The sequence below is a fragment of the Mugil cephalus genome, chromosome 19 (genome assembly GCF_022458985.1).
Source record: "Mugil cephalus isolate CIBA_MC_2020 chromosome 19, CIBA_Mcephalus_1.1, whole genome shotgun sequence".
Classification (NCBI taxonomy): domain Eukaryota; kingdom Metazoa; phylum Chordata; class Actinopteri; order Mugiliformes; family Mugilidae; genus Mugil; species Mugil cephalus.
The window spans coordinates 6,748,714-6,973,291 of record NC_061788.1 but is presented as its reverse complement, the minus strand read 5'-3'; the positions used below and the strand labels follow the sequence as shown (position 1 = coordinate 6,973,291).

The 224,578-nt window shown below is 44.2% G+C and overlaps 9 protein-coding genes across 24 annotated transcripts; 5 read left to right on the top strand and 4 right to left on the bottom strand.

The window, feature by feature from the left end:
• The first annotated feature begins 10,994 nt into the window (after positions 1–10,994).
• Positions 10,995–71,371, top strand: col27a1a (collagen, type XXVII, alpha 1a). The gene is made up of 61 exons (XM_047570237.1): positions 10,995–11,385; positions 15,231–15,301; positions 20,020–21,725; positions 24,849–24,902; positions 30,244–30,297; positions 32,096–32,149; positions 32,293–32,346; positions 38,621–38,665; positions 40,084–40,137; positions 40,464–40,508; positions 41,617–41,670; positions 42,392–42,436; positions 45,240–45,293; positions 47,012–47,056; positions 48,693–48,746; positions 48,987–49,031; positions 50,317–50,370; positions 50,745–50,798; positions 51,570–51,623; positions 51,730–51,783; positions 52,466–52,519; positions 52,657–52,701; positions 54,229–54,282; positions 54,375–54,419; positions 54,525–54,578; positions 54,673–54,726; positions 56,065–56,118; positions 56,779–56,832; positions 59,782–59,835; positions 60,077–60,121; positions 60,786–60,830; positions 60,952–61,005; positions 62,424–62,477; positions 62,636–62,689; positions 62,786–62,839; positions 62,932–62,985; positions 63,087–63,194; positions 63,285–63,338; positions 63,450–63,557; positions 63,657–63,710; positions 63,808–63,861; positions 64,011–64,067; positions 64,177–64,230; positions 64,318–64,371; positions 64,472–64,525; positions 64,830–64,883; positions 65,154–65,261; positions 65,408–65,515; positions 65,610–65,717; positions 65,812–65,865; positions 66,730–66,792; positions 66,873–66,926; positions 67,015–67,050; positions 67,188–67,205; positions 67,306–67,341; positions 67,440–67,466; positions 67,566–67,616; positions 67,719–67,887; positions 68,253–68,362; positions 68,499–68,717; positions 68,799–71,371. Exons 1-61 carry the CDS (start codon positions 11,333–11,335, stop codon positions 68,943–68,945), a joined length of 5,490 nt encoding a protein of 1,829 aa, XP_047426193.1. The 5' UTR covers positions 10,995–11,332; the 3' UTR covers positions 68,946–71,371.
• Positions 71,372–73,070: 1,699 nt separating this feature from the next.
• cdk5rap2 (CDK5 regulatory subunit associated protein 2) lies at positions 73,071–103,781 on the top strand. 8 transcript variants are annotated; one of them, XM_047569160.1, is made up of 51 exons: positions 73,071–73,246; positions 76,229–76,284; positions 78,269–78,327; positions 79,026–79,136; positions 79,571–79,647; positions 79,748–79,871; positions 79,997–80,175; positions 80,278–80,419; positions 80,589–80,642; positions 83,417–83,533; positions 83,612–83,731; positions 83,879–83,971; positions 84,080–84,298; positions 84,428–84,598; positions 84,679–84,789; positions 84,869–85,006; positions 85,112–85,291; positions 85,387–85,581; positions 85,818–86,009; positions 86,184–86,313; positions 86,408–86,547; positions 86,657–86,773; positions 86,887–87,030; positions 87,141–87,253; positions 87,364–87,503; positions 88,933–89,070; positions 89,173–89,282; positions 89,449–89,583; positions 90,089–90,190; positions 90,291–90,478; positions 90,979–91,321; positions 91,433–92,963; positions 93,114–93,215; positions 93,652–93,800; positions 94,014–94,402; positions 94,502–94,734; positions 94,995–95,046; positions 96,320–96,492; positions 97,129–97,464; positions 97,693–97,818; positions 98,564–98,680; positions 98,766–98,955; positions 100,300–100,421; positions 100,824–101,039; positions 101,128–101,211; positions 101,306–101,568; positions 101,650–101,799; positions 101,892–102,030; positions 102,215–102,261; positions 102,375–102,429; positions 103,310–103,781. In XM_047569160.1, the coding sequence occupies exons 1-51, from the start codon at positions 73,194–73,196 to the stop codon at positions 103,405–103,407; spliced, it is 8,763 nt and encodes a 2,920-aa protein (XP_047425116.1). In that variant the 5' UTR covers positions 73,071–73,193; the 3' UTR covers positions 103,408–103,781. The 8 variants fall into 8 exon arrangements, with proteins under 8 accessions (XP_047425116.1, XP_047425117.1, XP_047425118.1 ...); XM_047569161.1 differs by lacking the exon at positions 73,071–73,246 and adding an exon at positions 73,969–74,078; XM_047569162.1 differs by lacking the exon at positions 73,071–73,246 and adding an exon at positions 75,736–75,991.
• Positions 103,782–103,828: 47 nt separating this feature from the next.
• Positions 103,829–119,011, bottom strand: nup188 (nucleoporin 188). Of its 2 annotated transcripts, XM_047569164.1 has the most exons (44): positions 118,899–119,011; positions 117,893–117,947; positions 117,654–117,727; positions 117,482–117,566; positions 117,282–117,362; positions 117,146–117,190; positions 116,957–117,049; positions 116,735–116,854; positions 116,436–116,647; positions 116,008–116,122; positions 115,704–115,904; positions 115,137–115,217; positions 114,950–115,042; positions 114,734–114,853; positions 114,529–114,655; positions 114,264–114,422; positions 113,760–113,886; positions 113,584–113,671; positions 112,974–113,050; positions 112,769–112,883; positions 112,567–112,687; positions 112,413–112,479; positions 112,195–112,320; positions 111,307–111,547; positions 111,018–111,224; positions 110,773–110,942; positions 110,607–110,676; positions 110,448–110,515; positions 110,173–110,368; positions 109,601–109,678; positions 109,423–109,508; positions 109,194–109,339; positions 108,929–109,107; positions 108,617–108,817; positions 108,445–108,537; positions 108,179–108,331; positions 107,384–107,521; positions 106,744–106,818; positions 106,442–106,657; positions 106,192–106,323; positions 106,031–106,104; positions 105,723–105,852; positions 104,351–104,567; positions 103,829–104,173 (listed from the first exon to the last, which is right to left on the bottom strand). In XM_047569164.1, exons 1-43 carry the CDS (start codon positions 118,937–118,939, stop codon positions 104,388–104,390), a joined length of 5,256 nt encoding a protein of 1,751 aa, XP_047425120.1. In that variant the 5' UTR covers positions 118,940–119,011; the 3' UTR covers positions 103,829–104,173; positions 104,351–104,387. The 2 variants fall into 2 exon arrangements, with proteins under 2 accessions (XP_047425120.1, XP_047425119.1); XM_047569163.1 differs by having other exon boundaries at positions 103,829–104,567.
• A 382-nt stretch (positions 119,012–119,393) lies between these two features.
• dolk (dolichol kinase) lies at positions 119,394–122,982 on the top strand. Its single transcript, XM_047569303.1, has 2 exons — positions 119,394–119,535; positions 120,100–122,982. Exon 2 carries the CDS (start codon positions 120,240–120,242, stop codon positions 121,809–121,811), a length of 1,572 nt encoding a protein of 523 aa, XP_047425259.1. The 5' UTR covers positions 119,394–119,535; positions 120,100–120,239; the 3' UTR covers positions 121,812–122,982.
• Positions 122,983–123,299: 317 nt separating this feature from the next.
• On the bottom strand, positions 123,300–128,202 carry phyhd1 (phytanoyl-CoA dioxygenase domain containing 1). 2 transcript variants are annotated; one of them, XM_047569304.1, is made up of 12 exons: positions 127,989–128,202; positions 126,984–127,142; positions 126,865–126,870; positions 126,618–126,693; positions 126,480–126,527; positions 126,351–126,406; positions 126,199–126,261; positions 126,088–126,109; positions 125,147–125,275; positions 124,945–125,061; positions 124,629–124,755; positions 123,300–123,573 (listed from the first exon to the last, which is right to left on the bottom strand). In XM_047569304.1, exons 1-12 carry the CDS (start codon positions 128,019–128,021, stop codon positions 123,525–123,527), a joined length of 885 nt encoding a protein of 294 aa, XP_047425260.1. In that variant the 5' UTR covers positions 128,022–128,202; the 3' UTR covers positions 123,300–123,524. The 2 variants fall into 2 exon arrangements, with proteins under 2 accessions (XP_047425260.1, XP_047425261.1); XM_047569305.1 differs by lacking the exon at positions 126,865–126,870 and having other exon boundaries at positions 127,989–128,194.
• Positions 128,203–128,973: 771 nt separating this feature from the next.
• lrrc8aa (leucine rich repeat containing 8 VRAC subunit Aa) lies at positions 128,974–143,891 on the bottom strand. The gene is made up of 3 exons (XM_047569302.1): positions 143,740–143,891; positions 136,797–138,921; positions 128,974–134,339 (listed from the first exon to the last, which is right to left on the bottom strand). The coding sequence occupies exons 2-3, from the start codon at positions 138,909–138,911 to the stop codon at positions 134,064–134,066; spliced, it is 2,391 nt and encodes a 796-aa protein (XP_047425258.1). The 5' UTR covers positions 138,912–138,921; positions 143,740–143,891; the 3' UTR covers positions 128,974–134,063.
• A 2,598-nt stretch (positions 143,892–146,489) lies between these two features.
• Positions 146,490–147,833, top strand: dnlz (DNL-type zinc finger). 2 transcript variants are annotated; one of them, XM_047570106.1, is made up of 3 exons: positions 146,490–146,709; positions 147,062–147,201; positions 147,604–147,833. In XM_047570106.1, the coding sequence occupies exons 1-3, from the start codon at positions 146,659–146,661 to the stop codon at positions 147,749–147,751; spliced, it is 339 nt and encodes a 112-aa protein (XP_047426062.1). In that variant the 5' UTR covers positions 146,490–146,658; the 3' UTR covers positions 147,752–147,833. The 2 variants fall into 2 exon arrangements, with proteins under 2 accessions (XP_047426062.1, XP_047426061.1); XM_047570105.1 differs by having other exon boundaries at positions 146,502–146,958.
• Positions 147,834–148,795: 962 nt separating this feature from the next.
• Positions 148,796–151,683, top strand: uck1 (uridine-cytidine kinase 1). The gene is made up of 7 exons (XM_047569379.1): positions 148,796–149,094; positions 149,493–149,652; positions 150,130–150,226; positions 150,331–150,473; positions 150,559–150,653; positions 150,731–150,779; positions 150,871–151,683. The coding sequence occupies exons 1-7, from the start codon at positions 148,996–148,998 to the stop codon at positions 151,056–151,058; spliced, it is 831 nt and encodes a 276-aa protein (XP_047425335.1). The 5' UTR covers positions 148,796–148,995; the 3' UTR covers positions 151,059–151,683.
• Positions 151,684–151,724: 41 nt separating this feature from the next.
• On the bottom strand, positions 151,725–191,448 carry rapgef1b (Rap guanine nucleotide exchange factor (GEF) 1b). Of its 6 annotated transcripts, XM_047569373.1 has the most exons (27): positions 191,089–191,448; positions 170,955–171,100; positions 170,292–170,470; positions 168,722–168,878; positions 168,542–168,630; positions 168,302–168,460; positions 167,787–167,834; positions 167,097–167,211; positions 166,817–166,997; positions 166,166–166,687; positions 165,169–165,371; positions 163,050–163,211; positions 161,335–161,481; positions 160,710–160,802; positions 159,647–159,732; positions 158,571–158,676; positions 157,754–157,829; positions 157,326–157,410; positions 156,005–156,097; positions 155,605–155,790; positions 154,882–154,966; positions 154,700–154,794; positions 154,523–154,601; positions 154,340–154,441; positions 154,153–154,250; positions 153,263–153,391; positions 151,725–153,031 (listed from the first exon to the last, which is right to left on the bottom strand). In XM_047569373.1, the coding sequence occupies exons 1-27, from the start codon at positions 191,114–191,116 to the stop codon at positions 152,881–152,883; spliced, it is 3,600 nt and encodes a 1,199-aa protein (XP_047425329.1). In that variant the 5' UTR covers positions 191,117–191,448; the 3' UTR covers positions 151,725–152,880. The 6 variants fall into 6 exon arrangements, with proteins under 6 accessions (XP_047425329.1, XP_047425330.1, XP_047425331.1 ...); XM_047569374.1 differs by lacking the exon at positions 167,787–167,834 and having other exon boundaries at positions 191,089–191,447; XM_047569375.1 differs by lacking the exons at positions 160,710–160,802; positions 161,335–161,481 and having other exon boundaries at positions 191,089–191,446.
• Between the last annotated feature and the right edge of the window lie 33,130 nt (positions 191,449–224,578).

Sequence of the window (224,578 nt, the reverse complement as noted above, 5' to 3'; positions counted from 1 at the left end):
GTGAGAACTTTAACTTTGCAGACTTGCTAGGAAAATAGCTGAAGGATTACCAGACACGGTAGGAGTCATCATCTTTATACCTCAAGTTTAATTGCAATCCTCTTGGTGGTTCTCCTGACCTTTTTTTTTCTGGAAGCCAAAGCTGTCCACAAAACAGGAGTTTTTTAGTTTTTTTTTTTTTTTTTTCCAGAGAGGAGGATGACTATCGACCGTGCTCTTATTTGTCCAGCTAAATGTTAAAGTGTTCCATCATTTTCTCATCCAAACATGTGACATATCTGTCGGACGTGTCTGGCTAGCTACTGCCGCTACTACGGCCAGAGGGCTTGAAGTACTTCTCAAAATAAAACAGAAAAGTGTGTCATACTCAACTCTCAGGAATTATTGGGTTTACGAGATTTCTGGGATCTTAAAAAGAGGCCACATCCCAGAAAAAAAAAAAGGTTGCGAGACCCCGCGTTTAAAAGACCAACAGTAAGACAATAAAATAAAAAATAAAAAAGCCAATAAATAAATAGGGAGATCAGAGTACATGCAGTACATGCCAATGCCCGCGCTTAAAGGCATATCATCACCATACATTAACATGAACCATTATGACGGCCAACATTAATCGTCTCGTGTGGATGAGAGAGTGGAAACTAGTCACAATAAAGACAAAGTTAGGTAAGATGGCGGCAATAAAGGCACTTACAGTTATAGTGATGCTATGGAACAAGTTTTTGTGTCCAATGAAGGCGGTTATTCATACTGTGCTGTAATTATTTCCTAAATCATTTCATGATGTACTACTCGCCTCCGAGCTCGCATCTGTTCTAATGCGACATTTTCAAAAAAAATTATCATCTCCAGATCCTAACACTTACTGAGTCGTTAAACCATTTAACAAACTTTTACAAGACGAAAATGCGTTTAATTTCATGACTGCAATCATTTACAAACGGCCTTTGTGTGTTTTCAGCTTTACTGTTTTCAGCTGGAGCAGAACTGAAATATCTGGAATAGGTGTAACTGGAAAGGCAAAGACGAGGTTCCAAAAACAGGCAAATTAACGCAAATTGCGGGCGCGCTTTGCTTTTCGCTTGCTTCAAATTGTGTCGTTCGCCAGCTCAAAAACTCCTTTTTCATGGATGTCTTTGTGGGCACACCATGCAGGCTGCCGCTCCACACCCAGCAATTCTCCGTCCGCTTCTCACAGAGTCTGTACATCTTAAGGGTCGGATTCTTCTGTATCATTATCATTTATATGCTCACGCTGCAACAGGCCTCCGTGCATTCCTTCTGGCGACATACTACATGTGTAGAAGAGAACGGAATAATGACGGTTCTCTGTCTGCTGGTCTATAAGTAGCGCAGCAGCCACTTCACTCTCGTTAAAACTCACTTATGCAAATATTATCTTCCTGGTGGCGCGGGAGGAAAGGTTTGCACGATCAGGGGGGAAACGTCATCTTCAAAACACGAAAGTTTGCGTGGAAACTGTGCAGCACAAACGTGGGAGAAGACAGGCCTTTCATATTTGCAGTTTTCACAGGAATCCCCACCTAGCTGCAGAAGAAGTCATCGCCGGAGTCGGCGTGATTCACGTTCGCGTGTTTGTGCGTAAAGTTTGTCGCGACCCGTCCAACAGCTGTTCAGTATCAGCCTGGGCCAAAGTGGCGCACCAACTGACCAGCCCGGCACTGCTGACATCACCGCCGCCTGCGTGGCTGAAAAGATGATGCAAACCAGGGACTGCATATTCCAAAACGCAGGGACACGGAGACAACATGATTCCACAATCGGACCAGAGAGCGGCTGAGGGCACGGTCCCGCTCTCAGATTAGAAACCATACAAATCAAGGGGTGGGAGAAGCAGAAATGGTGTTTATTTATCCAGAAGACCATAAGCATACAGTCTGATGGAGACGTTTTATTCTCTAATCCTGGAAGATGTCTGCTCTTCATACCTAAATACACCGCAGGTACACACAGGAAACCTAAGTATTATCATTACTTGTATTTATTTTGGCTGGGGAGGAAACTGTAACGTGTGCTGGGAATAACAATCTGTTATAATAATAGGCAGTCTGGCACCGTGAGGACGGGGAGAAGGGTCCTGGCGCGGGTCTGGTCAAGGAGGAGCGTTCTCGGACGACCTGCTTCAAACGTCACGGAGGCATCGACTCACAGCGGGCCGCAACACATTTATTTGGAACCACTTCAGAATGCAAATACAGACAAGTAATTAGCCTTTTCTCTCATTTGACCAAATCTCTGCTATTCAGATTGTGATGGGTACTTTTTTTTTTTTTTCTTCTAAAGCACATGTTGCACACTTACAATTTAGGATCATTAAGTCTAACTACGCCTTTATGGGACTGGGTGGCATCCTTCATTACTGTGCATAGAAGAAAAGATGATAGAAAACCAACTCAGGGGAAAAAGAAAAACGGCGAAGGGAAGGGTTCCTCTCACCAGGATGCCCCTTTCTGAAAGCACAGATTCAAACATCGGTGTGGTCTTTATCCCCACCATTATGGGATGTGTGGCTTGGCCGCGCTCCGTGCAGAGGTCTGTCTTCAAAAACTTACAGTGTCCAAAGAAATCCCATCCATCAATCAAGCTCTGTAATAATATTTAATAGTAGTTTTGGGATCTTTAAAGGGTCTTTTGAAGGCGTTTTTTTTTTTTTAAGAAAATAGTGTAGAAATAATGTTTGAAACGTCTCAATTAACGACCAGGGAAACATTTTCTGACAGTCATCGTTTGTGTCATTTTGTGTCTATTTGAATAAAACAGACCTTTTTTTTTAGTTTCTCTTCCTCAAATAAAAAAAAACAACCGAACATCAGGCTTTAGCGCTCGACTGCAGGATTGAACGCAGCCCAAGAAACGGAGAATGACAAGCATTTTTCAGCCGCTATTTCTGCTCTTTTACATCATATAAGCCTTCCTATTGCTCGCCAGAGGAAATGAAATGTTTATTGTATAGCCCTGAGGGCCTGCGCGGAGAGAGTTTTTGGTGGACTTAAAGAAAGGATAAGCTTTTTCCTCTCTCCCCTCCAAACTTGGCTTCCTCCTGTGGCACATGAGAGGCAGGAGGTGGAGGTAGGGTCACAGAAACTGTAAAGGAGAATTCGCGGAGAGGAAAGAGGGGGCAGGAGTGGTTACGAAGCACAATCAGGGCTCCTCCAAATCTCCTGTTTGGACCGTCGGCCTACGTGCTAACATGAGTCCATCCGCCCCTGTAAGACCTTTCACACGTGGCACACAGGACGACTGCAAATTGAAGGTTGTCATTTGTTCAGTCTCTCTGATAGTGAGGTCCAACTGAGAGATCCAGAAAGAAATACATTTAAAAGTAAAGATAGAAGATAGAAGGATTACTTAAGGGCCTGTTTGCTTTTCCCGATAGAAGATTCATTCGTAAATCTTGAAATATGCTCAAAATACCATTAACGGAAAGCCCCGGTGCTTGGGGCTACGAGCGGTACAATAAGCCACATTTTGCTGCGTAAGGACACCGGGCTCCAAGTTAATAAGAAGGAGCATTCAGTTTGGCCGCGCTAATGGCGATGGCTCGTGTCAAGGTCCGGAAGAGGAAGTCATCTCGCTGGTGCGGACAGGACACAATGTCATATGGCCCCATTGCTAGTGTCTATAGGAAAATATTCCAATTTCCTGCAGTCACTGCAGCCACACTGAGTCGGATAATATCCCACTATCAGAACCATCTGAGGGCGATTCTCAGGCACAGCCGCCGGCCTGGAACAGTTTTGCTTTACAGGACAGTTAACAGTCGACATTCACATACACACACACAAAGTGGTAGTTGTAGTCGTAAAACGATCTATAGTGTGCACACGAGCGCCATTAACCGAGGCTACCGGCCGTGCGCCAAAAGCAGAGGGACGTCCTGTGTCGTCGCTGCGCTGGTCAGTGGCATTTTAAATGAACGGTTGGGTACAAATAAAGGCAGATTATGATTTTTAAAAAAAATGTGATTATAATTCATCTGGATGATGCTGTTTGAAGAAAAAACATCCTTCGTTTGGATTAAAGAAAACTGAGTTACCAGCTCCCACTTTCTGTCTATGCTGTCAGGCATCAGCCAGAACATTATGACCACTTTCCTAAAATTGTGTAGATCGCCCTTGTGACTCCAAAACAGTTGTGACTCATCAGGGAATGGACATGGGTCCTCTGAGGGTGTCCTGTGGTGTCATTAGTGGGGGGTTGTTGGATGCTATGGGTTGAGGGGAGGGGCCTCTGTGGATCATCCCACAGATACTTGATCGTTTGGGATCTAGTGAATTTGGAGGCCAGGTCAACACCTTGTGCTGTTTTTCATGTTTTGTTTTTTAGTTGTTCCTAAACCATTTTTTGTGTGTTGCATCCTGCTGCTGCCATCAAGGAGCGTCATTGCTATGGGGTGGGGGCACCTGGTCTGGTCTAGGTGGGTGGTACATGTCTAAGGTGAACGCAAGATCCAAAAGTTTCCTGGCAGAACATCGTGTTGTCACAAGGTGTTATTTACTTCTCCTGTCAGTGGTTTTAATGTAATGGGTGACTGTGTATATTAAACAATTGTTCTGTTTATTTGTGTGTATACACACAAAAACAACATAGAATATTGTTTGAGACAGATACAGACCAGATGATGTGTGAAGTGGGAGTGAGTGCCATTACTGGAAAGGATGGAGGGAGGTGGGTTTCAGACATTGTTTGACCTCTCCGTACGCACTTCCTCCGCATTCGTCTGGACTCCACTGGCACTTTAAGGCTAAAGAAAGCATCTAATTGGCTTATAAAGACTGGGAACAGCTAGTCAAAATGGACTTATATGCATGGCAAGCACCTCTAAACTTCACTAATTTACACTCACATCTTGCCTGGTTAATCCCAGCGAAAACCAAAATGACATGTGGTGCTTTAACAGGGCTGCTTACCGTAACGGTAACTTAACTGACTTTGCAATTGTTCGGCTTTTCGTCTTTTTAAACTGTGTAACGTGCACATTTAGTGCACCGACACGGGAGTGATTTCAATCCTCCAGGGGGAAAGAAAAAAAAAGAAAGAAAAGAAAATATGTTCCAAAAAATGTTGACCTTTACAAACTAAAGCAGCACCTAAAGAAGCTACGTCGTTGATATACAAAGCCTCTCCTTTGTGTGCGTGGGCCGCTCATGTTTTGGTGACATAAATCTGTCCACACGTTACGAGGACTGCACTTTCATTTGGGAATAAAAGTCCCGATAAATCGTTACATTTCAGGGTGAAGGTTTGGTTTTAGGGTTGTCCGTGTGAAGAGAATATATGTCCTCTTCAGTGATGAAATGTGACTGTGCGACTGTGTGTGTGTGTGTTAGTGGAGCAGTAGCTAGAAAAACCCGAGTGAAAGACCATCTGTTCGGAGGGAACTTGGGGGCTGAGGGAGTGACACTTCCTGGCCACTTCTGAATTATGTCAGAGGAGCTGCAGGTTTATATATATTTGTATTATATGATTTGCATTATTCTTTTCTTTTTTCTTATTTAACATCCATTGCATTTCGTGCAGAATTTAGTTTTCCTCTCTTCCCACTACCGTGTCAGTATGAAGACAGTGGCAGGCCAGCGGGGGGACTGGGGTGAGCCATTTCTGGGATGCAGAAACACTGCGCCTGGTGTAGGACCTGGATCCATGGGGGGAGTGGATACAGCATCATAATGACCAAGCCAAATATTTGTCTAGTCCATATTCTGAGAGCATAATGAAGTCCTTTTACAGAAGGCATCACTGGAATCTGGACACTGATTTTATGCCAGAGGGAGCAGGTTTCACTCTGCCCTGCTGTTTCTACTTAGGCTCCCCTGGTCTCTGGTGGCCCAATCCAAGCTCAATACAGAGCCTTGTGTCCAGAATAAGAATGAATTATGGCTCTGTTAGGCAGATGATAAGCGAAGAATCGGAAATTGAAAGTAGATCTGATCAGGAGATGAATCGCGATACTTAGGTGGGATTTCATTATGCTCAATGGGAATGTGCCTGGAATTAAAAATGAGGGCTTCTCCTACTGTACATGCCGTCAGGGTCGCTCTGTTTACGGCGGGAGGGGCTTGAGAGGTGGAATTTCACAGCGATCACCGCGGCCAGGTTCGCTCACATGCGTATCCAAGCGCCCGCGTACCTGTGCACACACTTACAGTATGTACAGTACACCTTCTGTGCTTACACTCACACAGGTGCCGACTAACATCTTGGTGTGTTGCACCTTTTTGATAGTGTCACGTTGGTTCTATGTCAACAGTGGGTGTGCCTGGAATAAAATAATAAAAAAAAATAGTAATGTGACAGATATGAAGAGACTACGATGCCAAGAACTCTGCTCCACTTATTGTAAGATATTTCAAAAAACCTTTTTCTAACCTTCGATATTCCTAAAAGTCTTTTCTAGAAGGTTAACGGGACTCAGATTTATCCTTCGTGCGACACTCAGACATCAAGGTGCTTAAATTACTTCTTTATGACAATATAATGTTAAACAATGACAGCGAAAAGAATGTGAAAGGATTCACTTCTAGCTCTGAACCGTCCCCTTTGGCTTCGCCTCATTGTTTACCTGTCTGGCCCACAACTTTACAGTTTTGCACGACTCTCAGAAGCCCTAAAAGCAAACTACCTACTCTGCACAAAACCGCAGACAGACAATGAGGCATGCTGCCGCACATAGCGGAACATGTAGCGGGCTGAAGAGCCAGGGATTTTTCTCAGGAACTCGCAGTCAAAGCCAGGGATTTGTCAGGTGGTCACCAACACGCCCAGGTAGGTACGACTTAGGTGAGCGTGAACAGGCGTAAAATCAAACTATAACGTGACTGCACAGTGGTTTTATTTTTTTGGAAAATTTTACACAATCTCAAATATTATTATGAAATATTTGGGCGAAAGTCTTTTTTGCGTTTCAAAAGGTGTGGCTGCATTGGTCAGACACACAAAAAAAATACAGTTTCTGCCATTAGCATGCAGAGCTCTAATCCTGGCTGGCATTTCACAGTGTTGACAAGTAATCTTGTCCCATTCCTCTTGAATTACTACTTTTAATTCTTCTAAATTCTTTGGTTTGCGCTTTGAAACAGGCCTTTTGATAATCCACCACAGATTTTTGAGCTGGCCACTCCAAGACCTGGATTCTGTGCTCCTGCAGCAGATGTGCTGCAAGGGGCATTAACTTGTTGACACATCCAGTTTGGACCTGGTGCACGTGCAGAAAGGATCATGTGGTTTTGGAGAATGGCACAATATTTTCAATTCAATGTTCCATCGCATGCAGTGAGATGACCAACTCCAGCAGCACTCACTCATCCACAAACCATGATGCTGCCTCCACCGTTTTTGACAGTAGGTACTGTACACGCTGGAGATAATGCTTCGTCTGGCCTTCTGCCGACCCTCACATTAGCAGGAGGAAGAAAAAGCTGGAAACTGGGCTCATCTGACCACAGAATCTTCTTCTGGTGAGCTCGGGCCCAAAGGCGCCAGGCTAACCTCTGTCTCTCATTGATCCGGGGCTTCTTGACAGCCTTGTAGAACCATTTTTGTCAATAAAGAACTTTCAAATGTACTGGCTTTCTATAGACACGAAGCACGGCATTCATTAGTGGCTCACTGGAACCAAAATAACCCCAAATTTGTTATGTATTTTAATGGAACCAATCAATTGTAGGTTTTTAATGGCTTTTTTAGGATTTGTCTGTGACTATACGAAAAGAAACTGCAGTTAAAGACCTAAGAGTGATTCTTAATGCAATATTTCACAAATGCACGGGGTCCGAAAACTTTTTTTCCACCACTGTATAGAAATATTGTGCTCCTGACTTGTCTGCAAGAAAGGAACAAGAAAGGAAAACAGCCAAAATTGAGTCAATAAAAAGATTCATCCTGTTTACCATAATTTCCACTCATTCTTTTAAATAAGAGGGTTCTGTTTTCTGTTAAAATGCATATGGAGGCCTCTATGTGGTGATAAACTTCTCTAGAGAGATAAAGTTCACTCCCAAACGAATTTAGACTACCCAGCTTAGAGCTAAAAGAAACGTTATGTAACCCTCCCCTCCACCCAGACAATGAGGAAAGTGCACGTTACGTTAAATGTGCATCAGTTCCTGTCTTACAACAATACCTTCGGCCCGAACGCGCGTTACGGTGCAGGAGCTGCAATCGCTGCAGAAACCGAACTATAAACAGTCCACAGTGAGGAAACTCAGCTCCGTATTTCACACTTCAACAAGTGCAGATCTGTGCAGTGTTGACAGTCCAGGTTCTGAGAGACAGCCCCCAAAAGAGCCTGCCTCCCCCAGCAGGTTATTCTGGTGTTATTATGAGAACTCAACATGCTCATTATGGTTGTGGCACTGTTTTCAGGGTGGCTGTCTACTCTCGTGTGCCAGCACTGGAAATGCTTGTGGTGAGGGGGGGAAAAGAGAGAGACGGAGGAGAGCGAAGCAGACGAGGGAAGAGGTGGAGAAGATTTACCGGACAAAAGCGGAGAAGATAGATGAGTTAGTGTGAGCAGATGGCGTCGGATTAGAGAGGAAAGACAAAGCTAAATAGAGATGCACTAAAATGGGACTGACGGTGACAGACCGTGGCGGGAGGGAACTCGCTTGACCACTTTCCGCCTCCCATTCTGCGTCGCCCAGCCATCGCCGCGCAGGAAGGAGCCAGGAGCCAGGAGCGCAAACAAGTGGAGAGAACCACCTGTAAAAGGAAAAACACAAACCACACGGACACCTCACATTCGCACACGGGGCATTCGCGCCCTCTCACGCACGCACACGCCCTCTTCGCATGAACAGTCTTCTTGTGCGCGGCGGAGTTTGGGAGAAACAGCACTGTCTCATTCAACGCCGCCACCGCCTCCGTAACCTCTGCCGCTGCCGGCCAAGAAAATACACCTACACTGAGGTGGCTGTCTCCGCGACCTGTTTACTCGTTGGGCGACACGATGCTACTTTATGTCTGAAAAAGGCCTCTGTTAAAGTCATTTAGTCAGTGTTAAGATGAAAAAATGACACAGGTTTAATAAAAAACCCTTTTCATCGTTCTGAAGAGTTTTGTCGCCTGGGAGCAATTTTCATGTAAAAGCAACACTTACGTTCGGATAAAAATAAACCATGAGAAACATGCGAACACCCCACCAAGCGCATCGCCCAATTTTCTTCGGTCTTACTCTGCAAAAACACTGTATCGGGCTGTTTATGCGTATGTACAGTACATAGCTCACTGTAAACACTGACATCCAAACAGGCTGCGTCGCTGTTACTCTTACCGTGCATCAAAGAACAGTCTTGTGTCCTCACTAGGCCCAGGCTGCAATTTGGGCTCAAGGCGTGGCCCGGCACCCTTTGGGCTGTGTCCGCCCTGCGTACCAGTAATGACCCCTTCCCTATGGGGAGCGTTTGATCTGGGCTGCCTGTGTGCTTCGGCAGGACCTATTTCTGGAGCGTGGGGGGGGATAAAGGGAGCTTTCAGACTTGGTGCCAATGACCATAATTAAGCAGCTTTAAGGGGTGGCAGCGAGCGCGCTAGCAAGCACGGAGTTTGTAATTTGGAAGAAGGGGGCAGAGACGCTGCGGCTCATTGGAAGCGCATGGGAGGGTTCGGGTGGCACCCGGCGCTGAAACACAAGGCCCGGAGTGTGTGAAGGGGACTGTAAAGAGGATGTTAATGACTTGCGTCCATTAGCGCCCACCCCTCGGGCCGGCCGGCCAACGGCTCGAGGCCTGAAATCAGGGGAGATCACCGAAGCTGACACACGCACTCGGCTCCGCCCGGTAACAGGCCGTCATTCAACGTGACCTTTTCAGCGCGAACGGCCTCTGGCCGGTCGGCTCAAAGACTGACAACTAATGGGCCCAAGTCCCCACCGTCCTGACTCTGCAGCCTCCCCCTCAGCTAGCTGTTTATCTACCGATGTGGCCGTGTGTTGTTGCTGGCTGTAATATATGCATACACATGCATTCATTCATTTAAATTTATGTTTGTGTTGCTGTGATAAGATCCCATTAGTTCAGCGATTACCCAAATACTCCACTCAATTTGATTTAAGTACAATCAAAACAAACTGATTAAACCTTATTTGGAAGATTATCTAAGATGACTGCATGCTGTGTGTGTGTTTTTTTAAATGCGCAAAATTACGCATAACAGCAACACAAATAGCTAATTTATTTATTTGTTTCTGCGTTTGTCCTGATTTGGAGTTCCACCCTTTCCAAAGAAATTAAACTTCTGATAACTGCTTTCTCACCGTTTTGGTGTTTCGGGGAAATTATATTTCCATGAAACATGTCCAGCAGATGTGGTAATTACCGGCCCTGGTGACTGTGCAGGGGTCGGCCTCACCCTGCATCAGGCCGCGACCCCTATTAAGGTAATGGGAGCTGATCCAGGTGCATCTCCTTCTGCCTGTCTCCATTAACACTCCTCTCGCCTCACACTTGGCCCGAAGCAAAGCAGTATGTGTAAACTGTTTAATTCACATCACATGTGGCTTAATCATTTTTCCAGAGAGTCACTATAAGCTTACTCTTAAAAATTACATTATGCCTGTTTTGGTAAGACTCCCTCTCCTGCTCCCTTTCCCAAAACTGAGCACGTTTCGTTCCTGGGGGAGATGAGATTACAGGGAACTCAACAAAGCTGACATTTGCTGGTAAATTCTCACACAAGTCTAAAACAAGTGATATGTGCAGCAAACGATTCCGCGTGTTAATCATCTTACATAAAGGAGAACCTCCGGAGTAGCTGTTCCTTTTTGCCACTCTCTGCCTGTGGAGCGCTGCCCATCGTGTCACCGTGGTTCATTCATATGGTTAACCGGTTCATGGCGCATGGATTAAGATTCATGTGGCCACCCCCCGGAGAAGGCGTGTAGTTCCTCGACTCAACCGCTGGGCTGTAACTTGACACCTGGCCGTGCGGCGCGTTTGCCATCGCTTTACCCACAGAAAGCCTATTTAAAAAGGAAAGGGATGAGTCCAGCGCTCCTGACTCCGTAACCCCTTTCAAACGAACCCAGCTTTCTCTCTCCGGCTGCGCGTCCCTCAATCTGGATCGGCATAAATGAATGAAACACAAGGGAATATCGACAGGCAATCGCACAGGAAAACTCTCTGTCAAACCAGCCTGCCAGAAGGAATTTATGTCGGGCTTGACAGGCAATTCAACATGAGTTTTTTCCTCTGGAACTTCATCTCAAGATTGTCAAATGCGTAAAACGGCGACCGGTGTCTTCTGCCCCCCTTGCAAAGGAGTCACGCTGTGATTAACGGATCAGGTTTTTGACTGCCAGGACAAATGAATACAAATGAATTTAGGCACCCGAAGGAGAGATTGCAGAACCTCTCATCTAGACACAAAGTAAGTAACTTTTATTTTGGAGTTCTGTGTGTGCTCTGATTAGGGACTGTTGGTAAGAGATCCCTGACTGTGAGTGAGTTACAATTAAAAGGACCCGAGTGCCTCCATGTGCGTACCTGAGATGTGCCGGCTGGCTGCGGTCCAGCTCACAGTGCATGAATGATGTTCACATGGGGACTGCTGAGGCTCTGGATGGGGCTCTGTTTGGACCATGCGCGTCATTTCTCATTTAGCCCGGCATTCACAGTTTTCTTTCCAAACACCGGTTTTCTTTCCAGGCTCTCTCCAAACTCCCCCCACCCTCCTGTTTTTCTGTCTTTATTTTCAACTGCACCGCACATTTATTATTCCCACGAATCTGTGCGCTTTTGTGCAAGGCACTTCATCCTGCTCATGTAGGCATCCCCCTGAAAGGTTCCGCCTGCTGAAACCTTTTCATGTAGTGTTTACCAAACTGACTCATCTGACACAGCAAGCGAATCAGGCGATCGTTTAGACCTATAAAGTTTCATGAGGGGGGTTCATCATCATCCACTGGGCCATTTGTTAGGTGTTGTTAGGATGCTTTACATGTTTTTCCGTTTACGCAGCCACGTTTACACAGAGCAGTTAAAACGAGCGTCTCTTTAAGGCAGGTAAGGGCTTTAATGAAAAGATGATTCAAACCAACATAAGGGGTTACTTAGGTTTAAAGTCATCTTTATATATATGTATATAAATATATATATTAAAAAACGCGTCATTTTACTACTCTGTGCTATAACACACCATGTGAAAACACATGACACCTTGTAATATATAGATCTAAATGTTGTTGCATTTTTTTTTGTAGGGAAAATCCACTCAAGTCATTCATTCATTCCTTCATTCATTATTGCATCCGTTGTTTCATTAAAATAAGTTATCTTAACATTTGTCTTCAGTGCGCAACATCTTATTTAGTTAACTGATGAATGGGGAGACAACGATCGTAAAGTCATCTGGGGAGTTGGAAAGTCCAGGGAACTGACCCACCGCCCCCCTCATTTTTCATGAATGCATGAATTGGCCAAATGGTGTCAGATCATCGGGCCTGCTTGGAGCTTGTTACTTCACTTGTTAGTAAACACCCACAATTTTATCCACGGCTCAGTGTTACTACAACTAGATAATTCACTTGGGATATGCACTGGTATAAACGTAGTCTGCTAACTGAGGCGTCGGTTGCAGGTGCGTCATTTGGCCACACGGGGTCACCCTCCTAAGTCTCGCTCTTCATTTTTCTAGGGTGTATGGGTGTATTTGGGCATTTACTCTAGGCAACAGCTAGTTGTTAAGTGTAATAAACGGCCAAAATGACTGAGTTACTAATCTCAACTATATCTCAATTGACTGCATTTACCTCCGTAGCCCGTAAATACGTGCCATTTCCATGCAGTTTCATGTGCTCATTGCAATAATAGTGTTTGGAACAAGACTGATGCGGATCATAAAGTAAACAAGCGGGAGACTGACCTCAGAAAAAAAAGAAAACCGGCTCAGTGTTCCACTGGTCTTACACTCTCCCCCTCTTCATCCATAGGAATTTTCCAACCTATGTGTGCGCTCGGGGCAGGATCACCTTTAGGAAATCCTTTCAGGGAATCGTCGAGCAGTCCACATTCATGAATAGGGACGGAAACTACACTGGCCTTTCTGTGTTCCTTTTCTCTCTCTGTGTTCTCAACCTTTGACTGGTTGCCGGCCTGCAGACAAGTTGCTGTTTGAGTGTGTGTGTGCGCAGGCACGCGCGGGGAGGGGTTGGTTTTCTCGGGGTCGAGAGGTTAGAATCAGAGTCACTGACATGGATGATGTGGTCAAAGACAGTTATCTCTGAGGAAATGGTGTTGTTGCTTGGTGACACATGCTAAACACAGTTCAGAGGAACTTATAAAGTATCAGCAGTACAGAGCAGCGTTGTTCCCCCTTTCTGTCTTTGAGACGTGAATTAATTGGCTCACAGCACAACCTCGACATTAAGCTATGTCTGGCGTAACGGATGACCTGAGGGGATGGATTGTTCACCCGTTCTGTATTTTGTCCACTCAGCTAAGTCGAGAATTCCCTCAGCGAGTCATGTCATAGCTCAGGGCTGCAGTATGAAAACCACAGCAGACAGTGTCAGCGCACAGATGTCAGCCTTCCTGATTTAAATGTGCACCGTGCACAAATCCCCCCCCCCCCCACGTCAGTCTGACCACCTTCAACCGCTCCGCAGGAGAAAAAAAAATCCCAACCTGTCACGTACACTTCAAAAGCGCCCTAATGAATCTCTAAACAAGCTACTGAGAACTTTTAGGGTGAAAAGCCAAGGAAAACCATGCGGTTTCCCAGGAAACGTGGTCCAGTTTCCATCGACGAAAACAGCGAGGGGAGCAGAACTGAGGGCCCTGTTCGCTGCAGTAAATATCTCAGAATTCGTGACTCATTTTTTCGGAAAGCGGATCTCTTCTCCCCAGCTGATAAGACACTGAATCAGAGTCTGGGCGATACACGCTCTCGACACACAAACACACACATCCTGAGTAACCACAGCCAGCTGTGTGTGGGGATGACTGCGATGAAGCTTTATTAGCAACTAGGAGCTGGAAGAGCAGGAGACATAGACACCGTAAACACACGTGTGAGTGCACCGTCGCACACATTTAGATATCCGCACACACACCTTGATTATAATCATTCTTGCCAGTCTGGGAAGCAGCCCTGTGTGATTTCGAGGCTCTTTGTGGAGTTATTTTTTGTCTGCTGTGGTGCAGGTAAATGTGTTTATGCAACAGTTTCTGTCTTTCCCACATTTACGTATTTTGAGCCCTGTTTGCCTGCCTCTCTGTAGCCCTCCAGCCACAGCTGTTTTACACATTTCCTCCTCCTCAAATGTGTGTGTGTGTGTGTGACCATGTGTGTGTCTGGATGACCTCCAGCGGTAAACAGTGGCTCCCCCTTCCCTGTCACCAGATCTCGAACCCCCGCTGAGCTCTCAATCCACTTGCCGGTCAGTCTGTGTTTAAACCGCTTCGCCGCACACCTGGATGCGGCGAGGGCGTCGAGAGAGAGAAAGAAAGAGGAAGAGAGATCGGTTTTGTTTTTGTTTTGTGTGTTACGTGTGTGTGTGTGGGTGCATGTTGGTTTTGGGAGGAGAGTTAATGGAGTCTGCGATAGTATTTCTGTCCCACCAACCACAAACCCGGAGCGTTGTGTTTGTGTTTCAGATAAAGAGTTTTGTAAGTGCTTTTGCAGAATCCAGCTCCCATTTGTTATTCAGCTGGTAGCTCAATTACAAGGCGAGGAATTTAATTTCAGCCCGCGCGTGTTTTCGTGTGATGTTAAGGTCGTTGGCTAATCTCAGACACTTTTATGGCTTTGCGGTCTATCAGCGACATGCCGCAGATTTCCTACCGACAACTGTTTTGCCATTTTTAAAGTAAATTTTAAAACATTCCTCTTAGGGTCATATAATTCTAATTATTGGTATCATTTTACCTGGAGTTTTTTACTAAGATGTTAAAGCGCATTAGACATGGGAGGACTTACATTGACCTTTGTTTAGCTGTTTGACATGACATGATGATTAAAACTTTTAATTAATTACTAGATTTATACACAGAGAACAATGGGTGTCCACAGAAAACTCATTAAAGTTTATGAATGGATTCAAATAGAAAAGATGAAAAGCCTCCAGTTAGATCTTTAAGAACCTGGCAACCAGCGTCTGATATTATATTATTAGAAATGATTATAAATGATCCATAAAAACAGGTAATGGTTTGAGTTATTGTTTTAATGATTTATTAATAAACATCTAACGTCCTTCTCTTCTCTTCCCCCAGGAGAGCCCTATTGCTCTGTACAGTTCTATATTGTACTTGTTACCTGGGACTTACACAAGTGCACCCTGAAGGTAAGGCACCGCTTCCTCATCTCCACACTTTTTTTTTCTTTTTTTCTTTGGAACATTTACAAGCAGAGGGGAAAAAGAAAAGTATTAAAAAAAAAAAAAAAAAAACTGTAAAACTTATTGGTGCACTGGGAAGATATTGGATTTATCCATCGCCTGTTTTGGTCGCAGCCCAAGCACATAAATGCATTTGCTGTGAGAGTTGGGTCCAGCCGTTGCCATGACGACGGGTGTTGAGCGCGTTCAGTGAGTAAAGGGAGTGATCAGATCATACAAAACACTCTCTGTGTCACACCTCAGTGATTTACAACATCCAGGTGACGGGATGTAAAAGTCACTGATGAAATATGAGTTAACGTTTCTAACTTCTGCAGAGGCTGATTATTAGCAGACTGGGTCAATTCTTAAGACAACATTTCAAAACAGGTCTTCAACAAGGGGTCTACTGCAGGGGGGGTCACCACATCTTTGGTTGATTATACATTTTTCTCTCTATATCTCTATATATATATATATATATTTGTTTTTTGTAATTTTGACCCACAATTTTCAAGATTTCTTTAAATACGCATTAACATGAATCCAGCATATTTTAATAACGGGATAAATCGGGGCAGAAGACGTTATCTTTCAGTCAGCGCCACACTAGCCAAGACCTGGTCAATCTAAGCCTCCCGTGCACCGTAGGCCCCGCCCCTATCACTGCTGAGCCAGTCATGAGGCTGCATAATACACGCTGAGTCTATCAGGTTCCCCGCAATTGGCCAAGACCCTATTCAGTCCCCAGGAAGGCCCGGGTGCATGCTGCAATATTAGTAGAAGATAAGCTAACAGTGCATTGTTTATATGTGTGTTTGTGTTTAGTTGCACAGCCACCCTACTGTTACACATGTTTGAACTAGCCGAGTTAAATATAGAACACATATAGCTGGTAGAGGGTCCCGACTTAACGTTTCCATCAGTTTGGGGGTCCTAAGCCTAAAAAACTGTTGAAGACCCCTGCCTTGTAGTAATGAACCTCTTGTCCAGAGAATTGTAACACACACACACACACACACAAAAAACTTTTTACTTGGCACCAAACAGCAAGAAGACACAGTTAATAACTAGCTGGTGAATATGGTCAAGGTACTTCCCTCAAGTCCTGCGTAGCCCAAAACATCACAAATGGCGCCCAAGTGGCCAAACCAGTCAGCTATTGTAGGTTTAATTGAGGATGTGCAGTGCAGGTTAAGCAAACAGTTCGGTTATTCTGGTACAACAATAAGAGCGTTCCAACGACCAAAGAAATCTGGAGCTCTTTCCACCCCATTGGGCTACTCCTCATTTGGTGTGGTTGCAATAAATGCTTTAGGACAGCTTTTGATCATTTGCGCTACTTTCTGTACTATTTGGCGGTTTCCCCTAATGAAAAGTTATAGATACAGTCCAGTGCATCGGCCCCCTCGCTTCTCCAGTCATCATGATTGAGACTGACAGAGCAGGGAGTTCAATCGGCCCGGGCGAAGCAGTGACCGAAAACTGATCGCAGACAAAACCAAATATAATTTCGGTTCATTACGTTATGGTATAAAACTTTTGTTTATATTTCTAATTCAAATGATTTTTTGGTTACAACGTCAAAGCTCCATCTTAAGCTTCACATGTGTTCTTTTTAGTGCTGACTTGCATTAAATACTTGGTCAACTCTAACAGGGTGAGCAATAAGGGGGAAATAAAGAAGGGCATTGTCTCTTTCTTTGTTTGTATTAAAGAGCGCTGGTCTTCACACATGAAGTGGACATTTTTAGCCAAAGACAGAAGCACTCTTGGAAGCGCATTGCTCAAAGTGATGCTGTCAAAGTCCCTCTCTGTCTAGAATATGGAGTGAGATTCCTCTGATCCCTCAACCATGGTTTCTCCCCTTGAGAGCCGAGGCTGTTGACTACTACTACAAAAACCGAAACCTTGGTCAAGTTCTAAATGAGTAGTTCTGGGCAAGGCCGGTGCAAAGCAGTGGTCACACACACATTAGAAGTAGCAAAGGCCATGGAGTACACTTGGCAGACGAGCAGCTCAATGGTTAAGTGGTTGCCCAAGATTCATTTTTGAAACATGAACCCATTTAGTACATTGCAAACTGTATTATGACATAATTTTAGTTGAACAAGTTTTGCGTTTGGGTCGCAGTGTTTTAGAAATACGCCACATAATCACGCCTCTCTTTCACCTTGTTTCCTCCTTTGAAGCCTGGAGAACACGACACGACACAACGCGTGGACCGCTCTAAACTTCAGCTATGTTTTTGTCCCTTATCTACACCATGATCGCGTGACCGAGCCCCGGGTCGCCTGTTTTGTCCATTTGCAAGCGTGTAATTCATTTTCACGAGCGTCGACTCCAAATGCGATGCTGTGGGAAATACGCGCGACGTATTGCCGTGCACATGATTAGGAAATTTTTATAAATGGCTCACTGTAGACTAGCACAGGCCGGCCAAAGAGAGATCATCTGAGTGTGAATCGGTGACTTCATCCTCTACCAGGGATACGATTACAGACTGAAGAGCCTTGGACTTTCTCTCTGTCCTACTTGAGTGACTTGGCACAGAGTGTAGCTATGAACTGCAGCCATCTGTTAGACACAAGTCTGTGGAAACATACAGTGTGCTGTATATCTAAAACTGCATGGTTGGTATATCCTCCAGTAATAGTAATTTTTTTTTTTTTTTTAGATAAAGAGATTAGAGACAGGCCTCGTGAACAGAATGAACTAATGTAGTCTCTGCCGCACAGCCAAGTCCTGTTGTCCTTTACTGCAGTAGAGACCACACAGAAAGGAGAATTCACTGTATGGACGGGTATACATTATACCCCATGTAGGCCTTGGTTCTGTTTTTATTAAGCCCTAATGTTTTGAAGCTAGAGGAAGTCTAATAGCTTCATACAGAGCAAGGATAGACCATTAAAAACGTTCTGTGTAGACTAGAGTAGCCTACATTTGGATCACTTTTCACTGTTCTATATGGTACAGTACAGGGTTGTATTTTAAAAGTATGTTTTGCATTAGTAACACTCATTATTTCTACAACAGCAGCTGTCCTTTTCTGTGAGAACTTCTTCTGAAAAGTCTAATTCCTCAATAACTAACAGCAGTGCTGTGGATCGTACTCCCTTTCTAAATTTTTTTTTTTAACTTTCCGTGCAATTATATGTTTCCAAAGTCTGAGCGCCGGCGGTTTAATGAAGCGAGCCTTTTATTGTACATAGACAAGCATTTCATTGAGGTCCTTGCTCTCCCATGTCAGCAACTTTTGGAGCATCTCATCTGTCTTTCCCCTCGTCTTCCCCACTTTCTGTCATCTCATCAACAGTGCTTCCCTATTTTTCTGTCTTTACACAAGCAGGGCTTCTATACACACGTCCCCATTAGACAAGGACCAGTGACCGCAGGTCAGAGTGAGCCCAGAAACAATGAAGATGGTGAGGGGCCTTTCGTCTGAGATCACAGGTCACAGAGGGAGAACGAGAGCTGGCGACCACTGTGACTGAAACGTTGAATAGCGAGTCAAAGCTGGCCGAGAGGCTGGGAAGAGTATTCTGCCTCCAGAGAGGGAGATGTTGTACTCACTTATGGCTACTGTGGCCATGTTTTGATTGTTTGAACTGACTCTATTGATGAGAAGGACATAGGAGAGAAAGGAAAGCTGTTGTCTGATGATGCCGATGTTGTTCGGTTCATTAAATCCCTATAGCCTTAAAAACAACCACCAAACAATCGTTTACAGCACGTATACTTAAGCATTCATAACAGTAAGCACTCAAATATGCTTGCTGATGTGGAAGTTACGTAATTTCACCACAAAATACACATTTAGAACCTCAACTAGGTTGTTGATATTAAACAATATCTCTGATCCACTGTGTTTACCAGGTTGCGACTAAGACAGGATTAGGCCCTTTATCCTGATTGTCTATTCCTGGCACTGGCTGCCTTTACTCTCCACACAATGATGTAACATTGAGCGTTAAATTATGAGCAGAGATTAAGGATGTGGAATCTGAGCGGTTTCCTTTTGCATTTGCGGCACTTGGTTTGAACATTCTCAGAGTTTAATGTATCACAAAATTGGAGAGTGATTCTGAAAACCGCAGACACTGTAAACAGAAGCTGCAATAGCAATCTCTGTGCGGCGTCTACCCACGCAAGCAGCAGGAAACAACTAAACAATTGCACTCCATGCTCTCCCCGTAATCATACTAATTTCAGTGCTGGACATAGAGTTGTTTTGGATTAATGTGGCACTATACAGCCAACAGAAGTAATTTTGTGACCTCAAATCCCAATGAGTTTATGGTTGTTTGTATTTCTTTTTCATTTTTTCCCTCATCTTTTCATCTTGTATTGTTCCTTTCCACATGAGGGCGATGAGTGTCATGTTGAGCAAACGAACAGTGCAGCTCCTTGATTTTGCATTCATATCCTGTTTAGATATGGATGTTTTTGCTGTAGCTTCCCTTTAACATTCTTTTCCCCTGGAGTTTATGTGATGTCTTGTTCTTGATCTCTGTTTTTTAGCACACACAGACTGCGTAATGGTTTAGACGCAATGTTAATGATAATCAGAAAAACAGATGATATCAGAAGTCTTTACAGCAGTGCTTAGCAGGTAGTAATGGGTATGGCCTTCATAAACAAGCCTGTCATTGTTTGTATATCTAACCGCTGTCCCTTCTTTCCAGATGTGGACATCCTCCAGAAGTTGGGGCTTAAGGGAGAGAAGCCATCACGCTCGGTGCCAGCAGGGGTCATTCCATTCAGATCGGGGATCATCCTCAACCAGCGGGCGCACATTGAGGCTCCACTGCGCTCACTTCTTCCAGCGGCCATCTGGCCCCACCTGGCACTGGTCCTGAGTGTACGCTCACACCGTGTCAACAGTGCTTTCCTCTTCACCCTGCTCTCAGGCCGAAAGAAGCTCCTTCTTGGTCTGCAGCTTGTACCGGGAAGTCTGGTCCTACACACGGGGCCAAACACCTCTGTGGCGCTTCCCTATGAGCCCCATGATGGTCAGTGGCACCAGCTGGCGTTGGGAATTAATGGACAGAGAGTGACTCTATATGCCTCCTGCGGAGAGCAGAGTGTTCATGCAGACTTTGGGTGGGACAGTGAGGAGGGACTGGCTCCAGAGCTCCATGGCTCCTTCCTGCTGGGGCGCACAAGCCAGCAGCAAGCTTCAGCACACTTTGAAGGAGCCATTTGCCAGTTTGACCTGGTCCCTTCTGCACAGGCAGCTCACAACTACTGCAGGTACATTAAGAAACAGTGCAGGGAAGCTGACACATATAGGCCTAACCTTCCTCCTCTACTGCCTATCCTACCACGAGAAACAAACATCACAGCTACTGCTGCTACGCCTAAACGCGGTGGCCCGGAAACCGCCAGAAAGTCCACAGGATTCAGCCTTGCCAAGAGTGTTGCTGCTGCTGCCTCGGCTGTCAGATATGTAGCCCCCACCCAAACACTAAAGCCAAACCATGTAACCATTCATACACCCCTCCTGGGTACTGTGATGCCAGTTACAGCTCAGCTTGGTTTGGCTTCCCCACCTTCCGAGACCAGGACTGAAACTGTCACAGCACCACTCAGGATAGCAGCAACCCCAACGAAACCACCAACTCCAAGACCCTCTACTTCCAAAACCTCTAATCAGAAACCCTCCAAACCTACTTCTTCCAAACCTACTCCTTCCAAACCTATTCCCTCCAAACCTACTTCCTCCAAACCTACTTCCTTAAAACCTAGTCCTTCCAAAGCTACTCCCTCCAAACCTACACACTCCAAACCTACTCCCTCCAAACCTAAACCCTCCAAACCTATTCCCTCCAAATCTACTCCTTCCAAACCTACTCCCTCCAACAAACCCACTCCCCCCAAGCCCACTGCTCAAAACAAACCAAAAAAGACAATCGCAAGAACAGACAACAAGAAGAAACCTACTATTCCAGCCACTACCAGCACCAAACCCTCCAAGACAAAGCCTGATTCTGCCTTCAGTGCAATCCCAAAGAAACCACCACCCACCGCGGCCAAGAAAACAACTCCCAAGCCTAAAGTTACACCTTCCAAAGCCACTCCGTTCAAACCCAAGTCGAATTCTGTCAAAGTAGTCCCTTCTAAACCAACAACGTCCAAAGTTAGCCCCTCGAAATCGACTACTTCCAAATTTACAGCTGCTAAAACCCCCAAGCCAGTCTCCAAGCAGATCACCAAGCCAACAAAACCAGCCAAAACCACCAAGGCCCCTGTCACACCACGACCTACCAAGCCTTCATACAACCCGGTGACACCACCTGCCACTGATGGCTTCCAGAGCTGGGACGTGCCACCTACGCAGTTCTCCCTGCTGGCTGGACCTGTAGGACAGAAAGGAGAACCTGGCCTGCAGGTGAGAAACTCTGTTCAGTCTAAGTTTCTGGAAATCAAGATGAACAGCACACTACGAGGCTACTGTATGTCTTGTCCATTAGTGCTAGCAGTCGTGGGTGTTGAGTTTACATTAGTGAAGTGGTAAAAGTGACTAAGACTCGTCCCAGTCTGTGCTGGTCTTTGTCACCACTGACAGACTAGGTTGGATTCAAGTGCTCTGGGACTAGAAATAAGACACTAGAGAGAAATTTAGGTTAAAATGGCACCATCTCCTTTCCCACACAAGTTAGAAGTCCCTTCTTTCTTCCTTCCTCTGTGCACAGAACCCTCCAGGCTGGGTGTGACGTGTCAGGTCTGACGCCTTGTCGTCTCTGCACCAGATTCCTCCGTCAGAAAGAGGTCATATGGCGCCCTTTCAAAGCAAGGTCAAGGGTCAGAGCAGTCAGTAAACATTCGGCTACCCAAAGCCGGCGCAAAGGCTAGGTTTTTAGTATCACTAGAAGCAAGGAACACGCAGGCAGCCATGTCCACTCTCTCGGATTTTCTTTCAGCATTCAGTTCACACCCATCATGCATCCCAGTTCCATGATGACTGAATGGGCCAAGACATTTTGGTGGCTCTTTGGGTGTGTTTGTACTTCTACCTGCGACTGAATCATCTTAGTGTTAAGTGTGATCATGCTTATTCATTGTAGTTGTCTGTAATTTGCTGCTGCAGACTTCAGAGTACATTTTGTCTAGGATTGGCTTATTCACCTCTGTATACATGTCCACACCAGATCTTACCATAATTACAGTGAACCAGATTACTGCCATTTAGAAGGCGTTACCTGTAATCTTGAAATAAAGTCTGGTAATCTACCATAGCAAGAACATTGTAGAAGGACCATTAAGGGATGTTAGAAGGTAATTTACCTAAAAACTGCCTATCAAATTTACATGTGCCGATATATTTGGCACATCACCAGTCAAAAGAGTTGTGCTTTAAATATAAATCGGTGCCTAAACCCCCAAAACATTCAAAACTAAAACACTTCAGAACAAAAAAAGAAAAGTAAAAACTTGTGGTGGAGTTGTGGGCCAGAGATGTACTAAATCTTTCTATCTATACTGGGTTTTATTGTAAATGTGCATAAAAATGTGTGTGTTTTGTCATGGCCCCAACTTAAATCGACTTGACGTTAGGCTGGATTGATTATTTTTTCGTAGAAGTGCATGCTTGTATGTCTAATTTCTGGGGAGCATCCCAGATGAAGTCAGTCATGCTTCTTTTTCAACGTAGCTTAGATTTTATAAACACAAGTCCCGTGTGTATTGTCCGTCTCTCTCACTTTTTTCCCACAGCTCAAGTCAAAAGCCAGACTCAGAGCTTCAATAACTCAACATTAGCTTTGTCATTCATCACCTTTGCTTAACCATTTGGAATATTCAACTTAAACACAGTAGTAGAATGATTTGGACTTGTTTCCATCAGGCAGAAACTGGACTCTGCCAGGAGAAACATCCAGTCTAGTCAAAGATAAAACATTGTTCCTCTTCTCAAGCACCTTTGGCCTCCTCACTGCAGCTTTTAAAAATTATCTCCTTTGAGATTTGAGATCCGTTCCATTGCATACCTGAAAATGATTCAGATGCTCATTGATTCTGCTGAATTTCAAATTTTAATCTGATCATTTATTGAAGTGAATCAGTACTGGCCCTGGTAATTATTTAAGCCTTAACTGAAGATCTCAAAATTGCAAACACATTTAGCTCTCTGCGTTCATTTAATTTGTACCTTCAAGTTACCTCTACTTGGATGCGAAGAACATCTAAGAACCTTTAAGAGTTTCAACTCATGGTATCAGCCTCCTGGAGATCGCCAGTAGTTTCGAAAACATTTCAGAGAAAGCCAAACAAGTTGCTTTGAAACAGATGCTTTCACACAGTATAACTTCATGCACAACAATACATTAGTCTGATTTCCTCTTATGCACAGCCAGCAAGTCTAAACAACATAACTGAAAGCAGCTTTTACCCTGATGCTGCTTTAGAGATGTAGTGATTTGGAAAAGTCTTAACTTTATGCCACTTATACAGTATCTACCTGGCTTGAGCGGCAATCTAAACTAATACTCTTAAAAAAAAAAAAAAGATTTGTTAAAGATTAGCAGGTGCAAATAGGAAAAGACAGCAGGAGCAAACAAACAAACAAGTGTAAGGAAGGAGGGTGGAAGCAGGGGTGTCAAGACGGACAGGAGTGTGTGTTGATGTTGACAGGTCTTCAGGCCACCACAGAGCACACCACCTGCGACAGTAGGGGTGGTCTCAACCATGGAGGTCACCCCTGAAGACGTGGGGGGGGGGCAGTTATAATCGCCGCAGTGCTATAAACCAGATCGCGGACAGCCGTGCTGTGCACGAAGACAGAGCTTATGATCGAATTTTATGTTTGGGAGATGGTGGCTGTAGTTTTGAGGTTGTCTCTTAAAGTTCATAGCCTTGTGAAAACCAATACTGCAGAAACGGTCCAAGTCTTACACATCAGTAACTGAACTTTATGGTAGATTCTGCTGCTGTTTTACTGCCCTCTCATATCAGCGCTATCCTGGGCATCTAATTTAACGTGGCAGTAAAGATAATGTGATGCATTTAACATAAATAAAACATTATTTAAAATGTCACATAAATGCTTTAACACCGGTTTACATCCAAACCCAAAACCCCAAAACAGTTGGTCCTGTTATTTAAAATAGCCACAAGTGCTCTGTTTATCCTTACTTCACCTTTTCCTCTTTTTTGATTAAAAGAAAACGAGCCCGATAAAGACACACAGGGGCATTGAGTGGCGCAGGAAATGACCTGTTATTTCTAGAGTTTCTCCGGGTTTCCTGCCGCTCAGGCTTGGGACGTCTTGACGGATAAGGCTGAACTCTCATCACCTTGAGATGGAATTGCTTCAGAAGGAAAAGGTGTAACATTTTACCCTGCAGAGACAGTGCAGCCTGTGTGACGTGGGACCGGCTCGCTGTGGAAATACGCGAAGAGTCTTAATAATGACCTGACGGTTTGACGGGACGTGATAGAGGACGATTGCTTAGGTTGCATAAGATCATTTGTGTGTCTGTATATCAGCAACACTGACTGAGTAATCTCTTTCCAGGGACTCCCAGGACCTCCAGGGAAGCCAGGCCTGCCAGGCAAGAGGGGTCCTCGGGTAAGTCACGTACGAAACTTCTACCAGCCGCATCGAACACACCTCCATTTATAGCCCTTAAGAACCTCTCTGTGTGGTGTTTGACCCCAAGATTTTTTTTAAAGGAACGTGTCAATAAGCACATCTTTATTTAGATTAGATGGTGTGTTTGTGCTTGTTTGTGTTTTCGCTGGCATATGTCATTGATTGAAAGTCCAAACAGTCATAATAACCTCCTCGGCAGAGAAGTGACTCAGAAAAAAACAGACAACAACAGACACGACTGCCTGGAAGGCAAAACGCCTGGTCTGTTTTCTGCAGTTACAATAATAACTTGCCAAGCCAGGCTCCCACATCACTTTAAATCCCTCCCATCGACCAGCTGACACACACACAAACTCTCTCATATACTCACACACAAAGTTTTCCTATGCAGGCGGATTGACCATATTCAGCACGGGGCTGCGAGTGCTGACCTCCCACCCCTAAGCATAAACAGGAAAGCTCCTATAAAGACGGCCTTTCAAAAGGCTGCCTGTGCCACAGGATGCCTAATAAAAGCACTGTAAACAGACAGAGAACACATGGCTCCACTGGACTTTCTTCTCTTGGCTGAGCTGTTGCAGCAGGCTGCACCAACACTTCATAGGAATCCCATTCTGCACTAATGAAAGGCCCCTCTTTCCAAGGCAGTTAAACAGATATGCTCTCATTCAAGGGTATTCTTTCAGGGACCTCCTCTCAGTCTCAGTTTCTCTCAGTCCCTAATTTATGGATTCAGACTGACACATGTTTCGGCAATAGCCAGTGCATGGTCAGTGTAAACGGGCTACCGCTTAGGCCCAAACTAAAACAATGATATATATATTTTGGATGGACTGTGGAGTGAATTTGGTGCTGTTAGCCAACCTGTCATAGCTCTGATCCAGTGCAAACATTAAGTTTAATATATTGAATTGTCTCACAAAACGCTGGCTTGGAACAGGTCAAATTGCAAAATGAATTAAATTATTTGTTGCGCGCTGTCGTAGTCAAAGATAGCAAACATGACATGCAACAAATCAACGCTAGCACCTTGACATGAGAGTTTGCAGGATCAAAGCTAAACTGCGTATAAGTCACAACTGACAGAATAACTAGCGCTGCTCTGGATGCAGCCAGAAGGAAGCCTTTCGCTACTTTTGTAAAATGCTCATTACAAGACTTACATTGCAAAGAAGACAGATTGATTTAAACTCATCAAAAACAAGTGATTACTACTACTACTCCCCAAACACCACAGGAGGTCTTTGTGCGGCTAAAGCGATTTAAGCCCATCAGCACTTCCCATCCCATCCAGCTTTGGCTGGAGTCCGCACCGGTTTGGACGTTTCAGCTCTTACTCGTCCTCGGCGATACATCACTCATCAGCACTACGCGTCGACCGATCGCGTCATGCTGATTTACATCCGGCTCAGACATGGCCTTTGTCAGCTGCTCCAAACCAGCTGTTGAACTGCCTGCGGCATTGTCGGTGGAAGTGGTCGGTTTGCGGAGCGCAAACAATGAAAACAAGTCTTTTCAATGAAGGAGCGCTCGTGAAGGCCTTTGGTTTTTTGATGCCGCTTTAACAGAGGTCACGTGCAAACACGCCGCCACCGTCTGAGTCTGACCCCCACAGCCATTTCATTTAACGCGTGCGCCGCTGCACATCCGCGCTCGCACGGTGTGTGTGTGTACACACACACGACGGCACTTATTCCACACCGTGGAGCGCAGACATATGTGGCTGTGTTTACGACCTGCCTATATAAAGAGTGAGACAGATTACCAAGCTTTCCTGTAAACAACGGCATTCATCAAGTTTAAATGCAGCTGCCAGTTGTGTGTGCAAACACGGATATGCCTATACACGCTTCCGCACAAACACAAACACGCAGCTCCGAGCTTCAGCGAAGTCTTTGGTCTAGGCCAGATTAGAGAGTGGTTTCAATTTGGTTCATCACTGAGAATAATTGACTCCAAATATGAATTTATGCTGCAGGCTGCTTGTGTTGATTAAGAAGTCACAGGTGGTGATTTAATCAGAAGTGACTTCCTCTTTCTAAAAAAAAAAAGAGTTTTTACTCAAAGTGTTTTCCTGGAGAAAGAGCCAGTCGCAGCAGGTTCCCTTTTTTTTTTTTTTTTTTTTTTTTTTTGGCTTGACCTTCCGTAGCATTGGATTACTGGAAGTCTGTATGATGACACACAGAGCACCATTGAGGCACCAAGAAGCACCACCCATGAACCTTGACCCCTGATCCCACACATGTGAGTGCGAGATGCCGTCTCCATGGAAACGGTACAGACTTTTTTCGCTGAGTGTCTGTGAATAGTCGGACTCAGGATTTTGGAGTTGACGGTGGTGGTAGGAGGAGGGTGCGAGAGAGGAAACGCGGATGCATCGTGAGTGCGCATATCCCTCCATCCGAGGACCCGAATGCGCGCATTCGTTTCGGAGCCTGCCGGGTCAAAAGGGTCTTTGTTTGAGTGAAAAGAATCTCTGTCACCCGTCTTTCCTCGTGCTTCACTTCCAAACCTCTCCTCCTCTGTCACGATACAGATTTCTCCCACTTTTGTCCACCTGTACAGGAATTCAGGTCCTGAAGGGCACCTGGAAAACTATGAATTTAATGTGTGTTTGGCTGTTTCAGTTGCAACAGGTGACAGATCCACTTTTTAAGGGTCTTTATAATCCCTAGAGAAAGACGTGTGTATGAGTCTGGTGCAGTATTTTTTTAATAAGCCCCAAAAACTATAAAAATCACAGACTGTGCTCTCATTTTTATTTTATTTTATTTAATTTTTGCATTCCCCTTTGGGCAATTTAATACACTTTTTAGGACCAGACTTTAAATGTTTTGGCTTAATATTAGCTGCAGATTTCCACCCTAATTTTCAAACTTGTCATTGCCATTACGAGCTATTACTGTTATTGTTGTGAATGGCTAAATAACACTTTGGATTACTTACTATTTCCTTTTTTCGTGCACTCTGGACTCATGCGTGATGTATTTAGCTCTCAGACGTTGACTATTGAATCGCTTCATTCTCCCAGTGTTATTACGAAGCTTTACTGTAATTCATGTGGCTGAAAATTCCACTCCTTTTTTTTTATGATAATTTTTTATTTGGCAATGGCAAGACACGCACTTGTGACAAAATGTATTTTCCCTGTTTCCTTCGAGGCAGAGCGGGATCTTTAATTATGAAGACGTCCAGCAGTTTCACATGCTCTCTTAATCTAACGCCATCAGACGCAGCCCCATCGGGTCTCATTTGGCACCGCATCACACAGACTCTCTTTTATCTTTAATACAGCGGCTACATATACGTTTAAAGTGTCTTTTACAAGCTGGTGTTTAAAGTCAGAGCATGTTTACAGCTTGGCCCATTAAAATGGCCTTGTTGTCTAAAATATTCTGTGTGGGAATGTAACATTTGGAGTGATGTAATGCGTCCAGATTTGAGATCCACCATCGCATCACATATATATATCTTGGCTTTAACGTGAGCATATGGTGGAAATTTAGCAGATCCAAGCGTAGGTATTTATATACCACACCGCAGCTAACATGTAACCATAACAGGAAACATCAGAAGCTATGATCTGTTTGGATTTTCTACTAGTTTGTCTCAACTAAAAATTCGGTACGAAGTGCACAGCAGCGTTATTACCACAGGACCCACAGCAACGCCCTACATCGCTCTTCAGAGGTTGGTGTTTTTTTTATTTTATTTTATTTATTTTTTTGATAGCCCTCCACTTCGCCACACCCTGGTCTTCTCTAATTAGACACCTGTTACGAGACGGAGGGGCACGACACGGAGGCAGGAGCGCGGGCGTCGGTGCCAGCCCGTGCCTGCCAGTGCGCTGCCCGGGCTGCGGTGTAAACCGCAGGGTTAATTTCGAAGCATGCAATTCAAACATGTCTCGTTTGTTTTAAGTTTATTCGGGGCACGGCGGCGTCCCCTCAACGTCGTCGCGACGGCTCTCGAGGAACGCCAGCTGCGCGCAAAACCGAAAATGAAAGGGGGGAAGAGTGCGGGAGATCTTTAAAAAAGTTGAGAATCCTCGGAATGAATGTGTTTCCTGAACATGTCAGAGCTGCGTCTTCCATTAGTCAGCGTGCGGAAGTGAGTGTTCTGTGACTCAACCAAGAGATAACAGCACCTCAAACACACGCTTAGTAATGTTCTATTCATTCATGAGAGGTTCAGTGAAGTGAATCAGACGTGACTTCCATCAAAGTGGGGATTTATGGCGTCTTGTCTGCATCCAACCTCTGTGTCTGTTTTTGAACTTTAGTTGAATGGGTTTTTTTTTCTGTCAAGCCTTGTAACCCCACCCACACTCTGTGGGTCCTTTCTCTCTCTCTGTGGGATAATACAGAGCTGTCTGTCTGGATGTCAGTAGATGCTGAGCTTTGATGCTGCAGACCAGATTGCTTACCATAATGGCTTCCTGATTTGTTTTGACTCACCTCAATGAAACTCGGTGACCCGACTCTTAAAGCAGCAGCAGTTTTTTTTCCCCTCCACCCTCTCTTCTGACTCGCTCAACCCCTTGACCCAGGACAGGGGTAGGTTAGGGGCCCAAGGGTGCCACATCGCGTGGAGGCCAGGGGCGACGGGGAGAAAGCACTCGGGGGGAGCAGAAGAAGAAGAAGAAGAGGAGGCAGGCAGTCAGACAGACGAACGGCAGAGACCTAGCAGCTCCCCAGGCTTCTGTCTGTAGGCTGTTGCTCAAACCGAAGAAAAATTGATGCATTCGCTCTCTGGCTTCCAAATTTGCTCTGCTGAACTGTCCCGTGGGGGCTTCTGGAGAGATTGAGGTGGTTCACGTTACCAATATTCTGCCACTGTAGATATTTCCTCAGCAACTGCCAATGCGAACAGAAACGCACACCAGCGCAGGAATTCAAAAGTGTTGTGATATGGGATGATCTGCATTGCTCGTTAAGATGCCTATGCAAGTGATTGTTTGTGTGTGTTTTGTGCACAGGATGCGGGAGTAGTTGAGTGTGAGGCAACAGGGTGGAGGGGGTGGGCAGGGAAACCACATCCATATGGTGAAGCAACTCCTCCTGAGAGCCCCATTTTCCATAAGCACTACCCCCAACACCAACCCCAAATACCTCACCCCCGACTCACACACACATATAGGAAAATAGGTTAAAATAGCATGAAGGCTGAGGTTCTCCAGACAGCCCCCCCTCCTGCCCCCACCCCCTCAATTCTCTGGTCTCATTCACAGTAGCAAAGCCACAGCTCTATCACAATACGGAGATTGATATCTCCGCCACCTTCTGATTATGTTTCCCTCTCTCTGGCTTCTCCGCAGGGCGCCCCTGGTCCCCATGGAAACCCTGGCCCACCTGGTCCACCCGGACTCAAGGTACACACACTCTCGGCCTAACTCGTGATCACAAGGGAGCCTTTCTTTTTCTGCCAAGAGCCCAGCAGCCATGTTGATTTTTCCACATGAAACGCTTACACGACTACGTACCTGCCCCTGTTTATGATCTCCTCTTGCCTCTGGTGCGAATGACTCCTCAGAGGACGCGTTGCATTTTCAGTTTTTCTTTATCAGCTGGAATCCATAAAGAGAAACAAGGGGTAATGGAGTTTTATGGCTCGGGAATCGGGGCTGTCTAAGTTCACGGTGGGACCGTCATACCTACAGCTTGAGACAAACACCGGTGGTGCTTAACACTGAGAAGTTGATGCGTTCATCCAAGGCAGTGTTTTATTTATATTTTAATTAAAATTCAGATTCTTTGCATAGACAAAACATCCTCTTGTATTCATGTGCTCGCACTTCCACTGCAACTCAAGTGGAGAGAAACGCTACCTTGCCACCAGGAAGGTTGAAGTGATTTATCAGAGCTCCAGGGAAAGACATTACAAGTCAGAAAGTGAGACCTCAGCAAATAAATCTGTCCAATTCTTTCGCTGAACAGGAGGTGACCCTTCCCAAGACAAATTCCCCGCGTCCCCCTCGTGTGATTCCCTGGCCTGAGCTATGCCTTCGCAAACACCCTTGACCCCCGACGCTGTGTGCTCAGAGGACAAAGCGAGGAGCAGTAGCTGTATTTAAAGTGCATTATAAAAATGCCTTGCTCAAATGATGACAGTGGCCGCGCCGTCCACCCCCCATTAGCACAGCCGCGACCCCGTCCGTCTCCGCTCCAACCTCCTTCCCATCCTTCCGTCTGCCACGTACCTGGGAAACGCGCTTGTTCACTTCACCGTTTGGAGTTAAACGACACGACAGTAAATACTCACCACCGCCAGCAGCCGGTTAGCTTAGCTTAGCATAAACAATGGGTATCGGATGGACTTTGTCGGCCTTGACAGCACCGGTTGACAATAGATCAGCTCTCCCTTTCGCTTGGATTTAAGCTGTGTGCTGGCTCTAGGATCATATTTACCATGCAGGCATGAGAATGGTGTTCTCAGATTTTTATTGTCACCAATAATTGTCTGAATGGACTATTCCATTTTTTTTTTAAATAAATGACAAGACAATATCACACCAGTAGAGGTCATCTGTGGCCCCTTCTCATACCATTTAGACAACAAACTATATTTAAGTGAAGGTTGGTGACACGCTCAACTGTTAAAGGAATACTCCTGCTACAAGCACCTCTAATTCTTATTAGTTAAAATGTTAATGTGCACAAACACCAAGGAACAGAAACAACCATTAAGGATTTGAAATCCTGCCTCAGTGAATGAGCACTTTATTAGAGGGACTGGTTCAGAGCAGGCCTCTTCTACCTGGCAAGCGCGTTGAAAGGAAGATTATGAAGTGTTTGATGTTTCGGGGAGCGCGGCACACATCTTTCCCCCTTTCATCGTTAATAAATGAAACAAAGTTGTAAACGGCAGAAGTCCCGAGGGGGAAAGAGAGGCAGTCAGCGTGCGGCGTAATTTCCGATCGCTTGCTTTGATGTGCCCCAGCCCCATTATTGTTACCTGCTGACAATGAAGCTCGCAGTGTGTGACTGAAGGGGCTCTGTTTAGAAAAAAAACTTTGTCACATCAACTTTCTGTCATTTATACAGAAAAACATTTTCCAAATTAAAACCCAGGTAGTTAGCCAAACGTTGTGGATTAAACTCATTACATAATTTTGGATATTTTCACACATACAATGTTGTCTTTTGTGTTTTTTTTCTTTTTTCTCTCAGGGGAGAAAAGGAGACCCTGGCATCTCACCTGGGCCGGCACCTAAAGGAGAGAAGGTATTATATCCCTCCTCTATTTACACGCTGCATTAGCTTGCAACGACATCCTGTTTGGCGAGCCCCTCGCACGTTTACGAGTGCCGTTTGTGCAAACATCATTCTTCTGTGGCGGCTTTTTTGATTCATTCTTTGTTATCCAGGGAGACCCGGGGATTATCGGCCCGGTGGGACTGACGGGCCAAGCAGGTCGAAAGGTAAGACACAGCTTTGCTTAAGTCCTTTCATCGAGTTACGGGCGCTGATCTTGAAAAGGCCCCGTCGGTGTTACTGCATCTGCAAATTTTGAATAGCTTCCTTCTTGAAAAGTCGGCGGCTACGCATGAGTCACTGTCACCACTTCATAACCCTGGTGTGTTCTTGTATCTTTGGAGAGATCGCTCCTCGTCTGCTCCGTCCTAATTCTCTCCATCCCTCTCTCCTTTTGTGCTGCGCTTGCCGTTTCTTCCACATGTTCCCTGGATCCTGCACAGAGAGAGGGACTTAGAGTTGGCAGGAAGGATGTCATGAGAGATGAAGGGAGGGGGTGGGGGTGTGTGGGGAGGGGGGGTTGTACACGGCGACTGTGCACTCGAGCGCTGAAACACAGAATTACCAGTGTTTTAGATGTAGCTTAAGTCACAAATTGAGTGATTCATGGGCGCGAGGGAGAGAAATGTGGAACGGAGCGTGTGAGGACGGGAGCGTAGCAAGCACAGGCCGAGCATAAATCCAAGGGAAAGTCTGAATTGTGTGTGGCTGTATGAATGCATTCCTGTGTGTGTCAGTAAACATAAAACAGACGCACAAATATAGCTGGGATTCCCGACAAATCACCGAAATACTACATGCTCCCGCTGCAATTAACCATGTGTGCTTTCTAGCAGAGAACTGTAAGTAATGGGTAAATGGTTCTAATAGTTTAATACTCAGAGATTCATGAATGGATAAAATAGCTGAAAGTTACTGGTAAATGGTTTTAAGTGTTTACAAAAAGGCCTCTGCCAGCTTCTGGTAGGAAGAAAAATGCAAGCGACCAAACCAAACTACAGTAAGCGTTCGATCAGTTTTATAGAAACAAAAGTCATTTACATAGCAGATGATGCGTTTTGTTTTTTTTTCTCTATACGTGTTTGCTTGCCAGGTCTGCCCCACAATAATCACTCCCACCTTTTCCCAAACAAACAGTCGTAAACACACGTCTGGCGAAGAAGAAAAGATCCTATTAAGGTGGTTCAATCGCATCACGCGTGGAATGCAGTCGAACGCCGCACGCGTTTCGGGCGAAACGGAGGAAGTAGCCGAGTAATTGAATATAGCAGGTAGACTGTATACATTTCAGCAGAGGTGCATGTATTTGCTTTGGTCCCAGAGCTCTGCAGCAGCTACCTCAAGCTCAACATATGGCTTTTGTTAGGAGTCTGCTTTTCTGCGTGTGTGTGTGTGTGTGTCTCTCTCTCTCTTTCACACACGCTCAGTCGGAGTGGAAAAAAGCGTAAAGCTGGTGGAAAACATTTCAAACTAGATGGCAGTGATTTAAAGGCCCATCAGAAGGCTAGCCCGGTGAGCCAAGCAGGTAACAGCTGATTGGCTTCAGATTGGGCAAAATCGTTTATCACCTTGAAGGGAACGAATCATCTTCCCGCTGTTACCTGCCTACGCCGAGGTGAGTGGCAGAGGTTCGTTTAAATCGTCTTAATGGCGCCCAAAGGCCCATCATAACCCGCCCCCCCTCCCTACTTATCAAAATGACATCATTTTCTAGGGGAGCGGTTGCCGTAGCAACTTCATCAACACACACACAGACTTGACATCATCAGAGCAGGCCGCAGGTATTGGTCACTGAACCACAGACATGTTGACTGTAAAGGAAACTTGTTAAATTAACCGCAGAGAGTCAGCTTCCTTTCCGTACACAAACACGAAGACGCTCATTAGCCTCCTTTTTCACCGCTCAGAGTCAAACAGCGACTTGCTGTTGTTGTACGCTACTCAATTACACGCTTGATGTTAATAAATCGCCGTGCTGCATTGCATTGCAGCGCTGCGACAGATGTGTGAGTCACTGGCTGAAATATACTGTAGTAGCGCTGCCGGCGTCAAGCAGGCTTTGTTCTCAGGTGGAAAGTCCCTGGCGTGTCGAGGCCCGATGCTCCACTGAGACACCGAGTGAGGCCTGCTGCAGAGTCGATGCCATTTTGAACTCTACTAGCCCACCCTGAAACACCCATGTGCTGTTTCTTCCTCCTCATCCTCCTCTAGCTGCTAAATTTTCTGTGTCTCATTTGCTTGGATTTCAGTGGTTTAGGAAAACGGGACAACACCAGCTTTTCCTCTGTTTTCCTAAATATTTTTCCCCTCTACCTTCTCTGTTTCTCTCTCACTCTCTCACACACACACACACACCGAAATTCACCGACAAATATACAGACCTTAAATCAACCTTAGCTTGACGCTTCGACCGGGAATTCTGGAATTTGACTGCCGGTTTCCCGTGGAAAACTTTAATGGGGAAAGCAGTGGCGCTTCAAAAGTGCGATAGCAGAGTGCGATTTTACACCGTCAGACAAGCCAAGCATGTTCCACTCTGTACAACATTTGTTCTACCAAACAGACTGTGAATGGCTTTTCAGTATGGCAGCCAGGGTCAAGGAGAGGGGACACGTGGAGAGCCAAACCTCAGCTACAAGGCCGCATTACAAGCCACACGTCTCACCTTACTGCCTCCATCCTAAGGCTAGCTGGTCTGCGTCTTCTCACTTTCAGTCCCTCTTTTTCTGCACCGGTCTTTTTCCTTGTGAAAGCCAAGACACGCTGCCTAGTAGCACCGTGGCTTCTGTTTACAGGGTTTTAAATACACATTGCTGCAGTCAGATGGGCAGATCTGGATGCAGTTTGCATCTAATTCGATTATATTTGTGCTTGGGTGGATGTTTTCTGCACATTTTTATAATCAAATGAATAGTTTGGGGATGTTGTTTTCTTGCCAAAAGCCAGATGAATGGATCAACTTCAGTGTTCAGTTTTTTTTTTATTGTTATTTTCTAGTGTTTTCAGACTGTGTCTCTCGGATCACACTTAGGATGCAGTTGGCATATCTTAGCATGAAGAAGTCAGTGCCTAGCTAGCTGTTGTTTACAAAAACAAGTCTTTGGTTGATTGGACAAATTGCCCTATAAATTTGAATTTCTTTAAATACACATTAACATCAAATTAACATGTTGTAGTAAAGAGACAAGTGGACTCAGAAGACGTTAAATTTCAGTCTGCACATCACCTCCTTTGCCTGAAAAACGCTGAAGACCCCCGTTTTAGAAGTTAGAAGCTGAGAAAAGACAAACATCTTTCTTTCATTTAATGCCAGCCTATGCTAAGCTAATCACCTCCTGTCTAAAGACTCATTTCTCGGATTGGTAGTCTATTGAGTTATCTGGTAATAAATCAAAAGAACTTTATTTTTCCTTTCCACACCTGTCAAATTATTCACTTAAAACATCTCAGTGCTTTATTTTCTTCTGCCACAAAGTGTAGCTTTGGGTTTTGAGGTGACTCTTTGTAGTAGCATGATAGATTTGCACGTATCATTATAGATTCAAACAGCTCATAAGAAACAGCTATAGCATAGTAGGATTTTTCATTCTGCTTCTTGGAGCCTAACAGGTGCAGGTGCTGTGGATATCGCCACCACTGAGCTGAAGTAATGAATGTATAAAGCTGGACATCGTGCAGAAAAGTTGTGTCATTAGGTCAGACATGTCCACAGTTTTAAAGACTTCAAGTCTTTATTGAGTCAATATGGAGTTAGTTAGAAAGTCAATTTGAAGCTAGACAACTGGAAACCAATCCATAAACACTCACCCAGACTCGGTGGTTTGTGGGGAAACGACTGTCTTGAGACACATTACGTTGGGTCTTTGTTTATAAGAAGTCTATGGTACATGTGTTTTTCACATATGCCGTGTGCCACATATGTGAGGGTTTCAGGGTAGCACAATGGTGAGGTACTTTGGCACAGATAAGTTTCCACGCGGCGCACTGAGCATGCAACAAAAACAGGTGTGTGCGTAAAGGTGTTATAAATCAATCCTCGGACTGGAGATTCCAAATGCAGCACAAACCGTACTTTGGCACCAACCATATCCCTTCTACTTTGTACTCATACAAAGTAGAAGGATATACTGTAATTTCCCCGCAAAGGGTAGACAGGGCGTTTAATCATACTGGTTTTCTGCATTTACAAAGAACAATTTATCGCATGACATTAATCTGTCTGAAGCTCCGTTCCAAACCAAACTTTCTCCATTTAGCTCCTGCTCACTGTTCAAACTAACAAATCCACACACTGATCATCATAATTATGCGAGAATTCAAATCAACCATCATTTTCTTAGCTTGTTTCAAAAGTGGTGCAACAAATCATCGCTTCGTCTTCCATCGCTTAATAGTGATTCTGCATGCGAGCAAACCTGCTCCTGAATCTGCGGTTCAGATGGGGGGATGAGTTGAGGAACCTTTTTTTTTTTTTTTTCCACTGGGTAGATTTCAACCAAATTGTCCACTTAGGTTCACACAGTTGTTTGTTTCGTCTGTCCCGGCCAGACATCTGTGTGGAGGGTTTACGTTCTGCCGTACATGCAACATATGCACGGAGCCAGGCGATTACTCTGAGCAATCATCTGGCTCCTTGTTATTCCGGGGGAGCTATAGGTGGAGAGATGAAAGCACAGATTAATGAGGTGAGTGGAAGATTACTGCAACCGAGGCGCTGTCCAGTGGAGGCAGACCCTGGAAGACGCAATTTTTCGTCTTTAAAAGACACGAGGGCTGTACTTACTTGAACACCCACAAAGTTAAGTGTGCGCAGAGTAGCTGGTAAGAGGGATGACATGTCACAATGTGTCTTTTATTCGGCCTCTGCCGAAAATGCGCTTAGCTTTTCCCTCGGGGGGCTCTCCTCGGCTTAGTGAGGGGGGGGGCGTGGTTCTTATATAGGGTGCTACCGGGGAGCTGGTTGTAAATGAGAAGCATTCTGGTGGGTTTTATCAGATTGGACGCACATGTTCGTTAAACAAGTGGCATTGTAAACACAGGCAGGCCCCTGGGAATGGCTGCTCTCATTAGCGAGTTTGTAATGAGTGAGATAAGGATCTGAGATGGTCTAGCTGAGGTTCAGGGGCTACAGCTAATACCTAGGACCCACTGAGTGTGTGTGTGTGTGTGTGTGTGTGTGTGTGTGTGTGTGGCTAAAGGACCTCACAGCACAGCTTGGGAACATAAGCCACTACACATGTTTGTACTATAAGTAAGCCATGTAATAAGAAGGAGCGTAACGAGGTGTATGTATCACTGTGTGTGTGTGTGCACACGTGAACATATATCTGCATGCCTGAGGAAGCCTTTAAGTCACTACTCCTTCTAAAGACATGTTTATGGTCAAGGGTTAGGGTTAGGCGCACGGAAAACTTAAATCTTACATCAGTCCAGTGGTTGAAGTCCGTATGAACACCTTCAGATTCAGACACACTTAAATGACCATCAAATAATTTCATTCACATCAATTTGTTGTGCAAAAGGAATCGTAGAATGTTTAAGGATCGGGTCTGTGATTCTTCATCGCACGGAAAAAAAAAAAAAGGTGTATTGTTGACACAGTTGCTGGAGCTGTTAAAGTGCAGAAGGTGGTTTTTAAATGCTGAGGATGGAAGTTTAAAGTCCCGGCATGAAGCCGTTGGCCGGCGAGAGTGTTCGTGTAACAGAATGGGAGTATGGGATGCTGCGTCCTCTTCTCCTCGCTGCGCTCAGATGACAGAGGTAAAGGATGGTTTACGGGAACTCTGGGAGCCCTGGCTTGATCCTCTGGAGCTGTGGCTTAGGAAAACGGGACAACAGGAGCCTTTCCTTTTATTTTGAATGTCTGTTTTTTTTCCCCCCCTGTTTCTTCTCATTTTTCTCTTGTTCTCTCGCTCAATCAAACCGTCACCTGAGATGGCATGTTTTTCCACCTTTCATTTCGCCTTTTCTCCACTCTTTGCTGGGGGTTGGCGTTGCTAGAGTCAGCAAAAAAATTGGAGAAAGGCTCTGTGTCAGACTGACTTTTTAGTGTTGTGGTGTCTGCCCTCCCTGCCTGCAGTGGGAGGGACTCGGTGCTGCAGTGCTATCTGACTCAAACAGGAAGGCATTTATATCCTCAACATGCCATGATCCTGGCACAGCTTCTCCAGCTCCATAGCTCTGTGAACTCTGCCAGTGGAAACTCTGATCCCCTGTCAGAGGGGGCAGATTGATTCCTTGCAAATGGCACAGAATTTGTCTGTTGGTGCTGTTAGCGTTAATGTTCACGTTGGAATTTGCACAAAACTCCACTTGTCTTTCCCACACACCGAGTGTTTGTTAGGCTTTTCCTCAACTCCCTCAGACTCACTTAGCTCTCCTTCATCTTTCACTTCCCTGTCGTCATTTTTACGCTCATTTGCCTCATTGTTGTCTCTGCAGGGACAGAAAGGTTACCCTGGCCCACCTGGACTCCCCGGAGAGCCCGTAAGTATCCTTTTCCACTTCACAGATATTCTGTAAACTGTCTCCTCTCGTGTTTATCCTATTCTTCATATTCCATTAACGTCACACTTACAATAAGTGCACATTTCTACATCAGTCAAGTTGTGCCAAGACGCGGCGGTGTTCTCATTTTTAACGCCGTCTTTAACTTTAATTGAAACATCCGCGCGATCCGCTCTTTGTTTATTGCTTTTAGATGCTTCTCTCTAACTGATGCACATCCCTCCACCTGTGCCAGTTATTTAAAAGCTCAGTTCTCGTACTCTCCCAGGTCGTTAAACCTCTCCGTCTGTCCTGTATGTGCGCTCGCACCAAGCATGCCTGCGGGGCAGCCAGATTAGATTAGCCTGTTATGAAGCCCTGGTGAGGACAGACATCTGGCCAAAGCGCTGCGCTGCAGCGATGCTCTCCAGGATATCAGAAAGTGATGCCAAAGACAGAGAAAACAGAGAGAAGAGAACCGGATCAGGCCAACTAGGTCAACAGTGATCAGTCTCTTTTGCAGCATTTTCTTAAGCAAGACTATTATTTCTGTTTCATTTTCTCCATCCGCCTATCCGCCCGTCCTTCTTCAAACTGAGGAAAACTTGTTCAATGGAGTCTTTTATTTGGTGCTAAGTGGGAGGAGCTGTTTAGGTCGGACTATTTTAAGCGTGGAGCGTCCGGCCTTGTGTCCAGGGCTATTTTCAGTCAGGCTTGGCCATACTACTGTTTGTATTGAGGAAAGACCTTCGTCATGACCAGGAGAGTGGAACATTCCCGCTCACCGTCACACGGCTTCTAGTGAATCCTCATCTTCAGGCTGACGTCATCGCGAGCCAAAGGAGTTCCCGTACCACTCATCACGGAGGACAAGCCGTCTTTCTCAACCACTGTTATGTCCTCTCACCCTGTCCTCCTTTAAACGCCCCCCTCTTTCCCACAGAGCTTCTACTGATGATGATGATCACAGCTCTGGCCGTACGTCACCATAGCAATAGTGACTGAGTAATAAGCACAACTGTTTGGCCTCGTGGACCCCATTGGAAGCAGAGGGCAGCTGGTGCGCTTAAAGTGTGGATGGATCTTTGTTACTGTGATACACCAGCGTTCAGCGTTAAATCTCCAAACACCGCTTTCGCCAAATTCTTGTCTTGGTTCTTAACTAGCAACACTATATTTATCCAAGAGATGGAATGGCAAGCGGCCTCGTGGCTGCGCGTCTAAAAAAGAAGTTTTACGTAAATGCTCAAGCTCCCGGACACAACCTGCTTCTGTGTACAGTCTGCTCCGCCTGCCCCCTCCATTCACTACTGCCCAGAACAAACTGCCTGTGTGTTTGTGCTACTGTAATTTTGATCACCCAACCCCACTTCTTCTCCTCCCCCCCCCCCCCGGCTCTCTTTCTTTCTTCCCTGCAGGGAGAGCAGGGTCCGATCGGAAGCCCAGGTGCCAAAGGTTATCCTGGCAGGCAGGTGCAGTAAATCCTCTGCTGTGACTGGTACAGTTGTAGTCAGGGCCGTAGTAAAGGGCAGAAGGCCAAGTAGAATCAGGTTATGTTGAACTGATGAATCATTGGGTGTTGGATACTAAACTGAGGAGTTGTTTTATGAAAAAAGTGTTACTGTTCCTGTTCATGTGCACATCCCCTCTATGGTGCTATATATATAGTGCTTTAAAAAGTGATTTGAAATACATTATATTATACTGGAAGTTGTAGACTTTGTCCCGACATGGGTAAATGAATACTCTGGTTAACTTGTTGAGCTAATTAAATAAGGTTCCTCTATTTGATTTTCAGGGTTTACCAGGGCCAATAGGACCACCGGGGCCCAAAGGTGTCCGGGTAAGCAACCTCACCTTCATCCCTTCAAACGTTGCCGCTTAAGTTTGATTGTTGCTCTCCAAAAGCCACCGGTGCTGCGTCGGTGACCGCTCAGTGACACGAACGCTGCAAACCTCCCTCAGAAGCCCGTTTAATTAAGCCTCAAATATTCAACGTGTTGTGCTGCAAACCCTGTGTCGCATGAGAGCATGCATGTGCACGCCGAGGCCACGACATCCGAATGCATGCGCGCGTGAGAGCATGCGTGCACTCAGGTGCGCCGGCGTCCGACCGCTGCACACACGAACACATTCATGCCCGCCCGAGCAGCGTGTGTGCCGCTATTAACGACGTGCTAAACTTAGGAGCCTTTACTTGCAAGGTAAACATTATGTAACTGTATACAGACCTTCGCTGAAAGGCTGGCTGTTGATAAGCCCCCGCATACAAACACACACCCTTAAGATACACAATCAGAGACGCACACACACACACACACAGGCTCATGGACACAATCCGATTTTTATGTTGCGTTCCAATAAAGGTTCTTTATCAGCTCCCCTTGGCTGCTCCGGAGCCTCCCCCTGCCCCCACTGGCTGGAATTTCCTGTTTAAGCTCCGTATGAGGCCCTGCTGTCTTAAGGAGACATTCTAGTCCCCTCTCTCGCTCTCACTGAGCCACCTTTCTATACGTCCTGCCCTCTCTTTTGCAGCGTATTCCACATTGTGTATACATAAACCTGCTCAACTCACGCTCCCCGCTAACTCATCGTCTCCTCCTCTGGTGTTCAACTGTGGTGTTTGTGCTTGTTTTCCTCCTCTGTGTGTGTCTCCACTGTACTGACAGCCCACTGTGATGTCCTGGCTATCTTCAGAGATCCCTGGCGTGAGGGTATGTGCCCTTGGACTACATCGTGGAAGCCAGCACCATGCAGTCCATGGGCATATACACTTGCCTCATGGCTTGGTTCTTCGTGGAAGCCCATCCTATCCACCGTCGGCCCCCTGTCACTCAGAACCTAGAGCCAGTTGGGAGTTGCCGTTCTTCCCGCTGCTTTCGCTGCATCCAAGCACTCACGTCCGTGTCCCTCCTCTCTCCTCCTCTCTCCTCTCCTCTCCTCTCCTGCAGGGTTTCATTGGAATCCCGGGGCTTTTTGGCCTGCCCGGGCCTGATGGCGAAAGAGTGAGTTACATTTTCACTTGCACACCCCCCCCCCTCTCAAACACAGTCACAAAAAAAACGCGACGTGAACGGAGCGCAAATCGCCCCGCGAGGATGTCAACAGTGGCGCTCCCCGGCATTTCATTCAGCTGTCTTGTTGTTGTTAGGATTTCAGAAACAGTCCCCAGCTGTCTGGTGATGCTGCCGTGTGGGAGCGTTGATGACTCACACAATAAAAGCCCCCTCTTTGAGCCTTTGAACCGCCTGAACTCATCAATGCCTCCTCCTTCCGTACACCTTCTGAAAAGCGGAGCGATTAGCCTACGTGCTCCAGGTGGTTACGTCAGTGTAGTCAGGATCCCTTTACACCTCAGCCGCACTTACAAGTGACAGTGTCCGGCTTTTTTCCCAGAAGAAATGTGCGCTAGCTCAACATATGTACGTACAGTATGGAGGCCTAAATCCTCCCGTAACAGGCTTGAGAAATGTTCGCTTGGACGATGGCAGCTGCTCCCCACATCTGCTGAGGCAGGAGATGAGAGAGGCTTATTTAAATTGAAAACTGTGTGTTTTGGACTTGACACGGTTATGCCCGAGAGTGTTATGTTTTGGTTACGCTATGGTGTTTTACGTAAAGGCTGACCTTCTCTCTCTTTTTTTTTCTGTGTTTTTCTGTCTTCCTTTACCCCTTCTGCTCTGTGTGCTATTCCACCTCTGCTCTCTCTCATTTGAAAATTTGCAGGGCATTCCCGGCGAACCAGGGAAGAGGGGCAAGATGGGTAGGCCGGTAAAGTTTTGTCTCAACATACTTTACAGATAATCTTTCCAAAGTGTGATTTTAACCTTGACTGTATAGATTGCCAAAGCTGCATGCCGACCAGAGAGCTCATTTTATCCCCGTTATTTATTTTTCTTTTCGTTTTGTTGAGGTTTTACAGTTATTTCCTTTATTTGGGTCATGTTTAGACCTCCTGCTGCAGAGACTGCAACACTTGCACATGTGAACATTTATAAGGGCCGCATTTACGTCACAGTTTCAGACAGCTCAGTGTTTCCATTGCCGCTGGAAGGGTTAACTGCAGACTCGAGTGCAGCGGAGTCCCACTAGCCTCATGTCGGGGTCTTGGATGCAACAAGAAAAAGGCTTTTGTTGGAGTAAAGGGCTTTTCGGTCCCCCCCAGCATGGATCCAAGCCATTTGGAGGAAGCCGCTGATTCTGCTGTGTGTGTCAGATAGTGTTCAAAGTCAGCCCTGACGGAGTGTTATAGACAGAGAGTGCAACCCTTAAACAGGCGGCTGAGATCATTCTGCAGCTGTTGCTTATTGGCTTTTGAGTAAATAAGGCATTTATAGGCCAAAAAATGTCCGCACACACGCAAGCGGGCCGCTGTCCTCTTAGCGCGAGGGCTTTTTTAGAAGTGCGCTTGTGAGCAGTCAAACGCGCTGGAAGCAGCTCCGGGTGCAAATTTGTGAAGGTTTGTTAGCGTTAGGTTTTTGTGCGGCGTGCGTATTTTTTTTCGCTCTGAAACAGGGCCGCACGACAAGACTCACGAGCCGCTCTCCGAAACACCTCGGCCGTTTTTTTTTTTTTTGGCACGGCTCGTGAGAGTATCCAAGGTGCAGTGGAGCGGGATAAGCAACTGGAGACGTGAGTGGAAAACATGCATATATCACCACCTCTCCGAAAAATGGAAAGCTATAGGAAACTTAGCAAGATAATCCCGGAGAGATTATGCTTGTGCTCCCTGATGGAGCAGAAAAAAAGCAGCAGAGCCTAAGCCAGACATTTTAATGAGCGTAGCATGGAGCTTGAACTCTGTCGAGGAAGCGCGCGCAGAGTCGCGCGGCCTGCGATCTATACCTGAGACTAGAATAGATATAACATAAAACCAAAAAGTTTCCAAAGCCTAATGCCAATAGCTCTCCATTTGGGCTGTATCTGTTTGTCTCTATCACACTCATCAGCTGCAGTTTTTTTTGTTTTTTCACCTCGTATCTGCCAGCGAGTGCTCCTGCCATTTGATCCGGGGGCTGTCTGACATCATGTAAAAGCAGAGATACACTAAAATCGCATGTGACTCCCCTCAAAGGCTTTTTAAGTACTTGGCAAAGGGAGCGTTTCCCACATTCGTCCTTAGTTTGTGCCGCAGCGGTGACAGCTGTGTGATTCATCTTTTGGGTCGCTGTCATGCTTCGTGGATTTCGGCTGCACTCGTGCCGCACTCTATAATTTAGCACCATAATGCAGGTTCATTCATAACACTGACCCCACTCTAGCTTGCTTTTTTTTTCTTTTTTTTTCCGTGGGAGGTCCTGAAACTGCTCTACAAACCTCAAAAAGACAAAATGGGCTTTATTCTTGGACTGAAAAAGAAAAAAATGAGAAAAAAAAATGTCTGAGGCTAATTTTCAAACAAACAAAGATCTGTCTTGAGTCAGCAGATTGTATTTCAAAATAAATATACATGCTGTATATCGGAGTCATCTCTGCTCTTACAGAAATAACTGACATTTTCTGAAGGTAGCAGTAATCAGCGTTTTGAAACAATGCGCTGAGGCCAGGGCTGCAGAACCTATCCATTATGAGTGCGTCAGAACGGTCTCGGTTTCTCAAGTGCGTTGGCTCTTGTGCGGTTTCTTCTCTTTTTCTGCACCGCCAACTGTTAGTAGCGTAGCTCAGATTAGCTTCCAATTTACTCCTAAACGGACAGAGTAATTGCTTGGCTCGTGGTCTCCCTCCTTCCTTGCCTTTACAAAGTGCACTCAGTCAAAGTAGCTGTACACACCCTACAGCTGATGGATTTAATGCCTCTAATGGAGCCATTATGTTCTTACTGTGCACATATTTCAAATGACTTTATGTTTAACGCTATATTTGACCCTGGGAAATGATTATAATTGACGCACTATTGCAGCAGTAGCGCTCTCGTGCAGTCAGCCGTTAAGTCGGCGGTGTTTGTGAACATGTTCTCTGTAAATACGACTCCACGGTTGACGATATAATGATTTACTCTTCTACATTATGCACTGGTGGCACTGAGTGTCTGTAAACACGTCTGCGCCATCAATATAATTACTGGGACGTTTTAACTTAAATGCTATACATTAAAGAGACGGTAACCAAAAACATTTTTATTGGCTGCATGATTTCGAAATAGCTTTAGGCCGTCTCTCAGCTTATTGTTTTGCTTTTCTCTTATCGTTCTCCCCCCCCATTGCTTAGTCTTAGGCTGCAGTGAGCAGGCCGCATGCTGCTTAATCAGCACCGAGTGACAGACGGCCGTCGTTAGCGAATACCTGGAGACCATTTCGGAAGCATTCAGCAGCTAAAAACACAGATGCCTCGTTCATAACTTGCTCCGTTAAATGCTGGATGTGTTAATAAGCGAGCGTTGGCTAAAAATTCCAGCGTTTGCCTTTACGACTGTCTGCTGCCACCGAGAGGCCCCCCAAAAAAACAAAAAAAACAAAAAAAATCTGTTGTCCCAGATTTAATGAAGCAACAGGATGCTTACATTTATTGGACAGGACTCTTAAATTTAATAGGTGTGCAGAGCCAAACATAAAAGCTTGTCTCTCTCTGTTCTCAGGGGTTTCCAGGGGACTTCGGGGAGAGAGGGCCACCGGGAGCAGATGGAGAGCCCGTATGTCAAACACTCACCATGCGCAACACCTGACTTCATAACCAATCCACATGAAACTGAAAGCGGTGGTTTCCCCCCTCACGCACAGACTTCACACACTCCCCCCGGGGTTTTCTGCTGTGACATTTTGGCTAGCGCCGGTGGTTAAATCATGTGGAGGTCCGGCAGTTTTGTCTCTGTTTTTCTGTTTTGTTTGAAGTTGCCTTTCGACCGGCTTTACTACTGTATTTAATTTCATCCCATGCCTTCCTCTGCTGCAGTTAATTTTACTTGGCACTCACTCTTCCCCCGAAACCTGCAGCATTACAGTAAGAGAGAAACCAGTGGCAAATGCAACCTTTTCCATTCCATTCAGAAAAAAAAGAAAGACCACCAACACTCTCATGAAGTATTAATAGGAGGTGATATCCAAGAATAACGAATGACGTAACGGGGTTTAATTGTTCCAGGCTCAGAAACGATGGGTCAGCAAACTCCGCGCGGCAGGTTTCGGTCCATATGGAAGACATCACTTAATCTGATTTGAGCTTTCTCGCCGTTTTATTGGTTTATGGTGTCGTTCTTACGAATGTAGCACTTCATCAGTCAGAGTGGAAACCGCTAAAATAAAAACATAAACACATCCGCGAGCTGCTCTTAAACACACTCTGAAATACATAATAAACATAAAGCGCGTTCATGCATTAAAGAAACACTTCACTCACACGTCCTGAAAGTGAACCACTGAGAAATTCCTTCTTAATCCTGTTGCTTTTTTTTTTTTTTTTTTTCCCTGAGAGTAAGGCTCATCTTGAGTGTAGATGATGCACTGGACTCATGATGCTCGTTTATAGTTGGAATGGCCTCTACAATAAGCTGATGGAACACAATGCAATGTGTTTTGCATGTTCTCGTTTTTCTGTTTCTGCGTGTAAAAAGAAAAGAAAAGTTACTCGTGCAAAACAAAGTGGCACAAAGGGGAAAGTTCCCTGAGAGTGAGAATGGTATTTTTGCATTTAATTGATAGTCGGACCAGGAAGAGACAGGAAACATGGAAGAGAGCGGAGGAATGCAGTGCAGCAGAGGCCTCCCGGAAGTCGAACTGGAAACGGCTGACCTCTCGGCCATCAAGTTGGCTCGAGTTGGGTGTGCACCGATCTGCCACAACATTAAAACCGCTGACAGGAGCGGCCTGACGCCTAACACCACATAAAGTATAGTTAAGGGTTGATGTGAAACCTCAGAGTGACTGTGTCGGATGGAACCTTTCCTTAAATTCATAGAACAATATGTGATGAGGCAGCAGGAAACATTAAAGGCCACTGGGGTAGATTAGAGTGAACCCGCTCATCCGCTAAATGTTGAGAAATTTCGCTGGATTCAAATCTAAACCTCAACCTGCTGGTGGCGCTGAAGAACAAATCGGGAGATTCCCGTTATTGGGACGCATCCTCCGGGGTCCGCGAGTGTCTGCACAAAACCTCTGTCTGTCTCTCACTGTCTTGAGAGATGGTGTGAGAGGGAACGCGCATATTTGAAAAAGCCACATTGGGACGACGCGCTCTTCCCCGTCCCCCTCCACCTTCACCTCAGGCACATGCACACAGCTCCCTCTCATAAGCCGCGATGAACACTGAGCCACTCTTTTTGAGCATGTTTGTTTTAAAAAAAAAAAAAAAAAGCCAATAACCCACAAAACCTGCTCCCTTCATCTCACTTGCTCCCTCTTTCCCCTCCAGGGTAACCTAGGAGCCCCCGGTCCAAACGGAGTTCTTGGACTTATTGTGAGTAGCAGTTTGTGCGTTTCTGTGTCTGGTCTGCTTTGCCGTATTTACTCTAAATGTCTTCTTTTCCCCAGACGCTTGCTCCGTAAGTACATAGCTGTAGGAGACTGTGTTTAAGTGAAACCGAATATGTCTGCTTAATTGAATAAACACCCTCAATTAGCTCCCATCATCATTTACACTGCCAGTCACTTCGGTGGGAACCTAACCACATTTTTTTTTTTTTTTTTGTCGTTGTGAACAAATTCAAAACAAACAAAGCGGCTGGTTTTTCAACTCGAGGACAGAGGACGATGTTATTTTTAAAAAATAACATTTTCTCACCTGACGTACAGTACATGAGCCTTATCCACAGGCTGATCGATCTTTAACACTGCATCTTGCCCTCTCCTAAATTTCCCGTCCTATTAAGTATTTCGGGGTCAGGATCTGCCCCCCTGCCTCCGCCCACCCATCACCTTGTCCTCCATGCCTGCCCAGCCCGACAGCCACATAATTGTGCCTGATTATAATGTCTCCTTTGGTTTCTCTTGTCGTGTCCCGTCTTCGCCCGTCGCTGCCGCTCCTCCTGGTCTATTCTAGGCCTCCGCCGGCGGCGGCGGGCCTGTAATTGGAGGATTCTGTGATTACAGCTCTGCTCTCAGCTCCGTGTCTTCTGCATCCATCCGACCCAGCTCAGCGTACAGGGCGCTGCGCTGCACTTTAAAATATATAAATATACAAATCCCTGTTCTCCGGGGACTGCAGCAGGCCCTCAGCTTTGAGAGAAGTGTCTAGACTCACTTACTAATGCACCAATCGGAAGATAGAAGGGCACCGCTGTTATATTTAACTGTCTTTATTTTAAATATCAGTGTAAAGTATCTTTCATGTGCCGTCTTCTTCTCATCCTCCTTTGACATGATGGAGAGAGGAGGGGAGGTAGTTGCACTGGCCAGCATGCGAACCTTGCTGCCCCCTCTGGCAGGCACAGCTAATAAATAAATAAATAAATAAATAAAACAAATCCAGAAACCTGAATTCAATTAAAACCACTATACTCTCTAGTATATTGCGTTTCTTTGTGCATTTCGGGCAGAGCAGCTGCTGTTGAAAGGAACACTTAAGTGTGATCGGGTCATTTAGAGTTCTGCCCGCCTCATAGGCGCTGCAGTGGGATACTGTATGACTTCACTCATCAGGCATTAGGTTGCGAGGAAGGCGAAACTTTCTACGTTCGGAGCCGCCGATGCCGAACTCGCAGCGAGTGACATTTTTGCGGCGTGCGCTTAATGACATCCTCCGTCGCACGGCCCCTGTTCGGCAGATAGATATTCGCTGAGCCAAAGCCTCTCTTTGATTCAGGCTTTGGCTTCTGACTGCAATATCTGCTCTCACCCCCACCCCCCTGAAATATATTATCGCCCATTGTTTTGCGTTGTTTGTGATAACCACATGAATAATCTGGAAGCTACACAATGAATTCATTCATGCGTTTAATGAAAGCGAGATGCTGCACTAATTGTATGTGCGTTCCTCTGATAACATTTCAAGAGCCTGAGCCGCATGTGTTCATCCGTGCTTCATATGTGTGTGTGTGTGCGTGTGTGTGATTGTTGAACGTGAATCTGGTTTATCTTGTCTCTTCTGGCATCAGGGTGATATGGGGCCAGTGGGAGAGATGGGCCTTCCAGGACCTAATGGACTGAAGGTAATCTGACACACACACACACACATGGAAATGGTTGACTTCACTGTCTTACACTGTCTTGTTTAGACTGCCTTGTAATTATTTTATGTGAGATATAAATCTAGCGCGTGGAAAATATGCTTGTTTGGACAGGTTGCAGTTGTTAATAGTGTTTATGGCGTGTGTTGCCATGAGGGTACATTTTAAAGTCGAGCCATCTGACTTGTGTGTGTCGCTGCTTTTTTTTTTTTTTTTTTCCAGGGGGTGCCCGGCAATCCAGGAGAACCAGGACTGAAAGGTGATAAGGTGATCTGAATATTCCTGTTATTGGCCTGTGTTTGAGCAGCATGTGTTGGATATGTGCTTCTTTGCGTCTTCTTTGTAGACACCTCTGTCAAACCTTTAGACATAGAGCATGCGTTCATTAGGCCCCACCTTCAACTTTCTTTACAAACGTCATTGGTTTCAACCACTATTTGTCCTATGTCATTTTGAAACCAACTGCAAGAACCTACATATACCTTTTTATTTTTAGGTAGTCGGTTGGCTCTTAGATAATAAAGATAGAAGAACTATTAGACACCTTTATAAAGATTGTTTTCAAAGTGCAACTGCCTACAACACAGTTACTTTTTTGCATACACCAATCTGCCATAACATTAAAACCAGTGACAGGAGAATTGCGTAACATTGACCGTCTCTGTTGGGAAAGTTCTGGACTTGACATCCATTCATGTGAATGATACTTAGACACCTCACTTAGCACCCCCACCTCATAGCAATGACACCCCTTGATGGCAGCAGCCATACCCATGCAGGATGCAGCCTGACACAGACACACAAACACACAAAAAAAAACAACAAAAAAACATGAAGAACAGCACAGGGTGTTGACCTGACCTCAAAAATTCACTAGATCCCAAACTGATCAGGTGGGACGATCCACTGAGGCCCTTACCCTCAACCCACAGGAGCCAAAAGCCCCCACTAACAATATCCTGGTGTCAGACACCGCAGGACACCCTCAGAAGGCCCATGTCTATTCTCTGATGAGTCACAACTGTTTTGGTTCCCCCCTGTAGATCTGTTCAATTTAAAAAACAACACTGGCTTTTGGAGAAGCTTTACCAGCAGAAGCTGATCTTTTAAGACCGGCAGTAAAGTCTGGGGATTAGTCTGTTTTTTGGTAGAGTTGACTGTCATTTCTCCAGATAAAACCAGGATAACGTAATTTGATTTGCCTGACTTTAGTTGCTTGAGATAGTCACCCATGCCACGGATGACATAATAAATAGTCTGTAATTTGTTTAATAGCGGCAAAGTCTGTAAAACATGTGGGGTAACTGAACGGAGCAGTTGCTATCCATGACTTTCATAAGGCGGGATGACACCACATTAAGAACTTGGCTGATGCTGTGAATTACATTCACTGTGTGCGAATGTTGTACAGACTGCTAATTGCTACTGTCTGTTTGCGAGAGCTGAATGCGATTGACAAAATAGAACATTGCAGTGCCCCCTAATGTTCTGTTTTTCTCTCTTTCGTTGTCGTCCACCTTTCCCTGCGTGTGTCTCCTCGACCCTCCGTCAGGGTGAAATTGGAGTACCTGGAGAGCAAGGGGAGATCGGGTTCAAAGGAGACAAGGTAGCTCACCTCTGCAACACATCTGTGTTCTCATGCACATTCCCCTCAACCTCATCATCCCCTGCCCCGAAAGCTTCCTCCGATGCGCGCAGGCCCCCGAGTTACACAACCTTTGCTGGAGAACTGCGTCTTTGCAAAATGACTTAGCCAGATGTTTGCTATCCACCTCATGGAAATTCTCATGTTAACCAAGCACATTTGTCTTCGTGTGTAAGCAAAATCAAACCTATCATGGAACGTACCGGCCCCAGGAGAGGGCAGAATGCTGAGACGAGTCTTCCATGTCTAATGTCTGATTTGCTAGAAAAGAAATCAACAATCTGCTTTTTGCTTCTGAATCCTGCCTGACTGTCTGTCTCCGTGTGTTTTCTTAGGGCATCCAGGGGGCTCCAGGGTTACCAGGTATCCGTGGGAAACCAGGACCACCGGTTAGTTGTGGTTTGGATTTATTTACCAGGAATACTTTAAAATGCTTGAAATGTGGATATTTGTATCCAAAAAAATAAAAGGAGTACCTTAATATTTTAGGAATATTTCTGTGTATAATTGCTACTTCAAATTAGCTTAGCGTGATAACTGGCAGGGGTGGGTGGGCTAGTGTGGCTGTGTCCAAAGGTAACAAAATGTTCCTACCTGCACGCTATATGAGGCTTTTTACTATTTTCATCTCAAAAGTAAGAGTTTTTTACACATGGAGGTTTTGTGCAGGACTATTTCTTGGCCAGATCCAGTAATTTCCTAAAGTTTTGTCAACACTTTGCCACTCAACCATCAGAGTCCAGGAAGTCACTGCTCCCAGCCAAGAAATTGTCTAACCAGAACTTAAATGCACCAGAGCCAGAATTTTTAAATGTATTTGTATATTGTCCTGAATCTCAGAATAGTTATATTTCTTAGTAAAGTGAATATATCTGTTTCATTATTAGTATTTTACACGTCAGTTCTTGAACCTAATAAACACATGCAATAGAATGTGCTAATTACTCCAGAAGTGGATTTTGTTGCCTCTGGACAGACCTTAGCGTTGCATTGTTTGTACTAATCTAACCAGCTTCTGGCTGCAGCCTTACTCTGTATTTACACAGTTATGTAAGAAGCACAGGCCTCTCCTATAATTCTCTCAAAGAAAGTGAAGCACACTTCATAAAGCATCCATCTATTTCACATTACTCATGTTTTCCTTGTCTTTTTTTTTACAGGGAAACCCAGGAGACAGAGGACCTGATGGTACCCCCGGACCGCCAGGCCCTGAGGTTTGTATTTGCACCTTCTCAACTGGCTTAGTCTATATTGCACAGACAACATTATTTTGTTTAATTTAACTCTTTATTGAACCCATTTTTTAATGATTTGTGACAGGGGTTTCCTGGTGACATGGGACCACCAGGAGAGAATGGCCTTGAAGGACCAAAGGTGAGTAAAACAAGCATCTATGCCATATAGGTCTACAACAGGGTGTCCACAACCCCTAGGGGTCCGTGGAGGTACTGCATGGGGGAAGCAAAATATTTGGTTGATTAGACATTTTTATGTATTTTTTAATTTCCCCCCACTAATCTCAGTTTCTACACATTAACGTGAACAACATATTTTAGTAAAGGGATAAGCGATAGCTTAATATTCAATGCAAAATGACAGTGATAATGTATATTTATAAATAGCACTAGGCCGAGTTTAATATAGAACACATATAGTAGATAGGGGGTCCCTGCTTAATCTCTTCATCAGTTTGGAGTACTTGATGTGAAAAACAGTGAAGACTCCTGATCTATAGTAAAGCTAGCAGAAGCACCAGAGTGTTTTGAGCCACATGCAGATGTCTGCACGTTAATGGGCTCTTATCTTAGTTAGGATTTTAAAACAGATAAATGAAGCCGCTTAAAGTATTTAATGACAAACGAAAGATTTGGAGCAGATTTAGCAAAATCATTAGGATTCATCCTCTGGAGATGATGAAACTCTTTCCTAAACTTTTCATAGCAGTTCATCCAATCTGACCTGCACACCTATAGTACGTGACTTTCCCTACAACAACTGCGACAAAAAGAAACTAAAGTGTTGATACACCTTAATCTATCACCTTTTTCCCATCCAGGGAAAACTGGGGACCAGAGGTTTACCAGGGCCGAGAGGGGTGCCTGGCTTAGAGGTAAGACCATCACACGCTGCCCACATTTGAAAGACCCCAACAGACCAGGAAGGCATTAAAAGTTTTACGGCTTTTCCTTGGGACACTTTCTGTCTCCAAGCGTAAATCACGCTAAGGTCAATATCGTTTGTTTCCAGGGGGACGAGGGCCCGATTGGACCGCCAGGCCCAACAGGACTCGAGGTGAGTTGCTAGATAAACACCTGAAGTTGCTTGGCCAGCGGGCTTGTAGAGCGAGAACACAGCAGGAACCACTGCCGCAGCAAGTTTAGGGTCTTCTTAACTTACGCTCTTTCACCGGTAGAGCCATGGATATGTAAAAACAACATGCTCTACATGTGAGTTTGGTCGTAGAGGAAGTGTTTGGACTGTGCCGTGTTGTTTCAGTGCTTAGTTTTAATCGTGCATCCCTGAAATTTATTCTACCACAGTGAGAGTACATTTGAAACGTAACTGGGGTGATTGAGTGCCTCGTCATGTTTTGATTCTTGGTTTGCATCAGAGAGAATTTATGGTTAAGTATACTCGGTGTTTTGTGGAGATTCTTGCAGCTTGTCCCTGGATGATTAGTTTATCCACTCACGAAAAAGGAACTGCGTGCAGTCCCCAGTCTCGGCCACCAGGGGGTGATAACTGCCATCACCATGTTTATAGGTGGCAAGATTTATAGCTGCCATAAACTGCTGGATGATGGTAATGGCCTGCTGCATGTAGAGTAGAAATAGAAGATTTGTTGACTTTATATCTCAAAATACTGAATGAATAATGTAAAATGGACCATTTTAAGTCTAAATGTGCCTTCCAGGTTTCTCATGTGACTAGAAAACAAATCTTTCTCCCAGATTCAGGATTTATTTTATACTTCCTTCCTCTCTTTTCTTTCCTTCCTAAGTTCCTCCTCACTGGTCCACCTCCCGCCCGCTTGCCCGTCTTGTTCTCTGACCCCCTCTTTATCCTCTATTCAAGGGGAAGTGGTGAATGACTCCTTCGGGAGCTGTGAGTGATCTCTGGCCAGGTGCCACGAGTCCTCCTCCTACTCCTCCACCTCGTGCACTACCCGTGTTTTAGCTCAGCTTCTGTGAGCCGAGGGACAGCCCCTCTTTTCTTTTCTTGTCGCCCTCATCATGCATTTCTTCTTCTTCTTTCTTTTTTTTTTCTAATGTGGTCTGATATAAATCTAAATCAGGTGATAAGAAGCCGCAAAATTCCTGAAAGCTCCTATTAATTCTCATTTTACTACAAGAATCTGGTTTTACTTTGTGTAATTAAAATAAAGTGTCAGCTTGCACTGTCTTGCGAGAGTTTCCAGGATCTGGAGGGGGAGACTTTGGAATTGTTGAGTCACTCGTGCTTTAGGAGTTTGGCTTAAACGTTTCTGACCTGGAGGTATCGCTAAAAAAAAAAAAGCACTTACGCCCCCCCACAAACTCCCCTCTTAACCCCGGGAATTACTGTCTGTGTCAGAGGAACATTACAGTCCTTGAACGCTTTCGCAGCCTGCCAGAATGTACCGTCAGCATTACCTGTACGGGCCACGGCTCCTGTCTGCAGCATGTGCAGTCGGCTGCAGAGACGACTTCCCAATCTACTCAGAGAAAAGCAGATTTATATTCACTAAGAACTCGTGTTTGATCTTAACGATGCATTTAGTGGCAAGCGAATGTCTGTTTTTCCCCATTCATCATTTTATGCTGCGTATTTATTTTTCAGGGTAGAATGGGCAGAAAAGGATTTCCCGGGAAGGTTGGGCCAGAGGGAGTTAAGGTAAATTAAAAGACACTTGTTTTTTTGTTTTTTTTCTCGTTCGCCAAAACAACTTTAAAAAACGATATTCTCATATGTGTTTGTCTCCGCAGGGAGAGTCCGGAATCACAGGGAAAGTCGGACTCATGGGAGAAAGAGTAAGAAACACCGTCTTTGCCGCTTTATGGGTTGCATAATAGCACTTTTTCCACAATCCATTTCTATCCATTCCATCCATCCAACACTGAGTGTCTGTGTTTCAGGGATTGGTGGGTTTCATCGGACCTGTGGGAGAGGCAGGGCTGGCAGGAGAGAAGGTAAAAAAAAAAGCACTGTGTTCCATTTGTACATTTATTTTAGACGTCCTGCTAAGGTGAGTATGACGACTGAGTGACTTGCTTTTTTCTTTAGGGGGATCGAGGGGAGATGGGCCTCCCAGGACCGCCTGGAGAAAAGGGATCAACGGTGAGATGTGATGAGGAAGACGATTTCCGTTTGATAGAGATCGGCGTTTCAAAAATATTAAAAACAAAAAAACTAGTTGGGGAGATGTTAGTTTGCCTTTAAGGAAATCCTAGAAATGGTCATCTTAAACTAAACCGTGTCTTTTATTCCCATGGGAATATGGTGATGAGTGGGGTTAGGTCAATACCGCAGTAATAAGCTGAAGGAAAACGAAGGCACATCATCCAGTGGGCGACTTAGGAGCAGTGGTTTGGCGCTCGGCGGGATGCACTTTAGCGTAATAAATATTGGTTTAAACAAAGGAGGAATAATACCAGTGGATCCCATTTAAGATTTAATTGCTGATTTTTTGATTATTTTTAACGGTCACAGGAAGTTCTGACTTCTCCTTAACACCAACTGGGATTTGGTCGATTCAATAAAGAAGGGAAAAGAGCATATTCCCTTTCCAGACATCCTTCCCGGGTTTGCCTTTAGTCTGAGTGATCCCCGAGCAGAACAAGTAGCTTCTTTGTAAAGTATTTTTATCTTAAACAGACTGTCTAATGTATGTGACTGGCCTGAGTGGATGAGAATTTAGTCATCATCCTCACTCAAACAGAGAGGTTTCCTGCTGGAAAACTGACAGCCAGTTGGATTTCTCTGAGGACTTCACCACACACACACACACACACACACACACACACACACACACACACACACACACACACACACACACACTTATAAGGAAGTGCACGGGTTGGCCTGCTCCCCTCTGCTGCAAAACAGAAACAGACCCTCTGGAAAAGTCTGCATCACACAAAGTGAAGGGGAGCTGACCAGCTGACACCGATAGCTGTTAACAGACGGCTCATACTGTCGGCATTTATGTTTTATTCCAGTGGACGCGTGAGATCAGAGCTGCTTACTGTGCTAGAAGTTCTCGTATTGGAGTGGGTTTTATTGCACTCAGCTGTTCTGAGTAGCCTACCCGAAATAGCCCCCCTCCCATTACATAGTTATGCTTTTACAAATGGTCCGGCCAAAAGAAAAAAAAAAATGGGGGGAAAAAACGGAAAGCAGCCAAAGGTAGTATGTTTTCTTATATAAAGTCGTCTCCTCAGGCTGTTCTTATTCTATTCGCCCTTTGTTTCTTATTGTTTCATTAAATGTGGTTTCTAGTGCACGGGAGCAAAAGAAAAACCGCATATGTCCTCACATCTTCACTCCAGTACAAAGCATCACCACTGTGTGTGGTGAATCAACACAATGCTAATCCTTAGCTTTGTTAGGGTTAATCATTTGTGCAGCCTTTTTATTTTTGTAATCTGTGTTTGTTCGCCTGTGTGCATACGATAGGGTCACCCGGGGACGCCAGGTGAGACTGGACCTACAGGACCACCAGGAAGAACAGTAAGTCACCTCATTAAGTGCACATTTTGCACATTGCACCTTTCTTTTTACACGCATGTGACGCTCAATTGTTCTAAATGAGCGTGTGAGGTAAAATAGTGAGTACGTATAAAAAAACTCCATCCAACAATAACATCTAACGGGCTCGCAGACAAAGACTTCTTTGAGTCACTGTCTCTCGTCATGAAAGGCACCTTGTTAGGAGTCGTAGATGATAGCATGTAGTGTTAATAACCCAGTGTGTGCACTAGAGCTTTCTCTGAGCATTATGAGACCTGGCAACCTCCCGCTGAACCTGCATTACCCTCCCGTCAGTCAAAAGCCTAACACCTATAACCAATTAGAAGCTGCCCCTCTCTGTCAAACGGAGAGCGGGCCGAGGCCGAGCGCCGGTTGAATGTGGGGGCCACTGAGCCACCAAAACAAATATAAATATGGAGCTTTCGGGTGCAACAGGACAGGATTCCTGAGCAGACCCTTTAATTGGTGTGAGTGACAGATCCGACAACAAACCCTATAGTGTGTTCCCGAGGTCAGGCTGCCCCCCCCGGGGGTCAGCAGCCAGGGGGCTCTGCGCTCTGTCAGTGTAAACCTTTGTTTAATCTCTCTTTTCCTGTCTCTTTTTCTCATTCATCCGCCTTTTTCCCCTTTGTTCATCAGGGCCCTCCTGGAGCGTCTGGGCCAACCGGTACCAGAGGAGCCAAAGGCCTGCGGGTAAGTTTTTTTTTTTTTTTGCAGCGTAGGTGTTGACTGGTGTTCTGCAGTCCCTGGGTCATCGTTCCCAGACTTAAGAACAGATAATAAACTTGGCAGAAAAAAAAGAAGGTGCATGCACATTGCTTTCTGTTTCGTGTATACCCTGCTGTGTGTTTATTGGAGCTCTGTGCTGCTGCTGCTGCTGCTGTTGTTGAGCTTAGACTCGGAAAATCTAAGTGGGTAAACACAATGAAGTGGTATGAAGCTGCCTCCGGACTTATGTCATGCGTGTATAATGGCCACGGGTGCTTGCATAGCACATACAGACAGTCGAGGAACGAGTCCGTTTCGTTGCTTTCAGAAGTCAGCGCTCATTAAATTTCTGGAAGAGCTTCAGTGACTTAAAGCTGCTTCTATCCCGCAGAAATAGAACAATGATTTCTGGTTATTGGAAGGAGCTGTCGTCCGTCCTGCTGCATGAAATGCGATGTGGTTTGGGAAAATGTGACCTGGCTTTTCTGGAAGCAGATGAAACGGGGAACGGGATTTATGCGCGGATTAACGGAGGCTTTTTGATTCTACTCGAGCACTCGAACACGTCGTTCGCAACACCTCGAATGCAGCTTTGGCATCATTAATCGCGTTTAGCTGCTTTTTATTTTCCCCAAAACGTGTTAAACTCTTGAAAAGGGTCAAACTTTTATGACCAACTTTAACCATATTTATGTTTTCAATTAAACCTCCAGTTAATTAAAGAGAGTACTGCACACATTAAAGTCAATATATCACCATGTCATGAGCTAACTAGCTATGATGGTGCAGATAAAATCAATGTTATTGCTGGTCAGAAATGGTCAGTCAGTGCATTTTATCGTGGCTGCATTAGTTATCCCACCGATGTTTGTACAGTGTCAGGAGCAATCAGTGTTAGTAGTTACACATGTGCTTTTAAAACTTGTGTTTTCCCGGCACAGGCACAGACTGTGCCCATAACGAGGCGAATTTGTCGAATTCTTAATAGCGCCAGGATATGCCTGAAAAACAAGGAACAACAGCTCAAATGGTGCCTGGGTATATGAATACCATTAATGAATAATTCTGACATTAAATGTTGCCCATAAAGCACCGAGCTGCGTTCACGTGAAGAGGGAGTAAATCTGAACAAAATGACGACAGCGGCCCTAAATAACGTTTGCGGTCAGCTTTGAACGCACCTCCGCTCCTTCTCTTACGCTCTTCGCGGTGCGCAGATGCCGTTGTCGGTCATTTCCAAGAGTTTTTAACGGCTCGCTTTTTTACTGCTGTGGCCGCCCGAGCCAGCTGGAAAGTGGGATGAAATAGCGCAGAGCGTCTCTATCTGAAGCGTCCATGGGAGGCCTGGGCGCGCTCTCTAATGTCTCAAGCTGCGTTTTCAAGTAATACTAATGTCAGCGGCTTCCACTGCCAGTAAATCTGCCTCATGACTTACGCTGGGTAGGCCAAGATAAAAAACCAAAGAGTGCGGCGAGCCAGGAGACGTAGAGGTTGTTCTCTTACGGACTCTGTAAGCAGCTGCTATGCAACACGTGTGCAACCACACACGCGCTAAAATCCTTCTTTTTTTTGCCTCAGTGTAGTAAATAAACACATTCATTTGGGAGCTTATTATTTGTCTTTAGTGTAAGATGAGACTCTATAACTCCTTATGTCTTTTAGATGTTAGCTACTTGGCTCGAAACGCACATCCTTTGTCAGAAATGCAACATCTGGTTTCACTCAGATATGACATAGAACTGCTTTAACATGGAAATGTTGTGGAAACTACAGATAAAGCTGCATGAAGCTGGAAGCTGGCATCAGACCGCTGTGCCTCCGCTGTCTCTGAGTCTGCGTTTTATTCGCATATGAGAAAAACATTCAAAACGTGTGGATGTCAGCCAGGAGGGATCACCAGTCTTGACGTCTAAACAACAAATCCTCCTTTAATGTTTTCCACATTGAGGCGCACATTCGTCCCCTCATCCCTCCCTCTGCTTTAAATTGACGCTGATAATGTTTTGAATTTATGCTCCTGGTGGGTCAGATATTTGTGTTACGGGCTAGCTTCACTTGACATTCATTTCAATTCAGTTCACTTTAATACTTGGCTGTTTTTCCACGGGCTCGAAATGGATAAAATATGTTCCTTACAGATCGGCTAATCAGGCTATGTAAACTCAACCAGTGGGGTAGCAGGTACCCCAGACAGGAATGTTAATGAGCGGTGCTCATCCAGCTCTACGTATAATAGGCTTATTGCACTTCAGCTAACGTTGTTCTCCGTCGGCCAAGCTCCCACCGTGCCCAGTCATCAATCACTTGCACAACAAGGGCCCCCTTTGTCGTGGTTTGATTTCGAGTAATCCCGAGAAAAGTACAGTTAACCGCTTGTTATTTATAGCCACCGTTGGCTGATCTATACAGCATCTTCTCAGGGACGGGCCAGCATCCTCCGGAGCGGCGGATGAGGAACTGGCCAGGGTGCAGGTGCAGAGCAGATGGAACATATTGGGCCTGCGCCTGGCTCCCATTTATTATCACTGCTCACTGGACTAGTGGGCCCTTAAGCACTCTGGATTGATTTTGTTTGACAGTTGCTCCCATGTAATCTAAACAGTCAACCTGCTCTGACAGTGTGTGTGTGTTTAAGAGTGAACTGTACGCATATGTGTGCCCTGCCTCAGTGCCCCGAATGAAGAACTGAAATAATGCAAGATGAAGATCGTGCCATGTGTGACACACATTGAGAGGTTTTCACACCGGTGCACTGAGCTTTGCTTTCCTATTTAACTCTATAATAGTTTGTATCCGACACACACACGTCTCCTACGAGTTGTTGGCACCGATGGGGTCAATCCATCCTGAGATGTTTGTTTACACCGTGTTGTAGCTGTCTGGCAGTGTTGCAGTGACCTCTGTTGGTGAAGTGACAGCCGTCTTGTGTTTCAGGGAGCGAGAGGGCCCGACGGTCCAACGGGAGACTTGGGGTTAGAGGGCAAGAAGGTAAGGATGCTGGCATTCAATAAATGGAATCGTGCATGCATGCAAGAGTTAATAGCAAACCGTATTTAATTCACAAATGTGATAAATCTTAAGTGGGGAAAATGAACCCTTTGCAAAAAAAAAAAAAAAAAAAAAAAACGCAAACTGCACATCCTTTGTATCCACTGAGGAGTTGGGAAATTTACAATAACAGCAACGTATCTGGACTCTGGCTATTGCTCATCCTTCCTTCTCTCTGCAGGGTCCTGATGGTCCTCCAGGAAAAATCGGTTTCCCCGGACCACAGGTAAAGCTCTGGGGTGCCTCTCGGCTTCCCAGCTCCTTCCTCTCGTATATTTTTTGGTGCTTATGTTCCTCTGGAGGGGTTTGATTTAGAGGATAGATGTGATACCAGCAGCGGTGGAGGCCCGCAGTCAGAAACAACACGTTAAACTGCAGGAGAGAACTGTCGTTTCTTTTTGGGATTTGTTTTTTTTTTTTAACAAACTCGTGTCCCAGATGCACATGACAGTGTTAAATGATTTTGCACAGCTCATCGGGATGGTTTGAGTGTCGCTATTTTGCTCTGATGCCGTTTTATGGGGAGGCTTGTAAACCCAACATAATGGGAGTTATTGTATTACCTTCAGGGCAAACGCAGAGAGATGAAAAAGCAGAAAGGCATAAAATGACGTAAAAGGAAAGAAAAAGACACACAAAAGTAAAAGTCATTGCAATTAATCTTCTAAATGTCCCTTCTTTGCTGGTTTTTGTCTTTAAATGCAGAGCATGTGTGAAACATGAATCAAAAGCCCTTGTAAATCACCCCCCTTTGTCTTAATATGCTTTATTTTCTCAGTCAAGCAAATGAATGAACGTTTATGAACTCTTATTTTTACGAACCTCACACGGAGATTTTGACTTCATAAACTTGTCTCACACCTTCTTTCTTTTTTCTGTGTCCGTCTCAGGGAAAGATTGGCGAGACGGGGGAAACTGGGCCTAAAGGTTTTCCTGTGAGTTCATTATTATCCACACTGTGGATTAGCTTTGGTTGCTTATGGTGAAATCTACTACTACATGACTTTGTGTGAATGTAAGATTGTATTCTGAGCCCGGTGACCTTTTCGTCTCCAGGGTATCCAAGGGCCTTCGGGACCGCCGGGGGACAAGGGAATAGCAGGCGAGCCGGTATGGACTTCCTGCCTTCTGTTCACGCTTTGTTATTTTTCTCCTCATCTCCTCCCGCGTCCAGATATATTCCGTATACACCGTCTCCTTTTACAGTATCCTCACTCCATCACATCAAACTTTTCCTTTCCCCTTTTCGGAAAGTTTTATTGAAATTCGTTGTGACACCAAACAGCAGCTCTCTGCCCAGCCCTGTCATCTCCAACGTGCATCAGCCAGAAGCTTGTTTATGAGACATATTTTAGCATTTATTAAAAATACACTCGCCTGTATTAAATGTTTCCTCCGGGGCGGCCAGGAGATTGTCTCATCGCTCACACATCTGCCCGGTAGTGGCAGGAAAACGAACTGCAAGCGTGCTAGGAGACCGATTTTTAATGCTGCTTTTATAGAAGTGCAAAACTGCTGAATTTGCATGGGAATTGATGTCTTAATGGAGGCAGTGTTTACTGTGGGAGATCTGCTGTTCTTCTTGTGGTTTCTTTTACGAGCAGCGAGAGAACTAGATGCAAAATAGCAGAATAGGAAATGGGGCAGATAGCATGTGTGCCGGATTTAGCTCAGCAGTATTAGATACAGGCCCCCGGTCCCTCTTTGTTTTCACTGATATGAAGGAATCAGAGAGTTTCCTGTTTTCTGTTACATAAAACTTGGATATCTTACTCATCCATGAATTCAGTTACTTTATGGATCATTTACAGTTGCACTGTGGAAATCATGTATAAAATATGTGTTTTATTTATACAAAGTTTAGGTGCAATTAAGCAAGTAATTTAATTATGAGGCAAATGCTATATTTGACCATCCTTCCCATTTTCCATACACTGATCTGCCACAACATTAAAACCACTGACAGGAGAAGTATATTACGTTCACCATCTTGTGACAATACAATGTTCTGCGGGGAAACCTTTCGACCTGGCATTCATGTGGATGTTACTTAGACATGTACCACCCACCTGGACCAGACCAGGTCCCCACTACCTCATAGCAATGACACTCCAGCAGGATGCAGCCTGACATGGAGATACACACAAAAACGGTTTAGGAACAACACGAAGAAACATGAAGAACAGCACAAGGTCTTAACCTAGCCTTCAAATTCACTAGATCGCAAACTGATACAATATCGGTGGGATGATCCACAAAGGCCCCTCCACTCAATTCATAGGAACCAAAGACCCCCACTAACAACACGACAGGACACCCTCAGAAGGCCCAGGTCCATTCTCTGATGAGTCACAACTGTTTTGGAGGCACAAGGGAGACCTGCACAATATTAGGGAGGTGGTCATAGCAGAACTTTCAGTCTCCATCCACATCATCCAGAGATTCCCTTCTCTCTTTTTTTTGCTCATATTCAACTAGAAAGGATTTTGTTGGTTTGTTTTTAGTCTGATAAGTGTTGATTTCTCTAGGGATTACCTGGGCCACCTGGGACGTTGGGACTGTTGGGAGAAATTGGTCACCAGGTGAGAGACTTTGCAAACACACTCTCCAACACGCGTAAGCAGATTTTCCACATGCATAAGGAAAATCTGATCTCACTGGACCAACAATCAGTTCTTTGATTTTAGTATTGTTGTTAAGAGACATTCACCATCTTACTCATCTTCTGTACATTTTTAAGGGTCCTCCAGGTAAAGTGGGTGAACCAGGCCTACCAGGAGAGCCAGGGGAGAAGGTGAGGCAATAATATTGCTGCAGAGTTACCTGGATATAAGTTTTTACGTTATCAGGGCATCAGGTTAAAGTTTAATATGTCTCATTTGTGCGTCAGGGAGCCATTGGACCTGCCGGGAACATCGGAGAGCAAGGACTAATAGGACAGCGGGTATGTTTACAAAAATTTTGCATTTTCTTAGCATGTGGAACTGTTGTTCACTTCATGGGCTTATGTATGTATTCATGTGTCTCTGCATGCAGGGAGAGCCAGGCCTCGAGGGAGAAGCTGGTCCAGCTGGTCCCGATGGCACCAAGGTGAAATGATTATCTAAAATGACGTTGATATGTTGCCAACAACACGAGAACACAGATATAGTCCAAGTATGTAATATTAACTAGTTGTGATTCATCCTCAGGGTGAAAAAGGCGACATGGGTCAGGAGGGCGACACAGGCGAAAAAGGTGAAATTGGACTAAAGGGAAAAGAGGGACCACCTGGAAATCCTGGACTCACTGGCGTCAGAGTAAGTCACCTCTCTCTTTCTTTTCACATTCATTCACACGCATTTTTGGAAACTGTCTCTTTACTAAACGCTCTATTTCTATCACTGAAGGGCCCAGAAGGGAAGCCTGGCAAAATTGGGGAAAGAGGCAAACTGGGACCAAAGGTATGTTATCAATAACCAATTTCATCCTAAAATAGCTGACAACATTCACACAAAATCAGATGGAAATACTGCGGTCAGCTGTTCAGTAACCTAATTTTCCCGTGTGTTTAGGGTGCCAAGGGTCAAATGGGTCACCTTGGGGAGACTGGGTCAGTGGGGAAGACTGGAGCGCCGGGTTTTGTGGGGCAAAAGGGCTCCAGAGGAACCATTGGACATGTGGTAAAGTGGAACAGTGTTGATAAAAAAGTTTAAAATAACCACGAGTTTTACTTGATAATAAATTTAATTGATAATTGACACAGCATTTACTGTCTTTAGGGAGCTCCTGGGAGAAGGGGTCAGCAGGGGGAACTTGGTCCAGCGGGTTATGAGGTAAGTCTGTGTCTGGGGGTCACTGGGAATTAATCATTAAACATTATGGTTGTTGTTGGTGTAGTAATTTTACATAACGTGATTTGTGTCTTCGCAGGGTCATCAAGGGCCACAAGGCCCAATGGGGTCTTCAGGACCTAAAGGTGAAAAGGTACACCTCGTAACATGGATCTTTTATTCTTCCCCTGCATGTTGAGTTATATCCCAGAACCAGAGGAGATTTCCAAAGCTCAGGAGCTCAAATAATCAGGAATGTGCATGAATCATCTAAGTTTTAACTGTTTTGATTTGTGTCTGCAGGGCGAGCAGGGGGATGATGGGAAGGTGGAAGGTCCTCCTGGTCCTCCAGGTGACATAGTAAGTCACGCCTGACTTACTGTTCCTTCTCCTTTTACCGATTGTCTCCTGTAAAGTTGCAGAAATCGGATCATTTGCAGTGTGCTCATATATTTCTTGTCCTGACCAGGGACCTCCAGGTGACAGAGGAGAGAGGGGCGAATCAGGAGACCCGGGCTACAAAGTAAGTACCAGTGCTCCAGGTGATTTTTTATATAAAAAAAAATGTTTGTCTGGGTGCTCGCGTTAATCTTCTGTTGTTGTATTTAAGGGTCAAATTGGTGTGGATGGAGAACGAGGTAGACCTGGAGCCCCCGGACAACCCGTGAGTGTTAAAATGTGTTACACAGTTCTGTCATTACGTCTACAAATAAAACACGCAGGTTGTCTTTATGTGTTTTCATTCATGTAACTGTCTGTTTTAGGGACATCCTGGACCTCGAGGGCAGCAAGGACCCAAAGGGGCCAAAGGAGATCAAGTAAGCATGTGTATCTTTTTATTTATATTTTAATTGCAGTAATTACTAGTATGTATGTTATAATTGATGCAGCCCCACTCCTCATGTCTTTTACACAGGCTTGAGAATAGCTAAGTGAGCAATTAACTTTGGTAAAAGAGTTTTAATGGACTGATTTAACAGACTTCCATCAGTTACCATAGATTTGCAAAAACATCAGCAGTTCTCGTTTGACTATTAATTGCTATTGCACACGATAAGAAATTTAGTGAACAATAGAAATCAACAATCTTGCCCATTTTAAACTATTTTTCTCTTTCTTAAGGGTCAGAAAGGCAAAAAGGGCCAGTCGGGACAAAAAGGAACCAGAGGAACAGAGGCAAGTAATTGATTTTCCATATATCCACAGCTGCTTCAGTGAGTTTCGGTCTTTCATTACCAAAGGCAGATGTTTTGCAAAATCTCAGCCTTCAAAATTGCGCCTTTTTGACAAATCATCTTGGAAATGAAGCATAAACAAATCTTAGATGGATTGATCTAGAAAACAGGCGAGAACTGATTGTGTTCTCAAGTGAAAATAGACTCAAAGAATTCATTGGCGGAAAAGCCAGTAACATATGCTGAGTCTAGATATCTCTATTCTCCTCAGGGTGGGGTTGGTCCCCTTGGTCCCAGAGGTGTGGTGGGCCGAGAAGGACTGGAGGGTACGCCCGGGGTTGATGGAGTCCCAGGAAAAGATGGCAGTAAAGGCATGCCGGTGAGACATTCTTATTTATTATATGCAAAGGAGAGTTTATTAAGCTGCAGCCACTCCCTAGGGGTTGAATTATTCATAATACCACACAATTTAAAAGTGTAAGATGGAATCTTCCTCTTCCTCCTCTTACTTAAATGTCTTTCTAGGGAGAACATGGCGATGATGGGGAGGCTGGTCTTACAGGTAAACCTGGGTCACGTGGTAAAACTGGCGTTCCAGGACTCCCAGGAGATCAGGGGGGCATTGGACCAAAGGTAGGGTGGAAAAGAAACGTCTGTGTATCTTGGTGTGACAGTAGCAATGTTGATCCCACTCACATTTGATTGATTGATTGACTCATCAATCCAGGGTGAGCGGGGTCTTCGTGGCCAGAGCGGGCCCCCAGGAAAAAGAGGCTTCAAAGGTGGAATGGGACTACCAGGGCTACAGGGAGACCAAGGACCGAAAGGACAACCTGTACGTATCTGCAGCACATGCATATTTAAATAATAAAATGTGGAGATGGCTTATTTTATTTTATTTTTTTATTCTTGTCTCCGTTCTTTTGCAGGGTGACACAGGGGAGCAAGGTTTTCCAGGAATTCTTGGTGTTTTTGGACCAAGGGTACGGACATCACTGCACGGATACACACGGAGAGGCAGCTGCACACATAGCTACAGATATAGGCAAATATATGAAATAAAACTGGAATAAGACAATGTTTCGGTTCTGAATGTTTTTTAGTGATTTAACCAGGAAGGTGATTTTCTCCGATTAGATCTCGTTGTTGTTCAGGTCTAGTCTGGTCATTGTAACACCTGGCCCTGACCACTCCGTGCTTGTCTCTTTTGACAGTAATTACATGTTGTCTTGCACAAGTATGTCTGTTTTATTATGACATAACTACACGTCACATTTTACACACACACACACACATCAAAGAAACTAACATTAGCGGATGCATGGCTTTTCAGAAGGGGAGCTTTGCCAGTTGCTTTTACAGGACAGCTTTAGCACATTGTCCCTAAGCCTTCCTCAATTACAGGCTGTTCCCTCTCCCATCACAAGATCCCATTTCTAAACAACACTTTGAAGGATGCCAGCAAAGTCTCTCTTCTCTTCCCGCTCATAATTTGTTCCTTAAAATCACCGCTGGAACTGTCGGTAAACACTTAAGTTTTAAGCGTTTTAGAATATTAAATATTAACAGTCTGTTGATCCTTCTTGAATGTGAAGAAAAAAAATCCTTTGTGCACAAAAAAACAAAACTCTTCATCTCTGGGTTGTGTGGACATGAAGATCTATTGCATTTTACCCAAAGCCAAAATGTGCGAGCACAGCTGGAAACATTGTCCTCGATGTGGAAACACTGAGTAGATGTCAGATGTTCTACGTTGAGGCACAGTTACAGATGAAGACGTTTTTACAAAACTGACAGCTAGTTGGACAGGTGCATGAAGATGCTTGATGACTTGGTTTATTTTTCAGGGTCCTCCAGGAGACTTTGGGCCCAAGGGCATACGGGGACCGAAGGGGCCACCGGGTGCAATGGTAAGAAGACTCAGATGATCTAGATTAGGCTGATGAAACGCTCTGGACCACCTATTTCATTCCCTGTTTCTCTTCATCAGGGCAGAGGAGGAGTCATCGGGCCTGAAGGAATTATTGGTCCCAGTGGAAGTGCAGTATGTATAACACTTGAGAGGAGCTGTATCTAATATTTGTCTGTGCTCTTATTCTTCTGCATATTAACTGTTTACGTTTCCTTAACAGGGTCCTCGAGGGGAGAAGGGCAATCGTGGAGAGACTGTAAGTCCTCTTGACCTCCTACCATGTTTATACTTCCCTTTTTTTTTGCGTTTTATCTGCTGCGCGTCAAGCAGAATTTATAATAATAATAATAATAATATCCATGCTGAAAATATGTCTTTTCTCTCTCTGAACAGGGATTTCAAGGTCCAAGGGTATGTTTGCATAGTTTTTTCTGTTGATACAAGTGCCTCGGAGTTTACTGTTTGAGAGCCTAGAAGTTCATACTGCATGTATGTTTTTCTTCTTTATTAGGGATCTCCTGGACCTCGTGGACCCCCTGGACGTCCAGTAAGTTTTCCATCTTCTTAAATTTGATCAAATGTTCCCGTTCATGAAAGTTCACGTCTAAACAACTGCTATTATTTCTTTATTTTTATTTTTTTTAGGGTCCACCGAGCATCCCTCCATTATTTGTAAGACTTATATTTTGCTATTTTATTCAAAATACACTGTAACACAATATCCAGAAAGAAACAATGGGCTGATTGAATAAGTCATTGTTTCTGCTACAGAAAGAAGAAGGTCTCTTGTATTTGGATTCACCCACATCACTCAGGACTGAGGTTGGTGGATTGTGAGGTTAAAAGTTCAATAGAATAATCCTTTAGTGTGTTCAAACTGGAGACACTTGTGTGTTTTTTTTTTTTTTTTGTTCTGTCCGCCAGAATAAACCAGTGATGGACCTGCCTATGCTGGACCAGGGCGCAGAGATCTTTAAGACCCTCCACTACCTCAGTAACCTGATCCAGAGCCTGAAGAACCCACTGGGCACTCGGGACAACCCTGCCCGCATCTGCAGGGACCTGCGCAGCTGTGAACAGAAGTTAAATGATGGTGAGGAACGTTGTGCTAGGGGGTCTGTGACGCCTAGGGGGTCTGTGGAGGTACTGTCAATCTAAGCATCTGTACACAGTAGGCCCTGCCCCTATCGCTGCTGAGCCAATCATAAGGCCACATATTATGCGCTGACTCTGTCAATTTACCTGCAATTGGCTGAGAACCTATTCAGTCCCTAAGTGAAATACAGAAGCATGCTGCAATATTAGCAGAAGAGAAGCGTTACGGTTAAGGTTAGTGTTAGGGTTAGCACTAGTTTAATATAAAATAAGAACATTGAAGACCCCTGTGCTAGATGCAAAGAGGGTGAGCAGTAATATGTTTGGATAGACGATTGATCCCAAATCTGTTTGCACTTTCAGGCACTTACTGGATTGATCCCAACTTGGGTTGCTCATCAGATACAATAGAAGTCACCTGCAACTTTACCGGAGGTGGACAGACTTGCCTGAAACCAATAACAGCATCCAAGGTACTTAAGACATAACAACAGCACAAACGACATCTGTAACCTCTACGTGGTTATAAATTGTGGACAACAGTACATTTTACACGGTTGAGCACAAAGCAGACTTTTTCTCCTTCTCATTTTTGACATGTTTGAGCAGCCAACAATCAGTGTCGGCCGCGTCCAAATGAACTTCCTGCACCTGCTGAGCTCAGAGGCCGTGCAGCACGTCATCATCCACTGCCTGAATGTCTCGGTTTGGAGGACAGCTGAGGATCAGCCGGTTGCTCAGGGGTCTGTGAGATTCAAGGCCTGGACCGGGGAGGTGTTTGAGGTGGGAGGAGAGCTCGAGCCAGAAGTCTTGGAGGATTCCTGCTGGGTAAGAAAAGGACCTTAAATATGTGAACTTCAGGCATTCATAACAAAAAAATTATATAATATTCATGTTTTCCACTTTTAGATAAAAGATGGGCGCTGGCACCAGACCCACTTTGTGTTCCACTCTTTGGACCCCACCTTGCTCCCTGTGGTTGACATCTACAGCCTCCCAAAAACTAGTCCTGGCTCGCATTACCACCTAGAAGTAGGTCCTGTGTGCTTCCTGTGAGGGCTGCAGTGTAAGTCCTCTGAGCATGGAGGGGATGGACAACCAACCCCTGCTAGACACATCCATGCCGGCGTGGAGATCGGAGCCTCCTCCTCCAAATCATGGCCAAACACTGTCCAAGCAAGAAACAAAAAAAAAAAAGAAAAAAGGCCCCAAACAGATCATGCTTCGTACCGCCAAACTCCCGTTGGACTGCAGACACAGAGGGAGGAAGCACGGGGGGGAGGCGCTGTGGGGACAACGAAGAGCCGAGGAGGAGCAGGGGAGTTCTTGCACTAATGGCTTCTCAGTATGGCAAAGGCTTCTTCAAGCTCACCAAGAAGGATCTCCACATGTATGCCTGCATGGAGGGGAAATTAAAAAAAAAAAAGGCTCTCTGCCAACTAATCTCTCCAGAACATTGCTAAGTGAAGGGAGAACAAGGCCAAGTTAATCAGTGGACGTTGCAGTAACTTATTTTGTATACAGTCTGTATACTGTGTGTACTTTTTTTTTTTTTTTTTGTTTTGTTTTGGAAATACCAGGAATTAAATTCTGTCAGAGAAGAGGAATTAACGTAAATGGGATCACTTAAATGTACATAGATAAATATATATGCTTATTATTAACTTTTATACATGTATATCTTATGTAAAGAAATAATCTTTAAGTGCAATAGAAAAACGAGAAGATAATTTGATATTTTTAAAAGAAAACTTATACGGAAGGATTTTTCAGGGGTGCCATTTTTATTTACCTTTGGTCCTCATCTCACAAATCTTGCATAGGTGAATTCATCCAGAGGAAGATTCGTTTGCTTAAATTGAGCAGAAAAACTATTTAAACTTGCGCCCCAAGTGGGAGACTTTCGGTTTCCTCCCCGACGTTGGGGGGGAGACCGGGGGCAACCAGTCAGCTCTCAATAAGTTCCATCTGAAGCCACAAACGGTCGCACGAAAACCAGCCCACGTGGAGAAAGTCAGCGTATTAATTACATTACTGAACCGGATGCCACTGATTATTTAGGGGAGAATTAGATGAAGATTAAGGGTCAGATTGAGGAAGACTATGGAGCTCTAGTTTTCAGTAGTGTTTTACTAAATCCTCTGTAACTGTGGAGTGTGAAAATTAGTTCTTTGTTTCCTTACTTATTAAAAAATAAATAAATAAATAAATAGAAGATAGGTGTTGTTGTTTAACCAGTGCCACATGGGATTGGGAATCTCTCTCACAGTAAACAGGCTGCAGGCAAAGGTAAAAGAGAACTGAGCCACAAGGGAGAAAAGAGTTTGGGTACAGAAATCCAAATAAAACCTACAGCTTTTGTCCCATCCTCCCTCGAATGCACGGTGCTAAGAAATTTATCGAAGGTGCTAACCATAGTGCTGTTATTACACCACTTTGCTTAAATATTCAGATTTTTTTTTCTTTTTCTTTTTTTTTTTATAGTGCATGCTTGCTTGGAAAAAAGCCCACAATAAACACATTGCCATAGCTTCATAATGCACTATAACGGTAATATCACATCCACATAGTTCCCTACAAGTAAAATAAAAATATTGTTTTGCTCAGTGCTGCAATCTATTGCAAATGAAATAAATTAAAATATATTAGAAACCATTAAACCTACAAACTGATTTATGCTATTCTGTCCAGTATAAATCACGGAGTTGAATCCTTTTTTTTCTTTTTTTTTTAAGAATAAAATTTTCTTTTTATTCTGTACAAAGTCTCCCCCTCCCAACAGCTGTATGTAATATTTCTTAGAAAACAGACAACTAGTGGAGGTAGTTTTAATTAAATAAAACATTTCTTTGTTGTAGCTGAACACAAGTGTGTATAATTGTGTAAACCTTGCTGTATACAGTGGATCCCCTCTTGCTAATTTAATGTTATTTAATGTTGTTACCGTGGTTGCCAACTGAGCAAATTTCTGTTGGTTGAAGCAATACTACTCTTTCTGACAATTTATATATCAGTTGTCCCAACTGGTCTTGGAGTTTATAGATTTTTCTTTCTTTTTTTAATGTGTAAATTTGGGGCTCCAGAGAACAAATTTATTGCAATGTTAATTCTTTTATTTTTTTAATTTTTGTTATGTTGTTTTTTTTTTCCTCTATGATAACCAACCATGTACTGTACCACGACTGTGCTATACTATAACTTGTGTTTTAAAGAATTATGCAAATATGTGAACTTCTTTCTTTTTTTGTAAATCTGTTCCAAGACATTAAAACAAGCTAAGAATACCTCACAGTTTTACACAGGGCTTGGAGCAAAGATTTTATATTGCTTTTTATAATTACAACCTGTTTGGAAAATATCAGCCAAATACAGCAAGTCGTCATTTTTCGGTGCAAGACCATTTCTTGTGCCTTCATCCTTAATCTGTCTACTCTTTTAGTCATTGTTCGGTGTCCATTTGTTCAATAAATACTTTTAATTTGTGTGCGGATTTTTACTTTTTACCCCTTAAATACACACAAACCACAAAATATGCAGCATATGTACAATAATTGGTTAAAAACAGATTAAGAAAAACACTTTTAGCATTGGTTTGTCTGATAGTGATGAAAAGGCTCAACTAATAGTTAGATAGTGAAACTCTGCGTGTATGGTTTCATATGGTTACCAGATGTCAGTAATGATTGGTTGCACAACACTGCTATAATTAAACAGACACATAGTGTTCACATTGCTGTACAACTTCAAACAGGTGTATTATTTTCCACAAGGTGACACGAGGCTATAAACACCATCACCAGCTGACGTACGGCATTCAGACTGGAGCGTAGTTTTCCGAGATCTCGCCCTTCAAAAGCAATGGATGAGTTGGGATTTAGTTCATGATTGGCAAATCTGTGGCCAAATTAAACTGTTAGCAGACCCTGGAGCAAAAATAAATCTCTGTGGGAGCCCCTGTTTACCCCCGAACTGCTACCAAATGCACCGTGTTATCTCCAAATTGCCATATAGACCCAATGGTCCTATGCTGGAATACTTAAAAGACACAGTGACATAACATAATAATGCGGGGACCTGCTTTAGTTGAATTTGTTCTACATTTGTGCATATACTCTAACAAGGATCCAACACCAAACTGAGGTTTGTGGGGCCTTGAATTTAGGGGAGTATCACAGATTATAAAGAATAAGAGTGTGGTGGATGTTTCGTGGAGAATCATCATGGTGTGCCTTCTTAGGAAACTAGTATATATAGAGAGAAAACAAATATTATGTTGTGTAAAAATACCTGGTAATAACTGTTCCTCTACCCAGGATGAAATGAAGATTTACACCACATGGTGTCACTGTTGTCCTTATCTGGAGTATTTCATGTCAGCTGTTTACACTAAGGAAGTTATATATGCTTCAAGACCTTTCATGAACTCGGCTAAATGGATGATAAAACGCCCAGACTGTCATTAAGGCAGTCTATCTTCACAAAATGTTATAATTAGTGCATCCCGGTCGTGCAACACACCCGTTTGTCTACTCACCACACACATGCAAATTAAATTACAAATTAGATAGTTATTCTTGACATCTGGATGACCATGTATGTGAAAGACACATTTACACATGCCATCTATTACAGATGCAGTCCATTATAATATAAGTAAAGGAAAAGTCCAAATGCCAAATTGTTTACTCCAATATCAAGAGAATATTAATTCAAATAATATATTAACATTTCGATTTATTTATTTCATTTTATTTTTATTTTTGTTGTGGTTAGAAACATGCTGACACAAACAGCAACATAACTCGGGACAGGGTGTCAGGTGAAAATCTTCAAACTGACAGCGTACGTATTTTTGAGACATTACGAACCTCCCCAAAGTGTTTGCTTTGGCCAATCACTTTGTCGCAGTCGCCACCCATCTTCATGCTGCCTTTCTTGATACTCGGAAATTCTCCATTTTGAACTCATAAACACTAATCACACGTCTGAACATTATATAGAACAAATCAAAAGACGTACCTTAAAGTTATCACGGTATATAGCCCACGTTTTCTAATTTTTAATTTTAAGTTTATCTTTTAAAAGCATCCACACCTAGGTGTATTTCGGGATTCAGAAATATTCACTACGGCCCCTAAATGCAGCACCAGTTTCCAACGTGCACAATGGTGACGTTTACCATATCATGATGGCGGTAGCCTGGACTATTTTGAATTCCGTCCCGCTTTTCGAAGTTTACACAACGTCTGGTCGGTGAAATGTAACATTATTCTGGCGAGAACACAAAATAATAGAGTCGACATTATGGATTCCGTCGTGGGGGACGACCTGACGCTCCCCGTTGACATCAACGGAAGGTAAAACTGTCAACGATATAGCTAGCGAGCTAAGGCTAGCTAGTATCAGCAGTGCTGTGTGTTTAGCTAACGTACTAATCCGAAAGTAGCATTTCATACAGTTACCGCAGCATGGGCCCTGACTGGAACAGATGCACTCGAGTTATCTTAAATTAGATATGTAACTGAACTAAGCTACTTTAGGCCCACAGATAAAAAAAAAATCTAATGTAGCATCTTTTATAGCTTTTAGCTCTTATAAGAAATCATTCTTTGTTTTTATGGTTGTTATAAGATGGGGTCATCTGATATTTTGAAGTTCATATATAAATGTAAAAGTATACTAGCATGTTGCCATGTATTTTAGCAATATGGGGTTTCAATAATAGTTTGAATTACTAGGACTAGTGCCGAATGTGTGAGTGGCAAAAGAAACTGTAGCCCTGTAAAACATATTTGGTGAATGATGTTATTTCAAACGCTCGATGTTTTTTTTTTTTTTTGTTTTTTCCTTAATGGCATGTAACCTCAAAAAATGTATACCTAAGCATAACATAGTCTCGTAGCTGACCCAGAAAAATTAAAATACTAACGAAAATATGACTCATTCTTCCCCGATGAACGAAAAGTGCAGTGTATGTAAACACTGGTGCGGATCGGTTGCCTTTTATTGACTCCCTGTAGCTGCTACAGTTATAAATCATACCCAGCTCATTGGATGTTGCCGTGATATTACCGCGATTGGTTGGTCGGTTTGTTGACTGTCATTCAGAGGGCGAAAGAAAGCGGAAATTATGTGAGGCGGTGTGTTCAGACAGGACGTCTCCCTGCACTCTTTGAACAAAATGTGGAGGTAATGTGTTATATTTCTTATTTATTTTAATTTTGTTTTTATCACGTGTGCTCACCCTGCCATGACAGAAGAGTGTGATTGTGGTAGGTGAACCGTGTATTATTCTAGCCTTGCTTCACAGTGCTGCTGCTGGATAGTGTTTGCTGAATAGTGCTGAATATAGCTAGATTTTCTTCTTCTCCACCCAAAAGCTCATTGTAGCACCTCTGCGTTCAAGTTTGTAGTGTTGACCCCGCTTGGTGTCCTTTTAAATGACCTAGCCCAGCTGTGTTCAGTGGAAAAGCGGTCATCCAGGTGGTAAGCGTGCCTCAGTAATCCAAGATGTTAGCTGATATGTATGGTTTGAATTACTTGTTCGGTAATTCTGAAACCCGATTCACTTCATTCTTCACAAGTTATGACTTGCGTACTGTTCGTCGCTTCAGCTGATAGTGTTGTTTTTTTGTGTAAATGTCTTTCACGATATTGTGAGTTTGCTGCCTTCATTTTTGTCTGTTGCAGCTGAACAAAGTGAGAAAAAGAGGAAGTGAATGTTTACAGGCTCTTACATTGTTTCCACTGGGTGTTGGAGAGGTTACTACGACTGCAGCACAGATGAAACTGTCGAAAAGACGCACACACGCGAACCAGTTGTAATGACTTTCGTTCTTTATGAGAGGATTTCAGTTCAAATAGTTTCCGTTGAAATAATTTCACATGTTTACATTCTCCGCTTTTAATCTTATCACGGCTCTTGCTGTAGAGTGCTTCCTCTCCATTAACACAGGAAGAGGTTGCTTGGCATGTGAAACCTCAGTGATGCAATTATTGTAAACATTCAGCATTTTGGGGGGTTCCTGCAGCATGTATGTGTCTGTGTGTGGATTTTTACAAGGCATCAGCAAGTAATGTTGAACCGCTTTGAAAGTACCAGGGTGATCAGGGCCAAAAACCGAAATTACATCCCCCTTGACTTATTGTTGTAATGTTCGGGCTGAGTATTTTCAGTCAGCATCTTCTAATTTTTATTGTAATGTGCTGTATGTGTTGGACTGCTTCATGTTGGTATGTTTTGTAGCTGTGGTTGAGGGTCAATGCAAAATAAATATGTTGAAGAGCAATGTCTTGATGTCTGCAGTCTGACACCGACTATAGTGTATTTCTTTTATCAATTAATGATACTCATGAACCTCAGAGTCACAGAAAGACTGGAAGTAAACAAAGTGAAACAAATATAATGTAATTTGTCATCAGTATCAGTTTATCGTTTTATGGTATGCTAAGTTCTATATTGAAAAAAAGAACATGAAACTTGTTCATATTTCATAAAGGAACTGTTGGTCTTTGCTGAAGAATATAGCAGAGAAGCAGAGCTGTGTTTTGAATGACCGGGAGGAAGTTATTCAATGCTGAACTTATTATTTTTAGATGCAAAGGTCAGGGTCGTGAAACATGAGCTTGTTTTTATTTGTGCAAGTTATTTCCCTCTCAGATTTGTCAGTAGAAGAGATGCTTTAACAAACAGCATTACTACTGTACAGTGTATGTGTATGTGGTAGTTATCGGTATACCATCTTATGCTGTGGCAATTAATCCCCGCTCCCCTAAATGCCGTCGCGATCCAGATGTGTGCTGCTGATGTTTGGTGCATTGTGCTGTGTCTGTGAGTGACGCCGTCGCCCCATCAGAGCCACACACAGTACTCCACTTGTCTCCCAATGAAAGCCTTCTCCATCCACTAGTTTCACTGTTTGTCTATCCTCCTGTCTGCCTGAACATGAGAGCTAGGCTGCCACTGGCACATGGTCACACACATGCACACACACACATACATGCATAGAAAGGAAGCTCCGCCAGAGTGGATGTAAATGAAGCAGAGAGTCATTCTTAAGCTATTTATGGAGTGTCCTAAGGGCTCAGTGGAACTGGCCAGCGTGAGTAATACTTGAACGCCTTGCATTTGTGTTTTTCAATGTTATATAATATTCAGTTTATATAGGCACCGTGATCTGGGATAGAGAGCAGAGTTTGATTGGGTTCTTACGATTTATTTATTTGAATATTTGAATATTTTTGTTGGATGTAGTAATTTATATTCAAATGCAAATTCAGATATATTCACATATTGATAGCGACAAGACTGCGTCACTAACAAACCATTCTGTCTCCAGCTGCAGACTGCCAGACTCCATAGATGCTGGAGAATATTCCACAGACAGCATGACAGGTAGAGTAAGAATTTCCTTTGTTCTACCCGTCTTCTTTTTCCTGCTCAGGTGTGTCTCCCTCGTGTATTAATTAATGCCGCTGCTGAATCGTTGCTGTGACCTCCTACGGTTTTGTCTCCAGAGCTGTGAGCTGTGACTAGTTGGATGATTATAATAAGCTTATCCCATTTCTAATTGATTGTCATGCTCTTGTTGTGTGCCAACAATATACACAAGGCTATACTAACACATGTGACCCAGTAAACAACTTGTTCACAAATATAGGAAAGCATCTGTGGCATTTTGTCCAGTCAGATGTGTGGATGGCAGCTAGTAATGTTTGTAATGCTTTGAGCATTTCTGGGCAAATTCCATGTTTTACTGTTTTTCTATAAATTAAATACAACTAGACATGAGTATGAACCATTTTTTCAAACGTTAATGCAGTAATTTTTGCATTTGCAAAACTTGGACGACACAGTCAGGTGCGACCCCTTTGCCAGGTGTCATAGCTTTCACATCGTTTTTGTAGCTTCCTGAGAGGCTTTCTGTTCATTATTTATGAATTTAATAGCAACACTTCTTGCACTTTCATTTCCAAAAGCTGTTTGGATCATCATCCCCTTTTAGAAGGCAGCCTCTTTTCAACATCATTTTCTCAAATGACTGCATTTGCATCCACGGTTTGCTGATATTAAGTGAAATCCTTCCTGTGTGATGTTTGCTGACTCACTGGTACTGTCCAAAAGAATAATATTTCCACCCCCTAGCCGTCCTTTTCATCAAGTGCATGGCAAGTCTGTATCATATTTCAGATGTTGCATTTTGTGATGAGGTTGCAGGTAAAGATTCCTTCTGAATACTCTTCCCTGTTTCAGTTAAGTCTTCCTGCAGATATTTTGCAGTCTTATAGCTGGTTTGTTATTCTCTTATGCCCAGAAGATGTGCACTTGCTCGTCCAGATCTTGTTTTGACTGTCACGACTCCCCATTTCTTAATGACATTTCAGACACTTCAGTGCTAATTGCATGCTGGAAGCACTTTGATATCTTTTTATGTCCTTCCTCTGCTGTATAGGCGTTAATTTGCAACGTTTTCAGATTTCCGCTCTGTGATTTAGAGGAGTTAATGTTGGTTGAGTGTTTGAGTCAGAGAACCGAACTCTGTTTTCCTAATGATGATACTTGCAAGTCCCATTAAGTTAAACTTGAATGAATGAATGGAAGTTCTGGGTATTTTACAAGAAGAAGGATGCACAGACATATGCACAATCCACAGTTAAAGCTCATTTTAAAGTGTGACGCTGCAGGGGTTTTAATAATTTCTGTTCATTTTAAAAAAAAACATAATTTATAGTTTGGTTACTACATTTTACATTATTATTGCAATATAACATTATTTAACAGATAATTTTGCAAACAACAAAAAAGTCTAATTCTTAAAGTAGCCATATAGTGACAGCAGAATCAAGAAAATGAGACCCAAGCAGAAACAGTCATACACATTATTTTATTGTAGAAATTAGAACAAAATTTAAGGTTTTGTTTCCACCTAATGCTTCAGGCATTGTGAATAAAAAGGGAATTATAGCAGTAATGACTTGAGGCTGATGAATACCATCTGTAGAGCTCTAGATCCGAGCTTGCATTGAAAACATCACCCAACACCGAAGCCAACAGGAATAGAAGTAACATCTCCCAAATTTATAATTGTACAAGTGATACTATAGGAGTGACTGAGTCAAGCAGCAGCGAGCTATGAATCAGGAGTTAGTGTTGTGAAATGTCTTGTTGACTAGTGTTACATGATCGGCCATGGGCTGCCTTCAGCTGGTCTAAACAGGGCAACTCTCCAGAAGCTGTTTCACCTCTGATTGCCTTTGCAGCAAAAAAAAAAAAACATGATTCATTTCTCTTTATCTCCATAAAACCAACAGAGGGGGGATGACATATTCCTGTAGATACCATACTCAAATTACTAAAATATACTTTTGTTTTGTTACAGCTCCATCGTTCCCTGAGATGTCCCCTATTAAAGCTCTCACCATGAAGGACTATGAAAATGTGAGTGATGTGGTCATACACTGAAATGTGTCTGTATGGGTTTGGTGGTCAACTTTACGCCGCCACAACAAATTTGGTTATTAACCCGATCCTCACTCTGACGAAAAAACCAAGCCACCCTGACCATTTATGGAGATTTTGTTATGAAGTGTGTGTGTGTGTGTGTGTAGGAGGACTGAGGTGGGCCGAGGTCTATATTTCAGCATTTGAATGGAATGCATGCTTAGTTTTGGGCTCGCGCTGCCTGGCTGTCTGCATGATTAGAGGTTTATAGAGGGGTCCAGACTTCTACCTCCTCCCTTTGACAGTCTACCCAACCCCCATGACCAGATGTATGCTGTTCCAAGCCTGGAGCACAATGATGCACAGTCTACTTCACACACCCAGCACGCACAAGCACAAGCACTCAAACACACACACACACACACACAAGCACGAGCGGCTTTCTTCATTTCTAAAAATAACCATACACATGGCCCCTTTCTCACATGTAAACATGCCATCCCGCTTTTTTCCGCTGATAAAGTGTGTGACTTCTGTTCTTTGACCCCAAGTATTTGTCCTAATCCTTTTTATTATCATTTGGAATTTGAAAAAGAAATACACAGAGGGCCAGACACACTGAAATATCTGAATGCGTGATTCTTAATCATAAGCTTTAGCACATATTGAAATGTTTCTGTTACATTCGTCCCCAGCAAATCACAGCTCTGAAGAAAGAGAACTTCAACTTGAAGCTGCGGATTTACTTCATGGAGGAGCGCATGCAGCAGAAATGCGACGACTCCACCGAGGACATTTTTAAAACGGTGTTGTATTCTGTTTACTTGTTAAAATGTGCATTATGCTCATTATGTCTCATATTTCTGTGACCTCCTGTTTGCCAGATTTTGTGTGACTCAGTGTTTTCCACTGGTACTAAATGAGATCACATCTTGGGCAACAGCTGGATTTTATTCTGCCAAAATCCTGCATTTATGATCTCACAACAGCAAAAATGCCTTTTCATTGTTGCTGCTTTTTTGAGTGCACATTGGAATCTTCTGGTCTGTGATGATGATATTAAGACCACTAGTGTCTCTTGTGTTCTGATTGAGAAGTGAGGTGTCACAGTAATAGATTCAGTCTTCTTTTTTTAATTGGTCACCAATCTGATAACTCCTTCTTAGAATATGTAGTATATTTTGTACTTTTTTGTGACGCACCAGGTCTTTAATTAATGCTCAAATGTTTTATCTTATAGAACATTGAGCTGAAGGTGGAGTTGGAGTCTATGAAGAGAGATCTGGCAGAGAAACAGGAACTACTCGTGTCTGCGTCGTATGTATTGTTCTCTGGTTCACGGTCATTAAGGTTACATATTTAAACTCATTTTAATAGTTCAGACACCAACCTAATCTTTTCTGGGAATATTTTTCAGCAAAGCGTTGGAGAGCCTGGCTGGTCGAGAATCAGGAGAACCCCGACGGGTGAGAGAGCAGGCTCAGAGGGAGATGGACGCACTCAGAGATGCATTTAATAAGAGGATAGCCGACTTGGAGCAGGTGAGTCAAACATTATTTCACCCTACTGAACACATAAGCGTTTGTATGATAACATTACTTAACCACTGGTTTTATTAAAGTGCATTAAAGTAGGTGTTTTATTTGCTATTTTTTCCTCATGTCAGTGTCTGCGAACGGCGGAGGAAGAAGTTGAGAAGATGGCAGGCATCGCAGAACAGGAGAAGCTTAAGAATATAAACATGGAGAAACAGATTCAAGCCCTGGACACAGCAAGCACCTTCCACCCTGTTTCCGTCCCGAGTCCCGTCCAAGACCTGCAGCTGGCCCTGCAGGAGAAAGACAAGTATGGACGAGGGAGATAAACTCTGACACATTCATATTTTTCCTCTGTGAAAAGACATTTTATAATAATAAAGATGTACTACTTTTTTTTTATCCACATCAGTATCATTGAGCAGCTCAAGATCACTGTACAGAACCAGGAAGCTGTAATTCAGCAGAGGAGAGGCCAACAGGCAGATGTACCATCAGCCGACCGTGTTAAACAACTATCTGATCTCATCGCCAAGAAAGATCAAGAACTTGAGGTGTGAATTAAAAATTAAATTATTAACACATGGAATAGTTGCTTGTGTCTGTGTTGTGCACATATCGTCACTTTATGTCCAGCCTTTAAATAATGATACTTTTCAGCATTTCTTTCAGTATGAAAGTACATGTGAGTGACCTCTGTCTGTCTGTCTGTCTGTCTCCCAGGCACTGAAGGACGAGCTACACAGAGGGAAGGACAAAACACAGCCGGACCTTCAGGTTGGTGTATATTTCTTCTGATGTAACACTGAATAACTACTGCAGGAGGCTTTTTATATCATGCATTCTTTCCACTACTCCTTTGTAGTAAGAGATTTGCCTTGCACCAGGGGTTTATTCATTGGCACTTAATTAGTTATAACAGTGCATTCACGTGTTGGATCCTTCAAACTCAGACTACACATGCACACAGGCAGTAGTTTCTGCTGTGCCACACAACGCGGTTTCTTCTTACACAGGATTGTCTATGCTGTGCTGATGGCCCTTAGGAAATGTTCTCTAGTAAGTTTTGTGACTTTTTTTTATCTGGATGTGTCCTAGTACAGTTTTATTTCTATTCATGTTGAAAGTAGTGTTCTCTTGCTTTGTGGTGGTAATGCTGGGGCTTCAGTCTGTTTCACTGTTGTTTATTTTACTTACATCATCATTGCTATTTGAGGATGGCCATTTAAGCTTGGTCAGATGTCTGAAAACTGCTCAGATGAAGTAACCAGTAGAAATTCACTGTATCAACCAACTGCTTGGACATTCGATTTATATTTGTCGTAAAAAATCTCTAAGTTTTCTATAATCAAAGGTTAAAAGTTAATAGATTGTTTTAAGCCTGGCTTAAGTATATGATGCATATCGTTAAATATGTAACTTGAATGATGATTTGTGAATATTAGTTAAAATATAATGTACTTTTATTTTGTCACATAAGAAAAAATAGAAATTGCAACTGTGTAGAGAAAATCCAGTTCAGTTTGCAAGTAACCCTCATGCACTACTGTTAGAAGTATGTTGATGTTCAGATTAGAAAGCCGTTAGTTGGGCCATGTCCACGGTTCCTCGTCAAGTCCTGACGTCTGGACTCAGATCACGGTGTTAAGACAGGATTACCTTGCTGTCTGGAGACAGTTCCTGTAAAGGTTATTTATGGCCTTCCCTTCTTTATTAAAAGAAACATTTTTATAATTTATTAGTGTTTATCCCATCCACTTTTGCAAGAGGGAAAGAGGGTTTTGAAAAAATGGTGAAAATGTGCCTGCCAGGATTACTTTAGTTAATGACGGAGCATCAAGTGGCTTCTCCAAGACACAAGTGTAATGGAATACAGGCCAAGAGTTACTGTAAAACACCTCCTGTCATCACAAAGTAGATTTTTAGATGTATTTCCCAGCGGGATGGAGTCTATTGGAGCTATGGGTTGCTGCCATTACTGCCAGTCCCCCGAAGAGACACCTGCATGGGGCCAGTCTTGTGCCGGATTCCTTTTTCGGGGCATTTTGGAGGAGGTTTTTGAGAGATGTTAGGGTCATGGCAATAACACAGATCACTTCAGCAGTCCTAGAGGATTTGATTTGATTGAATCTGTGGGGGAGAGTGGAATGGAGGCAGGAGCGGGGATTATTAAGGCTTAGGGCTTATAGTGCTTTGCACTCAGTCATTCTCTTCTGTGCTTTGCATGCTGGTGCACTGAGAGAAAATGATAGATGGCTGTTCTGTGGCTGGCAAACTGATGGCCGTTGGGTCATTCTGGAGAGTCGCTACGTCATTGAGACATTTTTTGGACTTAATTTAAGTGGTTGAGCGTGGACCTCAGGAGCCATGAGGGATCTGTGTCGTATATGTGGTGTTCGTCTGGTGGGAAGCCAGTGTCGCTGGATCTTCAGCTCATCAGGAAAGAGGAAACTTCAAGTCATCCTCTCACACGTGCTTGGCTGGGATGTGACTCGTGATGGTCGTGGAGAGTTCCTCTGCGGGAAATGTGTGTTCCAGTTAGAGAAGGTGGTGCAATGTGATGTTAACATCAGCCAGCTGCAGGACGAGCACAGCACTCAGATCCAGAAGCTGCAGGCGGAAAAAGAACACCTGATTCAGTGTATCGTGCACATCTACAACAAAAACAATCCTGGTAGCAGTGACAAGGAGAACGCCAGCTCTAAGGCTCTACACAAGTCCTCTGGGGGAGGCAGTCCCGAAGATGAGGCCGTGTGTCAACTCTCCAATGAGAGGCTGCATTTCAAGGAAAGTGGAAGCAGTCGAGTGGGGAATCGTATGAGAAGGTGTGTTAGTCTGGATGTAATTGTCAGTAAAGGACCAATCCCTGGGCGCTCAAGCCTTCGCAGCAGCCGACAAGGCTCAGGAGCAGGGTTGGATAACTTGGTGAAGAGTTTTGGGCTCCGAGGCACACGCCAACATTCGCAGAGTACGTACCTTGACCTGGTCCAGCATAAGGGCACACTGCCTAAATCTGGATTCAAAGATCGCTCCACATCTCTACAGTCCCTGAATCGGGACTTCTACGCGGACACCCCTCCAGACCCTACACCCAAACGAAAACTGAGGGAGCCCACTGTGTTTGTTGCAAGATATGGCGCTAATGAAGACCCAGGAGGAAAGGCTCAGGCCAGAGCACTGCTCCACAGCTCTCCCAGTCAGCCTTCCATAATCTCTGATCTGATCCAGCTCCTGCGCTGCATTTCCAGGCAGCAAGTGTCTGCCCCTGCAGGGAGTCGCATCCCTGTCCTGAAGAGGTTAAATGTTGGGTCTCTCATCCAAGCGAAGCGCAGACTTAGAGAAGCAGAATGGAAGTCTCTGCATGACCTTACAGAGGAATTTGAGGATGAATACACCCCTGTTAGAGTGAAGGTAGTCCTTTTTAGTAATCCCTGCTCTCTAAACAGGGGTAGCTCTGGTAATGAGCTTTGACAGACAGCAGCTTTATATCTAAACATGTTTGCTAGCATTGATTCATTTTCCATTTGTGTTGTTTTTGTCTTCTCTTGAAGAGTGACATCAATCAATTGGAGTCCGTCAATAAACGTCTGACTGAGGAGCTCCACCAGGCTAAAAGTACCTATGAGAATCTGACAAAAACATTGGAGGATTCCCAGAACCAGAACAAGGTATTTGGTTTATGATGCATTTTCAAATCAGACTGATATGTCACTTTCTCTGACATCCCATCAAATTTATATAAACAGATCCTACTGGGGAAGCTGGAGGAGAAGGAGAACGAACTCAATTCTGAGAAGAAAAATTCTTTGAAGCGAGATAAAACAATCCAGGGGCTCACTCAGGTCCTCAAAGAAAAGGAAAAAGAGGTACGGATAATACCTTAATACCTTAATTATCAACAGACTTTATTTATTAAGGGAATCACAGCCATGGATGAGATTACACAGTTACTGTTCTGGGTTATGCAAACCTCTAACACCAATCTGTCCGTCTTTATTTGTTGCTTTGTACAGACTGCAGAGCTGTGTCATGAGATCGAGGACAGGGATGACGCTTTGACCAAGGCTAGAGAGGCTGCACATAAAGCCCAGCTGCAGAAATACCAGGTATGTCACTGTACAATTTATTAAGAACCAGACTTAGTCACCCATGTACTACATCTGTTCTCCCTACGCTCCATTTGCGCAAACAGTTCTCGCTTATATCTCCAACAGGGAGTAGAGGAGCACCAGAACTTATTAATGGGAAAGCAAACAGAGTTGGCCCAACTCCAGGGAGAACACCATGCCAAGGTGCTTGAAGCCCAAAAACTACAGCGTGCACTAGACAGAAAGGAGCAGGAGCTGGGTGACTTGCAGCAGGCAAAAGACCAACTTGAAGTGGAGCTAGAGGACCTCCAACAACAAAAGAAGAATGGAGATAAAGCCCTAAATGTAAGAATGTTACATTTCCTGTTAAGCTGTTTTGTTGTCTCCAGGACTAAATATCCTCCATATTTTCTGTTATCTGGCTCTGTACAAATATCAGCTTTTGTGTGATAGTACTATTATTTCCCCCTCCAGGATCTAAAAAATCAGCTCAAAAAGCTGAGTGATGAAACAGGGGAGAGGGAGGGTGCTCTGAAACAGGAGTACCAGGAGCTGCTGGACCAAACTAAAAGAAAACTGCAGACCAGCGAGGCCACAATCCAGCGGCTAACATGTACCCTGGCTGATAAAGAGCAGCAGCTTCAGGTGACGGATGAGCACTGATAGATGTGTTCGTATATGTGTGTTGGTACTTGGTTTTAATATTGATTCGCTCTGTTCATCAGGAGTACATAAACATGGTCAGAGACTTTGAGCGAAGCAAAAGTCCAGGAAGTAACGATGGCGTGCTTTCCAAACTGCGGCAAAGGCTGAAGGAAAAAGAGAAGGCTCTGGAGGTGCGTATTCATTCTGCATATTCATTCTCACCATGGTGACTAATTGGATTGTGACATCCGTGTGTTTGCTTTCACACAGCAAGCGCTGGATGACAAATTTTCTGCCATTGAGGAGAAAGACAATGAGATTCACCAACTGCAGCTGTTGCTCAGGGAAAAGGAGCGTGACCTAGACAGACTCAATAACCTGCTCTCTCATAACGAGGAAACCATCAATGTAAGTGACGGAAGATGTTTGATGGGTAAAATAGTTGAAACTTAGGTTCATGTGTGTGTGGACCTTTATTTTAAAGGGATCTTCTTCCCATTTTTCTCCCTCCAGAGTTTTGACAGTCTGATCAAGGAGAAGGATGTCGAGCTTCAGCATCTTGCAAACACTCTGAAGAACCTACAGAGAGCCAAGCAAGATGTAGAAGATAATCTAAACAGATCTCTGAGGGACAAGGACTCCATCATTAGCCATCTGCAACTCTCCCTGGAGGGCAAGACAAAGGATTTGGAGGTTGGTCGACTTCGCACAAGCTCTGCTCTGTTTTTTCAGCATTCTGATCCAGGACGTTGACTGAAGATTTAAAATGTTCTAACTTTTGCTTGCAGGAAATGGCTGACTCAATGCTGAACCAGACACAGAGTCAGGCTCGCGACCTGGCTGAGCAAATGGGCCAGAGGTTGAAGGTTACAGAAGCCATGCTGGCCGAGGCTGTGAAGGCCAGGGAACAACTAGTTGCCGACAACCAGAGTGCTGTGGAAGGGCTGTTGGCAACAATTACAAGCAAGGATCAACTTCTCAAGGTCCTCGTTTAATCATGGAAACATTTTCTCAAGCGATTTCACTGATAACTTTTATTTGTAGCCACAAACAGCAACATAGTTTTGCAATGAAAACCATATAGCCGTAACAATAAAGTCATATTCAAATACGGTAATGAATTCAGTACAGTATAAACATATGAGTAAAATGTTTATTTATACAAAATGAGGGCAGAGCTCACTAACTCATAACTTTGATCCGCTGCGTCGTCTCCCAGGAGTCTGCTGAGCACTACAACCGCATGCTGTCGCAGCGCGCTCAAGAGATTCAGGAACTGAGGAAGCAGCTGTCTGACAGGCAGCAGCAGCTTGCCACCGCTGAAAAGCAGAGCTCCACAACAACCCAAGAGGGTTATTTAGAAACGGCAGAACTCAGAGCCCTGCTCGCCGAAAAAGACGCCCTCATCAATGTAAGATCCTCTGGGATACAACACAGGCATTCAGCTGTAATATGTGCTCGTCTTGGAAGACTAATAAGAAAGGAATATAAAAACTCCCAAAGAGAATAACATGCTTTTTCCCCTAATAACTTGAGGATATATTTCAAAAGTGCAAGTGTGCTGACTTGTTACTTTGACTTGCAGAAGCTTCTGCAGCGTGGTCAGGAGAGAGATCAGTTTCTGTTGGAGATCAGACAAAAGGCAGAGCCAGACCAAGTGTTGGAGCTCAGACAAACTATCCAGATAATGCAGGAGAAATTGGATGAGAGGGAAGGTGAGGCTTTTGGAACTTTAAATCCTCAGACTGGATATTTAAAGCTACAGTGCATGCCGGCCTTACATTCAAATCTGCTTCGTTTCCTCTAAAGCTGAGCTGTCCAGAAGGAACAGTGACGACAATCAGGAGAACAACCCGCTCTCCAAGAAGACAGTGGTCATCCTGAAAAAGGAGTTAGCTCAGAAAACAGAAGCACTAAACAAAGCACTGAAGAGGGAAAATGAACTGAAGGTCAGTGAGGAAGAAGCATTTCATAAAGTCATAATCAGATCCTGAAACTGATATTCATTGTTCTAATCCTCTGCACTATTTTCTTTTTTTTTTTTTTTTTAATTTCCAGATTTCATTGGCTGACCTCCAGTCATTGCTGTCCGAGCTGGAGGGCCGCAATGAAGGTCAGGCTGCTAATATCGACTCCCTTACTTCTACTCTGAAGACCAAGGAGGAGATTATCAATGTAAGAGTCACATTCATGTCGCATGTAGTAGCTTTTCTTGGGAACACATTTGAACGTAATGGGCTCTTCTTCAGAAGTCTTAATTATCTTGTTTTGTTCGTGACATGGATCAGGTTCTCCACCTGCGCCTTGGTCAAAGAGGTGACAGTCGTGCTGATCATACCCAGGATCATGCCATCGCCTCTGGCATGGAGAGGTCACTGCCTGTGCTTCCTCAGAGGGAGAGGACCATGATAGGTGGAGACAGCCAGCAAGAAGTAAAGTTTTACCTACTTTTTTAAAAAAAATTAATGACATATCAAAAAAAAAAAAACACCACACTATTTTCAGTGATCTACGTTTAACACAGTTTCTGTTCTGCTATCAGACTTTACCCAACCTTATAGCCTTGCAACAGGAGCATGACTCTCTGCATAAAGCCCTACGAGCTGAGCAACAGCTCTACTCCAGCCTGGTCAGGACTGTGAAGGAGCAAGACAGGTAAGGACGTGCAACAAACAGTTGTTACGGATAATTTAAAGACGCATATGTTGGATTCACGTTGTGCAAATTAACCTTAACTCTGTGGACGTGCATGTTTTGATTCTCAGCGCCCAGCGTCTCCACGCTCTGCAGCTGGAGCTGGCAGCAGTGCAGCTTCTCAGGCAGCAGCTAGAAGACGGCATCAAGACTAATGAGGAGCTCAGGGATGACTTGGAGAGAGAGTTGCACAAAGCAAAACTCAGAGAAGGTGCAGTGCAATCACACTGAGTTATAAGATGATGGTGACTGAATCGAGGAAAACTTAACAAAAGAGAAGTTAAATAAAAGGCTTTCAGACCTTAGGAACGATAACTGGATGTATACTCGATAGTTTCCAGGGAACACTCACACAAACACTCACACTGTCTTCTTTGTCGTGTGTGTGTACCTGAAACAGTACCTCTTGCTGACAAGCTCACGTCCCCTCTTTGTCTTTTCATTTTGCATGAACACCTGGTCCCTTCACTTTTCATCCATGTGCACAGTCTGTCCTCTGCTCTTTACATCATCACCTCCTCATCTGCATGTCTTTGTCTATGTCAGAGTTGCTCCTCACTTCACTGTCAGTAAATGTAATGATTCCACACTTGTCTTTCCTTCATTAAAAATAAATAAAGTCTTCTTTCTGTTTCTCACTTTTAACCACCCTTTTTTGCTTTGCTTGTCCCTATAAAACATCTTTTTTTTTCTTTTTTTTTTGCTGTATCATCTTTTAACAACCCCCTTGTTACTAATCCAACTCATCCAACCATCTGTCACATGAATTACATTAGATGCATTAATATGTCGTTATGTAACAGCACGAATAAAGGCATTGAAGGTTTTCCTATACTAATTTCTGGTGGGATTATATAATGATGCGAAGAGTGACCCATTAAAGTCTTCTGAAATAGATCCTAATCCAAAAAGCTCAGGTTTGTTGTCTTAAGACACCAGTTGATGTAATTTAGCACCGTCAGTCATTCAGATGTGGTGTGACATCAATGCACAGCCTTGAGAGAGATTAAAAGTGTCACTATGCGCTGAGGTAGTCGTCTAAGCCAAATAACTTGAGCGTCTGACCATGTGCACGCATGAGCGCGCCTGTCTAGCGCATGCTCGGCCCACGTTCGTTCCTGTCTGCAGAGTGGCAGGTGTATAAATAGGTCAGCTGTAAGTAATGGGGCCGTGACTCGTGTCCTCACCCACTGTAAGATGCAGGGGGATAATTAGCACTGATTATACAACCAAAGCATGAAATGTAATCACTTTAGCATCATTGTTTAGATAACGTGTGCACGTGCTCTATGCTGTTGGTCATAATATTCCTTTTTTTGTGTCTGTAGATTCCTTGCTTCTCTTATAACTTAGTCAATACTTATCTGAATCTCTATAAGTCTGTGGTAAAGGACTAAACTATTGTTCATTTAGTTTACTTTCATTATTTATGCATGTATGGAAAGATTAGATTTTTTTAAAAATTAAAATTAGGTTTAAGTTCTTCACTATATCAATGGTCAGACATAATATTTTACACTGATACATTATCAAAAATTACGACAATATCATCGTTGTGGGGTCGTTAATTAAACTTAATGATCCAACATGCAGATTGCTGTAAAATGTGACGGTAAAACACCTTCTGTATGTCTGTTCAGGTATGGACCTCATTGATCCCAAAGAACTGGAGAGCATGAGGCATCAGCTTGAAGATGCCCATCGCTGGAATACATCTCTGCAGGCTCGCTTAGGAGCAATCCAGAACCGTGGAGGAGGGGTCGGTGGAGCCAACGACGGTAAGACCAGAAAAACATACACCTGATAAAAAATATTCTCCTCCATCTGCAAACACTTTTGAGAGTTTTGCTTCATGTGACTCTTGGTGTTTTATTTATTAGGCGACACTTTGAGTTTCATTGGAGACCAGACTTCCTACCTGAGCATCTGTGTGGGAGAGGGCCACGATGACAGCTTGTCTGAACTCTCAGCTCAGGAGCTCAGACAGAAGGTGAATAACTGTGCAAACTTGTGTCTCTATTGGGAGGAATCATTGTTTCTCTTTGTCTTATTGTTCTACTTTGTCATCTAGAAACTACTTCTTGAGACGTGTTCCCAAAATAGATAAACCAATTATGATGCAAATGGATAAAAAGTTACTCCGTCTGTGTACACAGGTGCTGGAGCTGCAAGACTGTGTTGGCAGACTGCAGACTTTAAATAACGAACTGCAGAACCGACTGTCACTTATGGAGACGTCGGAGCATGATACAGACAAGGAGGAGAAAGCCGGCAGTAACCCGTGGAAACAGGTTAGAGGTCATGAAGGACAGCTGTAATGAACAATGTTATGTTAAAGCCTTTTTTGTTGGTATTTAGTAGTAATATTTTTTCTACAGTATGTCTACATTTAGAAAATACTTAATGAATCATAGCCCATTGTCTAACATCCACCTTTATTAGCTCCTTTCTAACCTTTGAACCTACATCTTAACCTCTGCTCTGTCTAGCCTGTTAATAATATCTCTGTGTTATTACATGTCTTATTTTCTCTAACAAGTGTGTTTCTGGTCTGTAGTAGAAACTACCCTCTTCCTCTATCCTTCAACTTTCCTAATCAGTCCCTGTTTTTTTTGTTTTTGTTTTTTTTTTTTATCTCTGTGTCCCATGAAATGGTCTCTCTCTTCGCCATGCCACATTAGACACATCATACCATTTTGCTGTTGCTGTGCAGTGCTTTATGGATTCTGTTCCCTCTTTAAGTTTTCTTTTACCGAGCCATGTGTGTCATACTCGCCTCCCATTCCATTACTCTAGCAGCTTGAGAAGACACAGGATATGCAGTCGCTGGCTCATAGCAATAAGACACATCTCCCTGGTCAAGACAAAGGGAGCCAAACAAACATCACAGCAGGACAGGTATGAAATATGTGATCATTTACAGCCTTGTTTAAAGACATTATACAGATACTGTGGTTTATATCGAGCAACTTTTTGAATTTTCTAACTACTCTTTTAGATTGCATCTGGAAATCTGTTGGATGATGCGACTGTGCACAGTGGCCTTGACCAGAGTAGAGAGCATGCTCAGTCTGGTAACAACATCTCGGACACTGGAGAGCAGGATTCAGTGCAGAAGAACAGAGATGTAATGGCACTTAAAACCCTGTTGTCTGATTGTGGATCCACTTCAGTATTGCACCTCAGGTGGGTCCTTTCTTTAGCACTATTTAGAGTAGAGATTGACCGATACGGATTTATTTATTTATTTATTTTTAACATCAGCCTTAGCCGGTGGCAGATATGTGCTGCCTATTTTTCTGTGCCAATATTTGGAGCTGATACTTCTTTTTCTTCCTCCATTTACATGATAACAAACATTACAACATTAAACATTTATTGAAACATTTGCACTCTTTGTACGCTCTTATGCATACAAAATAAACAGGTAAAAAGAGGTAGAGCACAACTGTTTTACAGCTACCAGCTGCACGCACTCTGCTAGTGGGTGGATAGGCAACGTATGGGCTGCACAGGTCCCCTGGATGCGTCTGTCTTTATTTTGCCGGGAAGATGCCAATACGCAGCCTGATGTTGGTCGACCAATATATCGGTCAATCTCTTCTTTAGAGCACACTCTTTATTTTCACTTTTACATAACAGTCAGCTGCCTAAACGGTAAACTAATGAAAGATTCCTTCTTACAGAGAGGAACTGCTCAGACTTAGATCAGAAAATGCAGCACTTCGGGGTCTCCTGAAGGAACAAAAGTCCACTGAGTGTAAAGAGAAAGAGAGTGCAGACGCCTCAGGGAACAGCAGTGAAGGACAGTCTGAACTGAGAAGGAGTGTGGAAACACTTCACGCTGATGCAAACAGTGACTCCAAGGTCCTCAAACTGTCAAAAGAACGGCGAAAGAGGCAGTCAGATGAGGAGTTTGATTGGGAGACTCTTGGTACCACTGTCAGCATTGCAGATGAGATGGAGAATCCAGTAACTAAATCCCAGTCACACAGCAAGAGTCCAAAGCAGCATATCACAAGACAAAGGGTGAGTTTTGCACTGCAACAGAAAAATAAAAAAAAGCATGCCATATTTCTTTCTGAATGAAGTGTGATGGTCAGTGTTTTTAACATCTGTTGATCTTTGTTTCAAACCTAGGCTGGTGTCAAATCTCGCCTCCCCGTGCCAGTGAAGCTGAGATTGGAGTCCATCAGCAGTATACAGTCTGCGAGCTCTGACCAGCTGAACACCGATGAACTTCAACATCTTAATCTGGATGTTGTCTATGGGTGTGACCAGCCGTTGGCAGCAGACTCCGACTCTCACGTGTCACACCAGCATGTCATTTCCCCATCCTCCACCCTCAGACATGCTCATCGCAGCTGCAGTCCTGGAGGGTCTGACATGGGCTCGGGAGACAGAACATCACTGGATCACACCCAGGCCGACTCCGCCCTTTTCAATCAGCTGGAGCTTCTCCACCAGGAGTGCCAAGAGAAGGAGGCTCTGATCAACAAGCTGAGTGAGAAGCTTGCTGACTGGGAAGAGCTCCATGCTCAGATTCAAGAAAAGGACAGGCTTAATCACCAGTACATAGAGGCCTTACAAGCTGCAGAATCCACCATCGCTTACTTGACTGCCTGCAGTCTCGACAGTCAGGGTGGATTTGGACACACAGGTTCTGGTTTTCCAGACTCGGATGTTTCCCTCAACAGTAGATGCATGGAACTACAGAAAGCCCTACAGGAGAAGGAGGAGTTCAACAACCATCTGGTTGAGCTATTGAACATGGCAGAAAAAGCCATAATCTCCTCTGACAGCCAAGATAAAAATCCAGAAATCAGCGATCTTTGTTCAAAGATAGAGGATGCTTTACAGAAGGTAAAGGCATCTAGAAGCATAGAGAGCCCTGGAGAAGAATTTGGAGGTACTGAGGGCTCTCTGCAGGAGCTGCAGCGTCATGCTGACTCTTTACAGGAGGCACTTTGGGAACAGAACAGGCTAAACGCAGAGTTGCAGGAAAAACTGAGGGCTGCAGAAGTTGCCTCTCAACATAGTAACCGCAGCGACGCCTCGTCAGCGCAGGGGGAAACATCAGCAGAGTCACTTAAAACCGAACCTCACGGCACAAAAGGTTCTGATAATAATCATCTAAATCAAGAGGTGATTAAAGTTTTGATGAACTGTTTTAGTGCAGCGGAGTCTGCCATTGCCTCTTTAGCAGGTCACTGCACAAATAGTGGTTCATCAACTTCTGGTAGATCATCACAGATCAGCCCAGAACTGCAGAATAATTTAGACAAACTTCAGGCAGCTCTGCAAGAGAGGGAACAACTGGGAGAACATGCCCAGCCAGTTACCCAGTCCAGCAGCAATCAGTCCTCTGCTACAGCTGGAACAAAGGGACAAGATCTCCACCAGCATCTGTGTTTCCTCTACAAGGTCTTTTGTGATTACTCTCAGAGGATATCTGAACTCCAGGCTTCCTCGCAAGCAGAGAGGGGCCACAGAGGGGAGAGCAAGACCCCAAAGACAGTACAAGATGATAAAAGATTACCCCCAAGTGTGCAGGCAGAACTGGAGAGTCTCCACAAGGCACTGAGGGAGAAGAAGAAAGCCTGTAAAAACCTGGAGGAGAAACTAGCTACTGCTCTGTCCAGTACATCCTCTCCTGAAACTTCACGGAAAGGTAACAGACATTTATAAATGCTTCATTTGTTGTGTTCAAGCGGTTACACTGCATAAGAATGCCCTCCTCATGAACACAACATAGAAGAAACAAAACAAGCTTCACTACATGATGTCTTGCTAACCTAACATATATTGCTCCCAATGCCAGCTCCTGAGCAGGATGACAAAGGCGTACAGGTGGATTTGCAGGACCTGGGTTACGAAACCAGTGGCAAGAGTGAGAACGATAGGGAAGAGAGCAGTAGCACAGGTAGACAGCCTTTAGGCAGACCCTGCATGTCTGTCTGCTCAGTGGACACTAATAACAAGTGTGGACAGATTCTCTCACTGTATGTCTGCATGAGGAGTGGATAAACTGTACCGCACTGTCTCTGACACGGAGATGTGTTTGCAGTTTGGGTCTCATAACCACACGGTCTCTTTTCTGGTTTTAACCTGGGATTCTTTCTGCACTGTTCCCAAATTTGAATGGACTGTCAATACTTGTCATTGACGAATTCTTGCATGATTCCAATCTAAAGTTTGGGAAGGTCTTTCGAGCACTCATTAACCTTTCACTTTTCACTCGACTACTTGTATCCCACTTGGTTTACTTCCTCAGACGGCACTATCCCTTTTTAGTTACTTTCACAACATGTTTAGATTCCTTCTCTAGTTTAATGTTTCTGTGTCCCTTGTGTTGTCAGATCTAGAGGTGGGTGTGAACCCTAGTCGCAGTGCGTCCAGCCTGCCCTCCCTGTTGAAACATGAACAAGCCGCCTTCTCCTCTACTGAAAACTTGGACTCAACCTCCAGTACCCCGTACCCTAGTTCCCCAGCTCTCAGCTCAGCCAAGGTATTCATCTTATCCCCCCAAGAAAGTCCAAGACACTCACAAATTCATTCACTTTTCAAAAATCACGCACCTCTTTTCCTTAGATTTATCTTTGGTTAATTTAAGATGCATTCGTGCCTTTTGACAATGGATCACAGCATCGTAGTTTAAGCAGCAGCAGTTTAACTTATTAAGTCTGTGCGAAAGATTTAACCATCTTCTTTTTATTTTTAGGTCAGTCTCAAAGGTTTGCAGGTCTATGATGAGTACGGTGTTTCTGAAGACCCTCTTCAGCTTCAGGCCCAAGTCAGAGAGCTCAAGGTCCAACTGGAAAACCAAACCAAACTCATCCTCCAAATGCAAAGTCTTCTGCGTAGGAACTCCCTCTCCAGTGACCTAGTTACCAACGCATCTGACCCGGGCACCAACCCAGGCGCCCACAAAGATGACCGTAGCCAAGATCGTATCTACAGAAGTGGGCAGCTAAGGGAGAAAAAAGAGTCGGAGAACCCGTCAGCGAAGGATAAAACCAGCCTTCTCAATATAGAACTGGAAAGGGAGAGGACTGCGAGCAGAAATGAACAACTGCAGCCGAACCGCAGTCGCTCCACATCACCTGCCAGGTCAGAAATCTTCTACCTTTTCAGCCGCTGAAAGCTGGACTGGTCATTTTTAAAATCAAATCTCGACTGAAGCTGTCAACGTTTTCGTCTTCCTCGCAGACTTGACTCCCTGGTGCAGTCGCAGGCCAGGGAGCTGTCACAACTGAGGCAGCAGATCAAGGAAAGCCGCAGGCTGGGAGCCCTGCACCGCCGGCAGCTGGAGGAGCTGAACGAGGCCTTTAAAGAGCTGCTGCAGGCCAGCGAAGTGGACCACTACATGGGGGAGGTGGTCAAAGAGCAGCTAGACAAGAGCTTGAGCATCGTGGAGCGGCTGGAGGGACGGCTGGACAAAGGTAGCTTTTCATTTGTTGCCCTGCACAGTTAAATGAGCTAATTCACAAAACCCTTCAAAAGTGAACATAAAGCACAATATCAGTATTTTTAATATCATTCTTGATGCCAGTAGTTAATGAAATTAAAGGTAATAAAGCTTTTCTAGTTGTGCAGAAATGACTTGATGCTCTAGCGAAGAGAGATGAACACAAACGTGCAGTCGGTCGTAACTGATTTGTACGGACAGGTCCATGACAGCTTCTTCTCCTCTGTCTTGCAGGAGATTCTCATCTGAATAATGAGGACATGGCAGCTCTGGAATTGTCTCGCAGGTATGTCCAGTACTGTCCAGTGCTGTCCAACAATTCTGGAGGACTTCAGGTCATGATACCACTATCTTTGCATTAAATGCAAGTCATGGAGCCAGTAGAGCAGTTGCCTCTGTCTAGGGAGCACAGAATAAATTACCATCTTTCCCAAAATGTTGATTTATTCTTTAATGACATAAGACAATGTCTTTTGTAAATCTCCTCTTGCTGGTTTCAGTCTTTAATAGTTAATATAAACACACTGTTTCTTTATCAGTCAATAAAGCAGATTTTGTTTCTCAGTATTGAATGGGACACTTTTAACTAGATTTATTTTTCCAAGCGATTCTTCTTTTTTTAGGTCACATCCGCTCTGTCTGAGAGTCGGGGTCATTAGCGGAGCTTTTTTGATGTTTGTCACATGGCCCCCTTTTTAAACCCCCCTCCCACTCAGCCACTTGCCTCATGACCCCGGGCTGTGTGCGTGAATTGTTGGTTTTGAATAGCGTCCTGCTGTTGACCTAATTTTGTCTCTGTCAACCAAAACATTAAGGTCACTAACCAGGTCAGTGGCATCTCGCGGAAATTAGAGGGGAGCACAAAACATGCTGATGCACTTTGCCTGAAACACCACGATACACTTTTTACATTTTTATTTCTCGGGATTAGCAGGAGAGAGCGTCCCAAGAGCAGCTTTCTCTTTAATTGCAGCAGATTAATTAAAAGAATTTACTTTATTACCACATGTGAATAGCACAAATACTTGATTAGATCAGGAATTTGAGTTGCCCGTGGTGGCATCATTTTAATCCATTACTACCGATCTGGGCAGTGTTGGGGAGCGTCAGCAGGCGTCCCAGTCACTTTCCTTCTACGAGGAGAGCGTGAGAGATCCTCCTGACAGCCTGTGTAGAATCCAGCAGGAGATAGATTCTCTGCGTGTGGAGCTAGAGGGCGAGAGAGAGCTGCTGCAGCGGCACGTCAGCCTCCTCGTCCAGCAAAACCTCACGCTGGCTCAATACACCAGGGAGCAGCTGGACCAGTGAGTGGGTTTAATCCACATACACAGCGTGACGTTTGCCGTGAACTCCTCCCTTCAAGTTTTCCAGCTGTGTGTCTCTGCTGAAACTTCTCTTTCAGTTGGCTTCTAAAGTGCTCATTTATCTGCTCTTTTTTTGTTTTTGGAGTGCTGTTCCTTTTTGCTCAAACATCCATCGAGAAGATGTGATGAGTAGTCGCTCTTGAACACTGAGCCGTCACAGCTGGTTTTAACATGATCCGCTCCGCTCCCTCCCAGGTTGGCCAAAGAGCTGCAAGAGAAGAACCGGCTCATCCAGAGCCTGCAGAGCCAGATCAGAGGCCAGAGTCCCGGCAGCCACCACAGCTCCCACTCGGACCTGTACCCCTCAGACAGGACCTCTACCTCCTGTCACAGCAGCCCGACCTCACAAGGTGGCAGCCGAGGACACGGTGAGCGTTTCCAGCTCTTAAACCTAGTGTTGACAATGGAATTTATTTGTGAATGGGTGTGAAAGCCAAGTCCAATTATAGTCTAAAGTATCCATGACGATGGGGGCGTGTGCACTACGCTAGGCTTAACTCAATTTGCTTTATTAAAAATGCATATTTTCTCCACTTCTTGCACAGTGGATGTCTTTGAGATTACTCGAGTCCTTGTTCGTGGGCACAGCCAATCTAGTCACGGCCTGTAATAGCACTTATTTTCCACTCAGATCCATTGTGTTGCAGTGAAGCATCCTGCAGAACAAAGCGTGCGGTCCAAGGATAGAGCCAGTGTCCCGTTTCAATCCTCCGCCACTTAAAGTTGCATTATTCAGTGGCATGTATCCGGTTCGATCTTCAAATTGTGTTCCCTTGGGGGAAAGAGGCAATGGTGGATATGGATATGTGAGAGGAGGTCCTGCAGGGACCGTGTTTAGGTTGCTCTACTGTTAGTTGTGTTAGTGTGGAGGCCATTAAATTCTATTTTACCAATTACCAACTATAGAAAGAGGAGCGTGACCTAGTATTAATGTCAGGATTTAATAAGTGATGGGAAAAGGACATAACTTCATAAAGTGATGAGGAATGTCTCCACATGTTTAGGCCAGCATCCCCTCACTGATTGGTCAGGTGGAGCCGCCCCTCCCGTAGGAGGAGCCCAGAAGGAAGGTGTGCCCGGTCCCAGCAGACTACAGGGCCTCCAGAGGGAGAACGGGCGACTGCAGGAGCAGCTGAAGAGCAGCGAGGAACTCAACGCCACCCTGCGCAGCGAACTGGACCTGCATCGCTCCATTATGGCCCAGACCAGCTCCCACCCCCAGGAACAGGAGCGAGGACACGACCAGGAGGGTTCAGGGCCTCAGAGAGAGGCACAGAAACGAGACGGAGACGTCGGCTCACAAAAGGCTGCAAGCGAACAGCCGCACGTGATGAATTCAGGTAAATATGAGGGGTTGGTTTAGACTTTTCATAGCAAGTATACTATATACTTGCACTATACACAAAGGTAGTGTAGTAAAAATATTTTCAGAATTACATTTATTTTGCTTTTGGTATTGGACGACATTGAAAGGGGCACCAGTATTGACCAGTATTACAAAACGTTTTTTTACAAAATTGCAAGAATTTCTCCATTTCTGGTAACATCTGTGTGTTTGTGTGTGATAGATCTGCTGGCAGAACACCTGCAGGAGATCAGAGCCTTACGACAGCGTCTGGAGGAAAGTATTCGCACCAACGACCACCTCAGACAACAGCTGGAGAGAAGACTGGCGGAGGTGGAGAAGGATCCAGGTACACATCGAAAAAGTGATTGTATCACAAATACAGTGGTGTGAAAAAGTGTTTGTCACACCTTAATGTTTAAATGTTAACATAGATAACACAAGTAAACACAATATGCAGTTTTTAAATGAAAGTTTTTATTAGAGATTGACCAATACAGATTTTTTGGGAGCTGATACTGAGCCGATATTTGGAGCTGATACTGCTTTTTCTCCCTCCATTTTCATGATAAAAATTTCACAGTGATAACAAGTCTTGATTTATCCAAAAACATAAACATACTCAGATAATATTTAAAGCTTTAATGTAAACAGTTAAAAACAGGAAGACCACAAGTATTTTTCAGCTTCCTGCTGCGTGCGCTCTGTGCTCAGAGTGGGCAATGTATGGGCTGCACGTCCACAGTGTCTCCAGCAGCACAGCGCAGCCTGTGGATAAGTGTCTGTGAATCTTGTCGGGGAAAAAAAAAAAACTGATACACAAGGCATATGTATTGACCAACTCAGCCTTATATTGGCCAATGCTGATACCAGTAAAAAATGCAAATATCGATCTGATATATTGGTTGGCCGATATGGAAAATTGATTTCCCCCTAAACTTAATAACTGGTTGGGCCACTATTAGCAGCAACAACTTGCAATGAGTCTTTTGCTGCGCTGTGGAACATTTAAGTGCGACAAACATGCAAAAAAAAAAAAGAAAAAGAAATCAAGCACCTTTATTTGTTGATTGATGTGTTAATTTGAATTTCAGCAGCGACCAATATCTTCATCCACGGCAACGAGGAGCAGACTCAGCTGGCTAACGAGGTGCGATTCCTCTGGGGACAAAACCAGGTCCTGAAGGAACAACTCAACGTGGGATCTAGAGGTAAAACCCCACCTGATTTAAGAAACCTAAACACACCTTTACAGTTTAATAAGTGAACTCACAAATGTGCTGTTTTTTTCTACAGACAAGCAGAAGGAGAACGAAAAGCTCCGGGAGACTCTGGCCAGGCGGACGGCCAAACTGGAGCAGAGCAGGAAGGAGTGTGAAGCTCTGAGGCAGGAAAACCGACGGCTGCAGGAGAGACTGGAGCACAGCATCCAGGAAAACTCGCAGCTCCTGGATTCGCTGCAGTACAGCCGAGAGGAGCTCGGCAGGTACAAACACACACACACACACACACACACACATATCATCGTATCATTACCGCTGTCCTTCATGCAACCTGAAACCACACGCCCTCCCAATTACCATCCTAAAGAGTCATGACTATTACCATTATTCCATACTATTAGTGGAGCTGTGAAACTTGAGAGTGTATCATTTGAAGGTCCGTTAACACACACATGTCCGTGATGACGGTATGTGACCTCGTGGCCCCGGGTCCCGCTGACACAAGGCTGAAACTCTAAACCACGAGTCTCGTTTACAGACCGCATCTCCTCTCCCTTTCGCTCACTCGTCACACCTGAGCGTCGTATACCGGTTCATTCATAGAATACCGGTATATATCTTCTAACTATATATATCTTTTAACACACCGCCATACCGGTGTATTTGATTATACAGCATTAGGAACGTTGCATCGTGCAACGCTGTTTCAGGCTTTTCATTTATGGTGCGTCACTGTGAGGCACGGTGAAGGTAAAGTAGTCCAGAAAAAAAAAAAAAGGAGTTGTATCTGTTGTTTCGGTTTAGAAAAATCCATCGTCAACCAAACAACCATTTTATGCAAGTGTTGTCGTGCTACAGTTGCATGTTGCTCTACTTTTTATGCAGGGTTCTCAAGTTGTGAGACACACACATTTCAGTAACTTCACACCGCACCACAGTTCTCACTCTGAGAAGTGATAAAACCCACCGCACATTAGTAACATGAACTGTACACAAAAGAGATTAGTAATATATGAATGGAAGTGGTGATGGCAGCCCTGCTTCTTGAATCAACGACCTACCAGCCAATCAGAAAATAGCATTTGTAGTTGCCAGGTGAAATGGCAGCAGAGTAATGACACCTTCTGCAAATGTGTGCGACCGCGTCAATATGTGCTAAATGGTGCACACGCAAAGAAGAGCTTTGTTTATTTATTTTTTTGTCCTGAATGCAATAAATAAAACAATGATAAATTATCTTTAACCACATTTCACCTTCATCCTGCTCAAAAAATGATTTACGCAGTAAAAGTTTTGTATTTTGACTGTAATTGTCCTCACTTCATTTGAATCACGTGTGACTCTTTGTAAACAGAATCATTTTCTGGGGCCATGCAAACATGTTTTACTACTAATGTGAAATTATCCTACGATATTCACTCATCATGACAATAAAATAGTTAAGTTAGTTAATTTCAGGTCTTTAGGAGACGCAATTCTTCAGGTTAAAGCAATTAATTATTAGAAACAAGTTGCTGATTTTCCCAAAAAAAAAAAAAAATCACTGTTTACACTTTTATTTACACTTCAATACACTTAAGTATTTCTCCTCTTTATTTCTTTCCCAGGCTTCAGTCTGAGGTGAAGCTCCAGAGGCAGCATCTGTCCGACTCCCAGCACCTCCTCCAGTCGCTGCGGGTGGAGCTGCAGGTTTATGAAAAGATGAAGACAGACTCCAACAAACAAAATGGTACGGCACCTTTTTTAGTTTAAGAAGTCTTCTCAGATGTTTATGTTGCAGTTACGATTCTTGCAACAAAATTTTTATTTTTACTTTGTCTGTTTGATTTTCTGGATCAGGTCTCATTGAAGGTGAACAAACCAACACTTATTGTTCTGTCTCTAGAAAGTGGAAACACTAAACACCATCTTCTGAATGATACTAGATTTTATTTTGTGTGTGTCCAAGATACACTGATCAGGCGTAACAATATGACCACTGACAGGAGAAATAAATAACAACACAATGTTTAAATTCACTAGATCACAAACTGATCAAGTACCTGTGGGATGAACTGCAACAAACCTGTTTGCAGAAATGCATGTCTGCTATTTTTTCATTCATTCAAATACCTGCTCCTGCGTTCTGCAGAATCTAGTGGGACGACCCAGGAGCCCGTCCCCGCCTCCTCGTCCTCCGGCTCCGTGGACCTGGGGGAGCTGCTGTCAGAGATCAGACACCTGAGGCTGCAGCTGGAGAGGAGCATCCAGACCAACACGGCTCTGAGGCAGCGGCTGGAGGAGCAGCTGCTCAGAGGCCCCAACCGCTCCGAAACCATCAACATCAACTACCTGCTGTCGTCTCCAGGTAAACACGAGGCACCGCGCCGTGACCTGACACACACACGGGGAGACACACGGAGGACTCATGTCTGCTTTTTATATGTTTGTTCCAGATGAAGGCGGCAGGTCTCCGGGTCGTGAAGGCTGTGACACTCTCCGTCAGTCTTTCCAGACTGAGCACACCAGTGTCCTCCATGGTAAAAACGAACCCTCACGAAGCCTGTGCACTTTAAAAAAAAAAAAAAAAAAAACTCTGAGAGCATCTTAAAACACCAGCTTCAATGCTTTCAGAAACGAGGCGTCGTGCTCAGTCGGAGGTGGACGGCGGCTCCGTCAGCAGCAGCTCTGGGGACAGCGTCTCTGGCGCCCCCTCTCGGCTGGTGCCGGGACACCGGATGTGGGCCAATCGCAACGGGCGCCACATTTTAGGTTTGATCGAGGACTACAGCGCCCTCCGCAAGCAGATCTCAGAGGGCCGCAAGCTCTCCCTCAACATGGACACGCAACTGCAGGACTGTCTGCACACACTCAAACAGCAGGGCGTCGACAACAAGGTACCGACACGTGCATTTGACACATGAATTATAAACTAAACCAGCAATCAGAGTTAATCTCACTGAGCTACGTCTTTGTAGGTTATGGAACAGCAGCATCTGAAGAGTCTGTCCAGCAGCATTAACACCATGCAGCAAGTCTTGGAGGAGGCTGGTCGGCTCCTCAAGCTGGTGTGGAGAGTCTCTTTGCCAGATGGTAACACAGCAGGGGACAGCGCCGCCAACCAGCAGGTAACGCACAAACACACAAGAAGAATCACTATATTTAACGTATCTAATTAAAGATCCAGGAACCGAATCCCTTTTGTTATCCTCCAAATCAGGATGAGCTGCTGAAGAATGAGATCGCCAGACTGAAGAGCAGGCTGTCGCAGCAGGAGAGGATGCTGAGCGGAGCCGTGAAACGTCTGCGCAGCACCAACCAGCTCAAAGAGGGGATGGAGAGAGTCATCATCGACCAGCGTAGGAGCTGCTTCTTTTACTTTTATTCTGTTTTAATCATTAACGTATGTGAGAGATCACGTGAGGCTTCTCAAATGTGAAGAGCTTCTGTGCGTTTCTCAGTTTATTTTATAGACTCAGTAAAAACCATAAGTAATAACTGATGTATTAACTGATGTAAATGTATCGTCGTTCTCCCGTGTAGTGTCTCTGACCCATGGAGTCCTGAAAAAAGCCCGGGGGAATTTAGAGGTGAGTCGACACAAACGCCCACTTTAATTAGATGTCGTATTGTCCACGGTGGTAAATCGTCCTTCAGTGAATCACTCTTCTTCTCCTTCTCCTCCTCTGTTAAATAACGGTAGACAAATTACTGTAGCCTCTTTGGCCTGAAAGGCCTGTCTGGAGGACCAGATGAAGGTCAGTGTGGCTGAGCTGCACGCGCTCAGAGTGATGCATGATTTTTGACCTGGTTCCATCTCTTGCATGAAGCTGAAACCTTGAACATTGATGTGTCATGAGATGTGATGGTTTTCTTGAGTTCCCTCAGCAAAATGCAACAGTCATGTTATCGATCCTGTATAGTGTGAACGTAGGATACTTAGGTACAAACATCGAGAGCTTTTTTTTCTGACTGACTCTTGTGTAGCTTAAACATTTAACATCAGCTCAATACACCTTTTTTAATCATGAAGAACTGTTGCTTGCATGGCTGACGTTTCCTATTGTTTACACTTCTGTTCTTAAGTGGCGGCTGCATTCATGTGTTGAAACCAGTCACGGTGCACAGATGTCACTAAAGGCCGGGAAAGTACCCGGGGAAAAAAAAAATGTAGCTCCAAGAACTGAGACAAAGTCTCTGCATTCATAAATGATGATGCATGAAGATCCTTTCATAGACACCTTTAAAGGAACAGTTTGACATTTTGGGAAAATATGCTTATTGATTATCTTGCTGAGGTTTGTTGTCAGTGTTTGTTAAATATAAATCTGGCACATGTCACCTTATCATGTTTAAACTACAAAAACTTGTTCTTAATGAAACTGAAAAAGTTAATGGGAGGTGGATTTGTTTTTGTTCTCTTTTGTTTGAATGTCTTTGATATCCGACTCCTCTCAGCAAGATGCTTAATAAGTATATTGCTCAGGATGTTTGATGCATGCATCTGGAGGCAAACTCATAAAAGCTTTAGTATTAAAATAAATAAATATCATTATTGGTGGCAGCTGGTTTTACGCCTGAGACCAAACACAATAAAGTGACTCTGCAGCTTGTTGAAACGTGTCTTTTGTCTTTCAGGAGGTCCCGGTAAATGGTCCGTAGAGGACACAGCAGCCAGACACTCGGACTCCTCAGACGATCGGAACAGCGACGGCTTCTTGCACTGCAGCTACTGAAGCTGCAACTTCCTAATTTTTATCGGCTGCCTTTCTATTCTGCTGTTGAACTGTCACCTTATCCCACTTTTTTTTTTTAAGAAAAAAAAAACAATTAATTGCACATGCCCTGCCTTTAATTAGATGTATTTTAGGTACTGAAGTTGTAAAAGTATTTTTTTTCTTTTAAGAGAATGCCTTTTAAATGTAAATAGTAAGCCCTGTGATTTAAATATTTCCCTTTTATATTTTACATTTAAAAACAGGAAATTGTATTTTATTACGAACTCAATGTTTTTACCTGTCAGTTAAAATGTATTCGCTGGTTTAAGGATCTACAGCATGTCCAAGGAATTATGTTAAAATGAAGTAAAGAAAAAGGTTAAATGATGAAATGAGTCTGCAGCGTTTTTTTTTCTCAAAAAAGAAACTAACTAGAAAGTGTGGTACAAAAGTCCCTTTATTGACATATACATTTTTTTTTTCTTCTGAAGTACAAATCTTGGCTGCCACTTCAAAACGTGTACACGGAAAAGCACAAATAAGAAAATAGCAAAGTTCAAGATTTTTATTTTAGAAAACAGCTTTACTCTTCTACTACACGCAGACATTGTACATAAAAAGGCTTAAGAGAAGTTGCACTTGAAACATGTCAGGTTGTTGTTGTCAAAGTGACCTATAAAACTAGGTCTGTGAAAGGTGGAGCACAGTCACCGCGTCATGTGACTGATGTTTAGTAGCACCGAGGTCTCTACAGGCTCTGGTCAGTGGGCGGCTTCTCATTGACCTTTTAAACAGAACTTTTTGGTTATTAAATGATATATTATTATAGTAAACACTCATTCTAGGTCACATTTGTTCAGCTTGACCCTTTGATAACCTTTTAGTTACTTATTCAAAAACGTTGGCTTTGGAGAACAGTATTTGTTTTGTTTTTTTTTGGGGGAGGAGAAAAGAAAACTACCCATGTCTGAAATGTGTCCTGTGCTGTGGATCCACATCTATCTCTGCACGAGTCTCACGAAGGCCTGAACGAGCTGGATGAACGGCTCCTGGCCCTCGTGGCTGGCCTTGGAGCCCGGGGTGGGGGGCTTGGACTGAGTGGAGGGGAGGATGCCGCTGGCCGGGGACGACGGGGAACCTCTCCTGAAATGACGGGACAGACTGGAGAGGAGCGTGCTCTGGAGAGAGGAGGAGAAAAAAAAGATTTTAATTACATAATCATGGCTTAAAGTGTCTAGGAAATAATAGTAAAAAAAATTTAAAAATCAAAATTTAAAAAAAGAAAACTTGAGAATAACAGTTTCCCTCTACAAATTAACACTAGCCAATCAGAAGTAGGGCGAGGGCTTAGATCCAGCTGCAGGTGATGCTGCATTCAAGACAACTTGGGAAAAAAAAATTAGCTCTAAGTTGTCAAATTCTAAAATTACTGCTTCCAAAATAATAAAAAAAAGATGCTGCACATGTTTTAATGTTCAGCAAAAGGTGACAATATACCAAACTTATTCTTTCTCCTCTGAGTTAACCTGTAACGTGAACACTGATATCAGAAGTCTGACATTTCCGAGATGGAATATAGAATTTCCAAGTTTTTGTGAAGGCATCATCCAAGTAGTTTTTTCATCAAAGTCACTGTTATCAGAAAGTTGGAGAGTAAATTTATGACGCAAAGAGAATATGTCCTAACTACAAATAAAAGACTTACAATAGTAAAAATAATAATATTAAATGTTAGGAGTTTAGAGTTATAATATCATCTACAGTTGTTTTTGTATAAATTGAAACTGAATTAAATGGTTAAATTGTGGTTAAAATAATTCCACAAATTTAACCATTTAACCAATTAGCTTAATTATAAAAACATTTCATACACAACATTGCAAAAAATATTGATATTTTTTCCTTATGAAAGCACCTGTAAAAACCCATAATTCACTAGACCTTCAAGCATTCATTTTCTATCTGTCTGTAGATTACAGATCCAAGGCTGCTTTAAAATTTTGGCTTAATTTAAAATGCTTTTGTATTCTCTAAAACATGATGAGCCCAGAGAATAGACGGCGTTTCATTAGTTAATGGAAAAAGGGTCAAAGTCTTAGAGCCGGTAACTGGAGACACAGCTCAGTCCAAATAAACCAGTCACCGTGTTTATTTAAATGACTGAACACATCGACCACCGTTTTTTTCACATTCATCCACTAACTAGTTCTTTAAAGTTATGAGGATCACATCATTGTAGGCTTCGGTCTTTTGCCGACAGTAAAAGTCGTTCATTACGATGAGAAATGATCCTTTCAAACCAAAATAAATAAAAAAGAGCCGTGGCGCCTCACCAGCTCGGAGCTGAGCTCTTGTTTGAGCCTCTGCTTGTCTCGAGGGAGGATGGAGGGATCTTTGAGACACCGGACGGCCTGAGAGATCAGCACGTAGAAACAGTTCTCCATGGTGAACATCAGCAACGACCTGAAAGAAAACACAAAACAAGTTCACAATGTTCTTAGCAAAACCAAAAAATATGAACTAAAATGAAAAGTTTGGTTATTTTTGGTAAACTGACCCACACTTTTATTGATGAACTAAATAATATTTAACGTCACAGTCTGATAAAGATAATAGAGAAACAGAAATAAGAGTTACTCACTTCAAAGCTTGGATTTCCTCTGATGAAGCCAGTGAAACGATGCTAAGAGACGCCGGCTCCTTCTTCTTCTCCATCTACAAGCCAAAAAAAACAAAAACAAAAACGATCAGGAATCTAATAAACGCTGAGTGCACCTGAAGCTACTCTGTTACTGGTCGTACCTCGCTCAACATGCTCAGGGCCACGTTGATGGTGGCCAGCAGCGTCCCGAAGGAGGGAGCCACGTCGGGGTCGAACGCTGGAGTAGTGAAGCTGAGCACGAACAGGGTCCTGTACTCGGCCAAGTCCATGCACTGACGCACAGGGAGACACACAAGCAGCATTTCATTCCTGTTCCTGTATTTGTAGTTTCACGTGATAAAAAAAAAAAAGAATTCTTAGATTTATTTTGGAGTCTCTGAGCAGTCTGACCTGGTCCAGGAGAATCTGGCAGCAGTCTGGAGTGAAGTGCTGCAGAGTCGCCAGCGTTTTGCTGAGGATCTTCAGGAGGCTGCACTGCACGGCCAGCAGCGCCTTCTGCTCCGCCTCCTCTCGTTCACCTCCACCTGCTGCTGGTTTGTTGAGGGCCTGAGGGGCCCGCTGGGTCCTGGGGAGAGGACCGGGGGGCAACGTCTCACCGTTTTTAGCCTGGGAGGATTCAAAGAGAAACTGCATCATTAAAAAAAAAAAAAAAGAAAAAAGGTGAGAGTAGAGAGAAAATGCTGGTTTCTGACCTGGAGGTAGTGATGGAGCATCTTCTTGCTGTGGAGCAGGTAGGTGCAGGTCTGGCAGAGATAACACAGGTTTACCTGCAGAGAGGAGACAAAGAAACAATAATGATGAACTGGATAATGAAAAACAACTGGTGTCGATTGATACAGAAATATCGATACTTACGATACCAGATCTTTATGCTCTAAAATCAATTCTTAAATCAAAATATCGATACTTCAATGATTTGAAGTAATGTATGAACACAATTAAGTTTTCATTTTATAGTAGTTCTTAACAATTAACTAATAATTTATTTTAATTATCTTATTATTTTACTTTACTATTTTTTTTTGGAAACAGCATTTTCACAAATTTTGTATAATTGTGTCTCTGTTTGGTTTTTCTGTTTTTGTATCAGCTCAGCTACATAGTAAATGAGGCCACTACCTCAATATACTTCAGAGTTTAAAATAAATAAATAACTTCTTGTATTCTTTATGAAGCTATGATTGGTTTACCAGACACATTAGAGAGTATTTACACAAAGTATCGGATTGGTATCACCGATACCAGCCTGAATTCTACCCAGTATCAGACTGTAAAGTAAATCCGTGGTATCGATCATCGCTGTGTTTTCTTTAGTGTTCTTTCTGGACTTGCCTGAACATCTCGGAGCAGTTTGGGGAGGTGGAACTGCCACTCCTTACAGAAGCTCGAGAGCTGCAGCAGGAAACCAACCGTGTGATCGGCCTCGTCCAAACAGGACAGACTCTGGACCGTCCGCACGGCGTTCAGACACTGAGCAGGACAGAGAGGGAAGAGGGGGAATAAAACTAAAGATGTCACCTGGACAAGAATCTTAGAAAAGCAGAGGTAGCTACAAAAAGGGATGGGTATCGTTAAAGTTTTATCCGATAGTGGTGCCAAACTGGTACTTTTGAAACAGTGTCGTGATTAAAAACATACATAATAACGATGCCTTTTAATTTATAAGGTATTTTGTGATGTGCAAGTTGAACAGAATATTTATTTAAATAATAAAAATACAACTAAGTCCACCAAGTACAATATAAAATAATCAATAATAATCAATCATTTTTTAATCAAGTTTCAGGCGTTAGACAGGTTGTTGAGTTTGCATTTTCTGAGGTGAAGCACAGTCAAAATTTTGACAGTTTGGTGCATTTTGAAGGTTCACTTTAAATTTTGCAGGTGCATGCATCGAATGCAAAAACTGCCGTGATATCACATGTAGCATCGGCACAACAATAGAGCTAAGGAGGTGCCAAGTACAAATTCAGTGGCACCAAAATGAAGCACCCAAATCTGCACTGCTTTTCGGGTTAGGGTTAATATCGTACCCATCCCTAGTGACAGAAAGTGATGATGAAAACAATCTTATCAGACTTTTCTTCCAGTTTTAGCATCACCTTTAGGTCACTGCAGTCATCATACCTGTAAAATGCGTTCTTGATGCACTCCCACAAAGTCCAGGGCTTCGTTGACGAAGTTGTAGCGTAAAGTCTTGAGCAGACTCTCCATTAAAGACATACAGAGGCGGTAAACCCCCGGCCAGCAGGCGGAGTCCTGGGACTTACGGGCGAAACTCTGCTCGGGGACACGGACAAACTCTGTTACTATGTGGTAATAAAGCTCCACCAGTGACACTAATAATGCTGCTACATGCAAAAAAGAAAAATGTGAAAATAAATTTCTTTTACCTGTGACGTCCCGTTTGAAGACACCTCATACACACTCAGCAGAGGCAGGCAGATAGTTTGGATGACTCCGGCTCCAGCAACAGCTGCTGCCCCCTGGAGGAAAGAATGAAGAAATACTTAATATTTGACAGCTTGCATTCAGGTAAAATAAGAGCAGCGTGTCCGTGTTTACCTGAGGAGTTCGGGCCAGAGTGAGCAGCAGGTGAAGAGCAGCCTCGGTGAAGTAGAGGTTGTGTTTGGAGCGCAGGCTGAGCTCCACAGCGCTGAGCACCGAGGGCAGGACGGGGACCTTCCTCATCACAGACACCCAGTGCTCGCCGTCCTCATCAGTGCGACACAGCTCCTTCGCCAAGTGGAGCGCCAGCACACACACCTGATGATAATAAATAAATAATAAAGTTTAATATGCGCTTTCACACATTTCTCAACGCTAATATCAAAACGTCATCACGTTGTCGCATTTAAGTGAAAATAAAACACTCACCCCGTCTCTCTGGTCCTTCTGCGGCCCACGAGGAGAGTCCGTCTCCATGCTGTCCTCGTCCTCCACCACGTCCCCCATCTGGCTCATGTGACGAGTGCTGTCAATCAGCGCTAGAGCCTCGTCCTTCACCGTCTCACACACGGACATCAGCAGCTGGGGCAGCTGGGAAATGTCCCCACCTGAAATAATAATAATAATAAAAAAAATTAACTACTTGATTCAAACATGTGTCCTACATTTTTTATAAGACACACAAGCTTCTTACCGTTGAGTCCCTGAATCTGCAGCACAGAAATGAGAGCGGAGAAGACTTTGGCTTTGGTCCTCTCCATCATCTGCTGGTCGGCCTGCAGGACGCTCTCCAGGATCAGGGACAGCGGGGACAGGATGTCTGGAGCGGCTGCTACCACACTGGAGACAGACAAGCAAACAAAAGGTTTATTTATATGTCAAGAGTCCCTCAGTGGTTTTGCTTCTGTGAAAAGAGGGCACACCTCCTCCACTGTTTGAGCAGGATGAGCAGCAGAGTGGCCATCATGGATCCAAGACGGAGACAAGGCACAGACGAGGGCGTGGTCAGCTGAAAGAGACAGGAGTAGTTAAAAGGTTAAAAAAAAAAAAAAAAAGAGCAATGGATGGAGGAGAAAGGACCACTTATTTTATATCACTTACAGCAGCTTTGGTCCCATCCAGGACGTCCATGAACAGCTTCAGCTTGGTCGCGTCCTCCGTTAGCTGCATGACGTCAGACTGAAAACATAAAACAGGCGTCACTGACTCACATTCCTCTGTGATTCTGAGATTTAACAAGAAAACATTATGGATAATACCACATCTCAGAAAGGCCCACGGCCAAAAGCTTGTAAGTGTAGCTTAGCATGAAGATAAACAGCCTGGTGTTGGCTAAAATCTGTCGACCAGCACATTTAAATTTCAATAAATAACACACATTCCTATATTTATCTTAGGCCAAAAGGCCATTCCAACTAATTATAAAAACATAACTCTTTACAATTAACTTTAGTTTTAATTAGAGAACTTTAGAGGCTGATGGATTTTCTTATTTTTGCATCAAACCAGGCCCTTATGCTAAGCTAACCTGCTGCTCACTGAGTATTAACTATCCAGATACAAAAGTGTAAATTATCCAACTGTCCATAAAAAAAGGCAGTAAAAGCAAATGCTTAAACTTTTCTTTTACGACTGGCTGACATCAACAAAACCAATAGTTTATCTCGACGTACATGAGTTGTGGAAAGAATTAGCAGCATCCGCCAAGCAGAGATCAACATCTGGGTCTCTGGGAAGTAACAGATGCCTTCCTCCTCCATCTCCGTCACGTGACAGACCAGAGACTTGACGTACTGGGACCAGTACTCGTAGCGCCGGGCGTTGGAGAACTTCTGAAGCCCGTCTTTCAAAGACTTCTCCAAGGAGCCACTGCAACATGCAGGTGAGATTTAAGTATTAAATTTATGTGAATACGAGGAAAACTCTTATCACGGCACAGGAAAATTACCTGACAACGTAGTAGATCTCAAGGCCAATGATTTTCATGACAAAAGCGCAGGTCTCCAGAACGCAAGGCTGAGGACAAATAAAGGGTTTATCTGTTAAAACATCCCCTGACATCAAGTTACTCATGTAATCAGTGGAGGTAAAACACAAAGTAAAATACCTCCGTGGTGTCTGACGGTGGGGTGAGGGTTCCAAACAGAGGCGTCGTCAAATTCTCCCAAAATCTGTCTCTGTGTAAAAAAATGGAAATTGAGAATAATCATCAGGCGCCATTTTTATTTTATTTTTTAATAAACATCCATTCTTGTCTGAGAGTGTGTGCTTACTTTGTGCGCAGGACGGAGATGGCACTGTCCCTGCGATCCTGCCACAGAGCGAGGAGGAAAGCCAGGGCGGCTCTGTGGAGCAGAGGGGGACACCAGTACTTCCCCTGCTGTTTGGAGTCAATCAGGTCCAACACCACATGAAGGCAGCTCCACTCACCGAGCAGAAACTCCTGAAAGGTAAAAAACAACAACAAAAGTAAGTAACAGAAGTAAAAGCAAATTCACTTCTTATAATTCACACACACCTTTGATCCCTCGTTTCCATCTTTCACTTCCAGGTTGAGGAAGAGCTCAATGAGACCAGGCTGGGTTTCCACGGCGACGGTGAGGAACTCAAGGATCATGACCTTGATCCTCATGTCTTCAGTCTTGCTCTGCAGCCGGGTGAGGAACGCATCCCGGATGGCGGCTGCATCGCTGCCGAGGCAGGCGTAGACGGACATAGGAGCCACCTGGAGGCGACGACATTCTTTTAGAGCTGCGCCGAATAACCACTGAGCTTAAATATTAAAAACTGCAGGTGAACAGCCTCACCGTGGCGAGCCTTTTAAGAAGCTGGATCGCGAGCCGGGGCAGCGCTGGATCGTGTTTGTGGTAAATGTATTTGGCCAGGACGACTATGAGGTTGTTGCCATGGCCGCCGTGCTGCGTCAGCGCCTGCTCCAGAGGGGACACGGAGTCGGAGGGCGGCTTGAGACGGATGACGTTGTTCGTGACGGAGAAGGCCAGTTTGACCGTCTGGATCAGGATCTGACCAGGACCCTCTGAGCCACAGCTGGACAGAATGAGAAAGGAAACACAATAAAACCAATAACCAATGAGTTTATACAAAAAGATGGAACCTTTAGAGCAGGGCTATTCAACTACAAATTTAGTTGAGCCAGATTTTAAAACTGAGAAAAACTGCACCTTTCAGCAGTCAATAATGACAATTTTCAAAGAAGTATAATTACATAACTAGTGCTATTTATTCATCACTATCTTTCTTCACTACTCATGCATTAAAACCAAAAGTGCACATTTATGATAATAAAATAGTTTCATTTTTAATAAAATAAACATATCTGATATATCTTTGATAGAAACATCAAAAACATCACCATGTTGGGTTGTGCTTTACTCCGCCCACACCTGGATGCTCCAAATATGGGCATGAGGGTCATGTAGGGGCGGAGCTAAAGCAGTCTGGACATTGAAACCTGCCCACCCAACTCACCGCTCCGCTACAGTGTTAGCTCAGGCTACAGAGCTTGGCTAATCGCGTGTGCTAGCAGTTGGCTAACAGGGTGCAGATGGTTTTCATCTTCAATTTAACAAAGACATACTTCTTGAGATTATAAAACGGTTTGTGTCAGTAGTTTAATGAATAGACCAGCTTTAGAGCCATCTATGAGGGAGGAAAAAAAGCATCAGACTGTTCACCTGCTGGGCTGCGCTGCCAGGACTACATCTATGGTGTCCACTCCGACTCCCATGATATTGACGACTGCCTGTCCAGCTTCTGTGTTTGCCAGGCTGTAGATACACAGAGACTGGAGGGTGGGGGTGCTGCATCAAGGCGGAAAGACAGAAATAAACAAAAAGAGGTTACAACCAATCGGCCACACATTTAGGACACTTGTAACCTGACTTATCCTTACCTGCCCTGGTCCTCTCCCTCTGGGCTCAGGTTGAGGATGGCATGGATCAGCTCCAAAATAAGACAACCTACCGCAACGTAGAGAAATCAAGTTTTAGTCAGATTTAATAGTTTTCCACTTCAAAAGGGGAAAGAATGAATGATAGTGCTCTCACCGATCCTCTCTCTGACTCCATAGGTGTTGTATCGCCACTTATGATACGTGGGCAGCATCTCCTTCAACACCAGCAGCACACAGGGGATCAGACCTTTGTTCTGAGTGCTGCCAAGCTGACCCTGAAATGATCATAAATACATTTATATCAACACATTATAGCAGCAGGAGATTTATTTTTTTTCCTTAAAGTCTGCAGTTACCTTGACTAAGGTTGTAATGAGACGAAGGAAGGCGATGGTCACAGCATACTCCCCTCTGGGCTGCTCAATCTGCACCAGGAGGTTCCCATAGTTTCCTGCCTTCATCCCCTCAGCACTAGAGAAAATACATGGTTTTGTTGGGTGTGTTTCTATTTATTAAATAAGATTCTAAAAAAGAAAATATTAAAGTTTTTTTTTTATTTACCTAACACACTGAGACATGCTGGTCAAAGGGTTGGATGCAAAGGGGAGGAAACCAGTGTGGTGAAGACTGGACCACACCTGGAAGGTAATACACAAATAAATAAAGAATGATTCAAGACATAAATCTTTAATATCAGGTTTTCTGCACGTCTGAACAAGTGAAATTTAAGACTTTTTAAGACCATTATGGGTTAAATTTAAGACCTACAAGAAAATCAAGTTGTTTCTATTCGAATGTTTGATTCAGGGTCTCATCAAACATGAGGACGTTTGACATCACAACTCTTTTATTAAACTCTGAACCCTGTTATGTTTGCAGTTCCACTTCCAGGTCTTATTTGCAGTTTTATTTCTGGATACTGCTGATAGTTAGATTTCATATAGAACTACACAGAACTAACTGTAAACACCACCAACACAAACAAAATGCAAATGAAGCGGTAAATGGGCGTAAGGATTTAAGACTTGACTAAATGTAATTTAGGACCTAAAATGCAAAATCTGCTCATATTTAAGACTTTTTAAGGCCTTGAATTAGGATTATCAAACTTAAGACTTTTTAAGACTCCACCCTGAATATTACTTAACGCTTACACTGGAAGCACACTCACCTTCCCTGGCATCCTTGCGGCCAATACAGAGAGGCAATTCACACAGGAAGCGATCACATCCACTGGAGGATTAATGACTGACGTTAACCTGAAGAGAAAAATCCATTCTTCAGTTCAAATCAGGAACTGTCCAAAGGAATATCAGTTTGCCGAGTGTCTCCAAAAAGCCAGCTCACCTCTGTAGCAACATGTAGATGCGTGAAGTGAGAGGCAACAGACAATCAGACACGGTCCAGTCTGTGCTTATGATCTTATGGACCAGATCCAGGATGGGTTTGACGCGGGCACAGTGAGCTATAACGTCTACAGAAAGAAAAGGCACATGAACGGAGACAGATTATTAATTCTGAGAAGATCAGTGATAAGAATTAATACTTGATGGTCTCTCTGGCTGTTGGATGAACACAGGACTGGACGTTAAGATGTTAGAACGTTGGGTGAATGAACTCAGTTATTTTTACCGTGAGAATTAAAGAATAAGGGATAAACACTTAAAAGCACACTAAATCCACGACTGGAAGTAATCCCCCATCAAATACACGGTTTTCGAGTAATGTTACTAAAAGCTCTAGGATAAATTTTAAGCCCCGACTGCGAGGACGATTGCTGATTTCTGTCTTTTCAGAGGAAAACGCAAAACTAGAAAACCGTTTGAGGGAAGATACAAGTGTCTCTTGTACCTGCAGTTGAAACGACGTGGAGCAGCATCTCCACCTCACAGGTGAAGAGAGTCCAGGAGCTGTAGGAGTAGTCCCAGCGCACCACGTAGCCCTGCTCACCTCCGATCATCACCTGACCCAGAACGCCCTGTGGCATCCACAGGTTAGTCTGCCCTGTGCCTAATGATAAAAGACAAAATAGTTAGGATGCACGTACACTGTAAATAAAGCATTTCTGCAGCTTTGGTTGTATTTTAGCTCTGATCAGAACTTAAACATCTCTAACCGAGAGGGTAGAGCAGTTTTGGGGTTTGTCTCCTCCACAGCGTCTCGTCGTCCCTGGAGACGATGTCGTTGGGCTTCTGTTTGTAAACTTGTGTGTAAAATGACATCTTATCCAAGAAGTTGTACACCTGCCACACAGAAATATATCATTAAACCCTTTGCATAAGGATGAGTCAGGTGTGTGTATAGATCTGTGTGAAATGAACCTTTTTAACCGTCGACTTGTTTGACAGCAGAGCAGTCAGAAGCTGTAATAAAGGTCCAATCTTATGAGGGAACATCCCGACTGCACTGTCCAGGATCATCCCCAGCCCCATGTTTGGTTTCTGGATTTTTAAACATAACAAACAAGAAATTATGTAAACACTTATTATAAATTTCTAACTGTAACAAAACCTTCCTATCTGCCTTTTTTTTCTCACCATCTCCCAGAAGACTTCAGCCAGATTGGGAGCAGAGAGGACCTCACAGGCAGCGTCAACCAGGTGGGAGCACTGCGTCGCCACACCATCACTCTGTGACACACATCAGAAGAAGGAGGCAGGTAAGCAACATAGGTTACACATAGAAATGTAAAGATAGAGATATGTGAAAATCAAGGTGCGGTACCTGTAGGCTTTCTTCTTCAAAAGAGGTGATCACAAATGAGAGGAGGCCGTATATACACATTTTTGCCGTGCTTGCTGTACACTGTAGAGAAAGAGAGTTTAAAATTAATTCAATATAACAACAGATATCTTTATGTAATAAAACATAAACAAACATCTTATTTTATTTGCTGAATGTGATGTAACCCAGATTCTGACCATTAAACTAGCGCGGTGCGATACATTTCTCCGGCAGAAGGTTTTCATTTTAACCATCTCATTAGAGGCTGATTTAGAAAGTGATAACATTTAAAGACCTGGCAGGAAAAAGTCAGAAGCACAGTTTTACAGCCTCCACTGCTCTGTGGCCTTTGATTACAGGCAGGGTTATGACTTGCGAAAATGGCATGTTTCTTCCTTAAGCTGCTGTTTAGACGCAGCAGCAGGATATAATTTAAGGAGGGAGGGTTGAACCTAAACAGAAACGATTTTAATAGCTGCAGCAGGACCGTATATGTCTGATTTTTTTTTGGGTGCATTTACTTTCTTCATTTCAACCCAACCCACATGTGAATCTATGATGTCTTACATTGTTCCCTGAAACTCCAAGGCCTTTAAGCATCGTTGAAAGGTACTTGAACACCCCCAGCTGCAGGGCGGTGTTGCCTATCCTTCTGATCACAGGGCTGGACTCGTCTGGCCTCAGCGTGTGTCTCAGCAGGACCCAGGCCAGCAGCACCGGTCCGTGATGAGGGATGTCGCCAAAGGTTAGCAGCAGCTGATCCATCTCCTGGAAGAGACGGCGAAAATGACATTTAAAATGACAGCTCCATTGATTTAATTCAAACTGGTGTCTAGATTACGTGCATGGAAATTAATAGTGCAAGCCAAACCTTAATGACACCAGGAGCACCAGAGAACTGGTGCTGTTCTGTAGAGTCCTCCAGAGCACATTTGTGCAGAAAGTCTATGTCCATTCCTTCAACCAGGATAAGAGAACTCAAGTATCTGAGGAAAGAGAAACATAGGATGAAATATTAAGCAATGTTTGCCAATTGGGTTTCAACGATTGGGGATCTACTGCCAACAAGAAGTGCATAACAGAAAAGTCAAACATATGTTAGAGATATTTAGACAAAAAAAGGTTTTAAATTCCTTATGCATTTATGTTAAATAAGAACAAACAAATATTCTTTATGGTTGCATGAATAAATCCTTGATGGCTCAGTGGACACACACCATCTATTTTCCTTGATGCTACACAGAGGCAGGAGTTTCATTAGAATTCATTTGAAGCAAAAAGTCTCTATGGTGCACTTACCCGATCCGGTCGACCAGCGCGTCCATGCTCTTGTCCACTAGGTGTCTGTTAGTCTGCCTCAAACCAAAGCCTTCTTCTTTGAACATTTTGGTGAAGCTCAGTAGGTCGGACGGACTCATCTCAAAGTAGGCATAATACAAAAAGATGATCTCCAGCAGCAGAGACTGTTCTCTCAGACACTGCAGGAACCACCGTGACACCTGCCTCTCCGTCTGGGGAAAAAAACATTACACACTATTACTATGCATCCTACAATGAGCAAATTTCAGCAGCAGCTATGATCAAACTTGTGTTTTCACCATGAGGTTTCCATGAGTTTCCCATGTTGGTGCCTCTGCTTTGAAGAGATTCTCAAACTGTGACTGGTACTTGCTCACCAGGTCCTTCTCCAGCTTATTGACACAGTTACTGTACTCAGCCTAGAATAAAATACACACAATCAGGGTTACAATACGTTACACAAGCAACAACAACTATTTTTGTTCTTTAATTATCTGACGTAAAATGCAGGTGTTTCTCACCCTGTAGGGATGCCGCTCATCCTGAAAGTATGTCAGCAGGAGTAGGACACATCTGAGCAGACACATGCGCTCCTCATAGTAATAGTCGGCGATCTGTGAAAACAAATAAATGGGCAGTCACGCTTACTGGATTAAACACATGAGTGTAACAGTCATGCTGAATCTATTATAGGAAAGTAGCTGGTTGACCTTCAGCAGTAGTGCCTGGCTTTGCCGCTCATCTTTGAGAACAACCTGTAAGGAAAACAGCGTTATTATCGAACGGCTTCATATTTCCAACAAATCTTTCACAAAATAGTGAAATTAATTAACTGCATTATCTGACCTTTAATGAGTCACGGGTTCCTCTGTAGTCCTCCTGTAGATAACACTGTAAAAGCTGCACACTTTGCTGCTCATCAAGATTCTGTAACAGTGATAAAACATTTAATCACTATCAAATCACCATGAAATATTTCACCAAATAAAGACTGAATTCTACATTAAAAAAAAAACAAAACAAACAATGCAAAACAATTCTCTTACCAACAGTTTACTGATCCTCAGACCAAAATCCTTCAATGGCTGTGCGACATCTTTGTTCTCCTTCACTTTCGCAGCAGAGGATGAGCTAAAACCAAGGATGCTTACAATTACCCCTTTGGTTATGAATAGCAGTATATTAAATGAGACAAAAAATCACTACTTAGAACTATACCTGGGTGGCTTGTAGTAAGTGAGTCCTTGATGCAACCTGTCCCAGTGTCTGTCCAGCTCTGCCTCTATCTGAGCCTGTGGCATCAAAGATTAACACCAAAGAAAATCATTTTCTCTGCTACTGAGATTGCAATTGAGAATTATTAAAAAATAACAGACTATGTGGTTTTAGGTTGTGGTGCAACAGTCCTGCACACAGGGTAGATACAGTACATGACAACAAGAGTTAAGAAGACATACCGGCTCCCTCAGCGCAGATCTGCCCAGTAGTATGGTCCATAGTTCTCGAGAGCTCCTAGAAACATTTAGTATAGTTGTATACAAGCTGTGTATATGTACAGTACCCAAACAAATACACAAGAATACCGTATGAAAGCACAATTTGTTCTAGTAAGCAAATTAGGCCGTGTGATCGGACACACTCAACCACAAGAAAGCAAGTAGTTTCTCATCTGAAAAATAACAATAACATGTGCCAATGTTGTGAAGTAAATTTACATATATCATGACAATTTCTCACTTACATGCAGCAGCAAGATGCTTCAACTTAAAAGCTTATAGAATAAATTAGATGTATAGAAACAAATAAATGTGTTGAAGGCCTTACAAGGACTCAATGTGTTTAATGCGTTGCTATATAAGATAATAATATTTTATGTTTGTATTTTAACCGCCCTCCTTTAATATTATTCCTCCACTTATTTTGCCTAACAATGATTAGTTAATATTAGTGGCATACTACCAGGCTTAATGTTGAGTAATTGTTATTTTCTATTCAAAGTTGAATAAATATATTCAAATCTCTTAAACTTATTCACTTCTTTATTGTTCCATTTCCTAACAGCAACGTTAGCTTCTCCGTTAACCTGCTAATCACCAGTGATTAGCATTAACGGTCACTGGTGCTAACTGAGAAAAATTTCATTTCGTTATAAACGATGAGTTTATACTACAATTATCAGAGTTACCAGAGAGAAAAGATTTCCCAGCGGTGTCATGCTGTTGTTGACATGCGGCTGACACACCGCGCTACTGGAACTCCATTCAAATGTTTAGCTGTTAGCACTCGCTAAGCTACGTTAGCGTGGAGCAGGCAGTTCAAAAGACACGCTGTAAAAGACACGCGTGGCTATTTGTCTGACTAAAGAAACAGTCGTGCTGTGTGAAAATAATTCCTCGCAGCCAAACACTTTAAAAAGTGTTTTAACAAGGTAGACTTTAGATAAAGTTTGCTGTATGTGCCTACCTGACGCTCATCTCCGATTCCGCCATCTTCGCTCCTGCCATGTGATTGGCTGTTGGGCTGCCTCGTCATTGCAGACGTAGGCATTCTCTTCTTCGTTGCCGGAGCAGTGTTCGTTTTGATTCTTCTTCGTGAGAAATCTGGCATCCTGCATTTTACTTTACTGGCATCTTCCGGAGTGAAATGGAAATAACGACATCAAGTCAGATCGTTTCTTAAATTATTCGTTAGCAAAACGTTAATTTACGTTAAAAACGTTATTTTTTTCCCCCATATGTACATATAATTCAATATTTTTTGTGTGTATTGTAATACGTGAGATTAACCTTTTATAAACAGACACAACTGTGATTATATCATAAATAATACAAGTGCAATTTTAGCTAAATTAAAAATATGTCACATTTAAAGTATACACAACCCATAACAACAACTCGGAAGTTTTATTAAATATAAAAAAAAAAAAAATAAGCGAAAATTACACCTTTAAGATATATGTACCACGTGACCCGGCTGTCAAACATGGCCCCCTCCTACTGGGTGTGAGAGGAGCGACAGCTGACAAAGAAAAGCAATCTTTCCTAATAGGACTGCAGCGATTAACAGGACGTCCTCGTCCAGATAGCACTGCACTTATGTGGTACGTACGCTTGTCTTTGTTAGCCCGTATTGTCCCTTCATACCGCCAGCTGTTTGTGCTCTGTGGCGTCATGCTACCTCCGTGGAGTCAGCTGTATTTTTTGCTGTTAGCTTGATGCTGTCCGAGGTTGCAGCATCCTTGGCTCACAGAGACGCGTACCTCCCTTTTACTCAGCGCTATCCGTCCGCACTGGACTTTACTGGCATGGATGTCAGAAAGGATAGGAGATATTTTTTTTCTTTTCGCGTTATGTTATACGTCCTTATGTGTTAACAGCCTCCACATGTTAGCCCAGGCCATTTGATAAGCATTGCAACCCCCACAGGAACAAAAGGTTACAGCCGATGTGGAGAGGTTAGCTTGCGTTTCAAACATGTGCTGTGCGAATTTCACACTGACTGGGTGAATGTTCATTGTGGCCATAGTTCAGAAGAGGAAGCAGATAAAGCATGGCCAAGGTTCAGAGTCAGAGCAAGCTGAAGTGATTCATAGACCTTAAATGCATGTCTGGTGTTATTCTATTTCCTCTTAAATGGTAACTTTTCTTTTTTTTTTTTACCCTAGACATTCATAGCAAGTGACAAGTACCTGCTAAATGATGATGTGTGCCAGAGGGAGGAACTGACGGGAGAAGACCTTCACCGTTGCAGACCATCTGTTCAGATCTTCCGTCCTCCTTCCCTGTGAGCCCGCAGCCCGCAGCCATGCAGATCAACCCAGCGCTCGTGGAGTCCACTGTAGTTTTGGCGGTGGTGCTGTGCGTCCACATGGCGGTCTGGAACCAGCACTCCTGGTGCAGCATAGCCCTCTTCATTCAGGCCTTCTACGTACAGCACAAATGGGACCGTCTGCTCAGGTCGGGGGGCGCCGTTTTCCAGTTTCGTCCTGCGGCGAACAGCGGCATCGTCCCTGCCTCCATGGTGATGCCTTTACTGGGCCTGGCGCTGAGAGAAAGGTGCTCCGCCTCGGGGAATGTCTACTTTGAGCGCTTCTCTATGGTGGTCACCATCACTGGCATGATGCTAGCTCTGTTTCTGTCCCTGATTGCACTTGGCGTCACAAGGCCGGTGCCCACCAACACTTGTGTGATTGCAGGAATGGCCGGCAGCGCGATTCTCTACACGACCAAGCAGACGCTGACGGTGTCCGAGGTCATTGAGGTCTTGGAGGTGCTCTTGATCTTCGTCTACCTTTGTCTGATTGTGCTTTACTTGCTGCCGCGCTGCTTCACGCCGGGAGAAGCGCTTCTCATCGTCGGCGGAATCAGTTTCATTGTGAACCAGCTCATCAAGCGCTCCCTGAACCTGGCGGAGGTCAAAGGTGAACCCGTGAACTATTTCCTGCCGGTCGTAGTGGTCGGCTCGCTGCTGCTGGGCGTTTTCTTCGCCCTGCTCTTCTGCTTCATGGAGTCCGAGACTTGGGTGTCGTCACTCTTCTTTCACATGATGTCAGCCGTTCTGGGTCTGGGGATCCTGATGCCGTGGCTCTCCCTGTTCATCGGTCGGCATCCCATCATGTGGCTGTTGGACTTCGTCACGTTAAATGACAGGCGGCTCGGCCTGCTCGGGTACTGGGTGTTTCTGGCCGTCGTGGCCACTTGCGTTGTGTTGCATCAGAACTATCAACGCCAGTCGGGCTCCAAGAAGCACCAGGCCTCGACCGTCGTCAGGAAATATTTCCATCTGATTGTAGTGGCCACGTACGTGCCCGGGCTGATGTACGACAGGCAGCTGCTCCACGTGGCGTCTGTGGGTTGCTTGGCGGTTTTCTTGTTCCTGGAGTACGTGCGCTACTTCAGGATCCGGCCTTTTGGTCAGCTGCTCAGGCAGTTGCTCACCTTGTTCCTGGACGAGCGAGACTCTGGACCTCTCATCCTCACCCATGTTTACCTGCTGCTGGGAATGTCCCTGCCCATTTGGCTGTTTCCTGGACCCTGCGCCCCTAAGGGGATACTCCCCGGGGCGGGTGGCCTGGTGCCCTACGCAGGGGTGCTCGCTGTGGGAGTTGGAGACACTGTGGCGTCCGTGTTTGGCAGCACCATGGGCGAGATACGCTGGCCTGGCACTAAGAAAACCATGGAGGGGACCGCGACATCAGTTTTTGCCCAGATCATCGCCGTGGCCATTTTCCTCATATTTGACGGGAGCATCAATCTGAACTCCACCTACTCGTGGATTGTTGGCTCCATTACCCTGGTGGCCATGCTGGAAGCGTACACCTCACAAATAGACAACCTCCTGCTCCCGCTTTACCTCTTCATCCTGCTGTTGCTTTGAATGGACAGATGGCACAAACAGTTCTCAGCCCCTTCTGGAGAAAATGTCAACAAAAAAAAAACAAATAAATAAATGTAGGAATCGATGGAGTTCATCAAAAATAGGAGCCATGTTCACTAGCACAAAAAGAGAGTAGTTAAACACAGACAGTAATTATATCAAACCAATGTAAGGCTTAAAATAAATATTTATTGTACTACTTGGCAGCGGACCGTATGTCGTTTTAGTATCAGCTGCTGTAAAGTTGTAAAATTCCTCAGAAATGTGAGTTGCTAAATATTCTTCGAGCTCGGTGACGGCGGCGGCGTTTGCTTTCCGTCCTGTCCCTGAAGTTCCCCGGCCGCCGACACCGACGGCTCCTAAATTATGCAACGGAAGATTGGGTTTAGCAAAGCGGAATAATGTGTACGTGTAGAGCAATCTCAATCGTCAAAGAGGATTTTCTTGGAAACAGATATATGCCTTTGTATTGCCTTTGAAGAACATTATTTAAAGTTACCAGTATGTCTCTTTCCTAATCAACCTTTCTCGCTCTTATTTCTTCCCTGGTTGCAATACGAAGGACCTACTGCTGAAAGAATTTGCCTTAAGGAGTATATTTTCTATCACACATGACCTACTGTTGTAGAGGCCGTAGATGAAAGCATGGCAGCCCCTGTCGACTCTTCTTTATAAGGGCTGATTGATTTGTACTTCAACATGGCAGAAACTCACTATGCTCCTGCATGACACTAATGTGAAATCCAGTACTGTAACACGTATGCAGGTACTATAGGGTATATTTTTGTTGGATAAATCTACATTGCTCAGTGTTTCTGTGGTTTGACGGGGACCCTCTTAAAGGTTAACTCAACATGTACATTTCCTTGTGATACTGAGCCTTCAAACCGTACATATTTTTTGGACACTGTAGATATGCTTGGGGCACTATATGAACAAAGACCCTTTTCTTTTTCTTGGCAACTTTTATCAGTGACCTCGAATCCTGACATCTTGTTTAATGTGCTTTGTGTGTTCTCATCATTCTCAGTTTATAACCCAAATCGTGTTTTCCTCACAAATCTATTTATTTATGTTCATCTTGGTGATTTTAATTCATGTTGTGATGACCATTCATTAGCATGACCCTGCTAGTATCTCGTTTTTGTCATCATCCTTACATTTGGGAAAAGAAAAAAAAAAAAGTATTACTGCATGTTGAGTTCTTTGGACGAGAGAGATAAAACTGATCTGCGTCTCATTCGTTCATTTGTTTACTACTGATTTGAGGATCGAAAACTGCTTTCTCTCATTTGATTTCAAAATGAACTGTGGTTTATAATGATTTTCCTTTGTCTTAAAATGAACATACTAGAAAACAGAAATGCTTGCCGTTGTCTCAGCCAACAGGATGATATGATATTTATTATTTGGACACAAATTTAAAACAAGAATAAAGATGGTTGGTGACAGTGTTGGGCGGGAGGGAGACGGCAATGCTGAATAAAACTTGTTTAAAAATGTTTATTCAAATTAATTTTTCTCTCAAAAATACACTGGTGTTAAAAAAAACACTGGTGATATTTTTTGTGTGTCTGGATACTAGTCTACATGTTGGTCACAGCTTCTTTTAAAGAAATTTCAGCACATTTTCAAGGGATAAAATTGTTCATACATGTTGGTCCTTCACTGGGAAACAAACTATTGTCCAGCAACAAATGTCACTGACATCCTTCATTTAGTGTAGAGAGATGGGAAAGGGAGCTCTTCAGTGGGCTGCAACCTTTAAAAAGGCAAAGACATGGAAAAATGACAGATTAAAACATAACTTTTGAAATAAGTGTCACTGCTACAACAAAAATGCTAACCTGATAAATAATAAAACAAACTGTCAAAGGCTGCACCTACATTTACTTACATATCATCAGTTCACGGTAGCTTTAGCCAAACATTAGCTAATGGAGGCTAATTGTAATATTGACTGACATTACTCACCGAAAGTACTGTTAGCTAACATTAGCTCAACGTTCAGACATGCATTGCTTTGCTGAATCAATTATTTAGTGACAACTTCAGCACAGACCAGTATAAATAGATGTAATTTGATTTTTAATTACATGACAGTAGCTTGCTAAAGCTACATTACCAATGAAAGCTAACATACATGCAGTTTTACAGACACTTAACTAAAAGGTGTATTTACAGGTAGTTACATATCTACTGAACTATCACCAAGATTATTTAAACTTAAATCATTGTAAAGCAACTTTTAGAAAATAAAACTAAAATTAATTAAAATTACTACCACAAGTAGAGCAGAAGTAGCATTACTTCACAGTCTAAAGTTTTCTAAATATTAGCTAACCATTATAATATACTGGCCAAAACTTTTAATCTGTAGAAACTAGATTATTTAATTTATGTTCCACCTTCACAATATATTATGCTGCCTTCATGGTAGTGTCTGTGCCTCTGTAGACATTATGTGTCTTTCTCATTTTTCTATTTAGTACCATCTTGAAAAATATCTCAATTTCTAAAATAAATCTCCAGAAGAGAGGATGCTTGTCAGAGAACTGAGAAAAAAGAAGCGCATTTCATGAACACAGTAACACAAGCATTTTAACATGCAGATAATTACTGGGGACACTTAAATGGAAGAGAGACAGTTTAGCTGCAGTAATCCCTGTGCTTTTTGCAGTGAAAGAAGCCTATTCGGGAGCATTGTCTGAACACAGTGGCAAATTACTGAGCTACCATCTGCCAGAAACGAATAATTAAGAAAGAACAGAAATAGAAGGCACGCCACAGAGCCATCCATCTCTGATAATCTCTCACCAGTTGTCAGGGCTCCAGCGAGCGTCCTGGGCCTCCATGATGTGGAAGGTGTAGACGTGACGAGAGTCGTCTGAAGTGTTCTCAGCACTTCGATGCACCACCTCCCCGTGGATCAGGACGACACCGCCTGAACACGGAGGGACGCGTGAAAGGTTGACAATGTGGAAGAACCAGAAAGAACCTGTCCTGTTCTTGTGACCATCAATTTAAACGTTTTAGAGGAATAACTACCTCACATTCCAGAAATTTTTGAAAATATTTAGGGAAAATCCCTTGATTGCTTTCTGACGGATTAAACTGGACAGATATGAATTACCCTTTTTAACTGGCACGGGGACAAACTTCTCGTCGTCGTACTCCTGCTCTCTGCCGGTGAAATTTGTCAGGGGGAAGGTTCCCTTTGGGGTGCGCACCATACGTCGAGAAATTCCACCTTAGAAAAAATGTTGTACATAAATAAGAGATCTGACAAATCAAATGATATAAGGATGGAGCTATTAAATAAATTTGGTGCTTACTATTTTGTGATCCAGGGATGAACCAGAGGCAGCCATTATTAACAGTAGCATCCTCCAGGGCAATCCACAGACCCATAACTCTGCCCAGGGGCTCCGTGTAGAGAAACGTGGCGTCTTGGTGAGGTGTCACTAAGAAAAAATATATATATATAATAACATGCTTTTTACAAATACTTACTTCGAACAAATAGTTTTATAATTACTTGTATCGGAGAAGAAGAAAAACGTCCTCTACCGACTTAGCCTCACTCACCCCTATTGTCTCCCACAAGCACCAAATCATCATCACAGTCATGTTAATTATTATAATTAATTAATAATTAAAGAATACTTAAATTACACTTCCATATCCTAAATTAGAAGTGCAACTCAAAAAAATGTTTTTATACATATTTTGAAATTAATTCGAATACAAATACTTTTTTCCCCTCAACAAATATGAATAGAAATACTGGATGCTTTGCACACTTATATTGCATTTACATCCATAATTATTATAATAACTACTTAACAAATACTTATTTCTACACTTACATATCCTAAATTAGGAACGTACCTAAAAAATAAATGTACTTTTACACCTATTTTGAATTTTATTCGAATACAAATATAAATACTTTTTTCCCCTCAAAAAATGTTTTCTTAGACTTTGATATTAATGATCCACATGTACATAAAATAAAAAACACTCTTGAAAATCACTAGTAAAAAAAAAAAAAAAAAAAAAACAAGTGTTAAAATGTTAAAAAATGTTATTAATGTATTTAAATGAACTTAGAAAAATAAAATAGCATAATAAAAGTGGACAAGATTTCCATGTACAAATCTACAAGAAATATAAATAGAGTAAATTTACACCATATACATAAGAAGTATAAATGATAAAATAATGTAAAAATATGTGTGGAGGAGCATTAACATGAATAAGATGGAGTACTTACCTTCTCCACCGATTCCCGGTTGCTGTAAAAGATTAAGAACGCCTTTATTTTGATGTATATTAATTCAGCATCATATCTTTCTGTAAGACATTTTACATATAGATATTTTACCTTAAATATGTACATGCTTTGCAGGATCACAGGACTTACAAGACCCAGCTTCTTAGCGATCCCCTAGACCAAAAAATAAAATAAAATAAACATTTAAGTGTCTTAGGCTATTCTGTAACTCATTCTCTGACGTTACCCAACAGCCGCCTCACCTGAACTTTGGGTGAATGTGTAACCTTTTTGTACAATGGCTCATGGGCATGTAGCGCTAAAAGAAGAAGAGCGGCGTGTCAGTTGTGGACTCCTGGACGAGTTGTGTTTGGAAATTCAAGAACTCCTACCATGTCCAACTTTATTGAGTGAGCGCTGCTTCGGTACGGTGAATTCCCCTGAGGGTCGACACATGGTTTATATTAGTCGAAATTACCAACGAGGATCTATTCACGAGGCTAAAATGAATTGAATCTTCTGCAGCTCACCTTTATCGTCAAAGACTCCCTTCTCAAAGAAGAAGCGGACCTTGTCTCCACTTGTGATGAAATAGTCAGCGTTTCCCTGCAGAGGTCGGAAAGGTTAACATCAGTCAGATGATCAGTGACAGTAACTACATTGTTGACATAAGGGTTTGCTATTGACAGCAGAGGCACTTGGGGTCGAAGTAAACACTGTGATTCAGGAAAGAGGTAATGAATCTACAGACGACACACTGAGCCTCCACAGTCTTACCTGCATCTTTAAGTGGGTGGAAAGCATGCGAAAGAAATATTTGTGGAATGAACTGTTGACACTGTTAAAGATTGATGTGCTTTTTTTTTTTTTTTTTTTTTTTTTTAAATTTAAGCCACCTGTGTTTTCAGCTGCTCGTCGTGGTAGGTGGAGAAGGTGGTGCGGCAGTGCTCCGGGACGTCCATCCGGTCCACGATCTCTGCCATCCTCTGCTTCAGCTCATCGCACTCCTGGGAGGTCAGCAGCCCGTCCAGAACCACGTACCCGTCCTCCCTGTACTGGAGAGGAGCAGCGGGGAGTCAGTCAGTCTCAAGAAAGCACTTGCTGAGGCATCAAGACACGTTATCAGTCCATCTATTTTAAAATTTCCACACAAGCTTGAGTCAAATATAGGGTCAAATACAGTCTAATTTAAAAATGGAATTGAAGTAAAACAGAATATATATATATATATAGTTGTAGGTTTCATAAATGTCTTATAATTCTGACTGACTGTGTGAATTACTGTACAGTTAAAACCAGCTTATTAATAAAAGATTTAATTCCTATAGAACATTTATCTGCGTTTTCTCCAATTTAATTCTAATTCTTTGGTTCTCTTTTTTACTCCTTTTCTGTGTTTCATACTCATTGAACTTTGGGGAATTGTTCCAAACATATTTGTGCTGAATAAAAAAAAAATGTAAATAACCAGAAATGCAGCATAAAACACTGAATGAATTCCAGGTTTAATGGCACAGTCAGCTATAGCGAACCGTTAATTCTCGTACTTTGTGACAATAAACTTAAATACTGAATCATCAGCATTTATGTCACAGTTGTGTCGAAAACTATGTGATTCGTGTGCAGCAGAAAAAGGGGACGTTTGCTCTCGTCAACTGGCAACTTGTGACTGCAGTTATGCTGCGGTTATGTAATGAGGCGGAAATGCTTCTACATGCAACATATGGAAAACAATGTAAGCGCGATATGTGGTAATGAATGTCGGTCTACAATTATTAAGATTATCACGCAAAACTATCACCTCTGTGCAAGAATACACGGGATGCATTTAAGTTGTGCAAACGAAAGCTTCGCAACTGCAGCCAAGTGCAGCTTCGTTGTCATTTTAAAGTGATTCTTACCTTCTGCACATCCCGATCTGTCATAAAATCCATGTTGTTCTGCAGAGACAAGTTCACCTCACGGGACAGACGCGATTTGTCTCTTTCGGGTAACCTGCAGCCTGCCGATTTCCCACCATGTGACTTGTCTAAATCAATTTATGTGTAACCATTGAGAGGCCGTAATAGGATTTGGACGTTTAACTCTTTCCTCACAACACGAACGAGCCTGTGAATATGCTCGTGGTGGTGCTGCAGTTGCGCAGAATGGCCTCTAGGCGTCGCTGATGTGTCAAGGAAATAAATAAAAGCAGAGCCGTATATTAGAGAGAGTCCGGCAAACTAAGGAATGAGCTATCCTGCTATCACTCTCTAATATCTCTGAATAAAAGGGATCTGCAGCACCACCTTGTGGCCTCTTGAGATAGGTCAGAGCGCATGCGCGGAACGCAAGAGCAAGTTTTCCTTTTAAATTGGTTGTTTAAATGTTTAGGATGTAAAATCATAAATTGCAATGTTAAACTAGCAACTGATGCTTTCTGATGAAGAGGAATAGAGTAAAATGTGTAACATTTCCCTTTACAATGTAGCTGAAAATACATATCACACTTCTACTTTGTTGCTTGCAGAACCAAGAGTCAGCGTGACCTCTATTATGTTTCACACCTAGTTGCTAGGGCCAGGAACTTATTTTGCACGCTAACAGCAACATGTCAATCAGTGAGTTGTTTCATCCGCAATGAATATCCGGACTGATCCTGAGGAGCAGGAACCAACACTGGAGTTAATAATAACAGGATTCAGTGTGGATGAGCCAGCTGCAGGGTTGGGGTGGCGTGAATCGTCTTCGGTTAATGCTTGTACTTACGCCTCCGCTAGGATGAGTCATACATCAGACTCTTTCTCTTAGAAGTTCAAATCCCGTTTCAAATCCAAGCGCACAGGTCGTCCCCCTGAAAGAAGAACCATTCACAGCACGTGGACCATTAACAGACTCCTCCCGCAGCAGGATTTAATGTTAATTTTATTATCACGTGTCGTAATGGTACAAAAGTAGCGTCTGAACTGTTAAGAAATCAAAGTTCACTTGTCCATTGTTACAGACGCCCCGCTTAAAAAGCCAGTGCTCAGTCCACCTGGCGACGAGTTAATTAATAAAAGGCCTTGTTGTCACGTGAGATGCAGACGGCGCTGATTAGAAACGAGTCTCTCCGTCCAGCTTAACAGTTTATGCTCGACATGATTGTTGCTAGGGGTTACACAGGTGGCTGTCAGTATGGCTATAATAACGCACATAGCTTCGACAAACTCATGCTTCAAAACCAGAATGGATATGACACCCAGAAAGTTTTTTTGTTTTTTTCCCCCCATATATCCCTGATCTACAGGCTTCGGAATACAGAGAGGAGTTCATTGTACATAGTAAATACAATCATGTATTTAAACAAAACAAACAGAAGAAAACTTTTATACATCAGTATGGAGAATAAATGTCAATGAAATCATGGCAGTTTAAGAATAATTCAATTTTGGAGGGTTTGAAATAAAAAAAAAATGTTGAAAAATGTACACTCTACACAAACATTACAGGTATTAACAGGCTGTTGAACACAATGCCCACCTCCGTTTACAGATTGTCAAGTTGTTTCTGTTGAGTTGTGAAATTCAGTTCTGTTTCATAATCAGCAGCTGTAAAATCCTCCAAATAAAACCACTGCTAAATTAAAAAAATAAAAAAATAAAATAAAATCATGCTTCTGATAAACAACACTACTTAAGGCGTACACGAATGTACAAACAAGAAAAAGCTTTTCAGGTGAACGAAAAGAAAGGCAAAAAGACTTCTGAAATTTGCCGACTCACTGGGATGTTTTTATGACGCGACGCTAAGTGAATAAAACAGTTCATCTAATCAGGGAGCGCGTGTTAGTCACTAAAACTTCCTCTATTTGGTTTTTCCCCCCCGAACGTCCGACTGACCTCATCCCAGACCTTCGACCGATTCGCTAACGCTGACACGCAGGAAAAGGGAGGGAAGTGACACTGGAAGACTGCTGGGAAGCTGCTGAGTCACGGCTTCTGGCCACAACATTCGTGCACGTCCTCCTACAGCTAGCCCCAATCATCAGATGTGCACATATTTATAAATCCATATATATATATATATATATATATATATATTAATTTTGGCAAATTCCATCTACTCTAATAAGGTGGCATCTAATTCTCAGTGACACCCTGAGAAAGATCTCTATGGCACGTTCTCTCTTCAAGGGTTAGACATTGGCCAGAGCTCCTCTTTATGAGATAAGAACAAAGTATAATACGCGACAGTCCAACCTCTAGTGACATGACCAGCATGTTAAGGCCAAAACATTACACGATAAACTGGCGTGAGCATCCTGATTTGACACGCTGCTTTGCACTGCGAGACTTGGGAGCAGCACTGGCAACAACTGCACTGCACCACTAAATAAAAAAAAAAAAAAAAAAAAAAGCGCCGTGTCACGCTATCAGATTTACTCTGGAGTGAAAGTTGCCCCACAGTTCCTGCCTGTTATCTGTCTTCGGCTGCAGCACAACAGCATCTACGTATCTGGGCGGTTTAAAGGTGGAGCGAGCCATCCGACCAAACGAGCGAACTTTGGTTTTTCAGCGTCAGTGCTCTTGTTTCTTCTCATGACGGCGACTTTATGAGCACGTGTCGTATTGGTGCGATGCCCCTCCCCCCCTGAGAATTAGCTCCTGTAACTCCGCCCCTTTAGCAGCGTTGCCTCGGATACTATTGGTAGAGCACGGCAACGTGCAGCTTTCAAAAAACGAAATGCCTCTTTGCTACCTGTGTACAAGGGAAGGAGGGGGGCGGTCTGAAGCCGTGTACAGACAGGTGACACGGGCGGGGCTTATTTTCATAACAAATGATCTATGTCACAAATTTGACAAATTTGATATGGCTCGTTGAATGGCAAATTTTAACTCTCAGGCCACTCATAACAAACTGACTGGATAGATTTTTAGACCTGGCAGAAAGAGTAAATGCAGAAGAAGAATAGGGTCTGTCAATAACCAGATAAGAGCTTGTTTTTTTTGTTTTTTTTGGATATACCATGACCTGGATGCCTGAGAAGGGAGATAGATGCACCACTGTGTTGTTTTTTCGACTATAAATACTTTAAAGTCTGGTTCTTTCCATTATTTATCACTATGTGCTGCTCCTCCTCAAGCAGACCCGGCCCCCATGAATCCCTAACCCTTGATCACGGGTCCTCGACAGGGGGTCTGCGACCCCTAGGGGTCCATGGAGGTACTGCAGGGGAGGTCGCAAAATCTTTGGTTGATTAGACATTTTTTAGATATATATTTTTTGTTTTTTTTTTAATTTCCCCCCAAGAATTTACATTTCTTTAAATAAACATCAACATGGATCCAACACAGTTTAGTTATATTATGATAATAATAATGTATAAACACATATAGTAGGTAGAGGGGTCCCTACTTACTCTCTCCATTAGTTTTGGGACCTCTGCCCTTAGGGTATGAAGGAAGTTTTTCCTTGATACCTGATATCTTAGTGTCGCCTGAGTACTTCCTATGGCTGTTTGGAGCGAGTGTGTTCCTTGCAACTTGAGTGAATCTTTCCCTTTTTCACACACCAGATCATTTTATTTGTTTTTTCTACAGCTAACAGACTATGAGGAGTTAAATCTGACATCAAGTGTATCGATTAGAATGGCTTACTCCACCTTTTATGTGCCACTACCTAAATTATTTGCTATCCAACTGGACAACTATGACCCCAAAGCAAAACTTATGTTCACTTATGTTACTTGGCACCATTTAAAATTGGACTAACAACAAACTATCATGTTTACACATTTTATACATGCTGGAATTAGTGCCTTCCCCCTCCTTTCTATCAACTCGACGCTCGTCAACACATTCAAGACTGAGGCTTCCTTTTCCTTTGCTCTTTAAAACTGCGGGAACACTTTACTAGTGACCCCTAGAAGGGCTTTTGGATTTATCCAAGGCCTCAGTGAAACAAAAATTCACCATCGACAAAAGGTGCAACTGTATCGTTGCACTGAAACTTCCTTTAAATCTCTTAAAAAGCTAGAATAAAAAAGAAACACATGTTGCGCGGCCGGTACGCGCAAAACAACATCTCAGCTATACATTTTACAGCACGAGAAAAAAAAAAAAGAAAAAGAAAAAAGAAAAAAATAAACACACAAGCCATGTCTATGATGTTTGTGATCGTTAACAAGGTATACGGCTTGTAAAAGCTAAGGCCATATTAGCAACAAGAGATCCCTTTCTGGAGTAAACATAGCAGATTTACTCCAAATGATGCTATTAAATCCAAGGTCTTAACAAGAAAAGTGTTTCAAGCAGACAAAGCACGTTGCTCCAATCTGAACCCTGGACGGTGGAAACCACATATTCTCTCTTGAGAAATAAATGTTTTTCTTTTGTGCAAGTAGTTTGAAACCAGTTTCCTTCACTCTGTAACTTCCTGTTTGTCCTAATCAGCCTCTTGAAAAGATGTGCACGCAGCTGACAAATGTCCACTTCCTCCTGGAGTAAACCGAGCATGATAAATAAATATACTGTGAGGGCTAGTGTACAAACAGCTGGGCACTTGGATCAATACTTTTTCTTTTTTTTTTTCTTTCAGGACCAAGAGTACCGGTTTCATGTCTGCATTTCATCCACTTGAGTGGTAACAACCACCTAAGTTCTCACAATATAATTTAAAATCAGATTTAGTATTAACTGTACCTTGATTGTGGTAGTGTTTATCTTCTAACCGTTCTTTCTTTAGCACTGTGCAAGCTTGCTTATATTTAAATTCTAAGACCCAGAAATGTGACCGTGAGTTTAGATTTAACGCAGCTACGTGGGACACGCAAGCGTGAATACAATCTAGTGAGCGAAAAGCAAAATATGTTAGCACTGAATTCAACAAAGGTCACTTAAGATATCTCACGACAGGTATACGTCGCCAGACAATAATAATAATTAAACAAAACAATCTCGCTGAACCGCGATCACGTGAACGCTGAAAATCACAATTCAGCCAAAGTCCAGGACATGATTTCAGTGTGTGATCGCACTGTAAAATTTGACCCTTCAAAGCCACACAGCTCAATGAGAACCGTCCGTAATGCGTGAGATGATATTGAAATAAAGCCCGTGTGACACGCCTAAATAACGACGGTGAAGGAGAACGGAGAGTCTGAAAAAGAAAAGCTCCCCCACGCAGTTAACAAACAGCCTGCCGCACAGGCTGCCGGTGTTACAAATTAACAACTGCAGGGTGTTGAGTACAATGTACTGTCGAGTTTGTTCCCATCTAATATTTGACAGCCTTCTTTTTCCTTGAAGTCGTTCCCCTCAGTCTGCTGGGTTAAGGCCTAAGCTGTGAGATCTGTTCGACGGTTCGTTCGTCTCCATCATCCTTTAGTTTTAAAAACGTGCCTCCCAGCAGGTAAAGTGAAAACAAAACAAAAAAACAAAACGTTCATGCCTCAACAAACTGGCGATCGGTTGTACTATAATTGACTTAATAGCATCTGCCTGTGTTGTGAGCCACGCCGCGATAAATGGAACTGTAAAAATTTCAAAGGTAGAAGTGGAAAAGGCCAGAAGAAGGTCAGGCAAACGCTGCTCTGAGCGACTTGTGCAAGTATCCTGTGGTCAGCAAAGTAGTGCTCACTGGCAAGGCTGAATCGTGCAAAGTTATTTCATATGTTCGTTTGTTTTTTTGTTTCGGCTCTCTAATAAACATGTTGGAAATATCCTATTGTGGCATGCATATTCACCTGCCTGCAAACTAACGCCTCCCGAGGATGAAACTCAAGAAAAGCCACATTAGTGAAGTCTCATCGTCGAGCTCGATTATGAGACTAATTTTTTTCTTCTTTTTAAAAAAAAAAAAAAAAAAAAAGCAATCCTTGGAGGTCTTGGAATTTGACAACCCTGTCTCGGAAGCCCTGCTCACTGTACAAACAACTAAATGTTCTGTGCCCGCGTCGCGAAAGCGCTGCTGCACCTCAGTCGAAGTTCGCCGCCCGCCCGTTGAAATTCCTTCCCTCAAGCTTGTTCCTTGTCGGCCCTCCAGAGCTGCTCCTTGACTTCCGACGGCAGCGTGTTGAACAGGTCCTCCTCCACCACCACGCCGCTCCTCTTCAGCAGCCGGCACTCGCCCAGCTCCACCGGGAGACACTCCAGGCGGTTCCCTCTCAGCTCCAGCTGGGTCAGGCCGGTGAGCTCCCCGAAGCGCGACGGCAGCGTCTGCAGGCAGTTGTTCCCCAGGTTCAGGGTGCGCAGCTTCCTGCACTGGAACAGCTCCGGAGGCAAAGTTTCAATCTGAAGCACAGAAGAGAAGAAGCAGAATAATGCACGGGTTTAAGTTACAAGTATCCACGAGTTGGAGGGAAAACGAGCAGAGGTGAGTGGACGATGCCTCCGATGTGGATCACGTTCATTTGAGATTCTATCCAATTAAAATTAAAAAAAAGAACTTAACGAGACCCGTAGAGACGGAACGCATCAATAATTTAAAGACTAAAATTAAGAGAAAAAGCTTCACTCGTTGCATTAATTTGTCTGAAAACTATATTTCAGACCAACCTACTATATTTCTGCATTAGGGCTGAGTGATATAAATACATATATATCGATACGCTCACTTGCCACTTTATTAGGTACACCTGTTCAGTTGCTAGTTAACATGAATAGCTAATCAGCCAATCACATGGCTGCAATTCAGTGTCTTTAGGCATGTAGAGGTGACCAAGACAACCTGCTGAAGTTCACACCGAGCATCAGAATGGAGAATAAAGGGGATTTAAGTGACTTTGAACGTGGGATGGTTGTTGGTTCCAGACGGGCTGGTCTTCTGACGGCTACTTCCAGCAGGATAATGCACCATGTCACAAAGCTCATATCATCTCAAACTGGTTCCTCAATGAGTTCACTGTACTTCAGTGGCCTCCACAGTCACCAGATCTCAATCCACTAGAGGAACCTTTTGGATGTGGTGAAAACGGGAGATTCTCATCATAGATGTTCAGCCGACAAATCTGCAGCAACTGTGTGATGCTGTCATGTCAATATGGACCTAAATCACTGAGGAATGTTTCCAACACATTGTTGAAAGTGTGCCATGAATAATTAAGGCAGTTCTGAATACAAAAGGAGGTCCAACCTTTTACTAGCAAGGTGTACCTAATAAAGTGGCCGGTGAGTGTAATTTTAAATGCGATACAGATGAGACCATATCATTAACCCTTTAAAACCGAACAGATTGCCGAACTGCAACAGTCCCGACTACACAACTACACTTCCTTTCATTTTCCCACTGCTTTATGACAAGAAAAGTGACAAGTTGTGATGTTTTTATTTGCATAGCTGAGGATTTGTTAGAAAAAGATCGGCCTATTTTATTTTATGGGCTATTTTTACTTTTATGCTTTTATGTGACTGTGAATCTTACATGGAGCTTTAGAAGTTCAAAAAAGCTGCTCCTGTCATAGAGTATTTTGATATTTCTGGTATTTGAACCACAAAACATTATTCTTTAAGTTTTTTATTAAAATATCATGATATATATATCGATATTAAACCTAAATAAATTCGGAAATGAGTTTTGGTCCATATCGCCAAGCTCTAACTTGCGTCCATGGAAACTGTACCCTTTTAAAAATTCTTACACAATGTTTGGGAACATTGTGTAAGAGTTGTTACAACTCGTCTGAACTGATAACGTGTCGACGGTGTTAAAAGCGAGAGAGGCCTTAAAAACTTAAGAGACCCCAGAAGGGTCCCATTTAATGGAGCTATTTGTGTCTGCACACAGACCTGCTGGAAGCTATTTTCAGCGTGAAACCGCACAAGCAAACACAGTAAACATCAGTAATAGTAGCCTTTACTGAAAACACATGAGGTTGTAAGCGTGCCTTTGTGCGTTTTGTTTTGGAAGAAAACTCCAAATGTTTTCCTCAACAAACTATTTGTCCCTGAATAAATAATAAATGAGTTCCCTCATCAAAAGAAACCTGCACTAATCCAGCTACGGCTGTAACGGCATCATTTAAAACCTTCTTTTAAGTTTACGATCTTTGCAAATAAATGATCTAAAACTACTCTAAAAATGTATGATTTAATTCTGAGGAAATCTATAGAAGCTAAGACAATTTTTTAGCTTTCAAATGCATACTCTACTAATCCGCCACAACATTAAAACCACTGACAGGAGACGTAAATAACATTAACCAAGGTGTTGACCTGGCCTCCAAATTCCCTAGATCCCAAACTGATTAAATATTTGTGGCATGATGCATAGGACCCAAAGCCCCCCATGTCCATTCTCTGAGTCACAACAGTTTTGGTTTCATAAGGGAGATCTACACAATGCTAGGAAGTTGGTCATAATTTTTTGGCTGGTCGGTGTATAACACCATTTAATAATATCCTCTTTTATTTCACCCAGTGGAATTTTCCCACCCTGCCTCTCTGACAAAGACAGCTGGGACAGGCTCCAGCCCCCCATGACACCCTAGAGGACAAGCAGTCGTAGAAGATGAGGATGAGGAATTTTCCCAGAGTAACAGCCCATAATATTATCAGTATTGTTGACTGTTCTGTAGCAGTGATGCAGTTATCTTCAAAGTCAGAGTATTATAATGTAATCACATTCTGGGGCCTTGGATAATATCTTATTCACATGCGATTGAAAGATAAAAGGGTGGAGACAGGAACACGGCAGTGTTTACTTAAACGAAAGCATGCACTTGAGGATTTATGGCAACGCTCGTTTCTCACCCTGTTTGCTGTCACGGCAAAGTACTGCAGGTTCTGGAGGAAGCCCACGTCGGGGTGGATGCTGGTCAGGTTGTTGTGGCTCAGGTCTAAGAAGCGCAGCTTGCGGCAGAAGAAGAGCTGGCTGGGGATTTTCTCGATCTTGTTCCTGTTCAGGTACAGCCTCTCCAGGTTGGTGAGCGTTCCGATCTGAATGGGGATGTAGGCGATCTGGTTGTACCACAGCTTCAGGCACACGAGGCGGTGCAGGTGCTGGAAGCTGATGATCTCCTCGATCGTCTTCAGATTGTTGTCCTTCAGGTCGATCTCCTGCAGGTTGTGCAAGCTGAAGATGGAGTGCGGAATCCGTTCGAGGTCGCAGCGGACGAGCTCGAGCTCCGTCAGGTTGACCATTTTCTTCAGGCTGTTGAGGACCATCAGCTTGGTGCCCTCGTTGTTGATGGAGAGCTTCTGGAGGTGGACCCCCACGTCCGTCACCACCTGCGGGAGCTTGGTCAGGTTGCTCTTCAGACGCAGCACTTTGAGGCTCTTGAGCTCTCTCAGCCCGTCGATGACGATGTAGCGATTGTTCTCGGCGCTCAAATTCCCAGTCAGGTGCAGCTCGCTGAGGTTCTTCAGGCTGTAGATCCACAGCGGGATCTCCTTGATGTCGGTGAACTTGATGTGGAGAGACTTGAGGTTCTCCCTGAGGAAAGCCAGAGCCGGAGCCTCGATTTTAGCGGGCGTGTGATAGAGCCACATCTCCCTCAGGGTGGACAGCTGGGCGATGATTGGGGGGATGGTCACATCTGGGATGAGCTCCAGCTTGAGCACCTCCAGCTCCACCAGATCAAACACCGTGTCTGGGATGCCACTGAGCATGAAGAGGTGCAGCTCCAGCTTCTCCTGGGAGTTCTTGGTGATGCGCTGCCTCAGCTTCTCCAACGTCCACTCGTTGTTCAGGTTCAGCTGCCTCAGCTTGTTCTCGCTCACCTCCGACAGGAATACGGCGAAGCGCTTGGAGTAGAGGGGGTCATACTGATCTATCATGTGTAGCATGAAGGCAAAGTCGTTCTTCACGTCGGGGATGTCACTATAGCTGCTTTCTTCGCGTATGGATTCGAACGAGTATCGCTTGAGGGATCGGCTGAGCATCCAACAAAGCGTGTACATGCAGATTAGACCGTAAACTATCACTAAGCTAATGTAGAAACAGGCCAAAATCTTAAAAAGTGTTGCCAAAGGGTGGGCACAGTAGAACATGCTGTAGCCCGTTAGTTTCTGAATGTTCACTGTGCACACTACACTGAACCTGATGTACCTTACATAGTAGGCCGTGTAGCTAATAATTAGTATAAACTTGATCACCTTGATGATAGTCTGACGTATATAAAGCCGGTACACTATGTCGCCCTCCTCTACGTGGATCCTGAACTTCTTCACCTTCTCAAAAAGGGCCTTAGCCTGCTCTCCCTCCTTTTTATCTAAAACCCCGGTTTCGGAGCGGTCCACAATCCCTTGTTCGATCCTGGACTTTGTCCGCTGGAGCATGGGCACGCTAGCCTCGACGTCCTCGCTAACGCTGGACGCCTTCTTGTCCATCGAACCGTTCATTTTCCCCAGAGGCTTGGGGTCGCTCTCCTCCACCACCGTCTCAGACAAAGCCCTTGTTGTCCACGGGGAGTCAAAGCACTTGAGGAGGATGGAGACAAAGTGTTCCAGTTTCGAGCTCGTGCGGGGGAACTTGAACCAGAAGTTGCTGCATGCTAAGAAGATGAGGGTGTGGAGTAGCACCAGATAGGGGAAATATTTAGCAAACCAGTGGAGTTTGTTCTCGTAGCAGACGGCATCTACGTAATTATACTGATGCCGGTCGAGGTCATACTGAATGCCTTTGGGTTCCGGCGCGTATGGGATGGTCAGGTTCGGGACGGGCATGTTCTCGCATGACTTGTTGACGACCCACTTGCAAGGCAGGCAGATCATCTTGTCCTGTGTGACCTGCAGCGTCCCACCGAACACCGCGATCATCAGCATGATGATCGAGATGTAGTCGGTGAAAACGTCCCACCATGGCTTTAGGATGCGGTACGCTGGCTGGGTGTCAGCGAAGTACCGGAGCTCTGTGATGGGAATCATGATGGTTTATCTAAAGAGACGAGAGAAAACAGGGGATTAGCCAGTGATATGTCAGGTTTAAACATAATGTGGTGTATTCTGGAAAACTTATTTTATTAGGGTAAAACTTTGCATATTAAAATATTGTTCAAAACAGAGAGAAACTACCATATGTTGGAAACTAAACTAAACAATTAATCGTTTAACTAATTAATTAATCAAACCTATTTTGATAACGGAGCCACACAACTTGGGATACAGCTCATGATTATTTGCATAATCAATTAATCTGCTTATTATTTTCTTTATTCGTTGTTTTGGGTCTAAAAATAGAGGAAAAACCGCCATCACAGCTTCCACCAGAGACATCTTTAGGTGGCTGCATTGCACTTGACAGGTTGGAACCAGCAAATGTTTGGATTTTTTTTCGTTTAGGCCAACAGAGCCTAAACGCCGCAAGTTGCACAGCAGAGCTCAAAGGTTTATTGTGTGCAGTCAACTCGGAAATTATGATTCCACACATACCATAAAACTGAGTTTCTTAAATCGTCAGAGCAGATTTTCTGTGTTGCCAATTCACTGCAATTTGCATAACATCCGGATACTACAGACTTCTTTCTAAGTTTGGGTTCACGCCAGCCCCTATGCTTATACAAGTAGGTAGGCATTGAACTCCTAACCCAGTTTGATCATCAGGAATGAAGCCCAACAAGCACATACATGCCAAGTGTGAAGGCTATTAGATTACGGAGAAGCATGGTGTTATGTTTGCTCTAAAGACTGCTGTGCACTACAGATATCCTTGAAATCCTGCAGGTGCCACCAGCACATTGAACCTCAGAGATTGCAGAGCAAGGCAGAAGCAAAAACAGGGCCACAGACCTTGACACAGCATGTATGTTTCTCCACCTGTTCTGATAAATAGGGACATTTCATTTCTCAGAGGGTACGAGAATGTTTTAACAGCGTCTTTTCTCGGATAATGTTTACATATTTTATTCCCAGGGGCTAAACACCACACGACAAGACAAGACATAACCTGAAAGTTTGTGATAAGCTTTTTGATCGAAGTGGACTGTTTCCATGGAAAACTAAAGATTACAAGAAGAGTGAAATTAAACCAAGTAAAACAACTTTGATTTCAACTCCTTAAGAAAAATGGGAAATGAGACCATAATGTAGGATAAGGCTGCTGACCCATTCGAAAAGCAAACCCAAAACCCGAGGAGTTCTGTGGTATCGTCGCAGAGTTCACATGTGAGTAGTGCAAGAAATACAGCCGTCTAAGCAGTTTATTTCATGCAAGTAGTTTCAAAGGTTATTTTCAACCCGAAACTAAGATGCTACACGCAATCGTAACTTTATCTTTATCTTATCATTTCCGTTTTTTTCTGTTTTAACACAGCCATGTCATGCCTTGTTAGGCCAGTCTATCTCACACCTAGAGGAAAGGGATTTAAGAGGATAGCTTTGTCGAGTATGTCACAAAAAAAGCATTGTTTTATCCAGTTCAAACCAGAACGCCAGTGCAGTCGCCGTGGGCCTCCTCAGTAAAGGCCTCCGCTTCACTTAAACTCAGAAACCACTGCACACACAGGCTCCCAACAGCTGCCAAAACACCCTTAATTGTGATAATTCACATGGTATTCGGCAACAACCAGACAATCCCTGACACAATTTTCATTCCACGGCTCCCTCCACGGGCAAACAGATTAATTACACATCCAAAACCCGCAAAACCACACAGTGCATTAAATATGTTTGGGCCAAAAAGCTTAAGATGTTTAACGACAATAAAATATCTGCTCATGGTTCCCTGCTGCCCCGACGGAGACTGAAAGCAACAGGGGTGTTCCTCGGCTCAGATAATGGCCTGTCTCCTGACTGCACTGAGATCAAATGAGCCCCGACCATTAAGATCCAAGTAGCACAAAATAATGGTGGGGAGCGTCACATCCAGCGGGGCATCCAGAATAATAAACGACATCTTGAGATCAGAAGAACATCTGAGATTTGTTTCACATTATCCTGGCATGGGAAAACAAAACCCCAGACTGGAGGAAGATTATCTCGTCTGAGAAGTCCACTCCCTATCTAACCTAACCTCCCCTCCACCATTTCCACCAAAGTCGATCATCTGATGAACCGAAGCACACGGTGTCCAAATCCTGTCATCAGGACTGGATTTAAAAACGAAAAGGTCACGACTGACTGTATGGCGGCTCTGCCTTTGGCTTCCTGTTTGCAGTCGCACTCTGGCACATTTCTCCTGGGCTCGTTTTCGCAAACAGAGCTTCCTTTGTGCAGGCAGCCTTTGTCGACGAGACTACCGACACATGGGCTGACATAGCGCAGGTGAACCCGGCGGCTTCACGAGCCAGCGTATTTGCGAGCCAACTGTAGTTTATCCTCAAGGACACTGGTGTTTCTCAGAACAGAAAAACAGACCGATATGCATCTTTGCAGTGTCTTTGTCTGACTTTTCTCTGTCTGAATCACTGAAATTTACATTATGCAGAGCCCCGAGCATGATAAGTGCTTTATAATATAGACGGTACGTATAGATGGAAACATGGATGAAAGCCAGCCTTGCCAGACTCAAGCCTTTATTACATCCCATTAGATTGATACTTACTCCTTTGTGTTTTGTATCTCTGTCAATATTCTCCCTGCAACAACTTCACGAATTTCCATCTAACAGCTAGAAAACACCCAAAGGACCTTTGATGTCCTGGCAGCACGAAACCTCGCAGATTTAATGACTTCTTCTGAATCCCGACCATGATGGAGCGAAGCATGGCTCGTCTGAGGATGCTTTCACAAGTTCTCGGCTATTGGAACCATTACATACAAGTACACAACGGTGGTTTTACAGACTTAGAGGTAAGACTGGATTTGATGAGTGTTTATTCAAGATTAATCAGGAACGACTCATTGCTAAAGTAATTCTCCAATGTGAAATTTGAATATCTTTTGGTTCTGGACTATTCGGATGGACAACATGAAAAATGTGAAGAGTTTTAGGAATAGGCTATCAGGATTCAGAATGAGATCGAGCAGTTAACCTCCTTTTAATTTGTCCAAGGTATTTGGGATTAGTAGGACCTAAGACATAAAAACTAAGCATCATCTTTGAACAGGAAGAAGTAGTTTTTGAAAAAAACATTGTCCTCATATGTGGACACTGGGATTATTTCATTATTTATATTATAATAAAGTCACAAAATATAAAACTGTTAATTTTAATACCTGAACATGGGTGTGCAATGACATATTTGCAAACAAGAAGTCCCAACATTCTCAAACAAGTACTTCCTACGAAGCAAACACTGCTAATTTGTTAAACTTGCAGGTTATATTAGTCAAATTAGTAACATTAATAAGCATAAATAAATAAGTTTTAATCTTTGCTACCACTAGATGGGAGACTAAAGCGTCCACTAATGAGGACAACAGGTTTAAATGAAGCAGAATAAGCTGCAATAAAACCAAACGTCCCCATAGACACAGGGTCTCAAGACGTTAATTAAAATTTAAATGGACCTAACTTCTTGAACAAGATACAATGAATTTCTGTGGTGCTAAAAAACACATTTTCAGTACGTACCAGCAGTGCAAGAGAACACCCGAACTGTCCTGCACTAAATCTTAGCTTCCTGACGGTTTGATATTCTTCAGTCATGAAAGGGGATTGGATTTAGAATGTATTTTTTATTTTTATTTTTTCACCGGTGTACCTAATGTTTTGGCAAGCTGAAACTTGCTCATCAAGAGCTTGACAATGATTGGCGCCCAATCATCCTTATAAGAACCACATATGCAAACATGTCATAATATTATCTTCAAAAGGTAAAAAGAGAAACTATCCAAAAAACAAGATGTTTTGATATATCGAAAAAAAAAAAAGTGTGGCTATTTATAGTTTAGTTTAATTAAAGATTGAAGCATCTTGATTTGGGAAACTGATGAGGAGGGGAGTCACAAGGTCAGATCCGCTGAGAACATGAGGTCCTTCCTGTCCTGTGGCCACTAGACTAATCAGTTTCCGATCTCATACCATTTCCTCAGTCCAAGAAAAAAAAAAACATTACAAAAAACAAAAAACATGGAGGAGGCCAGTCTGCCCTTTAACCAGGTCTAGCTGGTTCTGAGTCACTAAGTAAAATTCCCTTTTCATTGAAGCAATAGTAATGTTTTAGTCATACATAGCTGAGACAAAGGCTTTTAAAAACTACTGTATTACTGGACATGCTGCTATTACAATTTGATCACAGTGTTAAGTGACATATTAAACAAGCTGCGGCACCTACATTGTTGTGCCAGTGTAATTGTATGCAACCCAAGAGAAATATTCATTCACATTAAACACACTGCCATAACAACTAAAGATAGAGTCGTGTTGTTTTCCCAGTACCTACATCAATGGATTGAGATCATATTTCAAAATTAAAATAATAATAATTTTAAAAAAATGTGTGTGTTGTTTACAGTCTGTGTGACATCAGGTATTTCGGTCCTGCCCAAATACCAGAGCACCTTGCTGGCCTTCCAGTGTGGCTAAAACGCTGTTGATCGGATCGGAAGAATATCATTAGCTAGAATTAATCCAGGATTAACAGCTTGACTGTAATGCAGTCAGATAAAATTACACGTAATCCAACCCCAGGGAGCGACCTTTCCATGAGGTGGTCAGCGCCGCCACAAACAGGACGCCGAGGGGAAACGATGTCTCACAGCCGCCGGCCAGTTAGCTCTCTGCGGCAGGGACACACACACACTCTCCGATAGCTGGTCCCCCCCACCAGCCTCCGACACACACACACGCTGAAAAACTGTGAAAAAGACCCACCTGTTTTGTTGAAGCTGGTGTCTCTCGCCTCCTCCGCACACGGGTGACACATTTCTCAAACGGGTTTCAGCAGCTGAGGATGGGTAGACGCCAGGCCGGAGCCTCGTACGACGACCGGGGAGGAGAAACCCTGAAGAAGACTCAGGCTGGAGCTCTGAGAGTCACCGCGAGACACACGGAAGTACCCAGTACATCCGCTGTCAAAATAAAAGCACAGCGGTATTGTAATATAAAGTGTGGCCTACTATTATTATTATTATTTGTAGTAGTATTATGTTATTAATGTTGTTGCCGTTTATATTATATTATATTATATTATATTATATTATATTATATTATATTATATTATATTATATTATATTATATTATATTATATTATAATTTACCTCTGGATAAATAAAGTATCTTCTTCTTCTTATTATTATTATTATTATTATCTCATCTCATCTCCTCATCTCCTCATATCTCATCTCCTCTCATCTCATCTCATCTCATCTCATCTCATCTCCTCATCTCTCTCATACAGAGACAAACAACTCACACTCACACGTCACTTATGGTCAATTTAGAAACACCAATTCACCAAAAATTAGCCTAATGAGCATTACTATTGTTGTTGTTGTTGTTTATTATATTATAGTCTATGTAATGAAGCTACAGGACACTGAATTCCCCTTAGAATAAATAAAGTACGTATGTACGTATGTATCTAATATAATATAATCTCTTATTATCACTATTAGAATTTTATTATTAAGGTTTTGTTTTCTAATGGGTATTATGTTTGACACACAGTCAATGACCATCATATACTACAATAAGAAGAATTTGTATGCTAAATTATGCATTTGTAAAATGGACTGTGCAAATATTAAATAATTATAATAATAATAATAACAAGAAGCTTACAATTAACGTAAAACTTTTTTATTAACTGACTAACTTCAAAACAAAACTGATTAACTCAATTTTCATGTGACTTTGCTTTTAACCTTTTTAGGTTTTGGATTGGGTTGAAAAAATAATCCTATTCATCAGTGGCAGCTTCTTCCTAAGCTTCATCAAAGCTTTACCCTGAAAGAAACTCAACAAGGTTTGGAATCACTGCATAAATTGGACAAATTCTTCACTAAGGTAGCATGTAAGTTGTTGCCAGTATCATGGAAGACGTTTTCACACCCCTTATGCAGATATGCACCGCTGTATTAATCCTAATTCAAATCAATAATGTTGGAATCAGGGCTCATCACGAGCAAGTATTCGGGCAAATATCCCCAGCTAAACTTCAATCTGATTTGCTGTAAGAAGCTCACAATTTAACTTTTAGACAGAGCTGTTACTCGTGAATAATACATGTTGGCCTAAAGTGAAGTCTTATGAATAAAGAATGAATGCTTCCTATAAAAATTAATTGGGCAGAATGTACTATGATAGACATGGCATAATGTACCGACTACATTCAGAAACCCACCTTTTATAAGCTCTTATTCTGTTTGTGTGTACCCATCCATACAGTAAAAACACAACAGATTACATCAAACATTGTATATGGGCCCCTCACAGTGCGTCAGAGCTACCTGCAGCAGTTTCTGACTGACAGCACCATGGCTAAAACAAACTTTCACACAGGATTACGCAACACATACTTCAGTCACCACCAGCTTTGTCATTCATGCTGATTGTCATTCGTTTTAACCCCACAGGCCTAAAGCAGCGTGGTCCTCAGCTAGCTGGGGAATGTGACCTTTGTCATACATACATAATCTGTTTGTCTTCTCATATTCTGTCTGAAATATGAATTTTTCATTCCCTCATTGCAAAACAATGAGGAGACGAAGACTGTGTGTACACTGCTCAGTACAGTTGACCCAGAGGTATTTTGAGACTGGATTGTGATCATGAAAACTTCATGCCTTTCATTTACAAAACCGAACATTAAATTTGACTTTAATTTAAATTTGTCATGCATTGACATTAATAGAAATAATTTAAGTTGGCAGTATTATTAAACCAAATCGTTTACTATTATTATTTCACTTATCTGTTTAGAAAGACAGTACTTCTATGTTCTGGCACAGACTATTTACATCCGTGGTTTAAAAAACAACTGTGATTTTTATTTTGTCGTGAGAACAACTTCTTTCTTATTATTTATTTATCAAGGAAACATCGTTCATTACAAAATAAATTTGATCACAAACTGGAACAAGGCATCATATCAAAATTTCAAACAGAAAATACATGAAATCAAATTAGAAAAAAACTAATTAAATTAAAAACAATACATTGTGGTAACTATGATATAAACATATTCCAATTCAACTTAGGTATTTACAATTTATGGATGTGAAACTTCAAAATGATTAGGTTAACAATAAATTGAATATCAGACGATTTAACCTCATAGTAAAATAGAATGTCCTTGGCTCACAAATGTAGCACAAGACTGTTTTTTAAAGTAAAATGATTTTCTATCTTTTCCAGAATCTTCAGTATTATAAAATTCGCATTTTTTTGTCAACGTCTACAGATCTTGACAAGTAAACATTTGTTATAATGCGGTATTTTGTAATGCATTTCTGTTACTTTGTTAGAGATGGCATATCTACAAGTAAGGAGGGAAGCATTTTTTCAGTTAATGTTGGACAACAGAGTTGAACCATACGAACTTCCCTCTTAGTTTGTGAAAACAGTTCCTAATTTGTTTGTTGTGGCATAGACGACTTATAATATCTATGCCATCTATAACGGAAGGTTTCAGCATCCTGTCATGAGAACAACTTCTATTTTGAAAGCGAAAACGCGTGTGACGTCATCAAAGCGCGACAATATCCTCGTTGATGAAATCGCATGTAACTTCGGTGTTTTAGGATTTCTTCTTCTTCAGCCCACGCTTTAACAATTAAAACGTCAACAGTCATGTTGTTTTTACAGAAGTGTTTTGCTCATCCTTCGAGGACGATGAACACGGTCAGTCGGTTTCTTCGGTTTTATCACAGTCGCGGAACTGTGTCCAGACACTTTGCTGTCTTTCAGTTCCCGACCAACACAACCACGACAGGGCTACTGTCCTCACAGGACCGGTTAAGTTTATTACCTGCTGGCAGGTATCAAACCTGTGTTAGTGGTTACCGAGGTTTCCGGACTTCACCAAGTACCAGAAGTGAGGCTATTGGGCAGATCCAGTCAACACATTATAATCTAGTTTACACATGCAAGGTAGCAGCACTAGCATTGATTCATGTTTTGTTTTTGTTTTTTCTCCAACCTTAAGTACCTCTGGTGTCTTATTTCTAATAATACATTTGAATCGTGTTGTCAGGTTTGCTCCACCAGGTCCATGAAGAAGATTTCCAAGCTGGCTTACCATAAAGGTGTAGTAATAGTGACATGTCCAGGATGTAAGAATCACCACATCATTGCCGATAATCTCAGCTGGTTCTCGGACCTGGAAGGGAAGAGGTGGGTGCTGATGTGGACTGTGAATGTAAATCACACGATTAATTCATAACAAAATCTAGGGTTAAATGCAACATCCCTTGCAGATGAATAAAGGCTGTCTAAGTCTAACTATATGCTTGTCTCTTTCTTTCCATTTTTATAAACTTGTCAGTACAGGTACTGTTTTCCTACTGTTAACCTTAAAATAATCAATTATTACTACCATCATCAGGTAGTAATAATGATTATTTCATATCAATAATGATCATCTTAAGCAATTTATTAGCATAGTGCTGCACGTTTTGCCAATAAGTTTTGAGTAATGACATTAATAAGTGTAACGCACTGAGGGTAATCACAAATTTTCAGTTTGGACAAACACGGCATCAAATAAATAACATGTCGTTCTGCTTTTTGTTTCAGAAACATTGAGGAAATCCTCGCTGCCAAAGGAGAAACCGTGAAGAGAGTTGAAGGAGACGCTGCTTTGGAGATTGTGTTGGATGAATCCAGCAAAGACATATCACTATGTGAAGACACAAAGAAGTCAGAGAATGACCCAGAAAAATAATAATGCTGTGTTTATACTCAATATGTACATTGTAAGATACCTATATTTAATATAATAATAAATAGAAATATTTGTCAGTGTATTGGTCTTTGTCATTGTGAGCATAAAGTAATAGCAGAAGCAAAACCACTGATTGCAAACTTTTCTTTCACCATTACTGACATGTAATATATTTAGAAATATTAAAAACATAATGTAACTTACTGACATTATATAATAAGTCATTGAGCTTTTATAACATAGTTTTAAAGGTTGTAATATGTTTTCGCTCCAAAACTGTCCTGTGTGAGTCCGGGAAAAACACTTCGGGTTTAGTGATGGGAATTTCATCTCTTTTCGGAGAGTCGACTCTTTTGCCAAAGCTCCCAAAGAAGAGCCGACTCTTTCGGCTCCCGAACACCTTTTCATTTGGTATCATTTATAGCCTAATATTTTAGCCCAACAGAGCAAATACAGATAAGATAATGTTTTGATAAGCCTCTTTGCATTCAATGTTTTTAAGAGAAGCCTAATAATTGTCTCATTTTGTGCCGTTATTCTCCTATAAAAGCATTCTTTCTTTTGTTTAATATTTCAATGAACCTTCAATCGTGCAAACAACAATGAACGAAACACTGCAATCACGTCCACACTAGCAAAAACAGAACCAAAGTCCTAAGTATTTTCTGGCATTGAGAAAATCAGATGCTTCAGTTTTGAGGGCTGATCTTCTCTCTGTGAGTATCTGTCCTGTTCACCACTGTCTAGGCACACAACCGTTCAGCATGTTATGCTGTCTAGTCCTGCAGTACTATAAATGCCAAACCACCTTTTTGGTTTGCAATGACCAAGTCCAATCATATTAGTTGTTGGTATAGCGTTAAAAGCTCCATCCATGAAGATGAACACCTTTAGAAAAGTAGCACTGGCCCTTTAAGAAAGACGATATTCTTGAGTTGGTTTTGAAGTTGTGATTGGTTGCAACAGGTAAAATATTAGACTAAAATCTAAAGCCTTTTTAACCCAATGGTACGCAGTCTACCCGCACTGGGTGTCATGAGGTAAACAATTAACAGCGGGGAACCAGCTCTCACTCAATGGGAATCGGCTCTTCAGATTTACTACCATCGGCTCTGTTGCGCATGACACATGACCGCGTTTCAGATCTCGTGAGAACCGCTCCGTGTTACGTTACTACCGATAGCACATTAGCATCGGTAAAACGCAGTTAGCCTGTCTGGATTTCTGCAGTCTTTCCTCTCCGAATGACTGCGATGGACGGCGTGGGAGACATGGACGAGGCGGAGAGGCCACGACACAACCCTTTCCTGATTGGAGTGAGCGGAGGAACGGCCAGCGGCAAGGTTAGTCCGCTTTCAGCTACTGAAATTAGCACCCCGACTAGCTTAGCATATGGAGCTAAATTGTCAACATTCTCATGCGTCTAGCTGTCAAAACAGCCGCGGACACGCCCCCTTTGATAAGACAATGTTGTTATCAAGCCGCCAATACATCTTTTATTATATATCCACCGTGTTAATGACACAGACTGCCTGACTATTTAGCACCACAGGGCTACGTAGAGCTAACTAAACTAGCCGCTGTTATTGACGTGCCGGTTCTCTCCTGATGCCACTCGGCTGATAAACACCAAGAAAGTCAACTTCACTTCTGTTTCCATCTGTTACTACACACCATACCAGTGTCGTAGAGTTTAGACTCGAGTAATAACGCGACACCTGTTGTTTTTTTTCTGCCACAGTCAACAGTTTGCGCCAAGATCATGGAGCTCCTGGGACAGAACAAGGTGGACCACCGCCAGAGGAAGGTGGCCATCATCAGCCAGGACAGCTTCTACAGGGTCCTGACCCCAGATCAGAAGGCCAAGGCACTTAAAGGCCAGTACAACTTCGATCACCCGGGTAAGAGCATGCATGCATGCATACAGTGAATGTTTATTGTGACTTCACACACCTCCCCGTATCCCTTCAAAGGTCAGCCTAATGGGGCTGCACGCGGTTTGAAAGTGTACCAACAGTTTCCCACTTGTCTATTAGTCCAACGCGCTCACTACGCAGAATAAAACACTGCTGGTGATGATTTACATTTCATTCGATTGGTCTGAGATCTGTTGTACAGTGTTGGGTGTAATGCAAAGTTTTGGATGGCCATATGTCTGTGAAAATTCATCCAGATCTTGATGTGTTAAACTTAGAACTAAAGAAGTCACCTGGATGAGTGGTGAAATGTCTCGGCTGCGATTTAAACTTTCAAACTGCAAACTATACGTTGATAAAGATTAATATTTACCTGTTCTTGTTTTGGACCTGTAGGATGTAATCTGGCCATATGATTCGTGCGCTATATCACTTCTTACAATCTCCTCCTTAATCTTGCAGAGGCATTCGACAACGACTTAATGTACCAAACCCTGAAGGACATCGTAGAGGGGAGGGTGGTTGAAGTTCCAACGTACGACTTTGTCACCCATTCAAGGTATGAAGGACATTTTACGCTGATTAAACCCTGAAGAAAAATCCTTTTTCCAGGCTCTTAGAGTGACACCTTTGTGCACCTTTTCTTTTTTTTTTTCCCTAAAGGTTGGAGGAGCGGATCACGGTGTACCCAGCAGACGTGGTCCTCTTTGAGGGGATCCTCGTGTTCTACCCTCAGTTAGTGCGGGACATGTTTCACATGAAGCTCTTTGTGGACACGGATTCGGACGTCCGGCTGTCTCGCAGAGGTACGGGCGTCGGTCTCCCTCTTTTACGTCGTTCCAGATGTTGCCGCAGTCGGCGTGTTAATGGACTGACCTTAATTTTGTGCAGTTCTGCGAGACATGACCAGAGGGAGGGACCTGGAGCAGATTCTCAGTCAGTATACGACGTTTGTGAAGCCGGCTTTTGAGGAGTTTTGCTTGCCTGTAAGTAAGAAGGTGTGTTATTCTGTCAACAAAACTCTTTAGATGAGACATAATCAAAGACTTTTTGTTCTTTTTAGACTAAAAAGTATGCAGATGTCATTATTCCAAGAGGAGTTGACAATATGGGTGAGTACTTTTTATCAAAAACGAGCTTCTTTTCCGATATCTCCAGCGTCTCCAGGAATGCTTGAAAATGTCCTTCTTTGCCTCTCGCCAGTGGCCATCAACCTCATCGTTCAGCACATCCAAGATATCCTGAACGGCGACATATGCAAGTGGCAGCGCGGCTCCATGAACGGCCGGGGCTTGAAACGGGCCATCGCCGAGCAGTGCGACATGCAGAGCGGAGCCGCGAACCCCCTGGGAAAGAGGGTCCTGATGGAGCCCAGCAGTCGGCCCCACTGAGCCCGGCTGCGCGCGCACGTGTCCAGAATGTGATTTGGAAATCGCTGCTACTGATTGGCGCGGAGTGGTTCAGCAACTGTGTGGCCAGTCTCACCCTCTAAAAGCTTTTTATATTATAATCTAAAAACCGTGTTGCAAGCACTGTGCTGCGACCCCTTTTTAATTTCACTGTAAATATCGGTGCATTACTAATGTGCTGATCTCACCAGGAAGGTCTTCCAGGATACTCACTAAACTAGACATTTTGTCAACCGTGATCTTGTGAACTGTTACTGAAATGGAAGCTCTGATAGGTCGTTGTAGGAAGTATGATTTAAATGTTTAAATTCATTCATGCTTTTGCACTTTGAAGATATGGTTAAAACCGACTCATGCTTCTTTTGTTGCTTTAAGAATAATATATTTAAATTATATTAATACAAACCCTCTGGTACTTGTTGTTCTCCCTGTTCCTGTTTTTAATAAGTAAAAAAAAAACAACTAAATAATCTAACTAGGACCCGATGTGTTTCAGTGGTATTACACCTAGTTGGATATTCAGCTCTTCCATCATTATTTAACGCTGTATGCCTTAAAATTTTTTGTGTTTTGTACTTCTGTACAACAATAAATGGGAAAACCTTTACAGACGAAGCCTCGTTTGAATGCTGATAAAGAAAATGAGTATAGAAACAGAGCTGTTGGTTTTATTGGAGCTTGAGAGCACAGTGTGATGTGTTGGTTTGTGTTGACCATTATCCCAAAACAAAAACAAAACAAAAAAAAAAAAAGGAATTGAAATGATTTAACTACAGCACATTCTGGAAAGACAAACACGCAAGTCACAGAAGACTCCAGTCGCAACGCAGACACTCGCTCACGCACCGACGTGACGGGGACATGATTGTGATCAACCTGACGGTTCTCTACACTCGATGAACACGGCACTCGATGAATCCGTATGACGTACATAGATCACAGCATCTTTAGTAAGTTTATCTTTTGTGTTTTTGCTTTGCTTTTTTTTCTTTTTTTAGTGCACATACGTATGGCACTCGGGAGAAGCTAAGCTCTTCTCATAATAAGCATAAACATCCTTTTTAAGAACAAAAGGAGCACTGTATATAATACATTTCATAACCATACATGATTCTTACACAAAATGTTTCAAAACAAAACTTGTAGTTTCCAGTCTATAATGGCCATCCTCTCTTCAAGTTCGAATCCCCTCGCGTTCCTCTCCCCGACGCACACACGCACACAGGCAGCAGAGTCTCGTAGCTCGCAGCCTGCGTGCTGGCGTCACAGTTCGGGCAGGTCGCTCTCGAGATTCTGCTGCTCGAGGGGAACCCGGTGAGTCGGGGAGGGAGGAGCGGGGGGCGCGGGCTGCAGGGGATGACCAATATACATAAGGAAGAGGAAGGTGCGACTTTGAGAGTAATGGACCATTCAGCTCAATCACACGCAACAGCTCCACTCTAAAACAGAGAGCCCAGGGAGCAGACTTTGGTCGTTTCCGTAGTGTGTCCCTCTCCGCTCTGTGATTCTCCTTCAGCCCTCCTCGGCACCAGGCGTCCTCTCATTCCACCATAGTCACTGAATCTCTCCCTGTCTAAACGTCAGAGCCACGCTAATCCCAATTATAATCTCCCAGAGCAGCAGAGCTCTTTGTAAACCTCAGCTTGACTCTTTAGTTGTCTAGTTTGTTCCGGATTCCCCACAATGAGTCTCCCATTAGCTTTCAGCGGATAGCTTCCCTTCGCCTCTCTCTCAGTCTGTAGTAAAGTGGAGTTAGTGTCATGAAGCACAGTTGGAGGTCAGTGTCACGGGCCCCGCGGGGGCCCTAGGTTTTCTCCTCGCGGTCCGTCTTGCGCCTGGAAATGTTTCTGGGCTTTATCTTCAGCGACAGCTCCCACAGCGCCTCCTCCGCCAGGTGGTCGCTGAAGTCGTTGAAAAAGGAGACGATGTCCTCGTTGCGCTTCAGCTCGTAATGCCTGCCATCGGGGGGGGGGTTAGACAAAAAGCAGTAATTCACTAGCGAGAACGCAAACAGCCCCGAGTGGAGATGGCAGCAGTGTTTTATGAGATTTAAATATAATGAAAAACAAAGTAGGCGCACGCTACGGTCCCTGCCAGCCGCAAATAAACGACGACGTTTATGGCTGTGATTGATGCTTCAAAAGCTTTTCTATTAACACATCATAATTTCATCCCGGGGGACTTACACTTGCTGGAAGCGCCGCATGCTGTCCAGTATGTTGAACTGCTGCCAGCGTTTGGAGAAGTTGACCTTCCCGTCGATGAGGTCGGGGTTCCCCAGGTGGACGAAGGTCAGGTCCTGGAGGATGAGACCCCTGTGGAGAGGAGAGGGAGGAGGAAGAAGGTAGAGGGGTCAAGGTAGGGCTGGGTGGCATGACCACATGTTCATAACATTTTCTACTGGTTAACAGAGGAACTAATGCAGTAAACTGACTAAGGATGGACTATTTTACTCTGATGATGAGTAAATATTTTAAAATAATCCCATACTAGTAGTGAAACAGGTTTGCATGACCTTGTCTGCTAATAAGGAAATCCGGGGACAAATAATAATAATTAAATTAAATGTTATCAAAATGAAATGAAGAAACGGGTACAATTAGTTAATTTATTTTGACATATTTATTCATATTTAAACTGCTATGTCTGTGATGTCAATAGCAGCACGAGCTGTTACCGTAATAACTGTAGTCTGCGTGCAACATTTTTTCTGCTCATTTATAAAAAGCTAAAATTGGGCATTTTCAGGGACATATAACCGAGGGACAGTTCATCCAAAACGGTGACTATCCCAAGAAATCAGGGACGTTTTGTCACCCTAAAAAAAAAAAAAAAGAACAACAAACATGGCACCTAATTTTTCCGACTTTCCATCTTTACCGCACCTCACAGTGAAGCAGTAAAACCATTTGTGTTGAGAAGCGCTACATTGAAAATGGTCCGGTCTGAAACAGTTTCTCATAGCACTTTGTTCCAAACAATCAAATACACCGGTATGCCGGTATATTAATAAATTATATCATAACCAAAAAGAAAAGTATTCGGTTATGGAGTAGAAACGTAAACATTTACTCACAAGTACGGGATGCATGGAGGCTCCACCTCTGCCAGAGCGGCTCTGTACGCTCTGAAGGAAGAGGAGCTGTCGATCAGCGTGCAATATTCTTCCAGTCCCTGAAGAAAAAAAAAAAGAATCGGAGAATGTTTTTATGCGATTCTACATCTTCAGACGTCTTCTCATCCCAACCTCTGCACCCGCTCACCTCTGAGGTCTGTTTCTGCCACTCCAATCTCCTGATGGGGGCCGAGTCCAGGGCGGACAGTATTGCCAAGTACGAGTTGAAATTATTCAACTTTCTTAAGTGCTGTAATAAAAAGTGCATAAACGTTAAAGGCTATTATAAAACTACACAAGGTAGCATTTTTTTAAGAGCGCCGCAACCAACCTTCATTATCTTAATGAACTTGAGGAGCAGCTTCTCTCTGTCTTGGGCTTTCTCCTGCTGAATTATCAAAGAGCGGACCCTGGAGGAGGACGAGCGATAAACAGCAGAGTCAACATTTATAAAGACAACGCAGTGACGATGGGGGAAGGACGTCTGCGAGCGCGGTTTCCGTCTCACCAATAGCTCATGTTGTTAAAGTGCTCTGTGAACTGAGTCAGGTTGGGACTCTTCTCCTCATTCTGCTCCTTGGCCCAAAGCAGAACCTCGGGAATCTGACGGGAAAACGAGAGGATTTAAAGTCGAGTTTTGATCCTGTGAAGGTAGAAGGTGAGGAATAGCACGAAAGAGGAGGGCCGCACCTCAATTTTATAGAAAAGCTCAGCGTCAAGGAGGGTGAGCTGATCGGCAATCTCATGACTGCGGAAGTCGTGAAGGGTTCCAGGCCTGTTAAGACACACACAAAAAAGACAAGTCGTGACATTTATTCATTACGTACGCCTGACTGTTTTAGTCAGAAACTGCTGAAATTAGTCAGGATTATCCTTAAATGTGAACCTTTTATCTCATTGATGGTTCAGGATATTAGCTTCTATTGGAAATCAAACCTCCCCTGCATGCTCACAAAGTCTTAACCTCACTTCTGTTCTCTGTCCCCCTCCACCAGATGTCCTCTGACTTTCCACCAATCCATCACAGTCACACCTGTTCTCATTTCCCCTTCAGTCCCATGGGTATATGCTCTACGTTAGCTCACGTGTCACCTTTCAGGATTGCTTTTAGGATTTTCCAGCCACCTGCTCTAATGTTTTGGACCTTCTGCTGTCTATTGTATACTTTTCACTGAGATCATAATTAAATCTAGGACATGATGAAGGCTGCTCGATAACATTCCTGTGGCATCCAACATTAAAAGTGCACCATGCTTTATTTCTCCAAACATCTGAGGCCAGTCACATTGATCATATCAGTTTAAAGTAGCTTCACAGTTTCCGACTGCAAGCTCGTCAGGCAATAAATGAAACCCCGTGTAATCCTCGGTGGTCACAGATGCGTGATGATAACTTAAAAGAAAGCGCCTCTACCTTGCAGAGACTCCTCGGGCTGCCAGGGGCTTGAGGGAGTTAGTGTAGCGCAGCAGCTTCTTTTGTTCCACCTTGTCCAGGATGTTCTTGCGGAGCACGCGGGCGAGGCTGAGCTCGCCGTTACACACCAGCGTGAACACCAGGTCCATGAGCTGTTTCAAGATGTCCTCCGTCAGCTCCACCAGGCTGGGAGACACGAGGACGAATAAATAAATGAATAAAGAAAGAAAGAGAGAAAGAAACAGACGCTGCTGTAGACTGAACCAAAAAAATGTAGATTATGTGTAAAGATGGACATGATTTCTGGTTATAACTGTAATAATAATAATAAAACATTTTCGCTCTCTCATACTGTAACACAGCATTTGACTTGTGGTAAAAAGTATTAAGTCCTACTCACCACAGCTCATCCACCACACGAACCAGCACAAAGAACGTGTTCTTGCTCACTCGCTTCTTGAAGGTGTCTGGACTGTGGCAGAACGTGCTATATGTGCTGCGTGGTCAAGGGCAACAAAAACGATCTGACACGTGAAATCATCAGCACAGTTTTGGGTCTTTTTTTTTTTTAACATCGATCCACTAAGGACGTTCAGCAGTACACCGCGGTTTCTTCCCTCTCTGCCTCATTGCCCTGTATAAACAGCACCCATCATTACGCAGCCACCATTAGCGTTATGCTCATTATTTCAGGCAGTAAAAACAAGGAGGCTGGAGCTAAGCTTTATCTCATGATCAGTCCATCTGTTGGTTAAATTCTCAATGAAGTGGCACCGGTTAAATGATCAGAATTTCCTAACGTCTCAGTGTGCAAAACCAGCTGAACTCGAAGGCTTGTAGCCTCTCGCTAGCCTCCCAGCTAACAGCAGCTATTGCAGTAGAGTCCTCTCCATATATCCAGAACATACATGTATGAGACAGTTGGCCATAAGCTGCAGTCTCTTTTCAAGTGCAACTTTTTCAGGCGGTTTAGGTTGTTGAGTTTGGTGATTTCGTACCTTAAGACTAAAACAACTGAAAACGTCCTTTCTGCTCTACAACTCAACGACAGCATAAAAAAAAACAACCTTTTCATTCAAGCTGGTCAATGTTCACACTGCAGCGATCAGGCATAACATTATGACCGCCGTCTCAATATTGTCTACAGTTGTGACTCATCAGAGGATGGACATGGGCCTTGTAGTGGGGGGTTAGTGGGGGGACTTTGGGTCCGATGCATCATCCCACAGATACTTGATCAGTTTGGGATCTAGTGAATGAGGAGGCCATGTTTTTCATGTTTTCTGAGTTATTCCTAAATTGTTTGTGTGTGTGTGTGTGTTTGTGTCAGGTTGCTGCCATCAAGCAGTGTCATTGCTATGGGGTGCAGGTGTCTGGTCTGGTCTAGGTGGGTGCTACATGTCTAAGTAACATCCACATGAATGAAGCCCAGGTCCAAAAACTTCCCAGCAAAACAAAAGATGGTTCAATGTTATTCATGTCTCCTGCCAGTGGTTTTAATGTTGTGGCTGATCGGTACACACTGAGGTGTCAGTAATAATCTGGACGTCTATAGACAATTATAGCCTCTTATCTTTTAACTCTTCCAAGTGAAATACCTGAATAAGAGCAAACAGGATGAGCAGGTCTTTCCTCTGTAAATAAAGATTATAAACCAGCCTCTCACCAACAAGAAAGCGATTAAGCTCAAAGTGACAAGCTGAGTGATTTCAAAAGGATATCTTATGTGTAGCTTCTTAATGAGGTCCTCCGGGGTTATGAACGTCCTATATGTAGTCAGAAAGGCTTCACAGTACAAAACGAGATCTGTCAAGCAAAAGCAGAGGGAGAAAAAAAGGAGCATATTTGAGTTGAAATGCAGCCAACGTTCGGAGTTAATTAAAGCTGACAACACGTCATCAAATGTGACGGCTGCATAGTCGGACAGACACACTGCAAATAACTGTACCGCGGAGGCTGTTTAAAATGCTGCTCAGAGAAAAGTAATAACACGTCAGTCAAAGCAAAGGATCATACTTAACAAATAAAAATAAATCTGTCTCAGAATATAAATACATGCAGATCTGTCAAGCTAGCAAAACAAAGCTGTGCCAGTGACCTAGAAGCACAGTAACACACTCCGGTGACAAAATATGAGTCTGCACTGTACCTTTGCGGTCTGTTTCTGTAGCGTGGACTAATAGAATATCTCCTGATCCGGCACGTACGTCAGGACCGTCGTCATTCTGAAAAAAAACACGAGTGAGAAATGGAGAAAAATGAAAAAGGGACGCAAACATTGAGTGGGTGGATGAGATTGAACGGGAGGAGAAGAAAAGAGTGGTTACAGCTGATGTAGGATGATGCAGTCTAGCCCAAACTGTAGCATGCACATTTCCTCCTTCTCCACCCCCCCCCCCCTCCCCTCCGACCCTCCCTGTCCTGCACCATCTCCTCTGATGACGAAGAAAAAGTCAGACTTGTGCATGATCGAAAACCCACCACTGAAATGATTCTTCTACAGCGCCCCTAAATGTCATCACAGCCTGTAAATCTCTCCTCCTTGCATTTTTTTTTTTTTTTTTTGATCCACCCCTGTCTGCTTTTGTAAATCATTGCTGTCACATTGGCCCTAACCTTGCAGAGTGGAGAGCAGCATTCTCACACATCTGTATATCAGACTGCACCACTCAGGACAAAGGAGGAGGAGGAGGAGGCGCTGGAGGCGGAGGAGGAGGAGGAGGAGGAGGAGGAGGGCGTTTTGTCGGCCTCAGCTCTGCAGTAGCAGAGGTTCAACTCCAGAGGGCAGCAGTGGTTATCAGTGGTGGATCTCAGGATCTGATTTCACGTCTGAGTGACTCACGGTGACCTTTAGCCTCGGCCGGACTAAGGAGGATAAAATGTGCTTTGTGTGCTGGTGCTGCTGCACCGTTCTGTCGAGGCAGGCTTCTAAAAACAGTACGTGGCGTCTGCAGTTGTCGCCTTACTTCTTGTTTTAGTGTTATCCTGCTCATAATCTCTTTGTGGTCGATGAGGGAAAGCTCGTCCACGTCTTTCTCGTCGCTCCCGGACGATTCCGTTGACTTCTGCCTTCTAAGACACAAAAAAACAACCACGGGTCAGCACGGAAACGCTCGCATCTGTCTGAGGCACCGTAGCGACCGGAGACACTGATCCATTAAGAAGATGCTGCAGCTAAAACCGTCTCTGTCGTTTTCAAGCAAAAATGTCAAACTTTTGGCTTCTTAAATATAAACATCACATGATTGTCTCTTAATGAAACTGTCAAACTACTTCAGAAAACAAAAAGAAAAATCTGTAAACGTAGTGTGACAGTCCAGTTTCTGCATCATTAAAAGTTTGCCAGCTACAATAATTGTGCACCACACACTCATTTTTTTCAGTTTTCATTGGGTGAAAACTACTGAAACAAACACACTTTAATCTAACAGTGCAGCACTCAACCTTTTTTTACTGGAGGGCCATTGATTGTACTGTGTTTTCATCGGGGAGGCCGTGGTTTGTTGTACCACCGAACATGTTTTTACTTTGACAGCCCCATTTAGATCAGTGGGCTCGGCCGTATAAACAGCAACACTCTTGTGTTTGATTCAATCTAATTTAACAGCACCACAAACTACATCCTCAAAAATGGCCACAGAGTTGATTACCACCTTTTTTTTTTTTTTTTAAAACACAGTTTCAACATAAATTCAATTATATCAGTTGTGAAGGGAGAATAACTGCAGGCCTGTTGTATTAGTATGCATTCGTTTCCCTGGTACCTAATGTTTACGTTAATGAGTGTAGATTGTTAATGTTTAGCATTTATGCTACAGAATAACTAACTACAGAAGAGAATAGGAGAAAATCCTTTAATGTCATTGCAGCACACAGGTTGTAAACAGCATTATAATAATCAGTAGGAAAAAAGTCATAATCTAATGGAATATTAATGCAAATATGAAGTTATATGTACAGCATTGTGCTAATTGTCATCCAGTATAAATGTAGGTTATTTAAGTAGCATATGTTATTTACATATACACATTATAATCCTTACCTTTCCTTGTCCAAAGCCTCTTTGCTATTGGCCGTAGGCATCTGAGGGGTGGGGTCTTGAAGCACATCATCGGCAGCGATCGTTTCCTGATCAGAGGAAAAACAAACAAAAATAAACCTCTGCACTGGGCCAACGGTTCCATGCTCTGACAGGAGGCTGGTGTTTCTGATGAGATCGTATGGGACACCCGCGTCTCATGCAACGTGTTTGACGGAGGGGAGGATGGATGCTTTGTACAGACATTTATCGCAGAGTTTCCCAAAAAAAGAAATAAAAAATGTCATCCCTGTTAGTGTCGGGTGGAAAAGGTTGATACGTAAAATGTAAAAATGCAGCTTTTTTCTTCCGAAGGAAAAGCTGAACAGATGAGATCCAAAAACAGTACGACACCAGACAGGTAGAACTCACTCCCACTGACACTGCACCAAATGCAGAACTACAAATACAAACCACACATTCACACACAGTCTCCTTTGCGCTCACTCTCTCTCTCTCGCGCTAACACACACACATTTGCACAGTCCTCTCCCCAACATGCCTAAAATAAACCACAAATACTCAAGCTGGCCCAAGGGAATACAACCACGTAAGCTGTCACACATGCACAGGTGCACATAAATTGTTATGGGGAATGTTATTGGAAAACTGGAAAACCGGCGAACCGTTGAGTTTTTTTTTTCTTTTTGGAGAAGCGACGTGTCAGGTGTTAGTGGGAACAAGGTTAAATGCTCGTTACAGTTGAAGCGCAGCCACAGAGACAGCAATCACCAGCCAGGCAGCCAAAACAACACAGAGATGGACGGGTTTTTCCCACAGACACCAACCGGACCGCGTGAGTCCCCTCTGCAGGCAAACCTTTGACCCTGAAGTCATGCCCGGTCAGGTTTGGCTGCGTCCAGGTTTCCATTTCGGAGCCATCCGTACAGGAGGTGAATCAACAAGAGCCGCTCGGAGCGACAGATGTGAGACTGACATCTGCCAGTCAAAGGAGACTTCTTGATTCAAACCCTGACGTGATGGGAAATGGAATAGACCCTTTCGCCCGTGGCGGTCAGCTACTTACTCTGAGGGAGAGAGGCAGCTCCCCATTGGCTTGGCTGGACGAGTACAAGTTGACATACTCCCCCTCCCCGCCCTCGTCATTCGCGCTCTCGCTCTATGGGAAAAGAGGAGGGACACAGACCGAGGCGTAAGGCGGCCGAGAGGGGCACAGAGTGTTTGCTAAGGGTGTAGCAGATGTCAGGTGTGAACGTGTGGCTAAGGGGAAAAGATAGCAGCTTTAGCCGAGGTCTGGCGTTCTACGGAGAGCTGTGTGTTTTTCTCCCAGCTCTTCATCCTTGTGACCACCAGGGGTCACTGGAGCGCACTGTATATGAAGGTAACAGTATTTACTAGCAAGAAGAACATGCAGCAGTGCAACATGCTCCACTGGGATTCTTTTAAGACCAGTAATCAGACGGCAGACAGTTTGTGGGCAGATAATGACAACAGGATGCCACTGAGTGAATGAGTCACTATATTATCATATGATATGAGCAACAATACTGAACACCAAACAGCTGAAATCTAACACCGATCTGCCGGGGAAGGTGTCCGGGGATCACATTGTTTTATATCATCGGTTTGAGGCAGCTGGTTCGTGCAAGTATCCTGCTCGTGCTTCCGACATCTACCCTCGGTAAGCTCACCGCTGAGGTGTGGAGAGAGTCAGTGAGAGAAGACTCAGAAGGAAGACAGACAGCCACAGAGCCCACTGAGCCGGCCAGGGAACCGTTGGGCCCGCCCCCGCTGCCATCCAGAATGGTGGCATTGGTCAAGGCAACCTGGTCCAAGCTCTGCGATTGGTGGAAAGATCGAAAGCAGGAAAAGAAGAGAAAAAAATAATAATAATAAAGAACAGGGGCTAAAGAGATCAGAGAGGAGAAGGCAGAGCAGATAAAGAAAAGAAGCTGAACAATAGGAAGCGGAGCAGTGGGTTTGGGGGGGGAGGGTTCACCTCATTCTCCAACACCTCCAGATGGGAGTGAGGTGCCTGAACATGAAATGAACTGCACACACACGTCCCAAAATAAAAAAAAAGAAATAAATCTCAAATAACGTAAGATAATAAGGCAGAAATGTTTAGTAAAGACATTTACAGGCCGGTGTGAGCTCTGAGTGTGTGTGTGTGTTTGTTTGGTGTGTGTGTGTGTGGCCAGCTGAAGAGATGCCTGGCAGAAGGGAGGTAGCCGTAACCTGTTTTAGCACGTTGCGCATACCAGCCCTGTTTCAACATACCAGCATAGAGCGGCGCGTACACACAGCCCTGATAAAACACTGCAAACACACACACACACACACACACACTCATGTACACGTACACACAACAGAATGCACGTTTTTCATGCACAAACAGGATCAAAAATTAAACCTTTTAATTTGATTTCTTCGCAGCGCAAGTCCGGACAATTCTAATAAGGTTTGAATCCCGTCTATTGCTCCTTTCTCCCAGCATATGCGCAGCAGCTTTCCTGTCATGGATTTCCTAACGCGTGACACCCCCCGCCCCCCCCCAAAAAAACCATAACGCCCCGAGGAGTTGAGGAATGCAAACATTCCACAGAAACAGACAAATAGGAGGTGTGGAAGTGTGTGTGTGTGTGTGTGTGCGTCTGGAGGGGAAGGACGCTGAAGGACGAGAGGCGAGAGGGGTTCGACCGTACGGAGAGGAGACGGAGCTGACAATGATGGAGGATGGAGACGGCGAGGAGGAGAGAGGAGCGAAAAGGAAGGAAGAGCAGAGGGAATGTGTTTTCCATCAGGTCCATCTGGTGCTGCATTCCACCGGAGATATATCCTGAGGGAGATCCACACCATGTCTTGGCGTGCCTCACACACCACGGGGGTCATCGTGGGTCAACCCTCCCGAAATACTAACCAGGGCACTGTAACACGCAGCTAGGTCTGGGGTGAACTAGCTGGAACACAGCGCTGATTAATCCAAAACTAATCCATTAATAACAATGAATGTTATTTTGTTATTTATAATCCCCAATCAAAGGCCTGACGGTCTCTTGTGATAAGCCGTGTACACAAAACTTTGCAAGCCAGAAACTGCACACACGGAAAAGCACGCACGCACCACGCAGCATCTAATGCCTCGGCGGAAGACACAACATCGTCACAAAACAAACGCACACATGGATAGGTGGATTACGAACAAAATAAAAAAAGGACCACACAGCAACCAAACCACCCACGCTTCTGAGGGATCGTCCTGTATCACACATGGAGCACACGCACACACACACGGGTCAAGTCACCCCCTGGACCGGTCCAGGACCACACAGCACCCACGCCAGAGTGGAGGATGGGGAGGGATGGGGGGTGTCAACAAAGGGGGGTCGGGGAGGGGGGGACTCACCGTGGGTGTGGTCAAAGACGCCTGGCCAATCAGGTAGGAGTTAGAGACGGACATGCTGAGGCCCAGCCCAGAGCCCGCCTCCTCCATGGCCGCTACAGACGGCTGGAGGTGGCAGGAGAGAGAAGAAGAGGAGGAGGAAGAAGGGGAAGAAGAGTGGGAGGCCTGAGAGGGAGAAAATAAAAGACAAAGAAAAAAGAAAAGATAAAAAAAAAGAAGAAAGGGAGTAATAAGAGGGTGAAGGAAAGGCAAAGGGTGTTAAGGGAGAAAAAGAAAAAAAAAAGGGGGGGGACAGTTGATTATACTAGTAAGCAAGACTGAATTAGAGCAGATTTAATCAAAGCTGCAGCAGAGGAGAGAAGTGGTGAAAGCTGAGGAGGATTCTTTTAGTTCCGTCGAGAGGCATCGACTCACTGGCTGCAGATATAAATACAACAAAGAAAGGAATGAGCAGACGACTGCTTTTGAAGTGCCACTGTAAATGAACGCTCGAGCCGGAGCTCTTCCTCGAAAACCCCAATTATCGGAGGGTCGCGCGGCGTGACGCACGCAGGTTACGCACGTTTGTGTCCACGTCCTCAGCTTCAAGGGCTTTACGGAAACCAGGCCAACTACAACATGTTCCAAACAGAGCCAACGCGAGCCGCTCTGGGTTTTTCCTTATCCACACGGCAGCTGAAATGACTTTTTTATTTATTTATTTATTTTTTTTGCAAAGCCGCGTAAAGTCGCCAAAGCGTGTAAGCCTGGAACATGGGTTTATGGAGGAGGCAAACAGGCTTATTCCGCTGGGCCACGGGCTCATCAAGTCCAAAACACGAGGCCAGATTAGGGCCTGGCGGCTGCAGCCGGGATAAGTGCAGTCTGACTGTACGCTCAGACAAAAAAGGACGATAAAAATAAAAGCGGGGCGCGCGGCTCAAGACACACACAGTCGCGGTGGCAGAAAAAGGGGACAATGGCTGAAGAGCGGGAAGGACAGAGCGGACCGACACGGAGCCGCAGAGTCTATTTTCTCTCCCGGACAATGAAAGCGCATTAAACCTTTGGTGAAGAGTCGTCATCTGTTTACTGTCTACAAACGCGTCGTCTTCGCCGTTACTACTAAGCTTTAGGTCAAGCGCAATTTGTCACCTTCACGTAGGTTTGGCAGGTAAACGAAAACAGGCAAGTGTGTTTCTTCTTGCCGCGTCTCGTATGTTTCGGCCGTTGCTCATAAAGGTGACGTTGAAGTTTTAAAACTCAGGTATGTCTGCATAAATAGTTAGGTATTGTTTAACACTGAGGAAAGTCAGTTAATTAGGATTGCGAGCGTGGTTTTATAACGCGTTTTTGACAAGCTATTAAAAGCAATTAGAGAGCAAATAAAAAATGCCGTGTTTTTTTTTTTGTACCTGAGCCTTTTCAGTTTTCAGGAAGCATAAGGAGTCCATTACTCATAGCGGGAAGCTGTTGGTGAAAGTACGTTCTGTGTTGCTTTAAAAATGTTTCAATTGTAACTCAGCATGCCCTCCCCTGCTCTGCCCCGTCCCATTGTGTCTCCTCTGAGCTGTACCCACTGACTCACTGTCAGTCGCTCGTCTCAATTAACCCAGACGCCGACCCAGATTAAGATAAGTGGACTGCATGTGATGCGGGTCTGATAAAGGCGGGTCTTATCTCCCGTAACGACCAAACACCTCCCGGTATGTGCGCGCAGATGTCTGCTTTGGTTAGAAAAAAAAAGGAACGAGATCGAAGAGGAATAGGTGAGACAGATTACAAGATAGGGAGAGGCTTGAGAGAAAACTGATGAGGAGTGCCACTGGAATGCACTTCAGACCCAGAATGCAGCAGGCATTCCTTCCAGCCAGTGTAAAGCACGGAGATGCTCTGCTGCACGACGCTCTCCGATTCTGGGTGTAATTAAATTAACAGCTTCCATCAATGGAGGCTGCACTGCCTGAAAGTTTTGGTCTGCACCGAAACAATTCCAAGAATTTAAATTACAGCTTTGCTCACGCAGTCCAAATTAGTGAACCCAGCTATTTATCTACCCCAGCACTGGTAGTTTAAAGGGACGTGACGAAATCTCCATGTCTTTTGAAGGAGACGGGGGTTGGGGGGGGGGGGGGTTTCTTACCAGCTGTCTTTGTTTTGGTGGTAACGCTGGAGGCAGCAGCGGCTCGTGGACCGAGTCCGTGCTGCTGAAGGAGTCGTTGAAGCCGTAGACCTCCTGGAAGCGCTTGTTGCGCTGCTCGTAGATGCTCTCGCTCTGAGGCATCTGGTAGAAGACGGAGGGCTGTGGCTCGGAGTAGTCTTCAACGAACTGCATGTACTGAAGGACTGGAGGGGGAGACGGATTAGATCAGACAACATTTGTTTAAGGATAGCGGGGTTTAATGGTATGAGCTCAACCGAGTCGAGAACAGACTTACGTCAGACGTTAAGTTTGTCCTGTAACGACTAAAATATATTCAATTCCCAACAAAAAGCCCTCCACAAAGTCGGGATGAATGGCAGTGTCAGCCCCTAGTTTTTCCTAAATGTAATCACTAGTATCTTTTATTAAACTGTCTGCGTGGTTAACGCCCATACTATTCAGACCCCACAAAAGCAGGGATCGTACGGTGATATAAAAGCACATGGTGAGTAAAACACGGAGTATTCCTTTAGATCCCAGCCTCATTTTTTAAGCCTGTCGTCATTAAATTACACAGTGTAGTCATAACACTATGAAAAACGTTTGAACAAGCAGGAAGGGGTGACTGTACAGGATGACATAATACAGTAGCCTGAGAGGAAGTGATGTAGCAGGTGGGTGAGGAAATGACCAAATGTTGCCCTCTGTGCCCTTGGAGCCAGACCCATTGTAGCACATCCTGGTATTCACTTCCGGCCTCTATTCGCACAGAATATTTCCTTGACATAATCTACGCTGCAACGAGCAGGGAATGAAGTGCAGCCAACATCCTACTGTCCTTTCCTAAATCAACCTCATCCCTTCCTTTCATTAGACTCTTTGTCCTGTCCTTTGCTTCCTCCTGCCTCCGTGCCCCTCATTTCATTCATCTCATTTAAAGGTCCCCCTTCATTCTTGTCTTCATTACCCCCCTCATTACTCCCTTCCTCCCACTTACTGTGTCTGCTTTTCTTTTCTGGCAGAGGCGGTGGGCTGGCGGGGACGTCCGCATTCTCGCTGGCGATGTACTGGGCGACAAACACGCCCCCGTTGGTCTGGGGCATGGGCGAGATGGGCGTGAAAAGCGGGAACGGCGGCGTTGGGTGGAGCTCCTCTTCCGACAGGTTGTCGTACTGGGAGGGGTAGCGCTCGTACAGCACCCTGGACCCCCCGTCGGGGAACGGCGACGTCTGGGTGCTGCGCCGCTTCTTCAGCGGCAGGGCGGGGGGAGCGCTGACGCGGGCGGACTGCAAGGGATTCGGGTGGTTCGGCTGGGGGGTCCAGTATTCTGGTTGCTGGCCCGGAGGAGCGCTGAAGTGGGGGTGCGAGGGGTGCTGTCCGGGAACAGGGGAGGAGGACTCGCTGTGAGACTCGGGCAGGGGGCTCAGGCACCCTCCAACCGGTATCGGGGGCAGGTTTTCCCCCGCTGACAGGTCCTGATGGAGGAAGTCGTAATCTGGGTCGTAATTCTCTGTGTTGTCTGAAAAGGTAAAGGAAAGGTTTTATTATCACGTAGAAATCTGGAAGAACAATATCTCGTGCAAATAATAAATGTCTGAAACTATTCGAACATGTGCATCCAAAGCTGAATTCGCGTTTGTATTCTTACCAAGCGTCTCACAGCTGGTGTTACGAGAACACTGACCACTGTCCTGCTCCATGGAAGAAAGCTGCTCATCAGACTTGCTGAGTTTTCCCATGCTGCTGCAGGGGGACAGACGTGGAGAGTCGCCGCCGTAGGACTGGCTCCCTCCAGAGAAACGCCTCTGAAGGAACTCTGGCTCGTACTCCTGCAGCGGCACAGATAAAATAAACATTTTATGTCCCACACATTACGCTGATAAGAAGGTGAAGGTGCACTGCAATGGATCGTTAAGCTGACGCCTTACCGCTCTGTGGTCACTACATGGTAGGCTGGAGCCTCGGCTCATCGGGGCGACCACTGCGACCGGAGTGGGCGAAGGGGCCGACTGGCGCTTCTTGGGGGGAAGAGCTGGCGGAGGACTGTCGAAGATACACGGAAAGGGGCGGAATAAATAAACAGGAAGGGCGTTTTTGTCTCAAAGGCAAAGTCGATGAGGACGATCGGGCAAGCACGCAAAACACTTTCTGACATGTATGCACACAAAAACCCATGTACAGATACATGAACACACACGTCATCATCCCTCCTGGGGGGCAGCGAGATGAAAGTGGGGGTGCTGCATGTTAGCCTCTCTCAGCTACGACATGACGTCTCCCTGCTCGTCAAACCGAAGCTCTCGCGGTGAGTTAATATCACATCAAAATGGGGCAAACGAGCGAAAACAGAAGCGGCCGTGACATGGAGGCCAGCAACACTTCATGGGTCAGTCACACACTCGCATGCACTGGACGGTCTTCTGATTGGATGAGGAGGTACGTCTTCGGGGAGGATCCAGGATCACACAGACTTTAGGGTAATGCAACCATGCAAAAAATAAAAAATAAAAAAAATATTCATCCAATTCAGAAGCTTTATGGGGGCGGGAAGGGTGGGGGTGGCAGGGTCTAAGGTGGGATGTTATTATGGAAACGGATGATCCTGTGTTCTGACATACTTCTCCTTCTGAGAGGGTCTCCTTTGGCCAGCATCACTCAACTGAGCTCTGTTTCCAGAATCCAAAGGCAAACCAAGGATAAAAACAAAAAAAATAAGAGACACAGCAGAAGGAGCATGGAAGAAAAGTCAGAGAAACAAATGAACTAAAGCGATCCAGGTTCGCGAGAGCCAAGAAATATCAAAATCAAACTGTTCCTACAGCGGTGAAAACGAAAGAAATATACGGAATTACCCCTTTCCAAACCCATATCCTAAGAGCTTTCTTTATTCCTCATTTGTCAAGTGCAGAACCTTATCAGAGAAGGTTTTAAAGTGAAACCGCTGTGATAAATGCAGAATGGGTACTTCTCCTTTTGAGGCTTATTGCAAAGGGTCACAAAAAGTTTCGGTGACCACATAACCACTAAACGCTCCACGGACAAAGCGGAAGCTTCGATGAGAACACAATATTTCAGCCCGGCCCGTCATTAACCATTCACTGCTTTTGGAGAATTGAGAGTATGTTAACCCAACCTGAGTTCTGCCATTTTGGCTTCAGGAAGCGGGGGTTTGGGTGGTGCTACATCTTCATCTGGTATTTCAGGGACAGCTTCCGCGGGAGGAGCCGCTGGAGCCGTCTTAGCGGAGACTTCCGGCTCCCGATCTATCGAAGGCATCTCAGATGACACGGTGCTGTGGACAGAAAAGTCAGCCTGAATGAGTGAATGAACTACTTTGGCTGTTTATATTTGTACAAGCATGTTTTGCGCTCACCTCTCTGCCGTTGTGGCAGGCAGTGCCGGCTTGTTAGGGGTGGTGGGTGACGGATGCTCCTGTTTCTCTATGGTCAGTTTCACCAGTTCCTGCTCACAGGGAGGAAAAAAAAACACAGTCGATTCAGCCTTCTCTATAAATACACCACAGGAGGACGCGACGTGTCAGCACAGGCCGTACCTTTACTCCGTCCAGCACTGCTTTGATGACATTGGTGACGGACGTCACGTTTTCCTTGTCCTCCAAATCGATGCCGTCCAGCATTACCTGGTCTGCCCAGCGTATAAGGTTGGCCAGACTCTGATACACGCGGCTGTGGCAGGAAGTCAACGCCGAGCTGTTGGAAAAGATGCAGGATTGAGGTTGGACAAGGGCGAGAGTAACACAAAGCCACATGGAAAATGGACGAGGAATTCAGGAAGCACGATACGATGTACGGTATGGACACCGAAGAGAGAAGGTGTAGAGGGCAGAGGTGCCGAAAGAGGGAATGACTCAAGAAAACATCTGCCACCATCTGCCACCTATCAGACTAGATTTTTGGGGGACATTTGCAGGGACACGACAGCAGAAATGTCCAACTACGCACTGGAGGGCTGGAATAAGCCGGCTAGTGCTGACAAGAGAATGTATAACCACACAGAGAAGCAGGGTGTCATTTCTCCCTGTAGCAAATGGTGCATTCAGACCTAACACCGAGGTGTGGCAGAGGCCTGTACCAACACGCTGCAGCTGATTCACGCTGCTGGAATATCCTTCCACTATTACTACATGGCTTAGCACTAAAGTGAGCGGGAGAGGACTGATGCTATAGATGTTAGCGTAAGGACTTCAGAGATACGTAGCTACTGGTGCTCGGTTGAAATGTGTGGTATATTCTCTAACCTTTTGGCAATAAACACTGGAATTGATCTGCACTGAAGTTACATCCACTGTTGACCTACTTTCTTGACTAACATCGATTGCTGGTTAAAACTGTTAACTGCCAATGTTGAGCTAAAAAAACGAAGTTAGTCAATTGATGCACCACAGCTTATTTGCCAAAAACGTATCCGCCTGTGGCATTGATGAAACTAAAGTTCTTTTATGATCTATGGGGATTTAACTTCGGAGACCGAGGTCAAATCCTCACAGACGGCTGCTTCTCCCGTGTTGCAGCAACAATCCGTCAAATCCTTCCTAGCACAGTGCTGCGAGGTACAAAATCTGTCACCTCTGACCTCAATACCTTCATCTGTACTGATGGACGGGGAAAGGCACAAAGACGGAGACGGAGAAGTTCCAACATGTCTCGACAGTCCAAACAAAACTAAGGCTAGGGTTACTTTCACGGGATTACTGGAACCTTAAGAGTAAGTGAAACTAACTGATGCAATCTGTTGATAAATTCAAAAATGAAAGGAAATTCTGCTCCTTAAAGGCATCATTCCTGGTAATGCGACTTGCAAATATTTAGGTATCAAGTGCAGGAAGCCTTGAGGTGAGACATGATGACACATTATCAGTATCCTCAAGCTCCAGCGAGGGGGTAGTTAACATCACTCATGTCCTAACATGCAACCAGCTACATTATGAATTACCTCAAGAGGTAAGAATGAAACCAAGAACTAGAGTTTACTCTCAAATCACTGCCCATTTTGGGAAAAAAAACACATCCGAAGAATGTTGTGCAAATCTCCCCCGAAGCCAGGGAATGAAAACTTCCACACACCGACCGACAGTTTCTACCTGGAGTTGTGTAAAAACTCACCTGTGCTGTATCCGTGCCTCCACCTGAACCAGTGGCAGGATGGCTTCAAGCACCTTGCTGGCCGAGCCCGGGAGCATCTCCAGCACCTTCTTCTCCACCACCATTTTGTCCACGATTGTCTTGAAGTAGCGAAGGGCGCTGACCACTTCCTTCTCATGCTCCTCCAGCCTACTGACCTTCTACAAAACAATACAGAATAGTACCTTAGAATTTTATTACAGATATTAAAGGAATTTCTAGAACAGTAACAATTAGACACTTGGTCCCATGGTTTGCTCACAGTTCAAAGCCCCATCTATCAAGGGATGTGGTACTACTGCAAAGAGCTCTTTCTGCTCATCTAGTCTTTCACAGCAGGGCTACAGGGGAATATGCTCATTACACCAAAAGTCTTAAGTGGACTACATTTGGGAAGCGGCCCAATTCCATTCATGTCTTTATAGGTTTAGGCACCTGCTGCGGCAACAGCCAGCCACCGCAGCGACTGGGAGGCTGTGGGAACCAGCAGGGAAACCCGCGCACACACAGACACAATGGAATACGGGAGCACAAAACACTGCGCAGGAAAACAATAGTCCCGCAAATAGACAAACACACACACGGAATAGGTGGGAAAGATATGGCTTTTTCCCACAATACACACGTTACTCCCAGCGCACACACCTTGTTAGCAGGTTTCTCAGTGCTCTTGGCCGCCGGCTCGGGCTGCAGTTGCTTGCCCTTCTTGGACGGCGTCCTCTTGATCTTGGGAGAGTGGAACTTGTCCTTCAGGATCATGGTGAAAGTGGACAGATGGGACCGTTGCGAGTCTGCGGACAGAGGGAAGACAGAGGAAGTTGAGTGGTCGGTCGCGGAGGGGAGATTCTCGGGGGGAATAAAAAATTAGATGTAAACAGATGGCACAGACTCCCTGAAACGCTCATATCGCTTTCACACAATGCCGCTCGTCTATAAATAAGTTCAAGCGAAGACAAGAAAACACAAGAGATTACGTGAAGTATTTGCAACGTCCGACTTTCATCTGTTCTTTTGTTTTTCGGCAAGAATCTGCTGGACGGCCTCTCCCAGCAGCCCGTTATATGCACAGTGTGTGTGCGTTTGAGACAAGGACAGAGCAGACAAGTGTGGTTGTAATAAAATACTCCAGTTTGTGCTGAGATGAATTTTTCTTCGTTCTATATTAGGGTTGAGAAAAAATATCAACGGTACTTTTTCTTCCGATACAATATTGATTTTGATATCAATTTTAAGAGATAAAATAAGTTATGTTTTGGGCTGATATACAACTTGTATTTTAAGCTGCATTTAAAATTTCTCAGTGAACTATGTGGAATATTGCAATGTATCGCAATATCATAATATCGCAATAATGTATCGTATCGTGATACGTATCGTATCATGATGCGTATCGTATCATGAAGTCCTTGCCAATATCCACCCCTATTATATAAGACTGCTTCATAACAGCAGAATAATTTAAATGAAACCATTGGAAAGAGTGCTGACTGGATCTAGGGAGGGAAGAGTTCACCACTCTGCTAATCCCAGGATAATTGACCGCTCGCTCACGGTGTCCCTTTGCCCCTCTGTCCCTTTATCTCCCCACCAAACTGAATCAAGTACTAACAACAGCAGCGGGAGCCGGCAGGACATGCAGGTTTTTATCAGCGACAAAATTACACCTCTATCTGCCTTAATCTCCCCCCTCAGCTCGATGGCAGCGGGATCGCGACATTCCGCGGCCATCAGCGTAAAAAAAAAAAAAAAAAAAACACTGAACGCTGAATAGCAATCAGCAGCAGGAAAACACCACCAACCCGACTTCCAGCCGGGCGGCGCTTTCATTTGCGCCATCGATCAACATGCCGCGTGCACACCCACCCCACTGTTCTCTCTCTCCGCCCCTAATCCTCATCATCCCTCACCCCGAGCAAAAAGCTCAAAGTTCGCCGAGGCAGCCGAGGACGAGAGCGCGGTTCTCGTTAAAAATGTTGACGAGAACGCTTCCAGTGGCGCTTCCTCCCGATTGCATGAGATGAAGAATGCGTGACCCGTCGGGCCGTTGTTTTACGCCACATTTTTCTTTAATCTTATCTCGGTGCAGTGCAAAAATAAACCAACACTGGCCGTTCTGTAAGCATTAGCGAGTGACTCGTGTTGCCTGGCTGATTCAATAAACAACGAATTTACTGGAAATTTATCTCATGACTGTTCATCACCTTTAATCTGCACTTGACCCAGTTCTCAACATCAGGAGAGGTCAAATCGATCAGGCAAAAAACGAGGCTCCCGCATCGACGTTTGCTTTGGAAGACGCTAGGCTTCGTTACGATTTTAATGCGTCGTGTTGTGCCTCGTCATTTCACAATGTCAGCGGAGGAGAGAAATAAAGCGCCGTTTAGCCGGCAGGGCTGAGGGAGAGAGAAGGGAGTTTATCAGAGACAGACTTGCGATTCGACACAGTGAAGACCCGGCAGAAAGGGGACAACCTTCTCGTCTGAACAGCTGCCTGGATCAATACTCCTCATAGCCGCAAGGAATGCTGTTTTTCCTCCAGCGCGCCATTTAAATAGCATAGCTAACAGTGTGAGGGAGTGTTTTTGTGCCCTGAGGCTATACATACCTGTGTTACTCAATTTTGCCGCAAGCCAGCAGTGCTACCCTGGAAAGATTTCACTTCATGGCAATGCGCAGAGGAGTCCAGATGCTTTTGATTGCACAGCAGCCTCCCCATAAATTTTGCCTCAGTTAATCTCAGATATCTGTTTGACCTCATTGCCCCCCCCCCAACCCCCACACCCCCGCCCCGCTCCCTTTTCTTGGCACAAGCGCAGGGAGTGAGGCTGACATTATAAAATGCTGGACCCTCTTTGTGAATCCAAGCTTTAACAGGCCCAGAAGGAGTGTGTGCAAGTTTACAGCTGCATCTCAGCGTCCCGGCCCGGAGCCGAGAAGTGGTGACACAAGCGCACTGAGTCACCCTCTGTGATCGATACAGCTCCTCAGACGCCGCGGCAGTCCCCGCGGCTCGGCTGTTTATCACGTATCCCCCCCCCTCCCCCCTCCGCTCCCAATTCACCTCCTCTCTCCTTCTGCAATTCTGCAGAACAGAACAGAAACGCCTCCCTGCCACAGTTCCAGAAAGCCACGCTGGGCCTTACAGCGAACTCTGGCTCAGCGGGAAAATGACATCACCAACAGGAAGAAATGAACAGTGTGAAAGAAGTCGGCGAGAGGAGGAGAGAGGCGGAGAGAGTATGAGGAAAGAAAGAGGAAAACAGACAGAGGGAATACAGTGAGGTGCTCTGTTATAGTCGTGCCTCTCAGTGTCCACCCTCTCCTCCTCCTCCTCCTCCTCCTCCACCAGAGAGTGGCCAGCCATCCCTCCAGCTCTCCCCAGCTTCCTGCCTGAGTTATGAGCCGGTGATGTCATCGGTTGTAATGTCTCTCACACTGAATCTCAATAGTCATGAAAAAAATTAAAGCAACCTCACGCTGAAAACGGTTTTCCTTCTTATTTCGAAGCAGTCCAGGGCTACAGCACACAGCTATTCACGTCCGCTGTTGTCATACATCGTCATCACTGTTATTTCGTGGCCAATGTCTGTATTTTACTACCTTGAGCTGGTTCGGATGATGTCATTTTTCTTGTTGATTCTTACAAGTGGCTCCTGTACTAATTTTAAACTACAGTCAATACAGAAGGAGAGTCTAGCGTGAAGTGATGTGGGGTTAGACTTCCAAAAACGGTTACGTTTACCTTGTAAATGCTGCACTCCCATGCAGAAGAGCTGAAAGCACGCAGCTCCCTCTCCTCACATTACACTGCAAACTCCGTGTAATTACTTTATAGTTCTCCAATTAAAGCATTTGCGAACGCCGTACCCTATAGGAAATTTTAAAGAATCCCTTATATCTCACCGCTTTGAGTAAACAGTGAACGATTTAGCCAGTAAACATCTTTTAGAGCCATTTAAATTGCTGGGCTGACACTTTGCTGCTCTCAAAGGCCTTGGGGACATTTAAAACAAACACTCAAGTCGGAACGACTCTTGAACAAAGCCTGGGAGAGTTCTCACACAACTCCGTGGTATAGCGGAGTTCCCAAGAGCCTTCCAGCTGCTGAATTGTCGGAGGGATTCGTTTCACGATATGCAAACACAAACACATACATAGAAGGTGTAAATTTATGGTGGCTCCTGGCAAAAAAACGCACCGTTAAGGGTTTAGTGTACGCGTTACACCTTAAGTCGATGTTGCGTGTTTTTCACTTCTCATTTAGACGACTGTGAGCCAAACGCAATTAATTCTGCCGCCCTAAGGCGATGCATAGATCCCGGTCACACAGGTATACCGAGCAACCTCCCTGGAAATACAACCTGTCTGGGGTTGTCTGGGGTTCCCCCGCCCACAGCACAGACCCACCGGCTCAAATACAATCCCTCCAGGCTAATCAATATTTCTCTTCCTGCACCAGATAAAAAAAAATAATAAAAAAAAGTTTTAACTGGTGTTACTTTCTAAACATGGACAAGGATTTTCTTCAACAGCTCATTTAAGACACAAAGACATATCTGAAAGCCTTCAAAACACTGCCCTGCATAAACTTGATTTTATTACATTTAATTCGAATAACTACTACTGAATGAACAAATAGGTGTCCAGTTGTGATGAACTGGACTGATGACTTGTGACAGAGGCGTCTGCCTCAAGAGCCGACAGACAGTCTGACAGATTGACGTGGATTTTGTTCAGTACAGGTGTGATCTACACGGGACAGCTGGTCAGGACCCCGCCGGCCCTCCACCTCCACCTCCACCTCCACTCAGAGCAGGCTGAAAACGGGGTGGAAGGATACGGAGGAGGTCCTGCTTAAGGTTACACACACAGCTGTCACCTCCTGCTGAACTCCTTCAGAGGGGGCTTCACAGTGAAAGTGTGCTCAAACCCTGCGTTTATGGACTCGAATGGCCGGCTGCAAGACTGCAACGAGAGTCACGGAGGTCACTGTGCCAGCTGTTCAGGAGGGGAAGATGGGCAGAGGAAAACTGATCTGAGAGTGTGCTTTCAAGCGAGTTGAAGGTCTGAAAGCAGGACAGGACAGCTGATACATCTTCAAACAACGTGCAGAGAATGACTGGACGACATGAATGAAATGTTTTCTTGATATCTACAGACAGCTTCAGAAAAGAATCTGCACTGTATACATATTTGAACGCTAAGTTTACCATAATTACACAAAAAGCTAAAACAAAGGAGGCATGAGACCTTTTATTTTTAGATATTATCATTTGAATCGGTCAGAAAGTTAAAAATCTGGATAATTACTTGCTCTGTTCTTGAATGGACTGAATCAGACGTTGTTTAAAGAGAGCCAGTATGTGTGCTGTTGTGCATCATGTCCTGTCTGTTGCACGCTCTAAACCAGTCCAACGTCTGGACCTGATTCTCCCGCTGTTGTTTGACATCTCTGTGTGAAAGGTCCACAGTTATGCCGGCAGCTCTGTGAGGCCGTGCTTCGCGCTAAATGCTAACATTGGCTTGCAAACATGCTTTTGAGAGTATAACGTTTATTAGCCACGACCTGACACCTGTCAGTGGGTGGTATAGATTAGACAGCAACTGAATATGTTGTCCTCAGAGTTGTCATGTCAGCAGCAGGAAAAAATGGCAAGAATGAAGATTTGAGAGGGTTTTTGGCTGCACGAAGGGGTCAAAGAAACTGGAGCTCCTGTGGGACATTCCCTGTCTGCTAAAGAACTGGACCTCGGAGCAATAAAAGAAGGTGACCTGGTACGATTAATCACATTTTCTTCCATCATGTGGACGGTCCAGGTGCGTGCGTGTAATTCATCCGGAGAACATATGGCAGCAGGATGCAAAGAACAATACAGTCGATGGGGTTGCAGATCCAATATAAAGCTTTCCCTTTCTCACAGGAAGTCCTATGTTTGAAGCAGATTAACTCGACTTTTTTAATGTCTGTAATTTGTGTTACTGTACTTTTCAAGGCACGTTTAACTAAATTAACATGCGAGAAGCCCCGCCGTGGGATGCATTGTTCACGAGCGACCTTACGTGCAACGAGGCCTTATCTATCTATAAAAACGACAACAATGACAGTGAATTACTGTCTGCTCCGCTGCAGAGCGGAAGACGCTGAGGAGCTGCGCCAAGTATCATATCTCCACAGGGAGGACCCGGTGTGGGGCTACAGAACGCAGGCCTGAGGCACGAGAGAAGAACAGCAGGGAGAAAAATGGAGAGGAAGGACAAAAATTCAACAGGAAATAGTTAAGAGCTTAGTGAATTATTTATTCTCTCCCATTGTAGTGGTTTCTTCCTGCTGGCGGCTGCGCTCAGTTTTCGATAGGACTCCTCTTTATCTCCGTGGTTATCAATATGCGGCACTATAGGATGCACGAGGCTGTGAGAGCGTGCGTGTTTATAATATTTGTGCATCAGGCCGAGCTACAGTAGATGGACGGCAGGGGAGGGGAGGAAGTCCTGGTGTGGAATGTGGCCCTGGTTTAACAGCTGATTTCAGAAGGAAGGGAGGAAGAAGTCCAACGGAGGGTTTTACAGTTATCCAGCTGTGCTGTTTGAGCGCGCCCAAAGAGAGCATCAAGTCCACTTATTAAGCAAGTAAACGAGATACAGTGAACGTTAAGTGCTCAGTCCACTTATCATCTATTGTGTTTCACTTTGCAAATGAGTAAATGAGCCACAAAAGATGGTTTCAAAATGGACAACATGATTATCAATGCAAACGGACACATCCAAATACTGTGTTTCTTCAGAGTTCTGAAGTCTGAAATAAACACAAATAAACTTGAGGGTTACCGCTAATAACTGCTAACTCGAATACTAATGAGATGCAAGTTCATTTCAACGAACACGTACATTTCTCTCTCCACTGAAATGCACCACGCAAAGTCAAACTTTCCGACCAACCTTCCATCCCATTAGCACTGCAGACCAACATGCCCCTTCAATATGTCAATGACTAATAAAGCAGCTCTATCGAGCACGGGTCACTGATCAGGAGCAAATATCAGCGCGGTGATTGAGGTGCTCTGCATGCTGGGTTGCATAGGAACAGAAGGCCTGGTCAACCATGGCTAACGGAGCACGGCCGCACAACACAGGCGATCTATAATTCAGATCCATATTACACAACGGCAAACCAGACTCATAACTTGACTGCGTTACGTCATGTAACAAGGCAAACATGAAAAAGTGAACAAAAGAGAGCAGGGCAGTAAAAAAAAAAAAAAAACAAGAAAAAATAGCCTGTTTCTTTTAGGAGTCTTATCTGTTCTGAGATCTGACATCAGGACGCAGCAGACTGATGAGTGAGAATATAAAGGGAAACTCCAGCTCTGTGAAAGAGACATCATTACTCTTATGAGTCATAAGATCTCAGGCTGAGATATAATGAAAATCGAAAGTACTCTCACCCACTTTCTCACTGTTATGCTACTTTTCGAGTCGTGGCTTAAGCCTCTGCATCTTAGGAAAAGAATGGCATTCAACATGCAAATGTAAACAAATTCCCAATTTAATGAACATCCATCACACGAAAGCACCATCCTGCCATACTATGCGACAAATCCATATTTAAAAAAAAAAACAGAAACTAAATATGTAGTCACAATAAGTAGGCAGCATGTAGAGGCACATAAAGAAAATCCCAACATAATCTCCGGGTGACACACCTTACATTCTTGGGTCTGTTTATTTGTCGGGTGTTAGGTGAACGTAACTGCTTCTCCTGTTCAAACACATGCTGAAACAAAAACACTTTGAAAAATATCCCATCATTTGACAATACGCGACCTGTTATCTTCAGCCACCAACAACCGTAGCTCGAAGCTAGGTTTTTTTTTTTTTTTTTACGAGAGTATTTTTACACACCCAAACTCACAAGAGTTCCGCTTTTATTGCTCCATGACTGAAAAACACAGTTGGAGGCAGAACGGCGAAAGGAAACAAACATAACGTGTTACAGTCACAACAGAGTTTAGAAATAAACCGCCGCCTGCGTCTGAACTCAAGGCTGCTGGGGTCAGAACAGTCGATGCACAGTCCCATAATTGCGCGGCCTGGAGATGAGACGCTGCAGATAATGTGCCGATATTGAGGGTAGTGGGTCAGTGTGGAGCTCGGAAAAACGCTGTTATGCTGCCGGTCATCGAGTTCAACAGCGCAGTGCTTTTTGTTAAAAGGGCTGTCTATTATAGTCCGTATAAGCCTCATACAATAAGTTATCAAATTATGGATAAGAAGGAACGTCACTGAGCCACTTGATACTTTTTATGATGCTAATAAAGTTATGTAATTGAGTTTATTGATGCGTTGCCGTTGAGCGACACAATCAAAATACTACATCAGTTTCGCTGCGATATGAGACATAGTTTTCCCATAAAAACGACATATACTTGTGACTTAACCTTCCATTATCGAACATAAATCAGTTATTCAATAAACAGATTTGTTATTTGCAACTAAATGCACCAAACAAGTAGCTAAAAGAGGCGTTAATTTATATTTAAAATGTGACCTGAACTCCCAAATAATTTTATTCATTAACCTCTGACAGGAGGCAGCCATTTCTGTTGTTGCTCTGACAACCCGGGTGAAAAGTTAAGCCAAGCGTGTGCTTTGAGGGACAGCCCCCCCTCCCCCTGATTATCATAATGACGCAAACCGCATGACGAACTGTGTGGGTGAATAAAATGAGGGAAGTTAAAAGGTTCAGGCAAATAATAAACACAACAGAAATACAATAGAAGGTAAATAAAAAGGCATCATAAAAAGGTAAATAAGTACAGAAATGTCACATTTTATAAATGAATGCCTTTGTGGTGTATTTAATGGCACGTATACACATATATCTGAGTTATTTATTTATGAACGGTTACAGTTCCTCACCAACCACTTCTACAGAAGAGATGCCAAAATTATCTGATGTGGCTTTGATCAAAGCTTCCAAAGAAGTTTGTCTTTTCGCAAGCTGATTTAACTATCGCAGCATGAATCTAAAGCTGTGGCGAAGCAACTTCACTTGTGATAGAGCTCAGGTGATGAGATGAATTTTAAATGCACACCATGAATGAGTGACACTGGGCCCGTGTGGCCCTGAAGGTGGGGTTTCAGGAGAGGGTGGGACCATTAGGGCCTGTGTATTGTGTGGTGGCATAAACATTTACAAGTCGCCAGCCTCAGTGCCTGCTCTGTTTGACTGCGAAACCCAACAAAACTCCGTCTTCCAAAGCTCTCTCTGTCCACGGTTCACGCCATCTTTTTCTCCCATCTGTGTTTCTCCACTCCCCTCTGCGCCGTCCCACCCCTGCTGCTGTCGAGACTGGCGGTTCATTCTTACGGGTACTACCGACGGTGCAGATAGTAAACCCCCGCATTTCCTCTTTTCTAGTAAGCGCGCGGCGTCTGTAAAGACCACATAGGTAAACACACATTTTGCACATCGCTATGCAGATATGAGAGCAAACTCTTTATCCTCTGTTACTTCTGGTGGCTCAGCTGTTTGCATACACCAATCAGCCACAACATCAAAACCGCTGACAGGAGAAGTAAATAACATTGAGCATCTTGTGACAATCCAGTGTTCTGCTGGGGAACTTTCAGGTCTGATGTTCGTGTGGATGTTACTTCGACATGTACGCTCTCCCACAGCAGCAGTAGTAGTTGGATGGAGGACACTGGGAGGGCTAATGGAAGCAGTAAATGGGAGCAGCGTGGCACAACAGTCCGGTTGGGTTGTATTGAAATCTATGGGGTGAGCCCTGAGGTCTGGTTGACTCAATCGTCCTTTGTGCAACCGACGCGCACAAAAACAAAAATGCATAAGCATTCTCACATACAACCACATACACAAACACAAACAATTGACCGCACAAAGAGTCTTTCTAAATTATTCAACCGCAGGCTAAAGGTTGTGGGGGGCGGGACGCCTCAGGTCCTGGTTTTCAACAGCATGGACAACAAATGGAACGGAGACTGTTGCACATGAGCTGGAAGCCTTTAATGACCCAATTGTAACGTGAAAAACAAGAAAGCCACACAGTGTTGTCACTGCATAAACAACTGAAAGCAGGGAAGGTTCAGAAGAGCGGACGCCAACAGTAACAGGCACTAAAATCAAGGAAGACGATCATATTAGGTTGACATTCCCTCATCCTAAGTTGTAAGACTCATCACTGCGACCATCAGGGAAATTACAATACAGATAACTACATGTTGTTTTGAAATATTTTGAGAACCGATTAATAGTTTTTTTAGCATAAAGCTTTTTTCTGGTATTATATAACAGTAAACTTTATTTATTATTCTTCTTTCCAGACACTTTTAGGAACAAATGATTGAGAAAATAACTTTAATCTTGATAATGAAAATAATCGTTAGTTACATGCCTAATTTTTTTTTTTTTCTCTCACGGGAAACCCGAGCACGTGAGCTTGTACTTCCGCAGATGTGATGTGAGCCGTCCGGCTACAAGGAGCGCCGCACATTTGCAAAGATTCATCGGAGGGCAGGGCATACCCGTGTGATGGAAAATGTTGAAAGCGGGAAATCGCACAACGTACAAGTACACGCCATCCTGGGTACCCCTCCCGTTCCTTCCCCACTGACGCCGAAGCCACTGGTACGATTTCCTGTCCCCTGTCTCCCTCGTTGAGAGCCGCTCCCTCTAAACAGTCCAGGCTCGGGACCTCTACGTCTACAGCTCAACCCCGCATGAGAAGTTACTTCGCTTTAACGGCCGCGGCCAAATAGCGCAGCGCAAAACACGCAAGACAAAGAGGCTAACTGCACCGCACCAACCATCCAATATAAACACGCTGGAAGCAGACTGATCCTTCAAATGACCTTCTGGCTGTAGAGGTTTACTGCATTTTTTTTTTTTTAGCATTCCGTTTAAAGCTGCCTTTCAAAAAACCAAGTCTTTCAGGAGGCGTGAGGAGGAGGAGGAGGAGGAGGAGGAGGAGGAGGAGGAGGAGGAGACGGGGCTTGGCAGGCGACAGGTTCACCTTGGGTGAAAGCAATAGACTAAAGAAGCACAAAGTGCTATAAATACCCAGCTTGTCAGTATCTCTAACATCAAGCAGCACCAGAACATAGACACTGCGACAGCTAAAAAACCCTGTGATCCACCGAGATGCATTCAGGCTCCTCGGTTAACGGCAGCTGTTTGGCAAGAGAGCATGAGGAACAGGCACTATAAAGCACTTGAGATAGGAGACTGATCCTACACACAGACAAACAGCCACGAGAGAACCAATCACTTCACTGCCGAGTGCAAGACAGAGGCAGACACAGAGACATAGAAACACAGGCGGCAGTAAATGGCCTCAAGCAGCGAGGAGTGGTACCACTCTCTCCGTGTTAGAGGGCCGCACAAAGCTGATCCTGTCTGCACAGCGAGCTACTTGTCATCCTCTTGACACTCTGTGCACAAACGCAGCGCCGGACAAGACTGACAGGCGGATGCCACATAATACATCTTATTTCGCTGTTCAGTAACGTCGCGGCAAACCGAGGTCTTCGCACTTGGGCTTCTCGGTCGGATGAGTCACACACACTGAAAAGATTCATTTCTTATAATTAGGAAGCCTCTGTTAAAACTGTGTCACATGAATAATCATTCGCACACTAAAACAAACTGCAATTTTACAGCACGCAAACACACACAAAAAGTTTTTTTTTTTTCTTCCTGCGCCGCTTTCATTTGTTTTCATATGAATTTCCCCAAATGCCTCTCTTTGTTCTGTTCTGGGATTTAAAGTATGTTGTAAATCTCTTTCATCAGAGGCATTACTGGATTAAAATGTCTATATTTAGAGCGCCCCGTGCGAAACAATGATCTGTCGCAGGCTAAACTTAGTAGAATGCCCCTTTAAAAACAAACAAACACCCAAAACTGTTGCGAGATTGTAATTTTCGGTTGTGGTATGTCTAACATTTCCCCACATGAAACAGCGTGTCGGGGCAGGGCACGGAGCTGAAAAGAACGTGATTCGAGAGTTTAAATGAAGGGAAGACACGGACCACAACAGCTTTATTGTCTGGGACTACAAGTCTCAGATATAAAAACTCTGAAAGGACAGATTTGTGTTTGGCGCCAAAAAAAAAGAAAAAAAAAAAAGAAGTATGACCGCGTGCTGTATTTCATATTACGCAATAGTCTGACCGTGGAAACATGAATGAAACAAGTTCTACGTGACTTGAGATCTTTCTCTGAATGCACTCACTCTGCAGAACAAAAGAGATGAATCCTTCAATGGTGTAGCTCTCATTGCTTTTTATCACAACGTCTACGTTAAAAGACATACGTGGTTTTACTGTTATACCCAAAACAAGTTGGCCCTTTAAAGCACATCTGCTACTATAGAGAGATGTATTTATCGTTGCACTCCACAGATGAGTGGAAAAAAGTCTATAAAGAAAAGCAGTGCGGATCACGAGGTTAGTGCAATATGCTAACCTCATCTTTTGCTGCACGTCCAGCTGTGGGCGAGCAACTACTCAAACAACTTAAGCACACATTAACCTGTTACAGTTCACAGGATCAACAGGGAAAGGTTTGTGTTTCTGTTCAAAACGATGCACGGCATGAAACGACGTGTGTATGTGCGTGCGCACCCAGAGCAAAATATGTTCTAGTAGGTTCTTCCACTATAAAGGCTGTACGTTTAAAAAAAAAAAAAAAAGGTCACTGTGTGTACCGAGTGACGTCTCCTCAGACCAAAGTTCACTGATTAGGGGACGCTTTGAATTCAACCTGGCGAAGTATTTTACGGTTTCCTTTAAAGCTCATAAACCCACAGTGGCGCGCATGTTTTTTTTTTTTTTACTGCCATTTTAAAGGCATATTCACTCATTCAGGTTTCATGAGGAGACACATCCAAGAGGAAGTGGGTCAGCGAAGGTTGACACAATCGCACAGAAAGCCCACACTGTGCCCACAGGCCCACGGGCTCGGTCGGCCGCTGTCGAAATAAACATCACATCTCCCCGCACGTAACTGTGACATTTACTGTTTGCTTTGATAAAAAAAAAAAAAAAAAAAATAGATCGTACCCCACACGCACACACACACACATCTGCCTTGACAACAAGGGTGACTTGTTTGCAAGCAATGTCAACTTCTCTCTCCATTCCTGATTTAGCCTGGCGTCGGAAACTGGCAAGCGACTGTGGGACATCCCCTTCATTGTGTGCCAGCTCCCTGACCCAGCCATGCCACCCTGGGGTCTCGGGGATTTGACACCACTCAACACGAGAACACACAGAGGCCCAGCTGGACGGAAAAGTCTTTTTATTTTTTACTGGATCTCCAAGTTATCCGCTGCCGAGACGACCCCTTTCACCGCGCCGCTCAGTGTTTCGGTAGTTTCCGCGACGCGCGCGGCGCTGTCGGCAAGTCCTTCGAAAACACCGTCACGTGCTTTCTTTATTTAAGTGTGCTTAGCATGAAAGAGCCGTGTATGATAACGAGACTGTCCGTGGAAGTTGAAAGAGAAAATCTGAACAGGTTGGCATGAGAGTGCAATCAAAACTCGGTGCAAAACAAGAACTGAAAAAAAGCCATAGGACACGTTTTGAGTTTCGGTGGTGGTTCTAAGTTCTACTAGTTTTACTACTAGTTTCTAATTACAAGCTATGTTTTAGCGCAGTATGTTACCACGTGCCTTCAGTGTAATTATTTTCAAGCAGCATGAAAAGATAGGAGGTCCAATATAAAGCATTCTTCCTTTCCTTGCCATCACATGTTAATAGTTAAAATATTTTAAGAGGCGACGTAGAGAACGAGGGGAATTACATCACATCGATTGCGAAGCGGGAAAAATGGGGAAACGCTCCCGGTTTTGGAACATCTTCGGGTGCTTTCACACATTGGTTGTTGTTCTGAAAGTGGGAGCGTTTCCCCATTTTTCCCGCTTTGCAATCGCTCCCCAGTCAATTTGGTAGCCACAGGCCGATATGATCTACTATTTATAAGCTTGTCATTGTGTAACCTGGCAGTTTACCTTGCTGTACGCCTTTAGAGTGCAGCTTTCCAGCGTATAGATTCTAGAGCATGTTGTTCATGTACTGAAAACATGGACAGGAACAAATGCCAGTGCACATGCTCTTTCTGCAATGTGATTATTTCCTGAAATCCAATTTTCCTGCAAAATGGTTTATCACAGAAATGTTGTGTGTCAGGACTTTGCGTCAATTGCTGCGTCTAGATTACCCAGTGGACACGAAACCAAACATTTGTCAAAGCATCGATAGATTTGTTGCAATTTGGAAAACGTCGCAGAGATCAGCATCACCTGTGATTGGAAAGTGGTTTTCCTGACAAGACACATGCAGAATTTTTTAGAGGAATCGGTAAAGTCTCTGCAGACAAACCCAACTAATTAGTCCACGGTGTCGATATCATCCCTGCAGCAGGCCCCGCACTTCTGAAGCTTGACGTAATTTCATCATCCGAAACATCATTCGCTACATCCGCGCAAAAATCATTACTCGCTCCGGCCGTCCCTACCGAGGGCCGTCGCCGCCACGGAGGCTAGGCGGGTCAGCGAAGACGCACGAGTTACACACACCCCATACGAACACGGAGACCCGCCGCCCGCCGAGCTGAAACGCACAGATTTATTAGACCGAGCGCACCACAGACTGTGTGTTTTCAAAACAAAGTATTACAGCGCTACTCGGCGCTGTGTAATTACACAATGATGGACTCAACTACCTTAATTATGGAGCCTCAGCGAGCTACCGGCTCACCAGGGTGGATCCGCTCACGCAGCTTAACGGGAGGAGCGCGAGCTCACAACAAACATTAACAAATCGAGCGGCGTTAACCAGAACGCGTGGCTCAGCAAACAGCCATCACGGCGAAGCGAAGAAGGCAGCTTGGATTTAAGATGCCGTCCCCACAGAGGTACCGTTTCTTCGTATCGGGCGAAACGATTAAGACGACAGCATCCGGGCACGTTGGCGGATCGTCACCTAATGAGTCGGGATTAGAATAGCTATGGCTTCTGTCTACAATATTTTGGGCGGAGAGGCGGCCTGTGATGGGAGGCTGCTGTGGCCCTGCACAGCAGCCTCCTCGGGCTGGGTCCACCCAAGCCTTCAGCACAGCAAATGAGCACCTACTGTAAAGCCACACGACACAAAAAGCACAGCGAGGAATGTCCCCCCTGCATTTCCATCTGCCAGCAAAGCCTATTTTACATGAAAGCTCCGAAACTGGCAAGTAGCCTTCGACAAAATAGTGCATATCCCAAATAATCAAAAATCTACATGCAGTTTATCAACGTTACTGGTTCAAATACCTACATGAAAAGCTGTAACGTTTCTCCAAAGACTCAACAACTAAGAGCAGTTGTCAGGATTAGCATGAAAGCAGCAACTACAGCATTGATGCTGCTTTCCAAGACGCACGAGGGGACGTGTTGTGTCTGCATTCAGGTGTCTTTACCTGTGTCCTCATCTAGATCTCCCTGCAGAGAGGAGTCCGTATCCTCTGAGGAGGCCTGGCTCCTCCAGCTAACGTTGCCCATTCAAGAGGCCCGAGTCTACCCAGCAAATAGTCCGGTCCACGCTTTTCTTCTACTGAGGTTTGTTAGTCAGTTGACATTTTTGCGACTATCACTCATTGGCCCAGCTGAGCATTAGTCACAAACTTAACCGGCCCTTGTGACTCTTCTCACTTGACTCCGTTTTGACGTGACACTTTATAGAGGAAAGATCCACAAATAGGACTGACAGAAGTCAAGAGGAATTTCAAACGCAGTTTTCAAGATCAATGGTTTATTAAGCAAATGTTCTTGTAAAAAAAATGGCAAGAATCACGTAATCCTGGACGGGGCATCTGAGCGAAGCGGCCTAATAAGTTGTCATCAAGTGGTCCTGGAGAGGGTCCAGCCCACAGTTATGTGCAGCGGGAATGTGCTCGACAGTCACAAGAAGATGAGTAGGCCACCTGTGGGAATAAATGACCTGCTCTCTGGCATGTAGGCCAAGACACAGCAGCAAACCGATGGGAAGCATCATCTCAGAAGCCGTCAGAGAAAGAAAAAAAAAAAGCCTCGGGAGCACAAATGGAAGTAGAGAGATGATCACGACCTGCAAATGGAAGTCGTATTGAATTACATATATGATGATCTCTGTAAACGGCCTTGGCTCCTTGAAAGATGCCGTTGAAGATGCTGAAGGCGGAGCACGTTCACGTTACAAAGACCCGATTTCCTTCCCAGACGCCGCCTTCCGCTTCTCATCGATCGCTCGAGTCACTGTCCAACATGTAATCCATCCATTTCTCCACCTGATTCCCTCTGTGCGCCCGAGATTCGATTGTTCTCATTGCTCCACCTTTCCTCCAACCTCTCCACCCTTTCTCTCCCTGAGCTCCCTCCTTCATTTTGCTTTCCCATACACAGAACACACGCACAAAAAAAAAAAAAAAAAAAATCTAATTACAACACAGCTAAACCTATATGGGACCAGCAAGCCTCTCATTCTGTGGTAGAGGGAGGGTGAAATGCTTGCTGCCGTCAAACCTCAAAATTGCAGCATGTCAAATCAAGACCCATAGCTAGCCCCGTGCAACAGTGGGATCAGTCATCAGTAATGTGGGTAGACCTAATTGTCCGGGGAACCCTTTTGTAATCAGGACTACTTTAGCTCTTGCACAGAGTTCTGGTGACTAAGGCATGCAGGGCTCGCTATTTTTGTACATCAGACAAGGAGATATTTCAGTCTGAAGAAATGCAGCGACCACTTACTTAGCAAACACGAAGCCATCAAAATGACTTACACTTCAGCGTTAACTCCTTCAAATGCTCGAGAGTAAACTCTTTGCATTACAGCCAAACCCCTTCAAAGGCAAACACGGAGACGCACACTCCCACACTATTCAAGGGGGTAGGGAATCTAAAATAAGGAACTGATGGATCAGTTCCGCTGTAGCAGGCTACAACCATTGACTGTCCAGTAAGAGAAGAGTCCACGGGCTAATAATAAAACACTGCGCTACTCCCACAACTCTGTTACCAACACTGACATGCCAAAACCTGTTGTGTCACAATCCCAGTAACCATGAAGAAAGATATGGACAAACAAATTTTGCAACAGCGATCGCAGAAATTGTAACAACACACACATTAAGTCTCAAATAAAACTAGATTATTTAGGTAAAGTCTTTTCTAAGCTGAAAGACGTATGGTAAAATTAAGGTACAAAACAACACTAGAAGATTAATGTATTTGATGGAAATGAATCCTGCTCAGTGGTAAACAAGTGCACAACATCTCTCCATAATTACGGGTGGAAGAAATACATTCTTTACATATGAATCACAGGTCTCATCTCCTACACCTCTCATTAAATTCACAAATGACAAAAATGTTGATTTTTGAAACAGGAATGGTTCATTTTTCTTATGCCGTTAGTAAGATATTGACTTTTATCAAAACCAGTTAGCTTCCAGTTATGTTTAATACGCAGCTCCATTAAAGAGTGCCATTTTATTTTTTACTGAATCGAGAACCAAATCTCAGCTGAAATTATTCAAACCTCTAATGCACGAGCACAAACGCGGGCCTTTATTAATATGTCATCATTGGGGTAAAAGGAAAAACAGAACGTTAAATCTTCTGCTTATATGCGGAACAGCACAACGTTAAATTTTGTCATAATGTAGACAGTGGAGATATTTGCAGGAACAAGAAACAGCTATAACTGTTTGTAGTCTATCAATACGATTTTATGATTTTTTTGTGTGAGGACTCCGTGCAATAGGTGACAAAATACATTTTTAGCAAATATGCCCTGACTGCAAAATGTTCAAACTTAAATGTATTTACTTTACTTTAATTAATCCTCTTTAATCACCTTTTTCACAAAAATCTGACCTTCTCACCGTTAATAAATCCTGTTTCATGATAGCTGAATTAAATGTATCACTGCCAGCCTCAGTGCAGCATTAGATTCATTCTAAGGCATCTAATTAGGTCATTAAAGGCATCACTGTGTTCAGTAAGCATACCGAAAAAAACAAACGCCGCTGCAGTACAAAGCTTTTTGAGCAGAGTCTGAAAGCTACCATGCAGCAGTGAAGCGACCAAAAAAAGTCCCTACACAAAATTATGCTACATTAGAAATAATAACAATATGCAACGCGGGCACAGCCAAATTTATATGATACATTATTTTGCAGAACTGAGAACACAAAAGTGTCTGGTTGACACACAAAGAATGAGTTGCCAAGAGCAGTGGCGTCATATCGTTTAACACACATTTCGTAAACGTGTAAGGCAAGTATGCTTAAAACATCCTCAGGTTTAAGCTCTTTTTTTTATTTTTTATTTTACAATACAAGTACCCAGAGCGCTTCTCAGTACACAAAGCGCAAACTGACAAATAAAACCCCACTCCCCAAATTTCAGTCTCCTCCAACCAGTTGATTTTCTCTCCAGGAAAGCATCGAGTTTTGCTGTCTGCTGCTGCTGCTGCTGCTGCTCGCTTTTTGGGCAACACACCACCAGACACTGAATCTGTTTATGGATTACAGTTTGGGCTGCCTGAGTGATGAAGTCATGCGGGTGTGTGCGCATAGAATGGGGCTCAAAGTTGAAACAGCCACAACAACCACCCACTTGATTTCCCAGTAGGTGACATCCTAACTAAGCTTCCGCGCAACGGGGACGCAGGGGGGGAACTCTCTGCAGAAAACACTGCTGTTGGTGTTTACCTCCCGAGGGAAGACAAGTCGGAGACGGTGGGACACTGTATCCATGGTGATTTGGGAGTATGCTGATGCAGCTAGCGAAGCCGGTACAAAACACAAGCCATAAGTCTCCTGCTGGAGCTAGGTGTCCACGCGTGCATTGATAGACCTGCTCAGACTGTGCGCTATGGTAACCATTTGCATGGTGCATCTTCGCGGCATCACATTTAACCCATGACTACATATATACGTGCACGGATCCCTTCTAACACGTGGAAACGTTATTTCTCCAAGCCTTTCCCCCCATGTTAATTTCCTCCGCAACGCACCAGCGTAAATCTATCTTCATCTGTCAAAACTTGTTCCCCCTTTGTAAAAGTCCCCGCTGCCTAAATCCACACAGACAACAGGCTCCATTTAACACCACCTATTGGTCCTCGTCCTTTCACACTTTCTCTCGAGAGGGAAAAGGCTCACTATACCGGAGCTATGTCTGCCGCAGACACTTTTTCCACCCCTATTTCCACTGCGCTGGCAGCCAGCACGGCGTGTCCTCGGGGATAATATTTGGGATCGATGGGTGCATGACAACAGACCCAACAACTGACCCAGTAAACAGCATTAGGATGCCAGAGTGAAGCGGGGCCGGATGCAGGAGAGAAGTGATGGAGTGAACTCATATCCCCTTTAAAAAAAAAAAAAAAAAAAAAAAAAGTACCTGTTTCAACTTATCAGTGAAGCAGAATCTATCAAAAAAAAAGCACCCAAAGCCTGTGAGTTTTCATTAAGTTGTGACCATATGTAGTCATCTGTCTGAGAGACACGAAAGGAATCGGAAACTTTTACGCTGTGAAGAATGAGTGAGCTGGTGGTGGATGACACTCCCTCCTCCCCGCCTGTTACTGGGAGTTGTGTGTGTGTGTGTGTCTGAGTGTGTGTCCGCTCACTGCACCGGACAAGACAGTATGTGGAGCGAAGCGAGGAGACAGCTGGTGGGACGGGATGCAAGTGTAGCTGGCGGGTATAAAGTTTCCTTCCAAATGCATACCCCCAAAAAGACCACCACCACCAGCACCACCACCGTTTCCTCTCACACTTCACTTTACCCCCGCAGTGCTTTTATTTGTAAACTGCACACAATGAGCTGCTGAGCCGGTAGACACAGCAACGACTTAAAGTAAATTAATAAATTAATTTATAAAAAAAAAAAAAAAAAAAAAAAAATGCCACGTGCACAATGGTGAAATCAACACAACACAAACACACATCGTATTCTTGGGCGTGAACGCATCACAACTCCAGAGCGCTGGATAGCAACGAAGCTAACGTTAGCCGATGGAAAGCTAACCTTTAGCCCGTGGCTAGCCTCCCCAACCTTAAACGTCAGCTATAACGTCCAACTATGAAACATTTAAGAAGAAAACACAAGCACTCTTTATTTTATTTATTCGCATTACGTTTTTTTTTATCCCCTTCTTGTGAATAGCTGAGATTTGCCTCTTAACCGCCGTGATGCGTTTGTATAACCACAGTAAATTGAGTAAACGGTTAAATGCCGGTGAAGCGTCTGGAGAATGATAGAAACGGTTTTTAAATGGTATTTTTCCAGACTAGCCGGCCCACTGACCGTGCACCTCTCGTGGCTAAATTTGTTTGATAACCGATAAATCATTTAGCGATAACCATTTAGCGAGCTGCCCAGATAACCGGCCGTCTATCCCCCAGACAACGTGAGGTTCAAATGGGAAAGAGAAAAAGGGAAAAAACAGCCATTTGCTCGGGCTATAGGCGGCTAGCTGGTACCGAGTCGCTTTATTTTCACCGGATACCCGAGAAAAGAACAGCCCACGAGGCCCAATTAAAACCACCATTTATTTACACTGGACGTATTCATCCAGCGTTATCCAGAGCCCCGTCTGGCGTAACGTATCCTCTCGCCCGGACCCCCACATTTTATCCATCCGCTTCCCGTGTTCAGGAATTACCGTTATACAGTCTCCCGACGTGGAGCAGTGTGGAGCGGACTCCGGTAGCCGGGCAGGGACTTACCTTGCTTGCTCTCTATTTTTCTCGACATTTTCGTAGCCAGCAGCTGTGATCCCACTCGCAGTTCAAGAAAAACCGTAGCTACAGACGAGCCTCGCCGTGCGTCTCCCCCTCCTCCGATTATTCCCTCATTTTCGATATGCTGTTGTGTCCATGAGATGATTCCGCCAGGGTTAATGCCATATATTTATAGGCCACACACATTGGTACGGTCAAAAAAAAACGTCTCTGTCCGTCTCCGGGTAATTTTCACTGGATACACACACACACTCACTCACTCACACACTACCACCACCACCACACTCACGTTAATGCCTTGAACCTAGACTCGGGCAGAGCGCCCCTCGATCGGTGTAACAGCGGCCCCTGGCGGCAGGAATTAGTCACAGCAATCTGTCAACAAGGGAATGGGCGTGATTCAATTTCAATTCAAAAGAGCGGAGACGAACCACACTGCTGCTCTGTTTTCATGGATGTGTGCAAGTGTGGTGCGGGGGCAACGGAAGATTCACTCAGATGTTGCAGCATAGAGCCATTAGTAGAACACTCCCTGTTTTACATGCATAAAAAAAAGGCCGCCGTGGAAAAAAACAGTCACTGAAGGTGAGTTTGTGTAGAAAAAAAATTAAAAAAATACAAATAATTTCCCGTGACAAGTTAAAGCATCTCAGCGCACAAAGTGATCTCAGCAGGCTAATGAAATGGTCTGATCCCGCAGACTTCAAACAGCCCGTTCAGCACTTTATACACTTAACAATACCAATTGGCAAGAGACAATAAATCATTAAGCTTTTCGTCCTTGATGCCTTCTCTGAACTTAATTGCCCCTTGGGGACAAATGAAGTTTTCTCAATCTGAATCTGAAATTAATATGCTTATTGCACTTCTGGTTAGATGCTAAAATGACAACAAAATTGAATCTAATCTAATATGCTTGAAATGCTCTGTTAACACAAAAACAAAGTCTTTGTCAGTATAATATATGAAGGCTTAACCCTCTCATTTAATTACAGTACACCTACATGTGGCGGGTTTTTACACTTCTACAAGCAACGTCAGGTTTTAAACCTTTAGTCAGTAAAATCTGCGTTTGTCTAATTCAGTCTGTGATAACCTGTGCTGTTCACAAGCTTTGAAATTAAATGGTAGTCTTTTCTCTTTTGTACGGGAGGTCTTTATCTAAATCGGCGTACCTGATTCCGTTTTGCCAAAAATCACTATGACAATCTGATGAGTGCTGGAGAAGGGTGTGGGATTAAGACTAAGCCAGAGTATCTTTCCTCAGAAAATGTCTTGGCACACTCAGCAGACTCTTCCTGGCAATGTAACGCTGCGTCTTCTCTTGGTGGTTGTCGTTTCAGTTTGCACAGTTTTTCCTGAGCCAGGCCCACATCCTTTACAGCACTAACGTTCTTCCACTTGTTGGCTACAACGCTGCTGTGCACCTGTATTCAGTCGACGGGTCAGAGAAGGGTTTACATTTATATATATATATATATATATATATATATAAATCATCATATTTTCAGCCGTTTCTTTTTAATATATTTATTTAATCTTCAATAACTTATAACCAAAGGAATACATCACTGAGATTTATGTGAGAGCAGGAACAATGGCCTGAGTGATTTTTTTTAAGCCATTTGTTCGGTACAGTGAGCTGTATGCTGTTTTTCCTAAAGCGTTTTGTCCCATTGAAGTGTTTACATTGTTGTGTTTGTAGAGCTGATCCGCTCTGCCGTACAACACTGTGGGGAATCCTCATATATGTGTGTTTTGCATCATCACTGGCAACATGAGCTGACACCCACTCTAAATGCTGCGTTTAGAAGCAGAAATCAACACATATGCTTGAATTTTTAACCCCAGTTGATATCAAACGCACCAACTGAATAACCTTACTCGCAACAATTAAGGTAGCTGTAATTACAGACGTTTTATTATTGGAAATGTGCCGATTAACATTTAGTTTGACTGAAAGCACATCAGACCACTTGCAACTGGAATGGAAATGCAGAGCCCCCTGTTGGGCACACTGGACCCTTGATTAGATGCAAACAGTGCAGATTTCTTTTTCCCAGTTGCCCCAATATACCATCCCCCCTCCTGTACTTGCTTGAATGGGAGCCAACTTAGATGACTGGAGAAGAAGAAGAAGAAGAAGAAGACGACAGGGCGCGAGGATGACTTCTGATTTAACCCTGATTTCACGAAACTGCTGACTACGGCCGTTGCTTACTTGGTGCTGCACATTATCCCGGCCATTAAGGAGCAACCACCTAGATTATGTATCTGGCATATAGAGACGGCGCAAGCGTGCCATGTCATCTTTTCATGAATAATTGATCTGACTGACGGAATGATCTACATTCTCCGAGTGATCTGGGTCAGCCCGCACGCTTGCGATGCACTCATGAAAGTATTAAAACACAGAGACGGGGAGTTTCATTATACGGCGTCGGACGCTTCTCTCCGAGCTTTGCGCGGCTTGCCTCATCGTCGGCTGTATTTAATCAGTCATCAAACCGAGGCCCCGGTGTGTCAAGGATTCGCATTCGCACCGGCTGTCATTACGCCCGCTCCCTTGTGCTCTTGCTTGCACAGCAGAAACCACACCCGTATATAACAAGTGCAAAGTGCTTTCCGTGTGTACACACTCGCAAGGAGTGTGTGGGCGTGTGTGCTGGAGAGGAAGGAGCGGAATACCTTTCTCGAGGCTACGATAAAGTCACAGAGGGAAGACAATGAACTGCCAGGCGATCGCAGGCTTGTCAAGGCAGGACGGGCCTCGCGGTGCGTTCGAGGGTTGGTCCAGGCTTGTCCTGGCATTTTCCTGTCAGGCTGCATTCAGTCTGTCAGTTGCATCATTTGAATCATTCAGTGCGTCTTTTACATTTTTTTTTTTTTTGGCTTCACAAAGTCGTGCAAACCTCAGTGTTTACACACACAGATGGAGGAGTAGCGGCTCTGCTAATTATGTGGAGTTGACAATACGCGCAGTAATTATAAGTGTGGCACATGTGGCTGATCTGAGTTTGGCATGTGCTCGCCGTGCACTGTAGCCCTTTGCTGCTATCTGTTGGCTGCGAAGGACGGTGCAAACCACACGCAGGCATTCTCCTCTGCGCCACAGAGTGGCGCTCATGAACCGCTGATCACGTTTTCCTCCTGGAGCCGGGCCTCGTGCACCCCACAGTGGTTTATCTGTAGCAATGTACGTTTCCTGAAGGCCGGGAAACTCTAAACAGGGATTTAAAGTGTAACAGAATCTGTCTTTCTTGACAAGAATAACTGTTACTGTTAAGCCAGCAGCGTGCATGTACATTAGATGACGACGTCATTTAAGAGAAGTCAATGTGAACATGTTAACTAAGTTGTTATGGCACTCGAAGACAGATTTATGCTGCTGCTTGGGCGGTAACAGATTATCGAAACGGCAAGCAGGCATCAATCAATCACCCCCTCTTAAATATTCAGGATCGAAACGCAAGGATCAATGAGGGAAAGTTCATACTGGAAAAGTTTCACACCAGGCTTGGGGAGCAACCGGCGGGTCTGCTGCGGGCTGCAGACGGTCCGCGGTGCACGGACGGGGCAAAGAAAGGGGGAGAAGCGAGACGGTTTTTGTTAGCTCGGTGTTGTCAGGGGGGAGCTGGGGGGGAGGAGAGCGGCGTTTGATCTCGGCGGCGGTGGGCGTGCGATGCAGAGCTCAAACACAGTTTAAGGCTCTGTTAACCTTGGCCAGCGGTCAGACCCCTCCGTCTGTCTCACATCTGAGAGCCGGGGAACGAGGGAGGGGGATCAGCGAGGCTTAAACGGCTGAATACGTTTAACCGCGAGAGGAGGGGGAAAGCTGCCTTCACAACAGTCAGTCGGTTATCTTTGGCCACTTTTGTTAACGTACAGTAGATGTGGAATTAAGATGGACGGCTCGAGGAATCAGGGCTGAGCGGGTGGTGGTGGGAGGGGAGGGTGGGGTTTGGACACGAGGAGGTGGAGACTGAAGATGGAGAGGCGGCGGATGAAGAGGACGAGATTTCGAGGTCGTAACCTGCTCAATACTGCATGAGAGGGGAGCGCTCTGTCACTGCCACAGACAAACGCGCTGAGACATATGTTGACAGGGTTCGGGGGAAACCGAACGGCGGCGTCGCTGACGGGAACCGCGGAAAAACAAACAGCGGCGCACACTTTTTAAAACACACACCCACAGAGCACATTAGGACTAATCCGCTCCAACTGTGTTTAAAGTGTGTGTACGGTCGGCCTGTGTGCGAGAGGGCACTCGCCGTTGCTGTGTTCACATCCGCGGATGTACACACACTCTAATACGTGGGAATTATTTATGTGCTGAGACAGGCATTGTTGCGCTGCTCTTTAGAGCACGACAGGGCGGCGGACCTGGCTTTTTGGAAAGCAGAGGTGCTTTCCTTTCAAGATCACTTCTCCGTCCTATCACCATGACAGTAAAGGTCTGACTCCCTGAAGTTCACCCCCACCACCCCATCCCCGCCCCCCCCGCTCTTCTATTTCTGATGGTGCATTTTAAATGGTGGGGGTCAACCCGTCTTCCAGGCTCTCCCCCTCTGTGCCAGGCCTTTCACCGCTCCTGACTGACATTTAGCTCAGACGCCGGGGCGAAGAGGGCCAAAGAGGCCGGCTCCGGGGGTGGCTCGACCAAAACCTCACACCCCCACCTCCATTAGCTCCCGGAGTGTCCCTCCCTGGGGTCCGCGGCGCCCCTCATCCTGAGGACCATCCGAGCTCTCGGCGTGAAAGCACAAAGAGCATGGGAGTGTGTGGACCGACCGTGTGATGTAGTGACACGGAGAACTATTACAGTTCTTTAGATTATCTTCTTAACAGTAAGCCCTGGCTTCCTCGCCGCCTCCCACTTTCCACTTTAGAGGGGCTAAATGTCAGTGTTCATCCTTTCCTCTATTTTGCTCAGCAGGTCAGAAGCATTTAATGGGATATTGCTTCAATGGCTCCAAGCATTTTTTTATTTTTTTATTTTTTCGTACAGCACATCTTGCGTTCGTCCTACTCTCCACATACCTCGTGTTTAGTTCAGTTTTTTTTTAACATTCAAAGTTTTAAAGCACACACACTGACTCAGAAAATCTGCTCTTTGTGCGACTGCCTCTTCACGCATGTTGTGACACGGTTTTCGGAGCGTAATGCCGATCAGTTGCACCGGCAGGTGTTATGTTACCGGCGGGTGCCGCAGTTGACCGGGATGCGTCACTGTCTGTTCGCACCGCTCCAGCCCAGCTTCGATAGGAGTCGTTATTATTATGAACTAGGTGCGGAGTGATACAGTCTGGTCCGTGGGTGTCACACTTTCTGTCCATGCCAGCTCCTGGGTGAGGGGAAAGGAGGGGAGGGGGGAGGGCAATGTAATTCTGGCCTGAGAAGTCCTGCAGCATGGCTCAGCTGCATAGCTATCCAACTTACAATCCACACAAGGGCCATTTAACGGGATCAGTGATTAAGACTGTGAGTAATTGAATTAGGATTGTGCAGCCTGAGGGCTGGAGCCACTGAACGGCATCTTGGATGGAGCGAGATGATGACATTTGGGGGTTGATTCTTCAACCTACAGCTCGTGATTAGGAAATTTAATAATAATTTAAACAAAGAGTAAACCTTAAAAAATAAAAAAATAAAAACATATATGTGTGTCGATATTTGTGTGTCAGACTTGTGGGTGGGACATTTTAAGTTGGAGCGTGTATTGTGCTGTACACACCGATCAGCCACAATATTTAAACCACTTAAAGGAGAAGTAAATAACATTGACCATCTTACGGATAAGACAATGTTCTGCTGTTACGATGTTCTTCTGGACCTGGCATATATCCATGTGGATGTTACTTAGACATGTAGCACCCACCTAGACCAGACTGGGCACCACCCACCCCATAGCAATGACACTGCTTGATGGCAGCAGCCATCCCCAGCAGGATGCAGCCTGACACACACGCCAAATGACACACCAAATTCACTAGATCCCAAACTGATCAAGTATCTGTGGGACTATGCACAAAGGCCCATGTCCATTCTCTCATGAGTCAGAACTACTTTGGGAGAACAAGGGAGATCGACAAAATATTAGGAAGGTGGTCATAATGTTATGCCTGATTTGTGCGTAGATTATATATCTATATATCTTTATCTATACTGAGAGCAAAGGTGTCTCAATTCCATGTAGCATTTAGCATGCTTAAATTAGAAAAGTTGCAAAATTGTACTCAAAGATGTCAGCAGACATGTTACACTCGCTTGTGCTTTGTCATAAAAATGCTCAATTCTGCATGGTACTGAGGCAGCTGTGTGCACATTCAACAAGAATTAAAGCTATCCAAAAAAAAAACGTTTTGCTGTCTGTTAAGTCTCCAAAGTTGAAGTTAGCAGCAATGTTCTAAAAACCACTGTTTGTTTGATGTTGTTGCTACAGGCCTTGTATTATTGTTAGTACAAAACAGTAAATTCAGTATATCGTGTGAAAACTGCTCAAACCGGGCGTAATAGCTGCCTCCACCTCACAAAACACATCGTGACAGGCTATTATTAATGTAGAGCTGTCCTACTTTTTAACACACAAGCAAACACATGCATCTATTGCTCGTAGCAAACCGCTCGGCGTTGATCTCGACGTTTCGCTCAATTACTTAGACAAAGATTTTGCCTCTCGTGGGAAGAATTGCGCTCGCTTTTCTTCGCATATCTCATCTAATAATTGGGGAGAGGTGGATCCTTCACCAGCTCGCGCTCTGCAGAAGGCAGGGAAAGCCCAGGACATGTTGCCAGTCTATTGCAGAGCTAACACAGACTGACAGATAAACACACGCGCGCTCCCATTCGCTCCTGTGGGAAATTTAGAATCTCTAATCCACCTGATTGTGAGTCTGTGGGCTGTGGGAAGGAGCAGGGGTATCAAGACGAAACCCACATGAGCAGAGGGGGGAACGAATAGGCTGAGGACCTTGTAGCTGCGAGGTCAAAGTGTCACCCTCTCTGCCATTGATTTCTAGAGGTTTTCACTCCGGCTGAGCTTTGTCACTGTCGGTATTAATATATAATTAACAAGCCTACGTCTATGCATGTCACTAGCTGTTGATGAAATGTATTTGAAACTGGAAAAACACGGATTAAATCAGACCTTGTTTTTGCACGGAAATGAATTTACTTTCCCCCTGTAATAGCACATTACGTTAGCCTGCCTTGAATGCCTTGAAATATACTGCAGAATACATTTAATCTATGTAACTATTTTGGTTTCATGACGCCAGTTCATTAACCTCTTTCCCATCTGCAACAGGCTGCAGTTTTCACAGAAAAATCTCATATAAAACCAGTGTACACATTACACATCCGTGGCTAGCTACTGAACATTTAGGCCGTATGTCTTCAACAGGAGGTCTGTATCCCCCTAGGGGGCTGTGGAGGTACTGCAGAGGGGGTTGCAAAATCTTTGGTTGATTAGACATTTTTTATTAGTTTTTTTAATGTTCCCCCACAAATATAAATTTCTTTAAATACACATTGACATAAATCCAACATATTTTAGTAAAGGGATAAGGGATAGATTAATATTAAATGCAAAATGATAATAATGATGCATATTTATAAACTAGACCCAGTTTAATAGAGAACACATACAGTAGGTAGGGGGTCCAACCCCCGATTTAAGCACATTTAGCAGCTAAAGATTGACATGTTTCCCTAAAATTGAGTTGACTGAAGCCGGACTAGCACTTAAACGGGTGTGAATATTGGACATATCAGCTTCGTCTGCAAACGAGCATTCAGCAAACTCAATACTGCCTTAAAAGGGCGCTTAGGTTTTGCACAGCGTTGTATTACTCCATTCAAATGTCATGAAAAGATAAACCCGTCACACACGCACACGCCGCACCAACACCCTCTGTAGTAACCCCATGAAGCGTGGATGCGTTGCAGTGCAAAAAGCAGGACATGGATATGGGCACAAAAAAGAAAGAACAACCTCCTCATTACCTCTCAGCCCACAGTCAGTCAGCAAACACTGAACGCGGAGGCAAAGAGGCAACAGACGAGAAGAAGGAGAGCAGCAATTCTGGCGGAGCTGTGTTGACAACTTTCCAAGAGCTGATTTAGCAAAGGAAGCTACATCTGTTGAGCTCCGGCGACAGCCATTGGGTTGTTCGGGCTTTCTTTAGCTTTGATGTGCCGCAATCAACTTTTTTTTTTTTTCACGTAGACAGAGTAACCTAGTTTGCACCGCTGACTGCAAAGACAGAGACCTGGAACCCCGGAGCCCCTCGTCTCCTCCGTTCAGGCACTGTGATGGATATTAGTGTCTTTTTAATTGGCAAAAAAAAAAAGAAACAAAAAACAAATCCTACAGTGAAAGCTCACACTCTCCTGCAGCCTAGCGCACAAGCACACACCGGATCAGATAGACACGCACCGACTCCCCCCTTCTTTTTTTTTCTTTCTCGTCTCTCTCTTCTTTCTCCCACTCAGTCTCGGTCTCTCTGAAGTGTGCAGTGAATCAGTAGTGCTGCTTTTAAAAGAAGCCAGGTACAACGTGAAGGCGGAAGAGAGGGGCCTACAAAGCCGGGAATGTTTGGACAGCTTGCGGGAGCAAAAAAAAAAAAAAAAAAAAAAAAAAAAACGCTTGCCCCTACACTGCTCTGGTGTGTTCATGACACGAACGGGGGGACGTGTACGATTGGAAAGGCTCCGTGTGCGTGCGGAGTGCAGGTGCGTCATGTATAATGTATAACAGGGAGGTCACCACGGTGCGATGCTGTCTATCACACGCCTTCCCCGAAGTCTCATCCATCACAGACCAGCTCCCCTAAGACTCCGGCTTTGAACATTTTCTCACACATCTACTCTGTGCGATATAAGCCTTAAAGCGTTAAAGATTTTAAACGCTGCATGCGTTTCGAGTGCATCGAGGAAAGGTGAGCCGCGAGAGAAGAGCGACGCATCTCGCTCTTCTTCACTCGTCTCCTCCGTGCAGTTTGACATTGTCCTGGTCGGACTGCTGCTACTGCGTGAAGGCGGATGAACAGATGGCCCGCTCATCCCGATCATCACCTGATCTGGCCTTTCCGGGGCCGTTCATTCATGCGAAGTGAGCGAATGTGTGTTTAAGCCTGCGTGTGTTTGCCCGCAGGTGACAAACAAGGAAACAGGCTGAGAAAGGAAGTGCATTGTTCACGTCGAGGCCCTCGTCATCCTCAGCTGATCAGGTTACACAGCAGGCGTCTATAGGCAAAGGCTGATGTGAGTAGCGTTCACAAGCGGTTATCAAGCAGGCAGCTCAGCAGGAGATACGTTAGGTCACTGCAATAAATGTATTATTTGAGGGAGAGACTGATTTAATGAAACGGGGAAAAAAAAACTTGTGTGTCTGTGGATCTCAAGTAGTAAGTTCCAGGATTCACCTTCCAGTCAACGTTACGGCAGAAATAACAGCCTGATTGAACTCTTCTGGGTTCATTTCTATATCACGTACCCATTTAAGTTGTTTTTAGGCTTAAAAGCCCCACCTCTTAGCCCACCTTTGAAGTAGCTGGGTGGAGCCATCTTGCATTAACGTCATTTCTGCTGTTGTAGTTTCATTAGACATGTCCGTAAGTTTCCCAGCTTTACGAAACTACAAATGGAAATCCATTATTTTCAGTTTGAGCTACTGTAAACTTGACTGACAACATTGCACCTGCTTCATTTGCAATAATATATCAAGATCTGTTCATATTTTACAGCAGTTTAGTGCAGAAGTTTCCTTTGGGATGAATTCTGTCTTAAACCACAACATTTCTGGTGTGCTCTTCTTGTGTGCAGCATTTTCCTGTATATTTTCAGGGACGTACCGTCAAAATGCATTTATATAGTCCGTGACACACTTAACCTTTCTCTTTTAAGGCACTTGCTTTGACACAGTACAGATACAGAAAGAAAAAACAAAGGTCACCAAGCAGAATCAAACTGGGCACAATACTAACACAGCACATGGAGTGCATCTTAACTACTATACCTGCTCTGAATACACGGCCGACTTTATTTCAAACGGTTCCTCCATTGTTTTTTCAAATTGCTTTTTTAATTTTTTTTTTACTCATGCAGTTTTAATGTCACAAATGCTGCATAATCTCCGATAACAGTCGAATTGAAAGGACTTTAATAGAATTACATTTAAAAATCACTGACCACGGAGACATTTAGATAATGAGGGTGAGAAAGTACAACGTTATATACGTTATATACAAGTTCTCGCTGTGTCTGCTTGGATTCTCTCCGAGGTTACTCCCACCATCCAAAGACATGCTGGTTAGGTTAGACCAGCAGTTATGCTTCATTGCCACAATGTCCTTTAGTGGCCATGATGATAAATTATGAGTAAATCAAAGGAGGAAGTGACGTAGGGAGTTCACAAAGGGAGGAGGTTGGGGTTGATGGATGCGCAGAAATGGATGCTATCCACGTTTTCTTGCTCTTTGTGCATAAACCAATCCAGAAAGAAGTGAACAGTATCAGTACAGATGCCAACTAAAGAAACATTGACGTGGCTCATATTTAATAAATAGAGACTATTCAAATGTAATAATTAAGTTTGGAGAACTTGTAGTCCATTTCAGAATTTGCTATATCAGCAACTCTGATGTATTTCTGTGCACAAAGCATTTTTTTTTTTTAGTTTGCTTTTAACCATGTAGCACTTTTCCAACTAGCACAGCTTCACCACTTCACGCTAATACTGAGCTGAGCGTGTGAATAGGCTTCTCATGTGCGGGGCCAGGTTTTTGTTGGACGCAGGCGCTCGGTTTGGAGAATTATTAGCGCGCGGACGCTGACGGATGTCACCAAAATGGCACGGACACAGAGGAAAGTTGTGGCGCGATTTGGATGCAGATCACCTCCAGTGAGAGCCAAAATAGCCGTATGAGCAATAAATAGATGGAAATAGCCCACGGTGTCCAGTTCGCGGGCCGGCTGCCCCGCTCTTTGATCTCTGGTCCTAATGAGTTTTCAGAACAGCGCCAGAGATGAGAAGACAGGCTCTTACAAAAAAAAAAAAAAAAAAAGGACCCTTGATTCTGGGAGAGACCTGAGGTACGAACCGCTACGAGCAGGCCTAGATCAGCTGACATTAGTATTCCCTTGAGAATTCCCAGCTACATTAGTAAAACCTGCTCACCCAACTCTCCGGAGCAAGGTCACTTTCATCATTACGAGCCACGTTATAGCCAACGAGGGGCTTCCAGGGATTGGAACCATGCATTTGTTTATGATACAAAACGCTACCGCAAACACGTAGCTTAATAATGTCAATAATTCCCTTTGTAGAGATGGCAGTTTCCCCGCCCACCCCTGGGTAGATCTAGTGGTTGGATTTGCTGGGAAGGATTAAGCACTAAACCACCGGTGGGCTGAGACACTGCCAGGGGGAAAAATATTTGTTAAACTGCAAAGTGCTTGTGTACAGCATATTCAGTTAAAAGCAAAATCCCTCTGTGAGTATATGCAGCTGGATATGCAATCAAAAAGAATATTTAATGTCTTCGCCCCCCTCCACCACCACCACCACCACCCACCCCTGTTCTCGTTCAGATTCAGCGCGCGGTGCACTCAGGAATGCCCGCGCTCTCCTTTTGTGGTGACAGGCATACATTAGCCCTCCACATATTAGCTCCGTATCGCTCAGATGCGACGGATACCTGCACATCATTACCAACCACATACCAGATGCAGATGTGACGGCGCGACACGAGGGCGGCGGTCGGATTTCTAACAATGCCAAAGGAATATCATTCGGCCCATCACAGGCGGGTTATTTATGGACAACCAAATGAATTAACGTTGACTGAAGTTCCCAGTTAAAGGAGAGGCAGACGGCTTTTTTTTTATTTTTTTTATTGATGATGAAAAACTTTCAGGATCCAGTCATCTTTCTACGTGGGACTCATTGGAAGTGCTTAATGATACCCAAGCGCTCTCAAAGGCTACAGACGCAGCAGGACATCAAAGAGCGGTTGACAGACAGACAGACAGACGGATTCTGAGTTGCATGTTAAAAGCCCGTTCCTTTATAAAATGAAAATAAAACTGAAACACAAGGACACGCACACACACACGCGCACACCACCGCCCTATGAAAAGATCCCATCCCTCTCCTCGTTCCCTCTCTGCGGTGAAATACAGTCTCCACCTGAAGACATACACGTCGCCACATCCGTCTTTCTTCAAAACCTTTCTTATTTAATTTTTTTCACGCTCTTCAAAAGGCCCGTGCCCGAGCATAGCCAGGCATGTTTTTGCATCATTAGAGCCGGTGGGTGTATTTGGAGACAGACTAATGACAGCTCGGCTTTCCGGCTCAAACGAGAGCCATTGCTCATTTACCCGGATAGATACACGGATAGATGGGGGAGGTTTGTAATGATGTAGCCTTATCAAATATTCCCCGGCACAAGCCGAAACGACACGCCGTCAGACTTGAGCCGTTTAAATTACAGTCAGAGATTTAGTATGTGACAACTGTTAGGCGTGTTAATGTGCATTTTTCAGAGCAGTAAATCAAATGGACATCACTGTGTACATGCAGCCCGTCGCGGAGGATGAATGGTAAATGATCGAGAGGAGCAATGAAATAAAATGAGGACTGTTGCAGGCTGTGATGTGATGTGATGAATTTACCGGCGTTTGTGATTCACAATGGATGGCCTCAGAGAGGCGCCGTCCTCCGAGGCCTTGAGATTCTAGCGTGATCCTTTCTGCGATCCGTCTCCCTCTCAATTTATCTCAATCTGCCTCTGCTCTCAATCCAAATTATGACACAGTTCTCGCACCGACTCGCTAACACGCTCCATGAGAGCACCAGCTTGGATCACTTTCAGGAATTATTTCTCTCTTTACCCACTTTTTTTAAAGCGCAGTTTATACCTACGCACAAAGCCAGCGCCGACGTGAGTCATTTCCACTTGTTAGTCTGGCTCGCTCTGTAGCAACGCCACCCAAAAGCTAGTCGGTGCTGTCTCTTTTTATGCCAGTCGGGTTAATTTTTGTTTCTACCTCCTGTTTCACTTTCAACTGGTGATGGGTTCCTCTGGCTCGGCTCGCTAAAAAGAGACGGCTCTTTCTGCTCTCAACTGGCTCCTCAGATTTTTTGTTGCTTAAATTAATCTATTAGGAAGGAATTACTAATGTTGTCGGTTGTTTATTATTTACATGGCTAATGGATTTATTTAAATCCTCGCTGAACTGCTACAGAAAATATATTCTCATGCTCTGTGGCTGCTTGTCCTCGGGGGCAAGGGGCGGGTCCGGACCCTGAACCTGTGGCCTTCTTGCTGTGAGGCATCACAGCTTATTCGAGCTATACTCGAAATTCATTCTTTCCTAATCAGTTTACATGCAGAAAATCGAATAACTGACGGGAACATGTCCTCCTCCTTCACACTAGGTGGCGATATGTGTCTTTTCAGCACATTAATACGGCCCCTTTTCTGGTTGACACGCTACATCACATAATAAACAAGAGTCGTACATGCGACAGACCGGCATTTCCCATAAAAACAAGATGGATAATAGTTCAGCTTTTTTAATCTCGTACGTAATGTGCGCGCTACTCATGGTGCAGATAAGATGCGCTCTATCCCTCAGAAGGTGCTTCTACTGGCTCTGTTTACCTTCTTCTTCTGCGAGGGGTTTTCTAGGATGTTTTTGTTCTGGGGACATAGCCAGCCCAGAGGTTGTGGCGCATGCGCACACGTGTTATCCAGTTAAAAGTCCAATTAAGGTGTATACATGCTGGGGAGTAACGTGTTTATGTGCACTTAAGTTGTCCAGTTAAAGTCGGATTAGGATAATAATTTGTTTTCTTTACGTGCATGTAAATGTACTGTGTCTTTATTGATCCAAAACAATCAAAGCCGGAAATACTAAAGCAGGACAGTTACATACCTGGGGAGATGCACATCAGGCTACGACGTTAGGGTCTGCACAGGGTCTGCATTGAAGAAACCTACTGTCTTTTGATTTTTTATTTGCACTCGGATGACTTCCTAATTCGATGGCCAGTAAAGGTAGACAAATGATGTGTTAAACTGGTCGAAAGTCGATGCTGCAAACCAAGTGTGAGCACTGACCCGGGCTTGCTATAGAATATTAACAATCCAATGCAGTGGCCCCTGTTTTCCTGCAGCTTGTGGTGGAAAAACAACATGTTGACAGCACTTCATAAAGTCCCTCTGAACCTTGCGTCTGCAGCAGCCCAGCACGATACAGATTAGACCGTAATATGGATTGATCCCTGCTCCCTGCTCCCTCTCCTTCCCACATACCCCCACGTCTCTCTGTGTGTGTGTGTGCGCATTGTACGTGTGCACATGCCTACAGTGTGCTGCAGAATTTGTGTAAAGCTTGTGGGCGCGACCCAGCTGCCCCCCCGACATTCACACTCATTTTGTTTCTGTGCCCTCCTTCTGTTAAGCCCCGCCCATTCGTTATTTATTTATTTATTTATTTATGTTTTACTCAGGGTCTTTCGGTGAGATTAATTCTTCTCTTCCCATCTTTGGGCTGTCAGCTCGGGGTATGGAGTCATTTTTTAAAGGCTGCTGTTCCAGAGGACGGGAAACTGATTGAGTTGTGGCCTTTTTCTGAGTGGGTAAAGAACAGGATTAATGCGGAACTCTTGAAACCAACATGTTGGAGGAAAGGGAAAAAAAAAAAAAACCTGTGGCTGAGAAAATTTCCTCGGAGAGAGGGTTTATAAACAAAATAACGCTATTATTATTTCTTTATTATAGACACGTATTCATGGGAATACAAAAGTACTCTGCAACCTTTTGAAATGGGAACACTGTGAACTGCTTAATACTGAAAAACAATATCAAGTAATTTTAAGAGTTTGAACAAAACTTGATCAAAAGAGCCCCGACTATAAAGATGGACAAACCCTTTATAGCATTACCCATAGGTTTCCTGAAGAGTGGTGCTGAAGCCCAGTGCGGTGGCTCTGGGCGTCTCCATCTTGGCTGTGCATGACTCCGCCCAATTTTTGGCTAATCATACGTTCAAAGAGATGAAGCTGAGAACGACAGCGAAGGAGGCAGGATGCTGATATTCATTGATAACTGATAACCTGGTCTCCAAATTCACTAGATCCCAAACTGATCCAGTATCTGTGGGATGATCCACAGAGGCCCCTCCCCTCAACCCACAGGACCTAAAGGACTCTAATTTACAAAACAGTGTAGCCAGACACCACAGGACACCCTCAGATGTCCATTCTCTGATTGTTTGGAGGCACAATGGAAACAAGGATAACACTGAGGTCATAATGTTACGGCTGATTCATCCATGAAGTTCTCGTAGTCAGGCTGGAAACTGCTGTAAAGCTTTAAAAATGCTCACTTTTAGTTTTTTTGTCCATTCTTCTGCTGTGGATGTTGCCACTTGGTTAATTGTTATCGAGTTACATCAAATAGAAATCTGCCAAAGCAGGTTTAAAACCAGATTTCACCTCGCAGAAATGTTTTATTCACCTTCAACTGAAAACAGGGTAAATAAGCCACACTCACCAACGCAATCTGCTGTCTGAGAGCAGGCAAATCAAACACGATTAAGGTAAATTAACACATAGTGTGGGTCGGCTACAGTGTTTTGTAATGGGTATGATGCGCATATGAGCGGGAATGAACACCTACGGATTGAAATATGCCTCGCATCGCGCTTTAAATTGATGTCCGCTGAAGGCGATCCATCTCTGGTGCCTGCGGACATAATAAGACGAAGGGGGAACGAGAATCCTGTGGCGTTTTTTTGCATCCCCGCTAATATCCACCCTTCCGCTTGCGCGTACGCGAGATCATGTATTTTACTCGTGAGCACTTAATGGTAACAAATCATGACATCATCATCTTTTACGCCACGCACCATTAAATCATTTTCCTGGAGAGCGATCCAGAAGCCCCCAGCAGCACCCTGCCCGTGCTGCCGTCTGAGGGAAAAACAAAAATCTGCATTCACCGAGGAGCTCCTGAGAAGCAATGTTCTCAACAAAGGGAGTGAATCAGAGGTTGGACCTGCACTTTCTCATGAACTCCTCCCAGCACTCTCCCTCCGCTCCGTCTATCCGTACCGTGGCCACTCAGAGCTGAATAGCTGATTAAGCACACATTGATTAGAGCGGGCTCATTAGCATCCTGTTTGCGTTGACCCCCCCCCTCCCTCCCTCTCACTGCACAATTTCCAAGCAGTGCACACACACACACACACACACACACACACACACACACACACACAAAGAGTCAGACTCCTACCTCTTTCACTGAGCCCCCTTACTGCTCTGACTCAAATGGATTAACAAGCACAATATTTCTGCCAGGGACAGGAAATCACTGAACACTCGTCAGGAAGCGCGCGATCGATGGAATTCACATCGCTGACCCACCTCTCACCGCATGCGCTCCCCTTCCCCCCCGCGTGACCCCACCCCACTACCCGTGTCCCCGACCTTTCAGCGCGCCCTGCATCACCTCGCTCCCCGGTTTGCGAGCCAGTGCCAGCGTCCCATCGCTGATTTTATATTTGCATTCCTTTACATATCCAATCAGGCAGACGTCGAACTCCATCACCTCCCCACAAAAATGTCGACAGCCACACACACACACACACACACACACACACACACCAGCCAAAAACAGTGATCTCACTCTCTCTCTTCTCCAGAGGTTAAACTCTGGTTCTTAGCGTATCTTTGTTCCTCTTCTCTTCTCATCTTCTCGTCTTCCCTGCTGAGTTTAAGGCATCGCTGCCAGAGCTATAGCCGAAGCACCGTAGGGCGTCTCCAAGGTTAACTTAATGCATTACAGCGTTGAGCAGTGTGTCTTTGCGTGTGTGGTGATTATGTACGGCATTTTTGTGTTAATTTGGATAATTTTTACTTGCTAGAGAAAGGCAACTTATTCCCAAAGGCACGCAGTCACTTCATTGAACGACGAGAGATGAAAATATCTGCGCTGGAAGGGAGTCGGCATATACTAAAATATGTGTGTCCGGGTAGCCGTCCAATTATGACACATTTTTTGTTCAAATAAAGGACAGAGAAAATAAACGTGTTGCTGATTTTCTCCGCTGGCCATCTGTTGCTGGTAGATTCACACAGCGAGTGGAAGAGGAGGAGAGGGCTGCTATGGCTGCCGAGCCGAACGCAGTCCGTACCTTTGGATTACGCTCCGAATGAAATCCCTTTCATCGGGGTTCAGTAAAATCCTGTGAACTAATGTTCATTGAGAAGCTTTGCAGCAAAACAAAAAAAAAAAGGGGTAGAACATGGGATGCACAAATAAAAAGAACAGGCTGAACAACTGCAATAAAGCAACAAATGAGGAAGCCACGGAAGGCGGCGTGCTTTTCTTGCCGTCCTCCTCGCGCGCAGGTTCCTTCCCTGGCTGCTGTGAGCTTTCTGGAGTGTGACAAATAACCCAGCAGGCCCGGAGCCCACAGATCAGTAAGCATTCCAACAATGCCATATTACTGCATTAATATTTAAGGTCTAATGTTTCCCTAACTGGCATTCAGACAGCTGGCTGAGGGGCTCCCTCTAAAAGCGTGTCAGGCCCGGCGCTCGGTGGAATCTCACGTCGGTATTTTATGAAATGTTTTGGAAAAACAAAAAGGGGCAAAAAAAAAAAAAAAAAAAAAACGCCTAATTGAGTTTTTAACGACTTTGAGGATATTTCCTTTCTCATTATTGCGAATCCGTGTGCGTCCACACGGATTCCGCGAGGGGAGAAAATAGAAGCCGACTTTAATTTTTTTCTAAATTCTCATGCCAAACTATGCAACTTAGGAAGCAGCATCTTCCCTCTTGCTTACTAAGCTACTATTGGCAAAGTCAGGATGCGGTTGTCTAAAGACTTTACGACTCGTCTCCACCTGCTCTAATGTCGCACTAATGTGTTTCGGCTTTCATCGAGTGCTTTCGCATTGTTTTTATGTGCGTTTCCAAATCGCGCATAACAGGCATGAATGGGACCAGACGGCGTGAATAAATCATGATGCCGCATGACGCAAGCGACTTAAAAGTCCTTATAGCTCCTGCTTCGCCGAAGAGACGGGAATAGCAGCAGAAAGTAAAATGCCGACTATAATGGGTTCATTTGTGTTGGTTTAACGGTTGTAATGACTCAGCACTCTCAGCTGTTTATCCAGAGGTGTTATGAGGGAGAGACGGACCACTTACTGGATACAAGTCTGAGGGCAAACTCAATTATGCCTTTAAAGATGGTTGTATGACACCGCGATTGACCGTGATGGACGTGTTGTGACCGGGTTAACTTCTCTAAAAGCTGATGATGTGATGAGTCTCTCTGCTGCTCTCTTTTCTTTCTGCACGTCTTCGCCTGTGACCTTTTGAAGGCAAGTCACTCGTCTACTTTACAAGAGCTGAACTGGGAAACATCAGCCGTGATGTTTCTCCGATGCAAGAAAAGCATGTCACACACGTAATTAGCACAGACGTGCTACAGCTCTGCGGATTCAGGTACCAGATCGGCTCCGGGAGTATCCGGCGCTTCCAGGTGACGTCACGTAGTCAACAGGGGTGGTGACATCGGGTTTTACAGTTGGTTGAACAGGAAGAAGAGGAAGTGGAAGATGTTTTAAGGGAGAAGTTTTAGCTGTTGTTGTTGATGAAGAAGAGCAACTCAGCGGTTTTGTTTAGTCCTTTTATTCTTTGGATAAACTGATAAAAGCCGCATTATTATTTAATCTTTTTAAGGATAAAACTGATAAATCTTTTCGCGCTTACTATACAAATGAATGGATTTGGCTTGAATTATTATGTCATTTTACTACCTTATTTTTTATGAATGCATACACAGCACTTTAGCTTTAGCTAACCTTGTATTGAGACACTTCGGCTGAAAGTCTGTGTATAAAAATTTGTATATCTCATGTAAATTGGACCGTGCATTTTTTGTAATTTTTTACTTCTACCTCATTCTTTTTTTATTTTTATTTTATTCCTTATGTCTATGTCTGGTTCATATATGTTCTTTCTTATCTCGTGACTCTTGGACAAAATAGTTTCACTCATCGTACTTTTTGTCTTTTGTGGAAAATTAAAAATTATAAAAAAATAAAATACTCTTCCAAACATATTGTGAAACAAAAATGAAACTCCTGTTGTCTAACCAGGAGCCGATCTCGGGCCGAACACATACCTGACATCATCTAGAAACTCCTCAAACCGATCTGGTGCCTATTCCATATGTGAAACTGGTGTTGTGAAACCTTAAGCATGCCTAGTCATACAACATGCATGGAAAAGGAAAAGCAGTTTTTGTATCCAACTTTACTGTTGATTTTATACATGTAGATTTTATGTCTTAGCTGCTTACCCATTCATTTAAAAATGGGTCAAGTGTTATCCTGAACTCATTACTGAAGATTCAAGATCACTTTATTGATTCCCGCAGGGAAAATGGAAATGACATATTTTTCTTCCCAATTTTGTTGCAGTAGTTCCCATCACGAACCGGTTAAAGTCTAGAAACCGGGCCATGGTTCACTCACTTGTTTTGGGTCATCATATCACAAAGTATATCGAAGAGGATGTTGCGTGCTGTTCTAAAACTTGTATATGAAGAAGATATAGACATAAGAATAAGGTAGAAGGTAGGTGTTTGCAGGGTGACTTGGTTGATGAGTGAACGGCTACGTTTACGCGGACAATATTTCTTCAACCTGATGGAGATGGTGGTAACACATGACAGTGACAGTATTAGTCCGTCCAACATAGCCCAGTGGTCACAGCAATATCAACTCACTGCAAAATCACAGCAGCATTTTCTGTGGTTTCCACCAGCTGCTCTACTTTGTTTCCCCAGTTCAAAAATAAGTACGATTACGATTATGTGCTTCTCTAGAACCGACACTAGCGCGGGAGTTTCCCTGCTTTCTTCACAGCGCAGTCTGGTAAAGGCAGAACCAGAGGAAGACAATTAACACATGACTCACTGCTTACAACATGTCTGCACATTCTTAATTTGAGTGCGGAAAAGAAAAAAAAACAAAGATACAAACAAAAAAAAGTGCGTAACGTCTCGCGATAACAAGCGTTTCAGGACGCGAGAGATAAAAGCATCTCGTGCTCGACCTACCTACATCCGACCTCCACTCACCAACGGGCTTTTTGACCATGACTTTCCCTTCGAGTCATTATCGCTCAGAGCGCCGCACATGTGTTAGCATGTTTATTACCAGACTGATTACGAAAACATTTATGATTTGAGAAAAAATTCTCCGGAGACATGCATCAGTCACAGAGACACATCATCCTCCGCCATGCGTTACCGACCTTATGGCAGCGTGTGTTTCTGCTGCTAACAACCACGCCAATCTTTTTTTTTTTCTCCTACTTCTGTCATCCAGTCTGTGGATGTACTTGCTTTCCTTTACCCTCACACACACCCCAGCACAGGTGACGGCGGAGAAATTAATTCCACAATGCAGCAACAGGTATCTGTGTGTGTGTGTGTGAGGGAGGGGGGTGGGGACGACTCATCTCATGTAGGATCACACAGACGGAGGGAGCAGAACCTGAGATTTTCAATCACACAAACATAAAAACGTGTGACATAAAATGGTAGCAGAAGCTGGCGGGATCTGGTCGAACCTGGAGGCTAATTTTGTAGGATGGGGAGGAGGAACGCTGGGGGAAAAGCTGCTGGTGCACTGTAAGTGAACCCAAAGGTGCACACTAGCGGGGGGGGTTAGTGTCTGACGTATCTGTGGTACGTGCGCGTGTGCCTGCCTGCGTGTATAACTTGTGTGCGTGCGTGTGTGTGTACGGGAACGTTTGCCATAGCTGCGATGGAAGGAACAGATGGGCGGGGGAAGTGGACTCCTGTGCCTGAGGAATACTGTGGCGCTGAGGATCAGAGTGCCGCCTACGTTCCACCCTGGGCCCCAGTTACCCACTACAGCACATGGAGCCCGTCCAGCACCAGCCCATCATGGACCAGCCCCCCACGCCATCTGTCTCCTAGGACAGACAGCCCTCCCCTCCCTCCCTCCCTCCTCTTCCACCTCCTTCTCAGCGCTGTGTCCTCGCCAGCCCCGCTCCTCTGCCACGCCACCCCCATCCTGAAACCAAAAAAAAAAAAAAAAACAGTTACAGAGACGTTACGTGTTGCTTTTTGGAGCTCTGGGAAGACAGAAGGAATTCGGAGAGATGACTCAAAGACGAGATGAAGGAGCCAAGTGCATTTAATGGCATGCATGAAGAAGACGGGGCAGCTATTTATTTAGGATTCTTCACAATTTTTCTTTAAATAATTTGGTCTTACCGCATCTTTGGAAGAGATTGCGGCGTCGGAGGAAGAAGGGGGCGACGGAATTTAAACTCTTTTCATGTGCAAGTTATGACCAAACTTAATTACATAACGTGGATGACTTCATTGCAGATTTTTTTCTTTTTTTTTTTTTGGTCCAGCACATCTCACCTCTATGCCGCATCTTGCCGATCCTCAGCGCCATCTGTTAATATGCAATGAACCCGATAAACGCATTCAGTGCCATGAGTGTCAAAAGCCAAACTGATGTCAGCGTCATGATAAATCTGGTCCCCGTCGGCGCGTTCAAAGCCCACAGATCGCATCGAGGTAAAGTCAAGCCAGCGTCACTTTGTGCAAGATTGGAAGTTTAAAGTTTAGTCGCTTGGTTGTGAATATAGTGTCGAGGCAGCCTGTAGCGCTTTGACACAAACGGGCAGAGTGACTGCAAACCATGCAGTACTTTTTCTAAATCACTGCGCTACACAGGGTAAATCAAATCACTGCTCCTCAAAAGTGAAGCCAAAGCAAGTAGAGCTCCCCCTGGTGACTGGTTGCAGTACAGACCCCTTCATGGTCTACCTCACTGTGATGTCACAATGTTAGCTGGAGGCAAAACAGAGGGAAGCTCGAGGCAAACACTGTCACTTTCAACCATGAAAATGTTGTCTTGCTGTGTTTTTGGAGCCAAAACTTAAAAACACTAAATTGAAGTTTCATCACATACCAGCCACTACCAGTTGTAGACAACTTTGGTTTGGCCTTGGCGATTAAAAGAAAGGATTGAAGTGAGACAATCAACGAGCACACACTTCTTACCAGATAAGATTAATATGTAATGCATCATCAGTTTCAGTCTGGAAAACCTCATGGGTCAGAATAAATTTTAACTTAAATTATGTTAAGTTAATCATAATGCTAATGCTAATCGCAAGCTAACGCAATGTTAGCTGCGTGTTTCAGGGGTGTCCAAGCAGAAGTTGCATTTACTATATTCTCCAAAGTGACTCCACTTACTTCTTGTAATATCTTTGTTAGAGAGGTTTCACTTGATAAAGACAGACTAGACTTCGTCCCCTCTGTGTCCTCCTTTTGGTCAAATCGTCTATCCAGTGAGTGAGAGTGTAGGGGTCTGTGAATACAGTCCCATCAGTCAACTTTTTAAAATAACACTCACGGTCTCAGAGAGTGAGTGTATTAGTATATTCTATAAAATCTGAGTTTTCCTCGTCCATTCTTGCCAAAACAGTCCATTTAAATATGCTAACTACCTTTTACAGGCAAAGATGTTTTGCATCCAGTTAAGCCCCGCCCCTCAAAAACAACACGTTGTTTACAAACCATGAAGGGGTCTATTGGTCATAAGCTCCACTTCCTCCATGTTGGCGAATGGGAAATGAGGCAGAATAAAATACTAAAAAGTAAGTAAAATATTTTTTATTCAAGGATGGTTTCTGTCATTTTAAGTAGTTAATATAATGTTGATACAAGTGCCAATTTTTTGGATATGTTTTGTCTTAGTTAGTTATTTGTCGCTATGGAAACAAGATGTGACATAATGGCAGCTACCAGCTCTAGTAATTGGTGGAGGTAAAGCAGAGTGCAATATTAATTAAACAAATGCAGGTGAGGATTTGGAGGAAGTGTGAGTAGGTCATCCATACGTTGGATATGTTGTCCATGTTTATACAGTCTATGAAGTGACCTAATATCTCTTGACTTAAGACATATATTTTAAGTATATTTGCCCCCTTTTTAAAACTACACGCTCATTTTAGACGATCGTTACAGCCAACGACATGAAGGAGCTTCTCGTGCGGATGTGTCGACAACGTGCAGATAAAACCTTTGGCCTGTCTTAATCACCTGTCAGCCCTGTCAGTCGCCCAACGCCCTCTAACTGAGGGGGAGTGTCTGATGTCCCATATCGCCCCGCTTCCCTCGTGTCTGCGGAGATAATGAGACAATACTGTACAGAAGCTATGACGCCACGCTGGGTGGGAAGGTTGGTCGGGGTGCGGTAAGGACCGATAATGAGAGACAAACTCTTCCAGGCATGGGGGTAGTGGCAGTGGGTGGATGGTGTTTGGAGGGGACCGCAGCGGGAGGTTTGACATGAGCCGGGAGGAAGGTGGAGGAAGAGGAGGCCGAAGAGGGAGAAGGGAACAAAGACCAGCGATGGAAAAAAAAAAACAGCTCACAACAGATTAATGAAGACAGTGAGCTATTGGACAAAGGCATGACAGGGCGGAAGAAAACAAAAACTCTGAACCTAGCTAACAACGGTGTCTGCTAATCTATTTGCAGGGAGTGTACCCAGCTCATTAAGAGCGAGGAAAAACATTGACATAAACACTCTTCAGGCCCTTCACCCTCCTCCTATAATGACATGACTATTATGATGGTAAGGGGGTGTTAATTTAGCCCAAGACAAACAAAGCTTCTCTAACTACCCCCTCTGTGTTATATTAATATAGCTGTGAACACTCTCCCTTAGGAGTCACTGACTGAGCCTTCGCTTCCCCCCCTGCCTATACCAAATCTCCCACACACTGCCTTCATTTGTGCCGCTGTAAGTTTCACTAATTTCTTCAGGTATCGTCCTAATTTTTTTTAATTCTTTCTCCTTCTCAGATTTTTCCTCCACTCAAAAAGGAAGCAATTTTTTTCTCTTTATCTAATAACCCGCATCCCAGTCTTTATTGTTTTTTCTTTTGTAACGCTTTGTCACATTATGTCGAGGGATGTACGTGCTCTGCAATAAACGCGCACACGCTCAAGAGCGTAGCCGAGTTACATTAATTCCTGGATCCCCACGAGAGCAGTGTATTGATTGGGTCTCGGTGTGGTTTGTCACAGGTGATCACCGTGATTGGGTCACTGCTGAAGCGTGTTGCGCGACTCTGCCCCCCGGAGGGGGGGAGCGCCACGCGGACTTGAACAGCACAAACTGACTGGCACTAATGGAGAGCACCGCTCTGATTACACGAGTCACTTGTCTGCACTGTGAAGCGCGGCGAGAAAATGACCGACGAGCAGAGGGGAAGCATATCAAATGAACGCGTTTCGGGGCTTCGCGGACAGTGGAGTGGTTGTGTCGGGGCCGAGGCGCGCGCAGGTGACGCGACCTTGGCTTGAAGTCACGGGGGAAAGTCCGGGCACGAAGCCTTTCATCTGCACAATAGTGCAGTGTTGTGCCTTTTCTCGGTGCTCACCTACATCCCACGACCCCAGCTCCTGCCTTTCTGACGTTCTCGCACCGTGGTCCCAAGATCTGCAGGTGCGAACCCTGCCGGACTAACACCCATGACGCCCCCTGTCTCTCTGCCTCTCTCCCTCCTGCGCACGGTGACAAAATAAATCCATTCTGTGTCCATTCTCACCTCTGCCAGCTCTTGTCTTTGTTCACCTGTCACCTCTGCTTCACTCCCTCAGCAGGACGACATTGGTTTATGCACTGCTTCAAATCCTCTGTGCTCCCTTTGGTTTTTCAAAGCCTGTGATGCATTTGAGAAGGCACTACTTGCTTTCACTACTCTGTGAAAACTGAATTGTGTTATACGAATGCAGTTATGGGCCTTTCTGTGTGGAGCTTGCATGTTTCCGTGGGCTTCCTCTCACCATCCAGAGGCATGCATTGGGTTAATTGGTGATTCTAAATTGGCCGTAGGTGTGAGTGTGAATGGTCGCCCATCTCTGTGCCCGCGGGAGACTGGCGACCTGTCCAGGGTGTACCCCGCCTCTCGTCCCCATGGCAGCTGGGAAAGCCCCCCCACCTCCCACCCTGCTTCAAAACCTCCAGAGGTTCAGAAAAGGAATGAATTAATAATGCAGTTATGAAAAGGATTTCTGGTGACTGGATTAAAAAATGTCTGGTTTGGTTGCACGTTGTGCCAATTAATGTTTCCACCACCTTGCTCCCAAATTTTTCTATTGGCTAGAATGAGAAAAATGGTTGAAATAAAGTAATAAATGACATTTATAATAGTTACACATAGGAAGGAAAAATCTGAAATATTTTCTAACCGGAAGCTTTTTGTAGCCAAGGACTCTCTACGTATTTAACAAGATTGCGACAGACGTGTACCGTCATAAAAATGAATGACTGGACTCGTGTAACTCGGTGTGGGGGATCAGGTGATGTATTCTGCTTTTATTATTTGTTTTAATTTGGAGTGTTTGGTTCAATTGGCTCAAATGAATAAATAAAGGATAGTTAAAAGTAACCGACAGAGAAAAAGCAAAAGGAATACAAAGTTAAACATGAGTCAAAATCAATTTCAAAAGAAGCGACGGATAAAATATTCAACCGGTTTTAGTGGTGCAAATAACTAAAACACTCGACCACATGAAACATGCATTAATATGAAAACAAATTACACTGTTCAAATGAGCACATTTATAAGACAGAACAACCCCCTGTTGACGCGGGAGGGATAGATAGTGTTCGGGAAAAAAAATACTCGACATTTTAAACATGATAAAGTGAAAATATCATATTTTTAAGTATGTTCACAAGCCGTCCTTTAAGAAGAAAAAGAAGAAGAAGAGCCTTTCATCTGGATTAACACTTAAAAACAACCCAAGATGCTCATCAGTTGCTAGAATAGGATGAGACTGCTGATTCTTTGCCCAGTGGTCACAATTAACGCTGAATCCTCAATATTGCCAGGCGGCCTCCAGAGATCTATTAGAATTACCATAAGCAAATTGGTCAACAACTAGACATATCCCACATGTGGGGGGGTGGGGGGGTAGCGGAGTGTGACCCTACCCGGTATCCCTGCTGACGGACACTGTTCCCTCCCGACCTTCGGCGCAGTCAGCTGATCGAACTCACCACCTCCGTGCCGAAGTAAGCATTGTATAGGAGGAAAAGGAGGGAGGGTGGGATGAGGGGAGGAAACACCGCCGCCTGCATCGCATCAAACATTCATAACCTGACCTCGCACAAAAGCGGAAACTCTTAAAAACCCCTTGAAACTGCGTTACGAGGTACACATTAACGTAAGGAGGTTGGAACGGGGGCAACAGCTTTAAAATATTAACCTCTTTATAACAGTTTGATGGCTTAATCGCCAATCAATAGCATTGTGCAGCGGCAGTGGCTGGTTGGGAGCAGGATGGTGGTGATGAAAAATGCATGAGGCCGGGGCTGAGGCGGGGGGCCAGAAAATTAAACCCTGCCTGCCACATTTGCTGAGTTGCAGCGGTGGAGCGGGGATAAGTTTGAGCAGAGAGGATTGTGTGTGTGTGCGTGCAAGGGTGTGGTTTTTAGTGTGTTTTGCACCTGAACACAACAAATAAAAACACTCACGCACACACACACACACCAGTATTGTTTTCCCCCAGCAGCAAAGTTTAAAAGAAAGCCTTTTCCGACTTAGATTCTGTTTCATTTCACTCATCCGTCTCATAAAAGCGGGAAAAAAAAAAAATGCTCGACAGAAAATTATTCAGCCGTGACCGGTCGGAGGCCACGAGGATAAACAACCGGGACGGGAGATGCCCGAGACTCTTCTGCACCTTTTTCGCTGGAGCTGAAACCTGGTCGCCGCACTCTGTGTGCTCCCGCTGGCAAACAAATGTTAGCCGCGGCCCTGAAACCCAATCTATTTTTAGCGTACGCTTAATTTCTACCTTGTTGGGACCAGAAGGCCTCAGCTTCCCCTGGGTCACCGAAGATTAAAGCCCCCATCCGCTTCTGCACAGATTAAAACTGACAAAATCATATTTACACTCAAAAAAAAATTAAAAAATTAAAAAAACTGCTCTCACCCCGTGTGTAACGTCTTAAATTTTCACTTACGGCGCCCAGGAGTGAAAACTGAAGAGTAGATCTGTCAATAAAACAAGCAGGCTGAGTTCATAACGTTAATGTCTTATTATACTCTTAAGTGACATAGCGTTCCACGTACCCGGGAGGGGTCAAAGTCATTAAGTGACTCCCACATCTTTTATAGTATGGCTCATGCTTGTGTTATGAGAGCATACCTCTAATGAAAGTCATTATCTTTTATTGATATATTGTGATTCCCTTTGCAGCAGTGACTCCACTGGCTACCTGGAGCCCGCCCAGCTCAAAGCAGCCATCGGACATTACTTCCTACTTTGAAAGCGGACCATGAATGTTTCACCATAAACCGTCCTCCGCGGCGCAGTGCAGAGGAAGGTCCTGCGAGGCCGAGCTCCCACACCCACGCGCTTCTCGCCTCTCTGTTGGGCGCGCTGCCCCTGCCACGAGGCTGCGATCTCACCTGTCAAAGCGAATTTAGCGGCAGGTGAGCTCAGCCGGCGGCTACCTGCGGACCACGGCCTCGTTTCACGCTCCAGTTGGCTGTCTCCTGCTGAACGTGACGCTGGAGGGGGAACGACCTCCCTCCCTCCCCGCACGTCGATGCAGGAGAAGGCCCTCCGCTGCCGGGGAAGTGTCGGGAGCAAGAGGGGAGAGCGAGAGCGAATGTTACTGTGAAATGTACAGTAGCATTTCAGCCCGGGTTTCCTAGAAGCGTTTGGCACGGCGGCGGGTGGCAAGTTGTAATCTGACAGTGATGCAATTGTCCCTGCTGGTGAAGTGTGCGACGCAGAGCATGCGAAATCTCTCAAAATGAATTCACTATCAACACTTTCACGATAGGAGTCTACACTGGTGGTGGTGGGGGAGGGGGGGAGGAGTTTAGGTTTGAGCTGCCGAAGCTTTCGTGGCCTTGAACGCTCCGTCAGCCAAGCCGCTCCCCGTCTCTCATCGCGAATGAAGTGAAAACGGGCCCTGCCCTCGACTCAAAAAATAGCCCCGCCATTGATCAGAGCGCATCCTGGCAAACGGCGAAAACCAAAATAGCGTCGCCATTGATCTGGAACGGAAGACTGATCAATCTTTATTAGTTCTGGGCAGAGGGCTCGAAACGGCAACGGAGGGAAAGCGCTGAGGAGGAGGAGGCGACGGACAGAGGAGCGCCGCCCCTCCGACGATCAAACGCCGCCACCGCGTTTGCGCCGGGCGGCTCAAACAGAGGGCAAGAGTAACCTCTGAGCCTCTGAGCGAGAGCGCAGCCAGACAGACAGGCAGGCAGGCAGGCAGACAGGAGCGTGAGGGGAAGCGTTTGAGTCAGCGGGAACTGGCTGTGTTGAACAGCAGCACCTGGCTTAAAGGATAACGTCTTCCCTGATCCGCTGTATCTACAGGGCCGAAGCAGCTGAATACACCATCTCATAACCACGGAGCAACAAGAGCAGACAGAATAATATCTACGAAAAAAAAAGACGCGTCAATACTTTCCATGATATAAACTGCACTCACCAAGGGACTGGGGACCCATGTGCTGATTACAAGCTGTAAATCTGGCTAACTTTTTTTTTTTTTTTTTACTGTCTGCCCATATAGCCCAGCATGTTTATTGATCTTCGTGGACGACGTGATACCTCGTACAAACACCCATAAAAAATCGCCGGCGCTGCTTTTAGCTGCTAACGTGAGAAGTTTCCTTTGAGCGCTCAAGAAGAACTTTTCTCTCCTCTGCATGTTTGCACCTAAAAAAAGCTAGAAAAGCCACCAGGGGCAGGTAGTGAAGGAGTAAAAAAAATAAATAAATAATAAAAAAATAACACAGATGTATTTGTCAAATGACTGCTGAGATGTGAACGGCGGTGAGGTATCAAAAATCATGTCGCCCTCGTTACATATACAAGGAAACAATTATCTAAAAAAGCTGAAAGCCAAAAACAAAGGAGTCTGGGAGAATGCCTGACACCCTCAGGGCGAAGAGAGGAGCTGCGAAGTGACAAAGAGGCGGAGAGAGACACGGAGGGGGAGGAGGGTGCCACTTTTAGTCTGCTTTCTATCTAATGTATGGCAACTTTTAGTGGCAGAAAATAAGGGAATGAGAGGTGGGGAAGGGAAGGAGAGACTCGGAGAGAGAGAAACCAAGAGGGGGAGTTTAGGGGGTAAACAGAAACGTCTTTGATCCCCGGCAGACAGATGTTGAAGAGAAGCTGTCTTTTCTGTGTAAAGGCCCACCTGAGCTGGCAGGTAGCCGTGCCCAGATGGCTCTTTGTTCCTAACCCGCCGCTAATGAGCAGATAGAGAGACGGAAAAAGGAGGGGAGGGACTCTGGCAGGGGCCGACGAGGAGGGGCGAGAGATTTGGTGGTGCCATGATGGGGTGTTTTTCAGCTGGCACCGATACAGGAGTGTTAGTACCGATGTACTGATTACGTCTCAGTCACAGGCCTCCAGTGTGTTCTGTCTGGACAGCGCGGGCCCAACACCTGTGACTCGGGAGATGATGTCACCGACAGCCAATCGCTCAGATGTACAGCGGCATCGCTGCAGCTTTTGCATATTCATTACAGAATCCCGTGCATCAATAGATCAGTAGTGATGCATGCTTTCATATGCACACCGACCACAGCGGCCGCGCGATACATCAATCACCCCTGCAGAATAATCAAGCAGCGCGCCCGTCCCCCTGGGTCCGCGGATGCCGTTGATGTGGTGCAAGACGATGACACCGCAGGTGTTTTCTGCTTACCTCAACTTTGATGTGCATCTGTGCGGCAGCGCACGTCCGTGTACGGGATGAATATGTGAAAATGTAAAGGAGCGGAGGCGCACTCGTGCAGTGAAGCACAAACGCTGGCAGATTTATGTAGATATTTAAAATCATCCGTTGAATTCAGGCATACGCTGATCGGACACGGGAGAAGGAGTGAATAACACTGGCCATTTTTTAACGATTCAATGTTCTTTGGAGGAACGAGCCTGATCTGCAGAGGAACCCACTGACAACATTTTATTCCCAGACACAAACAGGAGATCAGAAGATCCATGTCCATCCTCTGATGAGTCACAACTGTTTTGGAAGGTGGTCATAATGTTATGCCTGATTGGCGTGAGACTCTTGAATGATATGATGTGATATTTTAAATGCTTTAAGTTACGTGTTTGAGATGGTTGCTGCGTGGGGGCAGAATTATCTCATGACCTGACCTACACGAGAAGCTTCAGTAGCGAACAACTACTCAGAGTCAGGGATTATATATTAACACTGGAAGCTGCAGGTCTGTGCACAGAATTTTTTAAACCACAGATTCTAATGCAAAACCTCACCTAAAGATCAACCGCGGCACAGAATGACTTTCCTGACCTATTATAAACCAACACTGAACTTACATGAAGTTTCATGAAGTTGGAAAAGCAGGAGGAGGTGAAAAAAGGGTAAATGCCTATTTAACATGTTAATTACACATCATTCTCAATGAAGAACGGAAACTATAAATAAAATCATTTACACTTTTCCCAACTCAGCCCTTAATATTTCTATGATTTGTGCTTAAAAAACTAACATTTTTCTGTTGTTCAGTCCAAGCAGATGGTGCTGCCCACATAAAAGCCCTTTCACTAAGCTCTGCATGTAGCCTTGGTAAAGATATGAGCAGAGAGCTCCGAGAGCCCAGGCTGCAGCTTGACATTGGGGGTGTAAGTAAATATGAGGACAGATGAAATGAAGCTTCTTAAAGATGACCTTTGTAAAAGCAAATCCGTGTCCACGGGCTGAAAGTGACAGATAACATGACTCAAATCTTCCGAATAAATGGAGATTATACGTGATCGATCTGGCTTGCGGACAATTGCCATGTTGCACTGATGTTGCATGTCCCACAATGCTTATTGCGTGTGATGTACACTGCAGTGGGAGTGCCCTATGAGGACTTTACCGAAGTGTGTCATTATTACCGCAATGGCAGCTTTTTTTTCCCCAGAAAGTACAACTTCCCTGTGTACAGCCACACTGTTTCTGTCCATTGGTGAGTAATGGTAATTCAAATACTGCAAGCTTTTTTATTTTTTGTTTTTATCCACAGGCAGATATTTAGTTCTTAAAAGGTTAACATGGAGGTCAAACTCCCTCACTTTTGGACCAAACTCTCAAGTGGACAATTGAAGAACTGCAGTTCTGGCTAAATTTTTTGTTTATAGTAGCGCTACACTTCTAAACATAGTTACCATGTAGCTCCAAATCCTCAGGTGTTACATGTCATGCACCTCCCCAGGTGTCTTTTTTGTCGTGTGTGAACAGCCTGATCCGAACACAATGATGTCATCGCTTCACTCTTGCCCCTCGTCTCCCAACCCTCTAGCCCCCGACGTCTCATAACAACAACATCAATGGTAGACTACAGCCTTGTTGGGTGGCTAGGTCCAATATACACTTGGAGCTAAAATAGCTTTAGCTAATTTAGCTAAAAAGAATTATGCCCTGTAATCCGGACTGTATTTTTGTGTACGCGGTGCAAGGCTGATGCCTCCGCCTCTCATTTTTCAGTTCTCTCAGTTTTGGCTGAAGTCTCTAGCAGAAACAGCGCCACGCACAGGCCTGGCATATGTACTACAGCCTCTCTACAACTAGATGCGTATTCGCAAATTTACAGATGAATACTCGACATGACGCCAAGGGAAAACAGATCGTTTTCCTAAGTGTGGACCTGGCCAAAATGTGCTCTCTTCACACTTTTAAACAGCCTTCGTCATGCTCCTTCGCTCCATTCCTCCTTATTTTTCCCAAAAATGTTGGACAGCAGTCTTCGCACCTCATCAGCAAAGCTTACCATAGCATGAGGAAAGTTCCTAAAAGTGTGCCAAAATGTAAAAGCTGCAGCTGTGATCTATCCACTTAGTTTTTTTTAATAACCCTTTGAGAGTTTTCTCTCCTGCTCCCCACCTGTACAGTCAGGTCTCCCTGCTGTTCACCAATGAGAAAAATCTCCTGAGGTCACTTCTTGATATTTCCTTTTTTTTTTAAAAAAAAAAAAAAAAAAAAAACTTTCAAGTGAACACTAAGTGGTATAACATGCACAAGTCGAATGTATCAGTTTTAAAACCAGTTGAAAATCATTGAAGTGCCGTAAAATGTCAAAAAGTGCATTGATACGATGATGATGATGTATGCCTTTCAGGCAGTGAGTGAAAATTGTTGAGTCACGCTATATTGAACTTCACAACTAGTCTGACTTACTGGCTGCTTAATGTTTTTTTTTTATTTAGGTGCATTGAGCTGTTGACAGTGTATTGAGGGGCGTACAGAGTGAGACAAGAGTCAGACAGAGAGACTAATCAATAGTCCCTTAATGGTCATCTTTATTGCTGGACAATCGTCCGGCCAGCAAGGCGCTCCTTGCTCTCGCCTCGTGCACTCTGGGCGCGGCGGTAGCCAGCCTGCCTCTCTGAAGGACGTCCGAGGAGTTTCAAAGGCGATAACAAATCAAACTGTTCCCTGAATCTAATATCAAACAGGCCCGGTGTCAGCATTTATTAGAGAAATCAGATTCGCAGCTCCCCCCCTCCCTCCCTCCCTCCCTCCTCCAGCCGCTTGCCTCCCCCCCACTTCACTCTCCCACTTGCAGTATTCCAACACACAGCGGCCCTTTGAAGTCGAAAGAATGCAGGATCGCAAATTACCCAGGAGACGTAGCTGATAGTCTTTGAAGCCCTCCTTTGATAGTGTTGTTTTCTGTGCTCCCGCAGCATCTCTCTATCTCCATCTCTTGCTTTTTCCTTCTTTCCGCACACAATGCGGCTTACAAACATAAATCTGATCCGACCAACGGTGAGATTACACACGTATCATGACAATAAGCATCGCCTCATGGAGGTGCACAGGGACCTTTAATGCAATTAAAGAAGAGCTGATGGGGAATTCCAATCCCCAAAACTTTGCTATTAATCTTACTGCACAATAAAATCTGTGTACCGCATTTAATGAGAGGAGCTTTGAACCACCTGCCAACATGAAGATCTGAGCTCTGCTCTGCTGTAACTAAACCGAGAGAAAAAAAAAAGAAAAAAAAATCTCCCCAAGAAATGACAGATGGAAAGTCCTTAAGCATGATGTAATTTTCCCTCAGCTATAGTCTTTTTCACAACTTCCCTCCGCGCAGATGTAGCTGTCAGAGAACATTTCTGTTTACTCTGGTCTCTTCTCAGTGCATCTTAGGGGAATAAATGTAAAGGCATTGGGAAGTTATTTCTCTATATCACACAGCAAGGTGGATAATGCACGGACGTATCTGCTTAGGAGAACTGACAAATAAACGGCGTAAAATGGCTGACAGACAGAGAGAAAGAGACGTTTTTATTTTCGTCAAACACCG

Bases quoted from the DNA above. Each gene is read 5' to 3' on its own strand.
- col27a1a (XM_047570237.1), top strand. From the start codon at position 11,333: ATGAATTTAGGCACCCGAAGGAGAGATTGCAGAACCTCTCATCTAGAC. The intron at 54,727-56,064 runs GTGAGATGTGAT...TGCATACGATAG, and splicing joins CTGGAGAAAAGGGATCAACG to GGTCACCCGGGGACGCCAGG. The intron at 60,831-60,951 runs GTGAGTTCATTA...TTTCGTCTCCAG, and splicing joins CTGGGCCTAAAGGTTTTCCT to GGTATCCAAGGGCCTTCGGG.
- cdk5rap2 (XM_047569154.1), top strand. From the start codon at position 82,233: ATGAGGGATCTGTGTCGTATATGTGGTGTTCGTCTGGTGGGAAGCCAG. The intron at 91,322-91,432 runs GTGAGTTTTGCA...TTTCAAACCTAG, and splicing joins AGCATATCACAAGACAAAGG to GCTGGTGTCAAATCTCGCCT. The intron at 97,465-97,692 runs GTAAATATGAGG...TGTGTGTGATAG, and splicing joins GCCGCACGTGATGAATTCAG to ATCTGCTGGCAGAACACCTG.
- nup188 (XM_047569163.1), bottom strand. From the start codon at position 118,939: ATGGCAGGAGCGAAGATGGCGGAATCGGAGATGAGCGTCAG. The intron at 115,218-115,703 runs GTAAGACATCAT...CTTTCTCTACAG, and splicing joins TTGGAGTTTCAGGGAACAAT to TGTACAGCAAGCACGGCAAA. The intron at 112,688-112,768 runs GTAACTGCAGAC...TGATCATTTCAG, and splicing joins TCATTACAACCTTAGTCAAG to GGTCAGCTTGGCAGCACTCA.
- dolk (XM_047569303.1), top strand. From the start codon at position 120,240: ATGCAGATCAACCCAGCGCTCGTGGAGTCCACTGTAGTTTTGGCGGTG.
- phyhd1 (XM_047569304.1), bottom strand. From the start codon at position 128,021: ATGGATTTTATGACAGATCGGGATGTGCAGAAG. The intron at 125,062-125,146 runs GTAAGCACCAAA...ATTTTTTCTAAG, and splicing joins CATCCCTGGATCACAAAATA to GTGGAATTTCTCGACGTATG. The intron at 124,756-124,944 runs GTAATTCATATC...CTCCGTGTTCAG, and splicing joins CCCCGTGCCAGTTAAAAAGG to GCGGTGTCGTCCTGATCCAC.
- lrrc8aa (XM_047569302.1), bottom strand. From the start codon at position 138,911: ATGATTCCCATCACAGAGCTCCGGTACTTCGCTGACACCCAGCCAGCG. The intron at 134,340-136,796 runs GTGAGAAACGAG...TCTGTGCTTCAG, and splicing joins TTGCCGTGACAGCAAACAGG to ATTGAAACTTTGCCTCCGGA.
- dnlz (XM_047570105.1), top strand. From the start codon at position 146,659: ATGTTGTTTTTACAGAAGTGTTTTGCTCATCCTTCGAGGACGATGAAC. The intron at 146,959-147,061 runs GTAGCAGCACTA...TCGTGTTGTCAG, and splicing joins ATCTAGTTTACACATGCAAG to GTTTGCTCCACCAGGTCCAT. The intron at 147,202-147,603 runs GTGGGTGCTGAT...TTTTTGTTTCAG, and splicing joins TCGGACCTGGAAGGGAAGAG to AAACATTGAGGAAATCCTCG.
- uck1 (XM_047569379.1), top strand. From the start codon at position 148,996: ATGACTGCGATGGACGGCGTGGGAGACATGGACGAGGCGGAGAGGCCA. The intron at 149,653-150,129 runs GTAAGAGCATGC...TTAATCTTGCAG, and splicing joins GTACAACTTCGATCACCCGG to AGGCATTCGACAACGACTTA. The intron at 150,654-150,730 runs GTAAGTAAGAAG...TGTTCTTTTTAG, and splicing joins TTGAGGAGTTTTGCTTGCCT to ACTAAAAAGTATGCAGATGT.
- rapgef1b (XM_047569373.1), bottom strand. From the start codon at position 191,116: ATGTCGAGAAAAATAGAGAGCAAGCAAG. The intron at 158,677-159,646 runs GTAAGGATTATA...TTTGTGTCTTAG, and splicing joins GAGGCTTTGGACAAGGAAAG to AAGGCAGAAGTCAACGGAAT. The intron at 154,602-154,699 runs GTGAGACGGAAA...GTCCTCCTCCAG, and splicing joins TTTAACAACATGAGCTATTG to GGTCCGCTCTTTGATAATTC.